At 42.8% G+C, this 262,595-nt stretch overlaps 1 protein-coding gene across 1 annotated transcript; it reads right to left on the reverse strand.

The window, feature by feature from the left end:
• Window positions 1–87,616: 87,616 nt before the first annotated feature.
• Window positions 87,617–243,593, reverse strand: LOC126335182 (apyrase-like). The gene is made up of 9 exons (XM_049998176.1): window positions 243,143–243,593; window positions 166,855–167,052; window positions 154,997–155,198; window positions 144,704–144,901; window positions 123,064–123,227; window positions 116,225–116,333; window positions 103,583–103,756; window positions 95,175–95,375; window positions 87,617–87,853 (listed from the first exon to the last, which is right to left on the reverse strand). Exons 1-9 carry the CDS (start codon window positions 243,497–243,499, stop codon window positions 87,762–87,764), a joined length of 1,695 nt encoding a protein of 564 aa, XP_049854133.1. The 5' UTR covers window positions 243,500–243,593; the 3' UTR covers window positions 87,617–87,761.
• Window positions 243,594–262,595: the final 19,002 nt, after the last annotated feature.

A 262,595-nucleotide genomic window follows, 5' to 3' on the forward strand; every position in this document is an offset into this window, starting at 1 on the left:
AGAAAATGCCAACGAAATTCAGTCACAGCTAGAGACTTATAAGCTGAAAGATATCCTCAACGTACTCAAAAAATGTTCAAATGTTTATTAAATCTTATGGACTTAACTGTTAAGGTCATCAGTCCCTAAGCTTACACACTACTTAACCTAAATTATCCTAAGGACAAACACACACACCCATGCCCGAGGGAGGACTCGAACCTCCGCGGGGACCAGCCGCACAGGCAATGACTGCAGCGCCTCGGCTAATCCCGCGCGGCCTCAACGTACTCACCCTAAACACCGTACACTTCAATATGTGTGTGATAAACTGAGAACAACTGGATCTTTAACGCATCGGAAACACATCCAGCAACGGAAAGTTACTAACGAGGAAACGGAAATTGGTACTCTTGCCACTGCTGTTCGACATCGATGTGTTAGTTCGAGTCAAATCTCAAGGGAATCTGGCATGAGCCAGAGTAGTGTTGTTCGTGTTCTGCATCGCCATGAATATTATCCTCACCATATCAGTCTCCACCAAGAATTAAGTGGTGCGGATTGTATGCGTCGCACTGAATTCTGCCGATGGGCTCAACTTCACATCCAGAGCACATTTTTCGCTGTTGGCTAGAAATTTCGAAATCGTTGGATTGGACGAGGAAGAGATGTGTCGTGGCCGGCTCGTTCGCCAGACTTGACGCCTCTGGATTTTTTCTTGTGGGGATTCGTAAAAGACATTGTTTATAAAGACGTTCCAACTACACCTGAAGGTACGCGAGAGAAAACTATCGGAACATTGAACGGTACAGTAGTTTCCGCTCTATAAGCAGCATGTTTCGCTGCTCGCTCGCACCGCGAAACAGAAACAGAGGCCAATTTTATTACACGACGCTGCCGGCCGCGGGTGAAACAGAACCCATGTATAAGGGAGGAAAGAAATGTGTCAGGCTTCATAATACGTATTTATATGTGTCGTGTATTATGCATTTCTTGTACTTGGATGTGAATCTGCACATGAACTTTCCTAATCCTCCTCACACCTTTCCGTAGAGCGTGGCCACATCTTTGTTGGGAAGTAGTTCTGTAGTATAGTAGGGCCAACCTTACTCCTGGCTAGGGGATCAGAGAGACAGCACAGGCACGTAAAAGTCAAAGACTTTCCAGTGTCACAAGATTTGGGGTGGAGAGGTTGGTCACGGCCAAGTGATTCAACCACCCCCTCCACCGGGGCCCAGGAAGACCTCCAGGTGCCCGCCATATTCGAGGAGTGTTACAGAAGACGGGTAAGTGAGCAGACGTGCCCTCAGTGCGTCTGTCTCAATGTTCACACATGGAAGAGAGCTATTTGAATATTTGTACTAATTCTTTTATTTCCAGTTTCGGATTGCGTAAGGTAATGAATGTGCTCGTCTAATTCCTGAAATTTGACCCCCGTGTTAAAGTATCTGGTCCCCAGTTTGCCCGTTATCCCCCTCACATAGTGAATGTCCTACGTAAAATATTGGGAAACTTTGGTGGTATACATTTGGCCAACGCAATACCGTCTTGCCCGTAGAAATGTGCGTGCAGATTAGTATATAATATACCCGAGCTATAAGTTGTAAAATTGTAATATCTGTAAAATGAAACAATTGCTGCTATCGCTGTAAAGTCGAGTGATAATGTTTAAAATAAAGAGGAAATCAACTGTCATCAATATTTAACATACCTTAAAAACCACGAAGAAGTCAAGTTAAAGGAATTTATTTTAAAAAAAGCTATAGAATGCAGGGACACACACATCAGCGTGTGAGCCCTCCAGCCTCTTGCCTAGTATCGTACAGAAAGGACACGCTCTCTATGTAGCGCTCTCAAGTTCCTCTCCCCAGTTATCTGTTGTGCAATTTTGATTCAGGGCTTGACGACGTCAACTTTCATCTGGCGTCTGTAGGCAAGGAGGTAAGACGGTAAACTTTCAACATGTGCTTCGACAATTAGCGAAGTGGTAGGAATACTACTGAATCCATGATAAGAAGATTGAAGCACTGCATTCATACCAAAGGTCATCATTTCGAACACCTTCTGTAAATGGACGTTCATGCCACTTTTTTGACCTACGTTGACCCTCAAAGACCTTACTGTTACATATCATTGGATTCGTCTCGATAGCAGCTGTCAGAGAATAAGTACCAAACTATAACACCCCATTTAAAAAAGACAAAGTTTATCTTCATATCTCTGAAGCAACCCCACTTAGCAACAAAAAACCAACGTCATATCATGGCCCCGGTTGTTCCATGCAACTTTGGTCCCACAAACTTTTCAGCTCCTATCAAATTTTCGGAGTTATTCTTGGTGGCAATAGTTAGTGACTCACCCTGTATATCTTCGATGCGATAGCTCTTGGAACACCAAACATACCGGCTATCTTGGTTACGGAAACACCCACCACCACACGAGCACCAACAATTTGCCGTCGTTCGAATCCACTTAGCTCCTACGTAATGGACATACTGTATTCACAACTACACAGAGCACAGTTCTGACCACGAATGACACTTGAAACTTATTGAGGACATGGTACAACTGCCGCCTGTAGGCTTGACTAGCGTCTGTATTTATGTCCAAGCATCCATTTCTCATGGTGTTTCAGTATTTTTGTCCAGTCCCTGTACGTCGATTCGTGTTTTCTCGATACTCGGTTGTTACTGAAAAGAATATGTACAACTTTCATTATTTAACTATTCATAGCACCACCTAATTCAAATAAAATTTTATTTATGCTAAGACGTGTTTATATCTTCAGTACTACGATTATGCCGACTGCACTTTGAACTTCGCAGCTGTCTTTCATTCCGTACCTTGTATCTGCTTGTTTCGCAATTAAATGCATAACGTACAGTTGCACACTCAATTCAGAGCAGCAATCGACATGTGGCTAATACTGCATTCTACAAATACATCCAACTTTTTACGTATTCATGTCTCTATACTGGAAACATTTCCCTGCCAAACTCTCACTATAAATTTCTTACAAAATATTTCTGTTTTTATTATTGATACGTGACACCTTTGGCGGCAGTCGCTTCTCTGTATTCATTTAAGATCTCTGCCACCAGCTTTGTATGCCGTGGCCGAGGTTCTTCTCTTTGGTCGCTTTTGGGCTACTTAAGTGCAGGTCGCTGTGGGGAGAGGGCTGGTTTTACGTCGGTTGGTTGGCGCTCCGGTGTGCAGTTGGTTGTTGGCGGTCGCTCTATGCGCATGCTCCGCCTCTTTCTGTCACGTGGGGTGGGGCTCGGACGGAGACGTGCGTGCGGGTCAGCGAGTATGTACTGCTTCTAATGAGAGGGCGTCGTCTCGTCCTTGCTGAACTATGTGAACATGTGCAGTTGGCTGTGGAATGTATCAGCCTACGACCGGATACACTACAAAATGAAGCAGTGGGGCCGGCCCTTGTGACCGAGCGGTTCAAGGCGCTTCAGTTTGGAACCGCGCTGCTGCTACAGTCGCTGGTTCGAATCCTGCCGCGGGCGTGGATTTGCGTGATGTCCTTAGGCTAGTCAGGTTTAAGTAGTTCTAAGTCTAGGAGACTGATGACCTCAGATGTTAAGTCCCATACTGCTTAGAGCCATTTGAACCATTTTGAAACGGTGGGAATTATTCAGGTTCTTAAAGTCCTGCTGTATATATGTATATTGAATTTGGGAATTATTCAGGTTCTTAAAGTCCTGCTGTATATATGTATATTGAATTTCGTGCTGTTTGCAGTTAACGGCTCTCCCAGTGCTTGGACGGGACGTCCTTTTATCTGTTTCGTATTGAGCATTGGTGCACAACTTATTGAACAGTGGCTACCCCTGAGAATGATGTTTGCCTTTTTTGAACTCACTTGAGATACGGGCAAGGAGTGTATATATAAGTGCGTGACTGTGCACTCCGAAATAACCACAGGTTAGATTTTCTGGCTGGCTGCTCGTATGTAAGTGTTGTGTTCAGAGGTAAACAAGCAGGGGCTTAATGACGAAAAATTAATTATGTGCTAGAGCCCTGTCGTATTGTAATCACTGAGTGTGTGTTTATGAAATATATATAATAATCGGCTCTAGGGTTATGTTAAGAGTTACGTTACGAGGGCGTGATTTAGCATTATTATCAGCTTCTTACTATTTGAGTATACTATCACCTACTGCACTGGCAGTAATAAGCCTCTCTGCATAAACAGGGAGCCCACAAAGTCATTCAAACTTTAATTACAACGGCAGTTGATGAAATATTTTAACAACATTTCTTTTATTGTAATCAATGTTTGTAAAGGTTTTTGACAATGTTTAATAGACCTCTACATGGGCGCCTTTACTTGCACGAAGCACATCAAGACGGTACACGATTTCTTGCCATGTTCGCTGTAGCAAGCGTCATCAGTGGTGGCAATAGCATTACGAATCCTTCGCTTGAAGTTAGCAATGTCCCGTATCTGTGTTTGATACGCAATATGTTTTACATACCCCATAAAAAAAGTCCAAGGGAGTGATATCTGGCGAACGCTGTGGCCAAGGAATTTGACCATCCCCTCCCAATCCATCTGCCTAGAAATGTTTCAGTGAGGTAGCGACGAACTTGCAGTACCCAATGTGGTGGAGTACCATCTTGCTGGAAAATGATGGTTGTAAGGAATCAACTGTGGTGCTACATATTCGGTCAGGAGGTCTAGGTAAACATCTGCAGCAACTGTTGACTCGTTGAAGAAAAATTTACCAATTATTCGGTTGCACATGATTCCACACCACGCATTCACATTTAGACTATCCCGGTGAAGCTCCCTAGTCACATGAGGGTGTTAATATCCCCAGATTCTCACATTGCGTCTGTTTCATGTCCTAGAAAGATGAAAAGTTACCTCGTCACTGAAACAAACTCGCTTGAGGAATGCTTCATCCTCCGAAAGGCGTTCCAGCATGCTGAGTGCAAACTCTGTCCGTTTTGGCTTGTCATTTGGCTCAAGTGTCTGTAACAGTTGCACTTTGTCCGCGTACAACCGTAAGTTCTTGTGGAGGACCTTACGCATAGTTGAACGCGATAGTTGCAACTGTCTGGCAGCAGTGCAGTTGTACTCCGTAGGTGAACGAGTGAAGACGTTTAAAACGCGATCGATATTTTCCTCGGATGTTCTTGGTCGTCCGCTCCTCCCTTTACGCAACACTGTCCCTGTCTCCATAATTTTTTTGTGCCATTCACGGACTGAAGGGCGCGGTCGTGGATCTCTTCCATACTTCGTTCTGAAGTTTCGTTGAGTCTGAACATCCGATTTTGTCTCAATAAACCAGGACACACATTGTGCCTTCTCTTGAGGAGTTGACATTTTATAGAGGTTCAGTTCCTTCCATCAACAGTGTACTGAAACATAAAATTTTAGTATGTAGAAAAACTTTAGTAAACAGTGATTACAATAAAATAAATTTTGTTAAAATATTTCAACAACTGCCGTTGTAATGCAGTTTTGAAGTTGTAAAGGGACTTCATGGACACCCTGTATTATTAATGACAAACTAGGTCAGATATTTGAAGTGGTTAATTTTGAATGTGAATGGCCGGTCGCGGTGGTCTCGCGGTTCTAGGCGCCCAGTCCGGAACTGCGCGACTGCTACGGTCGCAGGTTCGAATCCTGCCTCGGGCATGGGTGTGTGTGTTGTCCTTAGGTTAGTTAGGTTTAAGTAGTTCAAAGTTCTAGGGGACTGATGACCACAGATGTTAAGTCCCATAGTGCTCAGAGCCACTTGAACCATTTGAATGTGAATGGCTTGTGCGCCCCTTGCGGCCATATTCCTGTTTCGGGATTTTTCTAACGTTTTAAGGATTGCGTTGCTGTGTACACTGCCCAGTTGCTGTGTGGTTTTATCTTGTTTCAGTAGTGTAATCAGCGGTGCGCTTCGTCCGTATTGTAACCGATAACGCGGCCGCTGTGTCTATCAGTCTCCGGTTCCTCGGCGAATTTAGGTTGGGTATTTTATTATTTGTTTGCTTGTGGCGCCGAGCCGTCCGTCGTTCCTTCTTCATCGTTCCTTTCAGTTTTCATTCAGGATCGATTTGAGTTGTTTCCGTACACCTCTGATGTGCCATTACTTGTCACTGAAATTTTGTAATACCTGAAATATGCCTTTCATTATACTGGGTTTTTAATGTGTTATACAGAAAGAGAAATTGTGAGTTGTTTCTGTTGTTATATCTTAAAAGGTGTTTTGGTTCTGTGGGCGTTTTCCCCAGTAAACCATTTATTGGAGCGGGAACGACCGTTGGTTGGTCGTTCGGTCTCTCGTCTCATCGAGCGACGTGTATTTGGTCTTTGACCGTTTCTGGGCTTCGGCAGATGGTCATCTTGCCCGACGTGGGTCGGTTCATTCCTTGTGCAGAGATGTCGGGTGCCCAATGGGCAAGAATTACCTCTGCATGGTTGGGTCCTAGCCAGTGTGCCCGGGTCCCCGTGTCTCCGAGTTCCGAACGGACATCAAGGGAGTCGGGATGGATCTGCAGTGAGGTCAGGGTAGGCATGACGCTCCCGACCGTTGCCGACACACATAACTTGAGTGGGGACGACCTTGGTTGGTGTCTCATCGGACGACGTGTATTTGGTCGTCGACCGCTTATGAAAACTCTGTATGTGTCGACTTGTGATTTTTCCTTTTTGTTCCACAGTGACTGGTTTTAAGATTGTCGGAGTTCTTGGTGCAAGTGTTTACGTGGAACTGTGTGTAGATTCTGTGATTTGCACTGAGTAGCTATGAAAGCTGCCTGCGTACTGGAGTAGGCAGTCGGTCGGTTGGAACAGAGCAGCGAGTGTGTGTTTCCTCGCCGTGTTGGTGCTGTCCAGCATGGCGTGTAGTTTGACAACCTTTGGTGTTTGTTTATATTTTTGAGTGGTTATTGTGCCTTCGCTGTATTTAAACGCCGGGTTTGAAGACGTAGTATCTTCGTCCTCGGTGATATTTTCCGTTGTCGTGCCGTTGGTCAAGCGGAAGGAGATTGATTAGGTTGTTGGTCGCTCCTTGAACCATCCCTGGGTTGAGTTGCCGTTCGATTATTTAATCTTACTTTTGGCTACCTGTATCACCTAAACTTATGTTAGTTACCTCCTCAGGTCGACCTTTGGAACACTTCTGAGCACCACTGTTCTATTGTTTTAAATTGTGATTGTCATCTGTCTCAAGTACTGTGCGAGGCCTTCAGCTGTTTATTAATTTATCTTGTTTTAATTTTTTTTTAAAAAAAGGCCTTCAGCCGACTTCAATTAAGGTTTTAAGATTGAATTGTTTAAAACTTATTTTAAAAAAGGAGATTTTGCTCTATTTCAGATCTTTCTTACTCAAGCCTAAGCCTACAGTTCTTCAGTGTTTAGTATGTGAACTACAGCCGAGCTTTATGTAAAACTTTTCTTTTTAACTAAGGCCTTCAGCCGTGTGTAGTCCCTAAAGCAATTTTAATATCTCGTGTTCGGACCTTCAGCCGTATTGTTTTTGATTCCTTTTAAGGGCCTATGTGATTAAGCGTCTTTGGGAAAATAAAATTTGTGTGTCTGGTCCAACTAACAGTAACTGATCTTGGCCCCTTTCCACAACCATAACCTGATCCGCTATGTCAGGCGAAAACCAAATTTCAATTTGAATATTGCTATTCAGTATGGGATCCATACCAGATACGACTGATACAGGAAACAGCGATGATCTACATCTACATCTACTTGTACATCCATACTCCGCAAGCCACCTGACGGTGTGTGGCGGAGGATACCTCGAGTACCTCTATCGGTTCTCCCTTCTATTCCAGTCTCGTATTATTCGTGGAAAGAAAGAGTGTTGGTATGCCTATGTGTGGGCTCTAATCTCTCTGATTTTATCCTCATGGTCTCTTCTCGAGACATACGTAGGAGGGAGCAATATACTGCTTGACTCCGTGAAGGTATGTTATCGAAACCTCAACAAAAGCCCGAACCGAGCTACTGAGCGTCTCTCTTGCGGAGTCTTCCACTGGAGTTCATCTATCATCTCCGTAACACTTTCGCGACAACTGAATGATACTGTAACGAAGCGCGCTGCTCTCCGCTGGATCTTCTCTATCTATTCTATCAAACCTGTCTGGTACGGATCCCACACCGATGAGCAGTATTCAAGCAGTGGGCGAATAAGTCGAGCCTACTTCCTTTGTTTTCGGACTGCATTTCCTTAGGATTCTTCCAATAAATATTGTGCTTTACCGACGATCAACTTTATATGATCATTCTATTTTAAATCACTCCTAATGCCTGCTCCCAGATAATTTATGGAATTAACTTCTTCCAGTTGCTGACCTGATATATTATAGCTAAATAATAAACGATCTTTCTTTCTGTGTTTTCGCAGCACATTACACTTGCCTACATTGAGATTCAATTGCCATTCCCTGCACCATGCATTAATTCGTTGCAGATCCTCCTACATGTCAGTACAATTTTCCATTGTTTGTAACCTCTCTATATACTGCAGCATCATCCGCAAAAAGCCTAAGTGAACTTCCGATGTTATTCACAAGGTTGTTTATATACACTACCGACCATTAAAATTGCTACACCACGAAGATGACGTGCTGGAGACGTGAAATTTAACCGACAGGAAGAAGATTCTGTGATATGCAAATTATTAGCTTTTCAGAGCCGTTGGCGACACCTACAACGTGCTGATATGAGGAATGTTTCCAACCGATTTCTCATACACAAAAGGCAGTTGGCCAGCGTTACCTGGTGAAACGTTGTTATGATGCCTCGTGTAAGGAGGATAAATGCGTATCATCACGTTTCCGACTTTGAAAAAGGTCGGATTGTAGCCTATCGCGATTCCGGTTTATCGTATCGCGACATTGCTGCTCGAGATCCAATGACTGTTAGCAGAATATGGAATCGGTGGGTTCTGGAGGGTAATACGGAACGCCGTGCTGGATCCCAACGGCCTCATATCACTAGCAGTTGAGATCACAGGCATCTTATCCGCATGGCTGTAACGGATCGCGCAGCCACGTCTCGATCCCTGAGTCAACAGATGGGGACGTATGCAAGACAACAACCATCTGCACGATCAGTTCGACGACGTTTGCAGTAGGTGGACTATCAGCTCGGAGACCATGGCTACAGTTACCCTTGACGCTGCATCACAGACAGGAGCACCTGCGATGGTGTACTCAACAACGAACCTGGGTTCACGAATAGCAAAACGTTATTTTTTTCGGATGATTCCAGGTTCTGTTTACAGCAACATGATGGTCGCATCCGTGTTCGGCGTCATCGCGGTGAACGCACGTTGGAAGCGTGTATTCGTCATCGCCATGTTGGCTTATCACCCGGCGTGATGATATGGGGTGCCATTGTTTACACGTCTCGGTCACCTTTTGTTTGCATTGATGGCATTTTGAACAGTGGACGTTACATTTCAGATGTGTTACGACCCGTGGCTCTACCCTTCATTCGATCCCTGTGAAACCATTTCAGCAGGATAATGGACGACCACATGTTGCAGGTCGTGTACGGGCTGTTCTGGATACGGAAAATGTTCGACTGATACCCTGGCCAGGACATTCTCCAGATCACTCACCAATTGAAAACGTCTGGTCAATGGTGGCCGAGCAACTGGCTCCTCACACTACGCCAGTCACTACTCTTGATCAACTGTGGTATCGTGTTGAAGCTGCCATCCAAGCTCTGTTTGACTCAATGCCCAGGCGTATCAAGGCCATTATTACGGCCAGAGGTGGTTGTTCTGGGTACTGATTTCTCAGGATCTATGCAGCCAAATTGCGTGAAAATGTAATCACATGTCAGTTCTAGTATAATATATTTGTCTAATGAATACCCATTTATCATCTGCATTTCTTCTTGGTGTAGCAATTATAATGGCCATTAGTGTATATTGTGAATAGCAACGGTCCTACGACACTGCCTGCGGCACACCTTAATTAGGAAGACTTCTCTCCATTGAGAATGACATACTGCGTTCTGTTATCTAGGAATTCTTCGATCCAATCACACAGTTGGCCTGATAGTCCATATGCTCTTACTTTGTTCATTAAACGAGCAGCGCGTTTCGCTACAGATTCACTTAGTAAGGACGAAAGCATCACGAAGATAATCGACCAACTTCAGTGGCAAACGCTTCAAGAGAGGCTTTCTTCGTCACGATGTGGTTCATTGTTAAAGGAATGAGAGCGTACGTTTCTACAAGGGTCAAGAAATATATTGCTTGCTCTTACGTACATCTCGCGAAAAGACCGTGAGGAAAAAATCAGAGAGATTGGGGTAGCGACAATCGTTCTTTCCGCGGAGGACTTCACTGGAACAAGAAAGGGGAGGGGAAATTGACAGTGGTACACAAGACCACACCGCAAGCATGCACTGCAAGGTGGCTTGCATATTATAGATGTCAATGTAGATTGAGGACGGCACCGAGCATAATATATTCAGGCTGCTTATTTATTATCCTTAGAGCTTCATGAAGCTATTGTAACGGTACCATCGACCACCTTAAAACAGCTAGCGTTATAGCTCTGCGAGAAATTTGAGACGTGACCGTGAGATAACATAAAGGAAACAGAACAATCATACTGGGTTTCGTTTCCGAAACACTGCAACAGAATGTAATCAATAGTAAACAGTGGGTCAGGAGTACACATTCTCACTGCTCAAAATCAAATTGTAACATTACATGTTAAAACCGGTCCTCAGCCTAATTAGGCATTGTTTTATCAAGCAAAATGATAAAGCAGAAGGTAGTGCTAAGGCTAACCTAATCTTCCTTGTCAGACACTAAACCCTTTCCTTATGTCTGTTCACACTACACCACAGTAACCTAACATTGCAGATAAATGTGCTACTAACTAGTAAGTCAGATAAACAAATGGCCAATGAGACAGTAAACAGCAACACATGCCTCTCCACAACACGTACCTTAAATGAACTAGGTGCAAATGTTTATAAAACCAATTACCGACACACATGAAAGTAATAGCAATACAGAACAGGGTAAAGCTTGAAATAATTCTGAATCTAAATCAGGGGGTATGCTAATGATTATACCCTGTTACTTCATTGCTTAGTACAGGGTCTCTATGCCTGTGCATTAAGCAACGTGAATTAGAATAGATAACACAGTAAATAGATATTTCTTAAACGTGGTTTGAAGCAACTAAACAGAATGCAGATCTAACTACAATGGCTCTGAAGGAGCCTTTGCATTGCTTCATTAACTGACTAGTCTAGTGCGTGAAGATCCTTAAACTTTCATGGCTTGAAGAACCATGCTCATTAACAAAGTTACACCTGTTTTATGAGAAATGGAAAGTATTCTTGTCATTAATTATTAATTAAATAAAGCACAACTAACTGTAACTCTTTAAATAACAAATGTGCTTTCATAAGCATTGTTTTGACCTATTCTGAGTAAAATTGGATTTGCAAATGAAAACAAAATATTAAATTCAAGTTCAACCACTTTATCATAAAAAATTAGGACACTCGGAATGAAATTCACTAGCATAGGATTCCTGTCCAGGTTTATGATTTGGGATAATGACGTGTGTAAAACAGAGTGTTTAGCAACACCACGATTATTATTATAAAATCAATCAAATTTCGCAAATACCTGGCCCATTTACACAGTGCCAAATATAAACAATTTAGTGGAAGGCTGGTGGCACTGGTGATGCAATTTGTATTGGCTGTTAACCTGGAAGCGATGCACTCATGGCAGTACTCGCCCTATCACTGAGCTTCTTGGCGCGAAATAATATTTTTATAGGGCCAAAAACCATGCCATGATAATGGTATCACCAAATGTAGCATCTGAGGCCCAAAAATACTGCCCTTAGGCTCTTTTGCTTCTAAACTCCAGGAATATGAGCCACTATGATCCTCTACTGCTAGCGAGTTGTTTACCACAGCACTGCTCAGCCCAGACTCCTTCCCGTCACAAAGGAGGAGTTGCCACTTGCGCGCCAACCACAACTTTTCGACTCCGCCGGGCTACTTCCGCAGCAGAAGGACTTCCCCACATCTTTTACATTCAACTCTATGTTTCCTAACTATGGACCAAGTCATTTACTGTACATTACATAACAACCATTCCATTAGTTATATAAATCCCGAAGCATAATTTAAACAACATCGTTCAAAAGTTTCACATAACTGAAACATTTCTGTATTTATAAATTAAAAACAGTATTTTATAAAGAGAGTGTCATATAATTTAGTTACAGTTTTTTGCCTCTTGTTTTCATATTCTGCAAACAACTACTTTGCTAGCAGAGGTTTCTCTCATAGTGTCGGGAGAAGGTACACGCTCCGAATCCGCCTTTATAAATCTTTCATTTAACTTCGGACGACAGTAAACCTGAAACATCCCCTTAGAAAAATTTATCAATTACTGTACTGGTTAACCCCTTATGTTATTTGATTTTCAAACAGCTGAGCAAAACTGAACGTACTCAGACATTTCTCTCTTATTCTGATCATCACTAAACTGACACACAATATTTTCTTAGCGCAACGCAATCTGACTTTCAGTAATCCCTACAAAATTATGGTCCTGACTAACAATAACCTATACCTTTCATGAATCACGTATCTCACAAAAATCTTCGTTACTCGAACTACTGCAATACAGAGAGCGCCAATACTGCCAGCTAAATAAAAGATTCTAACTACTGAAGGCGCTAACTACTGATAGGCATAGTTAGCAAATGAAAGATTTTGATAGAGAATAAACAATGTATTTACCTTAATAGTGTTCAAAAGTCATAATACATATATCAGTTCATGACATCCAGTCTTACAAATTTACTCTCTCTGATGGACACATGTCCAGACCATCCTCTCTCAAAACTCCGCCATCTCTCTCCCCACATCCACCACTGCTGGCGGCTCACCTTCAACTGCGCAAAGCTACGCGCTGTTCACATCCAACTGCCCAACACTACAATAGCGAATATTCCAACAATGCCAACCAGCCACAGACTGCACACACCACAGCCGGTGATTTTCATACAGAGCGCTACGTGACGGTACCAACATAAAAACCTAAGCAGCCTACTTACAAACCTTGCATTTTTGTGGGGGCTCAATTTTCTGTCATCTGAAACAGACGTTTAGTCAATGTCATCTGCAAACCCACAACTGTGATAAACAAGTGCTTTCCGGTCCTGTAAAAATCAAAGTTACCGTAAATTAATCAAATCACACAATTCTAAGAATCGTAGCTCAGAAAATATTCAAAGTAAAACTGTAAAACACAATTCAAAACAAAGGTAATTGTATAATTTTAGGTTGCATTTACTCGATATTTTTAGAACGTACATTTAATGTAATTTTCATCATGTTTCAATTTTTTTCTGAAAACCACAATTTTAAGTGGAATAAAAATGATGCCATACTGTCTAACATTTGATTTAAAAAATAATATTACTGAACTTCTTTACGGCAACTTCAATGGAGAGCTGGTGAATAATACGCTTTAATGGCAGCAAGTTTAAGACGGGAACACCAACAGTAATTGAGCTGTTGTGGAGGATGGCTATGGAAACTAAAATCTAATGCAAACAGAATTATTTTGTAAGAAATCTACAAAGAGGGTTTGGTACAGAAATGTTTCGAGTATAGAACATGTATACGCAAAAAGTTAGAAATATTTGAAGAGCGCAGTATTCGTCATATACTGAACGCTGCTCTGAATCAGTGTACCAGTGAGTCTGAAAATGTATGTTCTATATCTACATCTATATCCATACTCCGCAAGCCACCTGACGGTGTGTGGCGGAGGTTACTTTGAGTACCTCTTTCAGTTCTCCCTTCTATTCCAGTCTCGTATTGTTCGTGGAAAGAAAGATTGTCGATATGCCTCTGTGTGGGTTCTAATCCCTCTCATTTTATTCTCATGGTCTCTTCGCGAGATACACGTAGGAGGGAGTAATATACTGCTTGACTCCTTGGTGAAGGTATGTTCTCGAAACTTCAATAAAAGCCCGTACCGAGCTACTGAGCGTCTCTCCTGCAGAGTTTTCCACTGCAGTTTATCTATCATCTCCGTAACGCTTTCGCGATTAATAATTGATCCTGTAACGAAGCGCGCTGCTCTCCCTTGGATCGTCTCTATCTCTTCTGTCAACCCTATCTGTTACGGATCCCATACTGGTGAGCAATATTCAAGCAGTGGGCGAACAAGTGTACTGTAACCAACTTCCTTTGTTTTCGGATTGCATTTCCTTAGGATTCTTCTAGTGAATTTCAGTCTCGCATCTTCTTTACCGACGATCAACTTTATATGATCTTTCCATTTTAAATCACTCCTAATGCCTACTCCCAGATAATTTCTGGAATTAACTGCTTCCAGTTGCTGACCTGCTATATTGTAGCTAAATGATAAAGGATCTTTCTTTCTATGTATTCGCAGCACATTACACTTGTCTACATTGAGATTCAATTGCCATTCCCTGCACCATACGTCAATTCGTTGCAGATCCTCCTGCATTTCAGTACAGTTTTTCATTGTTGCAACCTCTCGATACACCACAGCATCATCTGCAAAAATCCTCAGTGAACTTCCGATATCATCCACCAGGTCATTTATGTATATTGTAAATAGCAACGGTCCTATGACACTCCCCTGCGGCACACCTGAAATCACTCTTACTTCGGAAGACTTCTCTCCATTGAGAATGACATGCTGCGATCTGTTATCTAGGAGCTCCTCAATCCAATCACAAAATTGGTCTGATAGTCCGTATGCTCTTACTTTGTTCATTAAACGACTGTGGGGAACTGTATCGAACGCCTTGCGGAAGTCAAGAAACGCGGCATCTACCTGTGAACCCGTGTCTATGGCCCTCTGAGTCTTGTGGACGAATAGCGCGTGCTGGGTTTCGCACGATCGTCTTTTTCGAAACCCATGCTGATTCATACAGAGTAGATCTCTAGTCTCCAGAAAAGTCATTAGTACGGAATATAAAGGCAGCTGCAACTGTGCGCAAGAGCAGTACGGGAGATGAGCTTTGGAAGTACTCGGCCGCGGGCTTTCCTGTCAGCGGAGACATCAGTATACTGTATACGACGCACAGTGACAACCGCCAACTTGGAAAGGCGGCGGGTTTTTCTGTGTGGTACTGGCTGTGTGACTGGAACCACAAATAAATGCTTCGGTTACTTCTTCTCGTTTCCATTGCTGCTCGAGAAAACTTCCATGCAGTGGATCCAGGTTCTGATCCTACCATGAAAGTAATTCACCGAGGTGTATCTGCTGTAAGATAGTCGTGGCAGTTATAATCATCATACAACCGAAGTTAATGGGTTGCTTTGATCTCCTGAGTTACATCTCAGGTAGGCTTAGTTGTACCAAAATACTAAATCGGTGAGTAAATTTTGACAGCGCTCGAGAGAGATCGGTGATCGTGCAAGATCGGTTGCGTCATCATTTACGTGTCGACGAAAATTGGTTCTGTGTTTGTGTTTGGATACCAGATGCCGAAGACATTCTGATCGTGTGTAAAGGACACCATTGGCAAGGCTCAATCAGTACCTTCACTGCGCAGTAACAACGATGATGTTACCGATGGCAGGGACACTAGAGCAGTGTTACTAAACACGGTTTTCCGAAATTCCTTCACCAAAGAAAAGAAAGTAAATATTCCAAAATTCGAATCAAGAACAACTGCCAACATAAGTAACTTACAAGTAGATATCCTTGGTGTAGCAAAGCAGTTAAATCAAAAAAGGCAAGGCCTCCGATACACATTGTATACCAGTCGGATTCCCTTCATAGCATGTGGTACAATAGCTCCGTACTTAGCAATCATACACAACAGTTCGCCCGTTTAAAGATACGTACCTAAGACTGGAAAGTTGCTCAAGTCACACCAATGACCAAAAAAGGAAATAGGAATAATCCACTCACAAGGGGAGGCCACGACGTTTGGAACGCGGATTTATTTCTTTATTATTTATATTATAACTGATATAATGGGGAAAGTACCTGTAATCGGATGAAATTTAATTAAATTTACAATGTCATTTGGCAGATTCTACTAATTTTTATTATCACAAATAATGTAATATTAACTATCGACTAGTGAAAGACCAAATGCATAAAGGCATACTGATATGCATGCTTGTCCGTGATTTGAGAAGTCCCTTATACCTGGAAGGAGCCCGAAACGACTTGTTACCTCCAAGTTTTGACCGGCGCCGACGGCTTTCGAAAGATGTACAATTAATCGTCGCTTTCGACATTACGAGTACAAGTTGCACGGTGGTATTTTTCGTAAAAACATGGAAAACATGCGCAAGGTCTTTTGAAGTTTTCTGTGGAAAAACAAACCTTGTTAACATTTTCAAAAACCTCTCTTTCAGACGATAGTTTGGAATAAAACCATGCATAGCGCAGTATTTCCTGAAAAATCGGCGCTGATAATTGGTTATGCAGTATCGAGTGTATTTTAATAGCGTCTTAAAAAAAATTAAAAAAATTTTCTTCTATATTGTTCGCTGAATTTGTTCAGGGCGGACGTCCGATGACACCCGTTCACTTGGTTCGTTCACCTGTTCGCTCAGTTGTTTTATTAGAAAGGGAAGCTAACGTTCTGACCGAACGTTTTTTTTAATTTTTTTTATTTTTTAATCTCATTTTGTTCGTTTTCGTTCGTTGCATCTGCTCGGGGCGGATGTTACAAGACATCCGTTTCAGTTCGTCGTTGATCCATTAACTCAGTTTTTTTTTATTACAGAGGGCAGTTAACCCTCTGACCGAACACGCTGAGTTACCGAGCCGGCTTGCTGAGCTACCGTGTCGTAACCACTCGGCTGCAGTCGCTTCATGGTAAAAATGGCCACGCACAGATATATATTCGACGACCGAAATTATCTTGCGATTTTCTCAGTAGCGCTTAAGAAGTACGCGCTACTGTTTACACATTTTGTTGTCCTCGTGGAGTACTACGAGTGTACGAAGTTTGCAGTAAATCCGCGTTCCAAACGTCGTGGCCTCCCCCTGTAAGTCACAGACCCACATCACTAACGTCGATCTGCAATAGGATGTTGGAAATTGTATTGTGCTCTATCTTTATGAATTAGCTGAAAGAAAACGATGTATTGACAAATAGCCAAAATGGATTCGGAAAATACCGTTGCTGTGAACCACAACTAGCTGTCTATTTTCACGAAGTAATGAGTGCTATCGATAGGGGATGTCAGATTGATTCCATATTCTTAGATTTCCAGAAGGTTTTTGACACCGTTCCTCGCTAGCAACTTCTAACCAAATTGCGTGTTACGCAGTATCGTCTCAGTTGTGCGACTGGATGCGTGATTTCCTGACAGAAAGGTCTCAGTTTGCTGTAGCCGACGGCAAGTGGTAGAATTCCACAGAAGCAACATCTTTTTTTTCCCCAACGGAATGTTATATACTATCTGCTGTTCTTGATCTAGAAAAACGATTTAGGACACAATCTGAGTGGCCCTTTTTAGATTGTTTGCAGGTGATGCCGTCATTTACCGTCTTAGAAAGTCATCAAATGACGAAAACAACTTGTAAAACGATTTAGACAATGGTACAAATGGCTCTGAGCACTGTGGGACTCAACATCTGAGGTCATCAGTCCCCTAGAACTTCGAACTACTTAAACCTAACTAACCTAAGGACGTCACACACATCCATGCCCAAGGCAGGATTTTAACCTGCGACCGTAGCGGCTGCGCGGTTCCAAGCTGAAGCGCCTAGAACCGCTCATTTAGACAATATATCTGCATGGTGCGTAAGGTGGCAATTGACTCTAGTGCGAAGTCATCCACATGAGTACCGATAGGATTCCGCTGAATATCAGTTAGACGATAAATCACAAAAATCTGAAGTTCGTAAATTCAACTAAGTACTTAGACATTACAACTGCGAATAACTTAAATTGGACAGGTAAACACATGACCCATACCTGAACCACGTGTTTTCTTACATCTGGCTTACCGGGGTAGACGTTTGTAGAACCTCTTCTCCTGATGGCGGGAAGTGGTTTGCAGCGCTGTTATCTTAATACTGTTTGATCAAGTCTCATGCATGTTACGCCATTGAAGTTCTGTTAGAAGCGTCTTTCAAATGCCACAGAAAAAGTACCGGGTGGGTATAATTAAACTTTCCCTATTTAACACGGAACTAATTACGAGTAACCAAACTTCCTAGCTTTAATGTCCAGAGCATGGGGGCCTCATTTCCATGTGCCACAGCGCCACAGTGTAACTATGGCCACCAGGTGGCGTGATCAGTCATCGTGATTCGTAGTCTTACACGCCTGACCATTCGCAGTGCACTTGTTGACGTGTCAACAAGAGCTTGGACAAAAGGAGCAGGTCATTATTGGCGAAGCTCTGTTATCAAAACAAGATTAGAGCTGCAACTGCACTTCTGGGATATCGCCGGCTGAAAGAATTGTGGAAGGGTACTCTTTCTCCTGCTGCTGTGCGGAGCATCATGAAGAAGTTCGAATCAAGTGGAGAACCGCGCAATTCCCGATCGTCAGGCAGTGTGCTTGCTGGGACACGACTGTTGAACATCCCGTGGTCCACAGTACGGAAGATGCTTCCACCCATTCTTAAATGATATCTTTACAAGATCGATATCGTACAGCAGCTTGCACCACAGGACGCACACCAACGTGTTGACTTCGCTCTCCACTTTCTCGCAATGACTGAAATTGACGAGGGCGGGCCTGGACATTATATGGACAGACGAAGCTCGTTTTTCTCTGACGATGAACACACAGAATTGCCTAGTGTTGGGATCTTCACCTCCAGTCACTGTCCACGAAGTTCCTCTGTATAGTAAACGTGTCACCGTATGGTGTGACTTCACGGCTACGTTCATCATTGGCCCATTTTTTTTAATATGTTGGCGCTCAAAGACCAAGGATGTGCAGTGTGACTGTCCAGCGTTACAGCGGAATGCTTCGCCAGCGTGTCATACCCGCCCTACAAGAGAGTGACGCATTGAGCTCAACAGTTTTCATGCAGGAGGGTCCCCACGCACACCTGCTACTCTGAAACACACTTGGAATGATCGAATTATCCGCCAATCGTTTCCAAATGCTTGGCCGGCGTGATCACCTGACTTCACTACCTGTGATTTCTGGTTATGGGGCTACCTGAAGGACAGGGTTTACCAGTGGAATATTCACACATGTGCTAATCTGAAGCGTAACATATCAAGAGAAGTAGCCAGCATACCTATGGGCATGCTTCGTTCTCCTGTGCAGAATGCAATTACGCGCTTTCAGACTCTTCTGGACACTGATGGGCGCCTCTTTCGTAGCAGTAATGGTACTGGTATGTAATGGTATGATGTACCGTGGCAGCACATTTCTCTTCCCCATGTCCTTGACATTAATGCTACAAGTTTGGTACTCGTACGGTAATTAGTTTCCGTGTTATAACGTGTTAAATGGGGAACGTCTGATTATAACCACTCGATACATATACTCATGCTCATAAATTAAGTATAATGCTGATACATGGTGAAACAACGCTCTGGTGGGCGGTTTGCGGGTTTAAAACACCTCGGATTATGACCATGCAGCGCATTTGACCTGCGGTCGTCGCACCGTGGCGCTGGCAGCAGTCCACATACACAGAGGTGTGTTGGTGCATGTCAGAGTACGGTGCAGCGAGTAAGTGTGCAGACGTTTTCAGATGTGCTAATGGTGACTGTGTGTTGGAAATGGCTCAGAGAACACATTTTGATCACGGTATAAGGGGTAGAATACTAGGGCGACTGGAGGCTGATCAAACACAGCAGGTAGTAGCATGGACTCTCCGTGTGCAACAAACTGTGATCTCAAGATTATTACAACGATTCCAGCAGACAGGAAACGGGTCCAGGCGCTACAGTACGGGACGTCCACAGTGTACAACACCACAAGAAGACCGATATCTCACCATCAGTGGCCGCAGACGTCCACGGAGTACTGCAGGTAACCTTGCTCGGGACCTTACCGCAGCCATTGGAACAGTTGTCTCCAGACACACAGTCTACAGGCGACTGAACAGGCATGGTTTATTCGCCCGGAGACCTGCAAGGTACATTCCACTGACCACTGGTCACAGGAGAGTCCGTAATGCCTGGTGTCAAGAACACAGTACATGGTCATTGGAACAGTGTTCCCAGGTTATGTTCACGCCAGGTATACTCTGAACACTGGTTTGATGGTGTGGGCTGGGATTATGATTGGTGCACGCACACCGCTGCATATCGTTAACAGAGGAACTGTAACAGGTCAGGTGTATCGGAACGTCATTTTGCACCAGTATGTCCGCCTTTTTAGGGATGCAATAGGTTCCACCTTCCTCCTGAAGAATGATAACGCATGGCTCCACTGAGTTGCCATCGTGGAGGAGCACCTTGAAACAGAAGATATCAGGTGAATGGAGTGGTCTGCCTGTTCTCCAGACCTAAACCCCATCCAGCACGTCTGGGATGCTCTCCGTAGACGTATCGCTGCACGTCTTCAAATCCCTACGACAGCAATGGTCCAAGAATTGGAGGCTATACCCCAGCAGCTGCTCGACCACCTGATCCAGAGTATGCCAACTCGTTGTGCCGCCTGTGTACGTGTGCATGGTGATCATATCCCATAATGATGTAGGGGTACATGCGCAGGAAACAGTGGCGTTTTGTAGCACATGTGTCTCGGGACGTTTTTCTTAACTTATCACCAATATTCTGCAATTATCGTTACATTATTAGCATGAGTGTAGTTCCATTAGAAGGCAAAAAGGTGTAATTCGGCGACTACAAACTATACAGGTCACTTGCGAACTTGATGAAATTAGCCACATTGTTCCATTTAATTTGGTGAAATCGCAACTCGCTATATTTATTCATTGTGGGTATATCTGTGGTGACCTATCTTACTTTCCTCGCCCTGCATATGTTGTACTGCCCAAGCAGCAAACCTCATTTACTCCTCTTAGTACCTCATTTTCTAATCTAATTCTCTCAGCGCCAGCTCATTCACTTCGATTTCTACTCCACTATCGTAGTCACCCTGAACTTGAATTCCCCTTTCTAAATTAATTTAATTTGATTTAAAAGCAATATTAGCAAACATTTTATGGCAGCTTCAATGGAGAGTTGTAGAAAAAATAAAAAAATAAATAGGAACAAGGACAATAGACATGAATCATGATGAGACCGTTTTGGATCACTTGCTGTTCATGTTTCACGACAACCCATCGCAACCTGAGTACAGCGTGATTATAAATGTTTATTTATTTATTTTTTTCACGTTTCAGATAAAGGGTTCCATAAAACTTAAAACTGGAATCAGTGTTATAAGTTCGTAGGCTTCCAGGGCCGGTCTAATTTTGAATAAAATAATTTTGGCTACCGGGCCGCGCCTTTGTAACTACTAAATTGCCGACGTTCCGACCGACTTGTTGCGGTCCCGCCCTGAAGAAGACGGGATCCGCCCTGGAAAGCACCACAGGAATTTGGTCGAAACGTAGGCAATTTAGATGTTTTAGTAGTTACAGCGACGTTGCCCAATAGCCAGAATTACTTTATCCGAAATCAGTATGCAATAAAATAGGTTCAAGGCTATCTTTAATCTTTATGAAAATTGTGTTTATGACTAATTTATGAAGAAGTGTTTCTGAAATTGTGTTAATTATTGTTATATACATCCATTAACAACAGGCATTCAGTTTCAACATGAACCTTAGCTCACTGAAATCCAAATATAAGGTTCACAGCAGAAAAACTGTGAAATTATAATTGTTAATTTTAATAATCAACAGACTCGGTTGCACCGTTTACCTAGAATGTACCTAGGTTTCAGTCGGGATAAGCCAACCTTCTTCAGAATAACAGTAACTACCGTTTGTCCATAGTGGACATCGTCAAGCTAAAACTACAAATCCATAAATTATCGTCAGACTGTAAAACTTATCTGGCACTGCCTCGGCCCCACTTCGCGATCGCGATGCGGCAGCCACGAGCGCTGTGGAGCCGAGGCAGTTCCAGATAAGTTTTACAGTCTGACGATAATTTATGGATTTGTAGTTTTAGCTTGACGATGTTCACTATGGACAAACGGTAGTTACTGTTGTTCTGAAGAAGGTTGGCTTATCCCGACGAAACCTAGGTAAATTCTAGATACACGGAGCAACTGAGGCTGTTAATTATTAAAATTAAAATTAATATTTATACAGTTGCTGACAGGGTCGCGAAGTGTTGAAGATATTTAAATTGTAATTGGTTTCATGATGCATCGTTTCCAGCAGACCAAATCGACATGAAGGCGACTCGCTTCATACAAGCTAGAACAAAATATTGTTTGTATGCATAGCCACCTGGCGATCGGCACGAGAACCAGTTGAGGTATATCGACATCTCTTTACGCCTGTGACCGGATGCAATATTCCCATAAATTTCAGGAATTGAAATACTGCGACGCGCTCGCGTATTGTACAAGAGCTAAGCGCCAACTCACCCGAATACCCTCTTGAACATGCGGTAAATGAAAGGGGCGCTCCGTGTTATACACGAGACTGCAATAAAGTGCAGCACGGAATATTTCATACTCGCATCCTCTCCCACGCCCTGCCGTAAAATGAGCCAAGGCATATTGCTCCCTGGCGAGGAGTTACAACGCGCCGTTACCGAATAACGAATAGCACACGGGGAAAAAATTCTGGACGTAGCCGAGAGCGCACTGGAGCGCACACACTCGACAGCCATTTCGCCGAACACATGTCTGTCTTCTAGCGGGCAGCCGTCCCGGGACGTCAATTATTGTCCGTCAACGTCAGTCATGCCAAACAGTCCAGCAGGTGATGGATGTTCGCACTGGTGAGACAGGTATTCACGGCTGTTCGATAGGATTGCCAAATAAGGGAAGCTACAGTCGTTAGTACCGCCGGGCGCCATTGTGAGGCGCTGGAGTCGTGTCAGGAGCCGAGGCTAGCGTTCTGCTGAATGTATTCCGAATCCCGCTTCTGCGGGTACACGTCTTTATGTTGTGAAGATGTTAGGATTCGCATAACGGGGCCACTTGAGTCAAGCAGTTGTTTCTCCGAAACTTTTCGGCCTCGGTCAAAAGGTTTTATTCCTTTACTCACGCCGCAGCATCAGCGCTTCTTGAGTTCGACGACCGTACGTTTTGCGTCTTGGTCCAGTACTTTTCCCCACCTCCCGATCGCTTTAAGCAATGTTATTACACAGTCGTGCAGCGTTTTGAAACATCAGAAATTTAAAAATACTTGACAAACATGTTCGCGTTATACAATCACAAAACATGTTGCCTAATCTCGAGCTAAAATCGAAATTAAATATGCTTTGAAATACAGAATGGTTGTCTGTGAAGTTTATGCTGCTTTCTAGATAACTTGCCGCATCCGGCAGCTCTTTGCTGTGGCTCTTTTTAAATGGAAGAGAAAGAAAAGAGAAAACACACGTTTCTGATACGTATGGAACTTGGATACACATCTTAAAATCTTCTTCTCTGCCCTGTCTCTGTCCATCTTCTCCATTCTTTGACCATTTCCCTTTGACCATTTCCATCATCATTCATGAAATTGGCTACATTGGACTATGTCTAGCTCGGGAATGTGTACGTCCACTGATAACCGCGCGGCTGAGTGCCCGACGAAACCAAACACCTTCATCATCATCATCATCATCATCATTGATCATATCCTCCTCCTTCTTCCCCCTCTCTCTGTCATCTCCTCCACCTCCCTCCTCCCCCTCCCTCCTCCCCCCAACTCTCCCTCTATCTCCTCCTGCCCCACCTCTGTTCCCCTCCTCAGTCCATCACCTCTTCCCCCATTCCTCTGTCCATGTTCTCTTCCCCCTTCTTTTTCCATCTCCTCCTGCCCCCTCCCTCTGGTCTGTCTCCTATTTCCTGTTGTCTATGTCCATTTCCTCCCTTCACTGTCCATCCCCTCTCCCCCCCCCCCTCCCTCTCTGATCTTGAGCCTTGTTTCTTATTATTGTTAATTCAGATTATGTAGTAGTATTCGAATCATAAATAATAAACTTTCCTGTTTACTAAAAAGGTTTCGCTATTGTATATGTCATAAGTATACTTATATATTGAAAAGTCTATAGTCTATATGTGTCTAAACGATTACAATAACGTGTAAAAATTTGAGGTAACTGGGAAAATACAATTTGAGATTTTTGGTAACAATGTTTTCTCTTTACACAGGGTGCATAAAAAATGTATACATACTTTGAAGCGTCATAAAAAATTTATTTCCCGTTCTACAATGTTAAATTTCTGGAAATGGAAAGCTTAAAGTCCAACTGGAAAAATAAATGTACTTTGCAAATGTGATTCATGTTCAAACTGGTGGCCTTCAGCATCAATACCTTTCTGAGTACGAGACACCACTGATTTCATACATGGTACCAAAGTGTCCAATGAGGTTTCTGCGCACACCGCCTGAATCTTATTCCAAAGTGTGTCCAGCTTACGTGGTTTACGTTTGTACACCTCATCGTTTACTGTTCCCCATAAGAAGAAATCCAGCGGCGTGAGGTCTGGAGAACGTGCAGGGAACTCGATTGGTCCCCTGCGTGCTATCTACTGGCCTGGCATATTGTGATCCAGGTATGCTCGTACGTCTCTATGACAGTGCGGCGAGGCGCCATCTTGTTGGAAATAAAACTCATCATTACCGTATAATGCATGAATGGCAGGGAATATGGAGTAAGCAAGCATTGTTAGGTACGTTTCTCCAGTAACAGTACCTTCAAAGCGAAAAGTCCCAATGAATCTCCTTGCAGACAAACCAAACCACACATTTACACCAGGCAAATTCACAGCCTTCTCAACTGTAATGTGAGGATTATCTTCTGCCCATTACACACAATTGTGCCTATTGATAGTTCCACTGAATTTGAATTGGACTTCATCCGACCAAATTATGCTACCCATAAATCCTGGTTCACATCTCACCATCTCCTGAACCCATTCACAAAATTCTAACCTTCGATCTGGATCGTCGTCACTAAGCTGTTGCACCAGCCTTGGAATGTACACTCAAAACTTGCCTTTCATCAGAATGTGTAGCACACTACTAGCACTTACATTACTGTCATGTGCCGCTTGCCTTGAAGATTTTTGAGGAGAACGCTGAAACAGTTCCAAGACCGCAGTTGTGGAATCATCACTTGTAGCTGTACGAGGTCGCCCTGATCGACCTTTATGCACATCACACACTGTTCCATGAATTTCGAATTTGTCTCGTAGACGTGTAATTGTTAACCTTGAAGGTGGTTCTGTACCATACTCACTTCTCCACTGTCTTTGAACCGCAGCTACATTCGCAAACATCCAGTACCACTTAATTATGTGCTTCCACGTTTCAAAGCTCAAACTGACGTCCGCCATGTTGCAGTTACTTCCTTTCCACTGCTGCCACCTGTTGAAGAAGCGTAACATTACTTTCCCACAGATATTTAACTTTGTAGAACGGGAAATAAAACGTCTATGACAGTTCAAAGTGTGTACACTTTTTTTGACGACCCTGTATATTACAAAAATATATTTATATCTTATATGTATAACAAATATACGCGTTATAGTAAAGAATTAATTACCTAAAACACGCCCGTATTAGAATTCAAAGTTGTGTCAAAATTTCAAAACAGTCGGTAAGAATTTTCGGATATTAACAATTTGGAACCCACGTTTACGTTTTTATAACGCTTCCCATTGTATTACACATATACCAGGTGGCATGCCAGTACGTACATAAAAACACGTGACTACTGGAATGAAAAGTTTTGTCACATTTCAAAGCAATCTGTCAAGAACTTCCGGACATTTGAGATTTTGAAGAAATGAACGTCCATGTTTGTACTTATGAGGACACTGTAAATGTTCCTAACCGCAAATCTCCGAAAGTTTTTGAGCCAATATTTGAAATTTTGAAGCAACGCTCCTTCGGAACGCAATCCAACAACAGTTCTTCGTGTCCTGTATTCGACAAATCCTTGGTAGATTTGCGGAGTCATGTGGCACCAGACGTCTCCGCATGGATCACGAAATTCCTACAGATTACGGACCGGTGTTTTGTGCGCGTGGCTGTGTCGCCCAGTAGCGTCCCGGGCGTGTTCCATCTGGTTCAGAACTGATGAATTTGGTTCCCAAGGCATCTACATGAGCTCACTATCAATCTCCTCAAAACAGTGTAGTGCGGTTCCGACCTTGTGGAGCGGATAGTTATCCTGGTGGAGGATGCCATAGCCGTCAGATAAGACATCAGGCACGAAGTTTAAAAGAAATTTAGCGCAGACTTCACAGCGAGACGCCTTTAACAGTTCCTACAATGAACGTGTCTCGAAATCTGGAACAAAATCCAAAGAGATTGTGGTCGTGTGTAAAGTACATCAGTAGCAAGACACAATCAGTCAGGCACGATGGTGATGGGAACGTTACAGATGACAGCGCAACTAAAGCGCAGTTACTAAATACTATTTTCCGAAATTCCTTTAGTAAAGAAGACGAAGGAAATATTCCAGAACTCGAATCGAGGAATTAACAGACATGACTAACTGAGAAGTAGATATCCTCTGTTGTAGCGAAGTAACTCAAATCACTTATTAAAAGCACGTCTTCCAGCTCAGGCTGAGTTTCAGTTAGGTGGCTTTAAGAGTATGTTGGTGTAATTGCTCCATACTTATCAATTCTATACAACAGCTAGCTCGACGAAATGTCCCTATCTAAAGTTGCACAGGTCACATCAATACTCAATAATGGAAATAGGAATAAATAGCTGAATTAGAGGTGCATATCACTGACGACGAATTGAAACAATGTTTTGGAACATATAGACCTCGTGTGTTCGACCGTTATGAATTAGTTCGAAGAGAATGAGGTGTTAACAGATAGCACAGTACAACTAGCTCTTTATTCTCATGAAATAATGGGTCCTATCTACAGCGGATCTCAAACTGAGTCCTTATTTCTAGATTTCCAGAAGACTTTTGATACCGTTCCTTCCTGTTAAATTGCGTCTCTATAGAGAATCGCCCCAGTTACGTCATTGGATTCGCGATTTACTGTCATGAAGGTGACACTTCGTCGTAGCTGACTGAGAGTTCAAATGTTCAAATGTGTGTGAAATCTTATGGGACTTAACTGCTAAGGTCATCAGTCCCTAATCCTATACACTACTTAACCTAAATTATCCTAAGGACAAACACACACACACCCATGCCCGAGGAGGACTCGAACCTCCACCGGGACCAGCCACACAGTCCGGGACTGCAGCGCTTTAGACTGACTGAGAGTCATCGAGATAAACAGAAGTTACATCTGACGTTCCAAAAGGACGTGTTACAGAGCCTTTACTGTTCCTAATCTATATAAAAATTTGGGAGGCAATATGAAAAGCGATCTTAAGATTGTTTGCAGATGTTGCTGTTCTATGTCGTGTAGTAAAGTCATGAGAGGATCAAAACAAATTTCAAAATATTTTGGGAAAGGTATCTGCATGGTCCTAAAATTGGCAATTGAGACTGCATAACGATAAGTGCGATGGCATCCACATGTGTACCAAAATGAATCCTTCAGATTTCGCTTACATGATAAATAACACAATCCTAAAGGCTGTTAGTTTAACTGACTACCTGGGGATAACAATAATTACCAAGCGAGGTGGCTAGTACACAGGACTCGCATTCGGGAGGACAACGGTTCAATCCCGCCTCCGGCCATCCTGATTTAGGTCTTCCATGATTTCCCTAAATCGCTTCAGGCAAATGCCGGGATGGTTCCTTTGAAATGGCACGGCCGATTCCTTCCCCGTCCTTCCCTAATCCGATGAGACTGATGACCTCGATGTCTGGCCTCCTCCCCCAAACAACCCAACCCCAACCCATAACAATAACGAACAATTTAAACTGGAACTATCACATATATAAGCTTCTGGGAAGACTGCGTTTCATTCCAGAACACTTCGAAGATGCCACAAAACCACGCTTGTCCGATCTCTGCTAGAGTACTCCCATTCCTGTGCGGTATGGAATTCATACCACATAGGACTGACGGAAGACATCGAAAAATTTCAGAGAAGGTCAGTCTGTTTCGTCATATGGAGAAATAGGGGAGAGAATGTCACGGATATGATAACGTTAGAACGGGTGGCAATAATTAAAACAAAGTCGGACTTCATTGCGTGAAGACGTTTTCTCTAGCTGTAAATCTCTCACATTCTCCCCCGAAAGCTATAATATGTTGTTGCTGTTTGCCTACGTAGGGAGAACTGATCATAGTAATAAAATAAGAGATATCAGAGCTCACACGAGTGCTGTTCGAAAGTGGAAGGGTAGAGAAATGCTGTGAAAGTGGCTGCGCGAATCCTCTGTCAGGCAGTTAAACTGCAGAGTAGTCACGTAGATGTTGAAGGGTTGCAATAACGTTCACTAAAAGTCGCATGAAAGACAAGGTCGCCGGCCGGGGTGGCCGAGCGGATCTAGGCGCTGCAGTCTGTGTGTGGTGTCCTTAGGTTAGTTAGGTTTATAGTTCTGGGGAACTGATGACCTCAGAAGTTAAGTCCCTTAGCGCTCAGAGCCATTTGAACCAAAGATGAGGTCAAACTCGCTCGTAGCATAACAGAGCCTTCACCGGCCTGCGTCCGCGTCGCTGTGCGTGTTTTGAACAAACTGTTCGCTTGGATAAAGGCTTATTCGGGCACAACTATCAATCTGGTGTAACAAGATGCTCAGCAAAATGTCTATGGCAGTGCTTACTGCAATCGTAATCGACAATTTCGCTTGGCGACAGGTATGCTTCATGTTCAACAATGTGCAGTCAACGGTGTGCTCCGAAACACTTGTTCTATGTCGCCGGGTTTTATAAAGCGGGCCAGCCTCCGACGCCCACGTTCTGTAATGAGGCGTAGATGACCGCCGTCTTGTTGCCCATTCGCGGTTTCACAGCCTTTCAGATATTTTTCATAGACGCTCGCGACAGTAGCTCCTGAACAGCCAACTGGTTTCGCGGTTTCCGAGAAGCCACTTCCCAAGCACCACATAACAGTCTGCTGTTTGTCAAAGTCGCTTATGTAAGGACATTTTTGATTTTCAGCCTATATCGACGGTATAATCGTCTCTGCTCCATTATACACATTCCTCAACGCGCCACATTTCCGAAGAACTACGACGTGGCACTCATTGTAGCGGTGGGCGCTGGTCGGAGTACTCATATTTTTGGCTCCTCGACGTACACTCCAAGACAAACGACGCACCACGAAGAAATTATCCGATTGGGATGAAATCGGTACATCTGATGTACACGTGAAGACAAACAAATGATTACAATTTTAGAAAAACTGGATGATTCATTCATGAGAAAGGGAAGTCACTAAAGCGTGGGTCCGCCTCTGGCCCTTATGCCAGCAGTTGTTCGGCTTGGCATTGGTTCGTAGAGTTGCTGGATATCCTCCTATCGTGTCAAATTCTGTCGAACTGGCGACAAGGATCGTCAAAATCCTGAGCTGGTTGGAGGATCCTGCCCATAATGCTCCAAACGCTCTCAATTGGAGAGAGATTCGGCGACCTTGCATGCCAAAGGAGGGATTAGCAAGGACGAAACAAGCAGCAGAAACTCTCGTCGTGTGTGGGCGGGCATTATCTTGCTGAAATTTTCACCCAGGATGGCTTTCCATGAAGGGCAACAAAACGGGGCGTAGAATATCGACGAAGTACCGCTGTGCTGCAAGGGTGCCACGGATGAGAGCCAAAGAGGTCCTTCTATCAAGACATGGCATCCTAAACAATCACTCCTGGTTGTCGGGCCGGGCGACAGTCGGGTTGACACCCTTATCCGGGGCGTCTCGAGAAACGTCTTCGCCTGTAATCTCAATGACTAGAGAAGAATTGTCTTCAGTGATGAGCCCTGGTTAACTGAAGGCATGTCTAGAGACACCAGTGGGTCGTCAACCAGATTGTCTCCCGCCATATGGCCTGACATCCAGGAGTGATGGTCTCACTTGCCATTTCTTATAGCAGGACCCCTTTTGCTGTCATCAGCGGCACCCTTACAGCGCAGAGGTATATCAACAATACTCCTCACCCTGTTTTGTTGCTCTCCAGATCAAGCCAAATTGGGCTTACATTTCAGCAAGGCAATGCCCATCTACATGGCGAGTGTCTATACTGCTGGGCTTCGTACTAGCCAAACCTTACTTTGGTCAAAAAGGTCGCCAGATCTCCAGTGGCGGATTTAAAAATTTTGAGTCCCGTGTGTGGCTCGCGTTGCTGCCGTTGATTGGTTTGCATTGTGTTATAGGTATAGTGGCATCTCGTTTTCTTCTTCTGTTTACTGGCGCCGCTATGTTTGCTAGCGTTGCGTGTCCGCAAGTGGTAGCAGCAGCGCTTATCGACATCTAGTACCGATACTATCTTTGGAAGGACGTGTAGTGTTGGTAGTTCAGTTGGGACGGAGCAACAGAGAGGTATGGCAGCGCGTGAACACGCCCGGACAGCTGGCGGCCTGCAGCCATTGTCGGATTGAGGGGCTGTAGTTGCGAGTGCTACAACCTCGTTGTCCAGCGGACCCAGCACGTTGAGTTGAGTGAACATTAATCCAGAAGTGAAACCTCCACTATTTTGTAATCACGCCGTCCGTTCGTGCGTTGCTGCTCGAGGGTCGCCGTGAGACGAACAGCAGCAAGCGGAATCTATTAACTGTCTTCTACTGCCTGTTATTGGTTTTTGAATTTTGTGTTATTAGTTGGTGAAGTGCTACCAGCGGATTTTACTGCGTACTGGCTGCTAACGACCCTGTTACCTGCGCTGGAGGTTAGCGTATTTTTGCGGCAGTGTACCTTTCCTCGTCTTGCCGATGCTGCCTGGCATTACGTGTAGTTCGACAATCTCCTTGATTGCGGTGTGCATTGTGGTTTCTTTTGTCTACCTTGGTTGTAGTAGCTCCTTCTGCCTCTCGATGTTTTAAACACCGGGTTCTGAAGACGCAGTGCTGTCTGTCACTTCGCCCTCGCTTGAATTGTTCCATCATTGCACTGTTTATCACACGATAGATTGAGTTGATAAGAGGATTGATGGGCGTTTAAACTGTCCCTAGCTTGAGTTGGCAACGGCCTTGCCGCAGTGTATACACTGGTTCCCGTGAGATCACCGAAGTTAAGCGCTGCTGGGCGTGACCGGCACTTGGATGGGTGACCATCAAGCCACCATGCGCTGTTGCCATTTTTCGGGGTGCTCTCAGCCTCGTGATGCCAATTGAGGAGCTCCTCGATCGAATAGTAGCGGCTTCGGTCAAGAATACCATCATAACGACCGGGAGAGCGGGGTGCTGATCCCATGCCCCTTCGATCCGCATCCTCCACTGAGGATGACACGGGGGTCGGATGGTCCCTGAAGGCCACTCGTGGCCTGAAGACGGAGTGCTAGCTTGAGTTGCCATCCAGTTAGGTGAGCATGACTCTTGGCTGCCTGTCTCATCAGTTACGCAGGTGTAAGACTTTTCTCAGTTCGATCCCTGGAGCACTGTTTGCGGATCACTCCCTTCTTTATTTGGTCTGATTGTGTCAATTGTTTAAAAACTATATTTTGTTTAAATTATTCCTATTGATTGTGGCTTTCAGATGACAAATAATTTGAATTCTTCTTAATAAGGCCTTCAGCCGTCAGTTTAGCTTGTGTTAAGGTAATTTCTTTAAGTGATTGTTTTGAAAATGATTTTGCTATTTACAACGTGTAATTGTCTTCCTCATTTGTAATTCAGGCCTTCAGCCGTTAATTGTTCTGAAATATTGCTTGCGGCCTTCAGCCTAGAAATAATTTTGATTTCTTTCGTAATAAGGCATTCACCCGTCAGTGTATCTTGTGTTACACTTAATTTTTTAAGAAAATGATTGTTATTAAAAATCATTTCCTTAAATAAAGTGTACGTGTTTACTGTGCAACCAACGGTAGCCGGCCGGACTGGCCGAGCGGTTCTAGGCGCTACAGTCGAACTGCGCGACCGCTACGGTTGCAGGTTCGATTCCTAGCTCGGGCATGGATGTGTGCGATGGCCTTAGCTTAGTTAGGTTTAAGTAGTTCTCAGTTCTAGGGGACTCATGACCTCAGAAGTTAAGTCCCATCGTGCACAGAGCCATTTTTTGAACCAATGGTAACTGATTAGGCGCCGTTCACACCTTTTCCTGCCTTTCCTAAGTCCCGCTTCTCAAAAAACAAGTTTTAAACAATAACTACTACCCGACAACTTCAGAATTGCCGTTTTGGGTGGGAGCGCTGTGAGCTGTTTCCTCACTCTGCTATTCGTTCTTCTGAAGAACGCGTCAGAGGTCTAATCGCTCTCAATCAAAATGTAATATGGTTCCTGAACTGTACTTGGTGTACGGCAGCGGATAAAACAAACTTAAAACTGCATTGTGTTAACACATTCTTCTGTCGAAAGACAACAGAAACGAACACAAGGAAAATAACTTTTCTTTTATGGCCTAAAAATACAGCAGAGAGTGTAGGAGACAACGAATTTATGTTGTACATTCACTTTTAGCATCATCCTTTGCATGGGGGATTAATTAAATATAATGCAAATATTTTTTAGTTTTAGTCGCTGTTTGTGCGGTTACGCAGTCTCGTAACCGGTTGGCCCTGAATAATAGCAGTACCCAATCTGACTGCACAGAATAACAACAGAGAATGAAATAAAATTTCCGTTAACACAATTAATTAATTAATTCCCCAGCAACTATAAAAGCTACGAAACAACAAAGTACAAATGTAACTGTTCTGTGTGTGGAAGTGTGATTCAACGTACACATCTGGCACGGTTCTACCTCAATAAGACAAGATATTTTAGACATGATTTACTCTGAAATAATTTAAAAAACTAGAAATACTATAATTGCATTTAGAAACCAGAATTACAGTGTAACACAAGAACACGTGCCAGATGCTTTGTTGACTGAATCTGTGACCAAGAGGCATAAGACATTTGAAATAAAAAATTTTCTTACCCTTCATATACACTCCTGGAAATGGAAAAAAGAACACATTGACACCGCTGTGTCAGACCCACCATACGTGCTCCGGACACTGCGAGAGGGCTGTACAAGCAATGATCACACGCACGGCACAGCGGAGACCCCAGGAACCGCGGTGTTGGCCGTCGAATGGCGCTAGTTGCGCAGCATTTGTGCACCGCCGCCGTCAGTGTCAGCCAGTTTGCCGTGGCATTCGGAGCTCCATCGCAGTCTTTAACACTGGTAGCATGCCGCGACAGCGTGGACGTGAACCGTATGTGCAGTTGACGGACTTTGAGCGAGGGCGTATAGTTGACATGCGGGAGGCCGGGTGGACGTACCGCCGAATTTCTCAACACGTGGGGCGTGAGGTCTCCACAGTACATCGATGTTGTCGCCAGTGGTCAGCGGAAGGTGCACGTGCCCGTCGACCTGGGACCGGACCGCAGCGACGCACGGATGCACGCCAAGACCGTAGGATCCTACGCAGTGCCGTAGGGGACCGCACCGCCACTTCCCAGCAAATTAGGGACACTGTTGCTCCTGGGGTATCGGCGAGGACCATTCGCAACCGTCTCCATGAAGCTGGGCTACGGTCCCGCACACCGTTAGGCCGTCTTCCGCTCACGCCCCAACATCGTGCAGCCCGCCTCCAGTGGTGTCGCGACAGGCGTGAATGGAGGGACGAATGGAGACGTGTCGTCTTCAGCGATGAGAGTCGCTTCTGCCTTGGTGCCAATGATGGTCGTATGCGTGTTTGGCGCCGTGCAGGTGAGCGCTACAATCAGGACTGCATACGACCGAGGCACACAGGGCCAACACCCGGCATCATGGTGTGGGGAGCCATCTCCTACACTGGCCGTACACCTCTGGTGATCGTCGAGGGGACACTGAATAGTGCACGGTACATCCAAACCGTCATCGAACCCATCGTTCTACCATTCCTAGACCGGCAAGGGAACTTGCTGTTCCAACAGGACAATGCACGTCTGCATGTATCCCATGCCACCCAACGTGCTCTAGAAGGTGTAAGTCAACTACCCTGGCCAGCAAGATCTCCGGATCTGTCCCCCACTGAGCATGTTTGGGACTGGATGAAGCGTCGTCTCACGCGGTCTGCACGTCCAGCACGAACGCTGGTCCAACTGAGGCGCCAGGTGGAAATGGCATGGCAAGCCGTTCCACTGGACTACATCCAGCATCTCTACGATCGTATCCATGGGAGGATAGCAGCCTGCATTGCTGCGAAAGGTGGATATACACTGTACTAGTGCCGACATTGTGCATGCTCTGTTGCCTGTGTCTATGTTGCTGTGCTTCTGTCAGTGTGATCATGTGATGTATCTGACCCCAGGAATGTGTCAATAAAGTTTCCCCTTCCTGGGACAATGAATTCATGGTGTTCTTATTTCAATTTCCAGGAGTGTATATTCACGAAAAATACACTTTGATCATTACAACATTCTCAATCGAATAACATATGGTGTCTTGCCCAACAGGACAACTAGTACTCTATCGACGTCTCAACAAGCACAGATCATGCCTACGCCAGAACTACTACTGCCCTCAGCAACTTCTCAGCGGCAACTGCCAGTGGAGGCGGCTGAATAATACTCTTTGGCGCTGTGACTCAGTGTAGCCACCTTTCACCTTTACACGAAACCCATGAATATGAAAATAAAAAAGTTGTCAATATCTGAAAACTGAAGCGAATGTGTCATACATTTTAAATTAATACGTACTATTACAGAGATGAATTCAAAATTAAAATTATACTGTCGTTTTACAACCTAATAACTTGAATGTGTAGCAGATAAGAAAGCACATTCGATTTTAATACGTGAATCTATAGGAAAGCGTAAGAAATGAAAATGAAATAGAGATTTCGGTACACGAAATAATAACTAAATACAGACGGACAACACAAAACTGAAATTGCTGTTACATAATTTTAAACACCAGTGTGGAAAAATCAAATTTGCTTTATAATCTAATAGTTAACGTGTAAAGCATTAGGGTCTGTATAGCTAGATGCTACATAATAAGTGTACACAATACCTTTTACCCATCTAAGGTTTCAACAGTTTTGTGCTGCAGCTGCTGCTCTTACCACAGCTCTTTCTAACGGTATTAGCAAAGCTTTTATGTGTGTATCGACAAAACTGCAACACTTTATTTATTAACACTTTTTCATCTGAGCGTTCTCTCCGATAACGTATATTTCCGCGATAACTATACATTGCAGCAGACGCCAAGAATAACATCAGTTGTGATATACTACAGTATCAGTATGACTTGACTGTATAGCGCCTTCGGTTACGTCTGTACGTAAACGAGGTTTAGTCCCACGTTCTGCCATCGGCAGTTTTAAAATAAACAAGTAATACGTACCTTCCTGGCAGATTAAAAACTGTGTGCCGTTTTAATCTGCCAGGAAGTTTCATATCAGCGCACACTCCGCTGCAGAGTGAAAATCTCATTCTAGAAATATCCTCCAGGCTGTGGCTAAGCCATGTCCCCGCAGTATCCTTTCTTTCAGCAGTGCTAGTTCTGCAAGGTTCGCAGAAGAGCTTCTGTAGATTTTGGAAGGTAGGAGACGAGATACTGGCAGAAGTAAAGCTGTGAGTACCGGGCTTGAGTCGTGCTTCGGTAGCTCAGATGGACAGCCGGCACGGTAGCTCAGCGTATTCGGTCAGAAGGCTGCGTGCTCTCTGTAATAAAAAACTAAGCCAACGAATCAACGATCAACTTGAACGCATGTCTTGTGACGTCCGCCCAGACCAAACACAACGAACTATAACGAACAAAATGACAAAAAAAGATGGTAGAGCACTTTCCCGCGAAAGGCAAAGGTCCCGAGTTATAGTCTCGGTCGGGAACACAGTTTTAATCTGCCAGGAAGTTTCATATCAGCGCACACGCCGCTGCAGAGTGAAAATCTCATTCTACGTAATACGTAGTTTGTAAATCCAATGAATGTGCTCTAGGTTATAATAAATTTCACATTATGATATTAAATTTTTAAAACTAATATGAATAAATAAAATCACCAGTGGACCAAGTTAGCATCTGGCTTTGGCAGCAGAAAAATCGTTTGTCATACCTTCACATTTCAGACGGTTATCAGTTAGGAGGTCGGCTTCGATGTGAAGAATGGACAAGGCGTTCAATCTCTCCACAGACAACTTGAAAAGTAGGTACGATTTCAGTCTTTTAAGAGCCAAAAATGAGCTTTCTGCTGAACAATTTGTAAGTGCCATGTATAGAAATATTCGGAAACACGATCTCTCTTTTCATAAAAGTTTACTCATTTCGACTGGTATATCACTAATCTCAGAAGATTTTGAAAGTTCCGCCAAATGTACACATTCCCTAGGGAAGGAAGCCTGCCGGCCGGAGTGGCCGTGCGGTTCTAGGCGCTACAGTCTGGAGCCTCGTGACCGCTACGGTGGCAGGTTCAAATCCAGCCTCGGGCATGGATGTGTGTGATGTCCTTAGGTTAGTTAGGTTTAAGTAGTTCTAAGTTCTAGGGGACTGATGACCACAGCAGTTAAGTCCCATAGTGCTCAGAGCCATTTGAACCATTTTTTTTGAAGGAATCCTCTAAATCTGTGTCATATGGCGCTTGGAGTTTTGCTGCACGTTCAGCAATATCGTCAGATGACCTGTCTTTAAGGTTACTGAAAACTGTGAAGGAATCCAACAGTGTTCTATGGCTTTCCTGCCAGTTAGAAAAACTTCTTCAGAGTCCTCTTCTTCGTCATCATGAAGTTTGCTTTTTCGTGAACTTTTATACATGCATTCATAGTCAATCTCTATGGATTTATTTTCACAATAGTCAAACATGCCACGAATAGATGAAATAAATCCTACAAGTGATTCATATAATTCATGCACTATTTTAGTATCATTATTTACACTTTGCAATTTCAGAACTACACTATTAAGTCTCTGGAGTATGTCTGTCTAAAGTGTCATCGTGAATACTGTTTCTAGTCTGCTGAGTTGATTCAATAAAGCTGAAGCCTCATTTCATTCAAGTGGTTTTCCAAACGTATTACTGGCAATACGTTTCAGGGCATTTATAACGCCCTCCTAGTTTTCATACAGATTTACAAACGCTTCCTGTCTTGCTAGCCAACGTGTTTTAGGTAAACGTTTTACCGTTTTGCTTCCTGGTTTCATGAAACAAAGAAGTCTATCTCAACGCTGTGCAGAAGCAGAGAAAAAATTATAATGGTTTTGCACAACATTGAAAAATGAACATGCTTCCGGACAACAGCTTGCAGCACTAGTGCCGATTATATTCAAAGAATGTGCTGCACAAGGCACATAATGCGCTTTCAGATTCCGTTCTTTAATGCGTGGGTGCAAGCCAGGGTAGGTTACTGACATATTTCTTGCATTGTCATATAACTGGCCTCTACAGTTAGTAATATCAGTGGAATTTGTAAAAGTTTTCGGACTTGTGTCCCAGATTTGGTAAAAACAGAAGGAAACCTTCAACAGGTTCAGCATTCCCGTTTACATATCTTAATATGAAAATATGTGAAACGTCCACAGTAGGAACTAATATTATAGAGATATATTTGGCCTGTTTTATTTCACTTACGATAATTCTTTTTATTCGTTCAGAAAGAAGCTCTATTATTTCATCACAGATTTTTGAAGAAAGATAACTTGTATGTCCTGCCCTGGATTTCCATATCGTTCAATGTACTCTGCGAGAAAATGATCAGACTCGGCTGTAAGTTCAAGAGACATCATAAACTAACCATTATATAATGAATGGTATTTTTCAACACGTCCACGTACACGAAGTCCACGACTTGTTAGCTTCTTCACTACTGCAAAAACACCCTTTTCAACACATTGCACCAGTATATTTTTTTTCTGTTTCAACATATGACTCGAAATGGTTATCTATTGTTCCAAGTGACTTTTTTCTTGTTAGAGTGATAACTCAGAATTTTTGTGTTCAAGTGAATTCTCATGATGAGATAAAATAGCCTATTAGAAATATTCTTCCAATCTGCAATACCATTAGTAGCAATCGCACTATTTACATGGTGCAAAAAAAAACAGCACCGGTGCTACAGGAGTGAAGTAGAAAATCACGCAAAGTTTATTCACCGTTTAAAAGTTTCCGGTGAAACACATTTTTGTTAAAATATCTGATTTTATCGCCTATTGATCTTCTTGAATTAGAAAAGTCACTGTTACATTTTTGATTAATGCCACGCTGTAAGATAATGTCGATTGTTCATCCATTAACACACCATTCTCCAGGATCATCACTAACGAGGTTATTTCTTTTTATAATCAGTTGTTCGTAAAACTCGAAATGAGGAACAATTTGCTTTTCTCCATTTTTAACTTTTGTTTCGTCTGTGTTTACTTCTTTTGCAACAGCTGCAGTGCCAGAAATATCATCCGCACTAATTGAACTCGAAGTCGAACCTGCAACACTTTTTGCGAAAAATTTATCTACTCTGCCTAGCGTTTTTAGAACATTCACTTCTTGTTCTCGCCTCTGCTTTGATAATTTGCAAAATTCCGCCCCACTGAATTTTGCACGTTTGCTTTTTTCATTGTTATTCATGTTAAGGCACTTACAAAATTGTCAACCAACAGTCAAAACGAAAGAAAAAATTTTTAAAAGGAAACAAAGAAAGACTGTACCCAGTTCCAATCGTACTACGCCGCTCATGAGCGCAAAGCTTTCTACTTTAAACACAGCACACGAGCACAAAGATGTTTCCTTTAAACACGGAGCGATGAACTGACCAACTCTGATTACTCAACGTAACTGTGCTATGAAAGAACGACAATGCAGAGTAATTTAGTTTCATTGTCACCTGTTTCTCTGTTGTCAGTGAACAGTAGAAGCACACCTACCGGCTGGAAAACGTCTCGTAAAGCAAACAGGGCAGTCCCTTTCTTGGTTTCTGTTTACCACGTCGCCGGAAGTTTAGCTGGGACGCGAATATTTTCTGAATATTCTTGACATTGCAGTTGCTTATCCCACTTATTCTTATAACATTTTAGCCTTTTCTGTGGGCAGAGAAGACAGACTAAAAAAGTTTAAGTAGTCTTGTTGGCATTTGATGTGGTATGTTGATATTTGTGTGAACACTGCTGTTATGCCTACACGCAAATGCACTTTTTGCTCGTAAATAGAATAAAAATAACCTTTACTAGGAGAAAAAAGCTTGGTTAAGAAGTTTAATATATACTATTCGATTGCACAGAGTGGGAACTTTGGTATCGTGCAGGTTGCAGCACAATAAATGAGACAAACTAAAGCTGCTTTCTTCTTCTTTTTTCGCCAAAAAACGTAACTAAGTAAGTAAATAAATAAAATTTTTAAACTGTTGTGAAGTGTATTTAGCACGTTATTAGATATTCTGCTTATGTCCTTTTCGTGTAAACAGGAGTTTAAGAATGTAAAACACTCCCAGTATCAACATGATTTGTTAAATGGGTGTCGTTAAATCAAAGTTCAGATACTGAAGACCACAAAGCTTTCACATTATTTTCAGTAATGGAGGGTTGACTTGATACTTCCTCGTAATTTCTACAAGAAATTTAAGTAGAGTCGGGTTTTAAACATACTGAGACCCACACATGTTGCAGTGTTTAAGGATCTGCTGATAAGTTTATCTCAGCTTTTCAGGGGTCCCGGTATTTTCACGGGGAAAATATGGTAGGGTTAAGAAGCAGCCGACAGTAGTCTCAGGATAATAAATTTTCAAACATTGTATTGTAGATTGCCGTTCTGACAGCTTACTTCAAAATATGCCATACCATACAGAAACCCAATGTTAAGTTTCCATTCAATCACCAAGTAAACTATGTATATTTCCAAGCGTGTATTGTCGAATTTCGTACTTAAGGCTTATTTAAACTAGCAAGTTGTTTAACAATATTAAATTTTTTGTCGTTTTTAAGCGCAGTTATTTTAAAATGAGTGCAGAGCAAAAAATGCCGCCCCCTTAAGCTGCCGCCCCTAGGCCCGTGCCGAGTGGGTCTATATGTAAATCCGCTACTGCGGATCTCTCCCCAATCGTTCGGAGCATTATGGGCACATCCCTGTAAACACGTCGCGATTTTGACAATCTAACGCCCCAGTTCGACAGGATTTGGCACGAATGCGTCACTAGGACATTCAGTAGCTATCAGTCAATGCCAAACCGAATAACTGCTTGCATAAGGGCCAGAGGTGGACAATCGTGTTATTGACTTGCTCAATTTGTGAAGCCCTTTCTCTTGAATAAATCATCCAATTTTTCTGAAATTGTAACCATTAGTTTGTCTATACATGTACATCACATCTAAAGATTTCCCTCCCAATCGGATAATTCCTTCGTGTTGTATCTCTTTTTTACTCTTAGAGCGTAATTCGTGTAAGTATCTTACATGTACAGTATTCCTAACCTCTATATGAATACTAATAGTTTTCGGAAGAACTGACTTCTTAACTTTTTAATGAGTTAAAACTTTTATTCGTGTGACTGGCGTAAAAGAATGTAGTGTAAAAATATAAAAACAGTGATATGTAAAAAATATACGGCAGTAATCGTATTCTTAATGACTCAAAGGTCGCAGTTGAAAACACTTTTCTGAAATTAATTGTCCTTTCCTTCTTTACCCAACAGCACAGATATTATTCCAGCCTCGTAAGAAGTCGTCTGCTTATTGCACCAGAGAATATTTCACTAGTATGTTCGATGCAAACTACTGCAATACGTAACTTAATATCGTGGTTTCGTCTGAATTCCCCAATACAAATTATGAGTAGCATCTACAAATGAAATCCTATAATGGAGCTGGAATCTTATCTTGTTATATAAAGCCCGCATCTCGTGGTCGTGCGGTAGCGTTCTCGCTTCCCGCGCCCGGGTTCCCGAGTTCGATTCCCGGTGGGGTCACGGATTTTCTCTGCCTCATGATGGCTGGGTGTTCTGTGTTGTCCTTAGGTTAGTTAGGTTTAAGTAGTTCTAAGTTCTAGGGGACTGATGACCATAGATGTTAAGTCTCATAGTGCTCAGAGCCATTTGAACCATTTGTTATATAAAGAAAAGCTGTAAGTAATTACTACGAGCTTCCGTCGGGCTCGTAGGGTATGCAAGAAAGTTAATTGTCCTAAGACAAGCGAATGGCAAAGGAAAGATAGCTCATGCATAGAAGCGCAACAGTCCATGGAATAACGTGTCCATTGTAGTTCTAACTCTTCTTCCTTGGCGTAACTTGTCGATTCTTTCTGAAATTTATCATAATATTTAATTTGCATCTTTTTAAACCCAAGACCACCCAGAAGAAACAGTACAAGAAGTCATGTGTCTAGGTCTTACGTGTGTCAAGCATTGACCCTTAACAACGATCCATGTTTATAGACACAGAAATAAAACTTTAGAAATTATTGGTGAAATCGGGAGTCTTTTCTGGAGTGTATTTTTTATTTTTACGAGCAAACATTCGTGAATGCGGCATGAATGTGGCCTACTGGGCGCAGCAACAATGTGTTGCAGTGGGTGCAGCGACAATTGTCTCTAACCGGCTAGTCGTGGACTGAGGAACTCATTATCGCAAATGTCTGTATGTTAACTTATTAATTTGTCGCGTAGTTCACAGTTCTGTTTGTTGCATCGCACAACTGAGATCGTGAGAGTTGTCAGTAATGAAAATGCCGCATGTGTACAAAGTTAAATCGCCTAAACGCTAAAGTGAATAAATATAGCCTGTATATCTTAGGACTGTGTCTCATACATATTTTGAACGTGAAATATGTATTAACCAGACTAGTCTACTGTATAAAATTCCGAAAGGATCCCTATAAACAGCATTCATGGTACAAAACAAGGTTGTGAGCTGGTTTCCATCGCTGAAGAAGAAGAGTGTTTGTTTCTTCGGAATTTCAGTAGGCAACTTTGAGATCACATTTTTTATGCATAAACTTTCTTTTTACTCTGAAAGTAATACTAAAATTTAATTATTATGCGAGATTGGTAAAGTTTTAGAAGCATTAAGTGACCATGGAAACATATCCATAACAGATAATCGATCGATTTCACGCCAGGTGCTGTGAACTTGACCAAAGCAGATTTTTTAAGAAATTTTACGATCTGTTACAGCAACAGGTAATACAAACAAAAAATTTTATTACTGCAGCTCAGTACCCAAGCTCTAGAGAAAAACCAATACATTACTTTTGTTGGTTTCAGAGATAATTAACTTTAAAGTGCAACGTCGGTCGACTTCACACCATGCTTCGGAGTCTGAGAATACTTCGTCTGTGTCATATGTGTTGCACACCACGTAAGATAACTTTGTAGTTTGTTCAACTGGTTCAAATGGCTGTGAACACTATGGGACTTAGAAAAGGTCATCAGTCCCCTAGACTTAGAACTATTTAAACCTAACTAACCTAAGGACATCACACACACCCACGCCCGAGGCAGGATTGGAACCTGCGACAGTAGCGGTCACGCGGTTCCAAACTGTAGCGCCTAGAACCGCTCGGCCTCTCCGGCCGGCTTGTTGTTGTTTGGTCTCTCTTGAATCCTAAAAATTCTGATGGAACGTTGTCTAGTCCAGAACCCGTTTTACCACTTAGGTCTTCCATTGCTGCTACAGATTCGTGTCGCTGTATCATATCTCCCATCTCGATTTAATTCCTCTTCTCTTCCTATAATATTGTTGTCAGCTTTGCTTCCCTTATGCAAACCCTCAATATGCTCTTCGCATCTTCCAACGTTCCCTTTTAGTGCGTAAGTTCCATAAGTTTGATAAACACAACAGATACACGTAAGAGAGAAAATAGTAGTGAATACTTTACTCTCCTTCACTATTTACAACGGACTGTCAAAGCTGGGATAACTTTCGATCCCGCGAATATAGAAGTCACGTGGTGTTAAGGCGAAGAACTCCTCGAGCCATGTTCAGAGCGCATTTTCATCGAGAGTTCCTTGTTGTTCGATAGAGATCGGAAAAAGTGAAAATCCGAGTGCGCAAGATCTGGCGAATAAGGCGGGTGCGGAATGACTTCGCAACCCAGCTCGTGTATAGTGTTTTTTGTCAGTCTAGCAGAAAGCGGGCCGTGGATCAATTCACGCGGCCTTCCAGGTCGTTGTTCCTGGCTTGCATCAGCGAGTTGTTGACAGTAAATGTCAGCAGTGATGGTTACACCTCGGAGAAGCAATTCTTAGCACACTATAGCGTCGCTGTTCCACCAGATGCATGGCATTAAATAAAGCACAAGTCTTTAAACGGGGTGTTGCTGCTTTGTTTGGCCTCAACCATTCGTTTCTTTTCCTTATGTTAGTATTTCTCGTCACCAGTAACGATAAAGGATAGAAACGGTCTATGTTGTTCATGAGCCAATTGAAGGCTAGCACATATGTCCTCCCGCAGATTTTTGGGATTTTGGTATAGACTTGTAGAACTTGCGGTTCCTATACATCCCATTTTTGAATCTTTCCCAAACATACAAATGTCACAAAATGGTCTACTGTTCACATTTAATAACATTTGCCAATTATCGAGTGCATTGACATAGATTACTGTAGATTAGTGAGTTTAAATAATATTCATCAAACCCCGAACGTCTTTCTGAGCTTGGAGAGTCAGTAACGTCAAAACGGTGCTCCTTAAAAAGAGAAAAACTTTTTCTTGCCGTGCTCTGTCCAGTGGTATTGTCCTCATACACGGCGCAAATGTTCATGGCTGCCTCCGTTGTTGTCACCCGTCTACTGAACTCAAACAGAAGAATATGTGGGAAATGTCTAATTTCTCTATTTGGCACTATTTTCTAGCACCACTCACTATCCCCAAATCACAAAAGGGCAATAAGTAAATTTAGATAGCAACTGTGACTGGACCGGCCGTTGTTACCGAGCTGTTCTAGGCGCTCGGTGCAGAACCGCGCGACTGCTACGGTCGCAGGTTCGAATCCTGCCTCGGGCATGGATGTCTGTGATGTCCTTAGGTTAGTTAGGTTTAAATAGTTCTAAGTTCTAGGAGACTGATGACCTCAGATGTTAAGTCCCATGGTGCTCAGAGGCAGAGAGCCAACTGTGACGATACTTCACATAAATATTGACATTTTTATCGGTAGTAAACCGCAGTTTAAGTATTTTATGAATATAATTAGTGTAAAAGATATAGTTAATATTCATGAAACAACTGATATGCAGCGATAATTTAAGGGTAGAATCTTTATTTAATGTCTGTGAAAATAAAGAAGGATCGAAAGAGACACGATTGTACGGCCGAGGAGGAAAAACGTACTTTATGGCACACACACTGTTTAGTTTCGCTATACGGAAGACAGCAATTGAGCGGCTACACATATTTTATGTAAGTTATTCGTATTTCTGATAAAATTGTTATTATTATCACAAAATGAATTTCTTTGTAATAGTTGTCACCTCAAATGCTCGCAGTGGCTAACTATTTTTAATAAGCATTTTTTCAGTAATCTGCACTGCGAGAAGCTCTTCTTCCGATGCAGCATCTGGTCGGCCATTACGCGCCGAAGTATTAATTTATTTTTCAAAGTGTTAACAGTAACGGTAAATGCGAGAGATTTCGTTATAAGAACCTTTTTAAATTGCAACAGATAATTAATTTACCTTTAAGTTCATGTTTTTAAATTATACAGATTCCATGAGTTCAGTAAGTTTTATCTTGGTCGCTCCACGGCAACAATCGAAATTCTCTTACGCCTTGCTTTGCAATCAATAAATAGAAATTAACAAAATTACATTCAATTCAGTTAACGGCAACTATATTTTAGTCATCACGTTCAAAATCTAAAGTTGGTACATGAATAACTGAGGCCCTTCAAGGATCCATTTCATGTTTACTTATTCACGTAAGTAAAAGTGATAACAAAAGACAATATCCGTGAGAGAAAGAATCATGCTGATAAATTAAAAATAAAAATATATGAAATATATATGTAATTTCTTTTGTATATGACGTAACAAATGCCACCGACGCCACACAACAGTGCTTTACAAATAAAAATTGACAATCGCAAAGTAAACCCATAGCAGTCGGAATACCAATATGCAAAACAAAAAAGGTAGAACTTTCTACCAACCACATAAAATGAGATACTTGTGCCTGTCTCTAAAAACGAACCGTGAAAATCTGATGAACTTCAGGTAGGCTAGGAGCAGACTGCTCAGGCAGGTCCCACGCTGCCGTACCGCAGCAGCTGGTAGACGGCTTGGTAAGCGCCTTTGGCAGCCCCACTCGGCTGGGTCAGAGCGGGGATTAAGCACCCTCTGCCAGCCAACTGTCGCAATCTGCTGCTCGGTCGGGGCCCGTCTTGTGGGTGGGAAAAACCGACTGGTTAAAACCGATGCCGGTATTTTAGTTCTGATGACCGGTATTGCCGGCCGCTGTGGCCGAGCGGTTCTAGGCGTTTCAGTCCGGAACCGCGCTGCTGCAGCGGTCGCAGGTTCGAATCCTGCCTCGGGCATGTGTGTATGTGATGTCCTTAGGTTAGTTAGGTTTTAAGTATTTCTAAGTTGTGGGCGACTGATGACCACAGATGTTAAGTCTCATAGTGCTCAGAGCCATTTGAACCATTTGACCTGTATTATTCGGTGGTTGTTTGGTCTCGGTTACAACAGGTGTTTTTATTTTAACTAATAACCTGCTAAAAAAACGAAACATAAATTAGCCATAGCGACAGTGCTAAGATTGTTTTTTAAATAACGAGCCATTTTTATTTACTAGGTTAACATAGCTTTGAAATATTGCGTTATTATAGAAAATGGGGAAAAGCGATCAGTGCTATTTTATCAACAATGCTGACAGAAGCGAGTAAGAAACACGTGGCTTAAGAACTGGTACTGCGTTGCTGAGACAATAATGTGCCTCTTGAAACTTATTCTTTGTTTATTTTTGTCATTTAAATACTGACCTACAGAAGTTTCCTTGACAAAGACAACTCAGGCTTAAGCTATTCATTTATTACCCACAATATACAAGCCCAACGCGATCTGCCTGCTATACAGTGACAACACTACTTCCAATAATTAACACAAAAGAATTACCCTGAAATGCAAGAAATCCTAGCAATAATAAAAAAAATCCAAAAAATATGAAAGTAATGTGATATGAAACTACCTCCAACTCTGTTAATTGCCTAAGTCATTTCAATCACGAATTCCATTTTTTTAATAAGTCACTTGCCTCACAGAAAATCTCCATAACACAAACTACAGCAAGCATCAACTACAGCCAGCTAAATATAAAGATGCTAACTACTCTAGACTCTAACTACTAAGAGCCATATGGCCAGCAAAAGCAAGATTTTGTTGAAGAGCAAACAATGTATCGAGAAAATTTTACCTTATTCATGTTACATCCAGTTCTAAAAATTATATAGTTGTCAATAATTCCACAACTCAAACATTACCAACAACATCCATCCTCATTTTACGTTTCCTTGCGTCTCACTTTACAATACATGTCCTACTAACACAGTGTCATCACTAAGAAAAAAAAAAAGTGTCCATACACTTCTCCATCTACTCGCTAACTGCTAGTCCGTCCAACCACAGAGTCTCTTGCGAGGGCACGAGGCGCTGTCAGCGATATTAACACAGTCTATAGTACTGCCAACATACATACAGGCAACTTACACGCTTGCCATGCGGCACTACCTATTAGATGGTAGGCGTGTAATTGCAGCGTGCAAGACTTGCCCCATATGATCTACATAGTAATTCGTCACTGTCGTCATCTGACATAAGTTGACTTTAAATGCACAGGTTCCTTTTGCTGTCGTAACACATCACATGTATACTGCCACATTTGTAAACAAATATGCCATATTTGTTTACATATGTGGCAGTATACATGTGATGTGTTACGACAGCAAAAGGAACCTATGACCACTGGAGGCAGTGCCACAAGTTCCTCCAAAATCGCAACACAACACACACACATATGTAATACTAACTAATGTAAATCCACCCGATGATGGAGGTTTAAACCTTCGAAACGCGGAAAAAATAAAACGGTGAATGGTAACAGTAAACTTGTTGTTTCGTTTAATGACATAATTTGTATTACACTGTATTACAGATTGGCACCATCCCTAGTCTGTGTTTAATGAAGAGCGGTATCAATGAAACACAATGCTTCATTTGCTACAAAAGATCAGGAACAGGAGGAGCCATAACAAACTTCGGACATAATATAACAGTTCATAGTTTACAATAAATAGAAAGCTGCTTCTCTCTACACAACATCCCCTCATCTGCTTGTATCCCCTGAAAACAGGAAAATTATCACGAAAAAAAGTTATTCAGCCTCAGCGTTCGCCCTTCAGCACTGACTGTTCGTAATGTCCAAATAGCGGTATCATCCCAGTCATAGTACGATTTTTGAGGAGAAATACTGTTGATTTTTTGTAGTAGACAACCACTTTTCACTCTTGGAGAATCCAGTGAATGGTGGACAGACAAAATTTTCTTTTATTTGCCTATTTAATGTAATATTTTGATTCTGTGTAGCTTTAAACTGAGGGAATCAAAATATTTCAGCGTTTGTTCGATTTCTGCTTTATTACAGAAAATAATAGCAATAAGAAACAGAAAATCTGTTATTTAAGTGACCGGGTAATTTGAGCATTTTTAACAATCCAGTTAAACTGGCGCTGTGTAACCTCCCCACAAGATAAAATAATATGAATAATACTCTCATTTAGCAAAACTACCCAACAGTGAAAATATAATACAATGTGACAAACCTATAACCTTTCAATAATTGACAGTCAATTTACCCTGGTAAATTTTGGACGTCAGCAATGCTGCGTCATGGCCCTGATACATCATTCTGAATAAACTAAAAAATCTTACCTTAATTAGATCGCCGGATAACGCGTATATATCTGCTCCTATTAGAAATTTTCCTGGCGCAGCTAAGTGCAATGCTGGCCGATAGATTTGTCTTATAAAAAACGAAGGAACTGACTTTTCTTTTCATTAATCGGGATTGCCAAGGATTGGAGAAATTAGTGAATTCTTTAAATTGAGACAAATGTCAAAAGTTACTTTTTATGAGAAAGAATATTATTAACAGTTCTTACTGCAGTCAAAACTGCTCTTTGGTCTCAGATTCTCTTCTAGCTTACATATGGCAGGCAGCGCGTGAGCAATACATCGAAATTACATCAGCTCGATTGCGCTAGCAACAAATTCTTTAATTATGGACCTCTTACATAACCCTCCACTGGGGGGCAAAAATTTGGCAGCGATGGTGAGTCAATTGGACTTGCCATGAGCAACAAATTTTTCTATAATCTATTTAGTTACTGTGTTTACAGTCACAGAGTATATACATCATTGATAAGTGCAGAACATATTAAGAAATTAAATAGAGTCCACATGCACTGAGTACAAAACATATTCAGAAATGACAAAGTATATACGCAATGAGAACAAAATATATTAACAAAATAGAGTGCACACGCACGATAAAAGTTTTTATCATTTTACAAGAATTTAAATGCACTGTATAAGCTTTTACTATTTTACAGGAACTAGGAAAGGAATGGGAAGGATTGCATCATGGTTGTAGCACAGTAGGTTGCACGTAGCTGCACTGAAAATCTATATCTTTCTACAGAAACACAACACCAAGTGAGACAATCTGAAGTTCTCTTCCCTGAAGTATTTATCAGTGTAGCCAAGACACTGAAATGTTGTATTAATATTCAATGTTATCATTTTGGTAGTACATTAGGTACACCAAACAGTAGGACCATAATAATATCTCCATCGTTCAAGGTGGTGGACAGCTTGATATGTCAACACCATATTCTTGTAGAATCCATACTCTTACAGCAACGTAGAATTAGTGCAAAAATCAATATAGCGCTCCATGATTATGAGGATGGACAGGACAAACGGATATTGCAGTGATTGGGTCAGAAGGTGAAGGACATTAACTCTTATGCTAGTCATCATAGAATTACAATAGTGTATCAACCGATATCAACAATTATTGGCACTCATTGGCTAGTTACTGAACATTTTTCTGCATTATTCAGAAGTCATCATTCAAAGCAAGACTTAATTAATGGCTTAGCATTTATGCATAAGTCATCATATTACAGTAATCAGTGGCATTCATTGGCCAGTTACAAAGTATTCATACAGTGTTACAAAACATTATTCAATGCTATTCGCAAGTCATCATTTAAAACAGGAGCTATTGAGTGTAGCATCAAGCTACTGGTGTTTATATATGATATCATGTAAGTGACATAAGACATATTTAAAATGTAAGACATTGGAACTATTTCTCAAGGTCGGTAGTCCAATAATACATAGACATAATGGAATCAATATACAGAAAATTTGCATTATCTTTAGGACTAAAAATATATCTTAACCTGGTAGCATTATTTAGTTGTATACTGGTAATAGTTGGGACTCGTAATAATTTTTTTTTGGCAATGCATTGCACTGGGATCGATAATTAATTGCTGGGGCATGAAAATATTTGCTTTTGACTTATTGCTGGAAATAAGGATTATTAACGTCATTCGTCGTGAGTCAGCTGTAGCAAGGTTATGGAACAAGTACAGTATATGTGATCACATTCATAAATGATAGACACAACTGGGTAAAACAATGCAAGTACTAGAACAGGTTTAATAAGTAACAGGTTTAGTAAGTATCATGAGAAGCTTCTCCTGGAAAAAATACAAAGTGGATTATTGAGCTGAAAGAAGAAATGCATGTTATGCTGAAAAGTAGTGAACTTCGAATTAACAGGTAATGAAACGTGTACTTAATATGTATGTACTGTAGCTGTCTTTCCCAAAACATTCAGTCATTATACTATGCGACATAAGACATACTGTCAAAAGGAACTGCAACAAATACTTAAATAACTACATAGCATTTCTTAACTAACAGTAAATATTATCATCATCTGTAAAGAAAAACTTCATTTTTCATGTTACCGTATTCTTCATATAACTATTCATCATCATTTATCATCATCTGCAAAAAATAGACACTTCATTATGCATATTCATATTACCATTTACTTCATACAACTATTCATTATCATTCATTACTTCATATAATATAGAGTTTCTTACTTCTAGCATATTTCATCACTAAAATTAACATGTGTAGTTCTGTCTGACAGCCTGCAATAATCGCCTCGTATTCTGAAAGAAAAATAATTAGTCAAGACTGCTATCATACGATGTGTATAGTATATTCTGGTTAATGCTTGTTAATTCTGATCCATTTACTCTTCATGACATAGTATTGCATTTTCTTTCATTCATTCCGAAAGTGAAATTTCCAATTCATAGTAAACCACTGTGGTTGTATTATTTATTTCCTTTACATGGTATTGCTTTCTGAAAAATGATGAATAAGGATTAATATCTTGTATTTAATTCATATACTCATTAAATAAAAACTTGTTTCTAGTGATTAATTAAGCATACAGCATAGCATGATAGAAAACGTATTAGGTCAAAAACATAGTCAGTTTCCAAGTGCAAAAATGTACACACAGTATCATAATGTAGTAGCAAAAAATGTAGAATAGTCAAAATATTGAGATATCATAAGGAAAAACGTCAAAGTCAACTGGTGTTTGTTACATCTTCAACATTTGATGGTGCATACAGAAAAAATTCTACTTTCGATAGGAAAACAATCATACATACACAAAAAATCGAAAATGTGCACGGTCTGATATAGAACGACAAGAAAAGCGACCTGCTAACCTTACCTTGCCGGGCACTTGCCAGGAAAAAATATGATAATCATCAGTAAGTGTTCATATCAATAACCGGAAAAGGCATTAAAATGTGATAAATCATAAAGTATGTTCATTCAATAAAGGGTTTAATATTGGAGACATGGTGATTGCCTTTGCTTTTTCTGGTTCTCAAAGTTTCAACATGTACCACATTGGGATGAGGAATGCTGCGAATTCTGTATGGACCTGCGTATAGAAGTTCAAATTTACTGCATCTACTCTTTCCTCTGTTGGATAAATAGTATGTGCGTACTAATATCTTCTGTCCAATGTGAAACTCACGGCGTGCACAAACCTGTTTTTGCTGTCTTCTCCGGCGCTCTGCGACACGTTTGATGTTGTTGAGCGCAATCTCAATTACTTCATGGTGGCTTAGTCGATGAGATGTAGGAAAGGATACTAATTCTTTAATTTTGTTAGGTGGTTCAACATTATTCAATATAACAGTCGGAGATATCATAGTAGATTCATTTGGTATGGAGTTAATTACATCCTGGAATGAGAGTATGTGTATATCCCAATCAATATGTCTTTTATGGCAGTACATTCTACACAGTTTACCAAATTCTTTCATCAGTCGTTCACAGGGATTCGAAGAAGCGTGATACTTGGATATATAGATCGGAGAAATGTTTCTAGCACGTAACATACGTGTCCATATCGCAGATCGAAATTGTGGTCCATTGTCGGAGATTACTTTCAATACATGCCCTACATGAAATATAAAATTTTTTACAAATGCATTCGAAATAGATTTAGCAGTAGCTTTGCGCGATGGAGTAAAGGTAACAAATTTCGAAGTGGGTTCAACAGCGACAAAGATGTAGCAAAAACCTCTATTAGTTCTGGGAATCGGTCCAAAAATGTCTACAGCGGCCATGTGTCTCAATTTAACAGGTACAATGGGATGTAACGGAGGAATATGTGAAGTCGTGTCTGATTTAGCTTTCTGGCAGATTTACATGACGCTAAAACTCGTCGAATACGTTTCTCCATGTTGGCAAAATAACAGTCCTGTCTCAGTATAAGAAAACATTTTCTGGCTCCATAATGTGCGTAACTTGAATGAGTATACCAAATTAATTTGTTAACAAGTTCGTCAGGAATGCATAATAACCAGTTGTTGCCGTCAGGGTGAGAGCGGCGAAACAGAATGTTATTGCGTACCGTGTAATGGTTTCTAATGGAAACGTTATTCTTATCTTGCCAAAGGTATTTAATTTCTTTCCATACGTTGTCTTTACTCTGCTCTTGTGCTATGTCTCGTAATGACGATGAAATGAAGTTTTCAAATGCGACTTGTTGAATATACATGACGCTAGAATTTGCTTGGCAGAAATTGGTTGCGATGTCTTGCTGATTGTTGCAGAGAGAACGGGATAGTGCGTCTGATACAATATTTTGTGTTCCGGGAATGTGAACAATTGTAAAATTAAATTCCTGTAAATACAGTTTCCATCTGCTTAATCTGTCATGTGTAAATTTAGCGGAAAGTAAAAACTGGATAGCTCTATGGTCTGTGTAAACGGTAGTATGTCTTCCATAAAGAAAATGCCTAAATCGGCTAAATGCCCATACAACACATAATGTTTCAAGTTCTGTAACAGAATAATTGCGTTCAGCAGATGACAGAATGCGACTTGCAATGGCGATGTTTTTAATTACTGTATTACCGTCTTCTTCAATTTCCTGACAAATGTTTACGCCTAAAGCTGTGTTAGAACTGTCGGTGGCAATGGAAAAATTTCTAGTAAGATCTGGGTGTGATAAAAGTGGTGCATTCAACAAAGCTTGTTTCAGATTGACAGATTCAGACTGCGCTTGGCTATCCCAGGACCAAATAGTGTTTTTACCCGTCAGTTGGCATAATCTAGGGGTGTCTAAAGCAGAGTAATGAATAAATTTACGGAAAAAGTTAATTAACCTAGAAAGCTGCGTAGTTGTTTCTTTGTCGTTGGAAAAGTAATGTCACGTAAAGCTTGAAGTTTTTCAGGGTCAGGCGCTATGCCTTCTGCAGAAATTACATGTCCAAGAAATTTTATAGATGTTTTGCCAAAGTGTGATTTGCTAAGATTAACTGTCAGTCCTCGCACAAAAAGTTTGCAACAGTTGTTCCAGAATCAAATTGTGTTCAGACCAGTTAGCTTCTGCAATAAGAATGTCGTCTACATACGTTGTGATTCTGCCTTTAAGTTCTGTCGGAAGTATAGCATTCAAACCGCAAATAAATGCTGTTGAAGAAATTGTTAAACCGAACGGTAATTTACAAAATTGATAACAGTCACCAAAACAGAGAAATGCTGTGTACTTTCTGCAGTTCGGATGGAGCTGAATTTGCCAAAATCCCGTTCTCAAATCTAATGTGAATTAAATAGCAGTACCATGAAATTTCTGTAGAAGTTCTTCTAGTGTTTGTGGGCGATCTGTTTCATTAATAATAATGTCATTGATGTGACGCGAATCAAGTACGAGGCGAAGTGAGCCATCCTTTTTCTTAACGATATGGAGCGGCTTTATGTACGGGCTAACTACCGGTTCAATAATACCTTGGTCAAGCATAGCTTGCAATTCTTTCTTAACCTGTTCTCTGTGAATATACAGAATGGGATAATGTTTGGCTTTAAACGTGTCGTGCTGTTTAACTTGGAATTCATACATGAAACCGGACATAGTACCAGGGATGTTCTCAAAAACTGCAGCTTGCTGTAAAAGAATCTTGCGTAGTTGCGTACGTTCGTCGTCTGTATTTGCGCTGCTCTGTTTAACTTTATCAGAAATCATTTGCATAACGTCATAGTCGGCTTCGTCTGGTATATTATAGTTGTGTACGAACGTATCTGTGAACAATGTGGAATGACAGTCTATGTTACGTGATGCAGGAATGACCTCTGTCCGATTAGTTGTCTGTTCTTCTGCAGATAAAGAGTGCTGAAAATCTAATGCCAGTTGTACATTTTCATCCTTTAACATTAAATAGAAATTTTGAAAGTCAATATTTGCGTCGCGTTGTACCAAAAAATTCGTACCTAAAATAACGTCTGTTGTCAATAAGGGCACAATCCAAAAATTTGAGTGGAAAGTATGACCTGCAATACAAAATAATAAGTGTGCCTGTAATTTTACATCTACTCCTTTACCAGATACTGCTCCTTTTACTTTAGTTTTGCCTAATGGTAATGTAGGATAAGTATTCTCTTTGTTACAAGCGTTGAAAGTTTCCTCATTTATAACTGACATAGGTGATCCAGAGTCGATTACTGCCGAAAATGTGGATGATCCAATCTTTACTTCAATGACAGGGTGGGAAATGGTTCTATGAATAACTGGTTTTTCATGCAAAAGAGTGTCTCGGATGTCGTCAAAAGTAATAACATTCTCGTGAATAACATTCTGCGTGTCAAAAGTAGTGCTTACTTTGTTGGAAGATGCAACCTGTACTGTATCTAGTCAAATTCTTTCTGACGTGCTGTTATTTGCGGGAGGATTCTGTGGCATTTCAGCTATTTGTACTGTTCTGCTATTTCGTCCTGACGTATTAGGTTCGGGATGATATCTACTGTCTGGTTCATTCATGATAATCTGTTGTTGGGGATGATTCTGCTGCTGGTAAGACCGACTGTTACGCTGAAAATTGTGCTCATTACTTTTACGTTTGTCATGAGAGTCATTGCTATACGGTGCATTGCGATACGAATTGAAATGATGTATTTTCTGTACGTTGTATTTTCCTTGTTGCTGTGCGTTACTATAAGGTGGAGCCGACGCTATACGTGTAGGCGGCGAAACATTAAAGCTTAGTTGACCTTGCAGACAGCATTGTTGGTTAGGTATGCTAACCGGCTGTTTTTGATGCTGTTGCGGTGAAAACCCTCTATTGTAGCCAAAATGTGTTTGCGATTGCTGAAAATTTTGTACATACTGATGATTAACATTTTGTCTGTTATTAAAATTACGCTGGTAGTTCTTGTCATTTCAGGAGTGTCTAATGAAAACTGTCACTTTCGGTAAAACTTGCCATAAAAGGTTTTCTTTACTTATTCTTATCCTAGATAGATCGATAGTTGAAGAGCTGTTTTGATAGATACAAAGGATAGTAAAAGAGAAGGCAGCAGTGCAGAAAACTAAAGATGAAATAGCACTACTACGGCTCGGGGCCCTGTGCACGCTACGGCACATATTCATCGAAGCGTAATGAATCCCCTGAGGTCTCTTACGCGCTGCAAATAAATTTTAGTTTCTGCGTTACAGGCAATGCCGGTGAAAATTCAAAAACAAATTGTTATATCCAGGCCAATTCTATTTTCTGCATTACAGGCCAAGCTGATGAAAATACAAAAGCAAATTCTCGTATCCAGTCCAATTCTAGTTTCTGCATTAAAGGCCAAGCTGATGAAAATACAAAAGCAAATTGTCGTATCCAGTCCAAAGGATGTTGTGTTCTGTCATTTTTAAATACCTTAGATTTTTTTACAGATAAAAATTGCTTATAATCAACGTTATTGTCTCTGAATGTGTGAACTGGTTCAGGATTGTATGATAATCCGTTTGTCTGTGACTGTTCGGAATCTAAGTCACGTACTCTCTGTAAATTACCTAAATTGTACTGGCTGTGTGAGTGTGAGAAATGTCCGGAGAGTGGCGTATGCTGTGTCGTGTTACAGGCTCAGACATTTTTCATCTCTGCCACTTCTTGCTGTAACGATGACAATTTTGTACGCAATGTATTATTGGACGAACCTATTTCACTAATCGTCTGCTGTAAATTTTGGAATTCGGGTGTTTGATTAAACGAAACTGGTGATGTATCGTCTGATTTGGTGTCATTGTTATTTTCGATAACGTCAATACGACTGGCTAATTCATCAAATTTTTCAATCAATGCTTTAACCTGATCATCATTTTTAGTGTCACAAGCATTAATTTGTTTTTGGATTTCACGGGTAGTTTTGTTCAATTTCTTAACGTCTGCTTTAATGGCATCGGGATCCTGTATTAATTCTAATTGTTCAAGTCTGTTGGTCACTGTCTGAAAGTCTACAGTGTGTGTGTCTGTTTTTGTTTTAAGATCGGAGATTTCATCATGCAATTCGGTGTTCAACTGTTTAATGGTATTGATTTCGTCTGATACTGTAGCAATGTTATTGGCTACGTATATTTTTGCTTTCGTAAATAATTTACGCTTATCTTCCTGTCTCTGAGCAGTAATTGTTTCCATGACTTGTTTTCTTTCTACTTTCGCATCCAGTGTGCGTGAAAGTTGTGCTGACATTAATTTCAACTCGTCGCGTAACTGTGTTGCGTTTGCAGAACATTGTTTAGCGACTGCACTAATTTCATCTCTAAGTAAATTAGTTGTGGCTGCATGTGTATTACTTAATTCTTGTGCAACGGATCTAATTTCTTCACTACTATTCCTAGCACAAGCCTTAATTTCCTCACGTAATTGTTCTTTAGTATCACGGCAACGGCTGTAATATGTTCACTAAGTTGTTTGGAATTGTTGTCTAGTTTTTCATTAAGTTGTTTGTAATTGCTGTCTTGTTTTTCATTCGACTGTTTGAAACTTTCATTAAGTTGTTTGTTCGATTCGTTAATTTGTTGTTTGAGATTTTCATTAAGTTGTAGCAATAATGCCATAACTCGATCCATGCCAAAATTAGCTGCTGTATTCTCTGTGCTGTGTGATGGTGTATCTGTATGTGTCACGTTTTGTATAACCATTTGGTCATTGTCTGATTCACAAAAAGGTTTGCTAATTGGACGTCCACTGTGGGTCACTACCTGGGAATCAAATAAATCTGACGTATTTTGACTACATTGTACATCTTCGTGAGAAAAATTTATCTGTTCACTGTATAAATTTTGCAAATCAGGTGTGTTAAACTGGACAGCGTTCATTGTAACGGAACGTGCCGCCTCATCATTGTCGTTAAATTAACAGAGGACATACTTAAATTTCTTTGCTCATCATTAGCATTAAAATCATTACTAGTGATCGGTACGCACTGACTGTCTGTAACTGGAGGATTATCATCAAGACACTGAGTATCGCTAGTATTATCACTCAAATTATTAAAGTCGGCCTTTTCACTAATTACGACTCGCGATGTACTGTTAGTAGTTTTTCGCGGAATTTTCACAACTAGTACTTAGTACAAAATCAAACAAAGGCAAAGCAAAAATGGAACAAATACAGTTACAACAAAGAGCAATAAATTGCCGATGATCTGTGAAAGAAGAAGTGACAAATTAGTAAATGCGTTGCGCCAGATGCAAACTACTTTTAATATTAAGTAAATAAGAGCAGATATATAGCTGACAACTTCTCAGAAATTCACAAAAATACGATCCTGGCCGGTTGTCGCCAAGTGAAACCTCCCCACAAGATAAAATAATATGAATAATACTCTCATTTAGCGTAACTACCCAACAGTGAAAATATGATACAATGTGACAAACCTATAACCTTTCAATAATTGACAGTCAATATACCCTGGTAAATTTTGGACGTCAGCAATGCTGCGTCATGGCCCTGATACATCATTCTGAATAAACTGAAAAATCTTACCTTAATTAGATCGCCGGATAACGGGTATATATCTGCTCCTGTAAGAAATTTTCCTGGCGCAGCTAAGTGCAATGCTGGCCGATAGATTTGTCTTATAAAAAACGAAGGAACTGACTTTTCTTTTCAATAATCGGGATTGCCAAGGATTGGAGAAATTAGTGAGTTCTTTAAATTGAGATAAATGTCAAAAGTTACTTTTAATGAGAAAGATTATTATTAACAGATTTTTTTAAAAACATTTACATGGGACTTGATGTAACAATACCACATACGCGCGAGGCTGCTTTTACCTTATCCTACAACGCTCAGGCTCCGCCATCGCTGCACACGACCGGCCCAGCCAACACAATACAACAGACACGACTGCTCGCTAGCAACAACTTATTCCTACTGCCACACAGTTCCTACTGCAGTCAGTACTGCTCTTTGGTCTCAGATTCTCTTACAGCTTACATATCGCAGGCAGCGCGTGAACAATACATCGAAATTACATCAGCTCGATTGCGCTAGCAACAAATTCTTTAATTATGGACCTCTTACAGCTGAAACAAAAAAGACGCGATATAACCGAAAACCTGTTCTTTCAGAGATAGCCGCCATCCCTAGTCCGTTTGCACCTTCTTGTGTGCCGAGGCGTCCCTAACAATGAGCCAGTCGCAGGAGTGTGCAGTGTCAATTAAAATTTTATTGCAGTATGTTATCTGCAGTGCTTCCCAATAGTGGAAACAATCTGTGACTATCAATAACGCGTTAAAAGAAAAAGTAACTGCAACGAGAAGCGTTTCCCAATGCTGCCTCACGCATCATTGGCGCTGCACTCATTTGCATAGTGTACGAAGCAGACAACTGGATATCCAAGACGTGTACAGCACTTAGCAGTGGGATAAGGCAGTTCAGGGACGCAATTTTGTTGAATACCACCGACGGGTAATTTACTCGGATAAACATGACTGTAATTAACAATTGTATAAATCTCTATCAGAATCCTGGAGTGTGCTGCACTTGATCTGTCGGCTACGTTATTTGGGGGAACACGGGAAGTGCGGGGGGTAGGAAAAGAGTGACGACTCGGGTATGTTGTAGAAGCAGTGAAATGCGAGACTAGAAATTACAAACTTAAATGCCACATCACAATAACATCAAATGAGATCTTTTCAGAAAATGAGCTCGTAAGAATGACTATGAATGTTCACCAGGCCACGGTCGCAGGTTCGAATCCTGCCTCGGGCATGGATGTGTGTGATGTCCTTAGGTTAGTTAGTTTTAAGTAGTTCTAAGTTCTAGGGGGCTGATGACCTTAGAAGTTTAGTCCCATAGTGCTCAGAGCCATTTGAACCAATGTTCAACAGTTAGCCTACCCCCAGATTCAAACTGAAAACTACATTTCTGTACGGAAGTCTCCGGAACTCTGACTCAACAATGCATAACTACAAATTGCCGCAATAAAGCACTAAATGTAAAATCAATTACCTTAAATTAAATCCTCTTCTACTACTCGTCAAAATAATCATAATAAAATATTCTTCTCAAAATGCTTGTCTCTTTTCTCGTCTCAGATAATCATTAAATCGAAATGCTCCAGCCGCACGGGATTAGCCGAGCGGTCTTAGGCGCTGCAGTCATGGACTGTGCGGCTGGTCCCGGCGGAGGTTCGAGTCCTCCCCCGGGCGTGGGTGTGTGTGTTTGTCCTTAGGATAATTTCGGTTAACTAGTGTGTAAGCTTAGGGACTGATGGCCTTAGCAGTTAAGTCCCATAAGATTACACACACATTTGAACATTTGAAATGCTCCACTTCCTCAGAATGTAACCACAAACATACCACTCTGACTATGCTGCACTAGTACTCATGACACACCAAAGCAGACTACTGTGTCTCCTCATTTAACGACAAACAATGCGCAGTTTGCAAAGCATATATCTTCCAAGCAAGCATCCAGGTGACAGAGCATCTCTGAAGACATTGCGCGCTTATAACTTCAAACAGTACAAAGACGCTAACGCGTTCATGACTTCCAAATACTAGAGAGAAGCCGATGAAATTATCTACAGCCCCCTATCACTGTCCCATGCATAGGCTGGCGTTAACAGCACAACGCAGGCGGCTGCATTTCATCTACATCTACATCATACTCCGCAAGCCTCCTAATGGTGTGTGGCGGAGGGTACTTTCGGTACCACTATCAGATCCCTCCAACTCGCGAATAGTGCGCGGGAGGAATCATTGTCGGTAAGCCTCTCTATTGGCTCTAATTTCACGAATTCTCTCCTCGTGGACAATACGCGAGATGTATGTGGAGGGAGGTAATATGTTGTCTGACTCCTCCTGAAAAGTGCTGTCCCAAAATTTCAGTAGTAAATCTCTCCGTGATGCACAACGTCTCTCTTGTAATGTCTGCCAGTGGAGTTTGTTTAGCAATATCTCTAACACTCCTTCGCCAGCTAAACGATACCGCGACGAAACGCGCCGCTCTTCGTTGGAACTTCTCCATCTCCTCTATCAGTCTTACCTGATAGGGTTCCTAGATAGATGAACAATACTCAAGAATCGGACGAGCAAGCGCCTTACAAGCGGTGGTGCCATGGTCGAGAAGTGTGAACTGCTGATGCACTACCCCAGGTGACCATTGTTGGCGAGTAAGATGGCGATCAAGGGAGAAGGCCCATTCTCCCAGTGTTTTGGACAGACAAAGAGGGGCTATCCCTGACTTCATGGTGTGGGCGGATATGACTTCAGATCATGGCTGGTAGAGGTTGGGGGGAGATTGGTGGCGCAGTGCTACGTCACGGACATCCTGCCTCCTCATGTATTACCTAATGTGTGACGGTATTGTGGTGCCATTTTCATCCCGACAATGCTCGTCCACGCATGGCACGTATATCTATGAGCTCTCTGCGTGATGGTGAGGTACTCCCGTGAACAGCAAGATTCCCAGACCTACCCACATAGAACAGGTGTATGACTAACTCGGAAGTGAACATATCAGTATCCAAGAACTTTCAGCATTGCAGCGCGTCAGCAATCGTAATTATCTAACTAAATTATGAATAATCCGCCTCGATTGCGAAAATTCCCGGTGTTTACCCAGGTTTCAACGTGGATAACCACGCCTTCTTCAGAACAAAATAAAAACCAGCTTGCCTAAATGGGCATAGTCAATTTCTAAAATGAACACCCACAACGGCAGGTCCCCATAAAATTTATTAACATTACACGGTACATCCGAACCAAGTCAATAACCAAGTGTTATTGACTTGGTACGGATGTACCGTGTAGTGTTAATAAATTTTATGGGGACCTGCCGTTGTGGGTGCTCATTTTAGAAATTGACTATGCCCATTTAGGCAAGCTGGTTTTTATTTTGTTCTGAAGGAGGCGTGGTTATCCACGTTGAAACCTGGGTAAACACCGGGAATTTTCGCAATCGAGGCGGATTATTCATAATTTAGTTTAATATCAGTATCCAGTATATCAAGGACCAGTGACAACCCTTCTGGGCCAGCTTCCGCAGGAGACGATTCAACAGATTTATGATACCCTTCTTAATCGAATGCAGACCAGAGTGGGTGCAACGCCATACAGATAAGTGATCCTATATTGCCAGGTTTCTTGTAACCTGCACTCTTTTCTGAAATCACTCAAATGAAACACATGCAATCTCAAAACGTGAAGTTTCATTTCATTTACTGCTCCTGTTCTGGGTACTTCAATGTTTTTTGTTAGGGAGTGCATTATCAACTTTAACGCCATTTCGTGTATGACTCCTAGAATTACGGAACTTCCCCATGCGTTTACCGAACTTTAAACTTATTTTTATTATCTTCGAGCATCAAACGATTAACGAGCACAAAGCGAGGCCCTAGCATGAAAATCTGTAAAAACCATCTGACGATACATTCTAAAAGTTTCGAAACCCACAATGATTAAATGCAACTAAATTTTTTTTTATTATAGTTGGTAACTGTTTCCACGTTATAATTCTTATACAGAAACAATTATGTCTTATTTCTTTCTAGCCCACTGAACGTGTCTAACACGAATACGTAAAACATATTTGGGTAGAAATGTCAGTAAAAATTCAGTTGCAGAAGACGAGTAACGATTATTCGTACACAAAAATTGAAAATCACGAAAGTCTGTTTAGTGTTAAACTTTGGTGATTAGTAGGGAACGGATTTTTATATAAATAAATATTCTTTTGCTTGCAGATAAGAAATTGTAACTAAAGTCCTGAAACAGCACACTCCACCACTCTTTAGCCAAATACGAAATTCACTTTCATATAAAAATACGAATTTTTGTAATATTTTATGTAAATATTTTAAATAATTTTGCTAAAGGCACATAAATTGTCACTTTAATTTGATATAACTTTTTTGTTTAAATGAATTTCATCTGTGAATGTATTGCGTAGTGAGAGACCTCCACCACACGTGCTGAAAGGGGAATCCCTCGCTTATGACGCAATGTACACAACAGTCTTCATTCGTTGCCGTCGTCTCCTTTAAAGCAGAGGGTTTATACAGTATGCTATCTTAAGCGAAGTGATTGGCGACATAATGATGAAAGTAAAACGTTCGCTCCCGTTTGCAAGAATTGGTTGCTGAATTTATTGGCATCTGTACAACTTCAGGAAGAATTCTATTCTGCAAAAACTGCGGGAAATAAATAAAAGCATACCAGCGATCTCAAGCCTTGCAGCATTTAGCTGGTAGTAAAAGTAGATTGGGCCTTTCTCGTAAAATTTCTGGGTAAGTTCTTTTAGATGAAGGTGTTTCGCCTTCACATACCATAGTTTCAAAAAATTCCGATTACTATCCAGATTTATACAACATTTTTCTTTCTCAGAAATTTCTTTACGAAATACCAAATTTAGAAACACCAGAAGAATCAACAGTAAGAAAACTGTATGCGCCTGTTACAAAGAAATGCTAAAAGAGACCAGGCAGAATGTGGAAATCAAAAAAATTGCGTAAGAATTGAGAAATCACTGGACTCTAGCAGTAGGAAAGTGGGAAATGTAGTGGTAGGTGTGTTAGAAAATGATGAAACAGTTTTTATTTTCTATTAGCATGTAAAGAAATATCGACATCGAATCATGTAATAATAGTTTGTTTATTCAGTGATTGTCTGGAGTTTTATGACCAAATAGGGTGAAATTTTATAGTGTCTTACTTGCGGATGCTCCTCCACATATGAGGAAGGCAGGCAAGACCTTTCCGTAAGCTTTCCACACATGGTACACATAACATGTATAGTACGTGGTTTATAAGGAGAGTGGGAGCAGATACGTACATTGTATCCTAAACGGAACAAACTTATCTCAAATGACAAAAGGATGTTTGTGAAAGCGTCAACATGAATTAATTTATTCAGAGTCAAAAATCCAGATCTTGCATTTTCACGCAGATACTTGTTGTGATAAACTGTTGGGAGTATACTACCCAAACAATTTTAAAAATTTAAATCGGCGACTGATGCGGGTTTTTCAGTTGAAATTTTTCAGAACTTCCTCATCTTCAATACACTAAAAATGAACAGTCATACATACCTGTGAATTCGAGTTTTCTTTTTCATTCGATCAAAAAATTAGAAACATAGCCCTTAACTGAGGTAGTTAATGAAATGCGTGACACTGAGAAAAAATTATTTCCGTCAAAGGAGAAAAACTGAAAGCTATTAAACAGAAATTTAAAAGTGTATTCGAACAAAATGGTGGATAACATACTAGGTGTAAAATTGCCAAGGTTTTGGAAAGGAAAATAGACACTGGTTAAATTGAAAATGTGTGTGCCAATAATATTCCTTTGGTGAAATGTGTAAGACTATCGTCATGGGATGTTTGGAGGTTCTTCTCCCGGTATAGAGCATTGTTTCGAGACAACTAACATCGGTTTGTGACAGAAAACTTGGAGAATGTTCTCATGGTTCACTTCAAACAGCGAGCTGTTTCAGTCCGCAAATGCGTCAGCCTGGTTGGTGAGTGATAATTTAATATAAGCGTTTACAGTTTTATGACACTGAAGCAAAATATTTTCCATTGTATGTATGTCTTTATATCTTTCGTTCATAAAACTAAAAGACTTTAAAGTTTTTTGGAGCATAATCCGTTCCCTATGATAAGCAATGGTCTATGTCTTGACCCAATTTTATCTGCAGGTTCCTCCAAATACGTTCGTTTCTGGGGGGAGAAACACATACGTTGGTCTTTCTGATGTTGGCTTCAGATATATGAGATATTTGAGAGATATACTTGGTTGGACTTCCGGCTTTGGTTCAAATTTTCACTCGCCGCTTCAGTTTATATACAAAAATCAAAGCTGTATGAAAGCAATAAAGTCTCTGAAACTGTGTCATTTTATTTTTATACCTGCACCTGGGTTTCACGCTGGATCCCCCATTACGTTCAATGCTGAGGTGCTATTCCAGAACATGGAGAGCCTCTGCAATTTTGTTCGTGTGTAAGAGGTATTTAAAGTAGAGTGGAGCGGCAGTGAGAATTAATATGAAGGAGGAACGTGTGCCAGGATATTCCGAGCAGTTGTCTGAGCCACTGTGGCGAGGTGGCTTAGCGGTTAACCCACCTGCCAGGCAAGCAGGAGACACAGATTCGATTCCCGTCATTGGTGCAAATTTTCACTTGCCACTTCAGTCAAAATACATAAAATCACATTTGCTTGAGACCAGTCTCTGAACTATGTCACTTCATTACACTGAAAGTACTTACACGGAACTAAACAACTTGTAGCCCACATTTCGAATTTGCAGCTGTGTTCCGCCACTCTGCCGTATCACTATAAGTGAACTGGTTCACTTCCGGATGAATTGACTGGTCGTATATGTCGATGGTCTCAATGAAAACATCCTGCCACCCTATTTGCGATTCGATGTACTAAAATACATTGGCAGGAAAATAATCATAACACCAAAAAACAATTAATGTAGGGTAATGAAGTACCGGGAATACTTTTTTCAAGGTAATATACACTACTGGCCATTAAAATTGCTACACCACGAAGACGACGTGCTACAGACGTGAAATTTTACCAACAGGAAGTACATGCTGTTATATGTAAGTGATTAGCTTTTCAGAGCATTCACACAAGGTTTGCACCGGTGGCGAAACCTACAACGTGCTGACATGAGGAAACTTTCCAACCGATTTCTCATACACAAACAGCAGTTGACTGGCGTTGCCTGCTGAAACGTTGTTGTGATGCCTCGTGTAAGGAGGATAAATGCGTACCATCACGTTTCCGACTTTGATAAAGGTCGGATTGTAGCGTATCGCTTTTATACGACAGAGGAATTCTTGAAATATTTCACAATTTTTACACAAAATACCTGTAAATGTCCAGGATGCAGCCATACAAATTTTTTGTTCTGTTGACACGTTTTATTATGACATTTAACGTCAATATGATCTACACTCCTGGAAATTGAAATAAGAACACCGTGAATTCATTCTCCCAGGAAGGGGAAACTTTATTGACACATTCCTGGGGTCAGGTACATCACATGATCACACTGACAAAACCACAGGCACATAGACACAGGCAACAAAGCATGCACAATGTGGGCACTAGTACAGTGTATATCCACCTTTCGCAGCAATGCAGGCTGCTATTCTCCCATGGCGACGATCGTAGAGATGCTGGATGTAGTCCTGTGGAACGGCTTGCCATGCCATTTCCACCTGGCGCCTCAGTTTGACCAGCGTTCGTGCTGGACGTGCAGACCGCGTGAGACGACGCTTCATCCAGTTCTAAACATGCTCAATGGGGGACAGATCCGCAGATCTTGCTGGCCAGGGTAGTTGACTTACACCTTCTAGAGCACGTTGGGTGGCACGGGATACACGCGGACGTGCATTGTCCTGTTGGAACAGCAAGTTCACTTGCTGGTCTAGGAATGGTAGAACGATGGGTTCGATGACGGTTTGGATGTACCGTGCACTATTCAGTGTCCGCTCGACGATCACCAGAGGTGTACGGCCAGTGTAGGAGATCGCTCCCCACACCATGATGCCGTGTGTTGGCCCTGTGTGCCTCGGTCGTATGCAGTCCTGATTGTGGCGCTCACCTGCACGGCGCCAAACACGCATACAACCATCATTGGCACCAAGACAGAAGCGACTGTCATCGCTGAAGACGACACATCTCCATTCGTCCCTCCATTCACGCCTGTCGCGACACCACTGGAGGCGGGCTGCACGATGTTGGGGCGTGAGCGGAAGACGGCCTAACGGTGTGCGGGACCGTAGCCCAGCTTCATGGAGACGGTTGCGAATGGTCCTCGCCGATACCCCAGGAGCTACAGTGTCCCTAATTTGCTGGGAAGTGGCGGTGCGGTCCCCTACGGCACTGCGTATGATCCTACGGTCTTGGCGTGCATCCGTGCGTCGCTGCGGTCCGGTCCCAGGTCGACGGGCACGTGCGCCTTCCGCCGACCACTGGCGACAACATCGATGTACTGTGGAGACCTCACGCCCCACGTGTTGAGCAATTCGGCGGTACGTCCACCCGGCCTCCCGCATGCCCACTATACGCCCTCGCTCAAAGTCCGTCAACTGCACATACGGTTCACGGCCACGCTGTCGCGGCATGCTACCAGTGTTAAAGACTGCGATGGAGCTCCGTATGCCACGGCAAACTGGCTGACACTGACAGCGGCGGTGCACAAATGCTGCGCAGCTAGCGCCATTCGATGGCCAACACCGCGGTTCCTGGTGTGTCCGCTGTGCCGTGCGTGTGATCATTGCTTGTACAGCCCTCTCGCAGTGTCCGGAGCAAGTATGGTGGGTCTGACTCACCGGTGTCAATGTGTTCTTTTTTCCATTTCCAGGAGTGTATGTAACGAGTAACTAATTAGTTTAATACATTCTGAAATGGCAAATGGATAGTTTAGTGGAATGTGTCTTCTGGATGATTTATTGTAACTGCGTCAGATTCTCATATTTGCCGATAGCTCAATCATACTTAATGTACATTACACTTGAGAAGAAAGATCGGTACATTAAAGTATTTGTCCTAATACTGCGCTGAAAAGGAGTCCATCAATGACATACTTACAGGGTGACAGTTATTGAACTATATGAAATTCTGAACGGTTTGAGTTAGGAAATTCAAACTGCACAGTTGGCCGCAGAGCATGATGGGAATTAATATGCGCATTACGGTTTGGTTTAGCGACAAAGTCAACTTTCATTTGGATAGCCCATTTGGGGGACTAAGAGACAGCATTTCGCGATTTCTTCACCCTCCGCAGGTGACTGTGTGGTATGCAATGTCCAGTCGCGGAATATTCCTTGATGACTACCGAACGGTAAGTGAAGGTTTTGGAAGGTGATTTTCATCCCCATTATACAAAATGGCTCTGATTTCGACAAGAAGTTTGTAACTAATTTAAGTCTTTTTTCATGTTGTTCAGTATTTGTCACCCTGTAGTTCTTTAAACGATACTGTGAAAATTTGCCATTATTTATTGACGCTTAAGTGTAATTCTTAAATCAGAACGTTTGTATAAATGTAAATGAGGGGAAAGTGGAACATATACGTGTCCCATGGGACGCCGTGATCAGATACGAAATCAAAACCATCACGAGGTTACCAGAGCACCCCGGAACACTGTATTGTCTTGGATGAAGAGCTGCAAGTCGGTTCACCTTCCTAAAGATAAAGAAGAAACCTCCGAGCCATTAACAACAAGGGCAAAAGTCACAGTCTTGGATGCTCTTTGTGTGTATTCTTTCTGCTTCGCATCCGGAATAAGCCGACAAGGAAATACGTGGCCGCAGAGAATGGGGCCATCATCCGAGGCCATCTGATGCATCAGTAAAGAGAGCTAGTTCACCGCCCGTCCGCCAGGTGGCAGCGACATCGCCTTGACGACGATAAGCGCCACTGTGATAAACATTCGGACATTTGTCTGCACGCGCAGCGGAGGGCAGCGAAACCACTCGGGATGTTATCCGGTAGGCAGATACAAACACCTGGAGTGCCGGACAGACACAGTATAAAACCGTAGCGCGGAAGATGGCTGGTGGTGACGGCACGATAGAAAATTTGCGTATTACACTCAGCCGACTGACGTTCATTTCATACGCCTTGTAAGTTGACTGCTGTATTTAGCCACTGAACTACATGTAGAGACATTGAGCCTTGATTTAGTGGAACTAAAATTCAAGACCCAACTTAATACCTTTGTAATGCTATCTGACTTCGTTATTGGAAAAGAAAATTAAATGAGTAGCTCACGCCCACGTAAATTGCATAGCTTAATAAAATACAGGCATAGTATGAATAGCTGAGCATCAATGAATATGAAGACCGCTCGTTAGATCCTACTAAGTGCAACAGTGACCAACTTATTGTCGACCACTGTGCAACCTCTCGGTAATTGCAATAGGGAAATACGAAAAGTGGTTAACTGTTGGCAGTACGTCTCAGAGTCGTTAGAATAATATGCATTTCGAGAGATTTGAAAATGCGTGACCTATAAAATAATACTGGACGCAACGACGCAACATTCTCTGTAGTTCAGAACCATTGACAACTGAACTACTTCGTGAACTTTGTGAAGTGCAACGTGTAGGCAGACAAAGGTGGCAACACAAATGAACACGAAATGATGGCAGACAAAGCACACCCCAAAACTGTACGTAAATATTCAGTAAATGAGTTAGGAAAATGTAAATGGAGAACAGAATAAGCAGTTGCGTTGTGTAATCGTTTCCAAAGTAGACTGGAAATGACTTGCGCCATAGGGTGGTGGGGTTTCGGGTTCCGCTGAATAGGACAGGAGTTCACTACACTCAGCTGGCGGCTACACGTGTAGCTGAGGCTCTGTGGCGTGGACTGGTCGGTTTTTTAGGTTAGAAGGCCTGCGAAAGTACGGGGTGGGCTGCAATCTTAAAGGGAGCATGGCAAATACAGGACGTGCTTGGATCCATGAACAGTCGGAATTGTAGTTGTAAATTGTTGTAGTTGCGCTGGAAAAGTCCCTGAGCTTCAAACGCTAATAGAAAGCACAGCAGCTGAAATCGTTATAGGTACAGAAAGCTGGCTAAAGTCTGAAATAAGTTCTGCAGAAGTTTTTACGAAGTCTCAGACGGTGTTCAGGAAAGATAGATTAGGCAGAATTGGTGGTGGAGTGTTTGTGTCTGTCAGTAGTGGTTTATCTTTTAGTGAAGTAGAAGTACATACTCCGTGCGATTTGGTATGGGTGGAGGCTATACTTAACAGCCGAACTAGGTTAATAACTGGATCCTTCTAACGACCCCCAGATTCCGATGATATAGTTGCTGAACAGTTCAGAGAAAATTTGAGTCTCGTAGCAAATAAATACCCCACTCATACGGTTATAGTTGGTGGGGACTTCAACCTTCCCTCGATATGTTGGCAAAAATACTTGTTCAAAACCGGCGGTAGGCAGAAAACATCTTCCGAGATTGTCCTAAATGCTTTCTCCGAAAATTATTTCGAGCAGTGAGTCCACGAACCCACGCGAATTGTAAATGGTTTCGAAAACACACTTGACAGCCACAAACAATCCAGAGTTAATAGAGAGGATCATGACTGATACAGGGATTAGTGATCACAAGGTCGTTGTAGCTAGGCCCAATACCGTTTCTTCCAAATCCACCAGAGACAAACGCAAAATAATTTTATTTAAAAAAGCGCATAAAGTGACACTAGAAGACTTCCTAAGAGACAATCTCCATTCCTTCCGAACTGACTATGCAAATGTAGACGAGATGTGGCTCAAATTCAAAGATATAGTAGACCTCAGATTACGCTTTTACAATAGCTCCCTACTTAGCAATCATATACAACCACTCGCTCACCGATAGATCTGTACCTGCAAACTGGAACATTGCGCAGGTCGCACCAGTGTTTAAAAAGGGTGGTAGGAGTAATCCATCGAACTACAGACCTATATCCTTGACGTCGGTTTGCAGTAGGGTTTTGGAGCATATACTGTATTCAAATATTATGAATCACCTCGAAGGGAACGATCTATTGATACGTAATCAGCATGGTTTCAGAAAACATCGTTCTTGTGCAACGCAGCTAGCTCTTTATTTGCACGAAGTAATGGCCGCTATCGACTGGGGATCTCAAGTGCATTCCGTATTTCTAGATTTCCGGAAAGCTTTTGACACCGTTCCTCACAAGCGACTTCTAATCAAGCTGCGGAGCTATGGGGTATCGTCTCAGTTGTGCGACTGGATTCACGATTTCCTGTCAGGAAGGTCGCAGTTCGTAGTAATAGACGGCAAATCATCGAGTAAAACTGAAGTGATATCAGGTGTTCCCCAGGGAAGCGTCCTGGGACCTCTGCTGTTCCTGATCTATATAAATGACCTGGGTGACAATTTGAGCAGTTCTCTTAGGTTGTTCACAGATGATGCTGTAATTTACCGTATAGTAAGATTATCCGAAGACCAGTATCAGTTACAAAGCGATTTAGAAAAGATTGCTGTATGGTGTGTCAGGTGGCAGTTGACGCTAAATAACGAAAAGTGTGAGGTGGTCCACATGAGTTCCAAAAGAAATGCGTTGGAATTCGATTACTCGATAAATAGTACAATTCTCAAGGCTGTCTATTCAACTAAGTACCTGGGTGTAAAATTTACGAACAACTTCAGTTGGAAAGACCACATAGATAATATTGTGGGGAAGGCGAGCCAAAGGTTGCGTTTCATTGGCAGGACACTTAGAAGATGCAACAAGTCCACTAAAGAGACAGCTTACACTACACTCGTTTGTCCTCTGTTAGAATATTGCTGCGCGGTGTGGGATCCTTACCAGGTGGGATTGACGTAGGACATCGAAAGGGTGCAAAAAAGGGAAGCTCGTTTTTTTATTATCATGTAATAGGGGAGAGAGTGTGGCAGATATGATACGCGAGTTGGGATGGAAGTCATTAAAGCAAAGACTTTTTTCGTCGCGGCGAGATCTATTTACGAAATTTCAGTCACCAACTTTCTCTTCCGAATGCGAAATTATTTTGTTGAGCCCAACCTACATAGGCAGGAATGATCATCAAAATAAAATAGAGAAATCAGAGCTCGAACCCGAAAGGTTTAGGTGTTCGTTTTTCCCGCATTCTGTTCGGGAGTGGAATTGTAGATAGATAGTATGGTAGTGGTTCGATGAACCTTCTGCCAAGCACTTAAATGTGAATAGCAGATTAAACATGTAGATGTAGATGTAGATGTACTGGCAATTACAGAAAGTCAAATGTGTATGAACACCTCCCAGTAAAACTTAATATAAGCTGAAGTAATGGGGAGAATGTGATCGAGTTTTCTGCCGAACGTTTCCGACTGACTCTCCTGCAAACAGCTGCAAGCTCAACGAATTCGGAGAGACACGGAAATATTCTGACATTTTGCGGATGGATACACGGTCGTCTTCGCAATTGATAACAAGTTTACCACACGAAATGAGAGAAAATTACCTAAAGGAAGCAGAGATACACAGTGATAGAGAGGGAAGGAGTAAGTTCTTTTTACTTTGGGGGAGGGGGGGGGGGGGTTGTGGGTGAGTGGCGGGGGAAGCGGTATAACTGAAGGAAAGCGAAGAAATGCTGGCAATGAGCGAGAAAGCATGGATGGGTCCAGTGTGTGGAAGAGAACAGAGTAAACGTATAAAGGCAGCTTAACGTCTTTAAACGTGCAGAACAAAAACGGCTATGTTTTCATATCTGTATTGGTACTAAATCGTTACACGTTTCTTGTGAAAACTCTGCTGTAATTACTGTAGAATGATTAAGAAGCCACGTTACATATCACAAAGTGTAATAAAGCATTCCATTTTATAAAATAAAAAATAGACCTAGAATGAAACGCATGTATTCGTTGTCTTCAAATGTAAGCTATTCCCACTGCGCTAACTTTTTATTTTAGAGACTTGCCTCGCGTTCAGCCCTTCTTTGTGCTCACCAATATTCGACCGTTCCTAGCCTGACTTTAGTTCTTCTCTTGAACAGTAAACTAAAAGATTCTTCGTTCTTGCAATTTGAAAGGAAAAATTACTTTCGTTATTAAATGATCTAAAATCTTTCAAAGAAAAAAGATGGTGCTCTTTTGGGAAATTTGTAACTTCTGTCGAAATTAGAGTTTTCTTGAGACACGAAAATCTTTTGAAAAATAGAACTTTTCTTAACAAATTAATGAAAAGAAATTCCCACTTCTTGGCAACTCTCTTAAGTAAAAATCACAAGCTCACTTCTTTATGTTTACTTGAAGTAAAGTAGCTTGGAACCAACGTTTTGTATTTTGGGTTATTTCGAGGATTATGGTATTCTTCCATTACGCTGATTTTTTCAACCGTGTACAAACTGTAGGGATTGATCCACGAGAGGATACGGAAGAAAAAAGGTCTAATGAACTTTTTGTCCGGAAATCCATGTTTCCCAATCTAGAGACCATTTATTCAGTCATACTTTGTTACAGAGGCTGCTGTCTAACAAGCGCTGTACCATGCAACCACAGCTACAGAATGCACTGTCTCCCCCTAAAGGGCAGTACTGGTCCTCGTACGTCGTGCCCTAGCGCCCTCTCCTGTCATATGATTGGTAATGTCGTGTCCCATTCACTTCTCTTGCTGACTCACCTTGTAGTGGATGTGATACAGCGTTGACCTGACTCACCTTGTAGTGGATGTAATACAGCGTTGACCTGACTCACCTTGTAGTGGATATGATACAGCGTTGACCTGAATGGTTCCGTATTTGAATCGAGAGTTTGCCGACATGGTATTTATTTATGGAAAGGCAAATGGATACAGTCGGTGGGCAGCAAGGTTGTATCAGGAGACCTATTCCCGCCGGCAACAACAACAGCATTCAATGTTTGTAACTGTGTTGCGCCGTTTGTCTGAGACTGGATCGTTTCAGAAAGCAGGAAATCATCAAAGGTGTATCCGAAATGTTCGGACACCAACTTCGAGAAAATTGCGGAAGACGAGCACCGTGTCCGTACCATGTAGTACAGGGCAAGTCAGACGACCGTGTGAAACACTCTCCATGACAATTGTTACTACCCTTATGGCTTACAGCGTGTGCAGGGCTTACTAGCGAGAGACTTTTTCCCTGGTTTCTTCAACAGGCAAGCACGATTCCGGGATTTGTGTCATCCACCCTATTCACAGATGAGGCTACCTTTACGTGGAGTGGTATCTTTAACTTTCATAACAGTCATGTGTGGGATAGTATGCAGAACCCCCATGGTATGGTGACAGCGAATCCTCAGCATCCGTGCAGCCAGAACAAATGGGGGACCGTACTTTGCGACCAGTATTCCTTCCAGATCGCCTAACAGACCGGAATTGTCGGCGTTTCTTGCGAGTGACTTAGCCTCCCCTGCTGGAAGAAGTGCCACAGATGATTCTAAGGGTTATGTGGGTGCTACACGATGCTGCTGCAGTCCACTTCCCCGTTAACGTCCGGATACATGTCAATCGTGTCTTCCTGGTCGATGGATCGGACGAGGGAGTCCAGCTGCGTGGCCTGTTCGTTCACCGGATCTCAACCCGTGCGATTTCTGGTTGAGAGGCCATCTCAGAAGTATCGTGTATGCAGAGCCCATTTCAGATGTGGAGACGGTGGAGTAGCGTATTCACTGTTCAGATGCAGCCTGCCTGATGTGAACGTGTGAAACAGGACATGTTACGGGGCGTACACGCATGCTTTGAGGCACACGGGTGCCATTTTCAGCACAAATTGAAACTGTGTCTGCATGGTACAGCACGCATTGGACTGCAATTGAATAAAAGTTTGTATCACGGAAACCATGCTTTTCTGGACCTAAGTTCATTAGACCTTTTTTGTTCCGTGTCCTCTCATATAGTGTGATTTTTTCCACCGTGTACAAACTTAAGGGATTGTATGATGAGAGGATACGGAACAAAAAAGGTCTAATAAACGTATGTGTATCCCTAGAGTTTGTACACGGTGGATATATATATATATATATATATATATATATATATAGTGATTTTTTCCGCATTGTACAAACTCTATGGATATATACTGAAGGGCAAGAGAAACTGGTACATCTGCCGAATCTCGTGTAGGACCCTCTCGAGACGGCCGTTGTGACCGAGCAGTTCTAGGCGCTTCAGTCCGGAACCGCTTTGCTGCTACGGTCGCAGGTCAGATTAGAATCCTGCCTCGGGCATGGCTGTGTGTGATGTCCTTAGGTTAGTTAGTTTTAAGTAGCTCTACGTCAAGGGGACTGATGACATCGGATGTTAAGTCCCATAGTGCTCAGAGCCATGTTTGACCCCTGCGAGCTCGCAGAAGTGCCATAGCCGCAACACGTCGTGGCGTGGATTCGACTGTCTGAAGTAATGCTGGAGGGAATTGACACCACGAGTCCTGCAGGACTGTCCATAAATCCATAAGAGTAGGAGAGGGTGGAGATCTCTTCTGAACAGCACGTTCCAAGGCATCCCAGATATGCTCAATAATGTTCATGTCTGGGGAGTTTGGTGGCCAGCGGAAGAATTTAAACTCAGAAGAGTGTTCCTGGAGCCACTCTGCACTAAATTTGGACATGTGGTGTGTAACATTGTCTTGCTGGAATTTTCCAAGTCCGTCGGAATGCACAATGGACATGAATGGATGCAGGTGATCACACAGGATGCTTACGTACGTTTCGCCTGTCAGAGTCGTATATAGAGGTATCAGGGGTGACATGTAGCTCCAATTGCACACGCCCAACACCATTACAGAGTCCCCACCAGTTTGAACAGTTCCCTGCTGACATGCAGGGCCCATGGATTGGTGAGGTTGTCTCCATACCCGTACACGTCCATCCGCTCGATACAATGTGAACAGGACTCGTCCGACGAGGCAATATGTTTCCAGTCATCAACAGTCCAAAGTCAGTGTGGACAGGGCCAGGCAATGCGTAAAGCTATGTGTCGTGCAGTCATCAAGGGTATGCGACTGGGCCTTCGGCTCCAAAAGCCCATATTCATAATGATTCGTTGAGTGGTTCGGACGCTGACACTTGTTGATGACCCAGCATTGAGATCTGCAGCAATTTTCGGAAGGGTTGCACTTCTTTCATGTTGAACGATTCTCTTCAGACGTCATTCCGGCCGCAGCCATGTCGGAGATTTGATATTTTAGCGGATTCCTGATACTCGCGATACACAAATGAAATGGTCTTACGGGAAAACCCACACTTCATCGCCGACTATAGCACCACGTTCAGACTCACTTAAATCTCGATAATCTACCATTGTAGCAACAGTAACCGATCGAACGACTGCGCCAAACACTTGTCTTATATAGGCGTTGCCGACCGCAGCGCCGTATTCTGCCTATTTACATATCTCTCTATTTGAATACGCACGCCTATACCAGTTTCTTTGGCGCTTCATTATACATATTCTTTGAAGTCATCTTGTCAGCTATAGTACTGGAGGTTTTGGCCTTACACACGTCCACTATCAACGCATTACGAAAATACAGGGTGGGAACGAATACGCTGCAACGAAAATCTCGTGCCGAGTATCCTTGGTTACTACTTTAATGTGATATATTTTCCTGTGACTGCAACTGTTAATCAACTTCTGGTAACCATTTTAAAGTTCTATTTTTATGCTCGTCGAGTGTAACTCTGAATATATTGAAAGTTGCATGTTAATTGCACTTTCATTTTCACCGGCAGCTTTTGAATTTCTTAATACCATAATAAAGATAGCGGAAGAGAAACCATGTTTTGGCGGCTGACCACCAACGAACACCATTGGCTCCAGGCCACAAGCTCTCTCTTGCACTGATAAACGACTACTTACAACCTTATTCCCTCTAGCTCCTTTTTGGATCTGGTCCTAAACGGGTAATGTGACATTTTAAAAGTGATCCTCCGTTGGTCCCACTATCACTGCAGGGTGCAATTGTAAAGCATCCTGGTGTGGTATGAATGCCACATTTCAACCTACTTTTTACCATTTTTTATCATACATTATGTAAAGGGTCAAGTGGCTGCAATCCAGCAAACAATTAATATCTGTACCCTCCAGATACCACAAAGCAACACATGATTATGGAGCGTGAAATCGGCGGTGTGAGTAGGAGCCTTGTGCGGAGGTAGGAGAGGAAAGGAGAAGAGGTAATATGGACGTGAGAAATGAGTTTAGACATAAAAGAGGGCTGTTATGGAGCTCCCATGAAAAAAAAAAAAACATTAACTGAGCCGGATATTGGATATGACAAATTAGTCTGTGTCCCAATCAGCACCCCTTCCCCACACCCCACATTAAATCTACCTTAGATTACCCTCACCCCTCGTTACAATGGAGAACATTTAACTGTCTCCATTTGCACTGGAATTGCAGGACTGCCAGCGGACTAGTCATGTTCTGCCGCTTCGAAATAGAACACTGAAATTCTGTTACACTTCACTAACCTGATATCTTGTGTGGATGTCGTTGTCCCAGCGCAGCTGCAGTGGTCAGATCGCAATTTCGTCGTTCTTGAAGTGAGGCTGTAGAACAACTGCTGAGGTGGCTAAGTCTCTCGATTCGATTAAATGATCTCATACGTTCCAAATTGGGGATGCCAGTAGCTGTTGTATAGACAACACGCGAAACAGATAAAGCCATAAATTGCTAATATGGCGTTTTGCTTGTGTTCGATTACAGAATCACGGATTTCACAGTTCATTTTATTAGCAGTCACAATGCTATTGGATTAAGTCCTCTAGAACACATGTTCACAAAATTTATACACTGTTACTCTTTTCTCCTCTGCTTTGCACGCAGAGTCGCGTTATTTGAATACAATATTAAGTGGCGTGCATCCAGATCTTATTTGTGCGGCCAGTAGCGCGATCGGTACCATTCAAGGCCTCGCTCCAGACTAACAGACAGCCCCAGTCACTTCGCTTGACAGCGCACTTTTGGCTGGAGCCGAAGGTACATGAAGTGCTTGTCTGAATATCATTATTGTAATGCTACATTTACAGGTACAATAGAGGGCCTATAACACTTCCTCGGGGAATGACAGATATTACTTCTTTTACTCGATGACTTTCCGTCTGTTACTACGAACTGTGATCTTTCTGACAGGAAATCACGGATCCAGTCGCATAACTGAGGCGATATTGCATGGGCACACAGTTTGGTTAGAAGACGCTTGCGAGGAACGGTGTCGAACGCCTTCTGAAAATCTAAAAATATGGAGTCAATTTGACATCCCCCGTCGATAGCATTCATTACATCATGAGTATAAAGAGCTAGTTGTGTTTCGGAAGAACGATATTTTCTGAATCAGTGCTGAGTATGTGTCAGCAAATCGTTTTATTCGAATACAGTATATGTTCCAAAACCCTGCTGCAAATCGACGTTAGTGTCATGGGCCTGTAATTCAGCGTATCACACGTATTTCCCTTTTCGGGTATTGGTGTGTATTGAGCAACTTTCCAGTCTTTAGGTACGGAACTTCCTGTGAGCGAGCGGTTGTATATACAGTAAATGCTAAACATGGAGCTATTGAATCTGCATACTTTGAAAGGAACCTGACTAGTATACCATCTGGACCGGAAGCCTTGACCTTATTAAGCATTTTAAGCTGCTTTGCTACACCGAGGATATCTGCTTCTATGTTCCTCATCTTCGCAGTTGTTCTTGATTGGAACTCGGGAATATTTACTTCGTCTTCTTTGGTGAAGGAGTTTCGGAAAACCGTGTTTAATAACTCTGCTTTGCTGGCTCTGTCATCAGTGACTTCACTATTGGTATCGCGCAGTGAAGGTATTGATTGCGTCTTTCCACTGTTGTGCTTTATATATGACCAGAATTTCTTTGGGTTTTCTGCTAGATTTCGAGACAGAGTTTCGTTGTGGAAATTATTTAAAGCATCTCGCATTAAAGCACGCGCTACATTTATAACTTCGGCAAAACTTCGCCAATCTTCGGGATTTTGCGTTCTTTTACATTTGACATGCTTTTTTCGTTGCTTCTGCAGCAGCGATCTCACCCGTTTTGTTTATCATGGGGGATTGGTATCATCACTTGTTGTTGATGAAAACTATTATGAAAATATCTGAATTAGTGAATTAAAGCTTGCTATTAAGAGTGTATTCAGCGAGAGAGACAATAAAATATGAACGTTACCAAATGTAAGTAAATCAGTGTAACTAATTTGGAGCTCTGGCCGCTGTGCTGGTAGCCAGTCGGATTATCCTGCTATTAGACCGGCCCCACTTCTCACAGCACTGGTACTCACTGTACCGTCTGTTACCTTCCTCTCATCCTATCTCTTACGTCAAGTGTCATCTGCTGTAATCACAGCCAAACTATGAAATGAATCCTGGGAAAGAATCTTATGGCTCCAAAGCCAGGAGTACCACACTTGTACTGGAGCGTGTAAGGAAAGCAGTAATTGACATGCAACACTAGGCGGCAGGCACCCAACTCTGGTAATTAATGAAATGAAATTTCGTGTGACGAGGGCCTCCCGTCGGGTAGACCGTTCGCCTGGTGCAAGTCTTTCGATTTGACGCCACTTCGGCGACTTGGGCGTCGATGGGGATGAAATTATGATGATTAGGACAACACAACAGCCAGTCCCTGAGCGAAGAAAATCTCCGACTCAGCCGGGAATCGAACCCGCGCCCTTTGGATTGACAGTCTGTCGCGCTGACCACTCAGCTACCCGGGGCGGACTGGTAATTAATGTCCACTACTTAAATTTTCATACCAGCGTCCAACTATACTGACGACTGTATCAGATACAGACAGACGACTTTGTAACTATAATTTCAATTACTCTAAATTCACGCTCAGAGGTTAATTAAAGATATCATATAATGTTTTTTGTCATAGGTTGACTGAACCAACCAATCACTAACGCGCCCTTAGTGGGCAGGCGTGAACCAGTCAGAAAAGCTCATAAGGTAATTGGTAACCAGTTTTCATGCAGACTGTATGTGTGCTTAGCAAGTTTTAGTGCCATGTACTCAAAAGTGAACCAAGGATTACAGTGTGACACTGCATGAAACACACATTATGTGTATCCTCAGGACACGTGGCCTGTAATTGAGAAAGTATCATGATGATCTCTCCATTGGCAAAAGATTCCGTGTTAGTCCCCCTTTGGGATCTCAGGAAGGGGACTGCCAAGTGGGAGATGACCACGAGAAAAAGACTGAACAACCAACGAAAGGATAACGTTCTACGAATGGGGGCGTGGAATATCAGAAGTTTGAACGTGTTAGGGAAGCTAAAAAATCTGATAAAGGAAACGCTAAGGTTCAGACTAGAGATAGTGGGGGCCAATGAAGTGAAATGGAACGAAGACTAGGATTTCTGGTAAAACGAGTATAAAGTACTTTCAAAAGCTGCGGACAATGGTGTAACTGGAGTAGAATAAGTTATGGGTAGGAAGATAGGGCAGAGAATGAGTTATTGTGAGCAGTTCAGCGATTGGGTTGTTTTCATCAGACTCCACAGTAGACCACCACCGAAAGCAATAGCTGGAAGTTGATGGTTGGATACACAACATCGTAATGAAAGATAGTCTGTAAAAATCATTTCACAGATATTCGCCGCTGGTGAATCATGTATGCGATTGGAGTTAACCCCCTCATCGTCAGGTAAGGTCTGAAGATGGCGCGCTCGAATACCGAAACTGCTACCATATAATAAATAACATAGTAAGCACGAATGGAAGTGTTCCATTTTAGCACCATAGGTATACATGCCGACATCGCAAGCAGAGGATGAAGAGATAGAGAAAGTATATGAAGATACTGAACGGGTAATCCAGTACGTAAAGGGAGATGAAAACAGTCATGGGTGACTGGAATGCGGTTGTAAGGCTGGGACTAGAAGGAGTGGTTACGGGAGAATATGGGCTTGATGTTAGGAACGAGACAGAAGAAAGATTAATTGAGTTATGCAATAAATTTGTGCTAGTAAGAGCGAATACTCTACTCAAGCATCACAAGAGGAGGACGTATACTTGGAAACGGCTGGTAGATACGAGAAGCTTTCATTTAGATTACATTATGGTCAGGGAGAGGTTTCGAAAGCGGATACGCCTTAGGGCGTATCCAACAGCAGATATAAACCAAGATCATAATTTACCAATGACGAAGAGCAGGGTGAAGTTTAACAGACTAGTCAAGAAGAATCAGTGCTCAAACAAGTCGGATACAGATGCACTAAGGAATGAAGAGATAGGCCTCGAAGTTCTCTCAGGCTAAATACACTGCGACAATGAACTGCTCAGTTGGCAGTACAGTTGAACAGGAATTGACGTATTTAAAGTGTTGGAAAGAAAACCGTAGGTGCAAAGAAGGCAAATGCGTAGAAACCACAGGTAACAGATGACATACTGCAACTGATCGACAAAAGAAGGAAGTACAAAAATGTTCAGGGAAATTTAGAAATACAGAAATACAAGTAACTGAGGAATGAAGTTCAGGGAACCTAAGAAGAAATGTCTGCATAAAAAATGTGAAGAAATCGAAGTCAAAACAACCTTCGGTGATATTAAAAGCAAGGACGGTAAAATTAAGATTTCACTGGGAATTCCACTTTTAAATGCAGTGAAGAGAGAGCGTAGCTGGAATGTGATAGAAGAAGAAACAGGAGTCGACAGGGAAGAGACAGGGGATCCACTATGGGAATCAGATCTGAATAGAGCTTTGGAAGACTTAATATCAAAGAAGGCAGAAAGGATAGATAACATTCCATCAGATTTATTCAAATCATTGGGGGAAGTGGCAACAAAATGACTATTCAAATAAGCTTGTAGAATGGCTGAGTCTGGCGATGTACCATCTGACTTTCGGGAGAAACATCATCCACACAGTTCCGAAGACTGCAAGAGCTGAAAAGTGCGAGAATTATCGCACAATCAGCTTAACAACCCATGCATCAAGGATGCTATAAGAATAATATATAGAAGACTGGAAAAGAAAACTGAGGCTGTGTTAGTTGATGATCAGTTTGGGTTTAGGAAAGATAAGGGCACCAGAGAGGCAGCTCGGACGTTGTAGATGATAATGGAAGTAAGACTAAAGAAAAATCAAGACATATATATAGAATTTTTTGACTGGAAAAAGCGTTCGACATTGTAAGGTGGTGCAACATGTTTAAAATCCTGAGAAAAATAGAGATAAGCTATAGGTAAAGGCGTGTAATACACAACGTGTACAAGAACCAAGACGGAATAATAAGAGTGGAAGACCAAGAACATGGTTGTAGTCTTTCGCCCCTGCTGTTCAGTCTATATATCTAAGTAATAATGATGGAAATAAAAGAAAGTTTCAAGAGTGGGATTAAAATTCAGGGTGACAGCATGTCAGTGATAAGATTGCTGGCGGTATTGCTATCCTCTTTGAAAGTGAAGGAGAGTTACAGGATGTGTTGAATGGAATGAACAATCTGAGTACAGAATATGAACTGAGAGTAAATTGAAGAAAGACGAGAGTAATGAAGAAGTAGAAGAAGTGAAAACAGCGAGAAGCTTTACTTCAAAATTGGGGATCACAAAGTAGACGAAGGCTGACCTAGGCTGAAGAATATCCTGTGACGGGTGGAGCAAGAAGCACATAAAAAGCAGACTAACACTGGCGAAAATGGCATTCCTGGCCAAGAGAATTCTGCTTTTATCAAACATACCGTGGATCTTCACTTGGGGAAGAAATTTCTAAGAATATAGTGAGATGTGGTGCTACAGAAGAATGTTGAGAATTAGGTGGATGGATAAGGTAAAGGATGAAGAGGTTCTCCGCAAAATCGACGATGAAATGAATATGTGGAAAACACTGACAAGGTGAAGGGACAGGAATGACAGGACATCCATGGTACTCCATGGTACTATAGGAGGCTGTGGAATGTGAAAACTGTACAGGAAGACAGAGATTGGAATACATCCAGCAAATAATTGAGAACATAGGGTGCAATTGCTACTCTGAGATGAGAAGAGGAATTTGTGATGGGCAGTATCAAACCAGTCAGAAGACTCCACATGCAACAATTCGCAAAGGGCAACTTGCACTGTTGCCATACCCGACTTAATAATATTTCACGACACGTTCATTCCATATCTCATCCTAATTATCAACTACCTAGTTAGGTAAGGAGGTACGTGGTAAAAACGCTACACTAGGTGCACATACTGGAACCTACGATAGGAAAAAACTATCCTGTCGTCCATGAAAAGTTTATCTTGCCATTTGAACGCACCCTAAAGATATATTCTCACAGCTTATCGGTCCTGGCTAGGCACAATTCGCGCGTGTACATAACTACCTGAGGATGAGCCAATAATTTCCAGTTAGAGGGGCCAAAAGAAAGAATATTCATGTATCATGTTGTAAATCGGGCGGTTCACCTTCCACTGACGGTCGTCATTCGGTTTCACTGCTGTATCTTTGGTCAACAATAAGTGTTATAACCATCTTTTTCTCAATATATGAAGTGTACAGGCTACCGACTGCACAATTTTGTTGTGAAAACCTTGACCAGATTTCAGTACCACTGAAGAGCACCTTCTCCAGAAGGAAAGTCACGTAAATTACATGACGTTAAAATTGTAAACATATGTGGTATCTAAGAAGTGCAAGTCAAAACTATAAAAAACTAAATAAAGTCCTCCATAGAAACAGTGAAAATTGTTATACAAGTGCATCTCGTTTAACAAGGTTTTTTTCAACAAACTTATGCAATTTCAGTACCACTGAAGAGCACCTTCTCCAGAAGGAAAGTAACGTAAATTACATGACGTTAAAATTGTAAACATATGTGGTAACTAAGAAGTGCAAGTCAAATACTATAAAAAACTAAATAATGTCCTCCATAGAAACAGTGAAAATTGTTATACACGTGCACCTCTTTTAACAAGGTTTTTTTCAACAAACTTATGCAATAGGTTGGCTGTATACTTTATATACTGAAAATTTATTTGACTTTGCTGCTGTCAGCCATGTTTAAAATTGTATTATTACCATACTTATCAAATGATTACATATGTGTAATCTAAAAAGCGAGAGTAACCGATGCTCTTTCATCCAGAGAGTGCAAAAGAGTGGAATACATTATTTTACAATTTTGTTTATGAAGTACACAGACTGTAAAATTCCGGATGTGGACTACAGTTCAAAGTAGCAATTACTCGGTCTATACGGTGAAACCACAAGATATATAACGAAAATTTACAACACAACGTATATTTTGCCTTTTTATTCCTCGTAATACCACTTAGAGCAATTTAACGATAAAAGTATCCAAACTAACGGAATACAATTGTCGGTAGATGTACTGCTGCTGCTGCTGTTGTTGTTGTCTTCAGTCCAAAGATTGGTTTCATGCAGTTCTCCACAGAAGTCAGTCGTGTGCTGTTGTCCTCCCTCTACGATTTTTATACCCCACCCACACTTCCCTTCCTTATCAAATTAATTATCCCTTGTACCTTAAATTGTGCCCCATTAAGCGAGTGTTTCTTTTTTCCTGTACTCCTTGCTCAACGTACATACTGAATAACTGCGGGGATACGTTCCAACCCTGTCTCAGGCCCTCCTCAATTACTGGCCTCGACTCTCCTAACTGTAGTCTGGTTCCCATTTCTGTTTCACTCGTTCCTGCATTTCTCCGAAACCCAAATGGATCTTTCTCCAAGTCAGCTTCTACCAGTGTTTCCGTTATTCCGAAAATATTTCGTATTAGTAACATTCTGAAACAGATGAAAATATTCATATCAGCCACCGCCAGTCTTGTTTGTAATTGCTGTTATCACTTTCCTCTTGAATTGCGAGTGTGTTTCGCCCGTCTCATGTAACTTACTTTTTTTGGACTTGGTTCCACCAATGGAAGGTAGCATTTCGGGACATTGGGCAATAAGTTTCCTCCAGCGAACTCTATGAACTGCTAGGTTTTCAGCTCCCTTCCTGTTCATTTCCATGCACTGGAGATCCTTTGCAAAAGTTTATTTCCAGTAGTTCTTCCTACCCTTCTCTGCCCATCCGTTAGTTTCCAGAACAGTGCTGATTTAGGGATTCTTCACATTTCATGTATATGACGTATACTCCAAGCTTCAGGCTTCTTTCAGTAACGATTTTATGCAGGCTGCGTAGGCGAATTCTTTCCAGCACTCATCACTTGGAAAGTGATCCCCGTAGCTGATCTTGACAATGCGCCTCAAGCTCTCTCGCCATATACCCACGTATATGGCCATATTTAGCATGATAGAAGAGTAAAGCCGAAACTATATGGACATACTTAACAGAGTCTAATTGCCACATGACTCATGTAACTTAAGAAAGAGTAATGGTTTAAGAGGTCCATGATTAAAGAATTTGTTGCTAGCGCATTCGAGCTGATGTAATTTCGATGGATTGCTCACGCGCTGCCTGCGATATGTAAGCTAGAAGAGAATCTGAGACCAAAGAGCAGTGTTGACTGCAGTAGGAACTGTGTCGCAGTAGCAGTAAGTAGTTGCTAGCAGTCTGGTGTATCGTGTTGGCTGGGTCGGTCGAGTGCAGCGATGGCGGAGCCTGAGCGTTGTAGGTCAAGGTAAAAGCAGCCTCGCGCATATGTAGTATTGTTATATCAAGTCCCATGTACATGTTTTAAAAAAAATCGCTTAATAAGAATCTTTCTCATAAAAAGTAACTTTTGACAATAATTCATTTCAATTTAAAGAATTTACTAATTTCTCCGATCCTTGGTCATCCCGATTGTTGAAAAGAAAAATCAGTTCTTTCCTTTTATATAAGACAAATCTATCGGCCAGCATTGCACTTGGCTGCTCCAGAAAAATTTCTTATAGGAGCAGATATATACGCGTTATCCGGCGACCTAATTAAGGCAAAATTTTTCAGTTTATTCAGAATGATGTATCAGGGCCATGACGCAGCACTGCTGACGTCCAGAATTTACCAGGTGAAACTGACAGTCAATTATTGAAAGGCTATAAGTGAGTCGCAATTTTATTGAGAGATTAGTCGCATTGTATTATTGGTAGGTTACGGAATTTATCTGTGGGAGGTTACGCTGAATGCTATAAATAATTATATTTCTTACTGTTGGGAGGTTACGGAAATTATTTTGTGGGGAGGTTAGAGGTTAGTTCTCACAAGGATCGTAGTACTACACGTTACGTACCCTGTTTCGATGTAGGTCTTCAATGGTCTGTCGAATTCCTCTTGCAGCATGGCACGCCCCATCTTATTTGTTTACTTCCTCTTCTCTTTCCATGTTGCATTGTAGACCCTTCTTTCCTCCCTTCCATCTTTCAGCGTTCCTTCGTTGCTTTATATTAGCTTGCTACCTGATCTCTTTATATTCATACAGCTGCTTTCTTGTAGCCAAACATTTCTTTAATTTTTCCACTGGGCCTTTCTGCTTCGCCATTTGGAGCTTACTGTCACTCATTTTTAGACGTTTTTGACCACTTCAGCATGCTTCCTTTGCTGCAGTTTGGTATTTTCTTCTTTCATTAGTTACAGGGCATTGACTCATTTTCGTATTTTCTTCTTTCTTCATCAATTAAATTTTACGCCTCAAATGCTACTCAAGGACTCCTCCTGGGCGCTGTCTTGTCGTAGTTGTTTCTCTCCTGCCTTCGCTGTATCGTCTCTGAAACCTAGCGCTTCATCTTTTATTGTAATCCTTTCGGCTTCTTCAGTCAGTCGTTGCCTATAGTTCTCCTCGAAACTCGCGGAAACATCTGGCTGTTTCCATTCATATAGGTCGCATCTTTTTAAAGTTCCTACAATTTTGCAACTTCTGTACTCTTCATTTGCGTTTCATAATTAATAAGTTACGGTCAGATTCTCCGTTTGCTCCCAAAAATATTTTGCAGTTTGATATCGTCATATACACAAATACATTTAGATTTAACTAAACAAACACCGTTTCTTGCCCTGTTTCAAAAATATCATTACTGTTGCTGTACAACATAGATTTCGGGTTATAAGCGTATTTTCAAGTACATTACTGATTACTGATGATAATGAACAGATAAACGTGATGATAACTCAAAGACGGCCATCTCAACTTCTTAATGCATCGATCCATCGTTCAATGTTACTTATATGTAACATTTTGAAGGCAAAGGGTTTCTATATGTTTTTCTGTGCCACTCAGACAATAGATAGTTGCTTGTTTAATGCAAAAGACAAACCATCAGCCATTACAAAAAGTGGGGTTTATAAAACCACATGCCGCGAGTGTCAGTCTTGCTACACTGGACTGACGGGGAGGTCAGTCTGCACCAGGCTTAAAGAACATCATAGAAGTTGGAGATTATAGAAACCTGATTCAGCCTTTGCAGTTCGTTGCCTTAACAAAAGCCGCAAATACATTATTGATTTGTAAGTGTTAGCTGCGCGGTTTGATGCGACACGTTACGGATTGCGAAGCCCCTCCTGCCAGAGGTCCGACTCCTTCCTAGGGCGTGGGTGTTGTTCTAAGCGTAAGTTAGTTTAAGTAGTGTGTAAGTCTAGGGACTGATGACTAGAGATGGGCAAAGTCGTTCATCCTTGAAAACTAGTTCACTGTTGACTATTCTTTTTTGGGAACCGTTCATTTTCACTCGTTGCTGTTCATTATGCTTGGTATATGGTTCTTATGAAAAAATGAAAATTAGTAGAATAAGTAATTGAAGATGGAAGGCGCCAAGAGGGGGCACTTGCCTCCCTCCTGGAGTACAGACTTTTTATTCATAACAGAATTCTCACACACTTGTGATTTTCGTGATTCTGCAAAACGTCTCGTTTAGCCAACTGCAGCGTTATGTGGCTGATCGCAGTGAAATAATATAAGGAGGCGCACCAAAAAATCAGCCCCGAGTACAGTCTGCTCTCCAGTTAAGCACCATTTGTTGACCGCTACGAGGGGAATAGATAAACATTTAACAATTAGGCAGTGAAAAAATAACAAATAAGCTAATGCAAACAACTTCGAAACAATAGATGACGATTGGCGAGCGACAGTGAGCAGTCTAGTACGAGGGGCCGATTTTTCGTGCGCCATCCTGTACCACGGAAATATAATAACAAAAATCTTGCCTTTTTACAAGTATTTCTCCTGCTGTTTATCGAAATAGTGAAGTAACCTGATATGCCTTTTTGTTACCTGAAAAGATGTATGTATTACATATCACGTACTTTTTATGTCATTTACGTAATTATAAAATAAATTTTAATTACCGGTCGTGGACACTGAATAGAATAAAGAACCAGCAGCTCAGAGTTCAAAAACGGTTTGAAAACAGATGCAGAATGGGTGTGCGAAGCGAACGAAACGAACAACAACTCGATACTGTTCTATGAATAGTCGGCAGGGGAACTGCGACGAGTGGCCACGCGGAGAAGGACGAGAGCGGCCGAGCGAGACCGAGACAGACGGGAACGGGACCGAGGCTGGAACGAGACCGGCCGACGTGCCGCTGCGGGAACGAGACCGACCGTATCCCGTTCCCGGGATCTATAAGTAGAAAGCCGCGACTGAAGATAACTATGAAAGACTGTTCCTTAGAATTCATTCCTCGCTCGTTCCGGTCATCATGGTGAACCGTTCCTCTGGACACGTTAGTTCGCGGAGGACCCATCTCTACTGATGGCCTCAGCAGTTTGGTCCCTTAGGAATTCACACACATTTTTGCAAGTCTTATACACAGAGGAAAAGGGGAATAAACTCAACAAGATAGAAATTTTAGAAATTAAAAAAAAAACACCTGTGTACTTCCACTCACCTATAATTAAACGGGCAAACCCAATTCAATTATTCACCTCTTTTAGATGATATCACAAGTCCAGCATAGAAGTACAACTTTGGGCAGCAGTCCATCAGTAGATGAAAAGTTCTTGGCTGATGCATATATTTATTCCCAGGTATGTTTAGTCATGTTAGTGTAATTCCATACGTAATATGTTAAAAAATGGTCATTGAAGTAATTTTACATAGAGTCATGGGTCGATACATTACGAAGTTGAGATGACAATCTTTGCCGTATCATCATGTTTATGTGTGTGTTATCATCTTTGGGAATCATTAATGTTCTTGAAAATGGGCTTATAACGCGAGACCTAGGTTTTACAGTGACAATAGTAAAATTTGTGAAACAAGGCCAAAAACAGTTTGTTTAGTTAATTTATGATGTTTCACCAAGAACCCACAGCTCCTTCAATTAAAATTATTTCTAGATTTCATAGAGGATAAAGTTCCATCTGCTGTAGCAGCAACAGTCAGACATACGATTTATTTGGTTTTTGGGAAAGATATCGCTGTTAATTACAAAGCACAGAACAGTCATAAGTAGACAACAGTTGGATAAAAATCACAGTCGGGGAAGGCGCTGGCCTCAGAGGCCTCCAGAGGTCACTTCGGCGTCACGACAGCACGACGGTGCGCCCGTCCAGGCCTTGCACGATGGGGCTGAACCTCGCCATGTAGTCCAGCATCACGTCCACGTCGACGCGGCCTGTGGGCACCAACACACAAGCGTCAGCATTCTGTTCAAGATCTGTTACTTTTCAAGACACCTGACTGACATGCGATTAAAAATGGGGGGTGATTTAAACACAATCTATTAGCAGATGACCAAAGTATCAAGGTGAAACATTTGAAAACAGGACGATACTGAATTCACTGAACTCTGAAACATATCTCTATCGATTTGGTTTTGAGAGTGAAAGTTAAAGTTCATCCAAAAGTAATTCTGAATCTGTTTTTTTTTTCTTTATTGTGATTTCATTCCCCTGCCACATATGGGCAGGGGAGGGGTGTCAGAGGCACAACCCGCCGCTCTTCAGCCGACTGACACTACAGCTAAAACAAGAATAAAATGATACATACATAAGGAGATAAAAAAGGGGAACATAAGAGAGAGTAAGGGGAGAAAATTGAGGAAAAATGTACACTGACATGGAGACGTTCATGAGGGACAGTTAAAACAAGTCACCAGAAAGTTAAAAAAACACAACTGGCGATTCTTAAAACACAGAGAACACACTGAATGCGCAGGCACAGGTTAAAAGTCGGCCACAGTAATAAAAACACTCAACCCACTTGGAGCACACACAACGAACAATAAAACTGCCAGGTGGGACCTGCTGAGGGAAAAGGTCAGAGAGTATGGAAAAGGAGGTGAGAGCAAGGGGCAGCGGCGGGATGAAGAGAGGAGGGACATCAGTGTGTTCACCAAGAGGCAGGAGACACGTGGGGCAGCAGAGGAACAGGGAAGACAGGGCAGGAGGGAGCGCAGAGACAATGGAAGGAGGCACAAGAGATGGAGGCAGAGTAGGAGGGGGGGGGGGAAGCCGCTTAGGAGGAGGGAGGGGGAGGAAAGGGAGCCCAGAGGAGGAAGCAGGAAGAAGGGGTTAGAGCTGGTAGGAAGGGTGGATGTCAGGGCGAAGCTCATCATCTGGGAGGGGGATAAAGTGAAAGTTTTGTTGGGAAAGGAGATGGAGGGTATGAAGATGGAGAGAAGGTGAGACACAACAGTAAAGGCGCGGCAACTGGTTAGGGGGGGGGGGGGTTGAGAGGATGGGAGAAACCAGTAGGAACAGTTGGTTAACACTGTTTGAGACAAACATTCAACTGCGAGAGCGAATAGATAAATTTAACTGCACGAATCTTCAGAAAATCATGTCTTGTCTGAAACTTATTGTAATCACAAAATTTGACTATGAACTTTGATAAAACAAACTGTATAATGATATAATAAGCAACCAGTTGTATATAAGAAAATTAATTTCTTGACCATTTTTGGCCACTTTGTGCCCTTATTCAGAAGGCTGTACAGGAAAATACACCACAATAAGTAGGAGTCAGATAAGAATATTAAAATTAAGGGCAAAAATATTAAAAATATTTAAAAAAATTAAAGACAGAAAATAGTACACACTTACTCCTATCGCTTTATTTGCGAGTATCAATAATAAAGTGCTTAGGTTTTTATGTTGGTAACGCCACGTAGTGCTCTGTATGAAAATCATTGACTGCGGCGTGTGCAGTCTGTGGCTGGTTAGTATTGTTGGAATATTCGGTATTGTAGTGTCGGGCAGTTGGATGTGAACAGCGCGTAGCTTTGTGCAGTTGGAGGTTAGCCGCCATCAGTGGTGGATGTGGGGAGAGAGATGGCAGAATATTAAGAGCGGACGATCTGGGCGTGTGACCGCCAGAAAGAGTAAATTTGTAATACTGCATATGATGAACTGATATTTATCTCCAAATGCGCAAAGCTACGTGCTGTTCACATCCAACAAACACACACACACACACACACACACACATATATATATATATATATATATATATATATATATATATATATATATATATATATAAAATGAGTCACCTGACGTTTCCGCTGGATATATTTCGTAAACCACATCAAATACTGACGACTCGATTCCACAGACCGAACGTGAGGAGAGGGGCTAGTGTAATTGGTTAATACAAACCATACAAAAATGCACGGAAGTATGTTTTTTAACACAAACCTACGTTTTTTTTAATGTAACCCTGTTAGTTTTGTTAGCACATCTGAACACATAAACAAATACGTAATCAGTGCCGTTTGTTCCATTGTAAAATGTTAATTACATCCGGAGATATTGTAACCTAATGTTGACGCTTGAGTACCACTCCTCCGCTGTTCGATCGTGTGTATTAGAAACTGATTTGCATTTAAATAAACTTTTTACATGAATTTGTAGAACAATTAAAATAGATTCATTAATGGTGACATTAATGATGCTACGGTGTAATGGCGATGCCGGAAGTTGTAATGCCACTTCCTCGGACGAGAAATAAAAATCAAAAATAAGCTCCCAATACCCCAAAGATTTCCTCCCAAGTCCCAAATTCCCAGAAAAGTGAATAAGGGAACGAAGTTCCATTTATCACTATTATTAGCACAATAACAAGTAATTAAATCGGGAATCTAAGACTTGACAATTTTGCAATCTACGAAAAAAAGATTAAATTTCAGTAAAATTAAAATATCATAATAATTTGCAAAATTAGCATAAATTAATATTCGCAAAGTAGAACCAACGATCCCAAAGAATACTCCGCGTGAGTACTCTTTGGGAATCGTGAGTAATGACTAAGTATAATTCAATGCATTGTCACTATGTTACGAGAGTTAGCTGAAGCAGGACATATATTTTGAATGCTGGTACATGTAGGCGCGCTTAGATTGTTTTTAAGATTGAATAACTGCCATCTATGTTGATGCAGTAACACGTTCTTCTGACTTCAAATGTGACGGCATTAGAATTCGAACGGAGGACTTTTACCTACTAGAATAAAGTGAACTTTTAACTAGATAATTGAACTAAACATTACTTAGACAGAGATGAAATCTTTCCCGAGATGTACCCATCCTTCGAACACTGGAAACGAACACTGATAGACTATTTTCATTCATAATAGCCAGTGGTTTATGGAACTTCAGTGATAGGTCCGAAGCATATAATTTAAATCCCTCCAACACCTAGGAAAGTTTTCTTCTCAAGGCTCGCTTAGGAAGTGACTGATATTGTGCAATAAAACACCCTCTCGTGCCAAGTCATGCATTTGTGAGTTAAAATTCTGTCAAATTATTGACATGAAACTCCCGAGTAATAATTACGCGCAGCGATAATATTTGACTGTAGCGCTCGGCTCTTGTGTAGAATCTTTGACTCAAATAACAAGCCCACAGTTACGATTTCTTAGATACATGAAATTACGACCAGCTTGTAGGGAATTTGTTGTGGATGTGACTGTATTGGTTTTATCACTAATATTTCATCATTAATCAGTTAATCATCGATTACGAACGATTAATTGCGATTTATGATGAAGTAAATATCTCACGCACGTCGACATTTCGGTTCAGCGCTGTTATTTTGTGTAACGTCGTCTTCGTAACTTGACAACGATCTCAACACTCTAGGCGTTAGGTTAAGGCGCAACGTGGGTTAGATTAAGGGACTACGTGGGTTAGGTTAAGGGACGACGTGTGTTCGGTTAAGGGACAACGTGGGGTAGGTTAAGGGACAACGTGGGTTAGGTCAAATGACAACGTGGGGTAACGGTCGGTGTATGGGGCTAAGGGTCGTTCATAGTGAGGATATTTGTTGGTTGTGTCAAGCAGCGCCATATATGTCAAGTCAGGATGTACGTTTGGCTGATGTCAGGTGGTGGATTGGTTCCATGCCTTTACCAGGGGAGTGGCAGAACTGTGTATTTTATTCCTGGTATTGTCTGTGTTGTGGCGCAGGGTATTGTGGTGAGGGTGGGTGCACCACTGTGTAGGACACATGTGGGAGTTGTTGGCTGATTTGAGAAATGTTGTTTGTGGGTGACGTGGGACATTCTGTCTTATTAGTGGACGTCACGTTCTGGTTGTCATAGTTTGGATGGTGTTCTGTGGCAGAGAGGATGCAATGGATGTTGTTCAATACTAGTGCTTTAGTGTTGTTGCTGTGTCTGTTACAGGCAGAGTGTACTGTGTGATAGAGTGTCTGGGTGAAGTGCAGTTCACATTGTATTCACCAACTTACAGCATGTATAGGGACAGAATTTTTTTTTCAGAATTTTTGAAACATACGTAACCCACTTTCTGACACTTTTGAGTGGGTGTATTAAGACTAACTATCTCTGCTATTAGAGCTACAGATGTGGTTTATAAATGCATGCAACCAATATGTTTATTCCGCTACTTTGTACACTATATGAAAAGTCGGCCTCTTAGCCTCTCTGGTATTTTACCAGAGAGTTGCTCGTCCCTAGCCGCGAGGAGGCGGGCCGCTACTGCTAGAAGAAACCACTCCATTGTACTACTCTTTTATTCCCCCCACCACCATACTGAGCTAACTACAACTACTAGCTACTACAACTCAAGACTTAAACAACGTAATATTTACATATTTACAATTGCGCATTAGATCTGAAGCGCATTTACCCTCTCCCAAGGTAGGCTCGCTGGGCCTCCCTTGAGATTTTATTCACTAACTTTGCGAAATTGCTAAATAATTCGCCATTTGTTAGTTAACATTTATGTCCCTTGTCTGGAGAAGCTGTCTCTCAACTGAGACAGCCTGTTCGTATATTGGACACTAAAACACTGTGTGTTCTGGCGATCCTACGTGGGCACCACAGTCACACTCCGGTGTTGGCCTTTTACCTATTTTATGCAGGTACGTGGGGTAGGGACTGTGGCCTGTAAGGAAGTGGACTAGGCCCTGTGAGGGCTTCATTATCTTGTTTCTTAGTCTTTCCCTTACTGTGGGTAGAAACCCATGGACTCTACGGCTTGTACTGGACCCATCCCATTCGTCCTGCCAAATGTTGACCATTTTTTCTCGGATGAATTTGACGATAGCCAGAGGAGTGCCCATTATATTTTCCACCATGTCAATGTTTTGTTTGCGCAGCCAGTAGGAGGCTGCGTGCTGCCTTATTAACAGGTCTAGTGGACATAGACTCATAATTACCAACAGTGCGTCTGTTGGACTTGTGTTGAATGCACCAATGCATCTCAACAGAACGTTCCTCTGTATTCGCCTGGCAGCAGCCGCAGGCTTCACCAGAGCTAGCCTGTGGGCCCACACACTGGATGCGTGCCCTACTATAGGTGCCAATATACTGTTATGATAGATGTTTATTGCCTTTGACGGCAGATGAAACCTTCTTTGTCCTATCGATATTATCTTGTTGGACAGAGCTAAAGACTTTGTCTCTATTTGCTCAATATGCGGAATGAAACTCCAATTCTCATCTAGATATACCTCTAGGTAACGGGCATATCTCTGTCGCGACACCGCTGGCCATTAATTCTGACTGTTGGGTCCCTATTTAACTTGCCTTTTAAGAGCATATATAGCGATTTTAGTGGTGCAATAGACATTTTAGTCTTCTCACACCAGTCAGCTAACAGACCAACAGGCGGGATTTTGGCTTTTGGGATATCACGCTTCATGAAGTGGAACATATAGGGGTGGACTGCAATGTACGAGTGCGCGAAAACTCCGCCGTTCATCCGCTGGAGTTGCGAGTTGGGCGGTGGGGGTGGCGAATGCACAGGTGCGGGTGGAGTGACTGTCGGTCGACCACTTGCCACTGGATTTGGGGCACCTGTGGTGGACGGAGGGTGCAGGCGTTTTGCTTAGGATCGTAAAGCGGGCACTGTGGGCGACATCGTCATCATAGTCGGCCTGGCGTCTCATAGATGGCGGTATGGTCGTTGGAATCGGAGAGGAGGACGTGTTGTTTCGAGAGAGTCCTTCAGGTAGATGGCGGTGTTGTGCGCTGGACGTAGTGTTGTTAGATTCCTGTAGATGGAGGTGCTGCATGTGGTTTCGTCATATTTCGATAGATGGAGATACAGTCTTTCAGCAGTATGGCGGGAGTAGTTTCGTTGGATTCCTATAGATGGAGGTGTCGTTTTTGGGCGGCATGCGAAAGTAGTTTATTGACATTCTCATAGATGGCTTTCTTGTGCCACTGTCTCCGAGTTTTAACCGAGGCCAAGTACAAATCAAACCAAATCATCAAGGAAAAGAGGCGTTATAAAGTGCATGAAAATTATCATGGTCATGAAGTAGGTGCAATCATGTATATGACTGTGGTGGTCTGTGGAACGGTAAGTAACGACTAAAAGCCGATGAGGCGAAGGAGGAGGGTTGGAGGAAAATGGGAGAACAGCGTGAGGTGGAACGTTGTGACTAAGGTTCGAAGGATGGGTATATCTCGGGAAAGAGTTCATCACTGGCAGTGAGGAGGGGAAAGATAATGAATGAAGGTGCATGGAATGTGGATGTAGTGGCGCATCAGGGAACCAGGTTTCGTGATTAGGCTGTGGGATACTGGAAACCGCGACGAGGTTTTGTGATTAACGTATTTGAATTTAAGATGCTCGAGGAAGAGAAGAAGATGTGGAAAGTGGATGAGTTAGTACAACATGCGAGCAGAAGAAGGTAGCTAAATATGGAAGGCGAGGTGGGGTGCATGTCTTCCCAAGGGTCCAAGTGATTTTTAGAATTTAGGGGACGCAGAGATCCAGGCAGCGTTGGCATAAAATCTCGTGTGGTGGATGAGGTATTTATTGGTGAGAAATATGTGGAATACGGATGTAGTGGCGCATCAGAGTACCTGGTTTAATGACTAATCTGTGGGATATTGGGTGCCAGGGCTGAGTTTTGTGATTAAAGTATTTTATCCGAAGGTGCTCGAAGAAGATGCGGGAAGTGGATGAGTTAGTACAATAAGCGACTTGTAGACGGTAGGCAGATGGGGAAGGCGAGGCAGAGTGCATGTCTTTCCAAGAGTCCAAGGAATTTGTAGAATTTAGTAGAGTTGGAGATCCAGGCAATGTGGCCATAAATGAAGGTGGGGTATACGAGCGATGTAGAAAACATTTGTGTCCTTAATGTAGTTTCATTCTGTTTCAGGTTTGGTGCTGGATGGGAAAGCGGTGTGCATTCCAAGTCAGTTTCCTGTAGAGAGTTATTTAAAATGCTTTACTGTCTTAGAGGTAGGGATGGGTTGCTTGTAGCTGGGGAGGTGGAAGTCTGGACAAGAAATGCACTCACAACTTTTGATTGAAATAGAGGACGGGCAGCTCAAACCATCTACTTGAACTTTCCGCACTTTATGCCCAGCTGGTTAATATGAGGCTGGGACAGACAGTTGGGACCTATCGGATGTAGTGCAGAGGATTAGTTCCAGTATTAACCACCAGCACAGATATATGAGGGCGCCTACGGAGAACAGAGCGCAGTACAGTGAGAGAGATGGCAGAGACTGACCTATGGTGCGGCTGCGCGCCTCGTCCCGGAACATGTAGAAGGCGTCGCCGCCCTCGGCCAGGAACGAGTTGACGGCCACGGGGTACCAGGCGTCGTCCTTCAGCGGTTCGTAGCGCGGGACGTTGCAGGCCGCGCACAGCACAGACACTCGCGTCACGCGCTGCCCCACCGGCTGCCGTACGTCGATCTCCACTCGCAGACCTGCCGGCAGTGTAAACCGCATACGGTGTCAGTACAGCTGACGTCCCGTACGCCTGCGACATCGGCATCCCGCATAACAGAACAGAGATGAGGGATGCCTTCATCACAGTGAGTGAAACGAGAGCAGATGTTTAGGGTACGACCGAGGCTGGTGCCCCTAATGGTAACTGAATTACGTAACCATTACGGCACCTCACCTCAACTTCTCCATAACAGCAATATTCTACTATATTTCCGTGAAGTAGTTGACATATTTCTGAGACAACTTTCAGATTTGATTTCATTACTGTAGAGGTACTTTGATACATCGATATGTTTATATTGCAATGATATTATTCTTATGTGAATTCTCTCTTTTTGTCACTATGATCTTTGACGTATTTGTAACTCTGATTTTTGGGACCGTAAGCGGTTATTACAGAGTCAAGTCTTGGTCGTCATGTTGCAAAGACGCAAATTGTAGTCAGTTTATAAAATGTGAACTTTAACAGTGAGGAAGATATTTTCAAGTATGTTTTATAATGTGAAGTTTTGTGTGTTACATGATACTGCAACAAAAGTAATAAAAAAGAAGTGTAACTTAAATTCGGAGTGCTGATTACCTTTTTACATCACCATTATGCTAACTTTCAAAGGTTTAATCTTCAAGAATGGTTTGTGAAACACATCTATAAAACTTTTGAATATCGCAGAATAACACCTAGGCCTCTTTGCATCCGAGCTTGGAATCATCACTACCTAGATTTACGACGATAGAGCCGTGAATTCACAACGAGACTAGCGTGGGAAACACGAAAAAAATGGTTCAAATGGCTCTGAGCACTATGGGACTTAACATCTATGGTCATCAGTCCCCTAGAACTTAGAACTACTTAAACCTAACTAACCTAAGGACATCACACACATTCATGCACGAGGCAGGATTCGAACCTGCGACAGTAGCAGTCTCGCGGTTCTGGACTGAGCGCCTAGAACCGCATGACCACCGCGGCCGGCGAAACACGAAAAGATGAGTGCCCAGTTTATCCATTATTTCTTGAAATGACTTTATTAACTGTGCTCTAATGACACCTGCCACATAATATAACTTCGTTGTTGCCCGAAAATGCAGTATTTAGCAGCGTGAGCAACACCACAATCATAATTAATTTTTGAATTTTGTTGTGGTAGGCTGGTAAGATGCCGGATAAAAAAACACAGCCGTCAGGACCCGCTATCCGAGCGCGTCGAATGGAAAGCATCGCAATATTTTCCTACGCCACTCACGTGATCGAAAATCCGGAAGATGCAACCGCCAACCGGCCTTATAAGCCGGCGCTCCGCCAGCCAGGAGGCAATTCGACACGCCGCCCAGACATGTAGAGATCTGCCACCCTCACCGCAACATCCATGCGTCTCCTCCACTGGCAGCCCTGAAGCGTCAGGAGTCGTAGATTCGGACTGTGAGTCAAGAGCGTACTGTAACGGTGGTCTATTCTCCCTGGAGAGCTTTGTGGTAATGCTGTGCCGACCGCTCTCTAGTAGTTTTGTTTTCGTCTTTTCTTTGGTGGACTTTCTCGAGCGAGAGACTTTTGAGGAAAACTTTTTATTTTGTTATTTTTCTGTTACAAGATCCGAAATGGAAACCATACTCTGTTTCTTGCCTAAATTGTGTTTAGCTTCACCTATTTTGTCGACATCAGCAATGTTCTTGTTTATTGGTTTTCCCCAATACAACAGAATGAGGAATATCGTTCGCATTTTGTCTCTGCTACCGCAGATACAGCAGTCAGTCACTATCCTGATAAATACCTGGAAGTAGTGCGACGTATTACAGAATCTATACAGGAAAGAAAATTATAATGCCAAAAAGTAATTACTGTAGGGTAATGAAATTTCTGGAATACATTTGTCTAGGTAACAAATGTAAGCGATTAACCCTGCAAGATCACAGATTAATATAAGAGCGAGATAAGCCACTGCAAATATGAAATGCTGGTACATTACGAAGCAGTGCAACCATCAGAATGTTGAATGAAAGCACGAAAACGTGGATGCATCGCATTGTACAGGTGTCTCATGTCAGTTTGTTAGATGGAGTTCCATGCACTTGGTCGGTCAATACAGGGATGGTTAATTGCTAAAATGAAATTTTCAGCCGGCCGGGGTGGCCGATCGGTTCTAGGCGCTACAATATGGTACCGCGCGACTGCTACGGACGCAGGTTCGAATCCTGCCTTGGGCATGTATGTGTGTGATATCCTTATGTTAGTTAGCTTTAAGTAGTTCTAAGTTCTAGGGGACTGATGACCTCAGAGGTTAAGTCCCATAGTGCTCAGAGCCATTTGAACCATTTGAAATTTTCACTCTGCAGCGGAATGTGCCATGATATGAAACTTCCTGGCAGATTAAAACTGTGTGCTGGATCGAGACTCGAACTCCAGACCGTTGCCTTTCGTAGGAAGTGCTCTACCAACAGAGCTAAACCAAGCACGACTCACGACCCGTCCCCACAGCTTTACTTCTGCCAGTACCTCGTCTCCTACCTTCCAAACTTCACAGAAGCTCCCCTGCGAAACTTGCGGAATTAGCACTCCTGGAAGAAAGGAAAATGCGGGGACATGGCTTAGCCAGGAATTTTCGTATCAGCCTACACTCCTCTCAGAGTGAAAATTTCATTCTGGAAATATCCCCCAGACTGTGGCTAAGCCATTTCTCCCCAGTATCATTTCTTCCAAGATTGCTAGTTCCACAAGTTTTGCAGGATACCTTCTGTGAAGTTTGAAAGGTTGGAGACGAGGTACTGGCAGAAGTAAAGCTGTGAGGACGGGTCGTGAGTTGTGCTTGGGTAGCTCAGTCGGTAGAGCACTTACCCGCGAAAGGCAAAAGTCTCGAGTTCGAGTCACGGTCCAGCACACAGTTTTAATCTTCCAGAAAGTTTCACGGTTAATTGCTGTTTGTGGATGACACTAAAGTTGTCGTTCATCGTGGTCGTGCTGCAAAACGTCTACCCAACGCATCCCACAAATACTCAATGGGTTTTAAGTAGGGGGAAGGGTCAGGACAGTTCATTCGCCGAATATCCTGTTGTTCCGACAACTGGCTCACCTGCGTAGTTACAGGCAGTTGGGCATTGTTATCCATAAAACTGGAGTTGGGGCCGAATGCAATCCTGAAAAGACGCGCACGGCGAAGAAGTACAGTATCACAATAACGATGACTGGTGTGTGTACAGAGTTCAGAGATTCGGAGTTCATTCCCCCCGCAACATTATGTCTCCCTTAACACAAGTACCGCAAAACAATAATGTTCGATAATGTTCTTGGTGTATTAGATATTCCCACCTACTGCCATATGACTCCTTAGTAAAACAAAATCTAAATGACAAGCACAATACTGTGTATGTTCTACAGTATTAATTTATATTGTTAACCAGTTCACTGATTACAATGCGATCATCAACGACTATAGTCGTCAAAAAGGGTAGAGTATGTTAAACAGTAACTAAATATGAAGAGAACAAATAGGAAATATGTTAACACAGAGAAACGAAAATGCAGTACCTATAAAACAATTTAAATTAATTACACTAATAAAATGAAATTAATATGTGAGAAGAGCACTGAACAATATGGAACATATAGAAGATGATACAGAAGTGGAGTTAGAGACAGAATTGAGAATTGGTACAAAAGAACGTATGGAGTATATGCAAAACGTCTTTTGATGTGTATAAAAACATGGGACTTAACATCTGAGGTCATCAGGCCTCTAGACTTAGAACTACTTGAACCTAACTAACGTAAGGACATCACACAACACTCATGATCGAGGCAAGATTCGAATCTGTGACTGTAGCAGCAGCGCGGTTCTCGACTAATGCGCCCAGAACCGCTCGGCCACAGCGGCCGGCGTAAAAACAGTAATCTAGGTTATAACACTATTTGTTTATGGTTCATATAAATTTTTATAATTTTTTGCTTTAAAATTTTCGCATATTGGTTCTAAATTTTCTGTATGTGTAAAGTCAAGTGTGCTGGATGTTGACATTCTTTACATTGTATGTAAGTAATGTATGTAAAATTCTGTTAAATTGTTTCTTATGTCATTTTGTATTTAGAAATATTTCAGTGTATAAACTGTTCATGTTGATGTACATTTGACAGTAAGAAATGGTCACGCTTAGGAACAACATAAGAAACAGGTATTAGGGTAAAAGCCAGTGTGCTTTTGTTTGAAACGAAAAGGTGGCAAGCGCGAATTGATGCGCTACCTAGAGCAAGCGCGGGAAGTAAGTCACACAGTCTGTAGGCAGCAGTGAATGAGGCAACACCCTTGTGGAGCAGGAGAAGGTTTGTAAGGTGTCAGGCAAATCCAACACCTTATATGAAAACCCTGACATAATAAGCAAATCTACTAGTATGTCACATAGCTCCGAATAAATCGTGACATTAAATTAACCAAAGTAAAACGAGTAACGAGTGAGCAAATGGAATACCACAGACTAACATAAAAATGCCTAAATGCATGTCGTACCTTCCCACCGTGAGGCAGACGCAGTTCCGAGGGGAGAAACGAGGACAGAAGCCGAGAGCAGAACCGTGTTAACCTAGATAAGGGAGGGGCTGGGCACCCACGCCGCGAGCCTACCTGTACGACTATACAACCCGCACGTTTTAGCGTGAGACTGTTTCGCATCTCAGGTATGTCAAGGACAACCCCCAGCCCATGTTAAAAGCTAGAGCCCTCCAGAAAAACAGTATAGATCTTATGATAATACAAAAAGGGCCACTACCACCCGCAAGTTTTAGCGTCAGCCTTTTCGCGTGTCTGTTACATTAGGATCACTCCCCAGCCCATGTTAAATGATAGAGCCCTCCAGAAGAGCAGTATAGATCTTACGATAACGCTAAAAGGACCACACTAAACTTTTTAGCGCCTCTGTTACGTTGCAAACTTTAAAAACATTGCCACACCACGAAAAGTATAACGTTTCTCATTGGATGTACAGAATTTTTGTAGGCGGAGCTTAAGGTTAACATTGAGACCCTGATTGGTCAGATGAAAACATAGCCAGATAGTTTTTTTTTAAACTAACTTCGGTAAATTGTTGTAAGAGAAGTTAGGGAAGAGTTGGTTCCGAGACGGCGAGCTGGACGGCTGGTGCGTCGGCCGTTGTCGCCCTGACGCTGCCTAAACACCGACAAGGTAATGAACGCACGCGATGCCGCATTTTTGAGTGCATAAGGCTTCACTCAGAACTGCAGAAGTCTCATCTGTTACACCCCCTTTTTGCGTAATACTAGTGTCGATCGTTAATTAAAACTCATGGTGTTCACATTTGCCACTTGAAGTAAAGATCTGAAACGCGATGATTTTTCTATTTTATAGTTATTGAGAAGCCACATCAGCCACTGTAATTTACGACAGGTTAGATAAGTAATTAAAGATAATTGAGGGTCACTGTAGACCATTTTGACAGTTTTCTCTTTTGTGAAACTTAATTTAAACCTAGATTATAGATGTGATATGGCATAGGTCATCCTACGATCGATTGTAGAACTTGGAAACCCATTCAGGGAATATTCGTTCACATTTTTGTTGAACGCAGTTGGTTTTTACCATCCTGTATTAAAACATTTCCTTTTATCAATAGTGCAATTTATAAACGATGTTTTGTGAGTAGAATAAAATTTCCAATGGTAAACTTAACTGCTTTTTTCGACGTTATTTTACCAGCTAACTAAAAATAGGAAAGCCTTGAACCCTTTCCACTAAATTTAGTTAGTATTAAGATTCTTTTACAGGGAGTGCAGTGGAGCTGACGCTGAGATCATTTAGTATTTGGTTATATCATCGCTAGTCTCACTGAACTCTTCTGAATTCTACATGTCATGTGTGGTCTGGCGTCTCCTTACCAGCAACAGGTCCCAGGTTCAAACTAGTTAATTCCCTAAAAAACACGCTCAGAGCGTCGTTGCGCGAAAGTGGTAGGGAGACACGATATAGAACAATCAGACACCACCATGAATGTTTAAAGCTTTGCCTACAAATGTGCACAAAAATGCCTCGGATGAAGACTGAAAACGGCTCACGGCATAGCTGCGAGTTGTTGGACTACTGAATGTAAAATTGAACGACGCCAAGAAGAGAAATTGGGCCTATACAACAAAATACCTGCAGGTCGTAATGTGGGTAGTATGCTGCCAATGTTGCTCGTCACACCCGAACCTACATCCACCAAATAAGATTTTTTTGTGCATTTTACTTTTGTGCAGCGTGAACCATTAATTTAAACTTTTTTTTAGTTGATAATCATTCTGGAACTTTAAAGAAACTGGTTCAGTCTCTTACTTCATCCTAATCATACACCTGCATAGGGTTCCTTCCTGGTGTTTGATTAATGCAGTATCCTGTTTTACAGACTTACAAGGTGCCCAGTTAATATAAAGAGGCACCATTTAAATAGTTTTTGTGTAAATTTTGTGAAGGTTTTCTTAACTATTGCAAACTGTTATAGTAAAAGTTTGCTTATGTAAAATTCAATTAGAATGAAGCCCTGTTAACAGAATCTTTTAAATGACTATATAGAATTAGTTCAAAGAATAGTAGCTTTTGAAAGATAATTCCAGTAAGAAAGAGGTTTTCTTGAAGTGTAATTTTCAGTATAAAAGTGTGTGCTTTAGTATCAAAGTATTTATGTTTACTGATTATGCAAAGTGCTTTTCTAAAGTCGGATTGTACCCTATCACGATGGCGGTTTATCGTATTCCGACATTGCTGCTCGCGTTGATCGAGATCCAATGACTGTTAGCAGAATATGGAATCAGTGGGTTCAGAAGGGTAATACGGAACGCCGTGCTGGATCCCAACGGCCTCGTATCACTAGCACTCGAGATGACAGGCATCTTCTCTGCATGACTGTAACGGATCGTGCAACCACGTCTCGATCCCTGAGTCAGCAGATGGGGACGTTTGCAAGACAACAACCTTCTGCACCAACAGTTCGACGACGTTTGCAAGACAACAACCATCTGCACGAATAGTTCGACTACGTTTGCAGCAGCATGGACTATCAGCTCGAAGACCATGGCTGCGGTTACCCTTGACGCTGCATCACAGACAGGAACGCCTGCTATGGTGTACTCAACGACGACCCTGGGTGCACGAGTGGCAAAACGTCATTTTTTCGGATGAATCCAGGTTCTGTTTATGGTCGCATCCGTGTCTGGCGACATCGCAGTGAACGCACATTGAAAGCGTATATTAGTCATCGCCATACTGCCGTATCACCCGGCGTGATGGTATGGGGTGCCATTGGTTACACGTCTCGGTCATCTCTTGTTCGCTTTGACGGCACGTTGAACAGTGGACTTTACATTTCAGATGTGTTACGACTCGTGGCTCTACCCTTCATTCGATCCCTGCGAAACTAGATTTCAGCAGGATAATGCACGACCGCATGCGTGTTGCAGGTCCTGTACGGGCCTTTCTGTATACAGGAAATGTTCGACTGCTGACCTGGCCAGCACATTCTCCAGATCACTCACCAATTGAAAACTTCTGGTCAATGATGGCCGAACAACTGGCTCGTCATAATACGCCAGTCACTACTCTATGAACTGTGGTATTGTGTTGAAGCTGCATGGGCAGCTGTACCTGTTCACGCCATCCAAGCCCTGTTTGACTCGATGCTCAGACATATCAAGGCTGTTATTACGGCCAGAGGTGGTTTTTCTGGGTACTGAGTTCTCAGGATCTATGCACCCAAATTGCGTGAAAATGTAATCACATGTCAGTTCTAGTATAATATATTTGTCCAATGAATACCCGTTTATCATCTGCTTTTCTTCTTGGTGTAGCAATTTTATTGGCCAGTAGTGAACATAGACAAGTTGATTTGAAACATGTTACAGTTCAGTTCATATTGGGGTCTGTTTAGCCAAAGATTAGCATACGAGTTTAAGTTGGATAACAGTTCATGTGGACATAGTTTAGGCAATACGTAGACTTTTTGTACAGTGGGAGGTAAATTTTCGCTGCATTTAATACGGAATCACATAGTGGGGAACATAACACTCACTGTACTTGCAAAAGTATGTATTTATACGACAAGCAGTTCATAAGTGACGGCGGCTTAAGCATTCAGACGCGTGAGAAACTAGATTTTCTTAAAACTGAGTGCTATCATGGAGCAATAAAAGTGAAATGGCTGCAGCGCTGCTCACCGGAGTAGTGCAGGAGGTATCTGAAGTAGAGCGGGCCCTGCCTCTTGCTCTTCCACGTGTCCGTGTCGTTTACGGAGAACTCCAGCGCCTTACGGAGCGTCGCCCCTGTGATCTCGATGATGTCTATCGTGTTCTCGAACGGCAATACCGTGATCAAATCACTGTAAGTTATGGCTGCAATAAAGAAATACTCATATCAGTACATTAATATTAATAAGAACATGCTCTTCAGAAAAATAATATATCATACACAAAAATTTGTATTTAAGATTTTTGTTAGGACAGCATTTCTGTTCTTTTGCGTGTTCTCTACCTCTGTTTATATTTTGTGAGCAATGTACCATATTTTATGGAAATGGTAGGTTTAGAGCGAATTATACCTTGACCAGTCCTAAAAGCAGAATAAAGAAAAATATATATATATATAAAGGTAGGGGTGTAAATGTGGAAGCGTGTGGATAATGTGGAAACGTCTAGTATCTGGCCTCCAGACTGCTGCACTCTAGTGGGGCAGCCATAAATTGTTGCAATAGCTCCTATTTGTCACAGTAGAGGGTTAGCAGTTACTTGAGCAACAAACGCCGTGACAGTGATGCAATTTACGTTCGCACATTTTTTTAACCTTTTTCGAGGTGTCTTTTGTTATTACATTTATCTACCGGTACATAATTTGTAGTTATCTTTCTTTACGTCTGATAGCTTATAAAGGGAGGTGCATAGAAGGTTATAGCAGTCCTTTGTCAACATTAAATGGATAGTTGCTTAAAGTAATCCACCGAAATTTAAAATGTCCATTTTGTAGGTAATGTGGAAGGATATATACGATGGCATTGTGGAACCGATTCCACAATACCAACGTCAAATACATTACTTCTAATACGCTTTGCGTATGTTTCAAGCTGCCGCGAAAGCTAACTGATCGGAACCCAAGAGCTATTGTGAAGAAGTGGGATGCTGAAAACATGATTAAGGCTATAATAGCCTTAAGGGAAAAACAGATGGGGTTAAGAAGAGCAGTAAAAGCTTTCAGTTTACCTCAGACAACACTTCAAAGGTTTGTGCACAGTGATATGTCAAATGAAGAAAGTGTTTCTTTGAGACTTGTAAGTAAGCCTGTACTACCTGATGCTATTGAGAAACAGTTGTACAGTATCTCATTGAAATGGATAGTCGCTTCTATGGCCTTACCAGATTAGATATCAAGAGAATGGCATATAAGCTAGCGAAAAGGAATAATATTAATCATCCTTTTACTTCAAATGCTGCAGGTGGAACTTCGTTTGAGCTTTTTCTTAGACGACACAGAAATAAACTCACAATCCACAAACCTATTCTGGAGAGCAAACGGGTTCAACAAAGAACCTGTAGACAAGATTTTTGACATTTTGGACAGTACAGTAAACACTCCTATAGTGCTGATCATGTGTACAATGTGGACGAGACTGGGCTCTCTGTCGTCCAGAGCAGAATACCACATGTAATTGCACTGAAAGGTAAACGTCAAGTAGGAGCTTTCACATCAGTAAAGCGAGGATCCCTGGTGACTGTCATATGCTGTGTAAGTGCTGGCGGTACTTTCATGCCACCAGAGATGGTCTTCCCTAGGATGAACTGGACTGATACTCTACTGAAAGGAGCGCCACCTGGAACAATTGTTAAATGCAATCCTTCAGGCTGGATTCAAACCGAGCTCTTATCCGAGTGGTTTGACCACTTCATTTCTAAGGCACATCCCTCAAAAGAATATCTTGTGTTGGTATTTCTTGAGGGGCATAACAGTCATGCCAGAAACCTTCAAGTTATAGAATGTGCAAGGGAGAACCATGTTACAATCGTGAGCATTCCGCCTCACACCTCTGATAAAACTCAACCACTTGATAAGATCTTTATGATCACTCTAAAAACCTATTACGCTGAGTATGTTCGCCAGTGGTTGCGGCACAGCAGCCGGCCCTTAGGAACATATGACATATGAGTTGTTTGGGAAAGCCTACCTAAAGTGCCGGAGTGGCTCTACTGCTGCAAAAGGATTTTTGGAGACTGGAATTTTCCCATGTGACAGGACTGTTTTTGCAGAAATCAGCTTTATAGCTTCCACATCGGCTTTAGATGAGGCCAGAAGTCTGAGAGGAACTTATGAGAATCCAGCATCTCCAGGTGGAAGTAATGACCTCAGACAAGAAGACACTCAGAAAGCATTCAGACCTGTGACAACTGGCAGCCCAAGTGAAGATGGCCAAAGAGAAAGCAGAAGGTCAACATCGTTGTCAAAAACCTTATCAAACACGTGAGTGTCTTCACAAGATATCATGGCCTAGCGATTCTAGACGCTACAGTATGGAACCGTGCGACCGCAACGGTCGCAGGTTCGAATCCTGCCTCGGGCATGGATGTGTGTGATGTCCTCAGGTTAGTCAGGTTTAAGTAGTTCTACGTTCTAGGGGACTGATGACCTCAGAAATGAAGTCCCATAGTGCTCAGAGCCATCTGAACCATAGCGCCAGATTTGCACCTGGTGAAAAAAATTGGAAGTAATTTTCTTCCAGTGTAAATCGATTCTGTATTAACGTTCGTCGGCATACGATAATTACAGCCCACACTGCACCTCTGAGTCTACCTGCATTTTAATTATAAGCGCCCAGTATAATTTTTGTTTAAGATATTGTGGTGTAATGTACCCTATCCAAGTCTTCAGTTAGGGATGGTATGAGAACCGGTCACATCTAATAAATATTCGATAAAGACCAATATTAGTACATAATCCATCGTTTTCGGGGTCGTTAGCCACATTGGTGACAGAACCTAACCGATGTCTGCCCGACTTGGCACAAATACACTTGCTTTCTGGAAAAAATGCAAGACAGAGACCCCTAACACTTCACTGACTGAGGGTCGAGAGATGACAAAAACATAGCTCAAAAACTCCTGATGCAGTTTGTACCAAACTTGCTATACATATGCGACTCATTTTTCGGCTATAAATACTACGGGAGTAAGATGTCCCTACTACGAGTTGTGGTTGGGGCGGAGATGTGGATGGGCATTCGAAAACGACCGAATTTCTTTCCTGTATGTAGCCGACTTGTAATGCTTCAAAACTACAAAGCCCAATCTGTCTTTTCTTTGTGTTGTTCAGTTGCGTCACCCAAATCGTGAGAATGATCAACGTACACTATGCGATGAAAAGTATCCAGACACCCCGAAAAACATATGTTTTTCATATTAGGTGCATTGTGCTACCAGCTACTGCCAGGTACTCAGTGTCAGAGACCTCAGTAGTCATTAGACATCGTGAAAGGGCAGAATAGGGCGCTCCGCGGAACTCACGGACTTTGAACGTAGTAAGGTGATTGGGTGGCACTTGCGTCTTAAGTCTCTACGCGAGATTTCCGCACTCTTAAACATCCCTAGGTACACTGTTTCCGATATGATAGTGAAGTGGAAACGAGAAGGGACACTTACAGCACAAAAGCGTACAGGCCGACCTCGTCTGGTGGCTGACAGAGACCGCCGACGGTTGAAGACGGTCGTAATGTGTAACAGGTAGACATGTATCCAGACCATCACACGGAAATTCCGAACTGTTCCAGGATCCACTGCAAGTAGTATGTCATTTAGGCTGGAGGTGAGAAAACTTGGATTTCATGGTCGAGCGGCTGCTCATAAGCCACAGATCACGCCTGTAAATGCCAAACAACGCCTCGCTTGGTCGTGTTGTTCCTGGAGGAGACTTGCACTCCTTGTTGTTTTGCGCCGCACTACCACAGCACAAGCCTAAATTGATATTTTAAGCACCTTCTTGCTTCGCATTGTTGAAAAGCAATTCAGTAATGGACTGGCCTGCACAGAGTCCTGACCTAAATTCTATAGAACACCTTTGTGATGTTTTGGAAAGCCGACTTCGGGCCACGCCACCCCGACCGCCATCGATACCTCGCTCAGTGAAGCACTCCGTGAAAAATGGACTGCCATTCCCGCCCCCCCCCCCCCCAAGAAACCTTCCACCACCTGACTGAACGAATGCTTGCGAGAGTGGAAGATCACAGGGTAATGTCATCAAAGCCAACACCATACTGAATTCCAGCATTACCGATGGAGGGCGCCACGAACCTGTAAGTCATTTTGAGCCAGGTGCCCGGATACGTTTGATCATATAGTGTATGCGAAATATAGCCCTATGTATGAGTAAAATACACTTACGGAAAAAATCATAATATCAAAAAATAATTCATGTACAGCAATGAAATTTTGAGAATTCATTTGTCTATTAACATATGTAAGTGATTAGTAGCGCAAGATCGATACGGCATTGCAAATGTGAAATGCTGATACGTTAATAACCGTCAGAATGTTGATTGAGGGCATGCAAATGAGCATGCATTGTGTTGTACAGGTGCCAGACGTCACTCTGTGGCCTGGAGCTTCATGCCTGTTGCACTACGTCGGTCGATACAGGGAAGTTTAATGCTGTTTGTGGATGACGCTGGTGGTGTCGTGCGATGATGTCCCACGTGTGCTCGATTGGAGACTGATATGGTGATCAAGCAGGCTAAAGAAGCGTGTCGTCACTTTGTAGAGCATATTGGATTACATCAGCAGTATGTGGACGAGTTTTATCCAGTTAGAAAACATCCTCTCGAATGCTGTTCATGAATGGCTGCAGAAGAGGTCGAATCACCAGACTGGCGTACAGTTTTGTAGTCAGGGTGCTTGGGATAACCAAGAGAGTGCTCCTGCTGTCATAAGAAATCGCACTCCAGTTGTAGGTAGGGATGGGCTATGATCGCGCTCGAGAAACGCGCGACGCGAAGGCAATTTCTCGAGAATTTCTCGGGTACGCCCGAGAAGTTGACAGTGCTGCGCTCTCTGGGAAATTGCGCAAACCTTCAGTACCCGAAGCACTGAGCCGCAGCGGTCGTACTCGTCGTACGTACGTGCTCAGAAAACTTTGAAAGTCTATGATTGATATCAACTGTACTACCGTTATTAATGTGTACTGAAGTATTAGTATATGTCTCATAAGACAAAAATCATAGAATTGTTATTTAAAACAAAGCACAGAATTCGCATAAAACAGAAGCTTTATTCTTACAAAATAAATTTCCTTGTACATGCATGCTTAAACGTTAAAGAGAAGTGCTATAGCCTTTTATATACAGAAACTGCGTAATGCGTTTACTTACTGAAGAAAGAACGGAAACAAAAGTTGTTAAGCAGAAGGCATTTTCACATCCCATTGCTACACTGCCGTCGATTTCAGTTTAGAAATATGATTTTAATAACCAATTGGCCTTTTAGTCTGCTTCTTTGTTTGTTTATAAGTAGTCCTGTTTTCGAAAATATTGCAAGATATTTTTTTTCCACGACAGCTAGACCCGGGTAACTGTTTCCATTTTTTTTCCAGTAGTGTAAAAGATTATCCGTGCGTTGTAGGTACGGTTCTTCCAAATATCGTTGTACCTCCAGGTCTATGCTATCAAAACTGTTTTTCATTAGACATTTATTGGAAACGTCTTCATCGAAAGAAGCCCATAAGGAACTACTGGCATTTGTACGAAATGGTACTTGTGGCTAGTGTCGTTAGCAGCCGAATGAGTAGATCGCACGGTCTCTACCACGTTTATGCACTCTGCAATTGGGCTTGCAACGGCATGTTTTGAATGAATGGGATTCGTAAATCGTAACGTTTTGAATCTTGGGTCGAGAACTGAGGCAACGGTATGTACTTTGTTTATATTAATCCTAGCCGGGCTATTAATGAGTTGTGCATATGTTGCTGTAGCTCTTGCGCTGTCGTGGAGCCCACTTCCCATTGCATATGGTTAGTATTAGCTGCCTAGCTTTCGAAAGAGAGGTATAGTTTTCAGTTGAGATTTCACTTGTTACCACTTCAAATGGCTCCAGTACACACAAACATTCGCTCAAAATTCGCCACTCGTCAGCTGTGAGGTTCTCTACACCTGAATACGAAGTTGATAAACAGGCTGCAGTGCATTCCTTTTGCTCCACTAGACGTTGTAGCATATAAAACATACTTTTCCATATGGTTTCGGTTTCCTGAATCAATTTATGAACAGGTTTTTTATCTTTATATCCTGGATCTAAATTGATGGTGTGTGCTAAACAAGGCACATGTTGCATATCTATGTTGCCACTGTGAATAAGTTGTTACTGCCGTTGTCAGTTGTGATGCTTACAACTTTGTTTTCAATGTTCCATTTTGAAATAATGTTATCTAACGCCTCACTAATATTTAGCGCTGTATGCTTTTCTGGGAAACGGAATGTCTCGAGAGCTAAAGGTTTCAGGCACCAATTAGTGTTAATGAAATGACCAGTTACAGCAATATATGCCTCAGTATTGAGTGAGGTCCAAATATCGGTCGTTAAAGAAACACAAGTAGAGTCTTCCACGGTCAAGTTTACAGCCTCTTTCTGTTTATGGTAATCGTCCTCAATCATGAGGCGCAACTTTTTTCGTTTTGGTATTGAGTATTGTGGGTCCAACTGTGAAACAAAACGTCGAAAACCCGTGTCCTCGACGATTGAAAGCGGTTGAATATAGTATGTTATCATGGCCACTAGTGCTTCAGCTAGCTGTTCTTGCCGTTTACTTCCCTCTATGAAGAGAAACGTAAGATTTAGGTAAGTGCTCCTGCGAGGGGATACGTTATGCTCGACAAGTAGTCCAATAAAATTGCATATCGTATAGTGCAAAAGCCAGGATAGTATAGGTTTGATTTTGGGGTATGTTGTATGTTACCGAAGTACGATTAAAAAATCAGTTTTTTAAGCGTGGCGGACCGCTTCGGACAGTGCCCGAACTTTTGCACGGAATTCACCTTTTGTACCATAGGTACCTGGATATTTTGTCTGTCTCGCACTATTTGAAGAATGAGCCTCTGTATCCATGGAAGTCGCTGTTTTATTGCCCGATAAATTGTGCAGTTTAAGATGTCTAATCATGCCCGTTGTATTTTTTGATACATTACGGAGATTTTTACGACAAATGTTGCAAGTAACGTTATCTCCATCGTCCGTAAAGTATTGCCGGCACCATGACGTCCGTTTTCGAGTGTCCATATTGATTTGAATAACAACTTTACTCGAATGAAACCTGATACATACTAGTTACGAGCACAGCGAGCAGCTAGCGTGTTTGTCTAGCGGCGGCATTCAATTCATAAAACAACAGCGGCGCGGCGTATGTTGTCGCAGCCAAGTGGCGCGCAGCGACACACGCCGCCGAGCCACTTCTCGTGAGCTTGTCGAGAATTGCTTGAGCACTAGAGGCTCGAGAAATTCTCGGTTCGCTCGATTCGCCGCGCCTCGCCGTCCCAACACTGGTTGTAGGTCTAGTGTGTCTTGGCCGCAGCAGATTCGATACAGCTCTAACAGAAACCTGGCCTTGACTGGCACCGAAAAAGAATAATGTTGCATCAGAAAACACAACAGATCTCGACCCTGGCCTGCATTGAGCTCTCAGTTGACCACCACTGAACTCGAAAATGGCGGTGGTTTCGTGTCGGTGGCTCGGAGATGTCCTTGAAGTAACTTGCTGCTCAGGTTGCCGCCGAACACGATAGTCTTCCCTCTAGGTAGTGCCACGTGGCCGTCCGGAGCCCGGTCATCTTGCGACCGTATATTCTCTTGAGCACCTCTGCCAGCAATCATTTATAGTGGTTACATGCAGGACAAGTCTTTCTGCAATATCGCAAATGGGACAACTTACACTACACGACCTCGCTCAGATTCAGTGAGGTGTTGATAACGGTGTCTTCGTCGCGTTAAAGGTATTCTTGACTAACATCAACTCACCGCGTCCAGTGTCAAAGGTAACTAACGCTGACGACCGTTACAGCGTGTATTTAAAGCCAGGGTGATTTGCAACCTCATAGTGGCCCTACTAGCGCCACTGTGACGCGACTGTCGCGAAATATGGATAGACCTCATCTTCCACATATAGAAACACGCCTACCAGCTTTATGTCGCACAACTCATTCTCGGTGTTGCGATTTTTTTTCCGTCAGTGTATAATTACGTGATTTATGCGTTCACTGGTGTAGGCGTGAGTAAATGCTAGTACGATCTAGAATGAATTTTCCGTCTGCAGGGGAGTGCGCGCTGGTTTTGAACTCCCGACTTTGATTCGAACATTGGACATTGGCATTTCGCGTGCATGTACTCTGCAGATTTAAGTATCCTATCACGATGTGCCTTCGCAGCTTCACTTCCGCCTGTAACCCCATTCCCCAACCTTCAGATCTTCACAGAAAATTCTCCTGCACACGTTGAGGGACCAGTAGTCCCGGAAGAAAGAGGTTTGGAAGCTACAAGACGTACTGATGGAAACAACGCTGTGAGGTCGCTTTATGAGGCGTGCTTGGATAGCTCACTCGGTAGACTAAAAGTCCGCGAAAGGCAAAGGTGCCAGTTTTGATCTGCCATGATTAATTATCATTTTGTGTACGTGATTTAAAATGACACTTAAGAGAAATAAGTTAGTTTTTTAAGCCGAATTACTTCATGCATTGCTCTCTTGACGGCCAAATGCGTTTCTTTCAGCATTTCTCCATCTATAGCCCTGTGCTTTGTTTTACGCTTATTATGCAGTAGTTCCTATTTTTTTTTAGAAGAGTCCCTCCCATCATGAACTGTTCTAATGGATACATAACTATCCAGTGTGTGGTGAACTGTTCTTTTAGACTTGAGCCGTACTTCCTCTACATGCTCCTGTTCTGAACTAGAACTTTCAAGTTCCTCATCGAGATATACCACTACTGCTTTGTTTATGTTTACTGAACTTATAAATCTTTCTACTTGTTTCTGTCGCCCTTTGCACTTGGATGATCATTTTTTTCTACAACTGCCTCATAGTAACTTATACCTTACTTCAATGTGGACAAGCTTAAAGAGGTCAAGTGTATCTCTCGCCATTAGGTCGAACACATTTCCGAACAATCTGTTTGAAGTAGTTTTCAAAGAAGCATTTACTAGTGTATCACAAGATGTCTTGTCACGCCCACTACTGACAAAGCTGTAATTTTACCAATTGATTGTTGGATGATTTAAGTCTTCACCGTTAAGTACTGTATGGCTGGGGAGCTTATGTGCAAGTGAAGTTTTCGGTTATATCGGGAGGTGAGTCTGGTGTTCGGTAGAAGCCTTCAGTTACAATTTTATTCTCACCTCTGGTACTCAGTCTTGTCCAAAACATGTCAAATGCAGCTTCAATTTCTGTCTCGGTGGATTTGAGTTTCTTGAGATCAGTCTATCCTTTCCCTGTACCCTGAAACTTCCTCCAAAAATCTCGCTGCTATCAACTTCAGGTTTTAACCAGATTCCTGTTCGTGGTGCTATATGAGTTTCACTGCTTTTAAGGAACGCTTCAAACTCTTGAACTTCGTTACAAATGTTTCGGCAGTTTACTGCTAGGATTTCAATACTCTGTGTTTTGGATCTTAGACTAATACTTCCAGATATCCTCCAGCTACCGTTATCTGATACGGAGAGCCACCTAATCTACGAAACCCTTGTGTGCTCCCCGCACATATTCAGCTACCTGGATGGCAACCTCTAGTTTATAGTGCACACCTCATCCATTAAGGCATACCCTACAGTTCTTATCTCGATGGTGCAAGTCCAGGAAGTCACAGCCTCACTTGTCACAGAACTCTCGATGTCTCTAGTTCAGTCCTTCCACTCAACGCAGAGCCAGGAGGCCACGATGAGTTCTGGAGTCAATGCTGGAAACTTAACTTCGTTGAAACCCCGCCACTGGAATTATCCAAGTATGACCTCTGAACCCAGACGACTGTTTGTTCCAACATGCGCCGAAATCTCCAGTTGGTTGCACCCCTTTCCCTCAACGGCTGCCGGAATAGCTTCTTCACCATGTTGAACGGTGGCAGGCATACACACCGAGTACATCTGGTATTCTTTCCTGTTCCTCACAGTCGTTGCCCTAGGTGTACCAATATCCGCCGTAAGCTTAACCTGCTAGCGACTAATAGACCCCTTCCATTTTATGTTTTGTAAAGAAATTATATAATTTTTTTATGAATATGTAGACAATAGTTCAACTACGAGTACCAGAGATTAATGGTAATGCATTTGCTGAACAAAAGAAGCTTTACGCTCTTCGTTTATTAGTTTTAGGATAGGTTACCTTTCGCTGTTATCCTGCCCTAGTGTAAAGACGTGTTGTGCCTTTTCTTACTGATAAAATTGGGTTAAATAATGAAAGTGATTTTGAAGCAGAGCGATTTCGTCTTATGTCATACCATGGGTCCGAGCTCCTGAAATTCAGGAAAATTATTACTATTCTTTTTATTTTATGCAGAGAATTTAGATGGAGGCGACGATCTTCACGGCGACGCTGCTCTACAATAGAGGTACGTGAACGAGTTCATCATTTTCCTTTCGTGGCCGCTACCGTCAATTTCAATATATTTGCCGCGACGTTCAGAACCTGCAGTCTTTCTTTTCATTTAATTTTGAAGTCCACGCGAGTATGTTCTAAGATGAATAAATGCATTTAACTGTTATTCTTTGTTGTCCAGGCCACGGGGGATGATTGCACTCAAAATGTACGTGCCTCTATCCCGTTCGCATGTTCGCATACATTTTAGTGTGTACAAGCGTGACTATATTTAACACTCATTTCCTACACCGTATTAACGCCCCTTTCTTTTTTTTTTTGCCACTCATTCGCAAAGGTACGTGCCCTCTTATTTGATGTAGTCAGTCGGCCGTATTCTTTAATAACCCTAATAACATTATTTGTAATATTCAGTGGCTTAGTTTCTACAATTGATCTTTGCCTGTGTCGCAACAGCGCTTCACGCGAAATATTTATTACTTGACATCCACTATAATATTTATTTCAGAATTCCGACGAGCGACTGGATAAAGATTTTTTCTAACAATAACAATAGCAAAACATAATAATATAAGAGGACGCGCTACAGTTTGCCTTCTGTTGACGTAGGACACAGCAGCTTTTCTTACCGATGAAGTGAGTCCCACTAGCCCAGTTTTAGTTTGAATGGAAGGCAGCACATCGAACTTGTCGGTTAGCGGGATAGGTATAACACGTCGATTCTTCCCTAATCCCTGTCCCCCACCTGCTGTTCTGCATCACTGTTAATGCTCAACTCCCACTGTCGGATAAACAAACCTCAGACCAGAGCAGTACTGATTGCAAGCTTGAGGGCGACGTGTAAAATAGACAGTACTATTCTCAACAGCATGAACCAAATACACGAGAAATTTAAATATTTAAGAGAGATAGTGCACCGCAGTAGGCAAGAATAGGAGGAATTAATCAATAGTAGGGTATCGAAATTAGACAAAAAACTTTTACAATGAAACAATAATCAGTTTTGGACTTGAGCTAAGACACAAGTCCTCAGAGGAAAAGGTGTTTGATGCACTGGAAACTTCGACTGTGAATGTAAAGGGCTGTCCGGCAAACAATGCAAGATGCTGACCAGTGGTCACATTTTCTGAATGGCCGACGATCGGGAATCTAAAACTGTCTGCAATATATAGCTCCAAAACAGATTACAAAAATGTTCAAATGTGTGTGAAATCTTATGGGACTTAACTGCTAGGGTCATCAGTCCCTAAGCTTACACACTACTTAAACTAAATTATCCTAAGGACAAACACACACACCCATACTCGAGGGAGGACTCGAACCTCCTTCGGGTCAGCCGCACAGTCCATGACTGCAGCGCCTTAGACCGCTCGGAATGGATTACATAAACTGGTTTCCTGGGAAACAAGATCTGTGGCGGTAATAATGTCATGCCAAATTGAAATATTTTCAATAGGCCTAAGGTTGATTTCGTTGTGATAGTCATTGAAGTTAAACAAATTTAGGTGTCGTGATTTTTGTGACGAGGGCGTAAGGTTTGTTGGTGACCGCTCACAACAATACGGACGAAATCTGGTTTCCTAATACGGTGTGAGGCCATCGCTTCAGCGATGCTAGAGTCCAAATCTTTTGTGCTCCAGTGCTTCAAAAGTTTCAAGAACATTGTAAAATGACTTACTTTACACCAAAGTTGCTACAGGAAACACCTGCTCCACTTTGACTTACTTGTTAGTCGCATCCCCATTATACTACTGAGGAAAAGAGGAGGATGTCAACCATATCTTCTTGGTCCTAATGATCAAATACTGTTCTACGAGTCAAGTGCTACAACACCTGCCCAACACTGTGTACTCCTCCGGCCACACCTACAACTGTGCTGTTATATGTAACACTGCTTTCATACTAATTTTCCGTTAAGTGATGAAAAGTGGGTTGGCAAACGGTAACTTACTTTGTGTGAACTAGTCCGAACACCAAAAAGTCAAATAACTTACAGATATCAACCGCATCAGGTGAACGTGAGTGCAGTCAGTAAACGCTTGACAGAAAGAGGAATTTGGATAAAATTTCCTTGGGTTTTTTTTCTTCTTGTTAGCAGATGTGTAAAATTTTGTATGTTCCATTTGCAATAGAAACGCTAATTGGGGTCCGTAAATCTCAAGTGTTCAAATACAATCTGAAACGATCACACGCGATGGACTTACGAGTCCTTCACAGTCAAATAAATAAAAAAGTAGTGCACAAGAAAAGGCCTTTACTTACTTCCGTTGTTGATCTCCTCAATAGACGCCCGGATGCCTCCAGAATTGGTGATGGCTATGGGAGCCTCCGTCCATCGCTGGGAACTGGAGTTGCTCTGCAACACTGCCATCTGAAGGGAACAAAAACCAATCATCAAGGTTGCCTGTGTCTCATTGGATCATAGCGGCATCCACTTTACCTCTCTTGGCGTATTGTACAAATTAACCACTAATATGAGAGATCACGCTGAATGAAGCTTTAACAGATGTCTGTACCATTTGAAGAAATTACAATCCCTACAATACTGACGAAACAGGAAAGGAATTTGGGACACCATTCCTCCTTTAGTTCCCTCCTCAATCTTGTTGAACGTGCACAGTTTTCCAATTAGAGCTATAATCATAAACAATCTGGACAGGTAGTAGCAGGGTTCGCATTCCGAGGGTTCCGTACAAACTTAATTATGTATACAGATGTTCATCTACAGGTTTTGATGAGTGAGTGTGTGGATGTCAAAATATGTGCAATAAATAACCTTCTATTTTGACTGTATTGACAGAACCTTAAATTCTTTGCAACACCAAGGTACCGTAGATTTTCGTATTTGACATAAATTTCATTTTGTTACCTCTACCTATTCTTTAGAAAAAGGGCTCTTAACAGGCAGACAGGCGAGTGAACGACAAAATGATCCTTTAATGGTTCATTTTTACGAATTGAAGTATAGAACACTAAGAAACAGCAATAATCCTGGAAATAAGAGACAGTTAATACAAAAGTAAACTAGTGTGGCGTTGTTATGGCAACAGCGCATAACACTAACACATGCAAATACTCGAACTCACAATTCGCCCACATTTTGTGTAAACAACCGATAACGGGAGACGAAAGAAACAGAAGGTTTCCAGATGTGGTATTACAGAAAGGTGCTCAAAATAAACAGACTGATAAGAAATGAGAAAGTCCACCACAGGATCGGCGAGGAAAGGAATTTGTGGTAAACGCAAAGTAGAAGACGGAAGAGAATGGTAGTACACGACGACAGAGTAACGTTGATGATGTTACAGGACGAAAATAGTAGCAGAAGTTGAAAGTAGGCTGTTTAGGTTTTTATGTTGGCAACGTCACGTAGCGCTCTGTATGGAAACCATTGACTGCTGTGTGCAGTCTGTGGCTGGTTTGCATTGTTGGAATTTGCTATTGTAGTGTTGGGCAGTTGACTGTTAACAGCGCGTAGCGTTGCGCAGTTGGAGGTGAGCCGCCAGCAGTGATGGTTGTGGGGGGAGAGATGGCGGAGTTTTGAGAGCGGATGATCTGGACGTGTGCCCATCAGAAAGAATAAATTTGTAAGACTGGGTGTCATGAACTGATATATATATTATGACTTTGAACACTATTAAGGTAAAAACATTGTTTGTTCTCTATCAAAGTCTCTCATTTGCTAACTATTCCTATCGGTAGCTAGTGACTTCAGTAGTTAGAATCTTTTATTTAGCTGGCAGTATTGGCGCTCGGTGTATTGCAGTAGTTCGAGTAACGAAGATTTTTGTGAGGTAAGTGATTCATGAAAGGTGTAGGTTATTGTTAGTCACGGCCATTCTTTTGTAAGGATTATTGAAAGTCAGATTGCGTTGCGCTAAAAATATTGTGTGTCAGTATAGTGATAATCAGAGTAAGTAAAGAGAGAAATATCTGAGTACGTTCAGTTTTGCTCAGCTGTTTGAAAATCAAATAACGTAAGGGGTTTACCAGCACAGTCATTCACTAATTTTTCTAAGGGGACGTTTCAAAGTGACAAAATGGTTCAAATGGCTCTGAGCACTATGGGACTTAACTTCTGAGGTCATCACTCCCCTAGAACTTAGAACTACTTAAACCTAACTAACCTAAGGATATCACACACAACCATGTCCGAGGCAGGATTCGAATCTGAGACCGTAGCGGTCGCGCCGTTCCAGCCTAGAACCGCTCGGCCACACCAGCCGGCTTCAAAGTGACAGATTGGTATATAAACAACAAGTGACTGACGACGATGGGTGTGTTATTCTGAGGTGAAAAGATTAGCACAGGAGAGTAGAGTGTGTAATTGGTGGGGTAGTAGTAAGCGAAAGGCCAGCTTCGTCCGAATATGTCTAAATATCACATACCGGGCCAATTGGAACAGAAGGTTTTCGCTTTTGTTTATACTTTGAGGCTACAATTCTATATCCCAAACGATAATCCAAGAGCGATATAACACGTCTACGACACGTGTTATGTTTCTATCATCACTTCTGTCAGCCAACTGTCCCTTCTTCTGGTCAGTGTTTTCCATATACTTATTTCCTCGTCGATTCTGCGGAGAAACTCCTCATTTCGTAGCTTATCAGGCGACCTAATATTCATCATTTTTCTGTAGCACCACATTTCAAAGGTTTCGATTCTCTTCTGTTCCGGTTTTCCCACCGCCCATGTGTCTCTACCAAAGAATTCAGTGCTCCAAACGTTCTCAGATATTCCTTCTTCAAACTGAGACCTATGTTTGGTACTAGTGGACGTCTATTGGCGAGGAAAGCCATTTTTGCTTTTGATGTTCTCATTTCTCCGTCCATCATTGGTTATTTTTCTGCCTTAACTTCGTCTACTTTGTGATCCCGAATACTCATGTTAAGTTTCTCCCTGTTCTCATTTCCGCTCTTTATCATTATTTTCGTCTTTCGTCGACTTATTGCAAGCAATATTATGTACTAATTAGACTGTTCATTCCATTCAAAACATCCTGTAATTCTACTTCAGGGCCGATGAGGACAGAAATCTAATAAATGAATCTATCGTCGATATCCTTTCACAAGAAATTTTAATGCCACGCTTGATTCTTTCTTATATTTGCGTCATTTCTTCTTCGATGAGCAGTTTGGACACGAGGAGCGAAAGATTACATCCCTTTTTAATCCGAGCACTTCGTCTTCCACTTTTATTGCCCCCCTTTTGGTTTGTGTACATATTGTATTACCTGTCTTTCCGTATAGCTTACCCTGTTTTGTCACAGGATTTCGAACATCTTGCACCATTTCACACTGTCGAATGGCCGGCCATTGTGTCCGAGCGGTTCTAGGCCCTTCAGTCTGGAACCGCGCGACCGCTACGGTCGCAGGTTCGAATCCTGACTCGGGCATGGATGTGTGTGATGTCGTTAGGTTAGTTAGGTTTAAGTAGTTCTAAATTCTAGGGATGACCTCAGCTGTTAAGTCCCATAGTGCTCAGAGCCATTTTTTGAAAACTGTCGAACGCTTCTTCCAGGTCGATAAACCTTGTGACATTGTCCTGATTTTTCTTCAGTGTTGTTTCCATTGTCAACCACAAAATCTCAACTGTCTCTCTGGTGCCTTTACCTTTCCTAAAGCCAAACTGATCGTCATCTAACAGATCCTCAGCTTTCTTTTCCACACTTCTGTATGCATGAGATGTTGAGCTGATTGTGCGATAATCCCCGCACTTGTCGGCTCTTGCAGTCTTCAGAATTGTGTGGATGATATACTTCCGAAAGTCTGGTCGTACATCGTCAGTCTCATACATTCTACACAGCAACAAGAATAGTCGTTTTGTTGCCATTTCCCTCCAATGATGTTAGAAATTCCGGTGGAATATTATCTGTCCCTACTGCATTATTTGATCTTAAGTCTTCCAAAGCTCTTCCCTATCGACTCTTGTTTCATCTTCTATCATCTCATCAGGTGAGTCCTCCCTTCATAGCGGCTTCCATGTACTCTCCACCTAAGCGCTCTTCCTCAGCATTTAACGATAGAATTCCCGTCGCCCTCTTAATGTTACCACACTTGCTTTTAAGTTCACCTAAGGTTGTTTTGACTTTTGTATACTCTGAGTCAGTTCTTCTGACAATCATATCTTTTTCGATTTCTTCACATTTTTCATGCAGCTACTTCGTCTTAGCTTCCCTGGTCTTCCTATTTATCTCGTTCCTAAGCGACTTACATGTCTGTATTCCTGAATATCTTTGTACTTTCTTCTTTTGTCGATCAACTTTCTGTTCTTATCCATGTTTTCTATGCAGTTACCTTCCCTATATGTAAGTTTTTCAGTTCAGTTTCCCCTACCGACAGATATACGCTGAGGTGACAAAGTCAAGGGATAGCGACATGTACAAACACAGACAGTGCTAGTATCGCGTACGTAAGGTGTAAAAGGGCAGCACACTGGCGGCTTGTCACTTGTTCTCAGGTGATTCAAGTGGAAAGATGCCCGACGTGATTAGGGTCACACGACGGCAATAAAGACGCAACGTGGAATGGTAGTTGGAGATAAGCGCATGGGATATTTCATATCAGGAATTCAACATTCCACGATCCACTGTGGCAAGAGTGTGCCGAGAATACCTGGTTTCAGGCATTACCTCTCACCACTGACAACGCAGTGGCCGAGAGCCGGCACTTAACGTCCGAGTCTGCTTAGTCTTGTCAGTGTTGACAGACAAACAATACTGCGTGAAATATCCGCAGAAACCAGTATGTGACGTTCAACGAACGTATCCGCAATGATAGTGCGGAGAAATTTGGCAGCAGACGACCGACGCTAGTGGCTTTGCTAACTGCACCCTAATTGCTGGGAATACGTGGTCTGGTCAGATGGATTCCAATTTCAATTGGTAAGAGCCGATAGTATGATTCGAGCGCGCGCAGACCCCACGAAGCCGGGGAACCAAGTTATCAAAAAGGCACCGAGTGGGCTGGTGGTGGCTCCATAATGGTGTGGGCTGTGTTTACAGGAATGTACTGGGTCCTCTGGTCCAGCTGACCCGATCATTGACTGGAAATGGTTACGTTTGGCTACTTGCAGACTATTTACAAACACCGATGGAATTTTTATGGATGACAATGCGCCATGTCACCTGGCTACGATTGTTCGCAATTGGCTTGAAGAACATTCTGGATAATTCGAGCGAATTATACGGCCACCCAGATCTCCCGACATGAATCCCATCGCACATTTAAGAGACAAAATTGAGAGGTCTGTTGTTGCACCAAATCCTGCAGTGACAACAATTTCGAAATTATGAACGGCTGTAGAGGCAACATAGCTCAAAATATTTCTACGAGTGATTTCCAACGACCTATTACGAGGATCACTCCAAAAGAAATGCACACTATTTTTGTAAAAATACAGTTTTCATTATGCATGTGTGAAAGTTTTACAGTGTGCAGATACATCCTTCCCATTTGTTTTCAAACTTAGTTCAACCTGTTCCCGTGAGTGGCGCCGTCACAGCATGTCTTCAAGATGGCGGCTACACTTGACGTTCGTCAGAAGCAACGTTCTGTCATAGAATTCCTGTGCTGTGAAAACGAGACAGTGGGAAACATCCACAACAGGTTGAAAAAGGTGTATGGAGATGCTGCTGTCGGTCGCAGTACAGTTAGTCGGTGGGCAAGCAGGTTACGTGATGAAAGCGGCCACGGCAATATTGAGGATTGTCCTCGCAGCGGCAGGCCTCGTACCGCAGACTCTCCAGGCAATGTGCAGAGAGTTAACAATTTGGTGACTGCTGACAGACGCATCATAATGAACGAATTGTCACGCTACGTTGGGATAGGGGAAGGAAGTGTTTGCAGAATACCGAAAGTGTTGACGTTAAAAAAGGTTTGTGACAGGTGGGTTCCCAGGATGTTGTCAGTGGCTCACAAAGAAACAAGAAAAACGGTATGCATCAAACTTTTGGAACAGTACGAGAATGGTGGAAATGAATTTCTTGGAAGAATTGTGACAGGTGATGAAACATGGCTCCATCATTTCTCACCAGAGGCGAAGAGGCAATCAGTTGAGTGGCATCATGCAAATTCACCCAAGAAAAAAGAAACTGAAAACCACACCTTCTGCTGGAAAAGTTATGGCTACGGTGTTTTTCGATTCCGAAGGACTCTTGCTTGTGGACATCACGCCAAGTGGAACCACCATAAATTCTGATGCATATATGACGACATTGAAAAAACTTCAAGCTCGACTGAGTCGCGTTCGACCACATCGCCAAAGCAGGATGTTTTGCTGTTGCACGACAATGTACGGCCCCATGTTAGTCAGAAAATCATGGAAGCGATCACAAAATTCGGAGGGACAACACTGAAACACCGGCCTTACAGTCTTGACCTGGCTCCATGTGACTATCACCTCTTTGGGAAACTGAAAGGCTCTCTTGTGCACGCTCCCAAACAGTGTCTCCAACAGGTTGGTCCAAAATTTAACCATGCGGGTATACAGGCGCTGGGTCCAAGATGGCGTAAGGCAGTTATGTGGAGAAATGAATATATTGTTCCTAAAGGTTGTATCTATACACTGTAAAACTTTCAAACATGTAGAATAAAGATGGATTAAAAAAATAGTGTGCATTTTCTTTGGAGTGACCCTCGTAAGTACATGCCGCGTCGAGTTGCTGCATTGCGCCGAGCAAAAGGAACTCCGACACGATATTAGAAGATATCCCACGACTTATGTCACCTCATTGTACTTACCAACACAACTTCCTTCTCATAACGTGCTTTAGTCCAAATGAAATCAAGCTGTCCGTCTGTGTGTGTGTGTGTGTGTGTGTGTGTGTGTGTGTGTGTGTGTGGTCCCGACGCAACTTCCCTTTTCAGTGCTGCGATATGGAGACCTGTTTTGACTTATCAGTATTTTCGTGGCACATAGCAGAAGAGAGCTCTGGATTGGACTGTAGCCATCTAAATTCACCGTGTGTTATTGATGAAATCCACAAGCTGTATTTGTGGCATCCTCCAGCAGCGCTCAGAGTTTTACTTTTTATCGACCCCAAGCACAGGAAACATCACGAAGTGCCCTCACCAATCCTTCCGAGTGTGTTGCAACCATACCTCGTCTAGCATCGCACCAGTGATGAAGTTGCCCATGTTGCACTCCCCTCGCTTGCAGGCATTGCTCGACGTGTCGAGGAAGACTTTGGTCTCCCCCACCTTGCGGGTCTCCAGTTCCTCCAGGCCAGCCTGCCATGGAGCCAGTGCTTCAAGAATCTCTGGGTCTGCAAAAGAAGGAAGGAGTTGAAGCAGCATCGGGACCACACAAGCAAGTTATATATTTCTGTCTGAAGTAATACATCCGTAATTTCCTTTCACGTGAACTCTGGCTGTTACAACCGGTGGAGGAGTGACCTGCAGTATACTGTAAAACGTACACATCCACAACTGTCTACGCAGAAAATTTGAAGAGAGAGGCGTGCTAGGTTAGCCCCAGCAGCTGTGCAAAGCCACTATGCAAGGGTGGCGTAGTGGCTGGAGCATTGGCCTAGTGAGTAGGAGACCTGGGTTCGAATCCCAGCCTCGGTACAAATTTTCATTTGCCCGTTTAGTCTCCATATGTAGCTCATAGGTATTTGAGACATGAGAAGGTCTCTGGAACCGTATAGTATCATTTGATGAACATCGACTTTACAGGATATACATCCACACTTATTGCTTTTGAGAACTGCAGCACACGAAAGGAATGGTCTGGATCGTTCCAAAATTGGAATGTATGTAGAACAGTGGAGTCACAATAAGTGATTAAGATTGTGGAGAGATATTGTGCGCGTAGACCCAACGGCCTCCAGACCAGACGACTCAGTGTGACTCAGTGTGAAGAGCCGTTGAAGGAATGGGAAACGTGCACGTTATGTGCCGGTATGCCTTATCGAAATCAGAGAGCACAATGTCAACATTTGAGCGATTCGAACGGAACGGAATCACTGGTATTCAGGAAACGAGCTTGTCACTGTGGCTCGTATGGGATGCTCTCCTGCGACAATGATACGTGTATGGAACCCGTGGACAGAAGAGGGTCGAACACGGCGGCGACGAGCGGGTACTGAACTACACTGTGTGACCACAGCGTGGAATGACTGCCGTCTTGTCCACATGGTAGTACCCGTCAGAAGAGCTTTGTCCATACGGCTTTCTTGTCTTTGGAGCACTGTAACGAGTGCGGACATGTCTGCATCGAACGTTCAGAGGCATGCTGAGGGCTAGACTTGTGGTTCGCATGCCGTTTTGTCATCTTCCATTGACCATGAGCCACCAATGCCTCGGACTGCAATGGGCACGTCAGATTCGTCACTGGCAAGCTGAATGACAGAACGTATTGTTTCCAGACAAGTCCCACTTCAACTTGTCCTACGGTGATGGTCACCTAAGCGGTGAAGGCAATCGGGCAGACCGAATTGTTGAACCGCACAGCACATAAATGCCAGTTGTGATGGTTTGGGTCCTCATTCGCTACAACTTACGATATCGTCCCCTACGTATTCAACACAAGCTGAGCAGCAGGTTTTAGAGATGATGCTGAATTATTTGTGGGGCGCTCAACTGCGCGGTCATCAGCGCCTGCACAAAGTCCCAGTTTTTTCACAGTCCAATTTTTTACACAGTGAACCACTGTCTCGAGTAATGAGGATCACGATGGAGTGATGAGAACAACACAAACACCTAGTCCCCTGGCGTAGGTCTTAGAAACAGAGGCACCTACCCTCCTGCAGGTACCTCCGTACGCCATATTTCAGCAGAACCATGCCTAGCCACATGTGGAGAGGAATTTGAAAACTCTCTACGGAGAACGATGGGGACCACCGCTTCTCTGGTCTGCCCGTTTGCCTGACGTCAAAAATGTCTGGGATAATCGGTCGGCAACGTCTGTTCTAGACCTCCTGTAACCATTCTCGATGCTTTGTTGACGCGCCTGCAAATCCTGTGTCAGGGTGTTCTGCAGGAACGTATACATGCCACGACGTCTACTGACTTTTATTGAAGAATATGGCGGCTTCACGCCTCACCGAATTCTCACAGTCAAAGTGCATATAAAATTCTGTAATTCATTTCACTTGCTCAATACATTGTTACGTCACTAACCTTTGGAATAAATTTCACGGTAATCATATTTCTCCGCATCGGTGTTCCAATCTTCTCGAGCAGTTAGTTGATTGGTTGATTTGGGGGAAGGGACCAAACAGCGATGTCATCGGTTCCATCAGATTACGTAAGGATGGGGAAGGTAGCCGGCCGTGCCGTGCCCTTTCGAAGAAACCATCCCAGCAATCGCCTGAAGCGATTTAGGGAAATCACAGAAAACCTAAATCAGGATGGTCGGACGCGGGTTTGAACCGTCGTCCTCCCGAATGCGAGTCCAGTGTGCTAGCCACTGCGCCTCCTCGCTCGAGTGTACATGTACATATCCCTCCTAAGAATCATCAGGCGCGTCTTCCCTGCTTTTTCGACAGATATTCGCAGCTTCGTTTTTGCAATGTGTAACTGGAGTCATCCAAAAAAATACTCCTAGTCATCTCTATTATATTTCAACCAATGTCAATGGAAAACATCGATTTGTTTCCCAATACAAGGAAAATTGTTTTTAATGCGGAAGTTTACGAGCTTGTTCGAAAGAGCGGTCCCAAATTAGTCCAGTGCGATATTCGTTTTATCGATGTCTGTTAACGAAGAATGACTAGTACTCTAATATCCACAGCATCTCCCTGGCCATGCTCAGTCGCTGCTACAGTACTGGTTATTCTTCGTATTTTATTGTCCATGTTAACATAGTGCACAAAAGACCAGATGAACAGTATCTGTTTGGGATAATTCCAGCCACACACTAGCAAAACATCTAAGAAAAAGCTCCTGACTACTCTTAAGATAGGCATACAGTGAGAGTTTTTCTGTCTCAGGGAATTTTTGTGGGTAATATGTGACGTGTAAACAGAGCTGAAATCAGCTAGCCGATATTGTTAGTGTGTGGACCAAGATCTCAGATAGTAGCACCCTGAGAGTTTAGGCCTCTCGTTTAGACGGCAACCTTCATCTGTGGAGAGGGGCTCGCTATAGTTCGCAGATAAGATAAACTATACTGGATTGTCGGGAGATTTGAGAGTATATGGAGAGTGGTGAGCGGCCATTTTGCGTCCCAGATTCGTGCCTTATCGCACAGTTTTCTACACTACCACATCTCGGTAATTTACTTTGTCGCACTCATTAAATAAAATTAACCAACAAAAATGCGTGTTTTGAGCCTATTATACGTTGTTATGAGCCCTTATGTGTGACCGTGGCACGTTTCTGAGCGAAGAAATCGCCCACTTTGCCTCCTAAACGAATTGTACGAGCCTATTTCGAAAGTTCTAGGTCTAAGCAATCCTACGCAGAAATAACGTATAAATATGTTACAGACATATTAAATAGAATTAACAAACAAAAATTTACAAAAAAAATCGTCATTGAGAGACTCGGTCCCACGTTAGTTTGAAAATATGAATAAAAGACTAGCACGCTACCCACGGCGCAGCATTAACACTACAATAACACGCTTTATAAGCACTGTGGAACAGTTGAGACTACTGTCGCGATGGATACGCACTGTAAGTGAATATCAGCGATGTATCGGCAAAAAAAAGTAGTGATGAAAGCTACCAGAAAGTGGACACTAGACGAAACTGTGCATTTAATTAGTACGTACACGGAAAGGTCAGAGTTCTGAGACGTACAGTTGAAGAGCGCCCTTACAATAATTTGTAGGGGTGAGGTAGTCAAACCGGTGCTGGGGGGGGGGGGGGGAGTGTTATGAACTATTATTATATTTTGGAAGGCGAAAGGCGACTTGTAAGTAGTAGTAATAAAGTTCCAGCTCCGACCCTGTTAAAACCTGCATAACATGGACTTTTAAATTATTTTTTTAAAGAAATCACCTGAGTACACTTTTTTTTCCTGTCCATTAGAGCAAGGGGTGTTACGCTCCCGCCCTCCCCCCCCCCCCCCCAACCCAAATTGGCCCAGGGTATGGGCGCCCTTGGTACAGTTAATGGACTACAAGAATTGAGATAAAAAGGAAAGCTTGTCTACAGTTTTTGACGCATCCACAGATGAAATTTGCCAGAATATCCACAGTTCAAGGAGCGAGGCAAAGTAGTTTTGTAACGCAGATTAACTAAGACAGAGAAGCAAGTAAAGCTACGTTTGAAAGTACTCATTTTGGAACATGTAAAGTTGGCATTGAACTTCAAGTAATACAGTTGTTGTATTTTGTATGACACATTACTTATTGATTTTATTTTTATTTTCTGTGCTGAAGAACAAACCTTCAGAAATTTACGAATTGTTCCTTAAGTCAATACAGGCAAAAATGTTCAAATAAATATACGTCCGGAAATGATCCGTTTGTCAGATACCTGCCCTATGTGGCTATCGAACGTCTACGGATATCAGGATAAAACTGGTGTAAAGTTATATCATCGCACTTGTGCTTTATCAAATATTAAAGAGAATAAACGTAGCTCATGCTAGAAATATTAGTGTCACCAACATGCTGTCTTTAACACTAATGGAGTTACGCATAAAAGTATCTAGAGTGTCAATTTTGCGTCCAATTATAAAAAGTATTTCTTCCATCTCCATCGCTGTCTTTCTCCAAAATTTCGATTTTATTGTCGATTTCCCATCACAAGGTGTACAATGAAATTTCTGGATACGCCAGAATCATCCCGCTCTCTTGTCCAATACTAGCATGGTCGTTTGTGTTTTTTCTTTGCCACTAAAAATATTAAAGGTGCAGGTGCAGCCCGACGCCTTTCCATCGCAACCACTTCCTTCGCGCGCAGAACTACGACAGAAAAATCTCGTGGAGAGTGATCTCTGGCTCTCACTGACATCGTGCTGTGTGTGGACGCGTGCCAAACTCTCTGAGAGCAAAAAACTCTCACATGTGTCCCAGCGCTTAGGAGGGACAATAATATATATACTGAAGCGCCAAAGAAATTGGTATAGGCATGTGTATTCAAATACAGAGATACGTAACCAGGCAGAATAAGGCGGTGCAGTCGGCAATGCCTATGCAAGACAATAAGTGTGGCGCAGTTGTTAGATCGGTTACTGCAGCTACAATGGCAGGTTATCAAGATTTAAGAGTGTTTGAAGATGATGTTACAGTCGGCGCACGAGCGATGAAAGAGAGCATTTCCGAGGTCGCGATGAAGTGGGGATTTTCCCGTACGACCGTTTCACGAGTGTACCGCGATTATCAGGCATCCGCTAAAACATAAAATATTCGACATCTGTGTTGCCGAAAAAGATCCTGCAAGAACGGGACCAGCAACGACTGAAGAGAATCGTTCAACGTGACAGTAGTGCAACCCTTCCGCAAACTGCTGCAGATTTCAGTGCTGGGCCATCAACAAGTGTCAGCATGCGAACCGTCCTACGAAATATCATCGATATGGGCTTTTGGATCCGGAGGCCAACTCGTGTACCCTTGATGACTACACGACACAAGGCTTTACGTCTCACCTAGGCCCGTCAACACCGACATTAACCTGTCGATGACTGGAAACATGCTGCCTGATCGGACGAGTCATATTTCAAATTGTATGGAGCGGATGGACGTGTACCGGTATGGAGACAACCATATGAAGCCATGGACCCTGCATGTCAGCAGGGTACTGTTCAAGCTGGTGGAGGCTCTGTGATGACGTGTGTCGTCTGCAGTAAGACCGATATGGGACCCCTGACACGTCTAGATATGACAGGTGACACAATCGGCTGATCACCTGCATCCATTCATGTGCATTGTGCATTCCAAGGGAATTATTAAATTCCAGCACGGCAATGCGACACCCCACACGCCCAGCATTGCTACAGATTGGCTCCAGGAACTCTTTTCTGAGTTTAAACACTTCCACTGACCACCAGACTTATGGAAAAATGTCTGCTGCTGCCTACGGAAACATAATTGTATCCAGGCGTATACATCTTCGTCCGAAGCAAACCGACGCTCCAAAATTACGGTAATCGCGTGGGGAGGCATGTGTAAAGGCTTCCAGCGAAACTTCCGCAAGCGTAGTCGAAACAACAGGCACGGCAGCACAGGAAAAGTCACACTAACCTTTTCCTCTGACTGCAATCGGCCCTTGATCATTTACTTTCTGGAACACTGCGCCACAATTAACGCACAGCGATACGTGGACACTTTCTAAAAACTAACGTCCGCTACCAAGTCTAAACCGTCGGGAACGTCGACGTTCGGCATCATGCTGTTGCGGAATAGTGCCCAACCACTTGTTGCTAAGATTGTTCGCACCACTATTAAAGAGTTTCTGTCTTGGCGCATTAGCGTACTGAGCGTGGGAAACATCACTATCTCATATGAATCGACATCTCACCAACCCAAATACGTTCATTGTGTTCTTTCTATAACCGAGCCAGTTATTCGATGGTGGCAGTAGAACTATAGCCCAGTATTCCTCTAATACCGGTGCTTTAAGTCAGCCTGCTTAGCTGGGTGGTAACGTTCTCGCCTCCCACGCAAGCGGGCTCAGGTTCGATTGGAGATTTTTTCAGCTCGGAGACTGGATTTTGTGTTGTCCCCATCATCATTTCATTCTCATCACCGGCGCACAAGTCTCCCAATGTGGCGTCGACTGAAATCAGACTTGCACTTGCCGGCCGAATTTTCCCGGATGGGGCCTTCCGGCTAACGATGCCATACGCTCATTTCCATTTCAGCGGTGCTTTAAATCTACCCAACAGCGTTTCGCGACAACCGTGCCTTTCTTCCAAAGATTCCCATTTAAGTTCTGAGCCTGTATCTGTTACACTTTCGTATGGAGAAACCGACTTTGACGGTGGTAGTGGCGCGCATCTTTCTGAATTCGGATGGATGACGGTTCAAACCGCGTCCGACCATCCTGGTGTAGGTTCTCCATGATTTCCCTAAATGGCTCCACGCAGTTGCCGGGATGGTTCCTTTGAAACGCCACAGCCGGAATCCTTGCCCATCACTGAAATTTTCCGAGCTTGTGATCCGTGTCTAATGACCTTGGTGTCGAAGGGGCGTTGATTCCTAATCTTCCTTCCTTTCTTGTTTTTGAATTCGTTCGTCTGTTTTCGTTCGATGTCTGTTGCTGTGCCTACTTCAAAAGGAATCCAAACTCTTGGACAATAGAACTGTAGCACTAGTGGCATTTATATAATTTTCTTTACAAGTTTCCCAGAAATCTTCCAACAAATCTAAGCATTCTATTCACCTTCCATATGGTCTCGCGGTTCTAGGCGCGCAGTCCGGAACCGTGCGACTGCTACGGTCCCAGGTTCGAATCCTGCCTCGGGCATGGATGTGTGTGATGTCCTTAGGTTAGTTAGGTTTAAGTAGTTCTAAGTTCTAGGGGACTGATGACCACAGCAGTTGAGTCCCATAGCGCTCAGAGCCATTTGAACCATTTGAAGCACCTTCCATATTACGTAGTTTACATGTTAGTTCAAATGGTTCAAATGGCTCTGGGGGAAATTCTTTGGCACTGTTGTATTTGTGGTATCGCCATCATTGTACACATTTTTCCGATTAGCAAAAACTTTTTGCTTTGTGTGTGCATGTGTGTCCGTGTCTGTGTTTGGTGCTTCAATAGATTTTCGACGCAAGTAAAATGGTTCAAATGGCTCTAAGCATTATGGGACTTAATATCTGAGGTCATCAGTCGCCTAGAACTTAGAACTACTTAAACCTAACTAACCTAAGGACAACACGCACATCCATGCCCGAGACAGGATTCGAACCTGCGACCGCAGCGGTTGCGCTCCTCCAGACTGAAGCGCCTAGAACCGCTCGGCCACCTCGGCCGGCTTATGTTCGTTCATATTCATATAGTTTGTTAGTATAACCTCCAAATATGTAAGTGATGTGTCCTGCTCGGACATTCACCACTCATCATGTAATCGGATCATGTTTGTTACGAGCATTATTTTCAAGTACCTTAGCTCCAAACTCCACATTCCTAGATTTATGGAAAGTGTTTCACACAATGCCAGACTCTCACTTATAAGAGTGTCTTGAAGACTTTTTAACACATTCTTATTATGTCGCTTACCAGTGTGTTTGTCTGTTCGGTACAAAATTTACTATTGATTTTAAAAGAACGTCCTGATAGGTTAGAGCCTTGAAACATTCAACATAGCTCAGAGCTGGATAACAATACAACATTAACTCTCTTTTGTATCTTTTGTGTGGCGTACGATACTTCGTTTTTCTGTTTGTCTGTTATGTGCAGATTTTGCAATAGATTTCAAATTAACTTCCCGATGAAATACAGACTTTCAGCATGGCTTCGAAGGGAATGAAAACGCAGTATTAACCCTTTCGTGGTTGATATATCCCACTAAAGTAGTATGCAGTTTGGAACGTTTGAACTTCCACATGTCATGTCTGTCTAGTGCTAGCCCCGAGATGCTTTCGTAACTTGGAGGAAAACGCTGCGGACCCCTGTTGGATAAATAGAAGGCTGTGAGCGACCAGATGGGGCGGCGTTGTTTGTGTTGTAGGTGGCACAGTGCATCTGTTTACGAGAATCAGGTTAAATCACCTTCTTCTACATCCCAACGATGTCTCAAGTAATTAACTGTGTTTTCTTATACATCACATTGTTTTGAAACATTACTACGGACATCAGCAATTCTGCTTGTTTTTGCATAATTTGTGTGTAGTGGGACGTGTACGCCCCACAAAACTTCATGGGGTGTGGAAAACGTTGGTGTATTGTATGTCAAAGCCATCTTCAAACGTTATGTTGAAAATTTGTGAGCGATATTTCATGTTTTTCATTGTTAGGAGAATAACTGTGTTTTGGTATTGATTTCCTATATTTTTCCATAATTTTCATCCAGATAAACTATAGGTTCACATGAAAACATGGATCCATTAAGGTTCGTGGGACACATGTGTCCCACTTCACCTATTTTCAAAATCGGTCAGCTCAAAATTTTTTCAGTAGTGAAAGTTTATAATGTATCATAAAGGAAGACAGTTTTTGACGTTTAATTTTTCGAACATACGCAAAACAAATTTGAACCATGAAAGGGTCAACTCGCTTGTGTGGCCTTGGGTGCTTTTGTACCACTGCTACGTCTGCCTTTACCTGTTGCAGTTAGAATGTTTCGCAGTAAAAACGATTGTTGGTAAGCCTCCAAGTGCGCTTGAATTTCACTACTTTTTACCTTCACAGTCTTTTCGCGAGATATACATAGAAGGGAACAAAGTATATTGGCTGATTCAGAATGGAGAGAAACTGAAATAAACGTGAAATTTACATCACTCTACTGTCATCTCATCTAAAAATTTGGAAGTATTCGAAAAGTTTCACACGCACAAGAATAAAAAGCAGAGAATAATTATTTAAATTAATTTTCTTATATAATACTTTTCAAAACAGATTAAAAATTGTAAACTAAATTTTCCTACCCCTATACTGATTGCTAACCCCATACAGGTAGTCCTGAAAATTTGTGCTCGTGAATCGATAACAGCTACGAACAATATATGGAATGGTGCGAGTAGGCAAGACAAGGTCGGTTGTAGGGAAGGTCGACTCCGGTACACAGAGAGAATTCTAACAAAGTGAAGCTCATCTATAAAGGAAACCAAGTACAGAACACTTGTCGAACCATTCTTGAGTACTGCTCGAGTGTTTGAGATCTCACCATGTCATATTGAAAGAAGACATCGAAGCAATGCCGAGGCGTGCTCCTACGTTTGTTTCTGGCAGGTTCGATCTGCTAGCGAGTAAAACAAAAATACTGCGTGGATTCAAATAAGAATTCCTGGAGGAAAAAAGACGTTCTTTTGGCGAAACGCTGTTGAGAAAGTTTACAGAACCGTCATTTCCTACCCCGACTGCAGAACGATTTTACTGCCACAGACGAAGATGTCGCTTAAGGACCACGAAGATAAGAGAAATCGGGCTCGTGCAGACCGATGTTTTTTCTTCGCTCCACTTGTGAGTGAGTCAGGTAAGTGGATGACTAGTAGTAGAACAAGGTACCCTCCGCCATGCCCCGTGTGATGGCGTGCGGAGTACGTGTTTAGAAATAGACATGAATATGAGCATACACTTTCCCCTTATCAGAGAGCTCCAGGATAAATTATCCAGACAAGACTGTTGTACTAAATCCTGTCATTTTTCTTTTGCAGTCAAGCAAGACCGAAAGCTCAATGTAAAACTACCAAAGATGGAGGTCTGGTCCTGTGATAACGAAGTCCCGTTATTTCGACAAAAATACCACTGCCACGGAAAGACACACTGTCTTAAGCCTAGCGTACGCACTGCTAAATAAGAATGTATTCACTCGTTTCTTAGCTGTTATGAGACAAATGCAGCATCATTATTTCCTTGCAGTCACGGTTCTAGGCCAGGCCTGTCGTCTCCAGCTGGCTTAGCGCACATGTCAGCCCTTCCTGCGTGCGCTCACTGCGCTCTCTCTTGGGAATATTCGGAACCCGATAGGCCGCAGCTCGTGACACGTAGTGCTCGCAGCGCTACCTATTGCGTTAAAACCTAACTGCGTAGCCACGTTGCTTGCCGTGGGCGAAGCAGTATATGGCATTCAGTAACTAGCGGAGAAATGCTCCTATCGGAACACTAGAAATACTGATATGTTCCTGTTTACTTAAAACGCTCTGACTGAAAAAAGCTTCATTCTAACTTCCACAGCACCTTGAAAAATTATCTCAAAAATTTTGGCAAATACAATCACGTTTTTTTTTCTTTTCTTTTTTTTTTTTTTTTTTTCAATATGCAACTCACCTCAAAATCCCACAGGCTCCACTAGCTGTAACTCACAATCAGTCGCACCACAATCCACTCCTTTCTTCCTCTCTCATTCAGCCCAACTCATTAGCATTATTTCTTTGTGCCCCTCTTCTATTGTTTCTTCGTCACAACCACAGTCCTCTGCATTCCGCCTACTACAATGGTCTCCTCTCACTTTTGCTGCCTCTATCTTGCTCTTTCTTACTGCTAATATCTCATTTCTTTCTTCTTACTGCTGCTTCTCTTCTCACTGTCGCTGCCTCCCTCTTGCTGTCTGTTACTGTTAATATCTCATTCGTTTCTTCCTACTACCGCTGTCTTTTCCGACTGTCACTTTATTCCTAAACCCTAACCCCCTGGCACTATCCCCTTCACTCTTTTTCCAGCATTGTTCTGTCACTGTCATCTATTTACACTGCTACTGTGTCCCGCTATTTCGCTATCCGAAATATTTGACCCTATCTTTTTATCACCAACAGAAGCCTACGTATGAACACCGTAAAATCACCTTTTTACGAGCGGCGTTTTCGTACATATTGGAAAGCTTGCTGTTGCATGCATACCGATACTGTGCCTATTTTCTTTGTTAATACAACCAGCAATCAGTAGCTTACAAATTTCTGAATTTTAATTACTTGTTTGTGGTAGCGATTGGTGAAACCTTTGTCGTTATGACATGCTTCAAGAGTCATATCACTTACTCGAACATTCGCTGCAAAGTAGAGCAAATTTCTTTCTCGTTTTCTTGGAATTCTATATCAGTGTTTTTGTGTGTATTATGAAGACACCTCTAACACATTTCTGGTGGAGCTATGTAGTTTTGAAACTCGTCTGCGAACAAATTTCACAAAAATTGCAGCTGCTTTGGTGGATTTCCTTCCTTCCACAAAATACGATTATTCAGTGTATTTAAACAGTATCTAGCTACATTTTTCACGATCGTATTGGATTGTTGCGATGCTCTTATCAAGTAAAAAAAGTATTCAGGCAATATTTGGGCATAGATCACACGAAAGTTCAAAACATTTCTATATTAACTAATATTTATCTGTAACAAACCACTGAACCAAACCGTTTTACTTGCTGTACCGACGAATGAATCTGTCTGATCATTCGACTTCATGGAGCCTCAAATTCTGACTGCAAAGTCCGCAGTGAGTAACTACCTCTAACTGTGAGTCATTAATCTTGAACTCTAAGACCAATAATTTTTTGCCTTTTATGAAATGGGCAGCAGTACATTTCCGTACGTGTTGAATTTCTTATAAGTCTATCTGGCTGACGGCTAATGTTGTCGTTACAAAGGACGTGAACGCAAGCGTAGATGCATGGCGGAAAATATTTGTGACGTCATAGGGCAGAAATTCACGTTACGATGCATTTTGCACTATGATAGAAGAATGGACCGCTTTGGATTTTAGCAACACGCTGTGAATGGTGAACCAATGCAATGACAGGTAACTTTCTAGGTTACAAGCTGAACCCCACGGACATCGTATAGGAATACGACTATCTGAAGCTGGTTTTTAGGTTTCCGTGCCTAAATATGTAAAGCGAAACCGTTATAGAGTAGCTTTGCTGTGCGTCTGTCAGTCTATCTGTCTGTCTCTCCGTCCGTTTGTCCAGAATTCTTTTTCTCAGGACCGGGTAGACGTATCATGCTCAAATTTATGCCACATATTGAGGTCAATGGCCCCTGGGCAGCGTACAACATTTAAGCTTATAAGTCAGTGCGATGAAAAGATTTGGCCATTTAGATCACATATTTTCAAACTCGCAAACTCATTCGTAAAAATCTGTACGGCACTTTCCTTTGAGCTAGAATCATTAAATTCGGTGAGAAGCAAAGTTTCACAGCACAAGCAAAGTTAAACAATCTAAAACTTGTTAAATTGTTATTGTTTCACATGAAAAATATCTTTTTGCCATTTGAATAAACACTGCATTCGTCATCTGTCAAAAGCATAACACATGAACATTACTGCATGCAAACATAAAACGTCAGAAATTGGAAATTTGTGGTAAGGTCTTGTGTGACCAAACTGCTAAGGTCATCGGTCCCTAAGCTTAAGCACTACGTAACCTAACTTAAACTAACTTACGCTAAGGACAACACCCATGCCCGAGGGAGGACTTGAACCTCCGACTGGGGGAGCTGCGCGGGCCGTTGCAAGGCGCCCTAGACCGCACGGCTATCCGACGCGGCATTAATAATCAGAGTTTGCCTCAATCTTTGAGTGGAGTTTCAGCTGTAATCAAAAGAAAACCGCCTAAATTTAGTATTTATTTACTTACTTATTTATCTATTTTTAAGTCCTCCGAGACCAAGCGTTTAATCCAAAAAGCTATGGCTAACAGAAATTCAGAGTATTAAATTCTGCCTCGATTGAGTGCTAAAGCTTTGCTATTTAATGAAATTTTCCACCTATAACAAGGCTAAGTCAGAAAATATAGGCAAACAGGCAGAATACGGCGTTGCGGTCGGCAACGCCTATGTAAGACAACAAGTGCCTGGCGCAGTTGTTAGATCGGTTACAGCTGCTACAATGGCAGGTTACCAAGATTTAAGTGAGTTTGAACGTGGTGTTCTAGTCGGCGCACGAGCTATGGGACAAAGAATCTCCGAGGTAGCGATGAAGTGGGGATTTACCCATATGACCATTTCACGGGTCCGACATCGCTTCCGCCGGAAAAAAGATCGTGCAAGAACTGTATCAACCACGTGACGGAAGTGCAACCCTCGGCCAAACTGTTGGAGATTTCAATGCTTTGTTACGAACAATTGTCAGCGTGCGAAACATGAACGAAACATGATCTATATGGGATTTAGGTACCGAAGACCCACCTGTGTAGAAACCCTAGATGACTGCACGACACAAAGCTTTCCGCCTTGCCTGGGCCCGTCAACACTGGCATTGGACTATTGATAATTGGAAACCTGTTGCCTGGTCGGATGAGTCTCGTTTAAATTATATCGAGCGGATCGATGTGTGCGAGTATGGAGACAACCCCATGAATCCATGGACCCTGCGTGTGAGCTGAGGACTGTTCAAGCTTGTGAAGGTGCTGTAATGGTGTGTGTCGTGTGCAGTAGGAATGATATGCGACCCCTGATACGTCTAGATACGACTCTCACAGGTGACACGTGAGCATCCTATTACCTGCATTACCTAGATTTCCGGAAAGCTTTTGACACCGTTCCTCACAAGCGACTTCTAATCAAGCTTCGGACCTATGGGGTATCGTCTCAGTTGTGCGACTGGATTCGTGATTTCCTGTCAGGAAGGTCGCAGTTCGTAGTAATAGACGGCAAATCATCGAGTAAAACTGAAGTGATATCAAGTGTTCCCCAGAGAAGCGTCCTGGGACCTCTGCTGTTCCTGATCTATATAAATGACCTGGGTGACAATCTGAGCAGTTCTCTTAGATTGTTCGCAGATGATGCTGTAATTTACCGTCTAGTAAGGTCATCCGAAGACCAGTATCAGTTGCAAAGCGATTTAGAAAAGATTGCTGTATGGTGTGGCAGGTGGCAGTTGACGCTAAATAACGAAAAGTGTGAGGTGGTCCACATGAGTTCCAAAAGGAATGCGTTGGAATTCGATTACTCGATAAATAGTACAATTCTCAAGGCTGTCAATTCAACTAAGTACCTGGGTGTTAAAATTACGAACAACTTCAGTTGGAAGGACCACATAGATAATATTGTGGGGAAGGCGAGCCAAAGGTTGCGTTTCATTGGCAGGACACTTAGAAGATGCAACAAGTCCACTAAAGAGACAGCTTACACTACACTCGTTCGTCCTCTGTTAGAATATTGCTGCGCGGTGTGGGATCCTTACCAGGTGAGATTGACGGAGGACATCGAAAGGGTGCAAAAAAGGGCAGCTCGTTTTGTATTATCACGTAATAGGTGAGTGAGTGTGGCAGATATGATACACGAGTTGGGATGGAAGTCATTACAGCATAGACGTTTTTCGTCGCGGCGAGACGTTTTTACGAAATTTCAGTCACAAACTTTCTCTTCCGAATGCGAAAATATTTTGTTGAGCCCAACCTACATAGGTAGGAATGATCATCAAAATAAAATAAGAGAAATCAGAGCTCGAACAGAAAGGTTTAGGTGTTCGAATTTCCGCGCGCTGTTCGGGAGTGGAATAGTAGAGAGATAGTATGATTGTGGTTCGATGAACCCTCTGCCAAGCACTTAAATGTGAATTGCAGAGTAGTCATGTAGATGTAGATGTAGATGTCCATTGTGCATTCCGACGGACTCGGGCAATTCCAGCATGAAATTGTGACACCCCATATGTCCAGAAAAGCTACAGAGTGACTTCAGGAACACTCCTTTGAGTTTAAACACTTCATCTCGAGCATATCTGAGATGCCTTGCAACGTGCTGTTCAGAAGAGATCTCCATCCCCTCGTACCCTTGCGGATTTATGGACAGCGCTGCAATATTCGTATGGTTCAAATGGCTCTAAGCACTATGGGACTTAACATCTGAGGTCATTAGTCCCCTAGACTTAGAACTACTTAAACCTAACTAACCTAAGGACATCACATACCCATGCCCAAGGCAGGATTCGAACCTGCGACCGAAGCGGCCGCGCGGTTCCGGACTGAATCGCCTAGAACCGCTCGGCCACAACGTTGCAGGATTCATGGTGTCAGTTCCCTCCTGCACGACTTCAGACACGTACTGTTGCGGCACTTCTAGGTGCTGGCGGGGGCCGTACACGATATTAAGTAGGTGTAACAATTTCTTTGGCTCTGCAGTGTATATCACATCTGACAATTCACCAATTTGGGACAGAATTTTTAAGAGATGAGTTGTGGGGCATCAACTTGTGAAATTTCAAAGAAGATATGGAGTCCTGTCTCTAAAGTTATCTAAAATCACAATTCACGAGGTCAGCTCTATTAACGCCGAAACGATTTTTCGCAGATTCGCGTTCCACAAAAAGTCCAATGAAGAGCTGGACCCACTTTCTCTATACATGTTTAATGACGTAGATGTGCAGAAAACACAAATATCTGTGTTTTAAAGGTTCTTTGACGCCTTTAAGATCGAACTGATTTCGAAAATGCAGAGTTCATTACTGTTTTCTTCCACAATTACAAAGTATGTAGATTAGAGCAAGCGATGATATGGCAGAAAATTGACGACCGTGTTTGATGGACACCCTGATGTGACAAGTGACAGAAGCATGAAATTAGCTGAGTGGCTACGCAGAGCCACCAAAAGAACTGCACCAACTGTCACATTTAATGAAACAACGTCAATAGCAATGGCAAAAGATGTGTTCCTCTCCAACGAACAAAATAAACAGCATTTCATTTTTTCTCTGACTACACAACTTGAGGGTGAGCATTTCAATATTAAGCCAGCGGCTGAGAATGCCAAAAATTTAATTGTAGTTACTGCTGTTGTTGTTGTTGCTCAACGAACATCTTGTGATTTTGACCGCTTCAGCCCCATTTTCCCCCGAAAGTTTTCTATTGAAGCCAGGTAAAGTCAGACACGGCGACATAGACTATTGCGTTCAAAAACTCAAGTTGTCTCAAGTGTCAAAAGATATTCTGCTCCTACATGCCTTCAGTGGCTGAGACAGGACTTGTGTTTTTTGGCAAAGGAAAACCGAAGCTCCTCAACGCACTGGAGATGCAAAACAATACACAGAAAGTGGTAAAGATATTCAGCAACTCCAGTGCTTCTATTTGAGAATGATGAAGCTAGCCAGAAGTTCGTAGCAGCCAGGTACTTCGAATATGAAACAAGGCTATTAAATGTGCTTCGCTATCAAATCTTTGTAAAATTTATATCAAAGACATCATTCAACCTTGCCTCTTTGCCTCATGCACAAGCAGCTGCTCGACAGCATTTCTTAAGGACGTATTTGCGGGTGTAGATTGGAAAAAAAACACAATAGATCCACTGCAGTGGGGCTGAGAGGCTTCAAAATTCGGCCTCTTAGCAGTTTCCACTACTAAAGAAGCAGCACTGGCGGAATTGTTCAAAACCATTTACTGTATAAGCAGCACAGGGTCAAATTGAGGCTGTTCCTGCAGGGAAAAGGCGTTAAATATACCACTGTTTGCAAACCACGCAAAAACTAATCCTGCAACAGTGTTCCAACTGAGATCTGTCACTGACAATGATGAAAGTCACAAAGATAACAGTGCGGAAGAAGGAGAAAGAGATCCCACCGAGAATATGAATACGGAAGAAACGGAAAAAGCAGAGTTAACGTTATTTTGAGCCTCATCCTCCATGCGCATAAAGAATTAATACCGTAAAACTAAGAAAAACAGATTTTGCGTAGAACATTAATCTTTTACCCTAATTGAGATAAAAAAGTATTAATTTAACACAATTTTATTTAATTATATGTAGCTGACCTCATGGTTAATTGAACTAAGTTCTTTATTCCTAATAAAACAACAAAAACCCAAATATTTTTTTCACTAACATCCTTGTAAACAGATATTTTGTCATTTACATAACATTACTCTCCTAAGCTCGTAGTTCTCAAAACTATTATCTCGATAACGTGTTCAATCCTGCAGGATTCGTGGTGTCAATTCCGTCCAGCATTACTTCAGACAGTCGAGTCCATGCGACGACGTGTTGCGGCTATGGCACTTCTGTGAGCTCGCAGGGGTCAAAAATGGCTCTGAGCACTATGGGACTTAACATCTGTGGTCATCAGTCCCCTAGAACTTAGAACTACTTAAACCTAACTAACCTAAGGACATCACACACATCCATGCCCGAGGCAGGGTTCGAACTTACGACCGTAGCGGTCTCGCGGTTCCAGACTGTAGCGCTTAGAAGCGCACGGCCACTCCGGCTGGCGATAACGAGTAGGTGAGGGATCATGTAACGATAACAAACACAGAAAAATAATCTCTGGGAAATTCACTGAATGGAAAGTAGAAAGTTGACGTATGTCGTTAATTATGTTATTTACATATATCTGAATAATGGAGATATTATTTATTTCCTAGCTAAGTTTTTTGTCACTTACTTTGACTTTTTGAAAACTCTGCTCTACAACTTTTCTCCTATAAAATTCTGCGTCAAATTGACTAATTCGCAGGTGCTGAACATTTTGTAATGGCGAAAGGCAATGTGTTTCTAAAGGTGTGGAAAAGTACCATTTTTGCGCCGTATGTTTTCCATAGGAAAATTTAATCAAATCTCATAGCCTTCGTACGCAATTGATACCGAATTTAATGCTCTACAAATTACAACCTTGGCTTCGATAAAACAGTTATTTCGGAGTACTTTGTAAAGAAAAAAATTCGAAGTTTTTGTAGTACTCTTTTCGTCACGGCTGAAGCTCCACTCAGAAATCGGAGCAAACTCAGATTCTTATAAGAGGCCTCCTTCAGTAATTAAAACAGTTTGCAGACTGCCTCTAATTTCCGGAAGACAGCCCCCCTTTTTCGGAGCTAATTTTTCTGGCCTGTCTTCCCGCGCGCCATTCACGAATGAAGCAGGAAGGAACGGGGTATCAGTGATTGGCGCCAGAAGTACTCCTCCGCCACACACTGTCAGCTGGCTTGCCAACTACTGCTGTAGATGTCGATTTACAAAACTTTACTTAAGAGACACTTAGATCTTTTGGAGGCAAAAAAGTTGGAAATAAAAATACAGTAACATCCATTATACATGTAGTGCAAAGTCCCAAGGTCCCATCCATAAGGCAAAACATTTGGGAACTCCTTCCCTGTTGCTGCTATCCACCTCTGAGATACCTTTCTGAAAAAACAGCCTCGTAACATTTCCTCAAATATTAACACCGACGACCAGCTTCTCTTTGTCAAACAGTAAAGGAAGTACTTCCACTCGTTTGTCAATAAGTCAATCTAGCTTCAGCGTCTTTTGTTCTACTTTTCGTGAACAAATGCAAACAGTACTTTTTTTACTGTAACAACTGCTTTTTCCGCTATTTACGTTTGTTTCCCATGTTAGAGCCTTAAGACTTAAATGTAAGTTCTCCTACAACATATGTGTTGTTATTAACACAATTTAAAATACGTAGAAATCTTGCCTGGATGCAAGAGGTGCCTGACTGCCCTACAGCTTCCAGGGCTGTATAGAATTCCATAACTATATGTCGAATAAATGGATTACGACCGGAAAAATCCACTGTAGCTTAGTAATTAAATTTAGAATACGACAAAAAGACATAGTTTGTTGGACTCTTTGTGTAAATAGAAAGTAGAAATATCGTCACGAATGTAAATGTCATATCTGCCGATGCAGCTTCGTGTAAGCACTTTCATCCCTGTCCTTGTTATTGTACATAGTTGTTTTTTTAATGTTAGTTTGTATCCATTTTTTTCATCTGTTTTGAGTAATTTTGTACTGCTTTTTACACTTGAATGTCATTTCTGTATAGAAGGATTTGTCTACACATGTGAAGACTGTGATCCTACAATCGATGTATCGTACTAGGCGGAGGCCAAGTCTTATGTTTATGTGTTTGCCTGGACTGTTTAATGCGAATTCAAATGGGTTTTCCGGGAGGGAAGAAACTATTTTTGCGGAACCCTATTGAGAAAATTTGTAGAGCCAGCATTTGCTGCTGCCTGAAGGACGATTCTGCTGCCACCAATGTACATTTCGCCTAAGGGACGCGAAGACAACAGATATTAGGGCTCGTACAGAGGCATAAAGACAATCGTTTTTTCCTCGTTCCAGTGCTGACTGTAACAGGAAGAGAAATAAGCAGTAGTGAGACAAAGTACCCTCCGCCATGCACCGTATGCTGACTTTCGTAATATGTATGAGGATGTAGCTGCATAAAACTGTAGAGGAAGGCAGAGTTTGGAATACACACAACAAATAACTGAGGACGTAGGGTGCAGACGTTATTCGGAGATGACGAAGTAACGACAGGAGAAGAGTTCGTGGCGGGCCGCATCAAGCCAGTCAGAATATTGCTGACTCAAAAAAGCAAAAGGTTAGCAAAAGTGAGGAGCATTCTCAGGAAGCAAATAACCGCAAAAGGAGGATGATGGCCTACCAACAAATCAGACTTCGTTCATAAATTCACGACATATTACAAGATATTTTGTAATTCAGTAACGCTGGCCGCGGTAGTCTGGCGGTTCTAGGCGCGCAGTCCGGAACCGCGCGACTGCTACGGTCGCAGGTTCGAATCCTGCCTCGGGCATGGATGTGTGTAGGTTAGTTAGGTTTAAGTAGTTCTAAGTTCTAGGGGACTGATGACCTCAGCAGTTAAGTAGCATAGTGCTCAGAGCCTTTTTTTCTGATTCTCTAAAAACGAACTAATGCGCTAAATATGTGTCTTATAATAATTTCGTAGGTATATTCCGTGGCGTATGTGGATACTGTCAATAAAATGGATTTAGTAGTGAAGAGGTGATAATTAAAACGTCATGCTTGATGCTGAAGATTTACGGCATAGACAGTGAAACTGCAGTAAGCGATAAACTTTTTCCTCCCGTTATTTTACTGGAGGTGCCAGAGAAAATAAATTCGGAAAGATTGGAAATTGTGTGTGAAGTTTGTCAGAAGTAGCTAAGTGCTTTCATTCTCAAAAAAATGGATGAATACAGTCTGGGTAATTCGTGCGCCCCAAGTAAAGTTGCTCTAAGACAAATATACAGCTTCTAGCTTCAATATTTGTCAAATGTTTAACGTAAGATTTAACCTCTTAACGAGTCGGTTATGACACCACATTATTTTTTTTAATTCGATCTATGCTCATACGAAATACTGAAAATCAAGTCTTTGTTGTATTGGAAGCCATTAGAGAGACAACCTGCGACTGGAAGTTGAGGACCTCATGCAAAGGTGACGGTTTCAGCCATTTAGTAACATAAATCCATAAGATTCTACAGTAATATTTTAAGTTAACTGCCAGACGTGTAATATTACTATGTAATGGAACAGCTATACATATATAGAAATGTGTGTGTGTTTGTAATTTATACAAATTTAGTTTTATTCCGATCTTGATGAAATTTCACACAATTTATCTTCAAGAGAAGAGGAAGGTCACTGTCTACATAATATTTCGTTATCTTTCTCGAAATATAATAGGGGAAAGGTTGTTACCAAAAATCTTCAAAAGTTCTTGGTCGATTTACTTCAAATTTTTACACGAACCCCTACCGAACATTTTGGCGGACATAGGTTATATATTTTTAATATACTCAATATGTAAATGTATATGTAAAAGATATAAGGGAGAAAGGCTGTTATCAAACATTTCGAAAAATACTTGACCGATTTACTTCAAATTTGTACACTGAGATGAAATAATGAATAAAATTAATAAAAATTAAATGCCTAACAAACGAAGTATATCGTAGTAAACGGCCTGTAATTCCTGCCACGAGAATAACAGTGACAAAACCCGTCCTGGATGTAGTAGCATCAGACGTCACGAGATCGTGGGACGAGCGAAGAGATCGGGATAGCCTTGTGGTCTAGGGCGCATTGCCACGATTCGCGCGGCTTCCCCCCGTCGGAGGTTCGAGTCCTCCCTCGGGCTTGTGTGTGTGTGTGTGTGTGTGTGTGTGTGTGTGTGTGTGTGTTGTGTGTGTGTGTTTTGTTCTTATCATAAGTTACATTAAGTAGTGTGTAAGCCTACTGACCTATGACCTAAGCATTTTGATCCCCTAAGAACTTACCACCACCACAAACTGCCGGGCACTGCAGCTAATGATAAATAAATAAATAAGATCCAAACACGTCGTTTCTTGTCGACACTTTGTGAGAGTAGCTGGTTAGAATTTATCGAGTGTGGCATACTATAGCGCCGCAAAGGAGTGCCACTTTGCGCTGCCCTGCTCGGACTGTCCAGTGAAGCAGGCGTCACAGCGGCGACCGAAATGTGGCCTCCGGCAGAAGATGCGCCTCTACTCACCCTCCTCGACGGTTTCGTCCAGCAGCACAGGATTTCCGGTGGCGCTGAGGAGCTCGCCGTTGCTGTCGAATGTGGCCACCAGGTTCCCCAGATACTTGGTGTAGGCCATCGCCTGCACAATGGCCACCTTGTGGCCGCTCTCCTGCGTCACCATCACCGGGTACACGTCCTCGGCGGTGTCATTGTCCGGAGGAGTCCCTGACGTCACAAAAGTATCCTTTTCATTAAGTTTATCCATTATACAAACGTCATATTGCCGCCTTGGTGATGAAGTACTTTATTTAGACGAGATGTTACAGTTGTATGATCATCACAATGTTCACAAAAGTATTCACAGCATCGTGATTACAGTTTTAGCATGAACGTGTACACCCCGTAGCAAAGTTTTTATAGACTGACGACGTAATTTATATTACGATACGACAGTGGTTCCCAACCTTTGTTAGACCATTAACCGTGAGTGCAATCAGCTTAGTATCTCCGCACTCCCCCACATTATCGACAACTTTAGCACCTAACTAACTGTACAATGAAAGCATTTTCTTGGAACACTTTTATTTTTAAAATGGTGAAAGATGAATGATATTTAGTTTGCGCGCGCGCTTGTGTGCGTGTGTGCGTGTGTGTGTGTGTGTGTGTGTGTGTGTGTGTGTATGTGTGTGTGTGTGTGTGTGTGTGTGTGTGTTAGAATGAGTGAAGAAGGAATTCGTTGTGCATCGCAAGTGATACCCTCAACTCCACGTCTGAGAAGAAAGCTAACTATCCACAGTGAGGTTAGACACTTGTTACAAAACATACTTTCGCTGCATTACTCTCTCCATTGGGCCACTCGCTTGACCTGCGCACTGCAACCCCATTTAAAGTTGAACAACTTCATATGTGTGCACTATATTTGCACTACATTGCTGCACTTCTTACTTCTTCAGTGGTAGAAATTGGATGACTTTAGGCTGTTAATGTTTTATGTCTAATCACTCTAACAATAGCAATAATAACAAAAATAAAATTGTGTACGGCACTGTACTAGCTCTTATGTAGTCAATACTGTGTCGAGCAGCCAATTAATTCATTTATCCGTTTCGAAGCGAGTAATGAAGCACTTTTTGGACTACTGCAGGTACTATCTACAACTTGTAAAAGACATTTTCTTGAGGTATTAATAGCATTTGTTACGTATAAGATTCACTTTTATCATCAGCGATCTGTGGGACAAAGCACAAGATATATGTGTAACGGTGGACTATGTGAGAAACCTGTAACCTCCACCGCATTATTGCTACTAACTGAGAAAAACTAACTATTGATAACTTATATAATCAGTATTACAATGCCAATGATCTTTCGTAAATAATTTAGTTGAGTGACTGAAACAGAATCGAATAGTTTCGTTTTTATCTCTCCCCTCGGGGGGTAAATACCCCCAGATTCGGAGCCACTGTGTTGTGATGACAGCGTAATGCTCACGGTTTTATCACCCGACAATAAAGAGTTTATATTTCGCCTAAGATGATTCTGTTAATACTTTTAGGAACCTGATGACGGTCAGATGGCTGAAACTGGTTGTATAAGTGAAGTATTATACCAGCAGCTCAAGGTGGTAATGTGGCATTTTCCAAATACACGAGGGATGTGGGGTACCGGCCCCTAAAATATATTCTTATCCATTTTTATCGTTTATTTTGCACACTCTTTCTACTGAACAGTTTGGATAAAATTTTGGATACTCAGATCTAGAAACAAAGTTAAAAAACATCTATGCAATTTACATTTTTTTTCAACAAGTAAAAAAGTAACAATGTAGTTACAACTCCTAAAACGTTCCTAAGTCACATCGTTTCATTAGTTACAATAGGCCAATTTCAGGAAATAGACTTCGTCGGGTAACTGTAAGTAAATGGTACGTAATTCTGGTACAATAGTTCTAACATTACAGGCAAATATTAATTAGAAAACATTATTATAAAACTTGTTATATATGGCATATGGGTTTGAGATCCATACGTTATCGTGGTTCTGTCTCTGTCTCTTTGTTTGAAATACACTGCATTGTACTGAGGTGGCAAAAGTCATTGGATATCGATATGCCCATACACAGATTGCAATACTATCGCGTACACAAGGTATAAAAGGGCAGTGCATCATGTGAAAAGCTTTCATACGTTATCAAGGCCGCACGACAGGAATTAATAGCCTTTCAACACGGATAGGTAGTTGGAACTAGACGCATGGAATATTCTATTTCGGAAATCGTTGGGGAATTCAGTATTCTTAAATATACAGTGTAAAGAGAGTGCTGACACTTCTGAATGTCAAGCATTATCTCTCATCACGGACGACGCAGCGGCTGACGGCGTCTACTTAACGACCGAGAGCAGCGGCGTTTGTGTAGAGTGGTCAGCGCTAACGGACATGCAACACTGCGTGAAATAAGGGCAGAAATCATTGTGGGACATACGACGAACTTATCCATCAGACAAGTGAGGCGAAATGTTGCGTTAATAGGCTGTGGCACCAGACGACCGACGCGAGTTCCTTTGATAATAGCACTTCATTGTCTGCAGCCCCTGTCCTGGGCTCGTGACCATATCGGTTGCAACCCAGACAACTGGAAAACCGTGACCTCCTCAGAGGGGTTCTGATTCCACTTGGTAAGAGCTGATGGTAAGGTTCGAGTGTTGTGCAGACCCCACGAAGCCGTATACCGAGGTTGTCAAGAAGGCAATGTGCCAACTGGGTGGTGAATCCATAATGGTGTGGCCTGTGTTTACATCGAATGGACTGGATCCTCTGGTCGAGCTGAGCCGGCCAGAGTGGCCGAGCGGTTCTAGGCGCTTCAGTCCGGAACCGCGCTGCTGCCACGGTCACAGGTTCGAACCCTGCCTCGGGAATGGATGTGTGTGATGTCCTTAGGTTAGTTAGGTTTAGGTAGTTCTAAGTCTAGGGGACATGACCTCAAATGTTAAGTCCCATCGTTTATCTGCGCCACAGGACCAACTCCACTCCATCTAAACACAACCCATCCAATTATGGAGCCAATAACGGCTTGCACAGTGCCTTGTTGACAACAAGGGTCCACGACTTCGTTGGGTCTGCGCTGCCCTCGAACACTACCATCAGCTCTTACCAACTGAAGTCGAGACTCACCCGAGAAGGTCACGGTTTTCCAGTCGTCTAGCGGCCATCCGATGTGCTCAAGACCCCAGAAGAGGCGCTGCAGGCGGTTTTGTGCTGTTCACTAAGGCACTCGCATCGGTCATCTGCTGCCTCAGCTCTTGAACGCCAGATTTCACTGCACTGTGCTGACGTATTCGTACATCGTAGTCCCATACTGATTTCCGCGGTTTTTTCACGCAGTTTTGGTTGTCTGTTTGTACTGACAACTCTACGCAAACGCCGCTACAATCGGTAATTATTAAGTAAAGGCTGTCAGCCACTGAGTTTTCCGTGATTACAGTTGATACCTGAAATTTGCTATTCTTGGCACAGTCTTCACTTTATGGACATCGGAATATTGAATTTCCAACCGATTTCAGAAATGGAATGTCCCATGCGTCTTGCTGTAACTACCATTCCGCGTTCAAAGTCTGTTAACTTCCGTCGTGAGGCCATAATCACATCGGAAACCGTTTCGTATGAATCACCTGAGTAGCAATGACAGCTCCGCCAATGCACTGCCCTTCCATTTCTCGTGTTCGCGAAACTGCAACCATCTGTCTTTGTCCATATCGCTATCCAATGAATTTTGTCAGCTCAATGTGTCGCCCCTACAACACGGAAAGCTAGTAGCAGCCGGACTAAGGAATTACCGTCCCACAATAGGCTGCCTATAACACAACACAAACTGCTGCTTTTGAAGTGCTGCCATGCGTGGGAAGCAGAGCCTCCTGACGAATGGCATCACATCGTTTTCAGCGACGAGTGCGGTTCACTCCACCACAGGATGATCATCGTCGGCGAGAATGGCGATGACCTGAAGAGGCGTCCCATCCCTACAATGTTTTGGAGAAGCACAGCGGTTTGGTTGCCAGTGCATATATCTTTCGGTTACAGCTGGTAGTGACTGAGATAACTGATGGAAAAACAGAACGTCACAGACATCCTGCGTCCTCATGCGACAATATCATGATGCAATTTTTCAACAGGACAATGCCCATACACAAATGGAAATTCGTCTATTAACTGTCTGTGTGATTCTTAGGTGCTCTCTAGAACGATCGCTGATGGAGCAGCTGCGACCTCAGCTTCATCCCTGAGGCAGTATCCACGATATCAAGGACCAGTTACAACAGCTGTTGGGCCAGTTTTCCTCAGGAGTAGGCTGTATGATGCTCTTCACAACCGAATCAGTGCATGAATCCAGAACAGAGAGGGTGCAACGTTCATACTGTTGAATGGGCTCATACTGCCTAGCTCTTTCTGAATTTTACTATTTTGTAATCACCAAAACACTCACCCTTTCAACCCAGAAGTTACATTTCGTTTCCTGTACCTCTTTCTTTATGTGTCAAGCTGCGTACTCTGAGGTGACAGAAAATCATGAGTTAGTGATATGCACATATGAAGGTGGCAGTGATGTCGTGTACACAATGTATTAAAGGACAGTGCTTTGCCGAAGCTGCCATTTGCACTCAAGGTGATTCATGTGAAAAGGTTTCCTACGTGATTGTGGTCTCACGACAGGAGTTAACATACAGGGTTATTACAAATGATTGAATCGATTTTACAGCTCTGCAATAACTTTATTATTTGAGATATTTTCACAATGCTTTGTACACACATACAAAAACTCAAAAAGTTTTTTTAGACATTCACAAATGTTCGATATGTGCCCCTTTAGTGATTCGGCAGACATCAAGCCGATAATCAAGTTCCTCCCACACTCGGCGCAGCATGTCCCCATCAATGAGTTCGAAAGCATCGTTGATGCGAGCTCGCAGTTCTGGCACGTTTTTTTGGTACAGGAGGTTTAAACACTGAATCTTTCACATAACCCCACAGAAAGAAATCGCATGGGGTTAAGTCGGGAGAGCGTGGAGGCCATGACATGAATTGCTGATCATGATCTCCACCACGACCGATCCATCGGTTTTCCAATTTCCTGTTTAAGAATTGCCGAACATCATGATAGAAGTGCGGTGGAGCACCATCCTGTTGAAACATGAAGTCGGCGCTGTCGGGCTCCAGTTGTGGCATCAGCCAATTTTCCAGCATGTCCAGATACACGTGACCTGTAACGTTTTTTTTCGCACAAGAAAAAGGGGCCGTAAACTTTAAACCGTGGATTGCACAAAACATGTTAACTTTTGGTGAATTGCGAATTTGCTGCACGAATGCGTGAGAATTCTCTACCGCCCAGATTCGCACATTGTGTCTGTTCACTTCACCATTAAGAAAAGAAATGTTGCTTCATCACTGAAAACAAGTTTCGCACTGAACGCATCCTCTTCCATGAGCTGTTGCAACCGCGCCGAAATTCAAAGCGTTTGACTTTGTCATCGGGTGTCAAGGCTTGTAGCAATTGTAAACGGTAAGGCTTCTGCTTTAGCCTTTTCCGTAAGATTTTGCAAACCGTCGGCTGTGGTACGCTTAGCTCCATGCTTGCTTTATTCGTCGACTTCTGCGGGCTCCGCGTGAAACTTGCCCGCACGCGTTCAACCGTTCCTTCGCTCACTGTGTAAGTAGGCTGTTTAGGTTTTCTTATTGGTAACGCCACATAGCGCTCGGTATGAAAAAATCACTGGCTGTGCCGTGTGCAGTCTGTGTTTAGTCTGCATTGTTGTCTGCCATTGTAGTGTTGGGCAGCGGCAGCTGGATGCTAACAGCGCGTAGCGTTGCGCAGTTGGAGGTGAGCCGCCAGCAGTGGTGGACGTGGGGAGAGAGATGGCAGAGTTTTGTAATTTGTAAGACTGGATGTCATGAACTATCATATATATTTTGACTATTAAGGTAAATACACTGTTTGTTCTCTATTAAAATCTTTCATTTGCTAACTATACCTATCAGTAGTTAGTGCCTTCCGTAGTTTGAAACTTTTATTTAGCTGGCAGTAGTGGTGCTCGCTGTATTGCAGTAGTTCGAGTAACGAAGATTTTTGTGAGGTAAGTGATTTGTGAAACGTATAGGTTAATGTTAATCAGGGCCATTCTTTCGTAGGGATTTTTGGAAGTCAGATTGCGTTGCGCTAAAGATATTGTGTGTCAGTTTAAGCACAGTCGTGTATAAATTGTTCTAAGAGGACGTTTCATATAGACCAGTCGTGTACAATTTTTCTGAGGGGACGTTCCAACTGCAGGCCAACCCGTTGATTACCCCTTACAGAGGCATCCAGAAGCTTTAAACTGCGCATACCATCGCCGAATGGAGTTAGCAGTTGGTGGATCTTTGTTGAACTTCGTCCTGAAGTGGCGTTGCACTGTTATGACTGACTGGTGTGAGTGCATTTCAAGCAAGACATACGCTTTCTCGGCGCCTGTCGCCATTTTGTCTCACTGCGCTCTCGAGCGCTCTGGCGGCAAAAACCTGAAGTGCGGCTTCAGCCGAACAAAACTTTATGACTTTTTCTACGTATCTGTAGTGTGTCGGGTCCATATGTCAATGAATGGAGCTACAGTCAATTTATGAAAGTGCTTCAATCATTTGTAATAGCCCTGTACTTTAGCATGGAAAGATAGTTGGTGCTAGATGCATGGGTCATTCCGTTGTGAAAGCCGTTAGGGAATTCAGTATTCGGACAAACTCAATGTCGTGTGTGCCGAGAACATGGAATTTCAGACATTACCTCTCACTACAGAGAACGCAGTGACCGAGGGCCTTCACTTAAAGACCGAGAGTAGCAGCGATTGCGTAGAGTTGTCAGTGCTAACAAACAAGGAACACCGTGCAGAAAAGAATGTGGGACATAAGACGAACTTATCCGTTAGGGCAGTGCGGCGATAATTGGCGTTACTGGGCTGCGACAACAGACGACTGACGCGACTGCCTTTGCTAACACAAAAGAAGACGAAGTAAATATTCCAGATTTCGAATCGAGAACAGCTGCCAACATGAGTAACGTAGAATTAAGTATCCTCGGAGTAGTGAAGTAACTTAAATCACTTAATAAAAGCAAGTCGCCTAATCCAGATTGTTTACTAATTAGGTTCCTATCAGAGTATGCTGATGCATTAGCGGCCGGCCGCGGTGGTCTCGCGGTTCTAGGCGCGCAGTCCAGAACCGTGCGACTGCTACAGTCGCAGGTTCGAATCCTGCCTCGGGCATGGATGTGTGTGATGTCCTTAGGTTAGTTATGTTTAAGTAGTTCTAAGTTCTAGGGAACTGATGACCATAGTGCTCAGAGCCTTTTTTTTATGCATTAGCCCCATACTTAACAATCATATACAACCGTTCGCTCGACGAAAGTTCCACACCCTTAAGACTGGAAAGTTGCACAGGTCACACTAATATTCAAGAAAGGTAGTAGGAGTAATCCACTAAATTACAAGCCCTTATTGTGAATGTCGATATGCAGCAGGATTTTAGAACATACACTCCTGGAAATTTAAATAAGAACACCGTGAATTCATTGTCGCAGGAAGGGGAAAATATAAGCACGATAAAATAATGGAAATCAGAGCTCATACGGAAAGATATAGGTGTTCATTCTTTTCGCGCACTATGCGAGATTGGAATAATAGAGAATTGTGAAGGTGGTTCTATGAACCCTCTGCCAGGCATTTAAATGTGATTTACAAAGTGTCCATGTTGATGTAGATGTAGATGTAGCACAACATAATTTCCAGCGCCATCTCCTGGGCTTCGGTTGGACCTTACACGACTGAAAAACCATGGCCTAGTCAGGTGACTCCAGATTTCAGTTGGTAAGAGCTAATGATAGCGTTCGAGTGTGGCGCAGACTGCACGAAGCGATGGATCCAAGTTGTCAAGAAGGCTCTGTGCAACCTGGTGGTGACTCCAAATTGTGTGGGCTGTGTTATATGAAATGGACAGGGTGCTCTGGTCCAAGTGAACCGATCATTGACTGGAAATGTTAAATGTTCGGTCGCTTGTTGACTACTTGCAGCCAAACAAGAACTGTTATGAATGACAATTAGCAATGTCACCAGGCCACAAGAAGAACATTCTGGACAATTAGAGCGGATGATCTGATCTCTCCGATAGTCTGACACGAATCCCATTGAACATTTATGGGACATAATCGAGAGCTCAGTTCGTACACAGAATCCTTTACCGGCAACAATTTCACAATTATGGACGGCTATAGAAGTAGCACGACTACACTTTTTCTGCAGGGAACCTCCAATGACTTGTTGAGTCCATACCACGTCGGGTTGCTGCGCTAGGCCGGGCAAAGGAAATCTGACAGGATATTAGAAGGTAGCCCATGTCTTTTGTCACCCCACTATATATTCCTTCACAGGTAGGCCCCTGTGTAAGTACGCGGGTCACTCCAAAAGAAATGCACACTATTTTTGAAAAAATTCAGTTTTCATTCCGCATGTGTGAAAGTTTTACAGTGTGTAGATGCATCCTTCCCGCTTGTTTTCAAACTTAGTTCAACCTGCTAAAGTGAGTGGCGCCGTCACAGCATGTCTTCAAGATGGCTGCTACAAAAAAAAAAAAAGTTCAAATGTGTGTGAAATCTTATGGGACTTAACTGCTATGGTCATCAGTCCATAAGATTGCACACTGCTTAACCTAAATTATCCTAAGGACAGACACACACACACCCATGCCCGAGGGAGGACTCGAACCTCCGCCGGGACCAGCCGCACAGTCCATGACTGCAGCGCCTAGACTGCTACGGTCGCAGGTTCGACTCCTGCCTTGGGCATGGATGTGTGTGATGTCCTTAGGCTGGTTAGGTTTAAGTAGTTCTAAGTTCTAGGGGACTGATGACCACAGTAGTTAAGTCCCATAGCGCTCAGAGCCATTTGAACCATTTGCAGCGCCTAGATCGCTCGGCTAATCCCGCGCGGCTTGGCTGCCACACTTGACGTTCGTCAGAAGCAACGTGCTGTCATAGAATTCCTGTGATGTGTAAACGAGACAGTGGGAAACATCCATAAGAGGTTGAAAAAGGTGTATGGAGATGCTGCTGTCGATCGCAGTACAGTTAGTCGGTGGGCAAGCAGGTTACGTGATGAAAGCGGTCACGGCAATATTGAGGATTGTCCTCGCAGTGGCAGGCCTCGTATCGCACACACTGCAGACAATGTGCAGAGAGTTAACGAATTGGTGACTGCTGACAGACGCATCACAGTGAACGAATTGTCACGCTACGTTGGGATAGGGGAAGGAAGTGTTTGCAGAATACTGAAAATGTTGGTCTTAAAAAAGGTTTGTGCTAGGTGGGTTCGTAGGATGTTGACAGTGGCTCACAAAGAAACAAGAAAAACTGTATGCAGCGAACTTTTGGAACAGTACGAGAATGATCGAGATGAATTTCTTGGAAGAATTGTGACAGGTGATGAAACATGGCTCCATCATTTTTCATCAGAGACGAAGAGGCAGTCAATTGAGTGACATCATGCAAATTAACCCAAGAAAAGAAAATTGAAAACCATACCTTCTGCTGGAAAAGTTATGGCTACGATGTTTTTAGATTCCGAAGGACTCTTGCTTGTGGACATCACGCCAAGTGGAACCACCAAAAATTCTGATGCATATGTGACGACACTGAAGAAGCTTCAAGCTCGACTGAGTCATGTTCGACCACATCGGCAAAAGCAGGATGTTTTGCTGTTGCACGACAACGTACGGCCCCATGTTAGTCAGAAAATCATGGAAGCGATCACAAAACTCGGACGGACAACACTGAAACACCCGCCTTACAGTCCTATGACTGTCATCTCTTTTGGAAACTGAAAGACTCTCTTCGTGGATCAATGTTTGAAGATGACGACTCCCTTGTGTACGCTTCCAAACAGTGGCTCCAGCAGGTTGGTCCAGAATTTTGCCGTGCGGGTATACAGGCGCTGGTTCCAAGATGGCGTAAGGCAGTTGAGAGGGATGGAAATTATGTGGAGAAATGAAAATATTGTTCCTAAAGGATGTATCTACACACCGTAAAACTTTCACACATGTAGAATAAAATATGGATTTAAAAAAAAAATAGTGTGCATTTCTTTTGGAGTGACCCTCGTATTTGTAATTGTATAATCGAAGAATGTCAATATGTTTGAGTAAGGTGTTATATGTAAACTATGTAACGTGTACCGTTCATTTTTAAAAACATTGTTATTTCTGTAAGAACGCTGTAGCGGGTAGCACACAGTGCCGCTTGCGGCCAGTCACCTGTGTAGAGCAGCGTGTGGGAGTGTCCGCCCACGATGATGTCCACCTCTGCGACCTTGGCGGCCACCTGGCGATCCACGTCGAGTCCACTGTGGGACAGACCGATGATGATATCGACGCCGTCCTCTTTCAGTCGCTTGGCTTCCTCCGCCAGGCTTTCCGCTTCGTCCAGAAAGATCAGCTTTTCCGTGCTGGCAATGTCCTGTGGGTAAAGAGAACTTCATAATATGACAGTAATCTACAGAGTGGTCCATTGACCGTGACCGGTCCAAATATCTCACGAAATTTGTTGCAGGTCGTCGTTGACGTTTCACATGTGGCTACTCACTTTCCGTTTCCTTAAATAACGTAACTATCAGCGAATGGTCCGGACACTTGAATGATGTCGTCAAGGATACCGAGCAGCATACATAGCACACGCCGTTGGGCATTTTGATAATAATTGCCATACATCAACACGATATCAATCTTTTCCGCAATTGGTAAACGGTCCATTTTAACACGGGTAATGTAACACGAAGCAAATACCGTCCGCACTGACGGAATGTTACATGATAGCACGTACTTACACGGTTGTGACTATGACAGCGCCATCTATCACGAAGAAAAAAAGTGGTCCAACTAAAACGTTCTTTACGTACTACACGAATATGTAATAAAAAATGGGGTTTCCTATTTTTTTTTTTTAAATCGTAGTTGATATCTGTGTGACCTATGGCAGCGCCATCTAGCGGGCCAACCATGGCGCCATCTGGTTTACCCCTTCAAGCTAGACAAGTTTCGTTCTTTGTAGTTTTTTCGTTTTATGCTTATTTCGTGAGATATTTGGCCCGGTCACTATCAATGGACCACCCTGCATAATATTAAACGGCAAAACGATCACCTGGTATCATTTAAAGGTTGCTTATCAGATGGCTACAAGGCAACAATAATTTGACTTTTACTACTTCACGTAATTATTGACCGAATTAAAAAATTGAAAATGTTGCCATAATCCACTCTTTAGAGGTATTACTGCTACGTTGGCCAGGTGCAGTAGTAAAGCGAGAAACTGTGTATATATCAGGAGACAACATTATTCGTGGCAGGCAAATTACACAGGACATATTCATCCAGTGTTTTATAATGAGAGCACTTGACAACCTCCAATAAACTTTAAACATCATTTCGAACTTTGCTTACAGTCATAAAATGGTACAAATGGCTCTGAGCACTATGGGACTTAACTTCTGAGGTCATCAGTCCCCTATAACTTAGAACTACTTAAACCTAACTAACCTAAGGACATCATCTATGCCCGTGGCAGGATTCGAACCTGCGACCGTAGCGGTCGCGCGGTTCCAGACTGTAGCGTCTAGAACCGCACTGCCACAGCGGCCGGCTTTTACAGTCACACAAATTAGTGAAAGGAGAACATTTTATCGCTTACTAAATGTTCTTTTTCATGCGGTAAGCCTTCACCGTCAAGCATGACGTTTTAATTTATTATTTCATTATCAATAACCCAATTCGGTACCCATTTTGCACACCGTATCCACATATGACACTGAAGCTGAAATCTATCACTTTACACAACATAATTTAAGAGAAAAACTAAATTTTCAGCAAAATGTAAACGTTTATCAATATCGGTTGTATAAATGTATACAGAAATTAAAAAAACTCTCTTGGAATTTCTCCTATGACACTACTATATTGGGCCTATGATTTCCGAGTTCAGAGAAATAAAGATGATTGTAATTATAACTGATATTATAATTTGTACAGAAATCTGAGGTACCCTACTACTGATGCATTTGGCAAATAAATTATACTACGTATCGTTTGTAACGGAATTGCTGTTACTATTTCCCATTATTTCATCCTGCCGAACATCGATAGCCACTGGATGAGCGATAATCCGAAACCAACGAAACCAGCACAGAATTTTACGTCTTCAACCATAAAGGATTATATGCTTAACATCAAATATTTAAAACATTACTTCATTTGTAAAGTTTTACAGGTGGGAGATCGATTCTTTAAAGAATCGACGGTGGAGGTGGCGGCGATGGGGTAGGTTTACTGTTAGTCATCTAATATGTGCATACATATCGATGAGATATAGTCATTCCCTGATGTCTTACCAGATGTCCTATAGTCCTGCCCGTTCTCCTTGTCAGTGTTTTCCACATGTTCCTTTCCTCTTCGACTCCGTGCAGAATCTCGTCATTCTTTACCCTATCAATCCACCTAATTTTCAGCATTCGTCTGCAGCACCACATCTCAAATGCTTCGATTCTCTTCTGTTCCTATTTTCTCACAGTCCATGTTTCACTACCATACATTGCTGTGCTCCAAACGTATATTCTTCCTCAAATTAATGCCTACGTTAGATACCAGTAGACTTCCTTGACCAGGAATGCCCCTTCTGCCAGTGCTCGTCTGCTTTTGATGTCCTCCTTGCTCCGCCCGTCATTGGTTGTTTTGCTCCCTAGATATGAGAATTCCTTAACTTCCTCTTCTTCGTTACCGTCAATTCTGATGTTAAGTTTCTGGCTGTTCTCAATTCTGCTACTTCTCAATACTTTCATCTTTCTTCGATTTACTCTCAATCCATATTCTGTACTCATTAGACTGTTCATTCCGTTCAGCAGTTAGTGTAATTCTTCTTCACTTTCACTCATGATAGCAATGCTATCAGCGTATCGTATCACTGATATCCTTTCACCTTGAATTTTAAACCTTTCTTTTATTTTTATCATTGCTTCTTCAACGTACAGATTGAATAATATGGGTGCAAAACTACATCCCTGTCTTACATCCTTTATAATCAAATGGCTCTGAGCACTATGGGACTTAACATCTATGGTCAGCAGTCGCCCACAACTTAGAACTACTTAAACCTAACTAACGTAAGGACATTACATACATCCATGCCCGAGGCAGGATTCGAACTTGCGACCGTAGCAGTCGCGCGGTTCCGGACTGAGCGCCTAGAACCGCTAGACCACCGCGGCCGGCCTTTATAATCCGAGCACTTCATTCTTAGTCGTCCACAATCATTATTCCCTCTTGGCTCTTGTACATAATCTGTATTGCCGTCTCCCCTATTTTTCTCAGACTTTCGAACATCTTGCGCCATTTCACATTGTCGAACGCTTTTTCTACGTCGACAAATCCTATGACCGTTTCTTGTTTTTTATTTAGTCTTGCTTCCATTATCAGCCGCAATGTCAGAAATGCCTCTCTGGCGCCTTTGCCTTTCCTGAAATCAAACTAATCGCCATCTAACACATCGTCAATTTTCTTTTCCATTCTTCTGTGTATTATTCTTGCCAGCAACTTGGATGCATGAGCTGTTAAGCTGACTGTGGAATAATTCTCACACTTGTTAGCTTTTGCCGTCTTCGGAATCGTGTGGATGATGTTTCTCCGAAAGTCAGAGGGCATGTCACCAGACTCATACATTCTGCACACCAAAGTGAATAGTCGTTTCATTGCAACTTCTCTCCATGATTTTAGAAATTCTGATGGAATGTTATCTGTCCCTTCTACCTTATTTGATCTTACGTCCTCCAAAGCTCTCTTAAATTCTGATTCTAATACTGGATCCTCTATCTCTTCTAAATCGACTCCTGTTTCTTCTTCTATCACGTCAGACAAATCTTACCCCTCACAGAGGCCTTCAATATAATCTTTCCACCCGTCCGCTCTCTCCAGGGCATTTAACAGTGAAATTCCCGTTGCACTCTTAATGTTACTACCCTTGCTTTTAATTTCATCGATGGTCGTTTTGACTTCCCTATATGTTGAGTCAGTCCATCGATCTATCATTCGTTTTTCGATTTCTTCACATTTTTCATGCATCCATTTCGTCTCAGCTTCCCTACATTTCCTATTTACTTCATTCTTTAGCGACCTGCATTTCTGTATATCTTAATTTCACTGAACATTTTTGTACTTCCTTCTTTCATCGATCAGCGAAATATTTTTTGTCTTACCCATGATTAACTTGTTTGAATCTATATTTTTCTCTCCAACTTCTGTGACTGCCCTTTTTAGAGATGTCCATTTCTCTCACACTATACTGCCTAGTGAGCTATTCCTCATTGCTGTATCTACAGCCTTAGAGAACTTCAAGCGCGTCTCATCATCCCTTAGTACTTCCGTATCCGTATCATATTGATTCTGGATGACTAGTCTCTTAAACTTCAACCTACTCTTCATCACTAATAAACTGGTACTAAATTGTGATCTGAGTCTATATCTGATCCTGGACAAGCCTTACATGGTGGTGGTGGTGGTTAGTGTTTAACGTCCCGTCGACAACGAGGTCATTGAGACGGAGCGCAAGCTCGGGTTAGGGAAAGAAATCGGCCGTGCACTTTCAAAGGAACCATCCCGGCAGTTGCCTGAAACGATTTAGGGAAATCACGGAAAACCTAAATCAGGATGGCCGGAGACGGGATTAAACCGTCGTCCTTCCGAATGCGAGTCCAGTGTGCTAACCACTGCACCACCTCGCTCGGTGCAAGCCTTACAGTCCAGTATCTGATTTCGGAATCTCTGCCTGACCATGATGTAATCTAACTGAAATCTTCCAGTATCACCCGGCCTTTTCCAAATGTACGTCGTTCTCTTGTGATTCTTGAACAGAGTATTCGCTATTACTAGTTGAAATTTATTACAGAACTCAATTAATCTCTCGATGAGAATTAACTATTCTATCTGTTTGAATTAAGACGGTAGAAATTGGCTAAAGATTAGAAGATGTAGCATCTTTAACTATATCGTACCACGGGTTTAGCCTCGATCCTTTCCTTCAGTGATATGCAACATTAAATTCATGGCTCACAGAAAGTTCTTTTGAAGGAATAGGTCTGTCAAATAACTGCGCTACATTAATAGCTTCATTTTATAATGTTACAGATTTCGTAATTACAGAGTCCTCCTTCAGACGTTACCTGTTGGATCAGTGAACATTCACATCAGTTACAACCTTAAACTCACTGATATTTTGGTTCGTGTTCTCTAATCACTTGAAGATTCACCGTGTTGCGACAGACTTATTCTGTAGCGTTTGTTAGATTGTGTGTTTTTTCTTCTTATCCTTTAATTAATTTTGCCTATGTCACATAAAATTTGTAATTTTGTATGTGTGTAAGTATTGTACATCTCTATTTTCTGTTGTATGAGTGCTGTGCACAGGGGGTATTATCCGCCATGCACGCTGCCAGGTCATTAAACACAAAATGAAAAGTAAGTTCACCAACAAACTTACATAGGGCATGCCAGAACTTACTTCTACCACATGTCGAAGACTCTTCATTCTACGTTAGATGCTGCGTCCTAACTACCGAGAAAGTCGCAGTCCAGTCACATATTTCGTATGATACGCCATACGATTGTAATTCCACTAATAAAAGTTGGTGTGGAAAAGAGTAAATTTTATCAGAAATTTAGAAATATTGCAAAGGGTTCAAATGGCTCTAAGCACTATGAGGTCACAGACTTAGAACTACTTAAACCTAACTAACGTAAGGACATCACAGGATTCGAACTAGCGGTTCTAGGCGCTTCAGTCCGGAACCGCGTGACTGCTACGGTCGCATGTTCGAATCCTGCCTCGGGCATAGATGTGTGTGATGTCCTTAGGTTAGTTAGGTTTAAGTAGTTCTAAGTTCTAGGGGACTAATGACCTCAGCTGTTAAGTCCCATAGTGCTCAGTGTCATTTGAACCACTTTTGAAGTGCCTAGAACTACTCGGCCACAGCGGCCGGCAAGAAATATTGCATCTACCTGATTGCCCATAAGTTTTAGGATGTCATGAGAGAAAATCGTGAGTTGAGCTTCACGTCACAATTTCTTTCCTGTTCCACTGTCATATAAATCGAGGGAAAAGTGTTGCTTCTAAGCCCGCGTACAACCTCGTCCCCATTTTGCTGTCCGGAACCACGCGGCTGCTACTGTCGCAGGTTCAAATGCTGCCTCTGGCATAGATGTGTGTGATGTCCTTAGGTTAGTTAGGTTTAATTAGTTCTAATTCTAGGAGACTGATGATCCCAGATGTTAGGTCCCACACTGCTTAGAACCGTTTTGCAATATCTGTCGCAGGGGGGGGGGGGGGGGGGGGGGGTTGTGGAGTCGTTGTCGTGATGCGGAAACGGAGCGATTTATGTGAATTCCAAAAGGTCTGATCATTGGCTTTCGGGCTAAGGGTGGAAGCATTTCCGAAACGGCTCAGTTTGTAAACAGTTCGCGTGACGCCGTGATCAAAGTATACCGCGCATGACAGAATGTTGCTATCGAAAACCGGCACCGAGACAACTGTAGTGCATCACCGGTCAAAGATGGCAGGTGTGTACGATTGCTACGGAGATCTGTACGGGCGAATAGATGTGCAACTGTTGAGCAGCCCAGACGAACCAAGGGGCTACAAGTAGTGTATCCTCAATGACCGTTCTGCGAACTTTGCTGTGTAGGGGCCTCCAATGTAAGGGCCTCCGCAGGAGGCCGCTGGTTCATGTGACTGTGATGCCTGCTGTTCATCGGCAACGAAATCTGGAATTTTCACACTAATAGCGAAACTGGACGCCCACTGAGTATCTACGGATGGCCTTTTCAAATGAATTACGTTTTTTGCCCCATCTTTTAGATGACCTTTGGCGTTTCCGACACTGCAACAGCCTTCGGATGGATGCAGACCGGAAGAGAGAGCGTTATGTTTTGGGGGATTGTTTTCTTGGCATTCCCTGCGTGATCTCGACATTCTGGATGGCAGAATGGATCAACACAAGTATGTATTTATACACTACTAGCCATTAAAATTGCTACACCACGAAGATGACTCGCTACAGACGCGAAATTGAACCGACAGGAAGAAGATGCTGTGATATGCAAATGATTAGCTTTTCAGAGCATTCACACAAGGTTGGCGCCGGTGGCGACACCTACAACGTGCTGACATGAGGAAAGTTTCAAACCGATTTCTCATACACAAACAGCAGTTGACCGGCGTTGCCTGGTGAAACGTTGTTGTGATGCCCTGTGTAAGGAGGAGAAATGGGTACAATCACGTTTCCGACTTTGATAAAGATCGGATTGTAGCCTATCGCGATTGCGGTTTATCGCATTGCGACATTGCTGCATCACAGACAGGAGCGCCTGCGATGGTGTACTCAACGACGAACCTGAGTGCACGAATGGCAAAACGTCATTTTTACGGATGAATTCAGGTTCTGTTTAGAGCATCGTGATGGTCGCATCTGTGTTTGGCGACATCGCGGTGAACGCACAGAGGAAGCGTGTATTCGTCATCGCCATACCGGCGTATCAACCGGCGTGATGGTATGGGGTGCCATTGGTTACACGTCTCGGTCACCTCTCGTTCAGAATGACGGCGCTTTGAACACTGGACGTTACATCTTAGATGTGTTACGACCCGTGACTCTACCCTTCATTCGATCTCTGCGAAACCCTACATTTCATCAGGATAATGCACGACCGCGTGTTGCAGGTCCTGTACGGGCCTTTCTGGATACAGAAAATATTCGACTGTTTCCCTGGCCAGCACATTCTCCAGATCTCTCACCAATTGAAAACGTCTGGTCAACGGTGACCGAGCAACTGGCTCGTCACAATACGCCAGTCACTACTCTTGATGAACTGTGGTATTGTGTGGAAGCTGCATGGGCAGCTGTACCTGTACACGCCATCCAAGCTCTGTTTGCCTCAATGCCCAAGCGTATCAAGGCCGTTATTACGGCCAGAGGTGGTTGTTCTGGGTACTGATTTCTCAGGATCTATGCAGCAAAATTGCGTGAAAATGTAATCACATGTTAGTTCTAGTATAATATGTTTGTCCAATGAATACCCGTTTATCACCTGCATTTCTTCTTGGTGTAGCAATTTTTATGGCCAGTAGTGTACTTTAGGATCGTGTCAACCTCTGCATTTTGTTTTTCCTCAGCATGATGCCTACTACCAACAGGACAATGCAGCGTGCCACAGAGCCCGTAGTTTATGTGCGTGGTTCGAATAGCTCCAGGATGAGTTTACCTTATTCGCTTGATCACAGAACCCCCTGGGATTCAATCCAGTTGAGAATCTGTGGGGCCGCTACGATCAGGCTGTAACCGCCATCGATCATCAGCGGTGAAACTTATTACCGTCCAGAATCTCACTGTGTTTCTTCCTGCACGTCCGCGCTGCAGAAGGTCGTTACTCAGCCTTCTGACAGTGGTTAAATTAATGCGACTGGACCTCTTTGCTCTGTACACTTTCTCAACATCGTTTCACAAAATAATCATCCTATTCCCTCGAAGGAGCCTTTTCTTATCCCTCATAACACCACCGGTAACAAATTAAACAGCACGCCTCTGAATGGCTTCAATGTATTGCTTTAATTCGAGCTGGACAAGCCCCAAGAACTCGATCAGTGTTCACGAATGCTACAGTTTCCAAGAACTCTCCATGCAAACCATAGTATTTCATTCGCTTGACCTTACGTGCTCGTTGCAGTTGGTACCAATTCACAACGTTGCGCCCTCATATTTAATCTACGTGGCTGAGTAACGCAGCATACCATTAATACCATTTTCAAATAGTTCATGAATGTTTCTCCTGCGAGTCCAAATTAACTTATATTCATCCAGTTTCAAAGAAAGCTAACATTCATCGCACCAGACAGAAAATCCACCCTAGTCATCCTGATGCCCCCTAATGTCACTCAAAGACTGTTTCCCGTAGACTTCACCGCCATCAGTAAACGTCTCAAAATGGTGCTCTGGTGCTCCCCTGTCCGCCAGATATGTTACGTTTCTCTTCCCTACAAAAGGAGAGGTCGTATCACACTATCGCTCTTAAAGTGAGCCGCTATGTCACGGATTGCGCGTCCCCTCCCGCCGGAGGTTAGAGTCCTCCCTCGGGCATGGGTGTAGGTGTTGTTCTTAGCATAAGTCAGTTTAAGTAGTGTGTAAGTCTAGGGACCGATGCCCTCAGCAGTTTGGTCCCTTAGTAATTCACACATATTTCAATATTTGAAAGTGAGCCCCAGATATAACATTACCAACTCACTGCCTGTGCTAGAACAATATGTGCATGCGATATTCACCATAGATGACTAATGTCAAAACTGTCATCACGTAACAGAACACGGCCTTCTCAATTACGACGTTTACGTATTGTTGCTCGAGGTCTAGGTGAAATTCCGCCGCGTCACGCCTATGTGCAGTCTCATCATCTTTAACTGAACACTCTCCCCCTGTTTAATATAACCATTGTGCAATTAATACAGCATTGTTGTTGTTGTGGTCTTCAATCCAGAGACTGGTTTGAAGCAGCTCTCCATGCTACTCTATCGTGTGCAAGCTTCTTCATCTCCAAGTACCTACTGCAACCTACATCCTTCTGAATCTGCATAGTGTATTCATCTCTTGGTCTCCCTCTACGACTTTACCCTCCACGCTGCCCTCCAGTACTAAATTGGTGATCCCTTGATGCCTCAGAAAATGTCCTACCAACCGATCTCTTCTTCTAGTCAAGTTATGGCATAGATTTTTCTCCTCCTCAATTCTATTCACTCATTAGTTATGTGAGCTATCCATCTAATCTTCAGCATTCTTTTGTAGAACCACGTTTCCAAAGCTTCTATTCTCTTCTTGTCCAAATTATTTATCGTCCATGTTTCACTTCCGTACATGGCTACACTCCATACAAATACTTTCAAAAACGACTTCCTGACACCGAGCGAAATGGCGCAGTGGTTAGCACACTCGCATTCGGGAGGACGACGGTTCAATCCCGTCTCCAGGCATCCTGATTAAGGTTTTCCGTTATTTCCCTAAATCGTTTCAGGCAAAAGCCGGGATGGTTCCTTTGAAAGGGCACGGCCGATTTCCTTCCCAATCCTTCCCTAACCCGAGCTAGCGCTCCGTCTCTAATGACCTCGTTGTCGAGGAGACGTTAAACACTAACCACCACCACCGACTTCCTGACACTTAAATCTATACTCGATGTTAAAAAATTTCCCTTCTTCAGAAACGGTTTCCTTGCCATTTCCAGTCTACATTTTATATCCTCTCTACCTGCACCATCAGCAGTTATTTTGTTCCTCAAATAGGAAAACGCATTTACTACTTTGTCTCATTTCGTAATCTAATTCCCTCAACATCACCCGACTTAATTTGACTACATTCCATTATCCTCGTTTTGCTTTTGTTGATGTTCATCTTATATTCTCCTTCCAAGACACTGTCCATTCCGTTGAACTTTTCTTCCAAGTCCTTTGCTGTCTCTGACAGAATTACTATGTCATCGGCGAACCTTAAAGTTTTTATTTCATCTCCATGGATTTTAATACCTACTCCGAATTTTTGTTTTGTTTGTGTTACAGCATACGAGATTGAAATCGCACTTAAACTGAGTCGCAGATCTAGCATTACCAGCTCACTGTCCGTGCTAGAACAAAATGTTCACGTGATATCCACCCTAAATGGCTAATGTCAAAAATACTATCATGTAACAGAATACGGCCAGTGTCGCCATGATCATAATGTTAAGAAAGATTTTTACCAAAAATCCTTAAGACCGATTTTGGTTAGGATTTTTAAGGATTGTTATAAAATGTATAAAAAATTACAAATGGTATAAAGCGGTTTTTATGTATGAATTATGTTTTTTTAATGTTGGTTACGATTTTTACAGAGAGTCTTTTATAACTTCAGAATACTGTCTTGGTTTATATATTACGATAATAATTTAGGCGTATGTAATTATATGGGATAGTAGCTTTTGTGTAATGTACCACGACTGTGCGATCTGATATATGTATATCACTAAGAATGTTTATGCTGGGATCTATTAGTTGCAAAGTAGTGAAGAATGTCAGCACTTGTAATCTGTGCAACACCATGTGTGTGCATAGCTGTTATTTTAAAACTGACTTGCCGACATATAGTAATAGCTCTCGAAATCAACACGGATATACACTGTGCTGTGGCCTTCTCCACCAGACATCATGTCGCCTAGCAACTAAACTGACAGCCTGCAGCCGCGGGTTGCCCGCTTTGCAGGCGCACCGAAGCACTACACAACCGACAGGCAATATTGATGAACGGCCACAACAACAACACTACAAAGACACCAGCGGCCAGCAGGGGCCGCTACCGGCCCACATAACATAAGGAAGAGGTCGCTGCAGATCCCGGCACTATTTTCACACGTCAAACCACGTGATGGAAAACAGTTCCGAGGTGCTCATCCTCCGAAGCGCTATAAAGGCCGGCGCTCTTCCGCATATCGTCAGTTCATCGACCGCCAGCAGACGTGGATAGCTGCCGCCCCGGCAGCCCGGCTTGGACCTTCTCGCTGATCTCTGGATTGGGCTGGGTATGTCGGAGAAGTCTCTGGCGGAGACTAGTAGGTAATTATTTCAGTTGTTTTCTGTGTTATTCTTGTATGTAGTTGTGATTCGAAGATGGATCACTGTTTTGTGTTGGTGTTATACTTGGAGAATTTGTTTTAGTTAATTGAACAGTCCAATAAATTGTTTTCGGACTTTGATCGTTAGTTTCTTCTGCTTACGCAGACATATCACATTGCATAGCACCAGTTATTGTACTGAAAGAGAAGACTGTGTAGTGTTATTCGATGTGTTACAAATCTTGATTGAACTGTGTGTACTGTTATGTTACTTGCTGTATCCTGCCATTTTCATTCCCATCTTTTGCAGATCCGAAGATGGCAACAGAGAACTGCCAAAACCGGTTGTCTTAATGATTGATTTCAGCGATCACGGCAGTTACTTATCACTTCCATTCAGATGGGACGGAGTACACTCACGGCTATTTGCTAGTAAATGGCGTGCGTCCACTCACCGGCGTGCTCCTGAGCATGTAGCCGACGATGCCTATCCGCCGGCCGCCCCTCTCGATCACCACGGACTTGTTGAACTTGCCGGTGAGGCGCGGCTCCTGCGATATGTCCAGGTTGGCCACCACCATCGGGAAGTTGATGTTGTCCAGGAAGGGCACCAGGCCGGCGATCTTGTCGTCGAACTCGTGGTTGCCCAGCGTCTGTGGGAAGGGAAAGCGTCTCAGCGAGGGAACAACTACGGCGAGCACGACAGTCCAGTGGCATACTTAGAGCGCTGCAGCAAAACAAGGCGATGGCAGCGGCTCCTACATACATCGTAAAGGGGTAACAATTGATCAGCTTATTCTCATAAGGGAAGACCAAGATTCTGTGGTCACGGACTTACTTCAAACTTTGTATGTGTTTAATAGTCAAAAATGCTTCAAATGGCTCTGAGCACTGTGGGATTTAACACGTGATGTCATCAGTCCCCTAGAACACAGAACTACTTAAACCTAACTAACCTAAGACCATCACACACATCCATGCCTGAGGCAGGATTCGAACCTGAGACCGTAGCAGTAGTGCGGTTTAATAGTCCATTGGGAGAAAACAATGTGCAAGTAGTAAGGCTTACTACGTAAGCGATTTCCAAAAAACCACAACAGAAATTTTACACTTCAATGACGTACCTGTGCGTTGCGACCCACAGCACGACCTGGCACTGGTCATGAGATTAGCGTTTAAGCTCCATACTCCACACTAGTCATATTATTTTGTACATATTACATCTGGAACGTAATATGATGAAAACACACGTGTATCTGCATGAAATTGTATTGAATTTCCAATGTTAATTGGCCCTTTATTAATTTCATCATTTTGGATTGCAACTCGTGAGGCAATACTGACCCTACGACATATCTTAGAAGCTAAATTAAGGAAAGGTAAACCTACGTTTCTAGCATTTGTAGAAAGCTTATGACAATGTTGACTGAAATACTCTCTTTTAAATTCTGAAGGTGGCAGGGGTAAAGTAAAGGGAGCGAAAGGCTATTTACAATTTGTACAGAAACCAGATGGCAGTTATAAGAGTCGAGGGACATGAAAGGGAAGCAGTGGTTCGGAAGCGAGTGAGATAGTGTTGTAGCCTATACCCAATGTTATACAATCTGTATATTGAGCAAGCAGTGAAGGAAACAAAAGAAAAATTTGGAGTAGGTATTAAAATCCATGGAGAAGAAATAAAAACTTTGAGGTTTGCCGACGACATTGTAATTCTGTCAGAGACAGCGGATAGCCTGGAAGAGCAGTTGAACGGAATGGACAGTGTCTTGAAAGGAGGATATAAGATGAACATCGACAAAAGCAAAACGAGGATGATGGAATGTAGTCGAATTAAGTCGGGTGATGCTGAGGAAATTAGATTACGAAATGAGACACTTAAAGTAGTAAATGAGTTTTGCTATTTGGGGAGCAAATTAACAGATGATGGTCGAAGTAGAGAGGATATAAAATGTAGACTGGCAATGGCAAGGAAAGCGTTTCTAAAGAAGAGAAATTTGTTAACATCGAGTATAGATTTAAATATCTGGAAGTCGTTTCTGAAATTATTTCTATGGATCGTACCCATGTTTGGAAGTGAAACATGGACGATAGCTAGTTTGGACAAGAAGAGAATAGAAGCTTTCGAAATGTGGTGCTACACACGAATGCTGAAGATTAGATGGGTAGATCATATAACTAATGAGGAGGTATTGAATAGGATTGGGGAGAAGAGAAGTTTGTGGCACAACGTGACTAAAAGAAGGGATCGGTTGGTATGACAAGTTCTGAGGCAACAAGGGAAGCGTAGAGAGTAAAATCGTAGAGGGAGACCAAGAGATGAATACACTAAACAGATTCAGAAGGATGTAGGTTGCAGTAGGTGCTGGGAGATGAAGCTTGCACAGTATAGAGTAGCATGGAGAGCTGCATCAAACCAGTCTCAGGACAGAAGATCACAACAGCAACAATGCTGTAATAATTGCACAATGGTTATATTAAACACGGGAAGAGTGTTCAGCTAGAAATGATGAGTTTGCACATAGGCGTGACGTGACGGAATTTCACCTACATCTCGAGCGACAATACGTAAACATCGTAATTGAGAAGGCCGTGTTCTGTTACATGATGACAGTTTTGACATTAGTCATCTAGGGTGAATATCACATGCACTTCTTTTCTACAGGCAAGTAAAATCTTTGTCAAGCGCCTTAAGAGTTGTTCGTATCTGACTGACAACGAACGCGAAATTGCTTCCCGTGAAGGCATTATTAAAATTCAGTCAATCGCACATCGCCAATTTTCGGTATCGATGTTTACGAAAGTAACGTGTTGCACCCAAATTATCGGAAGAAAGAGAATTTTTTTCAAAACTGCAGCGAACTTTGTTTTTCCTTAGAAACTCTGTAGACTTTCTGTGCATGCGGGAAAATTGCATTCATTCGATGTAGCAAATGCCGTTTCAATTTACGTTTTTTGTGTCTGTATAAGAAGTACCATAATGCAACTTGTAGAGTCGAAATCACATCCGACAATTAATCGTACGTTATCTTCATATTCTGGCATCGTGTTATTCTTTGTATTACTGAATAAAGTTATTTACACCTTTATTTGTCGATGTTTGACTTGGCCTTTGCAAGCATGTCCCTCGTCATTGAAATCTGCGTCTGCAAATCGAAGCGTCCAGGTGGAAAGCAATTATCGCAAATCGCTAAAGGCATTCATTTTCTGGAAAGTTTTACGGTTTTTGTCGTTTACTTGTCGCTAGTTATAAATATATTATTTGTTGTGATAATAAAAATTAGCGATAACTAGCAAATAACACTGGAAATTTAATAAACGTTAGTTCAGCTACACTTGTCTTTTGATCATATTACCTTTCAAATGTAACATCTACGAAATGAGTAGTGCTGAGTGCGGAGCTTCAACGCTAACTGCACGTCCGCTGCCATCTCGTGCTGAGGATTGCAATATACCGGTGCATCACTGATGCGTAAAAATTCTCTTGCGATTTTCTCGAAATCGCCTAAGTAATACGCCTTACTACTGCCAAATTATGTTTTCCTAATCAACTACTAAAAGTGTACAGAGTTGGATGTAAATCTGTGATCCGAACTTCGTGGTCTCCCCTTTTCGCCGCGCGGGGTAGCCGCGAGGTCTTGGGCGCCCTGTCACGGTTCGCGTGGCTTCTCCCGTGCCGGCTGCTGTGGCCGAGCGGTTCTAGGCGCTTCAGTCGAACCACGTTGCTGCTACGGTCGCAGGTTCGAATCCTGCCACGGGAACGGATGTGTGTTATGTCCTTAGGTTAGTTAGGTTTACGTAGTTCTAAGGCTAGGGGCTGATGACCTCAGATGGTAAGTCCCACAGTGCTTAGAGCCATTTGAACATTTGAGCTCCTCCCGTCGGAGGTTCGAGTCCTCCTTCTGGCAAGTGTGTGTGTGTGTGTGTGTGTGTGTGTGTGTGTGTGTGTGTGTGTGTGTTAAGTTAGATTAAGTAGTCTGTAAGTAGGGACCCCAGCAGTTTGGTCCCATAAGAATTTACCACAAATTTTCCCAATTTTTTTTCCTCCCCTTGTCAATTGTAGACAATAGCCCGAAAAGGTTCTGCGAATGACTCTCCATGGTGAACGGAACTTCTATTAGGTCAAATAACGTAATTGCTAGAATTAAATTGCGTAGGGAGACTGAGTGTGGAAGTGAAATGAAATGACGGTATGGCATCACTGGCCGCAGGACCCCATCTGTGGTTGTTCGACGGTCTGGTGCATGCCTTTTTGAGGCCTCTTCACTTGCGCATCGGTGCTGGTAAAATGGTGATGAGGACAATGCAACACCTAGGCCTTGAGCAGATAAAAATCGTTGACCCAGGTGGGAATCGAACCCATGCCCACCAATTTCCTGCCTGGGAGTCAGCTCCTCTGACCACTCAGCTCGGAGGTGGACGAGTGAGCCGACGAGAGGATGGTGTAGTGGGGATGCCACGTAACACCAGCCACTGGTCTAGTAGAAGCCAGAGGATTATTTGTGTGCAAATCCCTTAACAATTGCACTGCAAGAGTAAGACTCTGCACTATGTTACACAGTTTTCACACGCCACAAGCTAGCCGGAAACAGGCACGCCACATTTGGCCATAGCCTGAGAGATATAGAGACCGCGGCAACTGAAGGGTAGCATTAGGCCCACGAGAAAGTCAGCCTGCGGAGCACGAATCACAGCACGTGGCATTAAGCTCTTACAAGTGACAGCAGCATTCTCCGACGGGAGCGAGCAATTTAATAACTTTTGCCTGCATGCTTAAATTCGCGCAAGCTGTCGATAACACATGAAAGAATGCAGACCTTTACTGAGTACCTTTTCTATTACATAATGATTTCCCGTGGAACCTGCACTGAGCCTAGCGTTCGCGAAGTGCGGTGGACAAGCCAGCTAGTATGATGTCGCAAATTGGTTGCACGGCCCATATTTCTCGTGGGTCCTGTCCTCTGCCAGCCACGCCAGGACGAGTCCTGCTACAAATTCTGCTGTTATCTTGGAACCACCCACCGGGTCCTCATTCGCTAAAGATATACACGGTGTCCCCCGCCACCCCCTGCCCCCCCCCCAAAAAAAACCTTTAGGGATAGATTCCTTACACCAAAACAAGCAAAAAAGTCCAGTAAACAATGGTTCTAAAATGCACACCTTAAGAACTATGAGCACTTCTTCAGTGGGAGAGATGTTTCGCACTAGCGAGCATGAACAAGTGATCGTAGGGGGTGCATTTTAGAGCCCATGATTACTAGACATTTTTTTCTTGTTTTGCTCAATATTTCCTCCTCCCAAAAGACGGAAACCAAATACCTTGCAGTAGACGAGATATGTTTTGTAGTGTCGTAGGTGAGCAAGTTCTGATACCTCTTAAGGTATGCATGTTACGGTCCATGTTAACTAGACTTTTTTTACTTATTTCTGTAAAAGGAACCTGTAGCTAAGGTTTGTCGATGTTTTTTTAGACACACTGTACATGTTACTCTGTGGCTACGGTTACCCTCCTCCATGCTTCCAGCAAACGCGTAACATTTGTGCGAGAACCGTCGGATTGGGCTTCAGATTTGCAACAGCTGAATTTGTTTCTACATTTGTGTGTCTTCTCATATCAGAGAACAGGCCACAAACTAATGTAACCACCAATTTCGCACGTGTCACACTTGAAAAATACTGACTGTACTGAAAATGAGATTTGCGTTCTTTGGGAATATCTGCGTAAAACACACGAATTGTGTTCTGTACAAACGCCTGATGAACAATTTCTGTTTGGTGTTTAAAGTTCGTTCGTGTCCATGCAAGTGAACCAGAAGCCAGGCAGAATAGCGTAAGTGTATAGTTCTACAAAGAAGGATATGTATCGTATTGTTTATTAAAATTCATAAGTAGGTGTTATAAATGCAAAGCACTTGGTGCCAGTGGGGTAAACAGTAACACTATCTCGTACTGAAGCAACAATCTGATTAAATATTTCCAATTGTCGTTGAAGCATAGCAATTGTTGCAATAAGTTTTGACTCTGAAAGCTCGTTCCTAAACAATAGATGTCACAAAGAAATGGTCAGGTTCCCGACAGTTGTCTATATTCGCTTCCCCAAGGCATTAAAGTTTCATAAATGGTACCACTTTAAGCTTTTTTATGGTTTTGCTGTAATCTAATATATATTATTTAAATGTGCACACCATTCTCTTAGACACGTATGCCAAAAGCTTCTAAAAGATTCTACAATTTAAAAGTTACAGCACAATAGGCGGAGAGATGTAAAGTGGTAAAATTTACTAGCAGGTCTTCTAATCTGTACCACCAAAATTTTTCTTAACTTTAACAAGAAAAACAGACAGTAAGTATGACTCATTTTTTAAATTTTTATGAAATTAGCAAAAACAAATTTGAGTCCTTGCTACATGTTTAATATGTAAAATGTGACTCCTCTTTTCAACTTTACCGGTTTTTTCAAGCTTGCAGTTATCACAATATATATTATTTCGCAAACCGCGTATGGAGCCACACATACATTCCATTCGAGGAATTTAAGCATTTCTTTCTCTGGTCAACTTCACTAATCTTACACAACCAGTCTGAAACGTACTACCACTTTCCTTCTTTCAATTTTAGTTTTGTTAGGCCTTCTTTTGCTTTCCTCGGATTCATAGTCGCTGAACATGAAATAGACTTACAGAAAACAGAAACTGAGTATTTCTTGCGCCTATCTTATTTGCGGAAGAAACTGTGACAGAATGTCATACCTGGACCTGCTTCAAAATTGGTTGTTTCTTCATCTTCACGAAGATTCCAATGATTTCTTTTTTATGCATGACGGCGCCCCGCCTCACTTTTACCTTGAGGTTGTAACAACAACGACGTTGTATTATTGTACATATAAATAATATCTTTTTTCTTCTGATTTTTCGATTACCCTGTGTAATTGATGTTCTGATTTCACTTTTTTTTTGTTTCATGCCATTGTGTTAATAAGACTGTAAACGGGTTTCAATGTGAATATTAATGTGTATGTCAAATGTCAAGTAATATTGTAATAGAACTGAAATGTAACAAATGTTGAAACTGTTGTAAGATGTTTAAAATTGTTACTGTGCGTCTGGTCCATACGTAGGCAATGTGTTAGTATATGTAGATTGCAAAACCTCGGGTGAATACCCGGCCTGTCAGGGAGCGGTAAAAGGTGGATGGCAGGCGAGGGCGGGAAAATGCACGCGCACCCTGTACGGCACAACGGGCTCAGCAGTAGTAGTTGGAGTCTGGCACTGGTTTGGGCAACACCTTCTGGAGCGAGGAGGCTCTCCTGGAAGAAGTAGTTTCAGCGAGCCTCGGGTATGTTGTTCCAAGGCCCACACAGCATGGCAAAATTCTATAGGCACTAAATGGAAAAGTATTGCGACGCTAAGAAGAATTAAAGTGCCGAAATGTCAAGAGCCATAGCTGTGGTTGTATGTGTGCTCTGTGCCTCGCCATCTCGCCGCCCGCCAATACAAGCACTTGAATCTTTTAGTACTGCATTCGTATGGACCAGAGAGTCAACTGTGCAATAATAACCTAAATTTTACCAGAACTTTCCCGTCATTTAATTATCCTCACAACTAACCTAGACAGGGTCCTTTCCAAATGTTGTGCAATCCGAGTGTCCCAAAATAATAATTATTTGCAGAACTAGCTATGTTCGAATGGTGTTAAAGAAATGTTTTGTTAATGAACCAGTAAATGAATAACGAAAGTCTAACGAAGTTGAAAGATAATTTTAATATTGATATAGTAATGAAGTTTAATTATTTCGAGACAGATTTAAATGAGCAGTAAATAAGATGAAAAGAGTAGTAACTCATATACTGAAAATCTTGAAAGCATAATAAGTTCAGTAATCAATTTTTTTAATACAGTTTCAGGGTCCCCCCCCCCCCCCCCCCCCCATTTATTCATTAGATTTCTGAAGTGTTCGAAATTGATTTAACCAGCAAAAGTTAAAGTCAATATAAAAGCCAAAATTTATCAGTGTTTTATCTTTATCAAAATTGACATTTTGTGTGTGGCTCGAAAGTTCTATTTCTAGGGTAACCTATGCCCGATTTTAATCAGATCAATAGACGGTCGGAAGTTTTGTAGTATACATTATAGTGTAGTGTTATGTATTCATGGTTTTTCCATATCAGTACAGAACGTGAAACTATCAGTTCAATAGATTTTCTGGTTCTAAAATTCTACTATATTATGCAGTGCTAATACTTGTTGTTTTGCATGAATATCTACCACCTTGTACAGGGAAGAAACTCGGTTAATGCCTAATTAGGCTGGCGACCGTATTATTATTAATTTGGTAACATCTTCAATGTTGCTTTTGGTCCATCCTGACGTGTAGTTGCATTTCGGACTTGCTTGACGGATCACTGTTATTACAGAGTGTGTGTAAGTCTGATTTGCCACCATTCAGGTACACGCGGTCGATATCTGTAAGAAAATCCTTTCTCATAAGGTGAACCCCGCTCAGTTACCATAACAGAGGCTTTAACGAGTAATGTGTGCCACACGCGCACATTACGAGGTGCGGTATTACCTTAACAACATCACACAACGTTGGCCGGGAAGAGGTGAGAACAAGATCTTGTTCATTCTTTTTGGCCTCCCACGCCACAAGATCCCACAACTTGCAATTTCCTTGGTTGGAGATGTGCAAAAGGCAGAGTCTTTGTCCCACATATGACAGCTACTCTTCAAGAGCTGACATATCGAATTGTTGAAGCTGTCGATTCAATAAATAGGAACCTGTTGATTCGTGTGTGTAATGGAAAGGAGAACCGTTTTGATGTTTCTCGAACAAAGCATGGCGCCCACACTGAGTGCATGGTGTAGTGTCTGTATGAACATAAAAACTTTGAACCTTCCTCTATTCATGTGACATTCGCTATGTGTTTTTATCTTTCACAATTTGACTGCAATAAACAACTGAAATCTGTTCTTTCTTTTCGAATCACCCTGTACATTAGAGTAAGCTCATAGATTGCACATTACACAGATGCTCGAACATGAGTCAAGCATTCGCCTTGAAAGTAAATTAAATTCAAAGTAATATTGCTGAAGAGTGGTTTTAGTTTGTGTTCCCCTTTCTCAGTACCTCTACAGCGTAATCTAAACAGCGTAATCTAAAGAGCGAGTTGAAATAAAAATTTACGCATCTTCTCATTCTTCGGAACACTTAAAAACAATTTCTGAGGTGCTTATAGATGTACTTCTACTATGTGAGACTACACTCAATTTGTAACTCACTTTTCTAAACGTAAATTCCAAAACAAGACATCACTGCGAATGACTTTATGAAAGTAGTAGAAGAGTGCTGGCCGGTGGCATGATTCAAGTGGAGAGTTCTAGATGGCTTTCAGATTATTTGAATTTCATTTCTGTTTTTTAAATTATTAAATTCATGAGGAAAACAAGTAAGTTATGGCTACAAAATGACAAACTAAACCATTTAAGAGAATTTCCAGAAGAGAGTCAAATACCCTAATGAATGTTCCATGAGTCCGGCGAATCCAACTGCCGTCACCAACATTCCAGAGCGATGGGAACTTGTTTACATTTTATGGTGTTGGCTGCGCACTGGCTTAACCATGAAACTGAAGTACCGTTGTATGACCCTGAGTAATACCTCTTCACACGTGTGAAATGCAATACTCGCTACTTTTCATAGGCTGCGAAATGTGACACAGGCTTCGTGTGCATTGGTGCGGTCTGTAGGTAAGTAGCCAATTACGTAATTTTCTGTACAAAATATTACCCTCCACACAAATAAATGGCTGAGCAAGTGTTTAAGGGTTCGATGGAAATGATTTCTAGTATGTGTAGATCATCAACCTGTTTCAGTAAAATAGAATGTGAACTGTCGTTAAATTTAGCATTGTACCTTTCTCTTCACCTAACCCGAAAGTAACTTCTACGCCCGACTTTGTAGCCCCAACGAGGGTTACCGTACATTCATCACAAAAAAGGGCGGTGCATACAAAAAAAAGACGGCGTACTTTATCGATAAAATCATGCGTTTACGACTTAAAAGTGACTTTCCGTGGTTATTTTAAGACTAAATATTTAGCATCTTGACAATTTATTCGTCACAACTACAGTCAACGATCTCTTTATTGTCTTCTTTACTTTTATGCGACGAATATTTGGAGGGTGAAGAACTCTCTCTTAACAGTTTTTGTTTCCCAGCAGTTATTTATAAAAGCTCAGGCACTTCAACTGTTGGAAACTGTACTGGGCGTACACAACTCCTTTTAAGTTTTCTGATTTAAATCTGTTCCTCTCTTCGAACCACTGTGCGTTTACAAGAGTAAAGACACGTTCCGTGTTAGCATTGTGCATCAGTATAGAAAAAAGTCTATTATTTTTAACAGTTCAGAATAAGAAACACTGACTGAAATATGCACACCACACTTCAGCTGCTAGTTTATTTTCTTTCCTCTGATAGCCTTTCAAAAATTTTGTAACACGGCAAAACTGGTCACAGCACATGTATCAGTAACGCTTACATTTGCTTGTCCGTTGAGACATGTGGTACTGTTTTCAACATCCTACCATATAGGAATTCTTGAGTGCAGCATCCTCTTGAATAACCTGACTGTTGATCTTGGGCCAACCACTTCTGTAGATATTCGACAGCAGAATTACACCCAACTGTCATCTCTTTTTGGCAAAGTTGTCACGCACCTGTGAGTGACCTTCTTTCATTTTATGTTTAAATGTTGCCTTTATTTTTAAGAGCATATTATTTTGTTTGTACCTTCCCTCGAGAGTTTCTACAGTAGGTTCTAAAACGGAAATAGATTCAGCTACACAATTTGATTCTTTCTCCCCGTTCAGTATGTTACTGTTGAAAACTGACATCAATGACTTAGTTCATGTAGAAAAAATCTTTTGAGTATCACAGGAACAGCCTCGTGAAGAAAAATGTAAGATTCTTCATCTTTTGAGTGATTTGCATTTCCCCATAAGCACATCACTAAACACTAATTTCTTTTCAGCGAGTTGTATTTAAGTTCGTAACTTAATTTGAAGCGAAAGGTACACCACTATCTCCAATAAGCAACACAACTTTAACCTCAACCTCTGAGGCTAGCAGGAGCAACACCAAAGAACATACTGGTTGGATACGGGATAGATAACTTACTAACAATGTCATCAACGACGCAAAAATAAACTTACCAAAGCAAAGACACATTTCTTGTCATAAGTATTATAGTTGATTAAATAGCGCGACAACTGATTTCCTATGTTCAAAACTTGCAATTTTTTCTCTGATTCCAAAAAGAGGACTTTTGTAGATTTTTGAGAAATCCGCCCGGACATATTTTCTTTCCTCAAAAGGAGGATGTGTCCGGGAAAGAGAGGACGTATGGTAGCTCTACCCCTAACAATACGTCGTTAAATTCCGGCTACGCAATAAACCACACAAATTTAAAAGATGTTGTTTCAGCTAAATGTCTAGAGATTACTATTATGAACAACTTAAGTTGTAACCATTACACAGAAAATGTTGTGGAGAAAATGAAGACACTTAAGAGGGTGCAATCGATTTCCAAGGCTACGGACACTATACTTGCCCAGCCTCGCATTATGGGATCCTTACCAAATAGGAATATTGGAGGACATCGAAAAAGTTCAAAGAATGGAAGCTCTTTTGTATTATCGTGGGATAGGGAAGGGAGTATCAGGGATATGATACGAAAGTGTGGCAGTCAGATCTTTCCACAAAATTTCAGTCACCATCTTCCACAGTCCCAAAAACTCGTCACAGCACTAATTCCAAAAATCGAACTTTCTTCATTTCCTTTTTAACCATCACTTACGGCATGTGAGCACTGTATCAGGTGGTAACACAACAGTAGCGGTGATTTAGAACCACAAATTAAAAAAAAAAATAAAAAAAAACTGACACAATGATGAGAGATAATTCCAACTTCACTTAGACAGACACGGGATCACGTTTGAGACAAGTCACTTCATAAAAGAAATATTTACTGTACTGAGAGATTTCGATTGTGAAATATGTACTGTACATCAATACAGATTCCGACACATTACGCGTAAGTACGAAACTATGTATATGTCGCACTGAATAAAATATGAGTAAATAGACCTTATGAACGGAGAGCTGCTACACGCAGCTTTCCAATAGCAAACCAAGTACGTCAGTCAATATCTCATGCTCGGCGTAACTTCCTGGAATCATATCCATTCGTACGACGTTTTGATACTTTTCCATAGTTCTCCTGACAGTCACCACCCTCTTTTAACCCAAAAAAGATATTAAATTTTAAGTAAACTTACACTTGGGAGAATGGTCACATCTTCACAGCACTTGGCATGCCGAGATAGTGACACATTGCAGAGAGAGGTAGTAACGATAGAATTTAAATAAACAGTTTTTGTAGCTCTCATCTGATATTGTCCTTCGTTGTTGAAAGTTGTTTACTCTTAGGCCATTATGAAATGTAACTTCTTGTACCAGTCTAGAGGATGCTCGGCTTCATTTTCTTAAATAATAAGAAAACTGGTCGATTTTCTATTGTTGAATAGTTACTTTCTCAGTCATTTCGCTTTACAATACAAATTAACATCACCACCATGCTAACACAACACACACGTAACTTGTAATCCATACTCGCACTCCCAACTCATACTGAACTAGAACAAAGATTTATCTGTAATAACATGTAGCAAAGGAAACACTATCGTACATTGATCTATTCATGCAAAATCATCTTTGAAACGCACATTACAAAAATAAAGTACAAGTAATTGTTTATAACTGGTTATCTTTCTAAAAAGTCCACAATCATCAATGTAATTATGTAAGGTGTTTATATATGTTGACATTTATACTGTCTTATCGATGTGTGGTAGTGGATTTCTGAGTTTTGAGTCTTCAACTTGAGAATCAGTCATTTCATATGATCCAAGATGAGTTCGTTCATTTTTCTCACTATAAGCAGCCTTATGGCGTACTGGATCATAATTTAACTGCGTTCATTTTTTTCACACGGCAAAAACGTAGGTAAAACATCCACTGTCAGATTCACAAGTCCCTTCTACTACTCCTGTACCTACTAACCTTTTCGTACGTTTTCGTGTTTGTATATCGTAATATCAATCCACACTTCACGTACGTCCATCTTTCAGGCGAGTCATAAACAACCAATGTTTTCACCATCCATAATCACGAGTTCTGCTTTCCACTCCGCTCGACAATGTGCTTATTGTATCGACAATAAGATGAGTTGCAACTTACAAAAGCTTAAAAGAAAATATTTTAGATATTAAGTCTCAAAGTTATTATCGCTGTTTTTAAACTTACATGCATATAAAGCAAATCTTAAAAATAAATAAATAAAAGGATTGCGAAAGATATTTTTCCGTCTACCAACAGATGCTGAGAAAGTACTTGTAGCCAGCTTGAGATAACCAAGTTGCTGAAGGCTGTAACAACTGGTGAGAGAATGCACTCTTCGGATTAGTTCGCCCCCAGTCATTTAGAGCCTGGTATTACGGGAAAAAAATTATTTTATATGAGGTATTATGCAGCGTGCTGTATCGTCAGTGTGCTGTATAGTCAGAAAATGATCCTCTGCATCTTCTGCCAAACACGTGAGTGTGATTTGCAGAGTAGCAGTCATGTAGCTTTGTAGACGGGATTCGCCTTGACTGCTGACAACACGTCGGAGCTGACGCACGCTGTTGCGGCACTCTAATCGCTGACTGCCCTGACAGAACCGTAGCGTCTCTAGGGTCTTGTCAATTGTCTTTCCAGTGGATTACAAACTTCACGTTTTAGTACCTTGCATTGAGACTATAGACTAAAGCTAACGTTGCTTTGTGACACTGATGCTCGCTGTTCCAATCGAAAGTATGTAGGCAATATGTTGTGTGAATAATACGGACTGAAGGTTCGTCGTTACTGATGTTTATTTATAGCTTTGACGATAACTTGGGGCATTACGCCAATATGCAGAGGCGTTACGAAAATTGTCCACACTGCACGAGAAGCACACTAACCTGTTTCTTTTTCTTTCTTTCTTTTTCGCTGTATTCCTTCACTTATATGAGGGAAGAAGACTATGGTTATGTTTGTGGCATATTACGCAGATTTAGTAGAAGGTGTTATTTCAAAAATAACCTTCGTTCGATAAATTGGGATGCTAATCTCCGATTTGGTTCAAATGGCTCTGAGCACTATGGGACTTAACATCTGAGGTCATCAGTTCCCTGGAACGTAGAACTACTTAAACCTGACTAACCTAAGGACATCACACACATCAATGCCCGAGGCAGGATTCGAATCTGCGACCATAGCAGTCGCGCGGTTCCGGACTGAAGCGCCTAGAACCACTCGGCCACCGCGGCTGGCAATCTCCGGTTTCTTCAGGTCCTACATTGATCAGATAGAATGTTATGGCCACCTACGTAATAGCCGGTATGTCCATCTTTGCCATGGATAACAGCGGCGACACGCAAGTCACGTTCATTCTCGTCATGTGTTCGATCAGGTTCAGATCTAGCGAGATAGAGGGTATCAACACATAAATTGTAAATCACCACTTTGTTCCTCTAACTACTCCATCATGCTCCTGGCATTTTGACATGGCGCATTATCTTGCTCAAAATTGCTACTGCCCTCGGGAAACAGATTCGTCACGAAGGGATGTACGTGTTCTGCAACCAGTGTACGGCACTTCTTGGCCGTCACGGTGCCTTCAACGAGCTCCACTGTATCAATGGGTGCTCAGCTGCATGTTCACCAGAGTATAATGGACCCGCTGCCAGGTTGTCTCCGTCCCGCAGTACAGGTGTCAAGGAGCTGCTCCTCTGGAAGACGACGGATTCTCGCCCCACCGTCGGCATGATGAAGAAGACATCGGGATTCACCAGAACATGCAACGCTCTGCTACTGCGACAACGTGCAGTGCCAATGGTCCCGTGCCCATGTCAGTTGTAGTTGCCGATGTTGTGGGGCTAATATTGGTACATGCGTGGGTCCTTGCCTTTGTAGGCCCTTCGTTAGGAGTGTTCGGTGGTCTCTGTGTTCCAAACATACTCGTATTCTGCCCAGAATTAATGTCTGATATTGGTTCGTTCCGCCACAGTTCGTATCGTGTCCTGTTTTACCAGTCTCACGAGTCTACCACGTCCGACATCTTTATTGAGGGGTGGCCGCCAACCCCACGACTTTCGGACGTGGTTACACAGTGGTTTCGCGTCGTGTTGACGACACTTACCGCAGCACTCCTCGAACATCCGACAAGTAGTGCAGTTGCCGAAATGCTCGTGCCGAGCCACTGGGCCCTCGCAATCTGCCATCTGTCGAACTCAGACAGATGGAGCTCCTTCCCCATTCTACACATCGACAGCACGCTCACTGATACTACATGGTGATTTCCCTAAATCACTTCAGGCAGATGACGGAATGGTTCCTTTGAAAGGGCACGGCCGACTTCATTTCCCATCATTCCCCTCCGATGGGACCGATGACCTCGCTGTTTGGTTCTCTCCTCCGAACCAACCGACCACTGATACTAAAAGGGGCGTTTGTAAAGTCAGTACAAATTCTGAGAGATGGCACCACCGGCGTACGTATATTTAGTAGCATCTTTGGAAAGAACGCACACCACGTTTCAGCCTTATTGGTCTATTTGTGTTTGGCATTCGTGTGAACCAAGGAAGTCGAGTGATTGTCAAAAAATGGACGAAAAATAATTTCGTGTGGTGATTAAACATTACTTTATGAAGGCAAAACGCCTCAGGCGACTAAGGAGAAGCTTGATAAACATTACAGTGACTCTGCACCTGCGATTAGAGCAGCTTATAAGTGGTTTCAAAATTTTCGGAGTGGCCATGTGGGCACAAATGATGCTGAACGTTCTGGACGCCCTGTGGAGGTTAAGATAGCAGAAATCTTTAATAAAATCCATGATATGTTGATGGACGACAGAAGAGTTAAGGTGCGTGAGATTGCTACTGCTGTGGGTATCTCGAATGAACGGGTACATAATATTTTGCATAAACATTTAAACATGAGAAAGGTATCCGCCAGATGGGTTCCGCAATTGCTTACACTTGACCAAAAACGGAATCGTGTGAAGTACTGCAAGGATGGTTTGCTCAGAAGAATACAGCGTCGTTTCTTCACTGTGGATGAAACATGGATACATTATTATACTCCTGAGACCAAACAACAATCTAAACAATGGGTTACCAAGGGAGAATCTGCACCAAAAAAGACGAAGACCATTCCTTAGGCCCAAGAGGTTATGGCTACTGTCTTTTGGGATTTGCAAGGGATAATCCTCATCGACTATCTGGAAAAGGGTGAAACTATTACAGGTGCATATTATTCACCGTTATCGGACCATATGAAAACCGAGCTTCAAGAAAAACGCCAGCGATTGGACCGCAAAAAAATCCTTTTCCATCACGACAGTGCACCAGCACACACCTCAGCAGTTGTGGTCCCAAAATTAATAGAAATAGGATTCCAACTCGTTTCACATCACCCCCTATTCTCCAGACTAAGCTCCATAGGACTACTATGTGTTCCCCAATTTGAAGAAATGCCTGGAGGAACAAAGATTTTATTCAAACGAGGAAGTGATTGCAGCAACTAATAGCTATTTTGCAGACTTGAACAATTCCTATTATTCCAAAGGGATCAACAAAATAGAACAGCGTCGGACGAAGTGTATAAGTCTAAAAGGAGACTATATCGCAAAATAAAAAAAGGTTATCCCCAAATACGTAAGTAGTTTTTATTTTAGCACGGACTTATCAAACACCCCTGGTAAATGCACCATGTGTGTGTCTGACTAGCAGTCATTCTTCGCCAGGTGACACTGCTATCGCCTGTACTGTCTTATATCGATAGTCGGTCGGTTGTCATAATGTTGCGACTGATCAGTGTATAACAAAAAGATGTTTCTCTTCGTTATCCTTTCTTCCCGCTTCACGCACTTAAAAGTGCCGAAACACGTTAAAACGCGCCTCGTCGTCATCACCGATTTCTTGCATATTTATGGTATATGCAGTGCTTAGTCAGAAATAAATGTGACAGAACTGAAAACTTCAGATGGCCAAGCATTCAGAAAAAAGCACTTTTGGCGCAATTGCGTCTGAACACAGAGTTCCCCGAACACTGCTAACGAGGGGCGTCCGCAGCCGACGACCTATGATTGTGCGAATGTCAACACCACGACGTAGGAAACTGCAACTGAAATGGTCGCGTGACCATCGGCACTGGAAGTTGTCGCAGTGGCAGAGCGTTACACCGTCTAATAAATCGCGCGATACCTTCTTCACCATGCCGATGAGACGGTGGGTATCTGTTGTCTTCCAAGTGAGCAGCTTCTTGACACCTATACTGCGGGACGGAGACAAACTGGCAGCGGCTCCATAATGCGAGGCTTCAGTCATTTATGTCAGCGTATGTTCCACGCAGCGAGTGTCGCAGTGGAAAGAGTAGAGGACGATATCGGAAGGACGTGGAATATGAGTCCCTATGTGGAAACTGCCTGTATTTTTGTTTCTTATTTTTACTTTACTTAAATTGCAAATAAACCGAAACAATGCTCCATGTATTATATTTATTAACATTCACAAATACTCGCTAATTTTCGTAAAAGGGATGAAAAGAAAGGCAAAAGAGAATTTGGAATTGCAAATAAATTTCCAAGAAATGATTATACTTACCACGTACACGAGGACTCTGCTAATAACTTTCCAAGGGGCGACTGTAATTAAACTGTACATGTAAGAATGAGGCTTCTATGACGTGTGTAGGATGCTACGAAAATTAGTGCTGTCCCTGTTTATACGATGAATATCACCCCAGTGTTAGTAAATCGTTAATTGTGAAATAATAATAGTGTCTTTTTTCACACAGGAAGTTCATTGGAAGCTAATTGGAAATTTATTTGCAACCCTAAATTTTATTTTGTCTTCCCTTTCCAGGCTTTTTACGAAAATATTAATAAATTCATTGCCGGCCGGTGTGGCCGTGCGGTTCTAGGCGCTTCAGTCTGGAGCCGCGTGACCGCTACGGTCGCAGGTTCGAATCCTGCCTTGAGCATGGATGTGTGTGATGTCCTTAGGTTAATTAGATTTAAGTACTTCTACGTTCTAGGGGACTGATGACCACAGATGTTAAGTCCCATAGTGCTCAGAGCCATTTGAACCATTTTTTTAAATAAATTCATTACATTGAGCATCGTTTGCACTCTTTGCGCTGGGCCAACCGTTGCCTGGAAACAATGATAACAAAAGTAGCCTATGTTTCACTGGACCTGTGCTAAGTATTTCACTTTTCTCGAAGCGCTTGGTCATCTGGGCCTCCCTCTTCTGCCTCTTTCCTTTATGGCCAATTTTTCTCCTTTGTTGTTATTTCATTCCCCTCGCTCCATATGGACGAGGATGGGCTGTCAGCGGCACAATATTCCTCTCTTCAGCCAAGCGAATTAAAAAATTTAGAATGAGAAATAAAATTTGGAACTGTTGCTTTATTTTAAACTGAAAAGCAAAGACGGACAACTAAAAGAAACAAAAATATATACATCTCAGAAACACATAGCACAAAGGTGAAATTCTTCTCATAAAAAACATTGACGTACTGCATTTTCACTTAAAATATGAAAGACCTGCACTGGCAGAGAAGTATAGTGAGAGGATAAAATGCGTTCCATAGGTTTGAGGTGTATGTGTAAAGAGAGAGAGGCTGTTAGGTAGGGAAAGAATGAAGATGATGGATAGGAGGTGAGGCGAATAAGAGCAGTACAGCCAATTTGAAAGTAATGTGGTGTGCGGGGAGGGTAGTGGCTATAAGTGGAAAGGGATGGGGATAGGTGGAGGGCAAAAAGGAGAGAGGAGCTCTGATGTGGAGTGGGATATGTGAGGAACAGTTGAACTTGGTAGGAGGGATAAATGTCGGGATGGATCTCATTGTCTAGGAGAGGGAGTAGGTTAAAGTTGCGTTGAGGTAGGATATGAAGCGTTTGTAAGTGTAGGGATGGAGAGATGTGTTTGTGAAGGCGCGGAGGTATTCCATAGTTGATAATCAGAGGAGCGACGACAACGGGGTTATTCGAATCTAGTACGCGAATGTCTGCGCAAGACCTCTATATGCCATAAATTTGAACGAAATCTGTGAGGACGACTAGGCTTCTCAGCTAATGTCAGACTTACAAGGACTCCTGCAAGCTCACAACTACGCTCCCTGATCAAAAACAGTGGCACACCCAAAAGACATGGTCGACTGTCAGAAAAGTAATTTCGTACATGTACACACCATCAGAGAATATGTGAATGATTAGAGTTGAAATTCTGTGTTATACGTATGTAGAACAGCCACTGGAGTGCATTAGTGTTGTTCGTGTTTAGTGCGGTACCGGGCCTTAAAGGATGTGTAAGGGGTGTGAATAACGTCAGGTGTTCAGTGACAATTGTGGAGGAGATGCATAATCATCTGAGACAGCGTTATCAGCATATGGCAGAGTTTGAAAGAGGCCACATTGTCGGCTTCCATTTTGCCAGCTGATCGTATAGTTCAGTATTCAGATTTGAGGGGCATTGCGATGAGACAGTGGCCCGATGTTGGACTGTGTCATCAAGGTTCCGATCGACAATGTCTGACCACAACGAGAAAAGTTCGCCGTATTGTGCATCAGGCATATCGTAACCTCTTCACATCTGCGACTGTCCACTTAGCAGAAGTAATGAGCTCCGCAAAACATTGTGTGTCATCCCGCACCATATGTCAAAGGCTAGCAGCAGCTGGTCCGATGACTACGCTGCCGGTAGCACTCCAAAATAATCGGCTTCTTTCGGAGTGGTGCGGTGACTGGGGATCATGAACTGATGCTGAACGGCATCGCATCGTACGAGTATTAAGCGATGAGTCGCGGTTCTGCATTGTCCCGTGAAACCGTAGTCAGAGAGTACGTCGGCAATTTGCGGAGATATGTCTCGGAGATTGACAGCTGCGTTTCTCCTGGCGTCGTGGGGTGCCGATCAATCGGATGAAGCTTCAGGTCACAGCTAGTAGTGTGTAAGGTGTCAGGCAAATCAAACACCTTCCATGAAAACCCTGACATGATAAGCAAATCCAGTAGTATGTCACATAGCTCCGAATAAATCGTGGCATTAAATTAACCAAGGTAATACGAGTAACGAGTGAGCAAATGGAATACCACAGACTAACACAAGAATGCCTAAATGAATGTCATACCTTCCCACCGTGAGACAGACGCAGTTCCGAGGGGAGAAACGAGAACAGAAGCCGAAAGCAGAACCGTGTTAAGCTGAAGGCCTTACGATAAGGGACGGACACCCACGTCGCCAGCTAACCGCTATGTCCACCCCCCAGCCCATGTTAAAAGCTAGAGCCCTCCAGAAGAACAGTATAGATCTTACGATAACGCTGAAAGGACCACACCAGCTGCAAATTTTAGCGTGAGACTTTTTCGCGTCTCTGTTACGTTGCAAGCTTTAAAAACATTGCCCCACCACGAAAAGTATAACGTTTCTCATTGGATAGACAGAATTTTTGTAGGTGGAGCTTAAGGTGAACATTGAGACCCTGATTCGTCAGATGAAAACACAGCCAGATAGTTTTTTTAAACCAACTTCGGTGAATTGTAGTAAGGAGAAGTTAGGAGCGAGTTGCTTCCGAGACGGCGAGGTGAGCGGAGCTGTGCTGCCTGCCGCCCCCTGACGAACACCGACAAGGTAATGAACGCACACGATGCCGCATTTTTGAGCGCATAAGGCTTCACTCAGAACTGCAGAAGTCTCATCTGTTACATCCCCTTTTTACGTAATACTAGTGTCGATCGTCAATTAAATCTCATTGTGTTCACATTTTCCACTTGAAGTAAAAATCTGAAACGTGATGATTTTTCGGTTATATAGTTATTGAGAAGCCACATCAGCCACTGTAATTTACGACAAGTTAGATAAGTAATTAAAGGTAATTGAGGGTCACTGTAGACCAGTTTGATAGTTTTCCTCTCTTGTGAAACCTAATTTAAAACTAGATTATAGATGTGATATGGCATAGGTCATCCTTCGATCCATTGTAGAACTTGGAAACCCATTCAGGGAATATTCGTTCACATTTTTGTTGAACGCAGTTGGTTTTTACCATCCTGTATTAAAACATTTCCTTTTATCAATAGTGCAATTTATAAGAGATATTTTTGTGAGTAGAATAAAATTTCCAATGGTAAACTTAACTGCTTTTTCGACGTTGTTTTCCAGCTAACTAGAAATAGGAAAGCCTTGAACTCCTTCCACTAAATTTAGTTAGTATTAAGATTCTTTTACAGGGAGTGCACTGGAGCTGACGCTGAAATCATTAAGTATTTGGTTATATCATCGCTAGTCTCACTGAACTCTTCTGAATTCTACATGTCATGTGTGGTCTGGCGTCTCCTTACCAGCAACAGGTCCCAGGTTCAAACTAGTCAATTCCCTAAAAAACACGCTCAGAGCGTCGTTGCGCTACAGTGGTAGGGAGACACGACTTAGAACAAACATACACCACGCAGAATGTTAGAAGTGATTGAGGTTACTCTGACGGCACAATGGTACGTCATGGACATCGCGCATTCTCATTGGTTACTTCTCGTGTGACAGTATCGTTGTGATGTTTTTCAACAGGACAATACTCGTCTACGCATAACAAGTATCGCTATTAATTGTCTGCGTGATGCTGAGTTACTCATATAGCCAGTGAGCACACATTAGTGTCCAAAATTAAAGCAACAAACGTAAATTTTTCATGTTGCGTTTATTTCGCTACAAATCGGGATAAACAGGCGACAGTAAAGTTGAACACGAGCAACATTCATAAAGATAAACGAAAAATTCTTCGTTTCTTTTCAACTAAGCGGATTTGTGCACACATTCAATACAACCGTTCAACATGCTCAGTATGGGATGTGACCATCTGTGTTAGCAATATACGCCTGAAGACGACGGGGCATGTTATGAATGATGTCATCAATCTCATGTTGAGGAAATAACGCTCATTCTTGATGCAGAGCTGATCGCAAGTCTTCGAGAGTGGTTGTTGGAAGCTGATGTGATGCAAACCATCTCCCTAGTGCATCCCAGATATGGTCAATGGTATTCAGATCGGGAGAGCGAGGAGGCCACGCCATATACGCAATACCTTCCGCTTCTAAGAAAACATCAACCAACTGTGTTCTATAATGTCGAGCATTATCGTCCATCAATACGAAGTCTAGATCGACACCACCTCGCGACAACCGCACATGTTGTTCGAAGATCTCTTCACGATAAATGACAGCAGTTAAGCCTTGCCGATTCACCTGTACAGTTTTATGAAGTGGTGTCAGAATGGTAAACATAATCCCTACCCACGCCATTAGAGATCCGCCTTTCCACAATGTTTGGTGCGTAAATCGTGTTCCAAGTGCGAATCCGTCAAGAACCACTCTCCAACCGAATCGGGATGCCATCTGTGAAGACGCGTCAGAGATACACATACAGCAGCTCTCCAACAATAAAGGCCACTCTACCGAAGCCATCGGTACACCGTTTGCCTCGTTACAACACGTCCAGTGGAAGCTGCGAGGTCAGATCTCAGTTGTTGCGCAGCGCTAAGGTGGTACCGTCGTACCTTTAACAGCCAAATAACGGCCCTGTCTTTCTAATGTCACACGTGCTCGGCCCTGCCCTGGTCTTCTAGATAAAGTTTCGGTCTCTTCAAACTATCTTCACGCCCGAGAAACAACAGAACGATTTACATTAAGCCATGGGACACATCAGTTTGCGACTGTACTGCTTCCATTCTTCCTATGGCCCTCCACCACAGAGAGTCTGGTAGGAATCTTCTCTGGCCATATTGCACCGCCTGACTGTGTACACAGCCACTCTGGGTGTGGATCTACACGGCAAACACAACCCCGTTTGATACGCGCCCTGACGTCGTCGCTGGCGCGGTTGTCCGTTGAACGGAATGCCAGCTGCCTTGCAGAACACGATCGTACGGACATCTGTTGACAATTTGTATGATTATATCGTGAATCAGACGCAAGGCGGAGAAATAGTGGATATTGTTTTAATTTTGGTCACCAGTGTATGTGAACAAAGTAAGGACCTGAACTCCTTCTCACTATCCAGGATATCAAGAACCATTTGCAACAGTTGAGCGCCAGGTAGCCTCCAGAGAAAATCCAACGGCTTTGAGATACCCTTCCCAACTGAATAGGTGCATGTATCCAGAGATGCAACGTCATACTGTGAAGGAGGCTCATACTGCGAAGTACCTTATAAATCTGACTCGATTTTGTACTCACTGAAATAACACCACATACCCTCAACCCGTAAAGCTGCATTTTGTTTCCTCCTCCACTTCTCGGTCCTTCACTCTTTTTTGTCACATAGTGCTTTAGAATACTGATTACGATAAATAATGGGTCAGACTGATTTAACTAATTCAACGGGTTTTAGTGCTTATTGTCAGAAGAGTCCTCACTGATGGACGAACCATAGAAAAATTTCTTGTGTAATCTGTCTTTCGACTGTTCCGATAATACTGTGAAATTTAGTTTTGTATATAATCCTTTTTATCTTTGAGTGCTTACTATAACACAACCGCTATACGATATCACCAGAAGGCCTATTGGAATCTGCTGCCCCAAAGACATTTTCGTCCATAACAAGGACGCGCTTCCATCACGGTATATTCTCGTCACCTCCACAAGATATCTGTGAGAGAATCCATAACTTGTTCACTCACTATGAAAAATAGATTTATATAATGAAATTGATTAAAATCACTCTTCTCGTGGGTAAGGTATCACGATTAGAAAGCCATTAGGCGTAACAGACTAAGCAAGGCAGCTGTTTACACATTTACTAAGTAGGCCTACCTACCAAAATCTTTAAATGAGAAAACCTCACCAGTCGGATTATTCTGTGACGTACCAGAGATATTTGATCGTGTTAAACATAATATTCTATTACAAAAGTTAATTTTTGGTGGAATAAACAACACAGCACACTCCCAGTTGTCTTATTTAAGAGACAGAATGCACTAAAGTTCTTCCCACTTCTTTGTGTACCTGGTACAGCAGCTGTAGATGGTATTTGGAAATAAAAACAATCTTGATTGCAACCAAGACCGTTTTTCTTTCAGAAGAATGCAGTAAGTTCCGTAAGCTGTTCGAGTAACACGGCCACAAATAGCGATGACACTTCATCCGCATGGGGAGAAATTTCAGTGTGAGTCCTGCAGAATTCGATCATTGGTCCACTACTGTTCTTGCTTTATGTTACGGACTCCCATTTTAATTGACTTAGGAGACAGAACTAGCCTTATCTGCAGATGAAAGAAACATCAACAGAGAAAAAAGAAAATTGTTTTTTCGTGTAAGTTAGTGAGTCGTTTCTACAAATGGACTAACTTTGAACTTTTAAAAACCAATCTCATACAGCTTTTTGTATTGACTAAACTTCTCGACCTCATGTTAACCTAGCATACTAGACAATAAACAAGATCGAAAGTTCTATAGTCTTAAATGTTCATATAGTTGAATGCTTAAACCGGAAAAACCTTATAGCAGACTTGTCAAGCGTTTATTTTAGACTACCTTTTCCGTAAGAATGGTTGTCAACTTGGTGGATATAGAAGTCGAGGAGTTAACATATTTTCCACATTTTCATTCACTGATGTCTTACGGTGTAATATTCTGGAATAACTCCCCACTTAGGCAAAAGTATACTTTACACAAAAGAAAATAATGCGAATTATGTGTGGGGTTCACAAAAGTACATCTTGCAGGCGTCTCTTTAGGCAGCTGGGTATATTAACCACAGCCTCAAAGTACATTCACTTAGTTATGAAATTTGTCATCCACACTCTGTGTTTGAGAGTAACAGAGATATTCCCAAGTACAACTTTAGAAGGAAAGATGACCTGCATTAACCTTTGGTGAATCTAGTTTTGGCACAGAGAGAAGTGAAATAAGCAGCTATAAAACTCTTTGATAATCTTTCCATGGATATACAAGTCTGACAGACAGCAGATGTATTTTCAAACGTAGGTAAAACATGTTTCTCCTTGACGACCCTCTCTACATGACAGAGGACCTCTGGAATAGAAGTAAAAGGCCTGTTTATAGAAAAAAAACCTGTAAATGGCCAGGATGTGTTATTTTATGGTGACTGTGATCTATGAAGCACATCACTATTTAGCCATGTGCCACCAATTGCCCACTATACCGCCAGTATCCTAGCATCAGAAAATACAACGTGCGATTGTAACCTCATATGTAACTGAGTTTATTTCCAAGGAGAGCTACTGTACTATGAACTCAGTAGTATGTCATCACACTTTTATTTTCGTCATTCGATGCACTGTCTACGCCATTCGGTGCTGCCTGCATAATGTGTAGTACGTACGCCAAACGCAATTTAAAGAAAGTATACTAATTCGAAACATTACATACATTACCTATATCCAGAAATAACTCTCTCTCTCTCTCTCTCTCTCTCTCTCTCTCTCTACTTGTTTAGCTATATATTCTTTGAAATCCCTGCTCTCCTACCCAAATCCATATTTTTTAAAAGCACGAGGCAGTTTTCTCGATCATCTTCTCTCTATTAAAATTCGTGCAGTGTTTGTGATAGCCTCGTCATAGACGGTCTACGGTACATTAAAAAAAACTGCTGTATACAATGTATGCTTTCATAATACAAGGCTTTATACAATGCAGGTGGTGTGATGTGGCCATGGTGGCTTTTATTATATCAGTTTTAGGCTGTAATCCTAGGCATATTTCGTGCCTAGCGTTTCGTCTCCAAGTGCTGGAGACATGATCAGAGGCTAAGAAGATTGAGATAGAAACTTTCTTCCACAGTTTCCATAACACACATCGGCTTTAAGCGCGAAATGATAGCAAGACGGATAAACTTTTGCTTCTCATTAGCCAATGAAGTATGACAGAATTATGGGAAAAAAATCAATAAAATCAGGAACAAGCGATCTGGCTGCACGCCAACGATGGAAGAGTCTTGACCGAATTATTCCTCCTGCAGTACTTCCTCGACCACTTACAGGTCCACCAAGTCACTTCCACATTAATTATTGCAGAACTGAAGAGGGCATTTCACTCGACCACAGACAGCTTCCAAGGCATTCATAATGCGCACTACGCTATGGCACCTAACATGCCGTCCAATGCGCTGCTACTCCTCTTGTGTACATGTAGTCCACTTTTTGATTCTACACAATTCGTCAAGACTGGAAAATACACATAGTAGTCCCTGTCCTGAAAAGAGGCAAAGAAAATTGTCAGTCAATTTCGTACCGACTCACTGCGATTTCCTCTTGTGTTGGGAAACCACTGGAGTGATAGACAACGACTGGAGTAGTAGCTACAGCCACGCAATATCTTAGATTTTTATCATTCGTACTTTTAGAAGGAAAAAGGCCCAACTGCCAATATCACTCTTTTTGTCAGTGATATCTAGACACTCCTTTCGGAGAATGAAAACATCAGAGCAATGTTCCTGGATGTCAAGGGAACATATGACAGCGTAATTGTAGATATTTAGTTCCGCAAACGAGAGCTCTAGGTAGCGAGGCAAAAATAGTTTATGGACTCCAAGTGTACTTATCCATGGATTCCCGACAGAATGATCCTGTATTTCGAACTTTACACGGTGTCATCGTAGCCAAGATCCTAGGGAGTCGAATTTGATTCTCGATTGTCATGGATCCTTCACACTAACTATTTAGTAAGTGACTGTAAAAGCATTAAATATTATCCGATCAGTCTCCTGAGTACCTTGAGACTCTCAACCATTCATTAACAATCATTCTATCTGTAATATGGTAGATCGGCGTCCTATGCTGGACCATAGGACATCCTGAGGCAACCAGACATATTTCACTTTTGATGTATTCGACAGTTCTCCGGTGCTGAGGGCCCTACCGCTACGAACGCCTTCTTAATTGTAGCCCATGAAATACCCTTATACACTGATGGGCAAAGACATTATGACCACCTGCGTGATAGCTTGTTTGTCCGTCTTTGGAGCGAAACACATCACTGATTCTGCATATCAAGGATCCGATAGCTTGTTGGTAGGTTTGTGGAGGTATGTGGCATTAGACGTATACGTACAGGTCATGTAATTCAAGTAAATAACGGGCCACTGATTTGCGTACGCGATGATGACGAGCGATAGCGATCGAAATGGGTTACACAGAATTTACATCATGTGAATTTGGTCGCCGAGACATCTAAGTGAGTTCACTATAATGCTCCTCAAACCACTGTAGCACAGCTCTGGCTTCGAGACAGGGACAGTTATTCAGGTTAAAGATGATATCGCCATCGGCGAAGACATCAAGTGCTAAGAGATGCAGGTTGTTCGTAGCTGTCACCGTGTGATCGATTATTACCACAGGTCCCACGCAAGCGCAGGAGAATGCCTCCCGTAGCATAATACTGCTTCCACCAGGCTGCGTCCGTGGCGCGGTGAACGTCTCGATCCACCATTCACCTCGATGCCGGCCTTTGCGGAGATGACTATCGACCTAGTGTAGCAAAACTTTGATTCACCCTAAGAGCCAATACGTTTCCATTGATCGATGGTTGAATCCCGATGATCCCATGCCCATTGAAATCGTAATTAACGATGTCATTGGGTCAACATGTGAACACGTAGGGGTGGTCTGCAGAGGATCTTCATGTTCAACAATGTACGATGAAAAGTGTGCCCCGAAACAGTTGTGCATGCACCAGCATTGCGTCCTTTCGGCGGAGATGCCATAGATCAGTATCTATCCTACTTTACGAGCAGACAGGCCTCCAAATTTCACTTTCTTTTAAGAGTCGTCCAAACATTTAGCGTCAAGCGATAGTTTCACTGACCTCCTATCTCTTTTCGTAGATACGGCAGCAGTACGTCAACATTCGACAATCTTTGCCTTTTTTCTGGATACTGGTTCACAGGCTCTGCGTAACCTAATCTGCCCTTATCAAAGTCGCTTAAACCAAAGGATTTCCCCACTTGCAGTCCATATCTTTGCTAGGGTGATACCCCGTCCGAGTCTGCTCCGGTTACATAATTATGTTGCCGCGTCACGTGCTCGCAACGCGAGCATGCGGCATCCAACGTCGCCGTAGGCAGTGGTCGTAATGTTTGGATTGACGGTGAATATCAGAAGTCAGCTGCTGGCGGTCAAATTTCTGCTTAATAGTAAGTCCTTTTCCAGTTATCCTTTGCATTCCAAACTGGAGATCCGCGACTTAATATTCCGGAATGCTCCTTATAGTACCGCCCCCTCACACCCCCCCCCTTCCCGAGTCGCCTTAGGAAAAGGATGTACCCGTACCCGTAAACAAAATTCCTCAGCGCAAGTTCGCTTCCTTTATATATACTCGCAGCTACTCAGTTCTTTCTCATGAAGTGGGTACACATCTACGCCACACATCACTAACGGAAAATTCACTCATCTACTGCGATATAATGTGCCATGTATACCAGAAATAGTAGAACTTTTTGCATGTACGTACCGATGGCTCCAAATTAAAAGAGTAAGGAAATTTGGGACGTAGCTTTCTCTGTCCGACCTTTTTTTTTCTTTCTACTGAAGCAGTAGCTGTATTGGAAGCCTTAAAATATGTCACCACCTATCACGATTCCAAGGTACCCGTTATATCCTAGTCTAGGTCGGATTTGCAATCTGTGAGACAGAAGAAGTCGAACTGAGAAATCGACAACTTTGTCTTGACAATCATTTGGCATTATGAAATCCAAAGTCATACTGGTCACGAAGAATGCTTCTCAGTTATGGCAAGAGGACAGGAAAGAGTCTCACTTCTTCAGGGGAAGCCATTAAGCCTCCGTTCAGCCTGCTGTTTCACGTAGGTCCTAGTTTCCCGATGTTTGTATTCTCAAATGGGTCATACCCACCGTCGTATCAGATTTAACCAAGCACAGTTTTCTGATGCAACTTCACCACATTGGAGTTACTTCGTTCCGTGAAAGCTCTAACACTACAAAAGGTGGCATGACTCTCATCCTCTCTGCATGTGCGAAATGGGACAGACACAGTCGAGCGTTTCTGGAAAAGTCACATCGTGTGAAAACCTTTTACAATCTTCAAAGACATTTTTGTGGTAATAACGTAGCGCTGGGAACTATGTTAAGTGCCATTTCGTGTTATTATGTATCTTATATGTGTAGTTATTTCAGATTAACCGCTGTAAATTTATACTCCTACTGTTCCTATTCTTTTGGTTTTACACTCCTGGAAATTGAAATAAGAACACCGTGAATTCATTGTCCCAGGAAGGGGAAACTTTATTGACACATTCCTGGAGTCAGATGCATCACATGATCACACTGACAGACCCACAGGCACATAGACACAGGCAACAGAGCATGCACAATGTCGGCACTAGTACAGTGTATATCCACCTTTCGCAGCAATGCCGGCTGCTATTCTCCCATGGAGACGATCGTAGAGATGCTGGATGTAGTCCTGTGGAACGGCTTGCCATGCCATTTCCACCTGGCGCCTCAGTTGGACCAGCGTTCGTGCTGGACGTGCAGACCGCGTGAGACGACGCTTCATCCAGTCCCAAACATGCTCAATGGGGGACAGATCCGGAGATCTTGCTGGCCAGGGTAGTTGACTTACACCTTCTAGAGCACGTTGGATGGCACGGGATACATGCGGACGTGCATTGTCCTGTTGGAACAGCAAGTTCCCTTGCCGGTCTAGGAATGGTAGAACGATGGGTTTGATGACGGTTTGGATGTACCGTGCACTATTCAGTGTCCCCTCGACGATCACGGCCAGTGTAGGAGATCGCTCCCCACACCATGATGCCGGGTGTTGGCCCTGTGTGCCTCGGTCGTATGCAGTTCTGATTGTGGCGCTCACCTGCACGGCGCCAAACACGCATACGACCATCATTGGCACCAAGGCAGAAGCGACTCTCATCGCTGAAGACGACACGTCTCCATTCGTACCTCCATTCACACCTGTCGCGACACCACTGAAGGCGGGCTGCACGATGTTGGGGCGTGAGTGGAAGACGGCCTAACGGTGTGCGGGACCGTAGCCCAGCTACATGGAGACGGTTGCGAATGGTTCTCGCCGATACCCCAGGAGCAACAGTGTCCCTAATTTGCTGGGAAGTGGCGGTGGGGTCCCCTACGGCACTGCATAGGATCCTACGGTCTTGGCGTGCATCCGTGCGTCGCTGCGGTCCGGTCCCAGGTCGACGGGCACGTGCACCTTCCGCCGACCACTGGCGACAACATCGATGTACTGTGGAGACCTCACGCCCCACGTGTTGAGCAATTCGGCGGTACGTCCACCCGGCCTCCCGCATGCCCACTATACGCCCTCGCTCAAAGTCCGTCAACTGCACATACGGTTCACGTCCACGCTGTCGCGGCATGCTACCAGTGTTAAAGACTGCGATGGAGCTCCGTATGCCATGGCAAACTGGCTGACACTGACGGCGGCGGTGCACAAATGCTGCGCAGCTAGCGCCATTCGACGGCCAACACCGCGGTTCCTGGTGTGTCCGCTGTGCCGTGCGTGTGATCATTGCTTGTACAGCCCTCTCTCAATGTCCGGAGCAAGTATGGTGGGTCTGACACACCGGTGTCAATGTGTTCTTTTTCCATTTCCAGGAGTGTATTTCATAAACTTATTATGCCAGAACAATTAACTCTGTTAAACTACTGTGTATAATTTTACACTGCGTGTGAAACACCTTTGTTAATCGTGTACACCCATCTTTATTTATGTTTGTATCTCAACACCATTCGTCTTCTCCTGTAAACTGGCAAAACCTTTTGTGAATATCTCACATGCGTATCAATGAACGCCAGGCTTCTAAAGCCGTTTGTTAAACTTGTATCTCCATCCACTCACATAGTGTCATCAATTTTGTGCTTTGTACTATATGTTAATTATTTACCTTTTAGATGGCTAAATGGTCACTACCCTGAGGAGGTCAAATAAAGACGAAGAGGAAAAACAGATGTCGATGCTACTCCGCGGTCTTACCATCACGTAAATAGGTCCACTTTTTCAGGTTGTCGAAGTTTCAAGCTGTAGTCTGAGTCTTTGCAGTTCCTGATGATGTCTACAGCTTTAGGAGGAAATACGTTTGGCACTTACAAGGGAGTGGACAAATATACGGAACCACCATAAATACAACAAAGGAAAACCATTGGCATTCGGAGCAGCTTCTAGTCATCTCGGAATAAATAAATATGCGCCCTGGGTAATCAAAATGGTTCAAAAAAGTTCAAATGACTCTGAGCACTATGGGACTTAACTTCTGAGGTCGTCAGTCCCCTAGAACCTAGAACTACTTAAACCTAACTAACCTAATGACATCACACACATCCATGCCCGAGGCAGGATTCGAACCTGCGACCGTAGGGGGTCGCGCGGTTCCAGATTGTAGCGCCTAGAACCGCTCTGCCACCCCGACCGGCAATGGGTAATCTTCAAGGGAATCTTATACCATTCTTGCTGCGAAATAGTGGCAAGTTCAGACAGCGATGACGTAGGTAGAATAACTCTCAAATGTACATCACAAAGTCGCAATAATATTGAAGTCTGGTGGCTGCAGTAGCCATGAGATAAGCGACAGTTCACCCTAATGCTCACAAAACCAGTCCTGTAGGATTCGAGATATGTCAACAGTGTCCCTCTCGCCTTGGAACAAAGGATCATCATTGGGGAACGAATATTGTACCACGGGACGGACCTGATCAGCCTAAATGATCAGACAGTCCTTGACAGTGTCGTGATCATCCAGATTACCCATAGCGCCCAAGGAATACCCCGCTACGGTTGTCCAAATCATCACCGAAACCCCGCCACATTTTACTCTTGGGACGTCAACTCGACCAGAAGTTGGAACCAATAAGAAAGAAAACTGATTCTATCAAATGATGTTGGCTTCGGCAACACGTTTTCCTGATGCAAGAATTTGCATCACTGATGAGTTGTTTTGGAATTTCATCTCGTCCTGCAATTCCCTGCTTATGGAGCTTCCTTCGTGCTGTTTTGATGCTCACAAGGGTTGGGAGTCCGATATTGAGTTCTGCAATTGTTTTTGCAGCTGTCGTCCTCTTATTTTTCTATACAGTCCCTCTCAGTAACCGTCTGTAACGGTCATTCGACACACACTTCTGTCCGCGTTGTGACAGCGAATCAATGTTTATCCGATTTCCCTGTAAGCGGTATAAATCTTAGACACGCTGCCTCTTCAAACACCAAACACTTCGGCTGTCTTGCTTACGGCGGCACCTACCATATGAGCAGCAGAAACTTGCCAGCGCCGAATTCATCGACATAACGCATTCACACCTATACAGAATATCCTACTGATCACGACTGACAATTGCAACATACTGAGGGCATCGCGCAGATGCCTTTCGTAGCGAAACACAACAGTGCAACCTGCAGGCATGGCTATCATCCGCATTTACGTTCAAGCACGCATTTTTCACGGTGCTTACACATTTTTGTCCGACCCCTGCGAATGTGCCATTGATCACGGGTTAGGCCTTTAAAGACAGGATTAACGGAGTACAAAAAATGGTTTAAATGGCTCTGAGCACTATGGGACTTAGCATCTGTGGTCATCAGTCCCCTTGAACTTAGAACTACTTAAACCTAACTAACCTAAGGGCATCACATACATCCATGCCCGAGGCAGGATTCGAACCTGCGACCGTAGCGGTCGCGCGGTTCCAGACTGAAGCTCCTAGAACCGCTCGGCCACACCGGCCGGCAACGGAGTACATCTAGAAGTTTTAAAGAAGGGCAGAACGGTCTGTATTATCGAGAAATAGGGGTGAGAGACATGATACAGGGTTTGGTCTGCGAATCATTGAAACAAACGCGTTTTTCGCTGCGGCGGGATATTCTCGAGAAATTTCAATCACCTCCTCCTAATGCGTAAATATTTCGTTGAGCCGACCTACGCAGAGAGAAACGGCCATCATAATAAAATAAGGGAAATGAGAGCTAGCACGGAATGATATAGGTGTTGTCTTTTTTCGCGCTCTGTTCGATAGTGGAACAGTAGAGAGTGTGAAGGTGGTTCGATGAACCCTCTACCTGGCACTTAACTCTGATTTGCAGAGTCGCCATGTAGATGGTAGATATAGATGTACATGAATTCACCAAGGAGTTAATCCTCCTTCCGCCCCTCCAAGAAGTTCTGTTCCATTTCCTAGTAGTCTTGACACGGTCGGCTGTACGAAGCAGACTGTAATGTATGACGTGACAGTCCACAACGAACACGAAAGTTAAGCGTGTCTGAATGGTGGCGTCCAGAGACGATAAGAAGCGACTCAGACGCGCAGATGTTTTCTGCACGCGGCTGCCTCTCCGGTGTCAGCAGTTGGCAGTTCGCCCACAGAGTGACACACAACTCCGATGACTAAGAACGCGGACGGCAGTTGTCTAATCGCAAATCCGATCGGGCAGTTCCTCTCCTCTACGTGGCTAGAGAAACCGGTCGACAACGAAAGGTGGTACTAGATGTTTCAAATCCTCAAATTTATATGCTACAGAGAATGGCAATATCTACAAAACCAAGAGAGAACGACAAGAATGAAAGACCAAGGAAGAACTGCACAAAATAAAAGATGCGTCAGGCCAAAATTCAGTTCTTCTCCTTTATTTTTCTACTCATACGTCGAGGAGGCAATGACAGAAATGAAAGAAAGTTTCAAGAGTGAGATAGACTCCCAACAATAAACAGAAAGTCCTACGACACTGATTTGATTTGATTTTAATCTGGGAGACGAAACAATAGCGACCTTAGCCCCCTGTCACCCGCAGGGAAACAGACTTTATTGTGCGGTTTCTCTACGTGACGTTTTAGTAAAGCCAACCAAGAGTAACAGTAGTCACTTCACTGGATCTTTGTTAGACACAATCTCTTCAGGAATTAGTGACCTAAAGATTTTGTGTATTTTGCCATCCAATGCTTCGCACTGAAAGATTAAATGTGGTGCTGTTTCACCCCCCACACCATACAGTCTGCACTTATGAGCTTATTCCTCTATACCCATCGTATGCAGATGTTTCCTAAAGTTCCATGAGTTTATTCTGCCTCCTGTTGAAGCCCACAACGATAGAACTTCCCTTAAAATGTGGTTTAGGCTTTATTAGTTTGTCATGTTTTCTTTTAAAGATTAGAGTCCAGCATTCTGTTGCTGCCTGCTAATCCATCTAGATCGTTACGATTGGACCATCTTCCGGACCAACAAATGGAGTCGTCGTCCCTGCTCTGGCCAGACTACCATTTTGTTCACAAACACTGATTCCTGAGGGACCCACAGCAGGTTTACCCTTTGCTTTCCCCTAGACTCATAAGGAATTCGTGGTATTCTGCAACAATCTTGCTCTCGTCGTAGGGACTGATGGAGGTTTCAGAGCCGTTTCACTTTCTAAATGAATGTAGTTACTAGAATCGTTGTAGCACCTATGTGGACTCGAACTTCCTGGCAGATTAAAACTAAGTGGCAGACAGGAACTCTAACTCAGGACCTTTGTCTTTGGCAGATAATTGCTCCAATTGAGATAGCCAAGCACGACTCACGACCCGTCCTCACAGCTTTACTTACGTCAGACCCCATCGCCCACCTTCCAAAATTTACAGAATTTCTCCTGCTAAACTTACTCCTGGAAGAAAATATGTTGCGGTGACATAGTTTAGCCATAGTCTGGGGGATTGTTTTCAGAATGAATTCTGGGAACCTATGTAGATTTTCTCCGTCTGGAATACCGTGGCCATCTTCCAAAAAGAGCTCTAGGCTGTACCTTCTACACCCTGGCTCCAGCACATTCGCCTGTTGTCGACCCGTCAGTAAACCATACTCTGCTTCCTGAACGGTCTCGTGGTTCATTCTTCTACTGTTTCCTACTTCCAATTGTTACACTGGAAGGTTTGCTGAAGGAGCTATGGTATAACCAGCTGTCATTTTGCCTATTACTCCTGTATTTACCACATTCATTATATTAGTTCGAGATGATGGATATCCTAAAGGTTTCCAGTTTCTAACCTACCGCTGTCTCTAGTGTAACGTGTGGCATTGTTGACTGGGAGGCCCGAAGCGTAACCTCAGCCGCCTAATCGAAAGGGGTTTTCTTCTTCAGTGCAAAGTGAATGCTACCCTTGCGTTGTGAGAAAATTGTCTCTAATGTGTGTGTGCGTGACTGTAACTGGTGCATGTGTAATGACATGTTGTTATGATGGGAGAAGAAAAGGGTGAAACCTGCTGCCGGCATACAGCCTGGTCCTTTCGAACAGCACCAAGGAGGCCGCCAGGTTAACGTCAGATGTCACAGTGTAGCACGTCCTTACTTCATGAGGCAATGTGAAAATGTTTGGAATTTAATAAAGGAAATTTCTGCAGTGTCTGTTTACTAGAGATTTTACACCCCCACACCTCCTCCTTTACGGGATAACTACTGGCTCTGAAAATGTCATTCATCCACCAGGATTAAAACTAAATGCTTCGGAATCGAATGCCATCGCACAGGCTTACGTTAAGCCTGGTCTACACGTAACGATTTGTCGTAAGTCTTGCATGATCATGCCAGATTTGTCAGATAAAACATTACGTGTGGACGGAAGTTTGACAGTCCTACATGACCTCAATGAAATTTCACAAAGTCGCAAAAGATAGATGGGCTCGAGCTTTGTGTACATGCAAGTCGGCCGACGAGTCTGCGGTTGTAGACGCACGTCAGTCTTATCGCTCAAACGTAACTCTGCTGTCAGTCTACTCTCAGTGACGCGTGATGTGGCTATAGAAAATGGTAGACCTGCAACAACGGATTCACGAATTATTCACAGAATTCATAGAACTGTACTAAAATCTAAGGATTACTGCAACCGATACGAGGAAAACCAGGCATACACCACTATGGTTAACAAGTACAAGGAAGGGGATCGTGAAGTAACAAAAGAGTTGGTCACCAAAGAGATCAACTCATTGTGAACAGTTTACAGCAAACAGAGAGAGTAAACAAAAGCGTACCAGAGATATTGAGGTGGAATTTAATTTACTTTCCTTCTTGCATGTAGAAAATCATGGTAAAACATAGAAGATTCCGAAAAGGAGTTAATACATAACACTTTTAATTCTCGTGGCCAACAACCATTATTTATTGCGTCCCTCATACAAAACGAGGCAATTCAGGACCTTTGTACCGCCTGCCAGCCACTAAATCCTTAACGTTGCAGTAAGACTCTCGTAGCGGTTGGTAGCAATGTCATAATACTATTTTTCAATTTCGTGGGTTACAAGACTTAACAGTTTACAGAAAGTTTCTATGTCCATACATAAGTAATTGCGCTAACCTTCTGGTTCCTGCTGCAGTTCACATGGGTGAAAGTCTCTTATCTTCATTAATCAATCCCAGGACTATCGTGAACGACGTGTAGACTTTGTTTTCTCCTTCAATTTAAGAGCACGTAGTGCAACTGTCATCAATAACAGTTCTTCCTCCACGATTATTTTGGAACGACTAGGGAAAAGACTGAGTGAAAGTTTGAATTGTGTAGCTTCAACATTTGTCAGCCTTATCGTCAGCCTTGCATGATCATGCAAGACTGGCGTCAAAAACATTACGTGTAGACCAGGCTTTAGTGACATCGGTTGCGGACACAGGTATTATTCGCCACTAACTTCCCTATACCCTGCGAAAAAATAGGAGATGCTGTAGGAACGGATTTGGACGGACAATAGACAACAAAAAAGACGCAAGTACTGAGATGCAGAAGAAATTAGATTAATGACAAACTTGACATAGGTACTGCGGATCACTAGGTTGACGAAATGAAGGAATTCTGTTACCTTGCAAGCGAAGTGATTCGTGTTGGACGGAGTAAGGAGAGCATAAGAAGATGAGTACCACAAGGAAACAGAGTGTTGCTCACCAAAAGAATAGCACGTTGTTTGAGAAAGAAATTTCTGACAAAGTACATCTGCAGCACAGCATTGTAGGACAGTGAATTTATGGAATGTGGGAATACCGGAGAAACAAAGTACCGAAGCGTTGATATGCGATGACGCAATGAAAAGTTGAAAATTAAGTTCACTGATAAGAGAATGTTTCCACAAGGTGAGGTTCAACAACCGTTAAGTATTTTATAAAATGCATTTTACCCATCAACTTTTTATTCCTACCATTATTCACCTACCGGTTTCGGTTATTAACCATCAACCAGGAGGCAGGGTACATGAGATTAGTTAAAAGCATCCTGAACAATATCGAAATTATCCGGGGAAATTGTACAAACTCCTTACATAATTTATCTTAGAATACTGGCAGTCATATCTCAACTCAAATAGACAGACGTCACAAGAAAAACAAGACGAACAATTACTGGAAAAATCTTAGTCAAGTTATATCAAAGATATCGTCTTGTTTTCCTGTGATGTCTGTCTATTTGATAAGTTATACCAAAGATATATCTTTGATATATATCAAAGATATATCTTTGAAATAACTTGACTGTTGAGAGGTTATTCCCGTAATTGTTCGTCTTGTTTTTCCTGTCATGTCTGTCTATTTGACATGAGATATGACCGTCAGGGTTCTAAGACAAAGAATGTCAGGTATTTGTAGAATTTCAGTGGATAATTTTGATATTGTTCAGCTTCGAAGTAATATGGGATGCTTTTAACGAATCTGTTGTATCCTACACCATCAGTCACGGTTAATAACCGAAACTGGTAGACGACCAATGGGACGAATAAACAGGCGAAGGTTAAAATTCGTTTTATAAAATATTATAAGAGAATGAACGTCCTCCGCAGATTAAACGAAGAGAATGCTGTATGAGGAAAAGGAATAAATAGAACAGAGAAACGATAGGACATGAGTTAAAACATTAAGAAATAATTTCCGTGGTGACTAGAGGGAACTGTAGATGAAAATTGTAGGTGAAGATACATTCTAATGTCCAAAAAGAATTGGGATATTGGCCGTAGGTGCTACTCTAAGATGAATAACGGATATTAGCCATTGTGAATGACATATTATCTTCGTCACTACTCTTAACTGCTAATATTGATTTAACCCAACACAGAATAAATACACTCCTGGAAATTGAAATAAGAACACCGTGAATTCATTGTCCCAGGAAGGGGAAACTTTATTGACACATTCCTGGGGTCAGATACATCACATGATTACACTGACAGAACCACAGGCACATAGACACAGGCAACAGAGTATGCACAATGTCGGCACTAGTACAGTGTATATCCACCTTTCGCAGCAATGCAGGCTGCTATTCTCCCATGGAGACGATCGTAGAGATGCTGGATGTAGTCCTGTGGAACGGCTTGCCATGCCATTTCCACCTGGCGCCTCAGTTGGACTAGCGTTCGTGCTGGACGTGCAGACCGCGTGAGACGACACTTCCTCCAGTCCCAAACATGCTGAATGGGGGACAGATCCGGAGATCTTGCTGGCCAGGGCAGTTGACTTACACCTTCTAGAGCACGTTGGGTGGCACGGGATACATGCGGACGTGCATTGTCCTGTTGGAACAGCAAGTTCCCTTGCCGGTCTAGGAATGCGTCGCTGCGGTCCGGTCCCAGGTCAACGGGCACGTGCACCTTCCGCCGACCACTGGCGACAACATCGATGTACTGTGGAGACCTCACGCCCCAAGTGTTGAGCAATTCGGCGGTACGTCCACCCGGCCTCCCGCATGCCCACTATACGCCCTCGCTCGAAGTCCGTCAACTGCACATACGGTTCACGTCCACGCTGTCGCGGCATGCTACCAGTGTTAAAGACTGCGATGGAGCTCCGTATGCCACGGCAAACTGGCTGACACTGACGGCGGCGGTGCACAAATGCTGCGCAGCTAGCGCCATTCGACGGCCAACACCGCGGTTCCTGGTGTGTCCGCTGTGCCGTGCGTGCGATCATTGCTTGTACAGCCCTGTCGCAGTGTCCGGAGCAAGTATGGTGGGTCTGACACACCGGTGTCAATGTGTTCTTTTTTCCATTTCCAGGAGTGTATTACTTGTGATATGTTCCAAAATATTGTGGAAGTTTCTGACAGAATAGAGAGAAACGTAGAATTTCTAACGGAGTAGGTGCTCAACACCAGTGAAGTCGACGTCGGTGCAATAATCGTTTAGGGACGAAGAGGCTGGCGCGCGCTTGGAGGGAAAGACGAGCGTTACAAAATAAATGGTGGTCTCCGTAATAAGAAAAGGAAAGAAACAGGATATTCAATGACGTTCCACACAGACACACTGGTGAAAACTGCTGCGGACCAGCCACACTGGTGAAACAAAACAGTTTGACGGCTGCCTACAGCGACAATATCGCCTGCTGGTTTGCAGGCAAGTGAAGCTTAAGGTAAAGTACACAGGGCGAATGAGGAGGAAAGCTACATGACGGTATTAGTAATTCTGAGCAAAAAACTTCATATGGACATATGACCTGTTCCAAATGGCCGGCCGAAGTGGCCGTGCGGTTCTAGGCGCTACAGTCTGGAGCCGAGCGACTGCTGCAGTCGCAGGTTCGTATCTTGCCTCGGGCATGGATGTGTGTGATGTCCTTAGGTTAGTTAGGTTTAATTAGTTCTAAGTTCTAGGTGACTGATGACCTCAGAGGTTAAGTGCTCAGAGCCGAGATAGAAAACATCATTATCACTCTTCTGTGTTTGTCTTCAATAAGTCGAAATTGTGCCGCACTAAAAAACTGTACTACATTAAATTTCCTGCAATGAAGGTCTAGAACTAAACTACGTCCGAACAGACTTCGGCAGGCCCAACGGTACCGACCGACTACCCTCTCATCCTCAGCCGGTAGGCGTCACTAGATGTGGATATGGATGGGTATGTGGTCAGCATTCCGCTCTCCCGTCCGTTGTGTTTTTGTGACCGGAGCCACTACTTCTCAGTCAAATAGCTCCTAAGCTAGCCTCACAAGGGCTGAGTGCACCCCGCTTGCCAACAGCGCTTGGTAGATCGGACGGTCACCTACCCTTAAGCCGTCGGCACACGGACCGTGCATCCGAACGTTGAGTGTGCCGAGTTTCTGACGTCATAGCGTGGAATAGCACGTTCGGGAGTCTTTCCGAAAGTGCACAGCAGTATGTGGCATGTCAGATATTCTGAGCGTGCGTCTGAGCGTTGACCAATGAGATGGCACATCGCCACCTACGACACACGTATGCCATCTCCCTTCAGTAGAGAGTTGTGAGGCGCCATATTGGCATTCATTTCAAGCCTATACGTATATATGCCGTTTCTGAGCACCAGCAAATTGAGAATCACTGGAAAACCCGTTGTTAACTTGTGATTTGTTTCAATAAAATAATGAGAAACATCATATTCGTGGCAAAAGAATTACTGTAATTTGCGTGTTACGAGAGTAGGCTATATGAAGGCAGCGACACACTGAAGATCCACCCAAAACGTATTGTTCTTGGTACAATTTGTTATAATTAAATTTCAATTAGTAACATATCTACGATTAAGGTTTTCAGCGTAGGGTAACATAATGTGATTATGTGGGTGGAGTCAGTTGCTGGTTTAGCGTAATGAGTAGCGGCACTGCCCAGAATTCAATTATTGATTGGGGCGGTGGTTCACGCCATGACACATCCAAGTTTTGTTGTCCTAACATTAGCGTTTTTATTATGTTCGGATTCTTTATTATTAGTTTAATATAAGTATATACTATAATATTTGATGTTATGTAAATATAAGTTCACCTCTTTTTTGAGGGGTGACTTTGTTCGATTTACTTAATCTACAGGACAGCTTGCGCTACTTGTATAAAGATATTTTGCTCCTTTTTCTTTTACGCTTCGTAATTCACATCTTGCAAAGATTCTGCTACTGGGTATGAATAGTGATCAAGGAAGACTGACCTTGGGGTTTTACTAAAATATGGGAATGATGAAATAATGTTTATCTTATGCAGAGAAGTATTCCAAATTTGTACCGCACTGTTTGTAATGGAACTTTTATAAGCCTGTGTCCTTATTGATTGGACATGATACTTTCCTTTTCGTGGACGATGGAGGAAATGTGCATTTTAATAGAGCTAACGTGGGAATTTTACGCGCGTCCGTTGAGTAATCAGTGTAATTTACGAACTAGAAAAATCCCTGAACTGCCGCTGGAATGCGTTGCGATCGCGTATACCACGTTGGGGGCCCACGTACCTATGCACAAGTCGCATCGTTCCTAAGCATTCAGGAGCGCGTTGAATCTGGCACGCTCAACGCTAACGTTCGACAGCACGGTCTGTGTGCTGACGGCTTTAGTGCTGCCCGCCCGGCTAGCCGCGCGGTCTACCGCGCTGCTTCCCGAGCGGGAAGGCGTGCCGGTCCCTGGCACGAAACCGCCCAGCGGATTAGTGTCGAGATCCGGTGTGCCGGCCAACCTGTGGATGGTTTTTAAGGCGGTTTTCCATCTGCCTCAGTGAATGCGGGCTGGTTCCCCTTACTCCACCTCAGTTACACTATGTAGGCGATTGCTGCGCAAACACTGTCTCCACGTACGCGAACACCATAATTACTCTACCACGCAAACATTTGGGGTTACACCCGTCTGGTATGAGATCTTCCCGGGGGGGCCGAACCGCACAATAACCCTGGGTTCGGTGTGGGGCGGCGGTGGGGTAGGTGGACTACAGTGGCCTGTTGTGGGGTTGTGAACCACTGAGGACTACGCCGGGACGAAGCCTCTCCATCGTTTCTAGGTCCCCGGTTTAACACACACACACACACACACACACACACACACACACACACACACACACACACACACACACAATTAGTCCTATCCAGAACCGACAGCACTTCACTTAGGTAATCTGACGGGAACTGGTGTTACCATGACCGCAAGGTCGTTGGCACAAAAAAAGATCCTACCCTCGAAGTTGAAGTTTGCACGCTCGTTGGCACAACGTTTTATGGATGACATTGTGTATAGTATAGCTCCCTACTTGCTTGTCGTATTGACTTACCAGGACTCTGTTGGAAGGACGTACGGATTAATTCAACAGTAGCCTCTGGAAAGGCGTTCTTGGCTTGGTGGCCCGACATCGAAAGGAAACCCCAAGTTTCACGAGGCCGCTTGTCCCATTTATCGAATGTTGCGGAAGTGGGAACGTCGTCAGTCCATACTCACGCAACAGACTTTAGCTCCTCGAGAAAAAGCCCATATAAAACCTTCTGCTGTGGAGTCAACATGGCTACTGACGAGCGTTTACGTAAACAAAGTAGTCAGACGCATGTGTACGCGATACCAAGTGCCGCAAGGAAATACAGAATACATTTTGAATTACCATATGAGCCGCGTATCGACTCGTGCTTCACCTTGTGTTTAGATTTCAATGGTTTTCCTTTTCTTTCCCTGACATGTTTGTTTGATATGTTGTCTGTCATTAAGTTGCTGCTTGGTTGTCTTTTCCCTCTGCTATCGATATCTGCGTTTTTGCTTCCGGGAAACTGCCATGGAGGAAGTGAGGTCTTTGACCGGTTGTAACCTCGTGTGGTGGCGCGGAAGTAGGGGACTGCTCGCAGAGGTGATGGTGTACACGGGAGGGCAGTGTGGCTCTCCAGCGCGAAGCAGGCGTAGTCGGTTGCACCGAGTCGTCACGTGATGTATGTCGGGTGTGTGTAACGAGCGGGTCGAGTTGACAGAAGAGCTTCCCGCGTGTTGGTTGTACACAGAATCGCCCCACGAGTAGTTGCTGTTCTTTTCGCCTTGTTGCGACGTTAACTAGCCTCTTTAAATCCTCCGTGTCAACACTGGAGTTTAAAAGGAGACACCTAACATGAAGGAGCGGTCAGTACCCGTCAACGTTGCAGAGAAGACGTGAACTTCGGTGACAGACCGTGCTGCCGCGTGACCGTGGCGTGTTGGGTACGCTGGCGACGCGTGCGCGGTCGGATGTGTGGATCCTTGCCATCGGAGGTCGTGTTCTGCCTGTTCGAGCATAACTGCCAGTTAAGTTCGTGGAAGGTTTAATCATTAAGTAATCATTCTGTGTAACCAGCGTCTCTTCTGCCTTGTGGCCTCCGGCGACTGGGTTTCCTGTCCCTGGCACCGGTGTAATTGGAGACAGTGATCTTTCCTCATCCTCTCGTTACTGCCCGGTGGGAGGTGTAGTTTCAGGCAGTTTAATTATTTCGCTATTCTGTCGTGGGTTATGAGTAAATTCATGCTTCTTCTTGGCTGATCATGTGGTCGCTCATTCAGGACTGTGTGGTGTAATGTTTCCTTGCACGAGGTTAGCTCTAATTCTGTCAGCAAGTTAAGCCATCTTATAACAAGTTTTTGCTGGCTAAAAGTCTGTGCAGTGACCAGCCTGAGACTGGCAATTGTGTTTACGGGCCTATTTAAATTGGTGAGTATTCTGTCTAGCCTGAGCATCCTGAGTGGGTGATTTGGTTCAAATGGCTCTGAGCACTATGGGACTCAACTGCTGTGGTCATCAGTCCCCTAGAACTTAGAACTACTTAAACCTAACTAACCTAAGGACATCACACACATCCATGCCCGAGGCAGGATTCGAACCTGCGACCGTAGCAGTCGCACGGTTCCGGACTGCGCGCCTAGAACCGCACGGCCACCGCGGCCGGCGGGTGATTTGTGGCCGCCTTACACGGGTCCGTCATATCTGTTATCTGTTATGTTCTAATGATATTCCAGGACACTTTTGTTTAAATTTTTTTTAATTCCTCCAAGTTTGAAAATTCCTTTTATTGCCATTAATTGTGTGTTTGCTGAGATCTGTTTAATTTTTTTTTTAATGGCGGCGTTGGTAGCTTCACTACCTCACCATACCTTAGTAACAGAGCTCTGTATTTACTTTAGTAGCCTGTTACTAATGTTCTTTAAATTTTTTTTAAATTGCTGTATTGCTATAAATTACTTTGATTGGCGTTAGCGGCGTGTTTTAAAAGGTATTTTATTGCCGTACTGCTAGCTTCTGTGTTTTTAAATTTTTTTTAAAACTGTTCTATTGCTATAAATTATTGATTGCCGTTAGCGGCGTGTTTTGAAAGGTTGTTTATTGCCGTACTGCTAGCTTCTATGCTTGTTTTAAAAAAAATTTAAATGGTTGTATTGCTATAAATTACTTGATTGCCGTTAGCGGCGTGTTTAAAAGGCTGTTCATTGCCGTACTGCTAGTTTCTGTAAGAAACGAATAAAGCATTTGTGTGTGAAAATCTCAACTCGACAGTAAACTACTAGAAATTTGGCCCCGTTTCCCAACTTGTGGTGTGGCTTGTAGTAACCGTAACCACTTTGTGTGTCACCATAGGTGTAGAAACAAAGATACATCGCAGGTTATTAAATTTTATATTAGCATATGTTTAAACTGGGCAGCCTGTATTATTGACGAGGTGGGAAAAGACTAATCAGTGTATAAATGCACATAACTATCGAAAGGGTGGGGAATTGAAATGGAAGTGGTTGTGAGTGATGTGAGGGTGACGCGGGTGTAAGAGGTAAGTGACAGAACTCCAGTACCGTAGTACCAGGAATGTCACTTGTCATTCACAGTAGAGAATACGCACGCAACGCATTAACATCGTTATCTGTGGAAATTTATGGCGCAACAAGCCGCTGGGAGACTGGAATAAGGCCGGTCATATTTGGTGGTCGCTTGAGTGGCACGGATTATACAGGATTTCAGACTGCGGGAAGTACTGGAAACGGAGGCCACAAGGTCGTCCACGAGTAATTACAGCCGGAGACAGCCATTATCTGCTGATAAGAGCCCGTCGGCGGAATGTAACCCAACTGCCGCCAGCTGTGGAGATAGCAACGCGACACGCGATGGCAGCCCTGTCGCCTTCGCACAGGTCGTTCGTATGTGGGCGCCTCATCAATCAAAATCGATGTGAAAGAGATTGTAGCATGTACTCGTGCCGCCCACGATGTGACAGAGACCACTTAAGGAGAGCCGGAACCATCCATCTCCTCCATGTTAATTTTAGCAAGCAGAAGGAACATTTTCTCTAAAACCATTAAACATATTGCTCTGAAATTTGGACTACGTGTTCGGTGAATATTTCTCTACAAAGTTATAATGCCATGTTAAGAAATATTTATTGGTTTATGTTTTACAATTTTTTTAAACAGATGCTTATTTTTTCTCTAAAATTTTGCACTTTTTCTTCTGTAACTCTTGAATTATACAATATTTTTTTACAATTTGTTACAAAAATGAAGGAAAATAAATTTCATTGATATACTGTTAGCAGTTATTGAGAAAATGTTCCTCAAAGATGAAAAATTTAAAGTTATGGGAAATGGCTTCCAAAGTTTTTTCATCTACATCTACATGACTACTCTGCAATTCACATTTAAGTGCTTGGCAGAGGGTTCATCGAACCACAATCATACTATCTCTCTACCGTTCCACTCCCGAACAGCCCGCGGGAAATACGAACACCTAAACCTTTCTGTTCGAGCTCTGATTTCTCTTATTTTATTTTGACGATCATTCCTACCTATGTAGGTTCGGCTCAACAAAATATTTTCGCATTCGGAAGAGAAAGTTGGTGACTGAAATTTCGTAAATAGATCTCGCCGCGACGAAAAACGTCTTTGCTTTAATGACTTCCATCCCAACTCGCGTATCATATCTGCCACACTCTCTCCCCTATTAAGTGATAATACAAAACGAGCTGCCCTTTTTTCCACCCTTTCGATGTCCTCCGTCAATCCCACCCGCTAAGGATCCCACACCGCGCAGCAATATTCTAACAGAGGACGAACGAGTGTAGTGTAAGCTGTCTCTTCAGTGCACTTGTTACATCTTCTAAGTATCCTGCCAATGAAACGCAACCTTTGGCTCGCCTTCCCCACAGTATTACCTATGTGGTCTTTCCAAATGAAGGTGTTTCTTAATTTTGACACCCAGGTACTTAGTTGAATTAACAGCCTTGAGAATTGTACTATTTATAGAGTAATCGAATTCCAACGGATTTCTTCTGGAACTCATGTGGATCACCTCACACTTTTCGCTATTTAGCGTCAATTGCCACCTGCCACACCATACAGCAATCTTTTCTAAATCTCTTTGCAGTTCATACTGATCTTCGGATGACCTTACTAGACGGTAAATTACAGCATCATCTGCGAACAACCTAAGAGAACTGCTCAGATTGTCACCCAGGTCATTTATATAGATCAGGAACAGCAGAGGTCCCAGGACATTCTTGCCCCATATGATGGGTTATCAGCATCCTCTTCTTTTTCCACTGTTAGTTTCCTTTTCACTGGTCTTTTTTTCCCTTTTGCTGCATGTTTTAGGCTTTTGTCTCATCTTCCTGCACCTCTTAGTCTTTCTTCATCAATTAGGCACATTGTGGAAATGGTGTTGTGTACTGGTTGGAAACCTAAACGTTTCAGCACATCACATTTGATAATGTTTCCTTCGTTGTAAGTTGCCACTGCATCATACGCTCCAAAACGCAATGTTTTTATCTGTGCAAACACTCTTTTGCGAATCCTAAACCAAATTAAGTTATTTACACTTTCATTTGGATTTTGTGTTTTCCCATGTAAACAATTTTCCAATAAACTTGGCTGTGATGAATCTCTTACAGCATACAGTATTTGGCAAACTGTTTTTATGGCCATATTCATTTCCTGATTGGTGCTTAAACCATGAGTCATCACCTGTGGGGCACAGTGCATGACGTGGGTGCTCATTTGTTGATGCAGTATAAAAAATTATGCCTATACTGCTCGCCTCATAGCAGCACAACCTCTATGTGAGATCCCCGTTGCTGTATCTAGATCTATACGAGATCAAAGAAATTCTTTGGTAGCGGAGCGACAACACGTGGTTAAGCTTCTCTGGGCTCAACAATGAATAATTTTGCAAGTGCGGCGCTCGTTACAGTGATGTGTACAGAGGTGTTGGGGCGCGAGCACTGTGTCCGAGGAACCATTCTTAAGAAAGAAAAGTAGTGTACTGAATTTTACTGATCGTCTTGGAAGATCACTGAGCAGTAACTCGCAAATGGGGAATACTGTCGAAGATTGAAGGATTAATGAACGTTGACCTTTAATTCGAGTTACGTGGCGCGATTTTGTTACTAGAATTCAGTAGCATATTTTGACAAAGGAAGTACACTGAGGCGACAAAAGCCAAGGGATAGCAATATGCACATACACTATGTGATCAAACGTATCCTGACACCTGGTTGAAAATGACTTACAGATTCGTGGCGCCCTCCATCGGTAATGCTGGAGTTCAGTATTGTGTTGGCCCACCCTTAACCTTGATGACAGTTTCCACTCTCGCAGGCATACGTTCAATCAGGTGATGGAAGGTTTCTTGCGGAATGGCAGCCTATTCTTCACAGAGTGCTGCACTGAGGAGAGGTATCGATGTCGGTCGGTGAGGCCTGGCATGAAGTCGGCGTTCCAAAACATCCCAAAGGCATTCTGTAGGATTCAGGTCAGGACCCAATGCACAGCAGTCCATTACAGGAATATTACTGTCGTGTACCCACTCCGCTACAGGCCGTGCATTATGAACAGGTGCATGATCATGTTGAAAGATGCAATCCCCATCCCCGAATTGCTCTTCAACAATGGGAAGCAAGAAGGTGCTTAAAAATCACTGCAGGCCTGTGCTGTGATAGTGCCACGCAAAACAACAAGGGGTGGAAGACCCCTCCATGAAAAGACACACCATACACCACCGCCTTCGAATTTTACTGTTGGCACTACACACGCTGGCAAATGAAGTTCACTGAGCATTCGCCATACTCACACCCTGCCAACGGATTGCCACATCGTGTACCGTGATTCGTCACTCCACACAATGTTACTCCACTGTTCAGTCGTCCAATGTTTATGCTCATTACACCAAACGAGGCGTCGTTTGGCATTTACCGGCGTGATGTGTGGCTTCTGAGCACGCATTCGACCATGAAACCCAAGTTTTCTCACCTCCCGCCTAACTGTCATAGTACTTGCAGTGGATCCTGATGCAGTTTGGAATTCCTGTGTGATGGTCTGGATAGGTGTCTGTCTATTACACATTACGACCCTCTTGTACTGTCGGCGGTTTCTGTCTGTCAACAGACAAGGTCAGCCTGCACGCTTTTGTGCTGTACGTGTCCCTTCACGTTTCAGCTTCACTATCACATCGGAAACAGTGGACCTAGGGATGTTTAGGAGCGTGGAAATCTCGCATACAGACGTATGACACAAGTAACACTCTATCGCGTGACCACGTTCGAAGTCCGTGAGTTCCCAGGAGCGCCCCATTCAGCTCTCTCACGATGTATAATGGCTACTGTGGTCGAAGAAATGGATTACGTGACAGTAGGTGGCAGCACAATGCACCAAATATGAAAAACGTATGTTTTTGGGGGTGTCCGGATACTTTTGATCACATAATTTGTCGGTAGTATTGCGTACGTGGGGTATATCAGGGCACTGTATTGGCGGAGCTGTCATTTGTACTCAGGTGATTCAGGTGAAAAGGTTTCCGACGTGATTATTGCCGCACGACGGGAATTAACAGACTTTAAACGCGTAGTTGGAGTTACACGCATGGGACATTCCGTTTCGGAAGTAGTTAGGGAATTCAATATTCCGAGTACCACAGTATCAAAAGAGTGCAGAGAATACCAAATTTCAGGCATTAACCACCCACTACGGACAACGCAATGGCCGTTGGCTGTCACTGAACGACTGAGAACAGCGGCGACACACCATAGTGCCAGAGGTGACACTGCTAACAGAGAAGCAACACTGCGTGAAATAAACGCTGAAACCGCGAACGTATCTCTTAAGACAGAGTGACGAAATTTGACGTTAATGGGTTTTGCAGCAGACGACCGAAGCGAGTGCCTTTGCTAATAGCACGGCATCGCCTGCAGCGCCTCTCCTGGTTTCCTGACCATATCGCTTGAATCCTAGACTACTGGATAACCGTGGCTGGGTCAGAGGAGTCCCGATTTCAATTAGTAAGAGCTGACGTTATGGTTCGAGGGTGGCAGGGACCCCACGAAGCCGTATACCAAAGTTGTCAACAATGCCCTGTACAAGCTGGTGTTGGCTCCACAATAGTGTGGGTTGTGTTCACTTGGAATGGATGGGGGTCCTCTGGTCCAACTGAACATATCATTAACTGGAAATTGTTATGTTCCACTAGTTGGAGACCATTTGCAGCCATTCATGGGCTTCATGTTCCCAAACAACTGCGTCATGTCACTGGGCCAAAGTAGGGTTTGGTTTTCTGGAAATCGTCTTAAATCGTTAATTATGTCATTTTACCCTCATAACATGTTTTTTTTTTTAATTCTTAAATTGTAGTATTCTTTTATAAAAACCGGAGTGAAATTCAGGTAATTGGAATGACAGCTAAAACGCTCCATTCGAGTCATTTGATGCATGTGACGTCACTGGCTAGCTCGGTGCTCCTACTGTCGCAGATTTAATTCACAGTGATGTCCTGTTTTTGAATTTAGGGTTCGGAAAATGGATTAAAGTGGTGTGTAGCAGCACACTGTACAAATACCTCCATAAAAACTCTTGAAAACATTGTTTTTGAGTGTTTCAGAGAATGCATAAAAGTTGGTTCACTGTACTGCCTAAATGCCACCATGTTGGTGCCCAAGTTCCCTTAATTAATTAAAAACGTCTTGCACTCTGAAGTTCAAATTAATTTATCTCCGACATATGCTTTTCCACTGTTACGAAGAAGGCTACATTAAACTCTCAGTAAATATTATAGTCATAGCCGTTTCTTTATCACATCATTGGTAGCTCGGTAGATAGAATGGTGGACTATCGAGTACTAAAACATTATTTCCTTAGGTCTCTGGTTCGAATCTAGACTGCATCATTTTTTTAACTTATTTATTAAACAAATCGACAGTACTTTCATACAAAAACCAAATGACAGTTACAAAACTACATCGTTCCGATTAGAAGCAGATTATTGTTGTGTTTTCCTAGGTGTTTACATACGCTTACATTTGAAATAACTGCTCACACACCTATGTTCAAAAAGGTATTTTCTAGTTAATGTGAGCATACACTTTTTAAACAAAGTTTTTTATCTTCGTGCTGTCCAGCCAGAATCCTTATTATTCAAGCTGTTGAATTTTCATCATCTCACAGAATATGAAGTTAAGTCTGCTTCAGACACTGACGTTAGTGGCCGGCCGCGGTGGCCGAGCGGTTCTAGGCGCTTCAGTCCAGAACCGCACGACTGCTACGGTCGCAGGTTCGAATCCTGCCTCGGGCATAGATGTGTGTGATGTCCTTAGTTAGTTAGTTTTAAGTAGTTCTAAGTTCTAGGGGACTGATGACCTCAGATGTTAAGTCCCCTAGTGATCAGAGCCATTTGAACCATCTGAACTGACGTTAGTTTACACTCACAAACAGCACAGCCCTTACGTTTGTGTTACTTGCATGTTGTACATGCTATACAACTCTCCGCACACAAAACCTCATCTCCCACACCTCGTTGTACTGCGGGATTATGGTGATATCTTAAATATCAGCAATGCTAGCCATAATAAGTAATTATAAACATAGAAGATGCATTTATCCTCAGTTGTACATTTCTCAGACTAAGATTAATGCGAAGCTATATATAATGCATCACACAATCGAAAAATCTGTTACAATGAGTCCCTGCTAACGCTATTCTCATGTTTCGTGTGAAACTTTTACAATTTTGTGACACTTTCAGGATTCGAACCTGTGTCCTCCTCATTGGTAATAGATTCTCTATCCGTTGTGCCACAGAACCCGTGCTTCTAACCATCGGTCTGCTGAGTGTCTTGTACAGCGGAAATCAGAATTAAGATTTGCCAAGAATAATTTCATTGTGTTTTGGATCATATTTCATGACTCATAGTCGAGAATCTAGATATAAGACGCATTTGCAAAATTTCCACAGTTCCTTGGTTTAATGATGTTGCAGGGAGCAGTGAAAAGAACGTCCCTCCGTGTACATATCGCCACTGTAAATGAGTAGAGCATAAACACACCAATTTTCGCAAGGTTTCCACTATCAGCGTGCACGAAATTCCCTTCTATTGCTACTTAAAAGTTGTAAATGTGTTTTCCACCACTAAGTAGCAAAAGTTTTTGCAGAAAAAGTACGTAAAAGCCTAGTAACCACCGCTAACACTACTGAACACTCCCCTTTAATGTAGTGTGTGAAGTAGCCAGAGCGTCAGCCAATAGCACAGCGTTTTCGATCACGTGACCAAATCTTGATATTTAAAAATTTCTAAGCTTTAATTACATAGTCATATAGCGTAATAAATGATAGTTCTTAAGAATATTGTCCGTAAATGCGATTTGAATCTTATAATCACTCAGAATAACAACAATCCCAAAGATGTTTTTAATATAGGAAACAGCCTGTTTCCAGAATGAGATTTTCACTCTGCAGCGGAGTGTGCGCTGATATGAAACTTCCTGGCAGATTAAAACTTTGTGTTCAAGGTTCGCAGGAGAGCTTCTGTAAAGTTTAGAAGGTAGGAGACGAGGTACTGGCAGAAGTAAAGCTGTGAGGACGGGGCGTGAGTCGTGCTTGGGGAGCTCTGTTGGAAGAGCACTTGCCCGCGAAAGCCAAAGGTCCCGAGTTCGAGTCTCGGTCCGGCACACAGTTTTAGTCTGCCAGGAAGTTTCAAAACAGCCTGTTGTTCGCGATTGGTTTGAAGAACATTCTAGACAATTCGAACGAATGATTTGACTACCCAGATCGCCCGATATGAATCCTGTCGAACATTTATGCAACTTAATCGAGAGCTTAGTTCGTGGGCAGCATCCTACACCGGCAACACTTACGCATTTATGTATGGCTGTAGAGATAATATGGCTCAATATTTCTGCCTGGGACTTGAAACTACTTGTTGAGACCATGCCACGTCCAGTTGCCTCATTATGCCGAGCAAAACCAAGTCCAACATAAGGAGGTATCCCATGACTTTGACACCTGAGTGTAATAAGCTAATAACAACGTATCAATCCATTATGCTTAATGAACTGTTCGCAATCGATCATCAAGTAATACCACTCATCGATAAGGAGAGGAGTAACTGAAAAGGAACGTCACTACTGCTGTCGCACAAGCACTATTCGGCAAACGGCAAAAGGATAGCACTAGAAACAAAACCCATCCCACTGGCTTTTTTTTGTGTCTGGTGGTACTCCTAATTGTTCTCTATAGTCTTTGTGGATAATTATGGAACAACTGACTGGTTTCAACAATAGCCTGCCCAGGCGACTGTTTTCTCGTTCTGATTTTCTCAGCCAATTGAAACTAGTCTTTACGACCAAGTCAGCTACACGAACGTTTTCACTCAGTCACCGTGTAGCACCGAAAATGTCGATAAAATACCTTCTGTACCATCCAAAATTTTCGCCGTTTAATATCCGTTGATAACTTGCACTGTACTGTTACTGTTAGTGTTACTGCAGCTGTAACCTGTATTACAGGAACTATGTTTAATATGTAATCGATGTACTAGTGTATTTATTTTTAACTGTATATAATTGATTGTAATTATAATGAAAATATTGTAAATAGCTGGGTAATATCCAAAGGAACTTTATTGAAATGTATCGATAGCAACGACAAAATGGTAGTAGCTGTGACGCCGTTTATCTTTGGGTATGGAGAGTCTCTGTCGCGCTGCGAGCGGAGAGGAGGCGGAGCAGCCTGAGTCACGAAAGAGTGCGGGAGTGTTTGTCGGGCGATCCCGCCGACGCGGTGTGCTGCTATGATGGCGCCAATGTAGACGCGTCTGATTGGTTAACCGGCAGGAGTGGACACGCAGAGGAAGCTGCAATTTCAACTATTGCCTGTCCCATAATTATCCGTGGCTCTGGAGACGACGCGGGGTATTCGAAAAGCAGCAGCAACGACAACGGTAGCTCAGTATTGTCTTCGGCTACATTCTCTGTCGTCTGCACAGCTACGACATCTTAACACTGTCAAATGACAGATGTAATAATGTAGAGGCTTTATGCATTTGATTTCTTTCACAAAGTTTGAATAACTTGAATAATAATTTGCAATAGTTAAAACTTTTAGGGTACCTATGTTGTCATTGTCCTCAGGGTCACCTTCCCTTTCCATGCAATCAGTATCGTAAGAACACGAAAACTGATTAAACGTTTACAGCCAGTTTTGTGTGTTTGCTAGTGACCAGTTTCAGTCTAAATTTTCTCCCTGAGTAACAGTTCATTCTTGATTTGCATGATAGAGGCTCCTTAAACTAAAACAAAATTCACTGCCAAAACTAACAACTAAAGATACAGCAAAAATTAAGAGTGCGCAATTTCATTTATTCTGTATTTACCTTAGCGAGTGACTTCTGCTGGCTTGGTATGTATTTTATTGTGGTTATTTTAAAAGAAAAACCAGCTTCTCATTTGCTTAAAGTCTTTCAATATTCAAAATTTAATTGCTCGCCTTTTTCAAAATTTCAGCCAGTGACTCTGGCGCATTGTAGTGCATCAGCAGCAGCAATCTGACCGGCAGTTGGCACCACAGTGACAAAACGGACTGTTACAAATCGGTTACGCCAAGCGCAGGTGCGAGACAGACTCCCTATGACCCCAAACCGCGCCCATTTGCGACTTCGGTGGTGTCAAGCGAGAGCGCATTGGAGGAGAGGGTCGACGTCTGTTGTGTTTTCTGGTTCTGCCTCGGTGCCAGTGATGGCCATGTGTTGGGTAGAGGGAGGCCATTTGAAGGCCTGCAACCAATTTCTCTGAGAGTTAGGCGCACTGGCCCTACACCTGGAGTTATGGTCTGCGGTGTGATTCCGTATGACAGCAGCAGCATTCTCGCGTTTTCCTACACACCCTAACTGCAAATTTGTACGTCAGTCTGGTGATTCATCCTGTCACGCTGCCATTCATGAACAGCATTCCAAGGGGTGTTTTCCAAAAGGATAACGCTCGCCCGCATATCGCTGCTGTAACCAAACATACTCTACAGAGTGCCGACAGATTGTCTTGGCCTGATCGATCACCAGATCTGTCTCCAATGGAACAGATATGCAACATCGTCGGACAACAACTCCAGCGTCATCCACAAATAGAATTACCCGTCCCTGTATTCACCGACTTAGTGGAACAGGCAAGGAACTCCATCCCGCAAACTGACATCCGGCACCTGTACAACACAATGCATGCTCATTTTCATGCTTGCATTCAACATTTTGGCGGTTACATCGGTTATTAATGTACCAGCATTTCACATTTTCAATGGATTATCTTGGGCGTACATCAACCTGCGATCTTGTAGTGTTAATCACTTAAATATTTTATCCAGACTAATGTATTCCCGAAATCGTACTTTATATTCACTGTATTTTTGCTGTTGATATTTTTTCGTCAGTTTAATTACACTTTACTGCAGTCTTATTCAGCAATTATGTCATAGTCTGTAACCATTGGCGTTCAATCAGGTCATGCTTTAGAGAATGGAGGTAGCCTCCGTTAGTTAACAGCATTCCGGCCATGCGTTGGTTAGCAGAGTGTATCGGCGCTACATAGCGGGTTCCTCCTGGTCGCTCTCTCCAGCCGTCACGATGCGTAGATGATGTTTAGTTTCTGGGGCGCTCGTCAGCGACCGTACAAAGTTCCAGTTTTTTCACAGTAAAATCTAGCCACTGTCACAAATGCTGATGAAATGATGACAACACAAACACTCAGTCCCTGGGTAGAGAAAATACACAAATCGGCCGGGAATCGAACCCGGGACGCCGTGATCCAGTGGCGGCCACACTTTTACGGGTAAATATGGAATCATAGTTTAAATTACATTGTTTGCATTCATACCTAAGTCTTATCCTCTGCAGCTTCCCGTTACCCTTTAATGGTCCGATGATAATCGTACCACGATCGAAGCTGGTCACCTGATTTTAAATTTGCAACAATTTACATGTGATCGTAGACTGTTGTTGTTTAAACATTTTAGTGTAATTTTTGATCGCTATTTCCCTAGAACACTGTTCCAAAAGATAGTCATATCAATGTTTTCGCTCACTGTCTGTGTGTGAGTGATTTCACTTACATACTTTTTAACCCTTTTGGGTTGTAGAGGGTTGTCAGAAACGGTGTGTAAAGCTTGTAATGATGCTGCTTTGTAGGTTGTGCTGACAAATAATTGTTAAGGATAAACTCGATGCGTTGCTCCTCTCCCGTGTTACTGAACACTGAAGTTGATGTTACATTGCAGGTTGTGCTGACACATAATTGTTAAGGAAAAACTCGATGCGTTGCTCCTTTCACGAGTTTCTGAACACTGTAGTTAATCAAGCAGGCCGTTGCGCGCGCAAATTCAAGCGGCCCGCCAGATACGGTTGCTCTGATGGCGTAGATGAAAGCGCACGAGGCGGCTCAGCCTTTGGGTCGGGTTCGAACCTTACTACCGCCGCAAGCCTAATTTTTTTATCGTTCACTTGTTTGGTTTTAGGAAACCAAACCAGGAACATCTTTGGCGACACCGTCTCTGGCGGGCCGCCTGAAATGGCGCGCGCATTTGCCTGATTGCCTGACTTTAGTACTAATCAACTCAGAAACGGAGCAACGCATCGAATATTTTTTCTTAACAATTATTTCTCAGCGCAGCCTACCCCGCAGTACTCTTACGAACATTTCAAATTGTTTCTGACTACCGTGTATATGAAACATGGCTAGGGTTGACACCATTTGTAGAGACAGACAATGAATCTTATTTCAAAGACAGGCGAATAAAAGTTGTATTTTCAGAAACGAATTATTTTCAAAATTTATGTATTTTCTTACTTAAAGGCGAAGTTTTGGTATTTCTGACAATAAATATGAATTTTTACCTCGTTTTAAGAGGTTAACAAATGGTGCTACACTACAAATTTATGTTTAAATAGATGAACAATTACTTCATAATTTAAATTCTTTGAAGCTCTATCTCTCTCTTCTCGCTGGTTTGCACCGCCACAGATAATTCTAATCCGGTAAATGCTGAGTTCATGTCATCTCTCATGTTACAGAGGTTAGTCATTCCCTGGGTTTCTACAGGTTTTATTGAATTGGCAATTGTCGTTTAAACAACATTACAACGTCCTTAGCGCTTTATATGGTGATAACATGGGTCTCTTTTTTAGTTTAACGGTTTCAAATTGCAACAGTTTATTATTAATGATTTCTAACACAGGAATGTTGGTAACACATGATGTTCTCAATCTGAAATGGATGTACTTTCTATCTGTTTTTCCCCTATGCTTAGTTCATGCCAGTTCTTTCACATAACATGGTTCTATGCCGTAACCAAGGTAGATGGCCTATGCGAAACGTTCTGCCTTTCATATGGGATTGATCCGTTCGAAACAGATGTACTTGCTTTCCGAAGTATAGTCGTAGACTGATGTACGACAGACCGGAAGTTTTAAATTTTTGATCATTTTGTTAATTGTTAATTAAAAAGGTGTACTTTACATTTCTGTTAGCCTGTGTATTAAAATACATCAGCATAGTATGACTCAGTACTGAGTGCAATGCTTTCATGTATACTATGCATTCGAGACACCACTCTATGATGAATACATGATTGTGGTTTGTGACCTTCGTAATTCTCGCTAACAATTCCGTACAATACACGAAACGACTAACGACAACGATATTGTTTTTACTGATCAACATATACCGGAATCTTTCTTTACACATTTTCATTACTTGATTCGTAACGTTATTTTTCTAGGCTACACTGCAACCGTGCAGTTACTATTCATCAGATAATACAGATGTTAATTTTTTGCAGCTTGCTAGTTTTTTCAAACAAGTGATGGGTGAAGTAGGTTAACGTTGCGTTAACCTATTTATTTCCTTAGCTTCATTGTTCGACATGTGACCACGATAGTTGCAACTCTACATTGGTTGGCACTGTGGTGTTAGTGTTCTCTGAGTTATTCCCTCTTTACATTGTTTTCTTGTTACATGACGAGTGTTGGTTTTCTCGCGACTGCTAGATTCATTAGTTGACATGGGTGTTTGTTCAGATTGCACACCTGAACCTCTAATGCCTTGATAATAACCGACACAGTGTTCTGGTATATTCCTTGACATCTACGTTCTCAACTAACCATCTTATCACAGAGATACTAACTGACGTATTACACCTTATATGGTGGTTTTTCTGTCGTAGGTCTTAGTATCCTTTCTCTCCCCTTGCTTAAGAGCTGCATGACATATAGAGGGACGCGCCTTTGGTTCTGTGATTTTAATGAGTGTCTTTCTAATATACTGCTTATGTATCGCAGTACTTTCCTTTAGACTTACTTCATAGCTTGTGGTTTGCTATATCACCTAGCCACACGCCTGCTTACCAGCGGACTTACCACTTTCGTGAGCACGTTAGTTTTGCCTTTTCCATATATTTCAATACTTGCTGCTTAGTGGGAATTCGTTATGGTATATTACATTAGATTCATAGTTTGGTTCACTAAAAATGTTTTAATGAATACGTTGCATCTCATGAGTTTGTGATCAACATCATAATACACATAGTTATGGGGTTGACCTCAAGTAAGTGGTTACAGCATGTAATCAAATGTTTTACCTTCCGTCTGTACTCATCAGTATATGACTATATTATTTTACTCCAGTTGTTTCACGGGCATTGCATTAGCATTATACTGTGATAATCTATGCATAGCATAAAATACTGACCTCCGTTTAGTAGGCTCCTTTTTTACCACTATTTGACGTATATACTTTGCTCACTAGTTTAAGTTAACACAGTGTGCAGCTGTTCTCTTATTTTATTCCTTAATTTATCTGTAACTTTATGGCACTTCCTGTTCTGGTTGGTATTGTTACGTTATTACATACTACCACTGTATATAAGACCTGCGCCCCCTTTTTTGGTTATCTATTTCATACTGGTACCATTGTTGCCTGTACATAGGGCCTGAAGATAGCGTAGTAAATCGCCAGAACTGGTAGCCAAATAAAATAAATTTGGAAATTAGACGGCTGAAAGGTGTTTTGACATCCTGTAGCGAAGAGGATGTAAAGATAGGACATAAAGAGAGACCATTGTTTTAACGACTACAACCCCAGATCGCTTATCATATCCGCGGCAGTCTCTTCCCTATATCGCGATAATACAACCCGAGCTGCCCTTCTTTGGACTTTTTTCGATGTCCTCCGCCAGTGCTATCTGGTAAGGATCCCGGGTAGGTGTAAGATACGATATGACAGCCCTTATCTTTCTTGGGGAACCAAACGCATGAATAAGTAGATAAAGTTGATTTTACGCTTTTTTGAAGAATGGCCTTATAACTTTTTTGTCAACCAGAAAAATCCACAAGTTTAAATGCTGTGCGTGCAACTAGCTGTTTACTGAGATAGTCTGCCTCTGAAGACGGTCTTATTCTGGTAAAACTCGTGCCATTACGCCATCCTGTTTGTCACAGTGCAACTGGCTGCAAGATACTCCTAAAGCTGACAGCACACAGAGATAGACTTCCCACGTGTCGGGGGAAATTACTGTTCTTGCGACATTACGGTTCCCAACCGTCAATTACCGATATTTGGCGACATGCCGAGTTCGCTGCGTAGGACGGAGCAATACCGAAGAAGCACGCTCGTCTTCACCTCTCTCTCTCTCTCTCTCTCTCTCTCTCTCTCTCTCTCTCTCTCTCACGGACATCAGCGCTTATATTTTTCTCCTGCCACTATTAATGTGCAGCATATGTATACGGAAAGAAACAGATGCATTATCTTAGGGGCCACGAGTTAAAAGATAGCAACGAAAACAAAGAACTTTGTGACCTGAGTAAATAGTATTGCTTGTTCTGAGCAAATTAGCTAATGTTGTCCTCAATCCAAAGGTTCGTGTGAGCTCCGCAGCGCTTTAAGCGTAATGATCCTATTTGATGTAGTATACCCTTGAGTTTCTCCGACCGTTGAAGTGGTTTCCCCAGCCAGTTAAGGGAGGACCTAAAATTTATAAGGGTCTCTAGAATCAGTGGCTAATGAAACAATAAGTTACATAATAAATGAGCCCTGGGAACGACTAATAATAGAAATCCGATTTTTTTGTTGCTTAGGACACACACATTTCGGTAGCAGAGGAACTTACGTACTCTATAGTGACATAAGAAGCCAAACTCGGAGAGAATCAGTTTAGGTTCCGGAGAAATGTAGCAACATGGGAGGCCATATCACTCACAACTGATAAAAAAATGTCGTGTGACTAGGGCCTCCCGTCGGGTAGACCGTTTGCCTGATGAAAATCTTTCGATTTAACGTTCGGCGACTTGCGCGTCGATGGGGATGAAATGATCATGATTAGGACAACACAACACCCAGTCCCTGGGCGGAGAAAATTCCGACCCAGCCGGGAATCAAAGGAGCGAGAGGTGGGATGAGGATATGGACAGAGAGGTGGGGAAAGCAAATGGAGGGGGCAGCAGGAGATGGACAGAGAGAGGGGGTAGGAGGTGACGGACAGAGCATGGGAGTGGTGGAGGAGTAGGAGATGGACAGAGGGAGGAGGAGGTGAAGGACAAAGAGAGAGACGAAGAGAAAATGTACAAAACAGATGGGAGAGGAGGAGATGGACAGAGAGATGGGGGAGAAGAAGATTAGGACATGTTTGGCTTTTGCCGGGTTCGCTAGTCGTCCATACTACTAACCGATTAACCAGAGGCTCCCCACCTGGCATCAGTTGCAGGTTGCCTATGTAACGGCTTTCAGGCGCAACAAAAATTCTGTTTTCAAAATTTCGTTAAGTTACTGATCCAATCTAAAACTTTAAATCGCTGTTTATAATCTACTCATTAATCTTGTGTTAAACGTTTAAGGCTGTAAGAGAAATTTTACTGATAGTAACTGAGTATGTCTTGAGAAAGCGTAACACAGGGCGCCGAAGTTACCCAGACTATATTCATGCAGCATTTGAAAATATCTTAATAACTAATTCTAAACCTTTAAGAAATGTTTTCTCGCTGACACCCCTCCACAAAATAATACAAGTTGCAGCTTACAGCATTAACGCTCTTCATGCCTAACACTTCAGCATCAGGCATGGCGTTTTGGTTCAAATGGCTCTGAGCACTGTGGGACGTAACATCTATGACCATCAGTCCCCTAGAACTTAGAACTACTTAAACCTAACTAACCTAAGGACAGCACACAACACCCAGTCATCACGATGCAGAGAAAATCCCTGACCCCGCCGGGAATCGAACCCGGGAACCCGGGCGCGGGAAGCGAGAACGCTACCGCACGACCACGAGCTGCGGACATGGCGTTTTAATTGAGTACTAATTACTGCTAACTCTTTCCGCAAGGCATTTTGCAGACAGTATCCACGTACATTAGCGTTCTTTTGTGGAGCCTGGATTAGCTGACTGCGAACCCACTGATGTCATCTGCACATATCTCCGCAAGCCACCTGACAGAGAAGTGGCGGAAGGTATTTCAGGTGCCACTATCTCATTCTCCCTTCACTGTTCCATTAGCAAATGGCGCACAGAGAAGTGTAAATGTCTGGGAACCTCCGCGTGTGCTATATTGCTCTGATTTTTGTGGATGTGTCCATTTCGTGAGACGTAAGTAAGAGGAAGTAATATACAGCCGGAAAAAATATTATACCCTCAACGACAAGGTCATTTTATGGACAAGCTGTGTGACAGGTTGTTCATCATTTTAGCAGTATATGATAAGAAATGCAGACAAATGAAACACGCACATGTCACCGTTAAGGGTGTCCAGTCACATCAGTACACGGTGTACCCGGGACCCCTCCTCCCCCACTCCCTTCTGGTGGAAACACAGGCGATTATTCTGATATATAAACAATAATAAACGTGCCGAATGACGACCTGTGACAGACCTTCTTAGTCATCTTTCGCCTTTTGTTGTTTTTCAGGAAAGGTTCTAGCAGGCTCTGGAGAACGAGTAAGTTCCCGCATCATCATGTTCAGTTGGCGAGAGATCGGGTAATTTTGCCGATCAGAGCAGCCATTTTACACCACGAAAAGCACGTAACGCCGCAGCAGCCGTTCGTGGACATGTATTGCCCTGGTGAAAAAGTACATCACCTTCCTGTCGAAGCCGGCCGGAGCGGCCGAGCGGTTCTAGGCGCTACGTCGTAGGTTCAAATCCTGCCTCGGGCATGGATGTGTGTGATGTCCTTAGGATAGTTAGGTTTAAGTATTTCTAAGTTCTAGGGGACTGATGACCTCAGAAGTTAAGTCCCATAGTGCTCAGAGAAATTTGAACCATTCCTATCGAAGAAATGCAAGAGCATGGGGGTAACAATCAGCCCAAGGTAGCGGGCACCAGTTACCTTACCGTGCTCAAACACCAGATGTGTCCACGAGTTGTAATTGATGGTCCGCCACGCCATGAATCCTGGGATGGTACCTGTCTGTCATGAATGAAATCACTCTACAATAGGCAGTTTTCGAGGTCTACGCCATACATGAGCGTCCATCACACGCATACAGATAGAACCTACTCTAACAACTGACAACAGAGCACCACACCTCTCTCCATTCGACTCTTCCACGACACGAGATTAGCCATTCTTGGTGGTGTTGTGGAGTTAGTGGTAGCCTGGCCAGAGACACAGCAGATGTTTCCCAGTGGTGCCTCGTGATGCAGAAGGTGCGCCACGTGTCCGGATTCCCTCCACGGACGATGGGCGGTCGCTGCCGCATTGTGTGTCGATCTTGACGCACACCTGTACTACGTGGACGACAGGAATTCGTCTACGGAAGTAAGAATGTTCCACAGACCACTCCAGAAAACTGTGTCGCTCCAACGATACGTTGTGTCTAACATGTACAGCAATCGGTCGTTAAGTCCAACCAGCTTCCCCCAGGTCCACAATGTGACCCATTCAAAAGCCTAAAGCTGATCGCTAGCAGCAAATACTCGTTGGTGGGGCATGGTTGTACACTAGGATTAACGTTGCAAACATTGCTCACTCAGCTCACCTGCACAGTCAAAACTAAGCGTGCACAGACTGACATTCTCAGCGCCATCTGATTGCCGATAAGCGTAACAAATTAATCAATAATACAACAGTTCGGTACGCATGTGTCATACCAGGTGCCACTGAACACCTGCGTGTTGCATTTTTACCGGCATTACATGTTGCCCCACTGTCCTCGGAACGTAACACCCACAGAATTTTAATAATAAAAACAACGTCTGTCTTGTACCGTCTGCCAAAGAAGTTTGTTGAGTATCTCCGCAATGCTCCTGTGTCGGCTAAACGATCTCGAAACTGAACACGCCGCACTTCGTTTTGTCTTCTCTCTCTCTCTTTCTCTCTCTCTCTCTTTCTAAATCCAACCTAATAAGGGACCCAGGTTGATGGACAATACTCAAAAATCAGTCCAACATGTACTCTGTACGATACTACACCACTCGTCATTAAAATTGCTACACCAAAAAGAAATACAGATGATAAACGGGTATTCATTGGACAAATATATTATACTAGAACTGACATGTGATTACATTTTCACGCAGTTTGGGTGCATAGATCCTGAAAAATTAGTACCCAGAACAACCACCTCTGGCCGTAATAAGGGCCTCGATACGCCTGGCCATTGAGTCAAACAGAGCTTGGATGGCGTGTACAGGTACAGCTGCCCATGCAGCTTCAACACGATACCACAGTTCTTCAAGAGTAGTGACTGGCGTATTGTGCCGAGCCAGTTGCTCGGCCACCATTGACCAGACATTTCAGTTGATGAGAGATCTGGAGAATGTGACGGCCAGGGCAGCAGTCGAACAATTTCTGTATCCAGAAAGACCCATACAGGACCTGCAACATGCATGCGGTCGTGCATTATCCTGCTGAAATGTATGGTTTCGCACGGATCGAATGAAGGGTAGAGCTACGGGTCGTAACACATCTGAAATGTGACGTCCACTGTTGAAAGTGCCGTCAGTGCGAACAGGAGGTGACCGCGACGTGTAACCAATGGCACCCCATACCATCACGCGGGAGATACGCCAGTATGGCGATGACGAATACACGCTTCCAATGTGCGTTCACCGCGATGTCGCCAAACACGGATGCGACCATCATGATGCTGCAGACATACCTGGATTGATCGGAAAAAATGACGTTTTGCCATTCGTGCGAACACCATCGCTGGCGCTCCTGTCAGTGATGCAGCGTCATGGCTATTGTCTTACAAACGTCCCCATCTGTTGACTCAGGGATCGAGACGTGGCTGCACGATCCGTTACAGCCATGCGGATAAGATGCCTGTCATCTCGACTGCTAGCGATACGAGTCTGTTGGTATTCAGCTCGGGGTTCCGTATTACCGTCTTGAACCCACCGATTCCATATTCTGCTAACAGTCATCGGATCTCGACCAACGCGAGCAGCAATGTCGCGATACGATAAACCGCAATCGCGATAGGCTACAATCCGACCATTATCAAAGTCGGAAACGTGATGGTGCGCACTTCTCCTCCTTACATGAGGCATCACAACAACGTTTCACCAGGCTACACCGGTCAACAGCTGTTTGTGTATGAGAAATCGGTTGTAAACTTTCCTCATGTCAGCACGTTGTAGGTGTCGCCACCGGCGCCAATCTTGTGTGAATGCTCTGAAAAGCTAATCATTTGCATATCACTGCACCTTCTTCCTGTCGGTCAAATTTGGCGTCTGAAGCACGTCATCTTCGTGGTGTAGCAATTTAAATGGCCAGTAGCGTACTTTTATGGATGCATCACATGCAGATAAGATTCTTCCAATGAATCACAATTCTGCATCTGCTTTTCGGATAATTTTGTTTTAGTGGCCGTTCTATTTTAAGTTCTGTCAGTCTTAAGGGACCCTCACATAAACAACAAAATTCTCAAACCGTCAATAAACTTACAATCTGAGGGTGCGTATTGACGTATTGCCAATACTAGAAACATATAGAGCAGTATGGATGGTCCTCAAAATGTTCTCATTATTTAAGAATTTTTAACATTCTGAAGCCCTGTCAGCAACTGTGATATTTAAATGTCAAAGATCCGCCTCAGTTGCGAAATGTTGCTGGGCTATACCCAGGTTTCAGCTAGAGTAATCTACCCTTCTTCAGAAGCATAAAACAAATTAATACATGGTAGAATAAAGCACGGTCAAACATAAAAAGCTTAAGTACCGTGGTACCATGTCAAGCTACGTTACTTAGCTGAGGAACAGCGCCGGCCCCACTTCGTGGAAACCGGTCGGTTAGCCGCGGACGCTACCTTGGAATTGACTGTGGCATCGCGGATATGTACCGAGCAAGACGGCGGGTCACGCGCATGCGCTCACGGAAAGTCAAAGATGCCTGCCATTGTCTATCTTTATGTTATGTACTGGGAAATTACCTACAATGTTAAACCGTAACTTGTGAGAGAACAAGGCACTAAGTAGATAGAATCCCGATGAGCATTAACTGTAAAACGAGATCTTATTAACTGATAAGAAATTTACTTAGACGTTATGTTCAGCTTGTTAGATTAAAAAAAACACGTCATCGCCGCTATACTGCCCGACAAAGGTCAAGCTAGTATATAAGTGTGTTGGCAGTGGCGTTGTACGCCCTGACACACCCTAGGTCCTTATTTCTTTGTAGTCTATGTGAGAACCGCTTTCCACGATGTAACATGGTACCATGGTACTTAAGCTTTTTATGTTTGACCGTGCCTTATTCTAGCATGTATTAATCTGAAACTTGCTGGCAGATTAAAACTGTGTGCCCGACCGAGACTCGAACTCGGGACCTTTGCCTTTCGCGGGCAAGTGCTCTACCATCTGAGCTACCGAAGCACGACTCACGCCCGGTACTCACAGCTTTACTTCTGCCAGTACCTCGTCTCCTACCTTCCAAACTAGCTTAATTTGTTTTATGCTTCTGAAGAAGGGTAGATTACTCTAGCTGAAACCTGGGTATAGACCACTAACATTTCGCAACTCAGGCGGATTTTTGACGTATTAATTCTCAGTATTGTGAATGCATGCCGTGTGAGGTCAAGTATAGACGGTTTGCAATATTCTCCTTTCAGAAGTTAATAAACCTTGATGAACCAGCCGCGTGGCGTTAGTGTGCGCTGTTTTTTCAAGTCTCCTTTGTGTGTAATACTTGAGACTGAGTTTCTCTAGTCATGTAGTCTTTTCACACAAAACGATATTAACATGACCACGCCAGGGTAATCGTAGTATGTACCACTTCAGGACGATGAACGGACGCTGCTCTATGACACGGGTTACTTTATTAATTTGAAAACATACTAAAGGTTAGTGAATTACATAGCATTTTGGAAAAACGCCTCCATTTCGAAAAATATGTTATGTAGAACCATCTGCAATGACTAGTAACAGTTCTGCGACATATATGTTTGTTTCACCAAACTAAAATAAAAGTTTTACGTTAATTACCTGAACATATTTTTGCCATTCAGGTATAAGTGCTTCACAGGTTTCCATAAAATTTTACTAACTGTGCCTGGTGTTATTTCTGAACTACACTTCAAGCATTAGGATGAACTGTCGATAGAAATTTAGAAGTTACTACTAATCTCTCGTAGACAGCAACTGATCCCTCATTAACCTTTCTTTCTTTTTTTTGTATTGACATTAACAATTTGTCGTGCGATGCAGGACTGATCTGAAGATAGTTTACGAAATCTGTCGGGAACGTGATTCTGATTCCAGTCAGTAAATTAACATACGCCAATTCGCTCATCTGTTTCAGCCGTTTTCCGACCACTTTCCTCGTTTTCATTGTTTAATGTTGTTACAGCTATTACAGTACCGCAGCACCCGCTTCGTTCTGTGTGTTAGACACCTTAATCTTGTACAATCGTCCTGCCAACTGATAATGTTGACAACTGATGGTGTGTGAGTTGCTTCAATATGTTGAAGGTTTGACAAACTAGTGTCGTCAATAAATATTGAACACGCGCAGGCTCCTTTACATTCTTTATAGTAGTTACTGAACTTCCACTTATTAGTGTTAGTACTGTAATCGAATTGTAGCGAATTTCTTCGTCTATTTATGCTCAGATTGTTATATTCATTTACTTTCAGGGTCCGCTTACAAACTTTGTACCAATCATCGATCAACCGGAGGTTGCCTTAACATCTATGTGAACCATTGTAGAATATTATGATAAACTATGGTGTAGAGTAACTAAATAAATGAAATAAAATGATTATTTCGTTGAACATTCTTGAATGGAAGAGACAGTAGAGGCTAATTGTACTGTTACACGAAATATGCTACGTCAGAGAATGCAAGGTGCTTGAGAAATTTTTGCTGTAGATGTAAAACGAGGGCACTGCTCACCGCGCAGCTGAGTGCCCCATAAACTAAACGAGTATCGAACCCCAGATATACAGGTCACAGTGCGTATGCACCTGTCACATGCTTTTCACACACAGAAATATATTTTGCACTCGTTTAACATATTTCACACATATTTGTACACGTATTTCATGCGCTGCAGTTTCATCTAAATTCTTAGAAAACTTGTAATCCTGCCAGTGACTGATTGTCGTTTCGAGAAAAAGGAGCGTCGCTGGCAACTAGCTGATTCCCCGCTGCTTTGCACCATGTGCCTTTGGCGAGGACGTTTTGTAAGGTGGAGGGGTCTCCTGTCCTTCATTTCTTACATATTCCAACCTCACTATCGTATTCTGCGTATCAAGACGTTTCATTCGAGCCCTAACTCAATAGGGTAGAGTCAATTTTACATATTTCCATTTAATCGATCTGCAAATCTAAAAAATAAATCGCAAGTGCGCACTGAGATTAAAAAGTCGAGGCTGGCGTACACAAACATTCAAGACACGACGGCCACAGGAGTTTTTGTCCACTGGGGGCAACCAGCCTGCTGGAAAGTCCGTAGGAGGGTGAGTTAGCATGCAGCTACACCAGCTGGCTGACTGCCCAGGGATAATAACAGTTTAGCCAGAGAAAAGGGATAATGGCCTGCGTGTTCACCTTAAAAGCAAAACCCACGGTCTTGTTTGGGAGAACCCCAGCACACGTATTTTTTGATGGACCTGGTGTGCCATTTAAGAGTTCTCACAGATGGACAGTAAACGCCTAATGCAGATGCTATATATTTCCAGACTGGTAAGCTTAAACGGAGCGCCATTCTCCCGTTTGTAAGAGAAACGCTGACTGGCGGACTATTTGTGATGCAATTAGCCGGAGGAGAGAGGGAAAGACAGCGAATGATATACCGTTTCGCTTTTTTGCGTGGAGAGGGGTAGCAAAAGTGACACTCTTGAAGCGGGAACATGCAGCAGGAGCGAGTGCGCTCGTGCGTGTACGCAGAGAGTGAGGAACGAAGTCTCCACTCAGTATTGCACTGAGAGCACATCTGTCGCTAGCGAATCGAAGTGATACTCTACATTGAGTCGCTCGCGATTAACCGTTTGTTCATTGCGTTAGCTGCGACACTTAATGAGCAGTGTGAACACAGAGTATTAGTTAGACCGTGCGACTGCTACGGTCGCAGGTTCGAATCCTGCCTCGGGCATGGATGTGTGTGATGTCGTTAGGTTAGTTAGGTTTAAGTAGTTCTAAGTTCTAGGGGACTGATGACCAAAGCAGTTGAGTCCCTTAGTGCTCAGAGCCATTTGAACCATTTTTAGTATTAGTTAGCGCCTGCGAGCGAACATTGAGTGGCATCGCGGTGGACTGGTTATCTAACCGGTGTACCACGCCAATAGACTAGGGGCACATAGGAGTCCTTGACTTCATTAAGGCGTAGTGAGAGTTCGATTGGCGAAGGTCAATCCAGATAGAAAGAGATAGTTTTGTTATTTTTCAGTGGCGAACGATGCAGGCAGCAGTCGTCGCAGCTCACGGTATTGTGTACTACAGCATAGGCGAGCCCAATGTTTCCTCAATTAGAAATAACATACTTCATTCACGTCACTCTATTACATTTCTCACGTGACAGCCTCGATCGTACTTAGAAAAATTCTGTTGGATAATTATTCAAGTTGAGTAGACGCGGCTCTCAGGCATTCTGCCGAGTAAATAACATTCTTAAAGAAAAGGGATAAAAGAGCATTCCCACACTTTGTATATAAATTATTTCATTAACAGGATTCCTATCCATAAGAGGTAACCTCCTATTCCGAAAAGAACCTGGAAATTTCTGTATCAGTTTATAAATAAAAGTTTCACTTGATTTTCTCAGATTTTGCAATAAATAATATTTTCCGTTCGTTTAACGTTTTTCTTACACTAACTAGCAATACTCCAGTACCCAAGTATCACACTAGTTAAGTAAGAAAATGGAATATTTTTGTGTCTTTTTCTTACTGACGACTACTTCTTTACGGTCCCAAAGATATGTAAATAGCAGATACGGAAAACGCGTGGGGAAAGACCGGAACCGTGCAGCGGAGTGTGACAGTTTCCCAGGAAAACTTTTGCAGCGTATTCGAAACAACCTAGGCAACACGCAGGTCAGTCCTCATCCTCCAGACAGAGCCCGACCTCTCCCCAAGCGATTCCCATATTTTTGGAGGCCTGAAGAAAGACATTTGTGGCCGTCGATTTCGTTCTCAGGAAGAGGTGGGGTACAATCATAGTTCCACAGGCAACCGCCAACATTAGTCCATGATGGTGGTAACCATCTCATCACACAGTGGGATAAGTGTATTAGCAGTTATGGGGATTACTTTCGAAGTAACAGTTTGTTTACGTTTTCTCCATCTGTCCCGTTTTTATTTGACAGCCCCTTATACTTTTTAATATATTCCGAGGCAGCTACTTACAACAAAGGAATAGCAACCGGTCGCTTTCAGATGATCCTACAATCATCCCTTGCGGTAATAGGAGTATCTTACTCCCATGATATTTTTATGCAAATAATGAGTCATGTGCACACCAAATTTGGTTGAAATAGCTCCAGGCGTCCCTGATGTATGCTTTTATCTCAGTTCTTTTCACCCCAAACCATCAGCCATAGGAGTGCTAGGATTGTCTTACTGTCACAGAATATTTTTCCAGATATCAAGTGAAAATTTCTTCAGGCATTACAGAGATTTGCTGATATGTTCCCTTTCACCGACCCCGAAAACTACGTATTTCAATCGTAATATCGGAAGTTATCGAATATTTTTGCATGTCACATCCTCTCACTCCCATCCCCAGCCCTAAGGATGGTTGTACCTAACCCCAATTTTTTTTCGTACAAATAATTGTACAAAGAACAGAAACACTGGACCATTGCATCAACAAAAGCAAAACGAGGATAATTGAATGTAGTCGAATTAAATCGGGTGATGATGAGGGAATTAGATCAGGAAATGAGACACTTAAAGTAGTAAAGGAGTTTTGCTATTTGGGGAGCAAAATAACTGATAATGGTCCAAGCAGAGAGGACATAAAATGTAGACTGGCAATGGCAAGGAAAGCGTTTCTGAAGAAGAGAAATTTGTTAACATCGAGTATAGATTTAAGTGTAGTTGTATCTGAAAGTATTTGTATGGAGTGTAGCCATGTATGGAAGTGAAACGTGGACAAAAAGAGAATAGAAGCTTTAGAAATGTGGTGCTATAGAAGAATGCTGAAGGTTAGATGGGTAGATCACATAAATAATGAGGAGGTATTGAATAGAATTGGGGAGAAGAGAAATTTGTGACACAACTTGACTAGAAGAAGGGATCGCTTGGTAGGACACGTTCTGAGGCATCAAGGGATCACCAATTTAGTATTGGAGACCAGCGTGGAGGGTAAAAATCGTACAGGGAGACCAAGAAATGAATACACTAAACAGAGTCAGAACGATGTAGGTTGAAGTAGGTACTGGGAGATGAAGAAGCTTGCACAGGATAGAGTATAATGGAGAACTGCATCAAACCAGTCTCTGGACTGAAGACACACACACACACACACACACACGCCCATATATATATATATATATATATATATATATATATGAGTGAAATTGCTCCAGATGTTCCTGAAAGCTTCAGTGTCACCCTTTTCACCCCCACTCTTACGGGCGGTAGGTGGTTTTTACCCCTACAGGAACATTCACGGGCACGCGTATAACAGCTTATCAAACTTTCGGTTTTACGGTAAGGGAAAACACAGGAGGTGAAGAAATAACAAATGTTCATCTTTATACTGGATGATTCCGTGATGATGTTACAAATTTTCAGGGATGACAGAGAAGACTAAATGTATGAATTTCAGTTAAAGACCTCTCGTCTGGAAGCGATCAATTGGAAAGTTATAAGCAAAAATCGTTCTGGTACCTCTTATAGTGTAATACTTGCTGCACCGCGACTGTTAAAAAAAATCGTACCTTACGACTTATAAACGCTTGTTCATCTTCGATGCAGTGAAAAACGTCTTCTCTACTGCATCTTCTTTTTTATTTATGTTAGGGATTCAAAGTCTATAAGGTCGAGCATGAACTCTTCCTTGTTTGGAAAATAATCTAGCCATCTTCATATCGTAAAAAATTCTTTAGTAGTTCTGGTGCCATTACAGCTTCAGTCATCGTTAAGACCTTTCTTAAAATGATATAAAAATACATGACGTAATTAAAAACAGCTTGGTCAGTGCAACTGACCGATGGTCATAAAACAAAGGGCTGTGCGGTTGGTTTTCAATCCGTAACATAAATAAAAAAAGAACTTGGAGCAGAACAGATGTGTTTCACAGCATCTGAGATGAACAAGTGCTCATCGTTCTTGAGGTATGCATTTTAGAGCCCATATTCAACGGCCATTTTTCCTTGTTTCATCCATACTTTCACCTGTGAAAGTTGCCTACCGCTCAGTTGTGGCAGCAACGGTACAGGTGCACGTACTCCGCAGTCAGAGGTATCAGAATGATTTTCGCCTATAAAAATCGATCGTTTCCGGACAAGGATCCCTTACCTCAAACTAATACATTTATCACTCTCCATAATCCCTGAAATTATGTAACATTATTACAGGATCACCCTGCATGGAGGGCGTAAGGAAATTCCCGTTACAAACTTTTAAGACTTGTAGACGGGGGTGAATGCATAATATTTTGTATAAGAACCCATGTTCGGAAGCGTACCATTTACGTTCTACGAGGTTTCATTTCTGATGTTTAACTAGCCCACTTCTGCTCTTCTGCTTGAGGAACTGAATTAGACTTGACACCTAGCGGGGTGGCGCAGTGATTAGCATACTGGGCTCGCATTCGGGAGGACGACGGTTCAATCCCGCGTCCGGCCATCCTGATTTAGGTTTTCCGTGATTTTCCTAAAACGCTCCAGGCAAATGCCGGGATGGTTCCTTTGAAAGGGCACGGCCAACTTCCTTTCCCATCCTTCCCTAACCCGATAAGACCGATGACCTCGATGTTTGGTCTCTTCCCCCCAAACAACCAACCCAAACCAATTAGACTTGACGCATTACAATTATTAAGTAACAATACGAAAGGGAACACCACTTACCAATTAAGCACATTTGTTTGTATTAACGGTTAGACGTTACATGTTTACATTATTAAAGAACAAAAAATAACCCAGAGCACTGTATGTACAGAAGAGTACTGATGCACTGTAACCGCGGCTCGATGTGGCGACCACCAGCGTTGTTACAGACGTTGTACCAACGAAGCTTGTTCTGGTACACACTGTCCATCCCACTTAATGTCAGCCCCCGGTAGCTGAGTGGTTACCGCGACAGAATGTCAATCCTAAGGGCCCGGGTTCGATTCCCGGCGGGGTCGAAGATTTTCTCCGCTTAGGGACTGGGTTTTGTGTTGTCCTAATCATCATCATTTCATCCCCATCGACGCGCAAGTCGCCGAAGTGCCGTCAAATCGAGACTTGCACCCAGCGAACGGTCTACCCGACGGGAGGCCCTAGTCACACGACATTTACATTTATCCCACTTGTTGTCTCTTCAGTTTCTAGTGCAGCAGCCAGCAGATCTTCCTCTGTCTCACAGCAAGGCAGACGTTAAGTGACATCACGTGACCGCTGGACGTAGTACACGTCATCTGTCTGCCCTATTGCATGCCAGGATAAGCAACTTTTCGCTTTCCCTCAGCAGATGTGGAGGCCTTACAGATCTGAACTAAAAACGTCGTAGAACGGAAACGGTGCGTTTTCAGGTGGGGTTCCTATTAAAAATATTATGTAATTACTCATCTCTGCAAGTACTATAAATTTGTAACTGGAATTTCCGAACACCCTGTTTAGAAGATATCTGAGATTTGGCCGTAGTTACTACCGACAGATTTTGAGAAACCAAGTGCTAGCCTTAGCCAGGTGACAGAAAACTTAGGTCAGCTATGTCGGGACTTTGAGAAGTAAAATCAGGTAATTATAGTTGGGTGAGCAGGAAACGGCCTGAATCCAAGATATAGTATTAGGAGTGACCTTGATAAAATAGGAGGGGAAACTGGGCACACAAATGTGCGGTTTGTGAAGGTCTTTCAGTGCCATGATCGGCCGTGGGTAAATACGTCTGGGAGACATGTTAACACTGAGCTGAATGGGATGTTCCAGATACCGACAAAATACCACGCAAGAGTTGTTCCAGTTGATGCTATTGGTAGGTGGGGATACACTAGACGTGTCCTGCACCTAAATAGGAAGGGGAAAGACAAGTTAGGTTCTCTATTAATAGATAGTATAAGGGGGGCACAGTCACACAAGGGATGATCCCAGTGGTTAACAGAAGACAAACTATGTACAGTAAATAGGGATAAAGCTAATGGTACTATCAAATTACTCCATCAAAATATCAGAAGAATAAAAAAATGAAGTAGGTGGGCTGGTAGTGTATTTAAATGATCTCAAAAATAAGAATGAAATTGATATACTTTGTATGTCTGAACACCATGTAACTGTGGGAATGAAAACTGTCAGTATAAATGGGTATAATTTAGCATCTTACACTTGCACGTCTAGCATGGATAAAGGAGGAGGTGCCATTTACATAAAACAACGATGTAAATACAAAACTGTAGAAGTAAGCAAATTTGTGTGGATCAGCAATTTGAAGCCTGTGTGCATGTTAACTACAGCTAGATAATGTAGTGTTGATATTAGTAAGAGTGTATAGGTCCCCATTAGCAGATAGGAAGCTGTTCATAAAAATGTTTGACTCCCTATTACGCTGTCTGTCAGACAGAAACAAGATGTTATTAACATGTGGTGATCACAATGTAAACTTTCTAAGCAATTCTGATAGGAAAAGTCAACGAGAAGTGTTATTAACGACATATAACTTAGAATTAGCGATCGATTTCCCTACACAAATAGCTCAAGACTGCAGCACTCTTATAGATAACGTATTTGTATCGAAAGAGGATATAACACTAACACATGCTTTTCCTGTGATAAATGGATTATCAGACCATGATGCAAAATTGGTTAACCTACAAAACCTAGCAAGTTGTACAGTTCAGGAACCATTAACTAAAAATGTAAGGTTGCTCAACCCAGTATCTATAGAGTAATTCAGAGAAAGTTTAAGAAATGTTAACTGGGGAGATATATATATATATATAATGAACCAAATGCTAATGATAAGTGCAAAATATTTATGTTAAATTTATATCCCTTTTTGAACACTGTCACCCAAAAAATTACTAAATGTAAAACCAAACAGTTTTCAAAGAAGCCTTGGATTACAACAGGTATTAAAGGGTCTTCAGAAAGAAAAATAATATTGCATCAGGCAGTAAGAATTAGTATAGACCGAGAAGTGATTTTGCACTACAAAAATTATTGTAACATAGTCAGAAAAGTTGTCAGAATGTCAAGAAATATGTATGTTAACGATGAAATTAACAACTCGGACAATAAAATCAAATAAATTTGGAATGTTATTAGAATGGAGACCGGACACCTCAGATGTCAATAATTACAGGCCAGTATCCTTGTTTACAGCAATTTCAAAACATGTCGAGAAAGTAATGTACTCAAGTGCGGTTAGCCATCTCCACAGTAATGGGAACTTCATAAATCATGAGTTTGGATTTCAAAAATGCTGCTCCAATGAGACAGCAACATACAATTTTGCTACCCACACAATATACTCTTTAAATAGTAAAACGTCACCAATAGGAATTTTGTGCGACATATCCAAGGCATTTGATTATGTTACAGAAATTACAATTCTGTAGTATAAATTGATCACCATATGAGTGGTTTAAGTCATATTTACAGAACAGGAAGCAAAATCTTTTTTTATAGGGTTTAAGTGATTTAAGGAAGTTTCCCACTTCATCTAAATGCGGTGAAATTACACTAAGTGTTCCACAGGATTCGATCATGGATCCCTTTCTTTTCTTGATATATGAGAATGCCCACCATTCTTACCAGCAACAAGAAACTGAACTGACTCTGTTTCCTGATGATACAAGCATTATTATTAAACCAGTAAAGGAAACTCCAATTGTAAATGATACAAATACTGTCTTTTAAAAGTTATTGATTGGTTTCCTGCGAATGGGCTTGCTCTGAAATTTGAAAAAAAAAAACAGTACAATTTGCTACTGCAAGGAGTATAGTTCTTTCCATAAATATAACACATCAACAGGGTAGAGCATACTAAATTTTTAGGTGTACATATAGAAGGGAATCTTAGTTGGAAAATTCATATTTTTGATATCCTAAGGCGACTAGGTCCAGCAAATTTTGCAGTCAGAATAATTGCCAATTTTGAGGATATAGGAATTTATAAACTAATATACTTTGCATACTTTCACTCTCTGGTGTATTATGGAGTAATATTTTGGGGTAACTCAACACTCAGGCAAAAAGTATCCACTATTCAAAAGAAAATGGTTAGAATAATGTGTCGGGCTCATAGTCGTATCTGTTTAAAAGGTTAGGAATTCAACAACCCCGTAGTGCATACACTCAGGTAATGAAATTTGAACTCAACAACATGGATCAGTTTGAAAACAACAGTGACATTCATGATTATAATACCAGAAGAAAGAGGGTCTTGCACTATCCTCTACTGGTAAAATGAGCTACTGTAAAACTTTTCGATAAATTACCAGATGCAATAAAATGTCTTATAGACGGCAGTAATAGTTCCAAAAATAAATTGAAATCATATCCCCTTGACAACTCTTTCCATACCACAGATAAACTAATGAATAGGAATAAATAAATCTATAGGTAAAATACCCTACTGGCCATTAACATTGTTACACCAAGAAGAAATGTCGATGATAAACAGGTATTCATTGGACAGATATATTATACTAGAAGTGATACGTGATTACATTTTCAAGCAATTTGGGTGCATAGATCCTGAGAAATCAGTACCCAGAAAAACCACCTATGGCCGTAATGACGGCCTTGATACGCTTGAAAATTGAGACAAACAGAGCTTGGATGGCGTGTACAGGTACAGCTGCCCATGCAGCTTCAACACGATACCACAGTTCATCAAGAATAGTGACTGGCGTATTGTGACGAGCCAGTTGCTCGGCCACCACTGACCAGACGTTTTCTATTGGTGACAGATCTGGAGAATGTGCTGGCCAGGGCAGCAGTCGAACTTTTTCTGTTTCCAGAAAGACCCGTACACGACCTGCAATATGCGGTCGTGAATTATCCTGTTGAAATGTAGGGTTTTGCAGGGATCGAATAAAGGGTAGAGCAACTGGTCGTAACACTTCTGGAATGAAACGTCCACTGTTCACAGTGCCGTAAATGCGAAAAAGAGGTGACCGAGAGGTGTAACCAATGGCACCCCATACCTCCACTCAGGGTGATACGCCAGCATGGCAATGACGAATACACGCTTGCAATGTGCCTTCACCCCGATGTCGGCAAACACGGCTGCGACCATCATGATGCTGTAAACAGAACCTGGATTCATCCGAATAAATGACGTTTTGTCATTCGTGCACCCACATTCGTCGATGCGAACACCACCGCTGGCGCTCCTGTCAGTGATGCAGCGTCATGGCTGTTGTCTTACAAACGTCCCCATCTGTTGACTCAGGGATCGAGACGTGGCTGCACGATCCGTTACAGCCATTCCTTTCACCTCGACTGCTAGTGATGCGAGGCCGTTGGAATCCAACGCGGCGTTCCGTTTTACCCTCCTGAACCCACCGATTCCATATTCTGCTAACAGTCATTGGATCTCGACCAACGCGAACAGCAATGTCGCGATACGAAAAATCGCAATCGCGATAGGCTGCAATCCGACCTTTATCAATGTCGGAAACGTGATGGTACGCATTTCTCCTCCTTACACGAGGCATCACAACAACGTTTCACCAGGCAACGCCGGTCAACTGCTGTTCGTGTATGAGAAATCGGTTGGAAACTTTCCTCATGTCAGCACGATGTAGGTGTCGCCACCGGCGTCCACCTTGTGTGAATGCTCTGAAAAGCGTCTTCTTCCTGTCGGTTAAATTTCGCGTCATCTTCGTGGTGTAGCAATTTTTATTGCCAGTAGTGCATATGCATTTTGTCCCATTTAAGAGAGTGGGATAGGTAAAAAAGAATTTAACATTTTTATAAAAGAAACAAAACCCTTGATTCATGTGTGCATTTCTTATGCAATTGACACGTTCCACATCATAACGCTTATCGCGAGACTGATGAATGGAGGAACTTCTAACTAACTAACAGGAGAACTCACCGCCGCGTCCCAGGGCAGCATGTTGAGGATGGCGGCGGTGACGTTCCACTTGTAGAGCGAGTACCAGACGGTGCCCTGGAAGTTGTCTCCGGCGTTGAGGAACAGGTAGTTGTCGCCGGCGGCGTCGATCAGTCGGCGCGCCTCGGTGGCCACGCGCGCGATGCCGCCGAAGCAGGCGCCGCTGGGCGAGCAGGAGCCGCCGCCGCTGTTGATGGGTTCGAAGCGCGCGTGGAAGTCGTTCAGGTGCACGATGTGCAGCTCGAAGTCGCCGTCGGCGGCCTCCGCCGTCGCCTGCAGCAGCAGGAGCACCAGCAGCGACAGCGCGACCACAGGCAGCGAGTTGCGGCTGCGAGGCATGGCGTCGCGTGACTGAGCCGCCGAGCCGGAGGGGGCAGCAGAGGCGAGCGGCGAGTCACGTGGGGTCGGCGGTCCCCGCCACTGCCGCGACCGCGTGCTGCGCTGCGCTGGCTGGGGGTCCGTCGGTCGGCTACCTGCTCGCTGCTCGCCTGCTGACTTGCTGTCTCATTCGCGACGTCTAACGCTCCTCACCGCGCAGCGCAACCTGCACCGTTCCAATAGTCACCACCACAGTCTGTGTTCACAGTGGCACCAAAGTCTGACATAACAGTCGCGATGCTACGCCTCGATTTTGTTGGGTACCGCGCCAGCAGCGCCCCAAGGGGCCAGTAAGTTAAACCGTGAGTTCGGCGCAATCGTGAAGCGAATAGTGGTTGTTTATTTTTATTTCTACAATGAGTTTTACAAGCGGTAGCAGCAACAACAGAAAGAAGACACCACAGGGTCAGGGATTTTCTCTGCCTCGTGATGACTGGGTGTTGTGTGATGTCCTTAGGTTAGTTAGGTTTCAGTAGTTCTAAGTTCTAGGGGACTGATGACCTAAGACGTTAAGTCCCATAGTGCTCAGAGGCATTTGAACCATTTTCTCCAACTTCTGGCCGACTTTCCATCCAAAGAGTAATACTTAGCGCGGTTCGCTGATGATGTGGACAGCCATATCGTGGTATTCCATGGGCCCCATTGGTACTCTGCTAGGTCGCAGGGGACTCATGACCAAAGATGGTAAGTCTCATAGTGCTCAGAGCCATTTGAACCAAGCCAAACCACATGTGTATTAAGGATTAATATTTCGTTTTTGGAGCAGAAAATGGCTAGTTAATAGCAGACAAGAAGACCTTATGAAATAAGACTAAGTTTTCCTGTATAATAATATTAGCTTTTGTTCGCTGCATTTTGAACAAAACCAGTTCATGAACGCAGACAATAATAAACTCATGTGGAATACAGTACCTATACTGTTTGACATCCCAAATACGTCACCTCAACTGACGATGAAGAGAAAACTGTCACAAAGATGCGACAATCCATCTAAAGCTGTAAAACAGTCCTATGACATAGAAACAGCCAGTCAACTCTCTATGTATCAATGCAAGATTCGTGTGAATCGTCAACACAGACCTGCTTTGGCGATGAAGTAGTTAGATTAAGTGCAGTTATTCATGTCTTATAAAGGCGTAATGTTTGGTATGTATTTCATTCACTTCTGTTGTTAGTTAATTTTCCTTGCTTCTTCGTGTGATGACATTATTTTGTTAGCACCTGACAGATTGTTTGAAAATTATTCAAATATTTGGTTTTGTGTGAAATGTAACCAGCTCATTATAATGTTTTCAACATATTTCTCCCACTATTTAGCAGTTGCTTGTCCCATACAAAGATGAAAGTCGTACTTGTGGCAAACAGGCGATAATGACAAACACAGTAGGCCTACAGAACTATAAATGAGCTGTCGATCGCTTTTGCATATAGAGGTTCATGCCTGTGCTTCTTACATGTGAATCTTTGTGTTTATATTCTTTTGATTCAACGTGGTTAGCTGCAATTCTATCTAACGTCACAAGTATTTCTTCACAAATGTGTTGTAGCTTGCCACTCGATTCATGGTTTTTGTCCATACTTGCGCTTGTTTTAGAACCATTTGTAGAAACATACATACCTTCTGATACTACACAAACCGTTGGAGGCAAGGAAATAACTCAAATACTTCTTAAATTACGTAGGAAATGGATGCAAACTTTCATTATGATTACAACGCGTCTGACGTTCAGCTTACTCGCCGCTTGGAGCGCTAGTGTCGCCCCATCTGTCAAACGGTAACAACTTTTGCAGCAGTGAGTGTCGCAACTGTTATGTTAGACTGTGGTGGCACCGAGAGCGATCGCCAGACGCCGTCGACGGAGGTCGCCCTATAATATCGGCCGACATCTCGGTCACACTGCGTCCGGTCTGCTTCGTCCGCTTCTGGCACGACCAAGGAGGCTATGACGTCGTCACACGGAACGTGCTGTCGAACCTGAACGTTGAGCGTGCCGAGTTCAATATGCTGCTGAAAGCTCAGAAACGACGCGACTTGTGCATGCGGTACGTAGACCTCAACGTAGCATGAGCGATCGCAACACGTTCCTCGTACAGCTGTCGGTTGTATCTTTCGTTTACGAAGTGGACGGGCGTAAGATTCCTGTACACGCATACCAAAACGTGAGAAACACTTGAAGATAACTGCTGACAATCGGGAACTGGGAAATGTGAATCAGTTCAAGTACCTGGGAAGTTTTATCACAAAGGATGCCCACTGCACCAACGAAATCCGAGCAAGAATCGCCATGGCCAAAGCTGCTTTCAACAAGAAGAAGACTCTGCTGACCAGCAATTTGAGTTTGGCATTGAGGAAAAAACTGATAAAATGTTACATCTGGAGCATTGCGCTGTATGGAGCACAGACATGGACCATGAGAAAGAAGGAGAAAAATACTTAGAGAGCTTTGAAACGTGGTGCTGGAGGAGAATGAAAAAGATCAAGTGGACAGATCGCGTAACAAATGACGATGTACTGCGAAGAGTAGGAGAGAAGTATTCTGCGTACAATTCTTCAGAGAAAGGCCAACTGGGTTGGACATGTACTTAGACACGAGGGACTCATACGTGATGTCATACAAGGGAAACTCAGAGGAAACGCAGGACGAAGAAGAAGAAGAAGAATTCAACATCTGGACGACATGAAAGATGGAAGGAGATACAACAGACTGAAGGAAGAAGCTGAAAACAGGGAACATTGAAATCAGAAATTCTCCGCACAAAGACAGGGACATGCCACTAGGCAGAAACCACATAATCATAATAATTAGCTCTATTATATCGCACTTTCCTCCCTTACCCAGGTCAGTTTGTTCTATCTGCAGCATATTTAAATAAAAGCTTCAGTAACCGAAATGCGTGTAAGTTCCTAAGGGACCAAACTGCTGAGGTCATCGGCCCCCAGGCTTACACACTACTTAAACTAACTTGTGCCAAGAACAACACACACATACACCCATGCACGGGGGAGCACTCGAACCTCTGGCGGGAGGGTCAATAACCGAGAAAATATTATATGGCAAAAAAGGAAAGTACCATGTCCAGTCAATAAGGACATAGGCTTATAAAAGTTCCATTACGAATAGTGCGATACAAACTCACAATAGTTCCCCACATAGGATAAAAATTTTCACCATTCTCATTTTTTAGTAATACGCTAAGGTCATTCTTGCTTGATCACTGTCCCTAGTTAGTAGCAGAATTTCTGCAACATGCGAATTACAAAACTTAAAAGAAAAAAAGGGCAAACATCTTAATGCAAGTAGTGTAAGGTGTCACGCAGACTGAGCCAATGGAGCGAACTCACTCCTCAAAAAGAGCGCTCTTACATTTACATAACATCGAATATTATACTATATACTTATGCTGACCTAACGGGAGGTTTACTATCTTTTGGTTCAAAACGATCGATTTTTTTTTTTAAAAAAAATGCATTTTCAAATCCATAATAGTGTTTAGAATCCACCCCTGAAACGGTTTTCCGAATACGGTACGGTAATGTTTGATATTCGCGGTTGAACAAGAAAATGCACCTCCCTGAAATCGGCCTTTTCCGCACGCCAGTTTTTTTCGGGAATTTCGAAAGAATTATTCTTTGTGCTTGCCCATGAGTAAAACTGAAAAGTGATCAAGGAGCGTACGACGTACTACAGCTTGGCAATTCGACGGCATTCCAATTCGGTGGAACAGATGAAGAAGGCAATTTGGGCAACGTATTTCCACAAGTGTTCGACGGATGACCACCCACAACACCAAAATTGTCCGGCTGGGGAAACTAGTTGGTGCAAGTGGCGCATTGCAGAGGCTACCGGACATCTGGACGAATATCAACTCGACCAGCTGCTCTCCAGAGAAGTTCAAAAAGTGATTCTTCCGATCTATGAGGTCCTTTCGGAGGACGAGTTATTGTACCTGTGCTTGGGAGGAAACGCACAAAATTCCAATGAAAGTTGGAACGCGTGTGTTTGGAAGTTAGCCCCCAAGCATTTGCATTCTGGTGCGAAGATTGTGGAGATTGCTACTTTACTGGCAGTGAGCAGCTTCAACGACGGGTATTCAGCAATTCTGAATACCATGACAACAGTGGACATCACCCTGGGACTCTATTCGACCCAGTTCACCAAGCATTCGGACGACCACCGGATTCAAGCGGCGGACAACCACTTGTCACCGGCCGGCCTGTGTGGCCGAGCGGCTCTAGGCGCTACAGTCTGGAAGCACGTGACCGCTACGGTCGCAGGTTCGAATCCTGCCTCGGGCATGGATGTGTGTGATCTCCTTAGGTTAGTTAGGTTTAAAGTTCTAAGTTCTAGGGGACTGATGACCACAGATGTTAAGTCCCATAGTGCTCAGAGCCATTTGAACCATTTTTGAACTTGTCACCGGCTGTACGAGCGGCTCTGGAGCAGCGCAGGATGGCCCAGATCGAGCAGAACGCCCTCTATGAGGAAGAGGAAGGACTAGTTTATGGACCCGAAATAGCAGATTGAACGTAAGTTGTATAATATTGCATTTATATGTAGTCAAAACTTCAAACGTGTTTTTCTCGAAATGGCGTTCTTTTCTTTTTTTATAGCGCGGTATGGTAACTTCAAATCTACTGAAGCGATTGGCATGATTCTTTGTTTGCGACGAAGCTAACTATATTGTCTAGGAGTTGTACCACTTTTATTCCGATCCATCAACTATAAATGTTTTTACTTGGCCGACGAAGTCGAAAAATCGATGAAAAAATCCCTATTTTGTTTCCTATGGTCCAAGTAACTTAAGCGAGGTACAACTCCTAAAGAATCTTATATACTTCGCTAACGTCAATTCAATTTTGATTTCAGACGAGCCAGTTGACCTGTGACATACCGCGCACGGAGGTCTACATCGAAAGTTTGTTTCGTTCCGACGGCGGTTCCGCCTTTGCTCTTCGACATTTCTGGTCGAAAAAATTCCAGTTTTTAGAGGAAATATCAATACAAATGTTGACGAAATTTGACATTGATATCTGTAACATACCTCGAAAAAAAATTCTTAAAGAACATGCGTTTTTCAGGCCAAAGATAGTAAACCTCCCCTTAATAAGAAAGTATCAGGACCTATTAAAAACATGAAGTTAGAAAAAACATTGGATACAGTGGAACACAAACGACCAAGAGATCATACATTTCGTCACCAATCTGTGACGCTATTCATTGTGCTGAAGTGACAATGGATGTTGGATGACCGTACCTAGCATATTACTATCCTAAAAGGTTCAGTTGTAGATACGCGTATATTACTAACTGAAATTTAATTATAACAAACTGCACGAACAACGATTCGTTTTCAATCGATCGTTGACAAGCTGTTGCCTTCAAATGCAATACTGTGAAAACACGACAATAACTACTGATGAAAAGCCTTGGAGAAGCTCGGACAGTAACTGTGACGCTAAAATTGAACAACGCGTCAAACTCTACATTTGCAACGCATATAACTCTCAAGAGACTCGGAGCAACAAGCATTGAAGACCACATCCGATATTGCATCGTGCTAATCAATGTAGTCTTACGAATCTATGTACGTAAAAGGAAAACACCTCATCATTTTCTTAAAAAATGGACTGAGTTGACCAATACAGTCTTCCTACAAAATTTCTTTCATTTACTTTCCAATTCGAAACGTAAATAAACACAACTCTCTTTGAAAGTAACAACATGCAAACAATTAAGAACATGAAACTCTACTCCAAAATACAACAGCATGTTCAGTCACACAGTAATACAGTGGTCACATTAATTTAAATATTCAACTGCCAGCATAAGTTAATATAAATTCCACAGTCGTAGTATTTATTTGTAAACACTCATTTCTCACAATTTATTTTGTTTTCGCTATATACCACAATATTTAAATTATATAGTTTAAGTAATATTTTGTAACCAACTGATTTCTACATTTGTTTACTTTATTTGTGATTTATGCCCACTGAATGTAAACTGCATGTAACTGAAAGTATATACTCGCAGATTTTCTACTATCATATCATTGTACCTGTTATAATATTTCTGAGAGATAAATTCTTTGGCACCGTTGTATTTTTGATATCGCCATCATTGTACACATTTTTCCGATTAGCAAACACTTTTTGTTTTGTCTGTGCGTGTGTGTCCGTGTCTGTGTTTGATGCTTCAATAGATTTTCGACGGAAGTAAAATGGTTCAAATGGCTCTAAGCACTATGGGACTTAACATGAGGTCATCAGTCACCTAGACTTAGAACTACTTAAACCTAACTAACCTAAGGACATCACAGACACCCATGTCCGAGGCAGGATTCGAACCTGCGACCGTAGCAGCCTCGTGGTTCTGGACTTAAGCGCCTAGAACTTTAAATGCGAATATCTTAAGTTAGGCTTTACTGTGGCTGTTATTGATATCGAATGAAACAACAAGTTAACTGCTAGCAGTCACTATTTGTTTGTATCAACAACGCATTTCGAAGGTTTAAACTACCGTCATCGGGTGGATTTACATGTGTTAATACGACATGTGTGTGTTGTGTTACGACTTTGGGGTAACTTGTGGCACTGTCGAGTGGAGGAACAATAACATGGTTTCGCAGGGTTTTTGACTAAAAACTAAACGTTTGTCTAAATCTGAAAATAAAACAACTTAAACAGGATACCTCGAGTGCTCACAGGCTCCTTTCACTATCGTAGTACACCACATATAAAATGTCATACATTGTAAACAAAGACGGTTTCTGGAAACCATTAGGCGCAAAGAACATAATAGCAAAACAGAAGCATTATCTCGAGTGGAGATATTGTACAACAAAAGAACACTATTATTTCAGAATTAGTTTTAAAGGGTTGGTGGGATCTTTGGTTGAATTTCTGACTACAAGCGTTAGATAAGTATTTAAAGTGGTATACAAGTTTATATTGTTTAATTTTCTTAGTCGTTACATGATAAAGCGACTTTTTCAAATGTTAAGTACAATAATTATGTTGCAATTGTGGTAAAATTACAAATAAACTACAGTTTTGGCAGAGATTCAGACATGGAGAATGAAAGAATTGCGGGAGACGGAGCAATTTATGGATAAGCTAGAGATGTGGGTTTGTTAAATTTGCACCGGTTATGTGTTACGACTGCTTAAACACGGAAGTAGCACATTGATACCTATTTAAAGATACGCAGATACACTCCTGAAAATGGAAAAATGAACACATTGACACCGCTGTGTCAGACCCACCACACTGGACACTGCGAGAGGGCTATACAAGCAATGATCACACGCACGGCACAGCGGACACACCAGGAACCGCGGTGTTGGCCGTCGAATGGCGCTAGCTGCGCAGCATTTGTGCACCGCCGCCGTCAGTGTCAGCCAGTTTGCCGTGGCATACGGAGCTCCATCGCAGTCTTTAACACTGGTAGCATGCCGCGACAGCGTGGACGTGAACCGTATGTGCAGTTGACGGACTTTGAGCGAGGGCGTATAGTGGGCATGCAGGAGGCCGGGTGGACGTACCGCCGAATTGCTCAACACGTGGGGCGTGAGGTCTCCACAGTACATCGATGTTGTCGCCAGTGGTCGGCGGAAGGTGCACGTGCCCGTCGACCTGGGACCGGACCGCAGCGACGCACGGATGCACGCCAAGACCGTAGGAGCCTACGCAGTGCCGTAGGGGACCGCACCGCCTCTTCCAGCAAATTAGGGACGCTGTTGCTCCTGGGGTATCGGCGAGGACCATTCGCAACCGTCTCCATGAAGCAGGGCCACGGTCCCGCACACCCTTAAGCCGTCTTCCGCTCACGCCCCAACATCGTGCAGCCCGCCTCCAGTGGTGTCGCGACAGTCGTGAATGGAGAGACGAATGGAGACGTGTCGTCTTCACCGATGAGAGTCGCTTCTGCCTTGGTGCCAATGATGGTCGTATGCGTGTTTGGCGCCGTGCAGGTGAGCGCCACAATCAAGACTGCATACGACCGAGGCACACAGGGCCAACACCCGGCATCATGGTGTGGGGAGCGATCTCCTACACTGGCCGTACACCTCTGGTGATCGTCGAGGGGACACTGAATAGTGCACGTTACATCCAAACCGTCACCGAACCCATCGTTCTACCATTCCTAGACCGGCAAGGGAACTTGCTGTTCCAATAGGACAATGCAAGTCCGCGTGTATCCCGTGCCACCCAACGTGCTCTAGAAGGTGTAAGTCAACTACCCTGGCCAGCAAGATCTCCGGATCTGTCCCCCATTGAGCATGTTTGGGACTGGATGAAGCGTCGTCTCACGCGGTCTGCACGTGCAGCACGAACACTGGTCCAACTGAGGCGCCAGGTGGAAATGGCATGGCAAGCCGTTCCACAGGACTACATCCAGCAACTCTACGATCGTCTCCATGGGAGAATAGCAGCCTGCATTGCTGCGAAAGGTGGATATACACACTGTACTAGTGCCGACATTGTGCATGCTCTGTTGCCTGTGTCTATGTGCCTGTGGTTCTGTCAGTGTGATCATGTGATGTATCTGACCCCAGGAATGTGTCAATAAAGTTTCCCCTTCCTGGGACAATGAATTCACGGTGTTCTTATTTCAATTTCCAGGAGTGTAGATATAGAGGGAGCAATTTACGGATAAGCTAGAGATGTGGGTTTGTTAAACTTGCACCGGTTATGTGTTACGACTGCTTAAATGCTGAAGTAGCACATTGATACCGATTTAAAGACGTGCAGATAAATACACTCTTAATAAAATTAACAGATATATGTAACATCGGGCTGACACAGGTACAAATTGTTGGTTTTTTTTCGGAGGATCTATTGAGTTATTGTTCATTTGGAAAATGTCATAGGAAACATGTAAATAATTAAATTAATTCACAAAATTTTTACTTCTGAGCGGATCTTTAGAAACTATAATGGAGAATATTAATACCAAATTACAAAAAAGGAATTTTACTTTACAAATCACACTTTAAAGTAACTATAAAATAATATGTTTTCCATACAAATGAATCAGTGTATGTACGTAAGATACATTGTCATACTAACTAAAAGGCCAGCAACCTGCACCTATGCAGGATTGTTCATGATTTCTGTTATGGGCATATAGGGGCTCTAGAGGGGATGTAGTAGATAAAGGTTTGATAAGGAACCCATGCCCTGAAACATACCGTTTTTATACAAGTTCAAATATCGGATCATTTTAAAATCTCCCGCTTCACGTAAGCGTGTGTAATGGCGGAGCTGCACAATGCATGCACCGGGAACGTCCTCCGGGTCACCTCAGTCCGTTTTCGTGTAAATACAGTAATGGCTGGAACTGGTACGTTATCAAATAGGGGAGGTTAACCGTGGTGCTCCACAGACTCGCACCACGGTTTGTGGACAGTTTGTGTGGAAGCTCACGTCGCAGATGTACTTTGTGTAACGAACAACACGGTCATCTCATGTAGAGCCCATAGGTAACAGTCACTGTCTGCGCTGTACGCTTAACGTGAAGTGAAGTAATTAGATCTTCAAATATGTTTCACGTCCGAATAGTAAATTTCCGGATATGGATTCCTTACCAATACTTTATCTACTAAGTACCTTCAACAAACCACAGACGTCTGTAATAGGAACTGTGCAATACCATGCATAGCTGACGTAAGTTGAACATAGCTTCTCTGTGTAAGATATACACGGATAAGCCAAAACATTACGACCCCTGCCAATCGCGACGTTGGATGCCGCCTGGTGACATTGCGGGAACGTGACGTGGTAACAAAAGTATGTAAGCGGAACGGATACGGACGGGGAATCACCCTAGCAAAGATACGAGCTGCAAATGGGGAAATCCGTTAAGATAAGCGACTCTGACAAAGGGCAGATTATTATTACGCAGAGCCTGGGGACTAGGGTCTCGAAAGCGGCGAAGCTGGTCAAATATTCACCTGCTATGTCGTGAGCATGAACGGAAAGAGGCAGAAGGACAGTGTAACCACCATTGGGCGCTAAATTCACACAACGTGGGCTCGAAGGCTTGTATGCTCTGTAAAGTAGGATAGATGGTCATCTGTGGCTACTCTGCCGAAAGAGCACAATGCCGGTTCAAATGGTTCAAATGACTCTGAACACTATGGGACTTAACATCTATGGTCATTAGTCCACTAGAATTCAGAACTACTTAAGCCTAACTAACCTAAGGACAGCACACAACACATAGTCATCATGAGGCAGAGAAAATCCCTGACCCCGCCGGGAATCGAACCCGGGAACCCGGGCGTGGGAAGCGAGAACGCTACCGCACGACCACGAGCTGCGGACACAATGCCGATGCACGCCCAGGTGTTTCGGAGCACACTGTTTATCGTACGTTGGTGAACATGGAGCGTCACAGCAGGCCACCTCTACGTGTTCCCATATTGACCTAACGACATCATCGATTGCGACTGCAGTGGGCATGGGACCATGGACCATCGGGATTCGACCATCGATGAGTTTTAGTGTGCCTATGCCTGTGAAAAGCCTGTTATTCCGGCACGAACCCTAGGCTCCGTGCAAGTGTCACTCCATGCGAGTGTTACAACCGAGCGACAGAGTGGCCCAACAGCAGAAGCTGGAGCACCTGACGCAGCTGAGAAGATCATCCATCATAAACTTCAAAGTAGGCACTAGCAGTTAATTAATTTTCCTCGTGAATCTGCTTGCCTGGCTCCTTTATTATCGTTCCGGCCATGGGGTGGGCAAAAATATTAAGAACCCATGAACATAATACATTACCGTGCTTAATACGGTGCAGAAAAAAAATGGCATTCGCAAGAGCTTCCAGTCGTCTTGAAATGGATAAATACAGCTTCTGTATAGTTTTTAGGGAAATTTCATAGCATTATTCTTGTTAAATTGTGGTAGGTTCTGGTCACAATGATGGAAATGGATAGCAATTATGCACCATTCTCTCGAAATTACATCACATAGGCTCAAATACAGGGTGTCCCAGCTATCTAGTCCACCCAAAATATCCCTGGAACAATAACAGCTATTGGAAAACGACTTTCACCGGTATCAATGTAGGGCTGGGGCCCATGAATGTACATATTTGGAAACATTCTAAAACGAAAGCATATGTGTTTTTAACACAAACTTATGTTTTTTTAAAATGGACCTCCTATATTTTTTCTTCAGAAATCCATAGCATGACAAAGCACATACACAATGGCGTTGATTGCATCGGAATATTCCCATTACATCCCGAGATATTAAGACGCGAAGTTCATGCTTGAAACACCCGACATGCGCTGCTAGCGCACGTCCTGAGGCTCAGGAGTGAAGCCCATGCTGCCCGTAATCGCGATATGATTGACATGCGTAATCTCACTTCCATACATATCAAGAGGTGCGAAACGAATAATACGGTGTGCTGCCATCCTGAATTAACGTCATAAATTCCAGCAGATATTTATCCCATAGGCTAGGGGTGATGCGGTTCTGTAACATATCTGTGTACCACAACGTTAGTCACAAAGTTAACTTCGCTTATCATTAATCCGTTACTAAAAAGATAATTCCGTTCAACGTTAAAACTTTACTTTACTGTAGATCTAGCGCAAGTGACAGTTAATCATTCACTCGTAATCGTAAAATTCATGTTGATGGTTTTAGTGAAACGAGCAAGTGGACTAAAAGTTTTACCGTTGTTTAGGTAAAAATCTTTTGATTTGGGAAGTTCAGGTAGGACATAGAAAATGAATGTAAACATGTTTAACCAATTAGTTTTATTATCACATAATTATCAATGTTATGTTTATCTAATGCGTTAAATGACAAATTGTTGCAAACAAATGTTTCTTAACATTACTGAGTAAAATGGCCCTTTGTAGAAACTTCCACTATGATAACAGCACTACATACTAAACACAGCGTTCACATCTGATGCTCAAAGTGATGCCCATTGGCTTGCATACATAGGGTCACTCTCCGGATGAAGGATGCCCTAGTTCATGCTACTGTTTCCTCTTTGATGGCTGTACAAGTATCAATAATCCGCTGCTTCATGCCCTCTGGTGTTGTTGGTTCATGTTGGTAAACAGCATCCTTCACTGCTCCCCAAAGAAAATAATCCAGCGGTGTAAGGCCCGGAGATCGGGGAGGCCACCTAACTGGGCGACCTCCTCCAATCCGCCTACCATGGAACTTACGGTTCAGAAGTCGTCGTGCTCGTAAAGCGTTATGTGCAGGGCATCCGTCATGCTGATACCACATGACCATTCTCCGGTTCAGAGGTACGGTGTCAAAGAGAACAGGAAAATTGTGTCGTTCAAATCTGGAGTATTGTCTGCTATTTTGGATGCCATTTATAAAGAAAGATCCGATAATGGTATCTCCAATAATCCCACACCAAACGTTAACTTTCCACGGACGTTCATGCTCTACCTGACGGAGCCATTTTGGATTGTCTGCGGACCGATAATGCATATTCCTTTTATTGACAATTCCTTTGTTGGAGAATGATGTCTCGTCGGTAAAGAGAACACCTGCAAAAAAAATTTGGATTAGTCAGAAGTTTTTGCTGAGCCCACCGACAAAATGTTACCCTGTTGCGGAAGTCATTTCCATGAAGATCCTGGGGTAAACGAACATGGTAAGCATGAAATTTATGACGTTTAAGAATACGCTGTGCACTTGATTTCGACACACCAACTTCACGTTCAATTTGACGAGTGCTGATTTGAGGATTCACAGCTATGGTAGCGAGCACAGCAACTTCAGCACGTTCATCTGTGCGTGTTCTAGGACGATGTCGAGGTCTTGAATTTAAGCTTCCCGTTTCACGTAGACGAGACGTGAGACGACCAGACATCCTGCGCGAAGGCGATGGCTTGTCAGAGAATCGTCTTCTGTACAGTCGTTCTACCTGAACAGCATTTCGTCCACCTGCAAACAGGGTACAGTACAGGTATGTAGAGTAGGGTAGAAAACAGACATATTAACTTAATAATCACAATGTTCGCTAACACTACTGTCAACAAACAAGCAATCTCATAACGTATTTCCCGTCAACGTACATTCTCCATAGATCAGCAACATTTCTACCGTATCTTCATGTGTGTACATTCTACTGTACAATATAAGTTCCACAACACAACGTTTATTCACAATGTGTACTACCTCCGCGCCGTCACTAGATTAGTCTGATGCATGACTACACTGGCAAGCGGTGTACTGCACGCCAGAGCAACAACAAATGGGATGCTCGGAGGGTGGTGGAGTACAGGAGTTTGCATGGGTCGCAAATCATAAACAAGGCGAAGTGGTAACTGTGGCAGTAGTGGGAACTACGTTGGACACTTAACTAGGTAGAGCCAGGTCCTGCGCGACAGGCACAATGGGTCATATAACGCATTAGATAAACCTTATTTGGGTGTGCAGGATAAATAAGACAACCTGGCGGGTGTACGCCGATCGGTACTGGTTCATATTGTGATACGTGCAAGATGGAAACCATTATGTGCTTATGAGAGTTGATGGCAGCAGACCGTATTATTCGTTTCGGACCTCTTGATAAGTATGGAGGTGTGATTACACATGTCAATCACATCGCGATTACGGGCAGCATGGGGTTTACGCCTGAGCCTCGGGACGTGCGCTAGCAGCGCATGTCGGGTGTTTCAAGCGTCAACTTCACGTCTTACTATCTCGGGATTTAATGGGAACATTCCGATGGAATCAACGCCATTGTGTATGCGCTTTGTCGTGCTATGGATTGCTGAAGAAAAATATAGGAGGTCCATTTAAAAAAAACATAAGTTTGTGTTAAAAACACATATGCTTTCGTTTTAGAATGTTTCCAAATATGTACATTCATGGGCCCCAGCCCTACATTGATACCGGTGAAAGTCGTTTTCCAATAGCTGTTATTGTTCCAGAGATATTTTGGGTGGACAAGATAGCTGGGACACCCTGTAAATTAAGATCTGGTGACTGTGGTGGCCAGAGGAGGTGAGACAGTTCATCCTAGTGTTCAAAATCTCAGTCCTGGCCTATGTGAGCTGTGTGAACAGGACCCCTGTCGTCTTGGAACACAGCATGAGCACTGGGAAACGAACGGTTACCATGAGATGGATCTGGTCAGACAAAAGTATCACATACACTACTCGCCACTAAAATTGCTACACCAAGGAGAAATACAGATGATAAACAGATATTCATTGGATAGATATATTATACTAGAACTGACTTGTGATTACATTTTCACGCAATTTGGGTGCATAGGTACTGAGAAACTGGTACCCAGGACAACCACCTCTGGCCGTAATAACGGCCTTGATGCGCCCTGGGCGTTGAGTCAAACACAGCTTGGATGGCGTGCAGGTACAGCTACCCATGCAGCTTCAACACGATAGTACAGTTCATCAAGAGTAGTGACTCGCGTATTGGGTCGAGCCAGTTGCTCGGCCACCATTCACCAGACGTTTTCAGTTGTTGGGAGATATGGAGAATGTGCTGTCCATGGCAGTGGTCGAACATTTTCTGTAACCAGAAAGGCCCGTAAAGGACCTGCAACATGCGGTCGTGCGTCATCCTGCTGAAATGTAGGGTTTCGCAGGGATCGAATGAAGGGTAGAGCCACGGGTCGTAAAACATCTGAAATGTAACGTCCACTGTTCAAAGTGTCGTCAATGCGAGCAAGAGGTCACCGAGACGTGTAACCAACATCACCCCATACCGTCACGCCGGGGGATACGCCAGTATGGCGATGACGAATACACGCTTCCAATGTGCGTTCACCGCGATGTCGCCAAACATGGATGCGAGCATCATTATGCTGTCAACAGAACCTGGATTCATCCGAAAAAATAACGTTTTGTCATTCGTGCACCCAGGTTCGGCGTTGAGTACACCATCGCTGGCGCTGCTGTCTGTGATGCAGCGTCAAGGGTAACCGCACCCATGGTCTCCGAGATGATAGTCCATGCTGCTGGAAACGTCGTCGAACTGTTCGTGCACATGGTTGTTGTCTTGAAATCGTCCCCATCTCTTGACTTAGGGATCGAGACGTGGCTGCACGATCCGTTACATCCATGCGGTTTTGATGCCTGTCATCTCGACTGCTAGTGATACGAGGCCGTTGGGATCCAGCACGGCGTTCCGTATTACTCTCCTGAACCCACCGATTCCATATTCTGCTAACAGTCATTGGATCTCGACCAACGCGAGCAGCAATGTCGCGATACGATAAACCGCAATCGCGATAGGCTTCAATGTGACCTTTATCAAAGTCGGAAACGTGATGGTACGCATTTCTCCTCCTTGCACGAGGCATCACAACAACGTTTCACCAGGCGATGCCGGTCAACTGCTGTTTGTGTATAAGAAATCGGTTGGAAACTTTCCTCATGTCAGCACGTTGTAGGTGTCGCCACCGGCGCCAACCTTGTGTGAATGCTCTGAAAAGCTAACCATTTACATATCACAGCATCTTGTTCCTGTCGGTTAAATTTCGCGTCTGTAGCACGTCATCTTCGTGGTGTAACAATTTTAATGGCCAGTAGAGTAATAGTTGGTGGTAATGCGACCTAGCAGGGTACCAATGGGGTCCATGGTATACCACGATATGGCTGTCCACATCATCAGCGAACCGCGCTAAGTATTACTCTTTGGATGTAAAGTCGGCCAGAAGTTGGAAAAAATGGTTCAAATGGCTCTGAGCACTATGGGACTTAATATCTTAGGTCATCAGTCCCCTAGAACTTAGAACTACTTAAACCTAACTAACCTAAGGACATCACACAGCACCCAGCCATCACGAGTCAGAGAAAATCCCTGACCCCGCCGGGAATCGTACCCGGGAACTCGGGAGAAGTTGGCAACACTGTGAAACAACGCACCCACCCAAATGACTTTCTTCTGTAGCGCGGTGGTCCTGGATTTACGGCTTCGGAACACGTTTTCCTGTTACGGGTATTTGTACCACAGATGAGTTGTTTTGGATTTCCACCTCACCCTGCAATTTCTTACTTAACAGATCTCCCTTTGTGTTGTTTTGATGTTGAGAGGTTTTGCGAGTGCAGAGTTCTGCAGTGACTTTTACAGTTAACGTAATCCTATTTTTCGTCACAATCATCTTCTATGTGCGTCTGTGACGATCACTCAATGGACATTTTAGTCCGCGCTGTGTCTTAGCGGATGTCGTTTTCCGCTTTCCATGTATGCGGTAGAAATCTTCGATACGGTGTCTCTCGAAACACCAAACATTTCGCCTGTGTTGGTCACTGAAGCACCCATCATATGAGCACCAATGATTTGCCCACGCTCGATTTCACTTACCTCTTGCATAATCCACTCACAACTACACAGAACACTATTCTGAGGACGGCTGACACTTGCAACATATTGCGAACAGGTGCCGTTCGTAATAAAATACAATAGTGCAACCTGCAGGCTTGGCTATCCTCTTGCATTGATGTATGCCTGTATTCGTCGTGGCATACTACCCACAAGTTCATCAAGGCACTGTTAGTCCAGATTGTCTCACTCCTGAACGGCGATTCTGCGGAGATCCCTCAGAGTGGTTGGTGGGTTACGTCATCCATAAACAGCTCTTTTCAATCTGTCCCAGGCATGTTCTATAAGCTTCATGTCTGGAGAACAGGCTGCGCACCCTAGTCGAGCGATGTCGTTATCCTGAAGGAAGACATTCACAAGATGTGCACGATGGGGGCGACAATTGTCGTCCATCGAGACGAATGCCTCGACAATATGCTGCCGATATGGTTGCACAACTGGTCGGAGAATGGCATTCACGTATCATACAGCCTTTCATGACCACCAGCGGCGTACGTCGGCACCACATAATACCACTGCAACACACCAGGGAACCTCCACTTCTTGAAATCTTACGTTGAAGTACCTTCCTCTCTGGATGACGACTGGACTTTTAAATTCTGTCAATAGTTACATGAAATACTGAAGAGCAAATTTTTGATGCGCCTAGAAGTCGTGAAAAAGGCAACCTGCAGCTGTGCACCATTTAAGCTGTTTAAATATACATGTGAGTGGTTGTAAGATAGTGTTTTCGTCTTGTTAATGAGAGTGAAGGAGCAAGTGGGTAAAGCCAGGTCAAAGTACACAGCCTACTCGTATGGAATAACACAGCAGCGCTTGATTCCAGCCGACATATGCACCACCGTTAATAGTGATCCATCCACTCTATGAAAGGATGTGAAATTCGCTTTTGAAAACTGGCACACAGATCGGTGATTAGAAACTTTGTCATCACCTCTCCTTTCCAGCCCGATAACGGTGGTTATATATTTTCTCGCCACCTGGGTGCGAACCACCCACCTCTTGGCGGAGAGTCATCTCCTGCCTTATGGATCTTCGCTACGGAAGCAGATTCGTGCCCAGTCGCAGCTGTGTTCTCGATATTTTCAGCAGAGCTACGACAGATACACCGAGAGAGTGAACCAGAAGGTCAACGTGTTGTGAAATAACAGCACAGGTAATGCGAGGAGAAAGTCTCGGAATGCCCCATTCACTTCTGAAGGTACCAGACAACGTTTACTGTCGTATTCAACGGTTAATCACCGATTTCTCAAAACATTTAACTGGCGTTCTGGCAGTTTCCTTGAGGAGTATGTAAAGATGTCTCTGCTCACATCAAATGGGCCGAAGATATAGCAGTGGTCCTGGGAATGAATTAGCTGACACACTAATAACAGTCGACGAAACAGAATATATTCGAGTTGAATAATTGTTTCCAAGCAATATTTTTCTACAATTTTTCTCAGCTGACAGGCTTATTGATTTATGAGGTGAATAAGCTTTCCGGTGACTACTGCTCTGTACAGTTGTTATATTGGTGACAATTTTATTGACTCTGCTTGGTCTCCAACAGCAGATTGTAATCATTTAAACTATGGCGTAACATTCCTGCCATTTGTGCTCGTTAAGCTTGGAAACGGTCCATGACCGAAATTAATAGCACTGCGCAAAATAAAAGACAACTGAAGGGTCTTCAACATGAATTTCAATGATTATTTAACAGCTGATTGTCTCCGCCTCCATGCACACACATATTTGCTCTATACGGTTTAGGTTGTAGGAGTACGCAGGCCATTCCATACGTTCAATATCTTCACTTCTCAGTTTGTCTCCGACACCTGAACGGTCCTCGGGGGTGGGAAGGGTGGGGGGGGGGGGGTTGGGGGTTCATTGTCGTCCATAAACAGAAAGTCGGAGCCTACCGCACCCTTAAAAAGACGGACACGATCCAGAATATCTCACAACAATACCACTGTGCTGTAACGGTACCTCATGCAACAATACGCAGCCGTGTTCGTCCAATTCGGGCGGACGACGGTTCAATCCCGCCTCCGGCCATCCTGATTTAGGTTTCCCGTGATTTCCCTAAATCGCTCCAGGAAAATGTCGGGATGGCTCCTTTGAAAGGACACGGCCGACTTTCTTCCCCATCCTTCCCTAATTCGATGAGACCGATGACCTCGCTGTCTCGTCTCCTTCCCCAAACAACCCCAACCCTGTGTTCGGCCATTGTGCATAATCCCTGCCGACACCATAACGCTTAGGCCATACCGATGACGTTCATGAATATTCTGCGGTGTGTTATGTATTCCCCTCTCCCGCCACACTGGCTGGTGACCACAATCACTTGCCATAGTGCAGTGGCATTTGTCAGAGAACATCACTCCGGACCACGGCTGCCGACCTCAACCAACACGCTCCTTTGTTCGACAAACTCTTTTTCCGCTATGATGAGGTCGAAGTGGGTCGCATTTAATAAGCTTCCGAGGGCACAAACAAGCCTGATTTAATGGTTGCGAAATCGTTCTGGCAAAGACAAGTGTGCTGGCAGTGGTTGCAAGGTATGCAGCGATATGCCTAGAAGTGTGATGTCTGTTCCTTTCGTCACCAGGGCTACGTATCGATCTTATGTTAACACCGAGGTGACACTCCTCTCCATGGATTACCACCTTAACGTTGTTATGGAGGTTTCTGTGTGTCAATGATACACTGAGCTATATTGGAGGGAGG

Source organism: Schistocerca gregaria, chromosome 2 (assembly GCF_023897955.1).
Source record: "Schistocerca gregaria isolate iqSchGreg1 chromosome 2, iqSchGreg1.2, whole genome shotgun sequence".
NCBI lineage: Eukaryota > Metazoa > Arthropoda > Insecta > Orthoptera > Acrididae > Schistocerca > Schistocerca gregaria.

Excerpts from the sequence above, each read along its gene's own strand:
- LOC126335182 (XM_049998176.1), bottom strand. The coding sequence starts at position 243,499 with ATGCCTCGCAGCCGCAACTCGCTGCCTGTGGTCGCGCTGTCGCTGCTG. Across the intron at positions 155,199-166,854 it reads ACATGCTCAGGAGCACGCCG|GACATTGCCAGCACGGAAAA; the intron begins GTGAGTGGACGC and ends CTTTACCCACAG. Across the intron at positions 103,757-116,224 it reads TGAGGAGATCAACAACGGAA|CCATAACTTACAGTGATTTG; the intron begins GTAAGTAAAGGC and ends TCTTTATTGCAG.